The sequence below is a fragment of the Hylobates moloch genome, unplaced genomic scaffold, assembly GCF_009828535.3.
Source record: "Hylobates moloch isolate HMO894 unplaced genomic scaffold, HMol_V3 SCAFFOLD_12, whole genome shotgun sequence".
In the NCBI taxonomy this organism is placed as follows: domain Eukaryota; kingdom Metazoa; phylum Chordata; class Mammalia; order Primates; family Hylobatidae; genus Hylobates; species Hylobates moloch.
The window spans coordinates 69639172-69865511 of NW_026652287.1; the positions used below are offsets into that span (position 1 = coordinate 69639172).

The following is a 226340-nucleotide window of genomic DNA, read 5'->3' on the forward strand; positions in this document are numbered from 1 at the left end:
AAATAATGTTTAAAATTAACATAGCAATAATATTATCTGGGAATATGATAGTAAATAGCCCCTCCAAAAAACTGAAAAAGTTGAAAGCAGTTTTCCTGGAGACAGGAAGTGGTGAGGTAGATATATTATGTTTTTCATTATTGGTATACTACATTTTAAACTGTGTACATGTGTGACTTTAATACAAGTGTTTAAAGATTAAATTTAAAAAAATGAAAAGTGTGAGCAACAACTCCACTGCTACGGCAACCCGCGCGGCAGCCGCCTCTTTGTTCTCTAGCGGCGGCCACGCCCCCTTCAGTGTGAAAGCCTGGGTTTCCGGTCCGTGGGGCTCCAATCAAAATCGGACGCCTGCTGGCGGTAACGACAGGCCGGGGCCCCGCCCCCCACAGTAGGGCGTGTGGCGTCACTTCCGGCTTCCTTCTGTCGGCTGGCCACGAGCTGTGAGGGGATTCACTTGTGTGCAGAACTCCTCGGAACCATGGTGAGCCTGACCCCCCTGCCTCTTGCCCTGCCCCTGCCCCGCCGTGCTCTTGCCACCCCACTGCTTCCTCTGTCCTGCTAGGGTCGTAGGCTCCGTTTCTGTCTCCCCGGCCCGCCGCACATGGTGCGAGCCGTGGGGCGTGCGGCCTGCGCCAAGCCAGCCGGTGGAGCTCACCACGAGGGGGAGGGGTGGACCGCAAAGCCAGCGTCTCCTTCAGCCCAGGTCTTTGCATAGTCCCGGCAGCCCAGGCCCGTGCCTCATCCCGAGCGAAGAAATTTCTAGTGTGGGAGCCGCTCCGCCCTCCCTCTAGGGGCGGAGCCTGGAGCGACGGGGCCGGAGCCATCCGAGGGTGGAAGATGGAGGCCGCGTTCCCTCGCCCGCCCGGCAGGCGTCCCCTTGATGGCCTGCAACCCCTCCCTGCCTCATTCTTAGTTCAAGATCGTCTTTAGTCTCGCTGTACGTAACTGTCAGTCTCGCTGGTGTATTGCTTATACTCCTGGGGGCCTTGTAAATCCGAAAAGCCATGTCGCTCTCCTACAAGTCCCTCTCTCCCACTTAAATGCCTTCTCCGATGGTGGAAGCTTCATTTGATTGAAAACATTATTGTAAATGAGTTTTCTCTTAGATATCCACTTGTAAGACTAGTGGAAGGCACCTCAGTATATGTGTTAGAGTATTGTACTTAAACGGAATAGCTGTTGGTTTTCCTTTTTAGGCGTCCCTTTCCCTTGCACCTGTTAACATCTTCAAGGCAGGAGCTGATGAAGAGAGAGCAGAGACAGCTCGTCTGGTAAGCCTTGTTCTAACCATTGTTTTAAAGGTAAAACTGGAGGCCAGGCGCGGTGGCTTACTCTTGTAATCCCAGTACTTTGGGAGGCCGAGGTAGGCGGATGAACTGAGGTCAGGAGTTCGAGACCAGCCTGGCCAACATGGCGAAACCCCGTTTCTACTAAAAATACAAAAATTAGCGGGGCGTGGTGACGGGCGCCTGTAATCCCAGCTACTCGGGAGGCTGAGGCAGGAGGATCGCTTGAACCCAGGAGGCGGAGGTTGCAGTGAGCTGAGATCACGCCATTGCACTCCAGCCTGGGCGACAGAGCGAGACTCTGCCTCAAAAAAAAAAAAAGTAAATAAAGGTAAAACTGCACTTGAAGACTGTAAAGTTGATTCTGATAATCTCCTTGGTTTTTACTCCAGACTTCTTTTATTGGCGCCATCGCCATTGGAGACTTGGTAAAGAGCACCTTGGGACCCAAAGGCATGGTAAGAAAAATAGAAAAGTTTTATATTTTAATATTGTTTTAGAGCCCTTGGTGGAAATATAATAACATTTTTAAATGCTTTTTAATCTTTAAAACGTTTAATTATAAAAGACAAGTATGTTCTCCTTAGTAAAAATCAGAGTCCCCAGAATCACCATCCCCAATCCCATGCCCCTCCCCAGTGACAAGTACTGTTGTCATTTGCATGTACATCTTCTAATATTCTGTTTATGTAGAAGTATGTGTACTTTATTATGTGTTTTATACTCATGTAACAGATACTGTTTTATAAAACAGATACTATTTATCAATACTTTTTTGTAGCTTGCTCTTTTAAATTCCTTTCAGTGTAAGTAGATAACACTGCCACTTTAACTGTCAAATATTATCCTTTACCTTAATTATTTTATAATTTAATTATGGCTGTATTGATAATTTCTTTCCATTGTTTTTGCAGTTACAGTGTTGAAACAAAAACTAGTGTCTACCTGTGCTTCTAGTGTTTCTAGGGGTAGATACCATGGTTTGGTTACGTCGTGTATGTATTGAAAACATTTCATGAATGGATACCACAAAATAGCCATCCAGAGTGTTTATACACTAGCACTGTATGAGAATACTGATTGATCCATGCATTCTGCAAGATGTATTTATGTCTTAACTTGAACCAATTATGTTCCCTTTAGGACAAAATTCTTCTAAGTAGTGGACGAGATGCCTCTCTTATGGTAACCAATGATGGTGCCACTATTCTAAAAAACATTGGTGTTGACAATCCAGCAGCTAAAGTTTTAGTTGGTAAGTCTGAATATACTTTTTCACCAACTTAATAATACTGTTTGTTAACATTTTTGAAATAACTTTATAAATAGGCTGTGTTGACCAGTCGTACTGTCAGTTGATGTCCACTAGTTTTTAATTGTCGTCGTTAAAATACAAGCTTCAGGAGTGCCCGTATATTGGTGGTAAAACTGTTGCATTTCAGACCTCAGAATTCCGAATAATTTGTTGGATGAGGAACCTTGATAAGTTTAGATTGGTAGTGAATATTTTTGGAGAATTTAGTGAGCAAAGAAGCAATTTTGAGTTAATAACTAATTTCTTTTTCTAGATATGTCAAGAGTTCAAGATGATGAAGTTGGTGATGGCACTACCTCTGTTACCGTTTTAGCAGCAGAATTATTAAGGGTAAGAGCAACTGAGCAACTCTTTTTTCCTACTGTGTTTTTGAGTATCAGAGGTAATCAAGTCCTTACTTCCTCTGTCTTTAGTATTGAGGAGTGCTTAATAATTTTCTATTTCTAACTTTTGTTTTATAACTTTATTAATAGGAAGCAGAATCTTTAATTGCAAAAAAGATTCATCCACAGACCATCATAGCGGGTTGGAGAGAAGCCACGAAGGCGGCAAGAGAGGCGCTGTTGAGTTCTGCAGTTGATAATGGGTTTGTATACCAAAGTACTACTGTTCTAAACATTTAGTTTCTTTCATAACATGCCTAATGCAAGAAATCTATAGGACACTTGAAAAGCATACACAAAGATCATCTTGCTGCCTCACCCCACTCCAACAGTCAACCCTACATCAGCCTCCAGAGATAGCCACTAAAGTTAAGTTTGGGTTTTTAGTCTTTTTTGTATATATCATCAAAATATACAAATAAAGCAAATAGTATAATACTGTGTAGAGGATTTGTTAGCCTCTTTTTAACCTAGTTAAATATTAAGCACATTTTTGGATGTCAATTTTCTATGCAGTATTTTAATAGAGTTACACATTTGAATATTTGGCTAGAATGACTGTATTAACCTATCTGCAGGGGGAGATTTGTGTATTTGACGATTTTTAGCTTTATAATAACTTTGTGACATTGTGACATAGCCCAAAGGTTTCTATAAGTATAATTGTTGGGTCCAAAGGTAGGTGTGTGTGTTTTAAGGCACCCCCCAAACGTGGGCTGCACAGCAGGTGAGCAGCAGGTGGAAAAATTGTCTTCCCATGAAACCAGTCCCTGGTGCCAAAAAGGTCGGGGACCACTGTTTTAAGGCACTTTTATTAATTTGCCCATTCACAACTGTATGATAATACTTGTTTTTCACGTCCTTTTATTTATTTATTTTGAGACGGAGTCTTGCTGTTAGAGTTGCCCAGGATGGAGTGCAGTGGCACGACTTCGGCTGACTGCAACCTCTGCCTCCTGGGTTCAAGCGATTCTCTTGCCTCAGCCTCCCAAGTAGCTGGGACTACAGGCATGTGCCATCATACCCAGCCAATTTTGTATTTTTAGTGTAGATGGGGTTTCACCATGTTGGTCAGACTGATCTTGAACTGACCTCAAGTGATCCACCCTCCTCAGTCTCCCAAAGTGCTAGGATTACAGGCGTGAGCCACTGTGCCCGGCCATTTCTGACATTCTTGCCAACATTAGATTTTTGCATGCTTGTGTGACGTACACCTTTTTTTTTTGGCATTTTGCCAGTTTCGTGGGGAAAATTAATTTGTGTTTCTTGATTACTGCTGAGGTTTAATTCTTTTCATATAGCTTACAAACTTGACCAGTTAGGGTAAAGTTATCTATTGACATGAATATCTAGATAAATTTTGTAAAGTTAGGGTTAATATGTTTATTTGGTTGGTTTTATTTAGTTCCGATGAAGTTAAATTCCGTCAAGATTTAATGAATATTGCGGGCACAACATTATCCTCAAAACTTCTTACTCATCACAAAGACCACTTTACAAAGTTAGCTGTAGAAGCAGTTCTCAGACTGAAAGGCTCTGGCAACCTGGAGGCAATTCATATTATCAAGAAGCTAGGAGGAAGTTTGGCAGATTCCTATTTAGATGAAGGTATGTATGAATGTCAGATACAAGAAGCTTTGATTGATGCTGAGGGCTGAATACTGAGTGAATTCTGTTTTGGGACCAGTGACCCTTTACAAAGCCAGTGAACTTGAATTTAAGGACATGTCATATGTGCAACCATTTTTGTCATTTTATTGACAGTGTACTCCTCTTCCCTTGCTATTCCAGCATTGTTGATGATCTCTAGAGTTTACTTAACTACCATGAAGTTGTTTGCAGTCTCTGATAAAAGAGGAAATGTAGTTTTCTTTTACTAGAAATCATCTATTCTCGAATGGTACTTTTACCAGGATTATATGTATTCTCCAGGAAGGGTCTGGGTCAGTCAAATCATTGTGTTAGCTGGTTGTTGAGGATGTACAGTCGACCATTGAACAACATGGGTTTGAACTATGTAGGTTCACAATGCAGATTTTTTCAATAAATATAGTCAGCCCTTTGTGTCCGTGGTTTGCACATGTGCAACCGAACGTGGATGGGAAATGCAGTATTTGCAGGATTTGAAACCCATGTATATAGTGGGCCAACTTTTCAAATCTACTGGTTCCATTCAGCCTGGAACTTAAGTATGTGTGGATTTTGGTGTATGTGGGCATCTTGGAACCAGTCCCCTTCGTATACTGGGGGATGACTAGTTTTTTAGAAAAGAATTTTAAAAAATTTCTTTAACAAATAATTATGCATGTCTATAGGGCAAGAGGGTCTAGTTCTTAAAGAGTGGTAAATGAGACATAACAAGTACTGCTTTCTTAGTAGTACATTTTTGTTTAGAGAGAAGTTTTCCAGATCATCTTCACGTTATATTTACTTCACAAAATGGCCTGTCAAAAAGTATAGGCGTTCTCATATAGAGAAGGAAAAAAAAGAATTAGATGGTGCTTTACAACTTCTGTGTTTACCATTGGTTTGGAGTCCTGGTTTTGTTCTATGTCATAGGTCTTGATTTATTTTAAGAGAGTCATAATTCTGAAAATACTCTTGGTTAAATTTATATACAAGAGCTGTGTAGCCTTTCTTTTCTTTTCTTTTTTTTTTTTTTTTTTGAGACGGAGTCTGGCTGTGTCACCCAGGCTGGAGTGCAGCAGAATGATCTCGCCTCACTGCAACCTCTGCCTCCTGAGTTCAAGCGATTCTCCTGCCTCAGCCTCCTGAGTAGCTGGGATTACAGGCGTGTGCCACCATGCCTGGCTAACTTTTTTGTATTTTTAGTAGAGCCGGGGTATCGCCATGTTGACCAGGCTGGTCTTGAACTCCTGACCTAAGGTGATCCACCTGCCTCAGCCTCCCAAAGTGCTGGGATGATAGGTGTGAGCCACCACGCCTGGCCGCTGTGTAGCATTTCTAATAGGGGCTGGTGGTAGGGAAGGAGCATTAAAAGTAGCACAAGCAGCACCATTCTTGAATGCCTGCCCTGTTTTAGGAATTGTAATAGGAACTTTAGTCATTTAGTCATCGGACCTGGTGAGTGAGGATTAGGTTCACTTGAATAGAGTAGAAAACCCAAGGTAATGGTGGCTTCATAAGGGAAAAGTTTCTAATGTAACCAAGAAAAGCCTAGAAAGGTAGGTGGTACTGGGTTTGTATGATGGTTCCAAAGCAGCAGGACTAGGCTGGTAACTAGCACCTCTTGCTACTGGTAACATTCCTGTTTTACAAATTAGCATCTCTGGTTGGATAATTTGTCCAAGGTTATATAGCCAGCAGCAGGGGCATGATTGGGGTCAGGTTTATCTGACTCCATAGTGTCCATGGTTTTTCCATTTTTACCACCAGCCTCAATACCTGAATCTTCAGTTTTTCTCTTGTGGTGATTTTAAGCTAATAAAAATGGACTTAACCTATTGTCTTTATATAGCAACCCATACAGATGTGGGTGTAGTATATATCTGAAACAAAAGTTTCAAAATAGTGTTTAATTTTATTGTCTGTACTGTGCTCTCATATTTTCTGTTTCATATATTATTTTGTAAGTAACCCATTAAATTGATTTTGTAATAACTCTTCTAGTGGGATGCTTTATACCAGAAGTGTCCAAGGAAGAGAATACAGTCACGGCTTCCTAGTTTCTGTTTCTGGTCGGGCCGGTAAAGCCCCTTCCTCATCCCTCTTTTCTGCTTATCACTAGAGACAGAAACTAAAATCCATGGCTTTCAGGCGCTAAAAGCCTAAAAGCAAAACAACAGAATAAGGCAGGTTGGACAAGCTTGCTTTTATGCCTTCTAAGAGCTTGGTAAATTGGACTTAAATAGCTTCTTTGAAATAGTGATATGATAAAGCAGACAGCTTTATAAGATTTACTAAGGCTGCTTTGAAGTATTAAATATACTGTTCTCATATTTATTGTAGGCTTTCTGTTGGATAAAAAAATTGGAGTAAATCAGCCAAAACGAATTGAAAATGCTAAAATTCTTATTGCAAATACTGGTATGGATACAGACAAAATAAAGGTATGTAACTCTACTTTTTAAAAATTAAAATTACTGGCCAGGCAGAGTGGCTCACGCCTGTAATCCTAGCAATTTGGGAGGCCGAGGCGGTGGGTCATCTGAGATCAGAAGTTTGAGACCAGCCTGACCAACATGGAGAAACCCTGTCTCTACTAAAAAAAAAAAAAAAAAATACAAAATTAGCTGGGCGTAGTGGCCCATGCCTGTAATCCCAGCTATTCGGGAGGCTGAGGCAGGAGAATCACTTGAACCCAGGAGGCGGAGGTTGCAGTGAGCTGAGATCGCGCCACTGCACTCAAGCCTGGGCAACAAGAGTGAAACTCCGTCTCGAAAGTAAAAAAAAAAAAAAAAAGCTGGCTTCTATAAACTCAGGAATCAATTGCACTAAAAAGCTTGGAATAGGTATGAATCTATTGTGTATATACACATGTATATACTTTTAGATATATACGTTGGTAAAAATGTTGAAATATGCTATGGGACTCTTTAAAAAGAGTAATGAGGCCTGGCATGGTGGTTCACACCTGTAATCCCAGTACTTTGGGAGGCCAGGCGGGCAGATCAGAAGGTCAGGAGTTCAAGGCCAGACTGACCAATATGAGATGGTGAAACCCCTTCTTTACTAAAAATACAAAAATTAGCTGGGCGTGGTGGTGCACGGCTGAGGCAGGAGAATCACTTGAACCCAGTGGGTGGAGGTTGCAGTGAGCCGAGATTGCCCCACCACACTCTAGCCTGGGCGACAAACGAGACTCAATCTCAAAAAAAAAGTAATGAAACTAATTCTCTCTTTATGCTTTGTTTGTCTTAGATATTTGGTTCCCGGGTGAGAGTTGACTCTACAGCAAAGGTTGCAGAAATAGAACATGCGGAAAAGGAAAAAATGAAGGAGAAAGTTGAACGTATTCTTAAGCATGGAATAAATTGCTTTATTAACAGGTCTGTGTTTGCTTGTAAGAAAGGATTTTTTTCCATGAAAGTTTAAGGAATACTTCATATTTACTTATATTGAATTAATGATTTTTTTACTTAGGAACTGTCTTACATAACTTCACTTAAATTATGGATTTTCATAATCAGTAAATTGTGATTTATACACACTTACAGTGCCCAGAATTACGGGATTGATTTATACAGTTACTATAATAAAGAACACTTGTTTTCAATACTAGTAATGGCTGCATTAGTACTATAGTTGATAAACTCTAATTATACAGGTAAGAAATGCAATCTTGTTCTAATTTGCATTTCTTTTACTTGTGGTAAAAATGTTTACATGTTTTTTAGTCTAATGTAGTTTATCTTGTAACAGTTTTGAGCATAATGTTTTCATGTATTTTATTTACAGGCAATTAATTTATAATTATCCTGAACAGCTCTTTGGTGCTGCTGGTGTCATGGCTATTGAGCATGCAGATTTTGCAGGTGTAGAACGCCTAGCTCTTGTCACAGGTATGGAAAAAAGATACTGTTTTCTAACAAACACAGTAGTCAGTCTTGGATTTATTTGTTATTATATGCAACTACCTTTAAGGAGTTTAGAATTTCAACAGTTATTCTGAAATCTATACTCTTGGATACCTTTAATTTAGATACATAGATACATTACATTTACGATACCAAATTATATACCACATTTGCTGTAGGTATAGATTTCTTTCATTGTGTCACTGTTTTAAAGGTAGATTTTTGGCCAGGTGCAGTGGCTCGTGCCTGTAATCCCAGCACTTTGGGAGGCCAAGGCAGCCAGATTGCTTGAGCTCAGGAGTTTCAGACCAACCTGGGCAACATGGCGAAACCACATGCCTACAAAAAAAAAAAAATTGGCCAGGTGTGGTTGCAAGCGCCTGTGATCCTAGCCACTTGGGAGGCTGAGGGATGAGAATCACTTGAGCCCGGGAGGCAGAGGTTGCAGTCAGTGGAGATGGTGCTACTGCACTCCAGCCTTGGCGACATAGTGAGACCCTGTCTCAAAAAAAAAAAAAAAAAGATATATATATATTTTTTCTCACAAACCTGTAAGACCATTGTTAAAATCTGAACAAACTAGAGCTTTAAAAAGTCTTGTCTACTTACATTTATCTAGTTTCTTCATTTGTTTTTATTGCTTAATAAGTAGTTGAATGCTTTGTGTCCTTTGTAGGAGTACAGTTACAATAGTAACCTTTATTGAACACTTACTGTATGCTGGAGAGTGGTTCAAGTACTGAAAAATTGCTTTTGTTAATTTTTAAAAATTTCTGAAAGTAATAAATGTTAGCATACGTGAAACAATCAACATTGTATAATGAAAATTAGTATACCTCAATACCCTTTAATAGAAGTATGAGTGATACAATTCCAGTTGTGTCAAATAGAAATTGTGTTTATAAATCAGACATGTTTGTCTACATCACAGTGACATAAGAGTTCAGGCTGGTTGCGGTGGCTCATGCTTGTAATCCCAGTGCTTTGAGAGGCCAAGGCAGGAAGATTGCTTGAAGCCAGGAGTTCAAGACCAGCCTGGGCAATACAGTAAGACTCTCTCTACAAAAAATTAGCCAGGCGTGGTGGCACATGCCTGTAGTCCTAGCTACTTGGGAGGTTGAGGCAGGAGATCTCTTCACCCAGGAGTTCAAGGCTGCAGTGAGCTGTGATCACGTCACTGCACTCCATCCTAAGTGACAGAGCAAGACCCTGTCTTTAAAAAAAAAAAAAAAAGTGTAGCTTGTTTGCCCTTTATTGTGGTAATGGTTTAAAAATTATTGTTTATTAAATTTTTACAGATTTAGGGATATAAGTATAGTTTTGTTAATGGTTTTCATAGTACACTCTAAGCCCTGGAAAACTAAGTTTAACATTTTTCTAGATTTTAGGTCCTTGAAAATGAATGAATAGGTTGGAAAGTTGGTTTGGGAATGAGAATTAAGGAGACCTGGAGACCTGGGTTATGAGTTGTGAAGTCAGTAGGGCTGTCACACTGTTTGGAACTGCCATGAATATTAGAAGAAATTATAGTGTACTAACCTTTGGAGAGTGGACTTGGTCTCATCCCAGAATGATCTCTTAAGACTTTTTTTTAATCATTTGAGAAGCATAGTCTTCCTCTAACCAAGAGACATTTTCCTTTAATTACTTGAAGTGGGTTTACCTGCTTTAAAGTTCTTTAGGAGCCATTGCGTACTTGATGCTTTAAGGTGACAAATAAACAAAATTTAAGATGCTCATGTTTCTGTAATTCATTCTTTAGTTCCACAAAATAAAGATGTAAGAGGCTGAGTGCGGTGGCTCACGCCTGTAATCCCAGCACTTTAGGAGGCCTAAGTGGGCAGATCACAAGGTCTGGAGTTTGAGACCAGCCTGGTCAATATGGTGAAACCCTGTCTCTACTAAATACAAAAATTAGCCAGGCTTGGTGGTGGACGCCTGTAGTCCCAGCTACTCGGGAGGCTGAGGCAGGAGAATCACTTGAACCCGGGAGGTGGAGGTTGCAGTGAGCTGAGATTGGCGCCACTGCACTCCTCCTGGGTGACAGAGCAAGACTCCGTCAAAAAAAAAAAAAAAAAGATGTAAGAAGCAAATGGTAATAATATATTGATGGGATAAACATATTGTAACATATACCCAGCAGAATGTTTATTAAGTACACCAACTGTATGTCTATGAAGGTGACCACATGGTGGCTCCCATCCGTAAAAGCTCAGTGGTTGTCAAAGGTGTATGATGACATTGGTTCTTGCAAGCGTCATTAAATAAATGTCTTGCACTGGGCATGCTGGCATGTGCCAGTAGTTTGATTTATTCAAGAGGCTGAGGCAGAAAGATTGCTTGTGCCCAGGAGGTTGTGCTATGATGGTGCCTGGTGAATAGTCCTTGCGCTCCAGTCTAGGCAAGGTAGCAAGACACTCTCTCTTTAAAAAGAAAGAAAGTCTCATATGTAGAAGGATGAAGTGAAAAGTTTCATAAGCCAAGTTAGTCTTATTTTTGGATATGACGTCCCAAGTATCTGTTGTGTCTCACATCTAGAACACAAAGCAGTCTCAGAATTTTCCCAGCCAAAAGTAAAAGAACTTTATACAAATTATGAGTATAAATTAGTAGTTTCGAAGACCAGAGTCTGTATGAATTTATTGTAAAATAAATAATAGAGCATTGACAGATTCATCAGTAAGGCATAGGAAAAGAAGGGTTGATTGATAATATATGCAATTCACATTATGAAAAGAGTAGTCAGCTAGAGAAAAGGATTTTGAAATGGAAACCTGACTTTTGCTTAGTTAGGAAATAGGGAATGAAGTGGCTGACCTGTTCAGTTTACAGCATGGAATATGGAGGGAAAATAGGAATAGAAATGAGACATAAGGCCTAAAATTAATTTGTTCTTATTAAATTTGGTCTGGGAAATTCTTAGTATGCATTTCTTGTTTTTTTAGGCCTTACGACATTTCATTTGTGATAATTAGAGATATCAGGTGCTAATTAAGCAGTTCATGAAGTGTATAGTGGTTGACATATAGGACAGATATTTTCATGTCTTGTCCAGGGAATTGTGTCATGAGGGCTTTGTCTTATAGATTGGATTCAGAATCTGAATTTAAACTCAAGTAACTGCTTTAAGACTCAGTTTAACCTTTGGGAGTGTGCTTATAGATCTGAAGCCAGACTGCTTGGGTTTGAACCCCAGCTTTTTATATTCATCCTAGTTAGGTAACTTTGGATAGGAAAGTAAACCTCTTGGCCTCATTTTTATCGTGTGTAAAATGGGATGATAATGGAGTCTATCCAAGGGGATTGTTTTAAAGATTAAATAGTCGATATGAAGTATTTAAAAAGAGTGCCTGGATATAATAAGCAATCAATTTTTAAAATGTTAAACACATTACCTATCATTATCCATTACTGCTTATTAGAAAGCAGGAATTTTAAGCCTGCTGTGCATTTAACTAATAAATGTTTATGTTTATAGGTGGTGAAATTGCCTCTACCTTTGATCACCCAGAACTGGTGAAGCTTGGAAGTTGCAAACTTATCGAGGAAGTCATGATTGGAGAAGACAAACTCATTCACTTTTCTGGGGTTGCCCTTGGTGAGTGATGATGTAGATCCTGGTTAGGGTGTCTAAATTCTTGCTAGGCTCTGTTGAAGTAAAGGTTATTGTAGTTACTAGAATAGCATTATCTTACAAGTCTTAACTCTTCAGAAGCATGATATATATTTTGTTTCAGTCTCTTGAAGTCAACCTCATATTTACCATGTCTTTGTGAACAGTGCATGTTCAATATAGTTTTTTTCCTTGATAACTTAGAACCATTATGGGCCTTGATTGTTGGAGAATGTATAATACAGGAAGACAGTTCAGCTTTCAGAACCCAGTAATATAACCAACACCTGCATAAATAATAGAAGGCAAACTTTTTATCCCTAAGTGGTCACTGTGTGTTTTAATTTTAGGTGAGGCTTGTACCATTGTTTTGCGTGGTGCCACTCAACAAATTTTAGATGAAGCAGAAAGATCATTGCATGACGCTCTTTGTGTTCTTGCGCAAACTGTAAAGGACTCTAGAACAGTTTATGGAGGAGGTAAGCATTTAGAAAATGTTGAATATATTTTTAATTTCTTAAAGTACAATATAAGTCATAGGTGGTTTTAATGGTTCTTATAGAAACTTTATATTGCCTTTGCACTAAATTTAAAAATGCTTGGCATATCTTAAAGTCAGTAATTCAGTATTTTGGAGACAACTAAGTATTGCAATATTTTATTGGAACTTTAATCTGTAGGCTGTTCTGAGATGTTGATGGCTCATGCTGTGACACAGCTTGCCAATAGAACACCAGGCAAAGAAGCTGTTGCAATGGAGTCCTATGCTAAAGCACTGAGAATGGTAAGTTAATCAAAATGAGAGATCTGAACTTAAGTTATGTGGTTATTGATAGTTTTAAAATGAGTAGAAAATGAACTCGTTAATACTGCTTTTAAATTTGATTCTGGAGTTTCTCTTCGTGAGCATAATTGAAGCGGATTTTACATTGTTTCTAAATGTATAATTTTAAAAAACTATCCTAGTTAGGAGTAAATCAGTGGTTCTTACAGTAGAGTGAGTAGTTACTTGTTTTCTTCATTTCATAGTTGCCAACCATCATAGCTGACAATGCAGGCTATGACAGTGCAGACCTAGTGGCACAGCTCAGGGCTGCTCACAGTGAAGGCAATACCACTGCTGGATTGGGTAAGCAATCAAGGGGAACTTTGTGGCCGTTGTTAAAAGTAACTCTTTTTCACCAAGCTTTTTTTTTTTCTTTTGGAACATAAAGAGTTAAAATAACAGTATAAAAGACTCTTTTGGCCTTTGTCCTCATAATCATTACATGTGCTGGGAAAATGTGTGTGACTTTATATGCTCAGCATTTCCAAAACTTTGTTTTTCCATAAGACATATAAAACTGGTTAGAAGATTTGTAACTATTTGGTATATAATGACTATAGGATTTAAATATAAACAATACTTACATTCTGAAAAATAACATAAACTATTATGTTGCTTATACAATCAGTATAAACTTCTAATTTCATAGTAAACTTACTGCAAGATAATCTTGAGTACAGATCACAGATCTCCAGTCCATAGATAAAAGTGGCCAACGAGGCAGATTTAATTCATGTTGAAAAACTTTCTGACAAGCTGTGCTGGACATTATAGAGTAGTCTTAAGAAGGTAGATAATCCTGTCATTGAACGAGAGGAAGCACCAGTTAATCTATGAGAAAATGAAGCAGGATTCTCACAAGAAGAGAAGTTGGGTAGGTAACTTACGAATTTTCTTCCATTTGTTTTTCGTTATTTGACATTGTTGTCTTCTATTAATATGGGTGATCAGTAGTTGATGTTGTTATTATTATTATTATTATTATTACTACTGACACAATGGTCTTGCTCTGTTCCCCAGGCTGGAGTGCAGTGGCACCATTATAATTCACTGCAGCCTTGAACCCCTGGCTCAAGCAGTTCTCCTTCTTCAGCCTTCCAAGTAGTTAGGGCTAAAGGCACGTGCCACAATGCCTGACTAAATTATTTTTATTTTCTTAGAGATGAGGGGGCAGTCTCACTATGTTGTTCAGGCTGGCCTCAAGCAATCCTCCTGCCTCAGCCTCCCAAAGTGCTAGGATTATAGGTGTGAGCCACCGATCCTGGCCCCTTTTATTTTATTTATTTATTTTTTTTAGATAGAATTTCGCTCTTGTTGCTCAGGCTGGAGTGCAGTGGCATGATCTCAGCTCACTGCCACCTCCGCCTCCTGGGTTCAAGTGATTCTCCTGCCTCAGCCTCTTGAGTAGCTGGGATTACAGGTGCCCACCACCATGCCCGGCTAATTTTTTGTATTTTTAGTAGACGAGGTTTCACCATGTTTGCCAGGCTGGTCTCCAACTCCTGACCTCAGGTGATCTACCTGCCTCAGCCTCCCAAAGTGCTGGGAGTACAGATGTGAGCCGCCACACCCGGCCCCTTTTAATTTTTTTAAAGGCTTTCTTTGAGCTCATCTGTAGGCTTATCCATCTACTGAGTAAAGTAGTTGGGTGTCCTAATTTTATTAATAACAGGATTAATTTTTATTATAAATCATTAGAGATGTTTTGATACTTTAGTTAAAACTTCTTTTTAGTAAACATGTTTTTCTTTGCAGATATGAGGGAAGGCACCATTGGAGATATGGCTATCCTGGGTATAACAGAAAGTTTTCAAGTGAAGCGACAGGTTCTTCTGAGTGCAGCTGAAGCAGCAGAGGTGATTCTGCGTGTGGACAACATCATCAAAGCGGCACCCAGGTACCTTAACACTTTTCTCAGAAAAAATTACTAACAGCAAAACAAAATAGGGAGCTGTATTTATTTTATAATTAGAGTTAATGAAAAGCAGAGACAGTTTTGCCTGGATAAAAGTATTATGTAAGTTATTTAAAATATCACAGCTCTTAACACTTAAGCCAGAAGAACTTAAGGGGAAAGAGGGATGGGCAGCTGAGGTAGCTCTCAGGATTGAAAAGGCACAGAAAGAGCCATGCTTGGAAAGGTCAAGTACTGAGGACAGTAGATGCTGTGATGCTTTCTATTGTCTTTAAACAATGATAGCAAAAGGAAACTGAGTTCTGTAACTCAAGTGTTCTAGGGCAAGGTTATATAGCCACACCTACTCCCAGAAATCTTCACAATAAGTCAGTGCCCTCACCCACAATTGAAATACACTTAAAAAATGTGTAATACCTTGTTCGGTCTGATACTGTTTTAGAGATCAGGTATCTTTTATTAGCAAATTCTGAGTAATTTGCAGTAAAGAAACTGAATTTTGTTTAACACAGCCTTCCAAACCTACCAGACCATGGGCTTCTTTTTCATATTCCTTATTAATCTCCAGAGGACTTTTTTTTCAGATCAGTGCCCTGTGACAGCTGCTTCATAACTCTTGACAATGGTTAGCATCCTAGTCCCCCGATAAGCTACTAAGGGTGAAAAGTTTATCTCTTTATATGATCCCTGTATAGTGCTGTACTCTTCGATCTGTTCTTAAGCTTCTTCAGCTTCTCTGAACTGTTGTGTTTGCCTCTAAAAGCAGTGTTTCTCAAGCTTTAGATCCTTGAACAAGCATTAAGTACAAATTTACTAGTACCCTTATCCCATCTTTCCAAAAGATTGTTCTATGCCCTCTTATTGTATGGTCACCAAAGAATAAAAGATGAGAATAGAAGGTCCTTCTTGTTGGTGGGGGTGTCTGCAGAGTCCCAAGGCAGAACAGTCCTGATGTGGTGCAGGGCATCACACGGAGAGGGGTCTGAGTGGCTAGCTCAGGTCTGTCTTCCTCCTCACCTGAAGCCAGCAGTCCCATCCTATATAACCCATTAGCCCATGACATAACTTGGTCACCTCTTAAAAGCCCAACTTCCAGTACTGCCACATTGGGGATTCGGTTTCAATGTGAGTGTTATAGGGGACACACATGCAAACCATTGCAGAGTTATAACAGTTTTAATACAGGATTCTAGTTGTGTTTGTATTTAGTATAATACTTTGGATAAAATCATGCTCTTCATTTTTCACTATTGACTTTTTTCTTACTCTCATAGGAAACGTGTCCCTGATCACCACCCCTGTTAAGCATTCCCACGTGCTGTTGATCTTTGGACCAGTTTCTAGCAAAGTTGTGTTTGAAAGATAGTCTATTAAAGAAGACTGTGGAATCTGTTTATCGGTGCCCATTATATCCTTAAATTTGGATATTTAGCTGACCTTTTCTTTAACATAGGTCTAATTTATTTGCCGTGTCATTTTCCATACAAATCAGTTGATTTTAAAAAGTTCATTTCTCATACTGTGCATTAAAATAAAAATTTGAACAATTACTTGGTTCTTATGTCTTACATGTGTGTATTCTGTTTGAACTCTACTTAATGGAAATTAATGATTATTTTCAATATGGCATTTTCCAGCTTAATTAATGATTGGCCATCTACGTTTTTGAAATAATTATCTTGATTAATATAAGCCCAAGTCAAATGTGATAAACACACCATATATTAGTCTTTTGGTTTTGTTGCTGGGCTGTAAGAACACTCAATCATGGCCGGGTGCGGTGGCTCATGCCTGTAATCCTAATATTGGGAGGCCAAGGCGGGTGGATCACTTGAAGTCGAGTTCAAGACCAGCCTGGGCAACATGGTGAAACCCCATCTCTACTAAAAATACAAAAATTAGCTGGGCATAGTGGTGGGCACCTGTAATCCCAGTTGCTTGGGATTTAATTTACCCATTTAATTTTGTTTAGTGAAAATGCCATAAACTAGTACTCATTTAATTTTGTGTAGTCTTTAAGTGCTGTCTCTTGCATTGAAAAAAATTAGGATGCTTTCTGTGATGTGATTTTTTTTTTTTTTTTTTGAGATGGAGTCTTGCTCTGTCCCCCAGGCTGGAGTGCAGTGTGGCACGATCTCGGCTCACTGCAACCTCCACCTTGCAGTTTCTAATGATTCTCCTGCCTCAGCCTTTCGAGTAGGTGGGATTACATGGTAGTCCGCCACCATGCCCGGCTAATTTTTGTATTTTTAGTAGAGAATGGGATTTTGCCATGTTGGCCAGGCTGGTCTCTATGTTATGTGATGTTTTTAAGCTTGAAAAAGTCATATTTTAAAGTTGCAAGATGATGTGCTCTAAGTACCTCTTTTTTTTTTTTTTTTGAGACAGGATCTCACTCTGTCTCCCAGGCTAGAGTACAGTTGTGTGATCACGGCTCACTACAGCCTCTACCTCCTGGGCTCAAGCGATTCTTTCACCCTCCCAAGTAGCTGGGACTATAGGTGCATGGCATCATGCCTGGCTGATTTTTTTTTTTTTTTTTTTTTTTAATTGTAGAGACAGGTTTTGCTGTGCTGCCCAGGCTGGTTCTCAGCACCTCTTTCCAATGCTTTGTAAGGTAATTTCTCTGAAGAAGAGTATGGTTAGACTTAAGTATTGTTATTGATTGAGTTTTTTTTTTTTTTTTTTTAAGGGTTTTTTGTTTTGGGTAAGTGGGTAAGAGAATGAGAATGGGTTTAAGTATGGACTGAGTTCGCTGGTTTAAAGGCAACTCTAGATTTGGAGGCTGTTAATAATGCATCAGTATGTAGCAGAATACACAAGAAGTAAGAGCCCAACAGGTTGAGTTTTTATTGGACATCTGTGCTAACATGGAGGGACATTCCCATAAAGGAGCAAAGGATTTTTAAAGAAACACTGATAGACCAAACATTTTTTTGTTGCGGGAAGGGGGGGAGGTTGAGACATCCAAGAATTTGTCTCAATATTTTAATATTTGTAGATGTGATTAAAACTAGAAGAATGTGGTATTAGAATTACACTGAATAACAATACCATCTGCTGTGTGATTTTTTTAAGTGCTTTATCACACATTAATTGTAATCCTCACAACTGAGGTAGGTGGGAGCAGGAGAGCATATGACAGAACCCACAAAGGATGTGGTGGGACAGGTGAGTTTATCCTGAGGGGCCAGATGGCATGGAGTTAGGCATATTTTCTCCAAAGACCTTAAAACAGATTGGCCAATAAAAAAAGTTTAAAAAGGTAAAAATATGGAAACTACTATATTCAAGAATATAGCCATACCTTGCCTTCATATATTTCGAAGCCCTTACTGATTGTTGTCTTTAGAAAAATCTCAAGTTCACAAATATCTTTCCAGTTTCAGAGGTAAGTAGGACCTAGACCTAATTCCTGTTAACGGTTTTAGGATGGAGTTTTTACAATTTTAGATTTGGGGTACATGTGCTGCTTTGTTACAAGGGTATTATGTGTGTTGGTGAGGGTTGGGCTTCTAGCATATCCATCACCCAAATATTGGACATTGGACCCAGTAGGTAACTTCAACCCTCATGCCTATCTTACCCTCCACACTTTGGAGTCCCCAGAGTCCATTTCCTCCATATTTGTGTCCACATGTCACTTTTGTTTAGTTCCCACTTACAAATGAGAACATGAGATATTTGATTTTCTGCTTCTGTGTTCACTTAGGATAATGGCCTCTAGCTCCATCCGTGTTGCCGCAAAGGACATTTTTTTTTTATGGCTGTGTTGTATTCCATTGGTGTATATGTACCACATTCTTAAAAGTCCAGTCCACTTTTGGTGGCTTGTGGTTGGCTTTGTGATTTTGCTAGTGTAAATAGTGCTGTGACTGCAGGTGTCTTTGATAAAATGATTTCTTTTCCTTGGGATAGATACACAGTAGTGGGATTGCTCGGTCAAATGGTAGTTGTAACTTTATTTCTTTGAGATACCACCATACTGTTTTCCATAAAGGTGGAGCTAATTTACATTCCCACCAACAGTGTATAAGTGACGGATGGAGTTTAACTCAGAAATAGCAAGTATGGAAGCAGTGGGTTTTTGTTTTCACAAGACTTGTGACATGAAAAGAGAAATTTGGAATGTAAATTAATTGTTACTGCATAGAAATTTGTCTAAGTGCTTAGGAACTTAAAATCTATCTTAGTTAACCTTCAGTTTTTCTTTGAGGAAGGATAATTTGGGTTTGGTATTTTACACTCCTCAACCCCAAATCCAGTCTTTGCCTGCATTGAGGTTGTGCAGGCTTACCCCTGCTAGCTGCCTTGCTCACAGCTCCCTGTGGATTGGTTTTCTATTGCTTTAACTGAGGATGCACTGGCAGGAGATATGGAGACAGAATCTATTCTCTTCCTGCCTTTGCTCTTTGTCTCTGGAGGTAACTGCATCCCTGCAAGACCTGCTACTATATCTTCGTTAGGCAGCACCTGTTACCATGGTTCTTAGCTCTTAATGGATTTGGGAAATGATTTTTTTTTTTTTTTTTTTTAATTGAGACAGAGTCTTGCTCTGGCGCGGCCAAAACGTTTTTTCACCGTTTAGTCTTACAGGTGATAACAGCTGCTGCTATTGTGAGTGTCTGGGTTGCTATTACTTGTTTTTTTCCCCCACTTCACCCTGTCTTCACTAAGGTCTCTCCATGTAATCACATGGGGTGAATGCAGTTTCTTGCCAAGGCTCCGAATAATAGAAGTCAACAAAATACTCTGTATAAAACCCTTTATAAAAGTCTGCTGTGTGCCGTATTAACATATTAGATCAATAGAAGATATTAAGAGAAACTTTTTAAAAATCAGAATTACCGGCCGGGCGCGGTAGCTCACGCCTGTAATCCCAGCACTTTGGGAGACCGAGTCAGGTGGATCACGAGGTCAGGAGATCGAGACCATCCTGGCTAACATGGTGAAACCCCATCTCTACTAAAAAATACAAAAAATTAGCCAGGTGTGGTGGCAGGCGCCTGTAGTCCCAGCTACTCGGGAGGCTGAGGCAGGAGAATGGCGTGAACCCGGGAGGTGGGGCTTGCAGTGAGCCGAGATCATGCCACTGCACTCCAGCCTGGGTGACAGCGAGACTCCATCTCAAAAAAAAGAAACAATTACTATAGAACTTTTCAGATTCTCAATATGAAGACTAAAGATAACCCTGATTTCAAATTTGTGATTTTAAAATTGTGAGCAGTGTATAATAGCTCTTTTCAAAGGAGTCTTGAAAAGATTACATGAATTAACTTAAGAACCTGAGGAAAGTACCTGGCCTCTAGCAGCGTTCTACGTGTCAGCCTTTCCTCCTGTCCCATGGGCTGGGTACATGATAAAATCTCCCATCTTCAAGAAATGTGGTGGAACTGTAAAAGGCACTGATGATTCAATGATAAGTCCTGCTTAGTGTTTGCCAGAAGTGGACGGTCCACAAGGAAAGAAAGGCATGCATACCTTGTTTTCAAATAGTAGTAGTATCCTTTTTATGGTATGGAGATGAAAAATAGTATGCTTAAAAAAAAAAAAAAGGCAAAACGCAGAGTAAAAGTATCTAACAGGACCGATGTCTTCAGTCACATGCCTCCTGCCCCTTAAGAAACACATTTAATGCCAAGGAATAGTCCCGTGTTTTCAAGTACTTCGGTGATTAATTCTAGAATAATAAGGATCAAAGTATATTCATTTAGAAATTTGCAAATGCATCCTTGGTAATCATGTCTGTGTGTTTTCCTATTTTGGTAAGCCAGGAGCATTTGACCAAATTGTGGTTATATTTCTTATATTCAGGACTTTAGATATTATGGTTGAAAATTTTCTGAAGAGAAAACAGCTTTTTTGTTCTATTGCCACTTTTTTTTTCTCCTTCAAATCATGGGATGCCACTTTAAAAAAAAAATTAAGGAATTACGCTTGCTTTTAGGGTATATATAGGTGTTGTGCTGCATGGTGTAATACTTAGTAAAAGAACATTTTATATAAACCTTCACTGTCACATGCCAGGCACTGTTCTATGCATTTTATACACAGTAATTGGTTTAATCCTTACAGTGCTCTGCAGAAACTGTTATAATTTTACTGATGAGGAAACTGAGGCACATAGATGATAACTGACTAGTACATGGCAAGCCTAGGATTTGAACCCAGATAGTCTGAAGGGCCATGCTCTTAGCCACTATGCTACATTGCTCTGGTTCACTGTGTTGGATATGTGCCTTTAGTTTGAGTTCAGTTGATTATTAGGGCACAAACCCACTTTTAAGTGTAAAATTACAAACTCTAGAGATGTTGCATTTTAGGACAAAATAAAGAAGCAAACTTGGTTGCTGATTCATTTCCATTGATTCCATGTTAAAGATTTCAGTTGGCATCACTCTTATTTATGGAATCTAAAATCCTATGTAAACTTCTGGAAGACATTTTCCCTTTGATGCATTAACACTTTGAGTTTCAAGACTTAAAAATCAGGAGCAAAAAAGTTACATTTGGTGCTTCAACATTTTCTTTACTTTCTAATTGTGTCAACATTTCCGGAAACTATTAGAATGGTTATAGAAATGTAAGTATGCATTTATGTACTTTATAAAATTGATTGAAGGCCGGGCGCGGTAGCTCACGCCTGTAATCCCAGCACTTTGGGAGGCTGAGGTGGGTGCATCACGAGGTCAAGAGATCAAGACCATCCTGGCTAACACAGTGAAACCCTGTCTCTACTAAAAATACAAAAAATTAGCCGGGCGTGGTGGTGGGCACCTGTAGTCCCAGCTACTCGGGAGGCTGAGGCAGGAGAATGGCGTGAACCCAGGAGGTGGAACTTGCAGTGAGCCGAGATAGCGCCACTGCACTCCGGCCTGGGCGACAGAGTGAGACTCTGTCTCAAAAAAAAAAAAAATGATTGAAAATCTACAGTGAAAACATTTTTGGAATGCAAATTCAACAGCGAGCACTTGACCATACCATTTGAGAAATGTTCGTTGTATATTGATTGTTTTGGAAGAAAACAGCTTGATTATGGGCCAAAATGTTTATAATTTGACTACTGATTCAGACCAGTTAGCTCTTTAGATGAGAGTTCTGTATGGATCAGTTGGCTTCACTCTGTTTTATGGTTATAGTCTGCAACTACAGAATGGCCGATTAATCTTGGGAAGGGTAAGACAGGGTCAAAAGAAAGTCAGCAATCTAAAAACCTTGCTATAGATTAAGCTTAGAATGCAAGTTCTGTTGACAAAAGTTTCTAGCATCAGCTGAGTATAATTTGGCTTTCGTTATTAGGAATGAGATAAATCCTAACTGTCCAACAGAAATATGGACTTGTTTCTAAAGGAGTTAAATATGTTTGACCTGAAAGTTTAAACCTATTACATTAAATGATTAAAGGAGTCTTTTTTGGCAGTCTGATCAATGGGTTGCAAATGCTCTGCAGATGGGAGGTGGCGATACGAAGGAATTATGCAATATCATCCTTCCTCTAGTTTAGCAGGAAATATTTCTGGTAGGAAGACATACATGAAAATAGGTCTGCTGTGTAATGTCATTTTAGAACCAAACTTTGTTGGGTTAAGATGCTTATATGGAAAAGGTCCTTTAAAAAACTTGGTACTGTATGTTTTAGTTAAGATGACACTTTGTATCCTTGTTTGCTGAAAAGGTTCAAGTACATGAAGAATTGTATTATTAAATTACCCACTGACAACAATTTCTTTAAAGTTTATATATTTGTGGGAAGGTCACAATTTACATACTTTCAAAAAACAAAATACCTTGGTTTATACATTGTCAAAACAGTCTGTAAAAATCAAAACAAATTGAAACAAAGGCAGAGATACTAGGCAAAAGAGGCAGAGACTTCCTATATACACTACAACTTGCTATTCAAATTTCAAAGTGCTTGTTTCAAGTGAACACATTTCTCACCTACTACGTTTAAACTAACATGCTTCTGGAAATGTGGTTTTCCTCCAAGGACAGGGATTCAATTTAGCTCAGCTCTGGCTCATTAGTGTGAATAAACAGAAGGGCTTTGCTTCAGGGAGGTAGACAGGAATCACAACAAGGCTTGACTTTAATGAGACTGCATTGCCACAGAGGTTCTCTTTTCCAGATGACTTCCAACATTGTCAGTGACAGTAAACTGTTGGGAGCAGATCTTGGGTCAAACCTTTTAGGGAAAATGAACTAAATCAGCATGAGCCACTGTCAAGTTTAAGGTGACAGCTGAAGGCTGGGTGTGGTGGCTCATGCCTGTAACCCCAGCACTTTGGGAGGCTGAAGCAGGAGCATCGCTTGAGCCCAGGAGTTTGAAACTAGCTTGGGCAACATAGCAAGACCTCATCTCTACAAAAAAATTAAAGACTTAGCCAGGTGCGCACATCTGTAGTACCAGTTACTGGGCAGGCTGAGGTGGGAGGAAGGCTTGAGCCCAGTAGTTCGGGGCTGCAGTGAGCCATGATTGTGCCACTGCACTCCAGCCTAGCAACAGAGTGAGACCTTGTCTCTAATAATAATAAAAGGGGCAGCTGGAGTCCACCAAGAGGTATTGTCCATCAGGGATCTTTTCAGCAGGCACTAAACTGCTGGGGAAATAGTTTCATCTTGAGCCTTTACAACAACAAACAACTTTTTTTCTGTGAATCTGACTGATTGCCTAGGTAGAAATGTCTTTTTCAGTGGCCTCAGTGATACATTGATACAGTTTATGGTCATTTACAGTAAAGAAAATATGTCCTGCAAAGGGACAGACCACCAGAATATTTAGTTTTATGACAAATACCTTATCTGAGAAGCTCATGAGCCTCATGACCAGTCACTTCTAGAGAGTGCAGGAGTTCAGAGTGTCCCAGCCCCTTTTGCTCTTCAGTGTTTCAAAATATCTGTGTGGAGAAGCTGTTTTCTTGCAAAGAAGTTATGATCTCTGGATTGTCATGCCATCATTGGCACACAACTCCCCTCTGGAAGAGGAGCTGTTCGCCAGAAATATTTTCTCAGTGTGATTTATGGCATTCCACCTGGCTCTCTCCATCAGTCTCTACTAGCAGAGCCACTCCCAAATGACCCAGAGCCATCCTTTCCACCCCAGTGGAGAGGCTTCCAGAACGTGCTGCAGTTGGGTCCTTGGCATTGACTTGCAACTGAAGCTCCTCAGGAGTTGGTAGGAGGAAGTAGAGGAGGTGGGACTGGTGCCTGTAGCTCCTGGCTTTCCTCTCTGACCAACGCATAGCGCCTGGCTTTCCTAGGGTCGGGCTCTGGCGTCTCTTCTGCCCATCTCCCCACACGGCGCACGCCTTTGGCCACCTTGGGTGCGTTCCTGCAAGGATTGTGGTCATAGATGACCAGCTTCAGACTTGACAGGTGGGCCAGGCTGGGGAAGTAACGGATGCTGTTCCAGTCCACATCAATCACCTCCAGGAAGGGCATGTGAAGCAGCACAGCGGGAAAGTCAGTTAGCCGGTTGCCCGAGAGCCAGATGGTCCTCAGCTCCTGGAGGCGCCGGAGCTGGCCTGGCAGCAAACGCAGGGCATTGGAGCCGGCATGCAGAGTCTTAAGGAGACTCAGCTCACAGACCACATCCGGCAGCTGGGTGAGGCAGTTGGCCTCGATCCACAGGGTCCTGAGGTTCTGGAGCAGGCTCAGCTCACTGGGGAGGTCGCAGAGTTTGTTGTTGCCCAGGTAGAGGATGCAGAGCTGTTTCAAGGTGCACACCACCTCGGGCAGAGCCTTGAAGTTGTTGAAATCCAAGGCCAGAATCTGCAGGTTCTGTAGCTGCCCCAGCTCCGGAGGCAGGCTGTTGAGGTGGTTGTCACTCAGGTAGAGCTTGACCAGCTCCCTGAAGGAGCACACGTGCAGGGGGAAGCGGCGTAACTGGCTCCCACTCAGATCCACCATCTTGTCCAGCGGCATCTCACGGAGGTCCCTGACCACATAGTTCTGGCAACGGTCAGCAGGGATGAAGGCCACGAGGGCCCTGATGGTGTTCCCCATGTGGAGGCTGGGGGCATGGCGAGCCCCAGAGGACAGACTCACTGAGCGGGGCTGGCTCAGCTGACTGCTCTGGGGCCTATCCTACCCTCCCATTATAACTTGGGGATTGCATGACAAAAGCCAGTCACTTTGACAGAGAAAAGTGCTCCTGATAGCAACTTGAGTGTCTGGCGACAGCGCAACAGTCCAGCAGGGGCTGGGAGGCCACGTCTGACTCACATGCTTGCCTTTAATCACCCAAGCCCCAATCCCCTTTATCAACTTTTTTTCATTTCAAGCTGAAAATAGCTTTGCTGTTTTTTTTCCCTAATGATAAAATATTAACACATTACATAAAGGTGTAAAAGAAGAAAATGAAAAACACCCATAGTTCTATTACCCAGAGATAAATACTGTACACATTTGCATGTGTCCTCTAGCCTTTTTGCTATAAGTAATCATTTGTTTTTAAAAATTGCACTTTAGGAGCCTTTTGTTTTGTTTTGTTTTTTGACAGGGGCTCATTCTGTCACACAGGTGGGAGTGCAGTGGTGCAATCTTGGCTCACTACAGCCTCTACCTCCCTGGCTCCAGCAATCCTGACACCTCAGCCTCCTGAGTAGCTGGGACTACAGGTGCACACCACCATGCCCAGCTAATTTTTGTATTTTTTGTAGAGATGAGGTTTTGCCATGTTGCCCAGGCTGGTCTTGAACTCCTGGGCTCAAGCGATCTGCCCGCCCCGGCCTCTCAAAATGCTGGGATTACAGGCGTGAGCCATGGCACTTGGTCAGGAACCTTATTTTCTAATCATGACATATCATGGACATATTTTTATGTTTGCAGGTATCTATGCAATTATTTTAAACCATTTAAACACCTGCATAGTATTCCATTATATGGATGTACAGTAATTTAAACAGTTCTCTGTGGTTAGGCATCTAGGTTGTTTAAAATGCACGACCATTATAAACATCCATGTGCATACAGATGTGAGCAGCAATCCACTCATTTCTTTAGAAACCGTCCTTAGAAGTGTTGCTGGAGCAGGCCTGATGTGGTGGCTCATGCCTGTAATCCCAGCACTTTCGGAGGCCAAGGTGAGCAGATCACTTAAGCCCAGGAGTTTGAGGTCAGCTTAGGCTACATGGTAAAACCCGTCTCTACTAAAAAAAACAAAAATTAGCTGGGTGTGGTGGTACACACCTGTAATCCCAAGTACTTGGGAGGCTGAGGCAGGAGAATGGCGTGAACCCGGGAGGCGGAGCTTGCAGTGAGCCGAGATCGCGCCACTGCACTCCAGCCTGGGCGACAGAGCAAGACTCCGTCTCAAAAAAAAGAAAAAGTGTTGCTGGATCATAGATATGCATCATTTACAGGTTTTTCATTGATGGCTCCTCTGTACCCCACCAAATCTGAACCAGTACACACACCCACCAGCAATGGTTACAGGTGTCTACTTTCTCATGTCTTCGTTCTTATCAGATGATATCTTTCCACAGTTTAAAAACTTGCCTTTGACAAAAGATAAGTAGAAAAGCAGAAGAAAGAGAAGCAAGCTAGCCTTCTGCATGTTAAATAAATTCAGATGTATTCCTACAGTGCACCTGTGTCAGGTATGTTTGACCACCCATTAAAGGTTTGTGCTTCCCTTCCATAGTGTCCAGTTGTTCCAGACAAGCAGCTGTCCAGCCAGGACAATTTCCTAGTGCTGGTCTACAGGGGAAACTCTTCAAGTTCTGGCCAAAGTAATGTGGGCAGAAGTGTTAGATGTCACCTCTAGACTTGGCTCATTGTAAAACAAACCTTTCGCCCTTCTCCACGCTCTCCTTCCCCATCTACTGGCTGGATGTTGTCACCCAGAGTGACTTCAGGAGCCACCAAGTATGTGGAAGTCATATGTTGAAGGTGGCAGGGCCGTGGTCATCCTGGATTCCTGAATAAGTGCTAAGAGCAAAACATCTCCTTACCCTCCTCACTCCCACTTGATCCCCAATTGGATTGAGGTAAATGAGAAATAAATATTAATTATGTGAAGTCATTGAGATTGGGGGCTTATCTGTTATATTACTTTATACATACAGCAGTTGTTAAAAATAAGGAGGTAAATCCACATATACTGATACGGGAAGTGATTCCGGATAAAGTAGGGAGGGAAAAAAGCAAATTTCAGAATAGTTTTTTTTTTTTTTTTTTGAGACGGAGTCTTGCTCTGTCACCCAGGCTGGAGTGCAGTGGCGCGATCTCGGCTCACTGCAAGCTCCGCTTCCAGGGTTCACGCCATTCTCCTGCCTCAGCCTCTACGAGTAGCTGGGACTACAGGCGCCCGCCACCACGCCCGGCTAATTTTTTGTATTTTTGGTAGAGACGGGGTTTCGCCGTGGTCTCGATCTCCTGACCTCATTATCCGCCCGCCTCGGCCTCCCAAAGTGCTGGGATTACAAGCGTGAGCCACCGCGCCCGGCCACAGAATAGTTTTTTAATGATTCCCATCTGTGAAAAAATATATCTTTGTGTGTGCATAAAAATATCTGTAAGAAATAATGGTGATTAACTCTGGAAAATCTACCTGAGGGTTTGTGGGTGATAGGGATGCTGACTTTTCCATTTACATCCTTTTGTACTCTTGATTTTTTTTAAAAACTAGAGGCACTTATCATTTTAAATTTAAAAACTCTAGTCCAAAAACAAGCAATCCGTCAGCCTACCTGCTCTCTGAATAGAGTTTCAGGGTGGGTGAGGGGGCCTGGCACACCCTTGCTCCGCGTCCAATGACTTTGCTGCTGAATTGCTTGTAATGGACCACACCGTTGAGAAGCACCTCGTGAATGGCAATTCTACAGAGCTGTTTGGTGATGCAGCAGAGCTACCCACTTTCTGCTCACAGGTCATGACTGAAGCCAGTGTTCTTCCTGGACTTTCTACACATTGAATGTCAAGGGCTATTATCTTGAGCCCTCTTCTTGCTTTGCTTATTTGTATTAAAATAACTGGCCTGTCAACTCTGCTTTGCTGCTATATTTAGCGTGGTCAGGGGTGACCACAAATGGTTATGAAGCAGCTGCCCTAGTGTCATCCCTAGAAATGATAATGATAATAATGTTGCTACCAGGTGCCTTATATATATTATCTGTTCTTACAACACCAGCCAGATAAATGTTTTACCTTACTTTTCAGATGAGAAAACTGTGTGTGGGTCAGAGAGGCTTAATGATATTATCAAATATTGACTGAACACCTACTATTGCTTTAGATGCAGGTAATCAAATGAGTAACAATATAGATAAAACCCTGATCTCACACAGTGTACAATTCTATCAGGGTAGGCTCCTGTTGAACCACACAAGGTGACAAACTTTGCCTCGCCAAACGGAATTTCCATGCAGCACTTTAGGTAACAAAACACTTGAAGAAGATCTCTTACGTGCAAATCAGAGATTGAAATAAGAATGTTTAAAATCAAGACAAAAAAATGAAGTGAATAGAAGAAAATAATAAACTATAACATAATATTTTCAGAGAGTTAACGATAGCACTTGTGTGCTGGGTGTGGTATTATTAGGTCATTTAATCCTTACAGCAATCCTAAAATGTATGTACTGTTATTGTTTCCACTTGATAAAGAAAGAAATCAGGGAACAAGGAGTTTATGCAACCTGAACAAGCTAGCGCGTAGCCGAGCAGGGATCTGAACCCAGATCATCTTGCTCTACAGTCTGTGTTCCAAATACTGTGCCTTTCTTGGATGATATAACATCCATAAAAAGAGTAGGATGCTATTAGAAAGAGAGAAATATTCTAAGAAAGGGCTCTGGGAAATAAAGATATGAAAAAAGCACAATTAAAAATAAAATAGAAGAAAAACAGTAGGTGTTTCCTCAAAAAATTAAAAATAGAATTACCAAATGATCCAATAATTCCACTTCTGGATATATATCCAAACAAAATAAAAATAAAAACAGGATCTTTTTTTTTTTTTTGAGATGGAGTTTCACTCTTGTTGCCTAGGCTGGAGTGCAATGGCACAATTTCGGCTCACTGAAACCTCTGCCTCCCACGTTCAAGTGATTCTCCTGCCTCAGCCTCCCGAATAGCTGGGACTACAGGGGTGCACCACTATGCCCAGCTTTTTTTTTTCCTACTACTTTTTGTATTTTTAGTAGAGACAGAGTTGCACCATTTTGGCCAGGCTGGTCTTGAACGCCTGACCTCAAGTGATCCACCTGCCTCTGCCTCCCAAAGTGCTGGGATTACAGGCGTGAGCCACCACACCCGGTTAAGATGGGAAATTTTTGCATATTTTACCACAATTAAAAAAATAAAATGTAAAAATGTAATGGAAGGCTTGAGAACATCTCATCAAAAGTTGAAGAAAAGGCTGGGTGTGGTGGCTCATGCCAATAATCCCAGCAATTTGGGATGCTAAGGTGAGAGAAGTTTAAGACCAGCCTGGGCAACATAGGGAAACCCTGGCTCTACAAAAAATTTAAAAATTAACTAGGTGTAGTGGCATGCTCACCTGTAGTCCCAGCTACTTGGGAGGCTGAGGTGGGAGGATTGCTTGAGCCTAGGAGGTTGACCAGTCAGCCACGATTGTGACATTGTGCTCCAGACTGAGTGACAGAGTGAGACCCTGTCTCAAAAATAAAATTAAATTTAAAAAGAGAGACAGGCTGGGCATGGGGGCTCACACCTGTAATCCTACTCTTTGGGAGACTGAGGTGGGGGATCACCTAAGTTCAGGAGTTCGAGACCAGCCTGGCCAACATGGTGAAACCCGCTCTCTACTAAAAACACAAAAATTAGCTGGTCGTGGTGGCAGGCACCTGTAGTCCCAGCTACTTGAGAGGCTGAGGCAGGAGAATCGCTTGAACCCAGGAGACAGAGGTTGCAGTGAGCCAAGATCGTACCACTGCATTCCAGCCTGGGTGACAAGAGCAAGACTTCATCTCACTCACACACACACACACACACACACACACACACACACACACACACACACAAAAAAAAAAAAAAAAAGAAAAGAAAAAAAGACAATTATGAAAGAAGTACATGAAAGAGTTTTCTAGGGCTGACATATATGAGTTCTCTGATGAACTTGTCAACTTTCTAGCACAATAAATGAAAAAGACCAACACCACTGTAAAATTTCAGCACTCTGGAAAGAAGAGCCCAAAGGTTTCTAGACAGAAGACAACAGAGTACACACACACACAGCTAGAAACGAGAACATCATTGGGCATTTCAGTACCACTATTGGAAACTAGAAGATAACAAGAGCAATGCCTTCAAAATTCTAAGGTAAAATAATCTCCAGTATAAAATCTCACACCCAGTAAAAGTAGGATTTAGAATGATTTTTTTTTTTCAAGCAGAAAAGATGTCAAAAAGTTTGCCTTTCATGCACAAATTCTCAGAAAGCTACTCAAGGAAGCGCTTTATCAAAATGGAAGACACAGAATCCAGGAACCAACAGCCCCAGCAAAGGAAACAGGAAGATTTCAGGTGACAGCTGGCTATACTGGTGGTGAAGGCGGAGCAGGGAGAGCCACAGGAGCCTGGCCAAGAGTGCATCACTGTCCCGAGGAGTGCAGTGCGGAGCACCCCGGTTGGAGGGTGTCTCTGAAGGACCCATGGGAGCACCTTGAGGAAAGGGCCAGTATTTGTGCATCTGCTGTAACAGAAGGCACGTATCTGCCTAAGGGGAACTGAAAACAGAACCAGTGAGCGAAACAGTCTTGTCCTCCTGTGCCCAAGCCTGGAGGGTCTAGGAGCAGGGGCCGGGGGGAGAAGACGTGGAGCAAAGAAAGAAAACAGCAGGCTCTGTATCCCCCTCCCCCTCACCCCCCCTACTCAGCCTGGAGACCTTCTCCCCAACCCCAGATCTTTCTCATTGTTGATCCCTAAGCCACAGGCCAGGCCTCGCCTGGGAGAAGGAAGGAAGTTTTAAATTGAATGAGATGTTAAAAGTTTGGATGAGACTTTAAAGTTTTGACGTATATTTGACTGAAAATTTTAACACCCGAAAGTGTCGAGAAAGCTGCACGATCTACCCAAGATGTGATCTAGGGGCCGGAGTGTGGGTAGGGATTTCATAGAGTGTGTGTGAGGAAGGAGGAGGAGGGACAAGGCTGATGGTGGATTATTCCCCACTGGGTTCAGCCCCCATATGAAACCTGCATTGTCGGGAATAAAATGATTAAGGTGACCCCCAGAAAAACTGAGAACAGCCTATACCAAAAGGAAAACACACTTGTGTGTACACACCTACATCCCAAAGAAAAAACAATGCATATTAGTGATATTGTAACTATATATATAAGTTTTCGCCCATGGTTCCTGGCTCATAACTCCCATAGCCACTGTCACAGTCCTTTGTTGTAATGTTGGGGCACTTTAGGTGCCAAGAACAGGTCTAAGGAAACAGAAGCTCAGGACTCGAATCTGCTTGTGGGTCATAAGACCCTCATTCCAGAGAGGGTTTTGCTTCATTCCCTGGAGGAAAGAAGGCTGCACAGAGGCCAAGAAGAATCTGAACAGATGGGCCTTGCTGGGTTTAGATCATATCCTTTTTGTCAAATCTCATTTCTAAATGATTATCAATCATGAAGTTTGTCAATCAGTGAAGTCTCCATAAAAGGCCCAAGAGGAGAGGGTCCAGGGAGCTTCCAGCTAGCTAAGCGCGTGGAGGTTCCTGAAGGACTGTGCCCAGGGAGGATGTGGAAGCTCCACACCCCTTCCCCTATACCGTGCCCTATGCATCTCTTCATCCGTACCCTTTATGATATCCTTTATAATAAACCGGTAACTGTAAGTGTTTCCCTGAGTTCGGTGAGCTGCTCCAGCAAATTAATTGAACATAGAGGGCGGTTGTGGGAACCTTAACTTGAAGCTGATCAATCAGAAGTTCTGGAGGCTGGAACTTGTGACTCGTGTCTGAAGGCGGGGTGGCGCTTTTGGGGACTGAGCCCTCAACCTGTGGGATCTGATACTGTCACCAGCAAGGCAGAGTCAGAATTGAATTGGAGGACACCCAGCTGATTTCCACTGCAACGTTGCTCCCTTGCTGGCTGGTGGGGAGAAATCCCCACACATATTTTGGGGTCACAGAAGTCTCCTTTGTTGATGATTGTTGTGGTGGTGTTGTGAGAAAAGAGGAAAAATAGCGCTTGAATTTTTACAAACCGTATTGCAAAGATAGAAGAAAAAGTGTTGAAAATAAAAACCATAAAGTGAACTGTTCTGTTTTCCAGTTAGTTAGCTTTGAGGTGCAGCTGGCTTCTCCTTGGTTTGAAATCATGGTGATGCTGATGCTGGACACAGAGAAGAGCCCCACAGGCGGAATCCTGGGCCTTCCAGAAGAGCGGTCCAGAAGCAACCTTGTCCCACCAAGCTTGGGTCTGACCCTTTGCACCTGTTGGTTTTGAATTCAACTGCTCCATGGAGGTGTTTGCCCAAACCTTGGCTTCAAGCTAATTAATGTTGGGTCTTCAAATACTTCAAGGTGCAGTTCTAGTGTTACGGTTCTTAATTTCAGTGCAATAGAAACTGTCTTTGAATGATTTGGATGAAAATGAATTTATTATGTTAGGAAGCTCACAGACCTCCTTGCCTGTGCTGCGGAACTGGGCTTGGATGCTATAGCTAGGACCAAAGTCCTAAATTGCAGTGCAGAACTGGTCTTGTGACGGTATCATTGTCACCGCCTCTGGGCCCAACCCCCCACTGCTTGTACTTCCGAGCCCACTGGTGCTGGCTGCTGCCTCCGAACCTGGTGTAGCCCCTACCATGGCTACCTCCCTCTTCAGAAGGGATTTTGCCTAAGTCCTGCTTTTTTGTATCACTAGGAGTTGAATCGGGGCCAATGGGGAAGACTCGTTGATCACATGCCACAGCTGAGCCACAAGGGAGGCTGGAGTTCAGCTTTCGGCTTCTATAATGGGGAGTGGTCATTTTCCACCACCAAGATTTATAAGGTGAGAAACTCCCCAAACGTGGAGAGCTGTCAGTCAAAAAAAAAAAAAAATCACAGATACTCACCACAACTAGCCTGTAGTTCACTCCCATCGTCCCACGGCTGTCAAGGAGTGTCTTCCTGACCACGCTATTTAAGCTAGGCTGCCTCTACTCCCAGTTTCTCTCCATGTTAGCACTTATCACAATTTGTGATGGTTTTATTTCTTAGTTCTCTTGCTTTCCTGCTGGACAGTAAACTCCCTGAGGCCAGGGATTGTGCCAGTCCTGTTCACTGTTGTATTTTTAGCACTAACAACAGCTCTTCAAACAATATGGGCATTCATCTATTCAATAAATAAGGAGTGCACAATGGACACAATTTCCTGCCCTCCCAGAGCATCTGAATGAATGAATGAATGAATGAATGAACAAAAGATGCATTACTCTTAGCTTACTAATGTAAACTCAAATAGCTGGCATCCAGTGACTTGACAATATATATTTATGAATAAATAACATTTTTCTACTCTTGATTATCACTGAGATAAAGGAGAGTGGTTCTGAGAAGAACTTATAAAATTTATCAGAAGAGTTAATAAGATATACAGGGTTGGAAGAACCCAGAAACGAATTCACATTTGGTTGGTAACTATAAGATAAGCTCCAATCTTTGACTTTCCAGAAAACAATGCGAGGGAGGAAGCTAAAGACTTCCCCTGAGACTTTAGCCTACCACTATGAAAGTGTGCTGAGCCTGCTCTATGGACGCAGCCAGAGCAGGATTCCAGAGAAGTCTCCCAAGATATTCTGTAAGTTAATTAGATTCTCTTTCAATGCTGAACTGCTGGAAACTGTTCAACAGCAACTGCTGTGCTAAGACAATTATTCTGAGAGAAGTGAGCTTCAATAATCGCCATGAAATGAAACTTGAATCCTGAAGGAATTCCATCATCAACTCACAGGGTGAGGAGCTGGGGCAAAGTTGAGCCCAAGTGGGAGGGAAGGGTGGCCTTTTTTTTTTTTTTTTGAGACAAAGTCTCACTCTATCCCTAGGCTGGAGTATAACGGCATAATCTTGGCTCACTGCAATTTCCGCCTCTTGGGTTTAAGCCGTTCTTGTGCCTCAGCCTCCTGAGTAGCTGGGATTACAGGCCTGCTCCACCACGCCCGGCTAATTTTTTTGTATATTTAGTGGAGATGGGGTTTTGCCGTGTTGTCCAGGCTGGCCTCGAACTCCTGACCTCAAGTGATCCACCCACCTCGGCCTCCCAAAGTGCTGGGATTACGGGCATGAGCCACTGCACCCAGCCAGGGGTGGCATTTTATAGCCTGTAAGTGTGCGAAAGGAACCAAGGTCAGGAGAATGGGCCTTGGTAGAGTTCTGCTTTATAGTCCCCAGGAACTGGCAATGAGGGGATGTGCTCTCTGAAGCTGGGCTTCCTGATGGCCTAGAGAGAGGCCTGGCACAGGATTACAGCCAGAGGATGCTTTGGTCCATTTTGGTGACCATCTGCTCCCTACTTCACAAAGGTAGGATTTGCCATCAGAATGCACATCAGTCTCAGAGTGGCCTTTGGACAAAAACAAAAACCAAAAACAACAAAACCCCACAGATCAGCACCTCTTCATCAGAGAGTTTCCATTGTTCCGTTGGGCTTAATGCAGTCTTCTAAGTACGTCCTCCAAATGCATCAGCCTCTGCCAGGGGACAGTTGGCAATGTCTGAAGACATTTTTGGTTGTTATGGTGAGAGGGTGCTTCTGGCATCTAGTGAGTAGGGCCTAGGATGCTGGTAAACATCCTGCATTGCATAGGACGGCTGCTGGCAACGAAGCTTATCTGGACCAAAATGTCAGTAGTGCTGAGGTTGAGAACCCCTGGGACATAATGCCAGCCAGCTGTCTTCCAGGGAAGTGCATCCCCATCATCATAAAATAAATACAACAACTAGTATTTTATCTTCCTGACTGGAATAAATTTTGTCTTCAGTCTCAGGGAAGGTTTTCTTTCAATTTAATAAAGTGGGGTGGGATCAAATACAACTATACTTCCAAGAATTTCCGTTGGCAGCTTTGATATTTCCAGATCTGCTTGACAAGTAAAGGGCTGATAATGTGCAGGCAGCTTTGTGTTGGGACTCATGAAATTTGAATCAACTATAAGCCTTATGAAAGATGCATGAAGCCTCCTATAAGGCTTTTTGTTTTGTTTTTGTTTGTTTGTTTTTTGATGGAGTTGGAGGTGGGGACTGGTGGATCTTGCAATGCATTTTCCAGTAGAAATAATGCTATAAATTATGGTATTTTACATCAGTCCATAAAAGTTGGCTTAATTCATAGAACAACAGTATGGTGATGGTACGGTGATTGCAGTCTTACTGACTGCTGTATGTAAGATGGTTTCTGTGTGGAAACAGATTCTGAGCTGCAGCTCAAGCAAAGGGCCAATAGCTAGAGGTGGTTTCAGAGGATGGTAGATGCCATCTGGGGCCACCTGGGGCTGTGCATATTGCTGCCTCAGTACAACCAGGGTTCTTCCAGCAAGCAAGAAAAGGGAGGTGAGGAAGGAAACCCACAGTGCCTGGCACTGGAATATATGATGTGTGTGGGTTGGCAGTCAGCTGGATTTGGGATAGAATTTCATTTCTACCATTTCCCAACTGTATGGCCTTGGAGACATTGCTTAACCTCTTTGAAAGTCTTTCTACATTTGTCAAATGGAGATAGTAATGATAACTAAATTAAACAGAGAGAAGTAAATGGAGATGATAATAATAATCATCATGGTAAGGGTCCGGGCACAGTGGCTCACACCTGTAATCCTAGCACTTTAGGAGACCGAGGTGGATGGATCATTTGAGGTCAGGAGTTCAAAACCAGCCTGGCCAGCATGGTGAAATCCCCATCTCTACTAAAAATACCAAAAAATTAGCAGGGCATAGTGGTGCATGCCTGTAATCCCCAGCTACTTGGGAGGCTGAGGCAGGAAAATCGCTTGAACCCAGGAGGTGGAGGTTGCAGTGAGCCGAGATGACGCCATTGCACAGCAGCTTGGGTGACAGAGCAAGACTCTGTCTTAAAAAATAAAATAAAATCATGGTAAGGATTAAATGACAGTACCTGAAATACAGCTGAAACTGAATACATGTCAGTTTCCTCCCACCAGCCCTCCCAACTTTCTCTGTTGCCAACATAGTACTTGTCTGGTATCATCTCACATCTTCAAAGAGTGTCAATATTTGCCCAAATCTGTGGTCAGCTCCAACCATATCCATAAAACTCCTGCCAACTTAGAACCTCCTGGAATTGAGCAACCTCACAACTTTGGGAACCAATGAGCTACCAAGAAGCCTGAGGAGTAGAGAGAGGCTGCTGAACGAGAGCAGTGAAGCTGATCTTGGTGGCTCTGCCGTGCTTTCCGATTGTCACGGGCATGGGGAGGTAAGGGGACCTTGGCATAGCGTAAGGCCTTGACGTTGTCTCTCCTTGGTTGTCACCTCTCATCCCCCCCACACAGCGGGGCTGTCTCTGGAATGGGATGATTTGAAACTGGGCAGGGGACTGACACCGTGAGCTCACTCATCTTTTTCTCTCCTTTTAGGATTCCTTTGATCCAACTCATGTCCAGCAGGCTTCATGTCTGAGAAGCAGGGACCCTGGAGGAGTTCAGGACAGACCACCAGCTGGACGTTTCTCTTTGAGCTAGCTATCTGAGACTGTTTCCTCCGGAAGTGTATTTATGTGCCCAGATGATATAAGAGCACTTACATAATTATGTGAGTGGATTCTGTGAGTTGACTGGGGATCTGTGGACATCTGGCTCTGAAACGCCACAAACCAACATGGACTCCCCAAGGGGCTCAGGGTGAGCTGTGCTTTTCTTTTGTTGGAGAGTTTTTCCTATTTGCGTGTGGAGGGAGAAGTGGCATTCGTTCAATATGGTCTGTCTCAGGTGACTTTCAGACGGTAGGGTTCAGTGTGGAGCTTTGCTGAATCCCGCCCTGTTGGAGTCCTACTGATGGGACTGAGAGTGGTATTGTGGGGAGGGTCCTGGACTTGCGCTCTGAAAATCTGCATTTGAATTTTTTAAATTGCTGTGTAACCTTGAGCAAGTAGTTTAACTTCTCATGATCTCCTCCCATCATCTGGAAACAAGAGAGTTAGATCAGATCACCCCAAAGGATCACAACAGGCTTGGCAGCATGGACTTCTCACCGGGTGACTCTGATGTCACTGAACATGTTGTATTGCTCTGCTGCAAATGTAGGTTAATGGTGGGGCAAGTAGGGTGGGATCATGCTTGAGAAAAACATTGTTTTAATTTTAGTTAAATGCTGGGCCACAAAACTAAAATTGGCAAAGACCTTTTTTTTTTTTTTCAGACAGGGTTTCACTCTATCGCCCAGGCTGGAGTGCAGTGGTGTGATCTCAGCATACTGCAGTCTTAGCTTTCCAGGCTCAAGCAACCCTCCTGCCTCAGCCTCCTGAGTAGCTGGGACTACAGGCATGCACCACCATGTCCAGGCAATTTTTGTATTCTTTGTAGAGACAGGGTTTTGCCATGTTGCCCATGGCAGGTTTTGAACTCCTGGGCTCAAGTGATCCACCTGCCTCAGCCCTCCAAAGTGCTGGGATTACAGACTTGAGCCATAGTGTCTGGCCAGGCAAAGACTTTGGCCCAGCCACCCTTTTGTGTAATGGCCAAGATGCTCAGAGGGGCCAGCATGACAAATGGAAAGAGGAAGCACGGGCTTTGTAGTCAGAAAAATTTGAGTAGTACTATCAGCTCTGCCACTGACAAGGAAAAATTGTTTACCTTCTCTGAGCCTCAATTCTGCAAAATTGGAATAAGAATACCCACTGCATGAGGTTTTTCTGAGGTTAAAAAATGATAATATGTTTAAATATTTTGCACATGGAAGGTGCTTGAAAACTGGTTTGTATGATTATCCTTTTCTTATTCGTGTTATAATCAGGTATTGGGCTGTGACTATTCTAGGGTGTGCTGATAAATGCTCAAGTGAGCTAAGCCTGAGCAAGCTCTGGTACTGATTCCTCACTTCCTGGGTCCTGTCTGGTCTCCTGGTTTGCTGTCAGGAAGACCTAAAGCTGGCTGGGCCGACTGTATACCCTCCTGGTTCACTGTCCCCTCCTTCAACTCTTCCTCCTACCATAATATATAACACATACCACATAAAGTAGTCCTATGGTCTCTAATGTAGATATTCACTTCCTTACAAAGCAAAGACAGCTTTTTATTGACCTTGAATGGCGTTCTTTGAAATGTTGGCAAGATACTATTGCTTGAGCATGTCTCATGTCCCCTTTTCTAGGACATAAAGTGTTATTCCACTGGGTTCCCACCAAGCAGGGAATCAACTAGCACTCAATAAACCTAGTTACATGCCTTGAAAAGTAGTTCATAAACCTGCAGAAAACCCTAAATCAGGCAGACGAGTGGAAGTGGCTTGGTCATCACTGACTATGTATGTCTTAAGACCGAGTCGGCTTGCTCCTTCATCAGAAGCACAGCCCTGGAAAGAATGCGTTTCACTAAAAATAGGGCAGTTGGAGGCATGACTGCACCAGCAGATAGTCTTCGCAGCAGCTTTTGGGGCAGGCTGACTGATAAAGCTTTCTGCGCCGGGTGCTCCAGATTACTCACAGCTGTTTCCAGACCAAAGCGCCCTAGGGAGGCTGGCATCACGCCACGTGTCAGGTGCTTGTTATCAAACACTGCGCGTGAGGCCAGAGTCGGCCTAATCAGCCTCCTAGCCTTCCCTGGATGGAATGGATCAGGGAGGGCTGGCGACCTGTTCTGTCACTGTATTCTTTTTTTTTAAGACAGAGTTTCGCTCTTGTTGCCCAGGCTGGAGTGCAGTGGTTTGATCTCGGATCCCTGCAACCTCCACCACCCTCCTGCCTCAGCCTCCCGAGTAGCTGGGATTACAGGTATGCACCATCATGCCCTGCTAATTTTTGTATTTTTAGTAGAGACAGGGTTTCACCATGTTGGCCAGGATGGTCTTGATCTCTTGACTTTGTGATTCGCCCGCCTTGGCCTCCCAAAGTGCTGGGATTACAGGTGTGAGCCACCGTGCTCGGCCTCTGTCACTGTATTTTAAAACCCAGCAGTTTCCTTTACGTGTGTGTGTGTGTGTGTATAACTTCTTAAAAAAGTTGAATTTTTCCTTCCACTGCAAGTTGAGGGTAGTATAGCATAGTGGTTAATGGGTATGCTTCAGAGCCAAACTTCCTGGGTTTGAAGCCTGTTCTCTTTTGTTTGTTTTAAATTAACAAAACATAATTCTAATTTTTTTCTTTTGTAGAGGTGTGGGTCTCACTACATTGTCCAGCCTAGTCTTGAACTCCTGGCCTCAAGGATCGTCTCACCTTAGACTCCTAAAACTGCTGGGATTACAGGTATGAGGCACCACACCCGGCCCCAAACTCTTTTAGAGTAGTTTTAGGTTCACAGCAAATTGAGCAGAAAGTGCAGAGAGTTCCTATATAGCCCTTGTCTCCTCCCCTGCTATTCCCCTCCAGAGAATATTTCTTACAGCTGATGAACCCATATTGACATGTCATTATCACGCAAAGTCCATAGTTTACATTAGGGTTCACTCTTGGTGTTGTAGATTCTATGGCTTTTGACAAATGTATAAGATGTTTCCCTCATTGTGGTATCACACGGAGTATTTTCACTGCCCTAAAAATCCTCTGTGCTCTGCCTATTCATCCATCCCTCCCCCCAGAAACCACTGATCTTTTTACTGTCTCCATAGTTTGCCTTTTCCACAGTATCATACAATTGGAATCATACAGTATGTAGCCTTTTCGGATCAGCTTCTTTCACTTAGTAAAATGCATTTAAGTTATCTTTATGTATTTTCATGGCTTGATAACTCATTTCTTTCTAGAACTAAATGAGATTCCATTGTCTGGATATACCACAGTGATTTGTTCATTCACCCACTGAAGGATATCTTGGTTGCTTCTAAGTTTTGGCAATTATGAATAAAGCTGCTATGAACATCTGTGCAGGTTTTTATGCAGACATAAATTTGCAATTCATCTGGATGAATAACAAGCGTGATTGCTGGATCATAGGGTAAGAGTAGGTTTAGTTTTGTAAGAAACTGCCAAGCTGTCTTCCAAAGTAGCTGCACCATTTTGGTTTCCCACCAGCAATAAATAAAAGCTCCTGTTGCTCCATGTCCTCCAGCGCACTGGTGTTGTCAGTGTTTGGGGTTTTTGGAGCCTGTTTTTGCTACTTCTTAGCTTTCGATGACTTGAGGCAAGTCATTAAACCTCTCTGCCTTGGCTTCTTAGTTTGTGAAGCACAAAACAGTAGGACCTCCATGACTGGGTTGATGTGAGGGTTAAATAAAGAGATTGATGGAAGGCATGAGGAATAGGGCTGGCACCTGCATGTAGACTCGATAAACATTAGCTATGATGTTTGGATTAGGTTGGATTTCTGTCCTAAGAAACAGCTGAGATTCTTGAGCACAAAACAGTGTTTAGGCTGGGGGATGGATTCCACGAAGCTCTTTCCTTCCTTCCTTCCCTCCCTCCTTCCCTCTCTTTCTTTCTTTCTTTTTTCTTTCCTTCCTTCCTTCTCTCTCCTTTCTCCTCTCCTCTCTCTTTTTGAGATGGAGTCACGCTGCATCGCCCAGGCTGGAGTGCAGTGGAGATCTCGGCTCACTGCAATCTCCGCCTCCCAGGTTCCAGAGATTCTCCTGCCTCAGCCTCTGGAGTAGCTGGGACTACAGGCATGCACCATCAGGCTCGGCTAATTTTTGTATTTTCCGTACAGATGGGGTTTCGCCATGTTGGCCAGGCTGGTCTCAAACTCCTGACCTCAGGTGATCCACCCACCTCGGCCTCCCAAAGTGCTGGGATTACTGGCATAAGCCACAGCACCTAGCCCATGAAGTTATTTCTAATAATAACATGGCATCGCCATGCTGAGGGATATAATCTTATTTGAACATCACCACTAGGTGACAAGGTAGACACACAAATTGTCTCCACTGTCAGGTGAAGAAATAGGGGGGTGACACCTGGAGCAGGAGGCTCCCAGGACCCCTTGTCAGCACCATGGCTGGCCTCCTACTGCTCCGGTCTGAGTGTTTACATAATTTGGTCTTACCCCTGGTAAAGTTCTTCCTGTGTCCTTGGGAAATAGGACAGGGAAGAGGGGAGAGCGGTAAGGGGAGCAGGAGGGCCTTCATGCAGTCTCCCTCTCCGCCTGGCACCTGAATAGTGCTGAGAGGATGCAGGGGTCTGGACATTCCGGATGAAGGATGTGCTGTTTCCACGCCCAGCTACCCAGTGCACAGACAACGCTCCATGGCTTCCTTCATGAGCTGTCTATATGGAGAAAGTTTCTAGAACAACAGCCACCATTTGCTGAACCCCCACTACATGCTCGGTACCCAGGAAAATGCCCATTTAACCCTCCTAGCAACTCTGTGAGGTATGAATGATTATTAGCCTCATTTTCAGATAAGGAAGCAAGTCAGAGAGGTTAAGTAGTGCCCAGGCCCAGAGTGAGTAAGTGGCAGACTTGGGAGCCTGACCTCGAAGCCACAGCCTCACAGGGACTATGCCCAGTGGGGAATGTCTTGGTACTGCAAGAGGCAGACTCAGAAGCTTCTGACAAATGAGTAAGGGGGGCACTTTTTAGGAAACTGCAGAAAAAGGAAAAAAAATATTATAGAGAGATCTGCCACATAGCCATGTTCCCCTGGCGTCCAGAACAAAAGGATCCCAAGCCCCGTGGATGTCTGCCCTGGGGCTCATGCCCTGGTGTGTCCGGAATTGGTGGGTTCTTGGTCTCACTGACTTCAAGAATGAAGCCGTGGACCCTCGCGGTGAGTGTTACAGTTCTAAAGGCGGCGTGTCCAGAGTTTGTTCCTTCTGATGTTCGGATGTGTTCGGAGTTTCTTCCTTCTGGTGGGTTCGTGGTCTCGCTGGCTCAGGAGTGAAGCTGCAGACCTTAGCGGGGAGTGTTACAGCTCTTAAGGCGGCATGTTTGGAGTTGTTCGTTCCTCCCAGTGGGCTCGTGGTCTCGCTGGCTTCAGGAGTGAAGCTGCAGACCTTCGCGGCGAGTGTTACAGCTCATAAAAGCAGTGTGGACCCAAAGAGTGAGCAGTAGCAAGATTTATTGCAAAAAGCGAAAGAACAAAGCTTCCACAGCGTGGAAGAAGACCGGAGCGGGTTGCCACTGCTGGCTCGGGCAGCTTGCTTTTATTCTTTTATCTGGCCCCACCCACATCCTGCTGATTGGTAGAGCCGAGTGGTCTGTTTTGACAGGGCGCTGATTGGTGCATTTACAATCCTTGAGCTAGACATAAAGGTTCTCCAAGGCCCCACCAGAGCAGCTAGATAGAGTGTCAATTGGTGCACTCACAAACCTGGAGCTAGACACAGGGTGCTGATTGGTGTGTTTACAAACCTTGAGCTAGACATAAAGGTTCTCCAAGGCCCCCCCAGAGCAGCTAGATACAGAGTGTTGATTGGTGCATTCACAGAACCTGAGCTAGACACAGGGTGCTGATTGGTGTATTTACAATCCTTGAGCTAGACGTAAAGGTTCTCTACATCTCCACAAGACTCAGGAGCCCAGCTGGCTTCACCCAGTAGATCCTGCACCGGGGCTGCAGGTGGAGCTGCCTGCCATTTGCGCTCGCACTCCTCAGCCCTTGGGTGGTCGATGGGACTGGGCGCGGTGGAGCAGGGGGTGGCACTCGTCGGGGAGGCTCTGGCTGCACAGGAGCCCATGGAGGGGGTGGGAGGCTCAGGCATGGCAGGCTGCAGGTCCGAGGCCTGCCCCATGGGAAGGCAGCTAAGGCCTGGCGAGAAATCTAGCAGCACCGGTGGGCTGGCACTGCTGGGGGACCCAGTACACCCTCCGCAGCCGCTAGCCCGGGTGCTAAGTCCCTCATTGCCCAGGGCCAGCAGGGCTGGCCGGCTGCTCCGAGTGGGGGGCCCCGCCAAGCCCACGCCCACCCGGAACTCCAGCTGGCCCGCAGGCGCCACGCGCAGCCCCGGTTCCCGCTCGCGCCTCTCCCTCCACACCTCCCTGCAAGCTGAGGGAGCCGGCTTCTGCCTTGGCCAGCCCAGAAAGGGGCTCCCACAGTGCAGCGGTGGGCTGAAGGGCTCCTCAAGTGCCACCAAAGTGGGAGCCCAGGCAGAGGAGGTGCCGAGAGCGAGCGAGGGCTGTGAGGACTGCCAGCATGCTGTCACCTCTCACTGGGACTCACCAGGTTTGGAGCCTGGGTCACTTTCTATGCCAGCCTCTGTTGGAAGTGAGGCAGCCACAAGACCCCACTTGTTCCCTCTGGGACACCTGCCCTGAGTATAGCGCATTCAGATGGACCCCATGACCTGTCCTGAGGTTTCACATCCACACTCAGTCTCCTGGCTCTGTGGGAGGAGCGCTAGACCAGGCTGGGATGAGACAGTGCTCCTGCCATGGAAGTCTGTCGCGGACTGTCCTGGATGTCCAAGCAAATACCTATTGCCTTGTGATATGGTTTGGATCTGTGTCCCTGCCCAAATCTCACATGGAATTGTAATCACCGATGCTGGGGGTGGGGTCTGGTGGAGGCGATTGGATCATGGGGGCAGACTGCCCCCTTGGTGCTGTTCTCATGATAGTGAGTGAGTTCTATCTAGATCTGTTTGTTTTAAAGTGTGTGGCACCTCCCCGCCCCCACTTCTGCCCGTGCCATGTAAAGATGTGCCTGCTCCCCCTTTGCCTTCCACCATGATTGTAAGTTTCTTGAGGCCTCCCCAGAAGGAGAAGCCACTATGCTTCCTGTACAGCTTGCAGAATCGTGAGCCAATTAAACCTCTTTTCTTATAAAGTACCCAGTCTCAGGTATTTCTTTATAGGAGTGAGGGAATGGACAAATACCCTTGACTCAAAACTGTGGAAATCACATTTAAGAACAGAAGTGCTTGAAAAAAGTCTTTAAAAATATTATTCAATGGACAGCTTGGGCAACATGGCAAAACCCCGTCTCTACCAAAAAATACAAAAATTAGCTGGGCATGGTGGTGCACACCTGAGGTCCCAGCTACTCCAGAGGCTGGGGTGGGAGGATCACTTAAGCCCAGGAGGCAGGGTTTGCAGTAAGCTGTGATCATGCCACTGCACTCCAGCCTGGGTGACAGAGTGATACCGTGTCTCAAAAAAAAAAAAAAATTCAATGGAGAATTTACATTATCATATATATATATATATATATAAATTTAGGTTATACCTTGATTACAGTTATGAAAAATAGATGAAAGGAGAAAGAAAAAGATTGGAAGGAAACATGTTAAAATGATAATGGGTGATTTCTTTTCCTTTCCATTTTTTCCAAAACATGTGACACATTTACTTTTATAATGCAAAACATATATTTCAAAATTTTTCCTTTTCCTCTTGGACAGCTTATGTCTGTCTCAAGGAGTTAGAAGGAGATTAGATAACCAGGAAGAGACCAATCTTTTCTATAAATTTCCTCCTTTGTAAAATGGGGGAAAGAGTAGAAGAACAGTAGTCTGAGCATTAAATGGGACAATCTGGGTAAAATTTTTATTGCAAGTCTAGCACATGGTAAACGGTCAGTGTTAGTGATTAGCAGCATCGCCATCACCTTCATCATTAGTGTTAGACCATCAGGACACTCCTGGACCTGGGAGTTCACCATTCCACTAGACATCCCAATTCCAATATCGTGTGCCTGTGGCATGTGAAGAGGAAGCAGAAATCACTAAGCCAAAGGGAGAAGTCAAGCTGGGAACTGCTTAGGGCAAAGCTGCCTCCCATTCTATTCAAAGTCATCCCTCTGCTCACTGAGATAAATGCATATCTGATTGGAGAGGCTAATCAAAAACTCAAAAGAGGCCAAGCTCCATGGCTCCCACCTGTAATCCTAACACTTTGGGAGACCTAGGTGGGATAGAAAGTGGATCCCCCCACTGACAGTGCTGGGTACATCAGATCACTTGAGGTCAGGAGTTCGAGATTTTGGGGCTCTAAGACTTATTTTCCTTTCACAAACGGATCTGATGACTGGAAAATGGTTCCTCTGACTCAGAGCCTCTGCTCTGACCTAGAGCGCCGTCTCCTTTGTCTAGAACACTCTTCCTCACATACCGCATGACTTCCTATCCCATCTTTTATATGATTGCTCAAACATCCTGTTCTTCATGAGGTTCTCCTCAGCTACTTTTACAAAAATTCTTCGCTCACTTTCACCCAGCCTGCTTAGTTTTTCTCCAGAGCACTATCACCATCTACCAAGCTATAGACTTTATTGAGTGAAGTGTTTATTGTCCCCCACCCTCCAATGTAAGCGCCATCAGTGAGGAGACTTTGTTTCTTTGGTTCCCTGTGTATCTCCAGCATCCAGACCAATGCTCACATCACATGTGCTCACTACATATCTGCCGGATGAAATAAAATCTAGTATCAGAATCACAGGTTCATGGCGTGGGAGGATTTCTGGGCTAAGGCCTCCTAATAAGAAATGGCATCAAGCCTGAGATGTCACTGAAAATGAAAGTTTAAAACAAAAAAACCAAAGCACTGAAGCTAAGTACATGTCCCAGGGCTACAAAATTATACATCTCTTAGATTTAATGGAGCCACAAACCAAGGTACTTAGAATGAAAAAGATTTTGTATTTTCAGTAGAGACGGGGTTTCACCACGTTGGCCAGGCTGGTCTCGAACTCCTGACCTCAAGTGATCTTGAAACATGTGATGTCCGGGGCTTGGCAACCATCAAGACAAAATTCAATTTGCCCTAGAATTTTCACTCTCGGGAAACACGCATGTGCACATACACACACATCAAAAGAAAGTTTGCCAAAGGTTCGGGGTAGCAGGAGGCACAAGGGGAAAATCTTTCATCTAAGAACAGTCATGAATGGTTAGCATATGAAAGGTATCACACCAGGTCCTGGGCCTATAGCCTCTGTAGCCTCACAGAGCTCATGGTCTCAGAAAGGCAAATTCAACAAATATTTATTAAGGTCCTACTGTGTGTTAGACATGGAATGAAATGTCCCATCCTATTTGGTGCCATCACAGAACTTCAGTCCAATAGGGAATAGGTGCTGTGATAGGGGAGACAGGGATATGGAATTCTGTAGCCTGCCCTGGCCTGGAAGGCATGGGAAAGTTTTCTAGATAAAGTGACATCAGAGCCACCCTCTTAAGGATGTGTAGAAGTCAACCAAATGGAGGCCATTTTTGGGTGTGGTGGTTTCACTCAGGAGAAAAACAAATATTTTGGTTGGAAGAGATACGAGGCCATTGGTAGAACTGAAATACAGGCAGATAGGCTGGAAAAGGCAAGTACAAAGCGAGGCTGGGGAATGGCTGGGGAAGGAGGAGGGGAGTGGTGAGAGGTGAGGCTGAGGAGGGGACCAGGGGCCAGAGCTGGGGAGCCTTGTAAGCCATATTAAGGAATTTGGGCTTCGCCTTTAGTCTTTTGAAAGATTTTAAGATTTTTAAAAATTATGAATGAAACAATGAGGCGTGAGGCTTTGAAAGTTCACCCTGTCTGCAATTTGCTGTGGTATGTCCTGTAATACAGATTGCCCAATTGCCCAGAGAGCACTTCTACAGCATACTCGAGGATGCAGAAGCAAGGTAAAGGGATGTGGGGACAGGCGGGGCTGTGTCTGTTGCTGTCAGCAGCCCTGGGCTCCCTCTTGGGAACTCTGTGGCACTCCAGGTACCTTCTCTGATGTCTCTGTCATCCATGATAGTCGTATGCTCCTAGCCTTCAGGGTGGAGGCTGTCACCGCCCTCTCTGTGATTTTGATCACAGTTTACGTCCGGCCTGCCACCCCGAATCTTTGTCAAACTTTCTTTTGATGTGTGTATGTGCGTGTGCATGTTTTCCCTGAGTGTGAAAATTCGAGGGCAAATTGAATTTTGTCTTGATGGTTGTGAAGCCACTGCAGATTCAGATACTTCCCTCACTGCTGGCTTCTCTACAAATCCAGCAGCTTCTGTCTTGGTGCCTGCCAACACCCAGTGAAGAGGCAAGTCCAGAGCCTCAGTGAGGAGACTCAGCTCACAGCTGAAAAGCACACTCCTGTTCTCTCCCTGTTCTATTTGTTACTGGCAAAGTCTTACTTGCTGGGTTGGTAACAGAATCTTGCTGCCTGGAGACTGACAGTCTTGAATGCTGGTTCTGTTGCCTGATAGCTGTGTGGCTTTGAGAAAGCAATGTGAAGTTTCCTGAACCTCTGACCTTTTTTTTTTTTTTTGAGACAGTGTCTCTCTCTGTCACCCAGGCTGGAGTGCAGTGGTGCAATCTCGGCTCACTGCAAGCTCCGCCTCCCGGGTTCATGCCATTCTCCTGCCTCAGCCTCCCGAGTAGCTGGGACTAAAGGTGCACACCACCACACATGGCTAATTTTTTGTATTTTTAGTAGAGACAGGGTTTCACTGTGTTAGCCAGGATGGTCTCGATCTCCTGACCTCGTGATCCGCCTGCCTTGGCCTCCCAAAGTGCTGGGATTACAGGCGTAAGCCACCGTGCCCAACTCCCTCAGACTCTTCATCTGTAAATAATAATGACCGACACTGCATGGTTGCTGTGAGACTAGTAGGTGCACCATAAATAGGTCAAAGAAAACAGCAGGATCAAAGGCAAAGCTGTCGCTGGTAGTGACCTTGAGGAGAAAATAAGTTGGCATCTCTGTCTTTATTTGATGATTTCTTCTTATAATAACACTTTCAATATTTTAATTAAATTTCATTTTTTCAACTATTGTCCAGATATTTTTGCCTTGGAGTTTTTAAACTGTAGGCTGGAGTACAGTGGTGTGCTCTTGGCTCACTGCAACCTCCACCTCCCAGGTTCAAGAGATTCTTGTGCCTCAGCCTCCTGAGTAGCTGGGATTACAGGCGTGCACCACCATGCCCAGCTAACTTTTGTATTTTCAGTAGAGACGGGGTTTCACCATGTTGGCTAGTTGACCTCAAATGATCTGCCCACCTTGGCCTCCCAAAGTGCTGAGATTACAGGTGTGAGCCACTGAGCCCGGTCAAGAGTGTCGAATGTTGATTGACAACAGTAGGCCTAAGGTTAGTCCTTGGGATTGTCATTGCTGCTCAGAGACCTTGTGATTATGGTACTGGCAGTAACAGGCTCTGGAATATTACTAAACGGTAATATGGGAGAGAGGGCTGATACTATGAAGAGGTCCTGAGATAAAATTCCAGGATATGTTGTTGTATTAGTTAGGATACCAGCTGAAATGCTGTAACAAAGGAACTCCTAAATCCAGTGTCACACAAGTCATGAAACAGGTCCAGGGTCAGGGGGTGGCTCCTGTCATCCTCAACACATGGCTTCCAAGATCGCTCCAGTCACCCATCTCCCAGACAGCAAGAATGCAGAAAGGGAGCACCACAGCCTCTCCTTCCAGGAGATGACCTGCAGATTGCACCTGTCATGTTTTGCTCACATTCTGTTGCCCAAATGTAGTCATTTGTGATCCCTAGAATGGATACTGGGAGACAATTACTAGACTTTGCTACAGGTAGCCAATAGCCCAGCCTGCAGAGTCATGTCAGATATGAAATCCCAAAGTTCCTCCTGACTATTGGCAACAAAAATCACTAACTGCTACTACAAAAAGGTAAAACAAAAATGAACTTATACTTTCAAGACATCATTCATGTATATTAAACAAATACTTCTTGAGTGTCTACCCAGTGCCAGACAGTGGTCTAGGTTCTGGGAGGTCCAGCAGCCCACAGAACAGGCATGACCCCTGGCATCGTGGGCCACATGGATAGAAGCTGAGTGTTCCTAACAAGGAGGCTGATTTTGCTGCTCTACTTTGCACTGGTTAAAAAAATTCCACCTCCCACCCACCAAATATGGGGAGTATTGTGCTTGCTTCTGGGTGTACATTTGAGTAGGACGATTTATGACACCGCCAGTAGAGACAGATCAGGACAGTGGAAGGACTCAAGATCATCAGATGTAAAGAACAATTTGATTCTTGGTTTGGCAAGGTTTGGTCTCAAGAAACAAAGTGTGTGTGTGTGTGTGTGTGTGTGTGTGTGTGTGTGTGTAGGGCATGTATAGAAGCATCATACTCTTCAGATGTTTGAGGCAGGTCCTGAGCGGGCAGGAGGATGGACTTCTTAGGAGTGGACCCAGAGGCAGAATGAGAACCAGTGGGATCTGGCTGTCAGGGGACAGCTTTTCACTCAGCATGGAGAAGGCCTCTAAAGAGTGTAATGTCCCAGCACGCAGTGTGTTGTCTCAGGAAGGGTGAATTGTCTTTCACTAAATGGATTCCAGCTGGATGAATCTGACAGGGTGATTGTAGAGAGAATTCTACCACACAAAAAGGCACTGAACCAGGTGACACAAAAATTTCCTTCTCACCCCAAGGTTCTAAGAACTGAAGGTCAGTGACATGGAGACCTACTGTGAATGCATTTACTCCAACCAGCTGGGAGCCAGTGGGTATCAGCAGCCTCTGAGGTCTATTCCTTGATGTCCTGCAGATGAAGAGACTCTCCATTCCACATTCCCCACTGATTTGAACAGATTCTCCATGTTAGGCTGGTCTTGAACTCCTGACCTCAGGTGATCCACCCGCCTCGGCCTCCCAAAGTGCTGGGATTACAGGCGTGAGCCACCATGCCCGGCCCATTTCCCCCTCCTGATAAGACCCTCAGCTGCCAATTTCTTGGATTCTGTCTTTGGTAAGCAATCCATTTAGGAGGGATTTTAAACATTAACAAGAGCTTAAAGAAATAATTATAGTGTGTGTGCTTGTGTATTATCTTGGACTCAGGGATGCAGAACCCCTGCCCATAAGAAAGGCTGTTTCTACCCAAAAGCCCCTCTGTGCTTTGAAACATCTTCCTCTAAAGTTTCTCATATTCAAGTCCCTCCCTGGTGCCTGGGACTGGCGGGGCTGGCAAAGCCATCTGGACAAGGCGCTCTAAGGCGTATGGGGTTTCTTGCAGGCCCTGCTTCCAGGAGGAACCTGACTGATGCATGGGTCACTCCTGGGTCTGGTGCAGTGTTTTGTTTTTTTCAACATACTGATTTGGAATGACTCAAATTATTTACACACACAGGGGCTCTGCATACGTTAGGGGCAGCCCTGATGGCCCCAGCCTTGTCCATCCATGTCCCAAGCCTCCCTCCCCAGAGGCAATGTCAAGTGCATCTGAGAATCTCCAGTCGCCCTCAGAGATGAACATAGCTTCCACCCTTGGTTTCAGATGGATTGAAGTGGAGGCTCTCATCTGGGCTTTTTGAGGCTCGCCATGCTAAGTGCTGCCACCTGGAGGCAGCGTGGAGAAACCGTCGCTGGTGTTCCTTGGCCTTTGCTTCTGCCACGTGGAGTTTGTTATATGCTGTTTTCATCAAATCGGTCCAACGTAGGAGACTTAAGAAATAATGTCCATAGATATTTGACTTCGCAAAATAGTCATGTATATACTTTCAGGGAAGAAACATTAAAAATTATGAAGTCTGAGGAGGGAGAAGCAGAGGAAAAAAAAATCCCAAATCTTTTGCTCCAAAGTCTGGTCCATTTTATTAACTAATATTAAAACTAGTTAGTAACTATTGAGTAATAATTTTGCATCAGACCCTGTATTCATAGCTTTATCTTCACAATTTCATTTAATTTGTCAAACAACCTGACGAGGAAGGTTCTGGCATTAACACAATTTTGTAATTGATGAAATTGAGGCTAAGGGATGTTGGGTAGCTTGCTCAAGGTCTCACAGCTAGTAAGTGTTTGAGCCCGACTAGAGCAGTGCCTCAGCTCTTAATCGCCATACTATTTAATAATATGATGATATAAACATGATAGCAAGTATGTATTGTGTATGCTGTATGGCTAGCTGTGTAATATGAGTTTATTAATACCCACAAAAATAGGTATTACTATTATCTCCATTTTATTTGTGAGAAAACCAAGTCACACAAAGGTTAAGTAACTTGTCACCAAAAGTGGTCTATCCAAGATTTGAATCCATGAAATCTAAGTCCAAAGCTCATTTTTTTTTTTTTTTTAAGAGAGAGTCTTGCTCTGTCACCCAGGCTGGAGTGCCATGGTGCAATCTTAGCTTACTGCAACCTCTGCCTCCTGGGTTCAGGTGATTCTCCTGCCTCAGCTTCCCGAGTAGCTGGGACTACAGGCACCTGCCACCAAGCCGGGCTAATTTTTTTGGTATTTTTAGTAGAGATGGGGTTTCGTCATGTTGGCCAGGCTGCTCACCAACTCCTGACCTCAGGTGATCCACCCACCTCAGCCTCCCAAAGTGTTGGGATTACAGGCGTGAGCCACCATGCCCGGCCCAAAGCTCATATTCTTACTTTTACGTTCAAAGACCTTACTTCTTCACAAATGTTGACCAGGCCATGTTCGAAATTTGGTTTTATATGTGGAATATGTAATATGTTTTTTATGTGGAATGTATATATAAAACATATATAAAAACATATATAAAAATATGTTTTATATGTGGAATGTAAAATCAGAGCTCATAAACCAGGCACAGTGGCATATCCCAGTAGTCCCAGCTACTCAAGAGGCTGAGGTGGGAGGATCACTTGAGTCCAGGAGTTCAAGGCCAGCCTGGGCAACATAGCAAGATCCATCAAGATCCATCTCTAGGAAAAACAAACGAACAAACAAAAAAGAAGAACTTACTCCCCTGGTATACTGTGGACCACAGACCATGGAAAGTATACATTGTCTGCTGAAAAATACATAGAAAAGATAACCTGGCTGGTACCCAGCTGGCAGGTGTTATGGATGCACGGTGGCAGTGATGCCCATGCCACCCTGTATCTGCTCTTTTAGGTTCTAGGAGGCCCTGAGGGAGGGGGATTGTGTGTATCAGTTTTAGAATGTCACCGCCAACTCTGAACAGCTCTGAATCCCAGGACACATACTTCTATCTGATTTTTACTGCATGTTTTTGTTTTGTTTTGTTTTTTGGAGACAGTCTCACTTCGTCACCCAGGCTGGAGCACAGTGGCGTGATCATAGCTCACTGTCGCCTTGACCTCCTAGGCTCAGGCCATCCTCCTGCCTTAGCTTTCTGAGTAGCTGGGACTATAGGCACATGCCAGCATGCCTGGTTAATTTTTCAGTTTTTTTTTTTTTTTTTTTTTTTTTGTGGAGATGGGGTCTTACTATGTTGCCCAGGTGGGTCTCAAACTCCTGGCCTCAAGCAATCCTCTTGCCTTGGCCTCTTAATGTTGGGATTACAGGTGTGAGCCACTGTGCCCCACCCTACGCTGCATGTTTCAGTGGGGTAACAACAGAGTGGGATTTGCAAAAACTGTGTGTGGGAGAGACATCGACTCCCTTAGCCTTGGGTACTGGAGATGAGGCAGCTGCAGAGAACTGCACTGGTGGCTGGGGGTCAGACCCCATCGACCTTGATGGGACAGCTGAAGGACAGGGTCGTTTCTACTCTGACGCTGGCTTTCTGCTCTTTGCTTTCAAACGCCTCAGTGCTCCTTCCACAAGCTCTCTGAGTATCCCTTGAAATATTCAGAGGAAAGTGGCTCTAAACTTTGTGTTGGCTAAACACAAAGCCAGTGCCCATCATGGAGAGAACTCAAGAACATGGGCGTATTCTTGCCTCTTATATTTGACGTTTTGCCTGACATCCAGTCTTTTATCAACTTTTGGTCACTTACAACTTTTAGAAGTTTTATTTCCCCTGCAGTGAGGGGGCTTGATCTTGTCCTTAGCCATCTCTCCCACCAGCAGGATTTACCAACTCTGGCTTAGCTGTTTCTTCTTCCTCCACTTACTGGCTTGCCTTTGTCCTTAGGAGAGTAAAGCTGGCTTTAAAACATTCCATATCCCAGGCTGGGCACAGTGGTGCATGCCTGTAATCCTAGCACTTTGGGAGGCCAAGGTGGGCAGATCACTTGAGGCCAGGAGTGGCCTGGCCAGCATGGCGAAACTCCGTCTCTACTAAAAATACAAAAATTAGCTGGGCGTGGTGGGGCATGCTTGTAATCCCAGCTACTCGGAAGGCTGAGGCATGAGAATCACTTGAGCCCAGGAGGCAGAGGTTGCAGTGAAACGAGATTGAGCCACTGAACACCAGCCTGGGTGACCGAGTGAGACTCCATCTCAAACCCCTGTAACCCCATCCCCCCCAAAAAACCCATTCCAAATCTTTTCATCTCCTCTCTCTGTGGAGTGCTCTCTGTTGCTCAGCTCCATGCCCATTGCTGTGGAGCTGACCTGGGAGTGATTGATGACTCCTGAGGCTGAAGGATGGAAATAGCAGGAGGGCTCCTGGCTGCCCCGCCTATGGCAAGAGCCAACCAGCCTGCCAGGGACCGTGAACAGCAGCTGTGGCTATACAACCCTGAATGAAGAGGCTCGAGTTTCCCGAGTGGGAATGGCATGGCAATGACATGCTGTTTCTGAGTTGTCTGGGATCTGACATCTCTGCCAGGCCTGCTGCCAATGGGGCCTGGTGAAGCAGGGTTGGTTGGTGCTGGGAGTCCCTGCATCTTGGATGATTTACACTGTCATCCAGCCAGGGCGAATACCGTGACTGTGTTCTTCACCCAGAGAGGCAGGTCAACAAGAGAAAAGCATGCAGGTTTAACATGTCTGAGTGATAGCATGGGGCTGCTGGAAGTTTATAGAAGTGAGCAGAAAGATGATCTGAGAACTTTAACTTCTGTATTTTCTTATTCTTTCCCTGAGTGCATTTATGGAACTCACAGTGGTTGAGGTCTTCATGGAGCCGGTGATGCTTTAGTAAAAGAAGTACAAACTCAAGATACCTATGAGAGCCAGGTAGGCAGCAAATGAGTGAAGCAGGCCTAGTGTAGGACAATAGGGAGTGGTGGAGACTGCAGGAAATTGGAGCATGTTGGCCAAAAAAACAGAGCTATCTGAAAATCAGATTCAGACTACCAGCCACCTTCCCACTGCAGACCAAAATTGCATATCTAATTGTGTTTCAGACTGCTAAATTAAGAAACTTATTAGTAAACATTATTTCACTTAATGTAAAAAAAAAAGACAAAAACTAGATTCAGTAAAATTGCTTTAAGCACTTCTACTGTTCCACTTTTCATCATGGAAACTGGTACTTCTGGAATGCCCCAGTTTATACCCTTGAGTGAGTAATACTGACCATATGTGAGGGTTGGGCCCTAAAGTCAGCACACATGAGAACACTGGTAGAGTGAAAATTACCATTAAAATCTCCTAGGAAGGTATCATGTTGGGCATTAATAAAGGGAATTTCTCAGGAACTCCACATGCCTGGATGCTAAAAAGTGGAGAATGTTTTTCAGCTGAGCAGCAGATGAGATTGTTGGCTTGTGTTTAGGAGCCAAGTTGTTTGAAAGATTCGAGTGTTGTACCTTTAACCACCAGGATCACTCTTAGCACACTGGAATTGAGGCTGAGGGAGTGGGATTTTTATATCTTCCATCTTCCACTCATTCTTAGGCATCTGTTTCCTGGAGAGAAGGGGAGAAGAGAGAATGGTCTTTTCTCTCTACACGTATACAGGTGCTTCTCTTTTCTTCGCCAAACTCACAGAGTTGAATTCACATAGGCCACCACACATTTAATGTAGTTTCAGTGTTCTGAAGCATGGTCCCAGAACCTAAAAACCTCACATGTGTACAAAGAAGAAGGAATTGCTGGTCTTGCATTGGATCTTCAGATGTGTTTCAGGCACCCAAACCAGCTTTGACTAATGACAAAGTACAATCCCATATTACCCCCAAGAGTTTAAGTTGTTGCCAGTGAAGCAAGGGAGCAGGAGGGGAGCAGGTGCAACTGTAGGGAATGTATTTATAGAGAAATAAGCTCTGGGGTTGGGCTAGATCCTTCGGGGAAGTCACATATTTGCCTCATGGTTTATGTGCAGGCCTGATTTTGAAACCCAACTCTGCTAATTATCAGCTCTGTGACATGGCTACAGTAGTTTATTTCCCCAAACCCCAGTTTCCTTACCTATAAAATGGGCCTAGAGATACTTCACAGCTCGTTAAGAGAATTAAATGTGATAAGTAACTGTTGTAACTTTAAAAAAATTTCTTTTAGCATAATTTGGCTCTGTTGTTTTACTTGGTCTTTTAGAAGGAAAAGTTTATTTGAATTAGGGGGAGGAGGATTATAAAAGGTTTTAGTGAGAGTTGTTTTAATAAGTTTTTGTATTAATTTTTGGGCGCAGGGTATGATGCAGTATTTTATGAGAATAAGTAACTATTTTAATGGCTAGAGAGATGAGGATCGAGGACATAAGTTTTTTTAATTTACTGAATCAATTTTTTATTAAATTTGTGAAGGGATTGTTTAGTTCAGAATTTTTGGCTAGCTTATTTGATAGGACAGTAAGATTCTGTAATGCTTTAGTTATGGTTCCGCTGGGAATAGTGTTGTCAGGCATATATAAGTACAGCATTGGGTTTTGATTATGACACAAACTCCACTTTCTTTTGCTAGTATTATGTTTAATGCTATTTTATTTTTCCAGGCCATTTGACTGGCAGGTCCTAATTGTTTAGCTATTTTTTAAAATAGTATTTTTAGTATAATTGATAAACCATTGCTGATTGTAATACATGTAATTTATTCAATTTACATTTTTATTTACAGTTCACTAGTAGAAGAACGTAGATTCAAATCTGGCAGCTATTTGGTTTTGGGCCTTAAATTTATTTGACATTTTTCTTGGGACTTCAATGGCATTTATATAAATACGAGAATTGAAGAACCTATGGGGGGCTTCTTTTGTTTGATGATATTTGGTTTTTATTTTTTCTGGTTGATGAAATAAATGCCAGGGTGAAAGGGATGGCCAATTGAATTACAGCACAAATTTTGCTCTAGTTATTTGGCAGAATGTTCAGTATTGGTTTATTATAATATTACCACACATCCGCTAGAGGATGGCTAAGGGCAGACTGATGGGTAAGCTTTTGGAAGGGCTAAAGCTCACCAAGTTTTTGTTAAGCCTCCCAGGAACGCTAAGTTTTTTCCCCAAACCCCAGTTTCCTTACCTATAAAATGGGCATAGAGATACTTCACAGCTTGTTAAGAGAATTAAATGTGATAAGGTATGGACAGCACTTACTGCAGTAACTGCCACCTAATAGGTTCAATAAATGTTGGTTTCCCAAGGTTCTTCCATGGACCTCAAAGGGTAAGTCGGCAGAGGTGGTTGAGTGGTTACAGTGAGTGGTGATTGACTGTTCATCAGTTGTGTGCTGCAAACATAACTTTCTATCCTAACCTAGTTAACTGTTATGGATGTGGTGTGGAATAGTAGAATCAGCAATGAGCCTAGGGGACCTGTGTTCAAATCCCAGATTGAAATTTTAATTGTTGTGTAACCTGTAGCAAGTTATTTAGCTTTTCTATATTCCTCCTATTTAATGGGTAATAGGGCTTTGTAGCTGTTGTGAGGACCGATTGAAGTGATATATATATAAAACACCAGGCACATCCTAAGTACCCAATAGTTGTTAACCCTCCCTTTCCTGACCTCACTCTCCTTTTTCTTTCACCATTTAGGTCAATTTTCTAATGTTCATCACAACTGTCTCTTTCTTCCTCCCCCAGGTATAGAATCTCCAGTGATGTTACTGGAACCAGCATTTGAGAAGGATTTATTTATTTATTTATTTATTTGAGATGGAGTCTCGCTCTGTCACCCAGGCTGGAGTGCAGTGGCGTGATCTTGGCTCACTGCAACCTCCACCCCCTGGGTTCAAGTGATTCTCCTGTCTCAGCCTCCCGAGTAGCTGGGATTACAGGCGCCTGTCACAATGCTTGGCTAATTTTTTGTATTTTTAGTAGAGATGGGGTTTCGCCATGTTGGCCAAGATGGTCTCAAACTCCTGACCTCGAGTGACCCACCAGTCTCGGCCTTCCAAAGTGTTGGGATTACAGGCATGAGCCACCGTGCCTGGCCTTGAGAAAGATTTTAAGTCACTTAGTCTAACCATTCATTTAAAGATGAGCAAAAGGAAGTCCAGAGTATTCAAATAACTTGACTGAGATCACACAGCTAAGTTTGTGGTTACACTTGATTGAGATTTTCAGGTCTACTAACTTTGGATCTATATCTGATTTGGTTTTATTTATTTCTTTTTTTCTTTCCTTCAAGCATCCATGCACTTATTTTATTTTATTTTTTGATATGGTCAGACACTTTTCTAATCACTGGAGATGCACTGGTTGAAAAAGCCAGTGAATGGAGCTTACATCCCAGTGGAAAGGCCTGGCTGCCTTCTAAGGCAAGTGGACACATGTCCCATTTCCACTGTACCCATGAGAAGGGCATTGTCCCACCCGCCCCTCACCAGCTAAACCTTTTTCCCTGCAGAGTATCAGGGTCACATAGCCTCTGCATCAGGGCCAGGGACAGCAAAACCGTGTTGAAGAGAGGTGAATGAATGTGACAGAAATCTGCCTGTCTTCCTCCATTGTTTAGTCATGAAAGTAATCGGATTCCATTTTTATTTGGAAAAAATGACTGACTGAAAGTGTTTTCTAATCTTGGTTGTGCTTTTCCTTTGGAGTCAGTAGGGTCCAGTAACCATGTGGATTAATACCAAGCTTATCATTAGAATTGAAGATGCTGCCACTTCCAGAAAGTTTTGTTCCTTGGGGAATAAAAAAAGATGAGATTCATTCACTTCTGAACCCATCTGCACCCATCCAAGCATGGCAGCTGATTTCTAAGGACAGGGCCAAGGAGGGCAGTAAACACTCAGTATTCACCCATCTTTGAGGCGTAAAGGGGAGTAAAGACTTAGACTGTAGGCCCAGAGCAGACCTCAGCAAGTAAGAACAAGTGATGCTGGCCATTTGGTGTAAGCCTCCACCTTTGCTGATCCCAGGCTCTAAATAGAATTTGATTGTGGACTCCACCTCTCTGGATTTGCTCCTGCCTTCTTCTGAGTGTTGAAGGATCCTGAACTATCATCTCTGTTTCTCCTTAAGCAACAGCTCCTTAAGTAGCAGGCTTTACTCTTGCAGTTTAGTCTGATACAAGAGTTGGCCTATTTTTAGTCGGCTTTTATGCAAATGAGTGCTATGCCCCAAGCTCTGAAAGGGGAAACGTCACCACTCACAGGTAGCAGGAGGGCAGGCATTTGGAAGGAAGTTAGTATTTCGTGGAGAGGAGCTGGAGTTTTATTTCTTTTCTTCCACTCATATCACCCTCTTTCTCCCCTCTTTCAGATGCTGTTTGTGTCATACCAGTGTATCTAATTTGCAAAAAATAGGTAGAACTTATGAAAGGTTGTTTAGTAGATGGGGGGATAATTGGCTCACTCTATGGAGAAAAAAACAACAAAACTTATCCCTACTTAACACTGTAAAGGAAATAGGACAAAAAATGTAGGAGAATATCATGAGAGAGGGATGGGGAAGGATTTCTCATACAAAACGTCAAAAGCATAAAACAAAAAAATTGATGAATTTGATTATATTAAATTAAGGATTTCTATTCAACAAATGCCATAGATACTTTTAATAGACACACAAAGGATCAGAAAAGACCACCACAATGTCTGAAACCAACAAGGGTCTATTATTAGTCTAGAAAAAGAAGGAACTCCTGAAAATCAACAAGAAAAGTATAGAAACTCCATTAGATAAAAAAGTGAAGAAGTTGAAAAGGCGATTTTCAGAAGAAGAGTCCTAAAAGGATGCACAGGCACATGAAGAGATGCTTAATGGCATTAGTAATGAGATAAATGTCAATTAAACAACAATTAGTCATCCCTTTACATTTTTCAGACTGGAAAAAACAGATAGTGAGTCGATACCAAGCTTGGGGTTGGGGAAAGGGATGTAGAGATGCAAGCACACTTCTAGAGGTCAATCTGTTCATGGGTCTACACCCCAAAGAAACTCTTCTATGGGTCCCTAGGGTCTCTCGAGGGAGGTCCCTAGGGTCACTGGAGGGAGGTGGAGGCAATTGGGACAGTATGTAAGTGAGATATAAGACATCCTGGAGTATGCAGCAGCTAGAAGCAATTGGGGCAGTAGATAAGATTTATAAGAGGGAATTTGGGAGGATCTGAAAAACATAGTACTAAGTGAAAAACAAACAGATGAGACCTATACTACAAAAACATTTGCACACAAAACAATATGCATTTTATAAGAATGTATACAAGCAAAGGGCTTCATGTTAAACAAACTAAAATAGTTAGGATGGGGAACGGGATTGGGGATGAAGAAAACAAACTCAGGGGCAAACATGAACTTCAGACGGCATGTTCTTACTTCCCAGGACCTGCAGAGAGAGTGGCAGATCCGTTAGGGAGGGTGGGAGGGACACAACTTCCCAGACACCCAGCTTTAGCAGAATGCCTAACACTCAATAGTTGCTTAATGTTTCATGAATGACTATGAATACAAGTCTGACTGGTGACATCATCCAGGATTTCACCAATTCCTTGAGGTTATTCTCCTGGAAGTCTGAGGCAGAGGAATCCATGAGTTTGCTTGGCCCAGGGAAGGCAGTAGACTGACCCAATCCATTGTGGCTATTTTCTACTGAAAAGTCCTTTCTACATAAAGTGTCAAATTACATGTCTAGAAAATATAGTTTGTTCAGTCCTAAGAAAGACACATATAAAAGCTGAAGCTAGATCAGTTGTCTATCCACAGTCTAGCAGTTTATTGGCACAAGTTCTTCAATAATATTGGTAAGAATTTATTATTATTATTTGAGACAGACTTGCTCTGTTGCCCAGGCTGGAGTGCAGTAGCATGGTCTCAGTTCACTGCAACCTCCGCCTTCTAGGTTCAAGTGATTCTTGTGCCTCAGCCTCCCAAGAGCTGGGATTACAGGTGTGCGCCACCACGCCCAGCTAATTTTTGTGGTTTTTTTTTTTTTTAGTAGAGACAGGATTTTGCCATGTTAGCCAGGCTAGTCTCAAACTCCTGACCTCAAGTGACCCGCCTGCCTTGGCCTCCCAAAGTGCTGGGATTATTGGCATGAGTCACTGTGCCGGATCTGTTGTCACTCTTTATATAAACTATAATCTAAGGAAATTACAATCATGCCAGCAATGGCATTTAGCTACTCTTACTGGTAGGAGCCATTCAAGGAATCTAAGCATGAGCCTCGGGGTTCAAATCTGATTTTTCTGAATTTCAGATCCTCTATCATCAAGGGAGAAACGGTAATTATTTCACAGCTTGTACATAGAATAGGAATTTAGCCTGTTGCTGGGCTAATCTGTTCTCTTCTAGTTCTCTTTCTTTCTCTAGCTCATCTCTCATCATTAATATCCTTGATGGTTGTCTCATTTTTACCTTCTTATTGGCCTAAATCAGCTTTCTCCAACTTGGTATATTGGGCCAAATAGTTGTGGATGTCTGTCCTGTACCTTGTAGGATGTTTAGCAGCATTTCTGGCCTCTACCCACTAGATTCCAGAAATACTCCCCAGCATGACAACTAAAATTATCTCCAGACATTGTCAAATATCTTCTGGGTGCAAAGCCATCTCTGGCTGAGAGCCACTGGCCTAGACAAAGAACCTGGAACACACCAGTGCTTTTGTGCAAAACCCATTTTAGAAACGTTCTTATTTGTTTTCAGGATACAAGATACAACATTTGCTTTGCTGCTTCTGGCAAATATCTAAAATTAGAAGATCAGAGAAGATGATTATAGGTAACCACCTGGCCAAATCTACCTATGGCAAAAGGAAGGTTTGAGTCCACTTTCTGAGTTAACTCAGAGACAAAACAAAATAAAACACAAAAATGTAATCTCCAAACTGAATTAATTATTTGAGCAAATGTGGTTTTTGGGTCTCTATTTTACAGGGAAATTGGTGCGTTTTCCATTTGCCATGGCCAGGCATGCGCTGACTGCACAGGTGGAGGTGATGAAGAGAGAGAGTTTGGAGAGAGGCGAATATTTGTTAGGATTCTGTCTCTCAAGCTTTGCCAGTGAATAGGAATATTTTTTCTGGGTTTTGTAAATTTGCAAAAAGAGAATGATCCTGGTATTCTTGAATTGGTTCTTTCGACTCAGTGGCCACATGAGTGGAAACGCCTGTCGCAAAAATTAAGGTCCATAGAACTGAAAAAACAAAAAAGCGTGCAAAACTATTGAGGACCTATCTGACCTAGTTCAACAAGACAAAATGAGGAAATCCTTGGTTGTTACTGTTAATAGCCCAGCACATCAGAAAATGTTTGTTGTTGATCATGTAGATGATCGTGATGAGAGAGGGGCAGGGGGAATTAGGTTTCAACTTGCTCTTGCTTAGGAGTTTTCACAGTTGTAGTTGTTCTTTCTAATCAACTGATCCAGGACCAGGTTTAGGGAGATTAGATACCTCAAGAGGGTCTTCTAACTTTGAACCAGGGGTTCTAAATCCTCTAGATTTATAGTGGAGAAAACAGAATCAACTACTTTTCTCCAGTTCCATGTTTTGATTGAGGGGATGGAGACACATAATGGGTTAGAGGAGGAATTCATTGCCATGGTGATGAGGCCCGGGATATGGTGGACAGTGAAGAACTATGACAAAAAACACTGCAGAGAAAGAAGATGTGGGAGGAGTTGGGAAGCATATGAAAGGAAAAAAAAGCCAAAAGAGAAATGACTAGATTAATAATTTGGAAGCTTAATGGTGTGTGTCTTAGAAGAAAAGTTTTCTGAGCCAGGCACAGTGGCGCATGTCTGTAAGGCCCAGCTTCTCTGGAGGCTGAGACAGGCAGATCTCTTGAGCTAGGGAGTTCAAGGCCAGCCTGGGCAACCTAGCAGGACCTGTCTCTAAAAAAAAAAGAAGAAAAAGCTTCCTGAATGAAAGAGGTTAGAATCCTGTAGAATAAGTAGATCCTGGCAAACAAGTGACTAAATGAGGAAGAGAAGAAGGGCTTTTTCTGAAGTTCATAGTGAATCCATGGGAACGTTAATCCCCAGTCATGCTTGCCATCCATACAGTGCTGCTGCATTCCCAGCCTTCTCTCACGACGCCTCATGAAGGCCCAGTGAAATGAGCCAGAAAAGAGCCCATTTTACAGATGAGAATAAGAAGTTCAGAAGAACGGAGACTTGTTCAAATTTATAAAGGAAAACACTGGTTTTCCTTATCCCATTATAACACATGGCCACTTGGGCTCAGTAGATTCTCAGAGAGTAGATTTTATGACAATAAGATCTCAGAAAAATGACTTAAAATGGAATCAAACAGGGTGTGGTGGCTCATGCCTATAATCTCAGCACTTTGGGAGGCCAAGATGGGTGGATCGCTTGAGGTCAGGAGTTCAAGACCAGCCTGGCCAACATGGTGAAACCCCATCTCTACTAAAAATACAAAAAAATTAGCCAGGTGTGATGGCAGGCCCCTGTAATCCAAGCTACTCAGGAGGCTGAGGCAGGAGAATTGCTTAAACCCAGGAGGTGGAGGTTGCATTGAGCAGAGATTGTGCCACTGCACTCCAGCTCTGGGCGACAAAGTGAGACTCTGTCTCAAAAAAAAAAAGAAAAAAAATTGAATCAATTTATCTGGAGAAGAAGGAAGCTAGAGGGGAAAACACTAAAAAGAAGAGGTGTATTTTTAAGATTTAAATAAATCTTTACTTTCATGGCAAATTTTACATTTCTCCATTCCATTTAAAATATTTTCCATAGCTTAGCTGAACCAGGCTGAAAGTGGATGCCTGGAGTGGTGGAGGCGATACACCATGAAGTAGACAAGACAGTAAAGGAAGGGGAGATAACAGCCTTCTTTGTTTTGCTGGGGGCCAGTCATCTCTAAAATTCTTGGAAAATTGAGAAACAGTTAGTGGGCCATTTCCTTCCTGAACTGCAAACCCCAGCATCAGGGCAGAGTTATCTCTACAAAGCAGGGAGAGAACGCAACAAATAGAGCTTGGCCTCACCGCACTCTCTGGCTTTTGGATCACATTTAATGTGAGAGAGTTGAGCCTGTTCTTGGAATGGGCAAATTCAAAAGATTAAGCCACCAGGCCATATGACCATTCATCCAGGTGGGTGAAGGTTCCAGGACTCAGGGAAAAAGGAGCTAGGCAGGCAATGAAATCAGGTACATGAGAAGAAATCATTTTGTTTTTTTCAACCATGGTCTGTGTTGAGTAAAAACTCATTTTAGAATTAATAGAGAATTTCTTCATCTGCTCTGAGCAATTGCTGGCTTCATTTTATAGCTGAATTCAACCACATGGGCTCATTGAGCATGTCATAATTTAGTTTCCATTGCAAAGAGAAAACGAGAGTCTATCTCAAATTTTGAAGAAATATTGAGGAAATTAAAAAATTATCTGGATAAAAGTGCATAAGGGGCGCGTGGAAGCAGAGATAAATGAACACTGCCAGCCCTTCATAAATGTATTATTATGTTTATGTATAATTTATCAACTTGGATTTAGGAATGAAAACTGATTATGTTTCAAAAGCAGTTAAGTAGAAACTTACTTGAATTTGAGCAACAGATAGAGCCAAAGAGAAGAGAATAAACAGACTGAAATTGAAACACCCAAGAAAATAGCATTAAGAGCCTGGTGACTGGGAGAAGGTTAGGGATCCTGCCTTCTAGAAGCGTTATATTGGCTCTTGATCCCATAGTCTATACGTAGTGCTTTGGGAATAACGCGGCTTTCCCAGGTGCTAACACTACCAACCAACATAGAGAACCATCAAGGTGTAGCATTTCCTCTAATATTATTTCTTTTCAGTCCTTTAAGAAAAATCAGTTAAAGTGAATGTTATTGCTGTCATGCAGCTTGGAGGCCTGGGAGATACGAAATCTTGTGAAAATGTGCTAATCTTAACATTGCGTATCAGGAGGAGTTGGGGAAGGGAAGGAGGGTCCTGCCAACTTTTTTCTGTCATGAAAAATGAAGAGGACTATGGCTGGTACTCCAAGCTGGAGCAATGCCCTTCTCTATGAATGCATAAAAGACGCAGGTAGACTTGAGCGTGGAGGACCCAGAGAGGCCCTTGAGGCTGGAGAGATTTAGCCTGAACCTGTGACTTGGGCATGCCTCCCTTGGGGCATCCTCCAGAATGCTGGGCAAATTGCTGGCAGATTCAAGGCCTTACAGAGAGCATACGGCAGTGAGAAAGCATAGTGGTTAACAGTGTGGGCTCTTGAGTCAGATAAACCTGGGTTTGAATGTGAACACTGTCACTTCTTGGCTATGTGATTTTAGGCAAATACCTTACTTCTCTAATGCCTGTTTCTCTCGTCTTTAAAATGGAAATAACAGTATATCAGTCTCATAAGATTTGCTGCTGCCTGAAACAGTGTAAGCACTCAATAAATGGTAGTTTTGAGGGTTATTTTATTTCTAAAGCCATATGTAGTCAAGTGCCATCATATGACAAATGGTAAGTGCAGCAGTCGTAAGGCATGGCCTAGGCACTTGGCAGCCCATGACAAACAGCTGTCCTGAGAGCTCCCGGGGAGGAGTACCAACATCCGATCCCCATTATGCAGCTCTGGACCCCATTAGCCTCCCAGCTCCAGTATCCTACCTCATTCCCAAATGACCCAATAGACACAGTAACTGGTCCCATGTTGCGACACGAATAGGATTTTTGCATAAGAGTTCAAGTTAAACAGACGCGAGTCATCTTATTCTTTGGTTCCATAGCATTTGGCTATGCAAATTTCATATTCTCTTGGCTTCCTTTTTCTCCAGTGCCCAAGACCAAATAGTGGAAGCAGAAAGAAATGTCAATGGCTGCAAGGGCGCGGGGGGAACCATCACTCCTATATGCCTTCCACTGGAAGTGAGGCTGGAAGGATATCAGGCTGGATTTGTTGACACCTTTGATGGTTCTGTAGGAGGCCTTGCCAATGTCTTATATTTTGAAATTCATGGCAAGACATAAGCAACAGATTTGGCAAGAGGAAATATTATAACCTGAAAAATGGGACAGATTACTAGAAAAGCAGCACAACCAGAGAGAAGGGAAGGGAAAAAAAGGATGACAGAATAAAGGGGAAAGAGAGAAAAGTAGAAAAGGAAATTGAAGAGAATGAAGTGTTCTGGTGCTGATGAAGCTTAAGAATCAGGAAGTGATAATAACAATAATAGTTATAGAAAGTAGGAATGAGATGGTTAGAAAGCCTCAAACAAAAAAGTTAGGAAGGAGGGGGTCTTTCAGGCATTAGGTGATCCATCTCCTTTCTTTATGGCTAAAGAAAAGAAGAAAGAGAAAAAAGAAGAGAAATAGAGAACCCTGTGTGTCTGGGCCTTTGGGTCTAGGGGATTGGACTATGATCTATGAGACTGTTTCCACAACTAATAATCTATGAATTTATAAGTCATGCATGTTTTTCAGATTCCTTTTTTGGTTAAGACTTATTTGGTTAAGTCATTGTGGTCTGTGTAACTTCCGATGAAAGCCATGTTGTGATGGATGACATGAATGCGTTTGATTTTCCGCACCTCTCAAAAAGTCAGGATCATAATGCCCTTCAAAGTTCTAAGTAGCTTATACAGTGTGATCATGTTTTTAAAAGTTGACCAGCCTTCAGGTATGTCCTGGGCCTAATACGCTGCCTTTGGGGAGATAAGAATCTAGGCTAGAACCAGGTCCTAGAACTTTGTGTCACTCATTTGGGTGATTCCTCAGTTTCCTTGTTGTTCAGCTCTATGATATCTGTTTCCTTGGTGTCCAGGTTTTCCATTAAATACAGCATATCAGGAGAGACTCGAGAGCCAGCCACAATGTTGATCCCACTGATCTCTGAGGATGTTTCTGTGTCAATTAAAAGAGCTGGCTGAGAGCTCATGGGATCTGGACTTAAGTTTCCCAGGGAAGTGTGGCTGGAGTCCAGGAATCCCGGAAGACTCCACCTTTTTAGAAAGGTATCACCAGGGTCTCCTTCACAGTTGAATATGTTTTCCTCAGCGATGGCTGAAACAGTCTGGGGACTGGGGCCTCCAGGAGGTGTCTCCTTCTCTGAGGGAGACAGGATGGATCCCATGGGGCCCTGCTTCTGCTCAGTCTTGCTTGGCTGAACCCCTGTAAACTCAGAGCTCAAGATGGAGGTAGCGGAGTCATGGTGGTAGCCGTCTGATGTGGGCACTGGTGCTTCGGCCGCTGTGATGAACACCTCGGGTACCAGTGGCATTTTGATGGGGGAAGTTCTCACACTGGACTGTGGGGTCAGGCTCTGTAAAGTGCTTGTCTGGCTGGTCTCCCTGATGGTGGACAGCTCTCCCATGCTGAAGTGCAGCGTGGGGCTTCCTTCTGGGAAGCAGGATTTCTTCCAGGTGGGTGAGGCCCTGTGGGGGTTTCTTGAGGGCACATCCAGTAGATCCCTGGCTGGGCTGAGGTCATCTCGGGGTAAGAACATGGAGCTGTCACTTGTCTGCCTCCCGTAGCTTCTTCTTCTGGGGCTGGAGGGGTGTTCGTGGGCACTCAGGAACCGCTTGACTCTTCTTATCATGGAATGCCGATGGCCATGCTTCTCATAATCCCACAGCCACTCCTCGTCAGGAAAGTCAGACCCAGACAGCCTGAAACACACAATGACAAGATCCAGGCAGAGTAGCTTCGGGGGCCTAGCTTTGGGGGCAGAGTCTCAAAGTCAAGATATGAGTTCGGTATTTTTGCCTTATAGATTTTTTAAATGGGGGTTTGAGGACTTGAGATAGTCTAGCAGAGGCTCACACACTTTTTGATCTCAGATCCCTTTTAAACTCTTAAAAATTATTGCGTATCCCAAAGAGATTTGCTTATGTGGGTTATATCTATTACTCTCTTCTGTATTTAAAATTATAACTGCGGAATGTCTGAAACACAAGCATGTACGAGCACACATTCCGTTGACTGCTAAGTGATGACATCATCACATATCTTGTGGCCTCTGGAAAATTCCACTGGACACTCTTAACAGAATGAGAATGAAAAAGGCAAATAACATGTTGTGCTATTATGAAAACATTTTTGACCTTCAGGACTCTCTGGAGTGGTCTTAGGGATCCCCAGATATCCCCAGACTACACTTTGAGAATCACTGATCTAGAGACTTGGACATTAAGAAATATCTATATCTCTATATCTATGAATCTATCTATCTATCTATCTATCTATCTATCTATCTATCTATCTATCTATCTATCTGTCATCTAGTATATATTCTTTCTCCCTTAGTACAGTTGAATTAAGGTCAAGTTTCCCAAGGACCCATAAAACCCCCCTTAACAATGGATCATAGGTAAATTCATGAGCGTGCAATGCCCAGCTCACATTTATTGACTATATACTAAGGCCCAGCTAAGCACCTCCTATGCGTTGATTCATTTAGTTATCACAATAATTAGATGAGTTGGTATTAGTATTATTATTTACACTTTACAAATGAGGAAACTGAGGCCTGGAGAGATTCACTAAATGTACTTAGCTAGTGAGAGCAGATTCGGAAGTCTGGCTCCAAGCCCTTGCTCCTAATCGCTTTGATGGAAAGCCTACTATACAGGGGTCAAGGGATGAGCTAGAGCCCAGGGTGGAATAGTGAGTAAAGCACAGTCCTTGCTCAGAGGTAATTTGTAAACATTCCTGATAAGGCTTTGCATTTATGTCTGTACAATTAGGGTTAAAAAAAGAGAAATTGGAACCTTGTGGAAAGGATATATTCATCCAGTTAGGGTGAACTCGCATCGCGATTGGGCTCCGCTTGTGATTAAATTTGATAGATTGGCTACCAATAATTTCCTGCTGAATTTTTACCATTTAAAAAATAAAACAAATAATTCTACCATTTAATTTATTTATTTATTTATTTGAGACAGAGTCTTACTCTGTCACCCAGGCTGGAGTGTAGTGGTGTGATCTCAGCTCACTGCAACCTCTGTCTCCCAGGTTCAAGTGATTCTCGTGCCTCAGCCTCCCCAGTAGCTGGGATTACAGGTGGGTGCTACACGCCCAGCTCATTTTTGTATTTTTAGTAGAGACGGAGTTTTACCGTGTTGGCCAGGCTGGTCTCGAACTCCTGACCTCAAATGATCCGCCCACCTTGCCCTCCCAAAGTGCTGGGATTACAGGCATGAGCCACCACACTTGGCCAATCCTACCATTTTAAATCTCCTTCAGGAATGACATAAAAAGAATAATTGAGGTGAGATAAGCCTGTTTGGTAGTTTGGCCTACTCTGGCCTCGGATTACATAGTTATTTGCCACACATCTCTGTGGCATTACAGCCTTAATGGGGTTTGAAGAAGGACTTAAAGCCTTGCCCTTGAACTACAAATGCTCATCATGCTAGCTCTGGGAGCAACAGTAACCAGCCGGTCCCAGTCCACTATTGGTAGCGACATCTCTGGTGACAAGATGCCGGGTGCATTTTATGTGACATGAAGGAAAACATTGGGACAGTATAATATTGGCGTAACTTGAAAGGGCAAAGCAAGCAGCCAAAGAAACGTCGTTCCTCATGTTTATGAATAAAACATGGATGACTGAGATGATTAACTGGCTGAATGTCCTGGGACGGCATTCGATTACAGCCTTGTGCTGTTTTTCTAAAGCCCCAGCAGCACCCTTGGCTACCAGATAGCCTTCTGACCCACCCTCCACTGTGTGAGGCTGAGATTCTATTACATCGACTTGAGAAATGCAGACTCATGCTTCGGTGGCCTTGGTGACCCTGCTGGGTGGATTGCATTTGGTCAGCTCTGCAGTCACACTCCACAGGCACCCATTTAGTTAGGGAGGACACCAGAGGAGCCACAAGTGAACTTGTTCACTAACACAGCCACTCTGGATGTGTTCTAGGAATCAAGGGCAAGCTGGCAATCTCTCTATATAGGACAGGCATCTGTCTTCCATTTGGGATCTCAACTATTTATTTAGGATTTGTGTTTTAAAACAACCTCTAAAGTTGCAATCTTGTAAGAAAGACAATCTTCTAGGAAAAAAGTTAATATTTTTAATACTTCAAAACTTTGTGACTCAAAATACAGAAACCTTATGCCCTGGTATAGGACATATGTATTATACCTTCAACTGCAGCAAGAGGTATAAACCCCTGGGTCATAGATGGGGGAAAATAGACAAGTTGCAACAAGCAAACTGTAAAACATCTGGTGCTCTTGCTAATGTCGTACTGATTCATAACTGACATTGGGTAGGTCTGCCGAGAAGATCCTATTGTACCTTCCTGGCTCATAAGAGTATGGACTGGATGCATGAGATTTATCTGTTTATTCACCCGACTAAATTTATTGAGCACTTATCATAAACAATTTGCTGCATTAGGTACCTTTTAAATTATCACTTAAAAGGAGAGAGAAGACATATAAATAAATATCTACATTTGGGGCAAAGCAAGTTTTTGAGCTGGGCTTTGACACTGAGTGGGAATTGGATAGATAGAAAAGGGACAGAGCATTCCAGGTGAAAGAAGTGACTTGAACAAATAAGGCAGCAGGAAAGTTTAGGGTGTTTGTGAGAAATAGGAGATACTTGAATCTGTGTGAAACACACAGAAAAAGTGTCAGGCCTAGGCTGGAAAGAGGTCCTTGGACCGTGCCATGAAGAATCGTATACCAGGTTGCGGGATGTGGACTTTATCCTGGAGACAGAGGGCAGCTGTGGATCATCTTTGAGAATGGAGGGCATCGCTAGGGTTGTGTGGTGTTGGTAGGGGTGTCCATGGTGGAAGGCTACACAAAAAGCAACGTTGATGACTGCTTTAGATAAGAAACATGACTTGAAAACTTGTCACTCCTTTAGTCTGAAACAGGGTCCTTGGAAGAACACTTGGCGATCTGTGCTCTGGGGGCAGTTTTAAGTATCTTACACTGAGTGGTGAATGATGCCCTCCAGGTCTTAATGCCGTAACAGAGCAGTAGGGAAACTCCCCAGCATGACAAACCTAATGACCTTTCTTCTAAATGCTTCCATGGAAGATCTCATTGCCAACACACAGTGTTCATCTCTGCCTTTCTCTGGTAGCCACTATTCCCAATATGACAGCAGAAGCTGTGCTTTAAGAACAAAATAGTTTAAAATAGAATACTTATTTATTTATTTAGAGACAAAGCCTTGCTCTGTGACCCACGCTGGAGTGCAGTGGCACAATCATGGCTCACTGTAGCCTTGACCTCTTGGGCTAAAGTGACCCTCCCACCTTAGCCTCCCAAGTAACTAGGACTGTGGGTGTGCACCACCATGCCTGGCTAATTTTTTATTTTTGCTAGAGATGGGGTCTCCCTATGTTGCCCAGGCTGGTCTTGAACTCCTGGCCTCAAGTGGTCCTCCCGTCTTGGCTTCCCAAAGTGTTGGGATTATAGGCGAGAGCCACCACACTCGGCCTTAGAATAGTTTGAAAGAGTATTTCCCAAATGGGAGGCTGGGGTATACATTTTAGTTTCTTTTATGTTTTTTTTTATGCTCCTTGTTTGATATTTAAAGTGTCCTCTTAGTCTAGGGTTAGTACAATACTGAGGCTCAATATAATACCACTTAACCAACAGAATAGCAGAAATATTATATGATAGAACAAAAGTACCCTCATTATATTCCTATATATTAGGGAGAGTCAGCTGAAAAAGCTAGGTTTTATGTTCTGGAACTTATTTGGACTGAGGGAGGCAGGTAATTAGAGATAGAAGGACATTCATGGAAAGTGTCATGCGGCCATCAGTTTTCAGGGATGAAATTTGAGAACTGTCTCTGTGGTGGGAAAAATAATTTATTTTGAGAGCTTGCAGAGCCAGGATTGCTGTGTCTATGCTGACACCAACCAGCTGTGTGATCTTTGGGGACTCATTTAATCTCTTGTGACTTAGCATCGTTTTTGGTAAGCTGGTGATAATTATCCTTTACCTGTCTTTTAGGTTGTTTGAAAGTTCAAAAGGGGTGACCTGTGTAGAAAAGCTTTGAAAGTAGAAGATGTAAAAAGGACTCTGTCAATGACTGGCAAACTTTCAGAGGTGGTTTCCAAGTCATCATTGACTTCTCATACAGGGTTAGAGGAGATGATAATGTGTGTCTGAAGGTCACTCCCTTTTCTTCTTCAAGATTGTCCTTTTAAAAATGTTACTACACCTAGGAGATATCACTTAACAATTAACACCTTCAAAAGGGATGACTTAGCCATTTAATGATAAGCCATTTAATGATAGGGCACTGGGTGAGTGAAGAGGAAATATAAGAACTGGAAGAAGCTGGGTTACTTGAGGGAAGGAAGAGAGGGCTGCTCCAATGATGAAAACTGTAGAGACAGACTGCCCTGACCTTGCCTCTCAATATTGTTTTTTTGTGCCATTTGCCAAACATCATCAAACCCTGCAATATACACTTATTGTGTAATAGAAACCATCAATACAAAAATATAGAAAACATGAGAATGGGACGATTGTGTCACATATTGGGCTATTTTTGAAAGGAAGAAGAGTAAAAGAAGGAGAGACAGAAAAGGTTATGTTAAGCCAGTCAGGCTGGTTAGTTATAGTTGAGTCCAGAAGAAGGGAGAGCATGCATTATTTCCACACGTTAGGTAGGTGTCTGGGTTAAAATTATCTTAATCTCAAGTGTTAATAAAAAACCCAATTTCAAAATATATATGGAATACCTACACAAACATCAGCCCCATGGTTTCCCTTGCAAATGACAAATATCCGAGGGCATACGCAGCCATGATTTAATTAGAAACTTTAAAAGATGCCTGGGCTGGTCAGGGGTGCAGAAGAACATGCTTCACCCTCTGCTGCCATAACAAAGAGGCAAGAAACAGGCTGATGAAGATGCCAGCAGACTGCCATACTCCTTGGGGTGTGTCTAATATAGAAAGACAAAAATAGCCCTGATAGCTTGAAGGATTTAATGCATTTCTCCAAAGAAAGCTTTTTGCAAAGCAACCCCCTTCTCACGAGAGTGATTAGGTAAATATAGAGCTTCAAAAAGATTGAAAGATAAAACTGGATGATGCTTGTCTCTCTTTCTCTGCTCTACTTTTGAAGCGGTTTTTGGACAATTTAAATTCGAATAATAAGAGGCCTTTTTAACAGAACTGAAATGAGGAATTTAGGAAAATGATATTTAGTATGATGAATTCTACTTCTCACTGCAGATTTATTGTTTTCAAATTGCTAGTGTACTCACAGTCAGGCGACTGCCTTGGAGGGAGCCGATAATTTGCCTGAGAATCTATCAGGGCAGAGACATACATGTGTGAAGAAGCATTTTTCATGAGCAAAGCAAAATGTACTCTTCAAACCCATCTGAGGCGCATGTGGCTATTTTTAACCATCTGCACTGCAGAATCATCATCAAAGCTGTAGCCAAGGATTTATAAAATGGGCAAGGCAACCCTCCCTCTGAGCTGGGAGGTGTGGGGCTAAGGGTTATGAGGAAAATCCAGTGGACCAAATATTGTATTCACCCAGCCTCTCTCAACCCTCTTTCAGGTGGACAGTTCCAAGCTCCAGAGCATCCTAGAGGGTAGCCCAGAAAGCTGCATTTAGGGCTGATGACCCCACTGCTACCCCAGTGTTGGCCTATCTGATCATTGAACCAAGGGCTTCGGCAAATCTGGTTGAAGTAGTGGCCTCTTGTGCCTTTAAAGAGGCTTATCTAGCTTATATCCTACCACCCTGGTTAGGTTCTCTCGGCTCTTGCTGGCTGACACAAAAAGAAGTTATGGCCAAAAGTGGGGGTTCACTTAAAGTTCCCTCTTTAATATTGTTATATTCTGTAGGAATTTTGTTAAAAAAGGAAATCAAGCCATGTACACATCTGATACCATTTAAAGATGAAAACTGATTGCCCATGGTGACCTCACATCAGGGTATGAAAGAATCCTTGAGTAAATTCTAAAATTATAAACTTAATGCACATTCATCTCCTTGGAAGTTTCCATTTCTCCTTCCTTTCTGGTACATTAAGTGAAAAATCAATGTTCCCAGAATATACTTTTGTTGAAGTTAGTAATTCAGAATTTGAGATATTTTTGGTAGTTTGTAATATAAGCATGCAATAGTATGTATCAGACTACGTATTTTCTTGTAAAGCTAAAATATTTGAATATAGTTGGCTAAAAAGGATTACTAAGTAACATCAACATAGAAGTATATTTAACCACACTTTAATAAAGTCTTTGCTCACTAAAATATGCATTTTGGTATATTTGAATTAATATCATTAAAAATACTTCTGACCTACTGTATAATCCTAAATATTTTGTGCACATTAAGTACATTTGCATGTCTGTATAATTACCAAAAAATCTTGTTATTGTTACATATTCCTAGAACTTTTAGAATAAAGATAGATAAGTAGAAATTATTATTTCTGACAAAGTTTCATAGCACCAAATACATCTTAAATAAATTCTTCAACTCCTAGCCAGAAGGAGCTCTTTAAAATTTTGAATATTTTTCCTCTTTACTAAGTGGATCCTTAATTGACTTCATAGACCCCCTTTTTAAGATTATTATATATGTGAGAACATTTTGACATAATTATTTGAATTATGGCAGAAGAACCCAATAAAACAAAGTTCTTTAAATGGGATTACAGTCAGCAGTTTAAAGTTTACAGGCTTGGAGCATGCTTTTAGATTAGCAAGACAGTTAGAGCAAGCACTCTGGACACACTTGAGTGATCCATTTCATAAGCAGTTACAGCCTCTCTTCTCCAGAATTTCAAATCCTTTAGCTGTTATGAATGGATAGTTTGTTAGGGTTTTTCCAATGCCCTTAAGGGATTATCTTCTTTACTGTTGGCTGTTTTGATTTTCAAGACAGGACTAAAGGGCATTATGAGACTTCAGGTCTTTAATTTCTGTGTTTCATTCCTCAGAGTCTTAAACATTTGTGTTAATGGGTAATCCCAAGTAATTGAAAGATAGTAAGAATTTTGAAGTGGCTCATGATGATATAGTGTGAAGACAGGCGTTCTACCTCTACCTCAAGCCAGTTGTGACAGGGTAGTTCTGGACCTTGATTTTTGTTCATTTGTTTTTAAAAATTATTTTCAGCAATGCTGGCTTGAGTTTAAGCATTTAAAGTTTCTTTGGGTAAAGTTATTTTTATCATGCATATGTTTATCATTGTCCCAGGAAAACTCATTATTACATTAGGGTTTGGGTATATTTTTTCGCTGTGCATCTTACAGACAATGTTCTTTTGGCCACTCGTGGGTGTTTTCTTGATCTTGGTTAATAGCATCTCCATAGTTAAGCTAATGAAAAGATGCCTTAATTAAAATAGCAGATCAAGGCTGGGCATGGTGGCTCCCACCAGTAATCCCAACACTTTGGGAGGCCTAGGTGGGAGGATCTCTTGAGACCGGGAGTTCAAGACTAGAATGGGTAACATAGCCAGACTTTCCCTCTTAAAAAAAAAGCCAGGCATGGTGATGTGCACCTGTAGTCCCAGCTACTCAGGAGGCTGAGGCAGGAAGGTCGCTTGAGCCTAGGAGTTCGAGGCTACAGTGAGCTGTGATTGCACCACTGTACACCCCATCCTGGGTGACAGAGGGAATCCCTGTCTCAAAAATACAGAAGGCCACTTTGGGAGGCCGAGGCGGGCGGATCACGAGGTCAGGAGATCGAGACCACGGTGAAACCCCGTCTCTACTAAAAATACAAAAAAATTAGCCGGGCGTAGTGGCGGGCGCCTGTAGTCCCAGCTACTCGGAGAGGCTGAGGCAGGAGAATGGCGTGAACCCGGGAGGCGGAGCTTGCAGTGAGCCGAGATTGCGCCACTGCACTCCAGCCTGGGCGACAGAGTGAGACTCTGTCTCAAAAAAAAAAAAACAAAAAAACAAAAAAACAAAACAAAAAAAAACCAGAAGGCAAAAACCAAACAAAAGCAAGAACAAAACTCCAGCAGATTAGAAAGGATTCCACAGTATTACAAAAGAACAAACAAAACAGAGTCAACTGAAGTGATCCCACATGAGATAATGGTAAAAGAATTCACACAAGAAATATTTTTTCATTGCTTATTAACTCATAAAATGGCTAAGTGTAGATTACTGGCCATGCAATAATTATCACTATTTAGTAAATGCTCAAGACTGGCGTATTTATGAAAGCATTTCTATTTTGGGGACTGCATTCAGATTTTTAACTGGCCTTTTTTCATTCGGAGTGTTGATTTTGAAGCTGATTTTTAACATGCCCCATGCAAAGATCAGGAGATGGAACTTCAGCACTGGTTTGGTGTTAAAGCTTATAAAATGCAATTTTAAAACAGTAGCTCTTTGGTCCCAGATTGGACAGAGAAAGATGAGCTCTGTTAAAGCTTCCTCTAGATTAAGACACGATGACTAGATGAGAAAAGGACATTGGTTCCTGCTTCCCTGGCTGCACAGGCACCCTCTCCCCCTCTCCCCTTACTGTATCCAACTTCAGCTGCTTCCCTCTAGCTCAGGCACTGGGACCTTCCCCTGCCACCTGGGGCCAGCCCTGTGTCTTCTTTAGGACCTTGCTCTGTCATCCCCCCTTGCTCCTGTGTCTTTCCTCTCTTCCAGTGGGCTCCTTTTGCTCAGCCTGTCTTTTTTCTTTCCTTTTTCAAAACAAGGAGAGTTGTTAATTTGTTTCTTTATCACATCTTGCTTCATCTTACAAAGGATTTGATGTGGCCTTATGGAAATACATATAATGCAATAATAATATTATGTAGTATATATAACATATAAAATATTATATTTATATATTATATAAATATATATAATATATAAAATCAAGCCAATATAGTAGAGGTAGAATAAGGAACAATCATAAAAAACACAGAATCTAGAAATACATTCCAAAAAAATCCCATTCCACAGACTTAGTAAAGGTAGGCTACAAATTTGTCAGCTTCCCAGCAGCCAAAATGAAAAGGAAATCATCATTAATTATAAAATTATAAAGTTTGTAAGATAGATAGTGTAAGATTTGCCCAGAAGAGGCAAAGCTTTCTTTTTTCCCCACCGACGTCTGAAATACATTTCTTCCTGTGGGTCCTCTGCTAAAAGGGATGCCAAGCCACACAGTGGACAGCACTACAGTAAACACCAGAGGGAGTCTTAATGGCTCTGTCCAAACAAGGCCAGGGTACAGCAGCAAAGTGAAATTCAGTATAGGTGGTGAAGATAGTTCTAAGGAGGCCAAGGTGGGCGGATCACTTGAGGTCAGCCGTTCAAGACCAGCCTGGCCAACATGGTGAAACCCCGTCTCTACTAAAAATACAAAAATTAGCTGAGTGTGGTGGTGCACGCCTGTAATCCCAGCTACTTGGGAGGCTGAGGCAGGGGAATTGCTTGAACCCAGGAAGTGGAGGTTGCAGTGAGCTGAGATCATGCCACTGCACTCCAGCCTGGGTGACAGAGAGAGACCCTGTCTCCAAAAAAAGCAAAACACAAAAAACCAAAAAAAAAAAAAGGCAAGTAAAAAATATGCCATTAGCCTTACCCAAGACAAAACAAAAAAGCCGTCCCTAGAAGTCTGAATGGAGGAGGGAAACAGACCAGAGTCCCTGTCCCTTAGTGAATACGGTCTGGTCTATTTACCCCATCAATTCAGACTTCTCAAAAAAATAGTCCATGGATACTTAATGAATTGAGGAATTATATGCGTTTTGGGTTTGTTTTATTTTTGTTTTTTAAGTATGAAAATGGCATTATGATCTATTTGCTTTACCGTGATCAAATGGTGGGGAAGATAAAGGCAGGTGGAGAATGAAGTAAGACTGGCCGTAACTTGATAATTGAAGGGGTGATGGGTACATGGAGCTTTTTCATAGCTTGTTCTCTACCTTTGGAACTGCTTAAACTTCTTTTTTTTTCTGAGAGGGGATCTTGCTCTGTCACCCAAACTGTAGTGCAATGGCACGATCTTGGCTCACTGCAACCTTCCCTTCCTGGGTTCAAGCGATTCTCCTGCCTCAGCCTCCCAAATAGTTGGGACTACAGGCGTGCACCACCATGCCGGCTAATTTTTGTATTTTTGGTGGAGATGGGGTTTCATCATGTTGGCCAGGTTGGTCTCGAACTTCTGGCCTCAAGTGATCTGCCTGCCTTGGCCTCCCAAAGTGCTGGGATTATAGGCGTGGGCCATCATGTCTGGCCCGGTTTGAATTTTTCTACAATAAAATTATTTTTTAAAAACAGCTTACACTGGCAATTTGACCTTCTTACTTATCAATCACTTCTAACCTACTACGGTTTAATTTCTACCCCACACTCTCACTTAAGCCTCTGATGACCCTAACATGCAAAACCTATGGCATGCTTTTCAGGCTTTATTTAGAAACTTTGTACCTTTGGCCTCTTGGCAGGGCATTTTCTGGGTTACTCTTCATCTATATTGACCATTCCTACTCTGACTACCCTTTTCCTCTGACCACCCTTTCAGTAATAGTATTCTACCCTTCGTATTCTGCTCTGTTTCCTTGATACTGTTCTGATTGCTCCCACCCACTCCTTGGTTCTACGTACTGATACCAGTAAAATGCATCTTCTGTCCCTGGACTCACTGCATGCTGGCCATCTCCATGTGAATTGCCCATAGAGGTCTCAAATTCAACACATGCAAAAGGGAGAGCTCATAATCTTTTCCTTAGAGCTGCTTTCACCCTTACACTCTCTCTCATCTTTGGTTTATTACCATTCTTCACTCCTTCTCCTTTCTTGAATCTGTCCCTTCTGTCACCTCTACTGTCTACATCCCTTGTGATACACCTACTTCAGGCCCTTATCCTCCGTTTAAATGACAACAGCCTGCTAACTCTGGCTCTGGTCTTATCTTCAGCTATCTGTCTTTCAGCCAACTGCCAGGCTAATGTCTCTAAAGCAAAAATGTGACCCCGTCATTTAACAGCTTTGAATAATGGCTGAAACCCTTACCTGGCCTATAAAACCCTCCATCTTTTCCTTTCCCTCCTCTCCAGATTCATTTCTTGGCTCTTCTGCTTTGCCTATCAAATTGTTACTCTGAGTACACTATTTATCATTCCTTTCTGTCTTTGCCCATATTGGCCTGAAATGTGCCCTCTGCTGAATCCCCTCAATCCTATCTGTGCACTGGCTCCTAATTCATTCTTTTTTTTTTTTTGAGATGCAGTTTTGCTCTTCGCTCTTGTCGCCTAGGCTGGAGTATAATCGTGCGATCTCAGTTCACTGCAACCTCTTCTGCCTCCTGGATTCAAGTGATTCTCCTGCCTCAGCCTCCTGAGTAGCTGGAATTACAGGCTGTGCCACCATGCTCAGCTAATTTTGTATTTGTAGTAGAGACTGGGTTTCACCATGTTGGCCAGGCTGGTCTCGAACTGCTGACCTCAACTGATCCACCTGCCTCAGCCTCCCAAAGTGCTGGGATTACATGCATGAGCCACCATGCCCGCCTCCTAACTCATTCTTAAAGATGCATATTAGAGTCCCTGACTCCAAGAGGCTTTCTCTGCTTCACCAGGCTGGGTGAAGTGTGTCTTCATTGCATGTGTTCCCATAAGGCTCACCTTTCGCCACTGTAGCATTTACCACATTGTATTGTCACTTTTCTCCGCCTTACATCTGTGAGCTTGGGAGGCGTCTTTTTCTTTTCTTCTTTTGACTACCTCTAGCATCTGGCATAGAACCTACCTAATAGTAGGCCCTGAAAAAAATTTACCAGAATAAATTAACGAGCACATTCTGTATGTAAGCGTCCAAGGGAAAATATATTTTAAATTGGTACTTAAGATGGAAAGAGGAAAATTAATTTATTTGAGTTATGTATATTTGATAAATATGCAGAAAATAGGGCCATGTTTTGAACATGTTCCTTAATATAGAGAATAAAGACATTGTCTCCAAGGAGTTTCCTTCTGATGTGGAAATGAACAGTGGCTGAATGTGAACAGCACTGTTGAATGTGCTGGCTGGGAGGCAGGTCTTCTTGCAGGTGGCCCTTGGAGAGTAGTACTTTTGCTCTGTTCTTGAAGGCATTGCTTTGATTTTAGAATATCCGGGTTATGGGAATTGTGGCTACAAACCCAAAACATTGATATGAAAAGGTAAGAAAAATTTGATTTCTGAATTAAATATGCTGGGAACATACACCTTAAAGAGAATGAGAAAATTTAAAAAAATCTCATCCAGGAAAGGATTTTATACGGTCATCAAGAGGCAGGCACTTTTATAAAACGGAATGCTTGTGTCTACAGCATCTTGAACACGTGATCTTCACTCTCATGCAAAGAGCTCATTGGCTCAGTCAGCACCAACAAGACTACCAGTGCTACAGTTCTTAACTTTTACCTTCCCCTTGCCCTGAGCCTCAGTCAGGTGGCCCATTTGACATTGACCTTGTATTTGGTGAGGGAACCATTCATTGCTTAGGGAATTATCTTCTATGATTTTAGAGACATCTATTGTTTTTGCCAGCCCAGCAAAACCATTCACCCTTCTCCTGATAATAGAACCCTGCTTTTTCTTGAGATATCACATAATCCATATGGTTGAATGGGGCTGACTATAACCCTTGGTTCAAAGATGGACCTATAAACCAGCCATGAATAGTCAAAAATATTGTCTCCCTGTTGATAGTAATTAGCTCAGGAATGGATACGTGAACCCAAGCCCAGTCAGTCATAGCAAATCCATCACTTCAGTTTCAAGAGCTGGAAAAGAGATGTGCTCTTTCCACAGGTTAGCTGAGAAGGTAAGCTGTAAGCCTGGAGCTTCTCATTTTGCCATTTTGCCCTCAGGATGGGAGAGAGCCTGCCTGGGATCTGAGCCAGTGGAGAGAAAAACAGACCTGAGAGGGACGGGGCAACAGTGAGTCCTGGTGACATTTTCTGATCCTCTGGATCTAGTGACATCCAAAGCTAGGCTTGTCTCTGGATATGACACTATAAACCTCCTTTAGCTTAAGAAAGTTTGAATTTGGTTTTCTGTCATAGGCAACCAGAAACATTTTTTCTAATACCACAATCACAGGAAAAATAGGCATTAATAGATCCAAAGGGGGCCATTTCTATCAACTCAGGGCTTCTGATCGCCTATTTTCCTGCAGTAAATTTTCCTGGATTGTGGTCCACTTTAATGGTCCTCATTTATACAGAAAATCAAGATCAAGTGAGTTTTGCCTAATTGTTTCTTTGATCAATTGGTTCTAGCAGATCGAGTTAAACCTCTCACAAAACCCTCTCCCAATAGATTCTGGCCTCTGTCTGTTCCTCTCTCCATCCTGCTAGTAAATAGGCCATTTTAGTTGGAGGACTTCTCTCTGACAACTGATAATTTTTTGCTGCAGTTTTAAATATTGTACCTCCTGGTTTTCTCTCAGTTGTTTTATTTTCTGTCCCAAATTTCCAGGGTAAGTTTAATATGAAAAATAGCTTAAAGTGATTTAATCTTTCTCTGCTTCAGTTTGACATCCACAAATAAAACTTGACTAGGTGATAATAATCATCATGCTCTATGGTTTTATATAGAGCATCTTAATGTTTACAATCTCATCTAATCTTCCCAATAATCTTTTGGGGAAGAAATTTTCTCTGAGATCTTGTCAATCCCTAATTCTGTTTCTGTATTTAGAAACAGGAGAAAAAAGTGTTTTAATATTTTCTAAAGAACATGAACATTTATGTAGTAATCTGCAGAATTATGACGATCAGGATGAATAAGTAGATCAAGGTAAAAATTTTGAGACCTTCAAAAAATCATCTTAACCACGGGGTAACAACAACTCAATGGACATAAGAAATAGAGCATGTGGAGCATTTGCAGTCTAAATAGAGTCATCACAATGATGCCCTGATTCTATCAGTATTGCTGGTCTCTTTTCTTTTCAAGTTAAATCTTCAAGTACTTTGCATTAATCAATGGTGGGAGTGAGGAGAAGGAAAAGCATATTTAATTATCTAAAATCAAACTCACAGAAAAACAGCTCTTATTAATTCTGAAAATTGAGAAGATTGCTGGATGTCCATGAAGCTCTGCCCCTGAAGAAGGTATCATGAAGGCTGAGACATGCATACAACACGAGATTCCTATCCATGGAAACTGAGAATACTCTGAGGGCAGGGAGTTGCTCTCTGGCCTGGAAGGAGCCCTGGGTGGGTGGGTCTGGTCTTAGAAGGCTAGCTAGAAGCAGAAGCAAATCTAGCCTGGAGTAGGCAACCTTCTCTAAGATGTGCTTTGCGGGCAACAAGGCAAATCTCCTGGCTCCTAAATCTTTCTCATTATTCACTGGAACTACTGAAATTCCACTTTCAGTCTTCCTTTTCTTTGGGTCTTGAAAGGTTTTCAGCCTCAGAGGCTCCTTTGGAAGAGAAGTGCCACAAACCATCACTGATGGGGATTAGGAGACATTTGGCAAAGGGAACAGGGTTGAAGCGAGACCTCCTGAAAGTGGAAGGAGGAGGGCAGGCCACTTCAGGGAGGAGGGAAAGAAGGGTCACAGGCAGCAACCACGGGACACAAACCCACTGCACAAATCCGCTTAGAGCAGGCCTCAGGAAACTATGAGCCACAGTCTTGCCAAGAATTATAAGAAAAATTCCACAGAAGTTTCCCGGTTTGCTACGGTTTTTTTTTGTTTTGTTTTGTTTTTGAGTGGAGAGTTTCTTACTCTCTGAATTAGTCTGTGCTTTTCTCTTTAATTTACTTGGAAACTGTGGCATCTGCCTTCAGCAAATAAACTTCTCCCACATTCACACACTTCTCCAATATCAAATACATGCTCAGACTTAATGAAATTATTATAGAACTGTACCTGATTTACTTCAGGCCTCAACTCATTTATTTAAAGCTCATTATACTTAGGGGATTGCTGTGTTAAAACCACTGAACAGAGACTGACTTACATACTAAGCTTAGGTAGAAAAAAATGCCAAAAAAGGTAAAAAGATTAGAATAGTGATCTATCTGCTGATTTCCTAAATATTGGAGATATTTATTTTAATTTTCATGAAGTAATTATTTTTCTTGAGACAGGGCTTCACTTTGTCACCCAGGCTGGAGTGCAATGGCGCAATCACAGCTCACTGCAGCCTTGAACCCCTGGGTTCAAGCAATCCTCCAACTGCAGCCTCCCCAAGTACCTAGGACTACAGGTGCCATCACAGTTGGCTACTTTATTTTATTTCTTTTCTTTTCTTTTTCTTTTTTTTTTTTTTTTTTTGTAGAGACAAGGTCACACTATGTTGCTCAAGCTGGAAAATATTGGAGATTTAAAAAAAATGCACTTACCCCATCTGGACTGTTGACCCCAGAAATGAGGGTATGCAGTAGTCAGCAGCTGCCAATGTGTATGGTGGGCGAAAAGCAGAATCGTCCCAGTAAATGTCCTTCTTCATCTTGGGTAAGCTCATGTGCATTTCGTCCACAGCTAAAAGAGAGACCTAAAATCATTGTTATATTGTTAGAATAACTCAGATGTAAATTAAATAAAAAGGAGAAGTTTTTGTGGGCAGATGAGAGTTAGAGTGGGCTAGGACACAGTCTAAATGAGTGAATATACAAATATCTATAGTTCATACTTGCCATGACCACGGCTGCCACAGAGAGTTGTATCTGTTGTTTACTACCCAAGAGCACTTGGCAATGAGGATAAGTGGGGCTTGAAGCCTCCCACACTCCGGGACCAAACCACACACTCCAGAGTGGAGCTGCCTCTTAGCTGGAGGGAGGGGAGCCATCTTTTTATTCTTTGCTCGCAATTACGGTGTTGTTTTACCTGATAGCACCTACTTAATCCCAAATATTACAGGAAGGTGAAGATTCCACTTTTCATTCTGTTAACCCTGGAGACACATTTTTACTTGACATCACTTCTTATTCCCTGGTTTCTTGTTCATTTCTTTGTTTGGAAAAACGTATCAAGAAGTCTATACTGCTCAGCGCTATGGTGATCTCTCCTATTGGCTTTGACAAAGTGATGCATGAATACATTATTAATCCTCTGGGATTCCAATTTTGACAAAGTGAGTGACCTAGGCATTATGTGTCCTACCTAAGAGACTGACATTGGGATCTACTGTGAGACGTTTGAACTTACTTAACTGCCCAGTAAGGGCTTGAAACAAATGAACAACGTGAAGGCCTTCACAGGGAAGAGAATGGTCTAGGGAGAGTCTTGCCTAAAAGGAAAATTCCTTCATGCTGGTTCTTCATGAAAAGCTCTCTGGAATAGTGCTTCAGGGTAAGGGCCCTGGGGCCCATTTAGTGCATTTCATGCAGATTTGAGACACAAGCTGGCATGGCCCAGGCTCCCAATGTCCAGCTGGTGGCTATCTGACTGCTGGGATTGATGTGATACCACTTTGGGAACTCCCACCAGCTTGTGCCTGGATGCCATTTTAAGTCACTATTAACCTCTCTGGTTGGCAACAGAAAACAAACTAAAGAACAATTTAAAATACTGCTCTATGCTGAGATGAAAGAGGCTGGAAAAAGCTAATAGAGAGGCTCACAAAGAAAATTGGCTTGAAATTCTACTTAAAAGGAACTAAGCTGAAATCCCGGATGTGTAAGCTTCCAAAAGGACCTGAGACAGCATAGTGCACAGCCAAGTCTCTTTCATTTGTGGCTAAAGCTCTGAAGCCAAGGGGTGTGCATTTGAAATCTGCTTAGATTTGAAATATCACAAGTGATTTATTATTAATATTTGAAAAAGAAAGAAAAATTCCTCTAACCTGCAAATTTCTGTCAATGCACCAGTTAGTTTCAAAATCATCATCATCTTCTCCAAAAGGGTTGATAAGCTGCTCTGCTACCTGTAGTTGAGAACATAAAATAAATCCATCATGATACCTGTGAAAACTAAGAATAGAGACTGAAGATGATTCCTGTTTTCCTCTCTGCTTCCTCGTGTGACTTTCATAATATGAAGAGTAGAGGGGAGTAGATTGTTCTACCGAGATATTTATTAGCGAGCAAGACATGATTCTCAAACCATGAATGATGCACCTTCGTAGGTATGCTCTCCAAATGGATCTGTCCATTCAACTGGTGACAATGCAGGCCCTATCAGGGGAAGCCATGTCCTATTTAGAAACCAAATCAAATGACTGAATAGTGAAGGAGAACCAACTATTTGCAAGGCACTCTGAAGGGTACACAGGCTATGCTTTCAGGGAATTACAGGGCCCAGATGATAAGACAAAATGTACACAGGGAGAAGGTTAAACAGTAAAGAAAGACTTAAATCACAATCAAAGAAAATAATATAAGAGGCTTTCACAATTTATTTTTATTTTTATTTTTTTAGACAGTGTCTCACCCTGTTGCCCAGGCTGGAGTGCAGTGGCATAATCTCGGCTCACTGCAAACTCTACCTCCCAGGTTCAAGCAATTCTCCTGCCTCAGTCTCCTGAGTAGCTGGGACTACAGGTGAGCACCATCACATCCAGCTAATTTTTTTTTGGAATTTTTTTCAGTAGAGATGGGGTTTCACCATGTTGGCCAGGCTGGTCTTGAACCCCTGAGCTCAGGTGTTCTGCCCTCCTCAACCTCCCAAAGTGTTGAGATTACAGGCATGAGCCACTGTGCCCAGCTGAGCTTTCACAGTTGTTGAACATAACTGCTAAGTAAATGAGTTAGAGAGCTAGTAAGTCCTAAAGCTGGAAATTGAGGCTTACCTAGTTTTATCCTAAAGGATTTACCCTTATCCAGTAAGTTAGTTTTCCTGCCGGGAAAATGTTAGGTAGCTATTGTCACAAATCTTTTAATATTTGATCAATATTAAATATTCTTATCATGTTCCTGAATTGAATAGCCTTCTTGATGAGAGGTTTATATGTCAAATACAACTCATCTATCATTTTCCTTGTTGAAAAATTTCCCTTGGTTTTTATTATCTGGACATGCGTGCATGCCTGTGTGTGTGCGTGAGAGAGACAGGGAGAGAGTTGGGGGAGGGGGAGATTTTACATTGAGTCTAAATGGAAAAAAATTTTAAATGTGTAAAATGAAGGCACCATGTCATTAGCTTCTAGAGTCTAAACATTCTAGATTCTGAAACTATTCAGTAGAAAATCTACCTACTTATCTTTTAGGATTTAAGTCAATGTATTAATACTTAGAGCAGTTTTTTTCAACTTTGGCTGCACATTAAAATCACCTGAGGAGCTCTTAAAAAAACCCGACTGATGCCTGGGTCCCTCCCCGAGAGATTGTGATTTAAGCAGTGTGAGGTTGAGCCCAGGCATCAGTGTGGGGTAAAGCTCCCAGGGGATTTTCATATGTGGCTCTTATTTTAAGTGCCTTTCTTTAGGCAGGTCTGTGCCCTGAATCAGTAAGCCTCACACTGATATCTATGTTGAAGTTCTTGTCACCAGTTCCATGGGGCTATCTGCCCTTTCTTGCCTGGAGATTTACTTAGATTAATTAAGGGTACTGGTTGAGTCCTGAAACCTATTTTTATTCTATCCAGATTTTCATTTTTATGCAATCAGTCCTGCATATATTATCGTAGTCTACATTAAACTGACAAAATAGCATGTATGTTTCTGAATTGACCAATCTCAAAATATATCTTTTATTCCACTGGGGGCTGCATTTTCAGCAAGTAACTGAGTGATATTCTATTCATAAGGTTAAGATGGCTTTTCTACACTTTGAAAAGATTTATAAATATCCTAATTGTTGAGATAGAACAGCTGTTTAGAAATGGAGGCACAACCCATTGGTGTTTAGGTTTGCCTATCTTTTTTTTTTTTTTTGAGATGGAGTTTCACTCTTGTTGCCCAGTCTGGAGTGCAATGGCATGATCTTGGCTCATCGCAACCTCTGCCTCCCAGGTTCAAGTGATTCTCCTGCCTCAGCCTCCCAAAGTGCTGGGATTACAGGCGTGCGCCACCACACCCAGCAGGTTTGCCTATCCTTTAATGGAGCAAAGATTGTGCCTTTTAATATTTTGTCTTTTAAGATTTATTTTTTTTATTTTAGACAGGGTCTTGCTCTGTTACCCAGGCTGGAGTGCAGTGGTGTGAACATGGCTCACTGCACCCTTGGCCTCCTGGGCTCAAGTGACCCTTCCACCTCAGCCTCCCAGGTATCTGGGACTGCAGGCATGCACCACCATGCCCACTAATTTTTTTGTATTTTTTTTTTTAATAGAGATGGGGTTTCGCCATATTGCCTAGGCTGGTCTTGAACTCCTGAGCAATCCTCCTACCTCAGCCTCCCAAAATGCTGGGGTTACAGGCATGAGCCACCGCACCTGACTTTAAAACAGTTTATAAAGGAAAAGGATGTAAATATTTTAGAAAGCATGTCAGATGGAAGGAACCTTATCTGCTCTTTACAGGCTGGTCAAGCACCTTACATGGACACAAAACAAAGAATAAAAAGCTTGGTGCAACTCAGGGGAAAGAAAGAAAAGTACTTTTTGAGAATGATTGAGTATTTGGGCCACTGTGGTGATTTTATATTTATAAAGCTAAAGTCTAATTTTTCCTCTAATGGAAGATGAAAGTCATTAGTCTCTTCTGCTTTCTTGCTCTTACGCAGGTAGAAATAATTAAGAATCACGGTAATCCGATTAAAAATGCTTTTGCCATTTGTAAGGGACTTGGCTTTACTCTTTGGAGTATAATTTGAAATGTCAACATATTATTTTTTTGGTTAAGATTCAAACCAGTGAAAGGAAAGGCTTCTGCAGAGAAAATTTCACTGCAACCTGAAGGCCTCAACGGGTCACAACAACATATGGCTCTTTGGAAAGCCAAACATTTGAAAATTCTACTTTACGAATATCATCTTCATACCATCATTGCCTTTCAATGAACTTAATGAAGCCATTGTCATTGATTTTTTTCTATCACATATTTCCCATTTGGAAGTTTACAGAGGTGATGGAAGAATCAGGTCTGTGATATTTACACACATACATTGAGGAGGTGGTGGTGAAGGGAGGGGAAGCAAGGAAAATTCTACACAGATAGTTAGGCAAGCCATTCTCACTTCCTGAACCTGTTTAATTCCCTGGCAAACCAGATGTTGTCATTATTTCTGGTGTTTCTGGTTCTGATTCTGATGAATTCTGAGTCTCAGTTCTGGTTTTGAAAATGGGGTACATTTAGACCGGCATGGTGGCTCACGCCTGTAATCCCAGCTACTTGGGAGGCTGAGGTAGGAGAATTGCTTCAACCCGGGAGGCGGAGGTTGCAGTGAGCCAAGATAGTGTTACTGTACTCCAGCCTGGGCAACAGAGCAAGACTCTGTCTCAGGGGAAAAAAAAATGGGGTACATTTAATGTTGTGGGACAGCTAGCAGAATTTCAGGGAATTGCAATAACTATTTATAGAGTTGAGCATAACCAAGATTCTACTACAACATTTATGGTTAAGTCTGATTTACAAGGCTTCTTGTTGACTCTTCTACTCTGCCTAGTTGCTTATTGTGGTGTACAATATCAATTCAAGTACACTTATGACTTTAGTTACATTATTGTAACCCTAATGGGAACACACAGAGACTTAAAAGAGAATCAATAGCCATAAAAGAGTGTTCTTCTAATCTCTTTGGGCAAATGAGCTGCTTCAGACAGTACTGACTATATCCCTGTTACTTGAATCCCTGGCAGAAAAGTAATAACATTGCTGACTATTACATGTTAAATCTACCTTTGACTCACTCATGGATGATTTGCTAAAGACTCAGTAAAGGATCGGTGTGGAGAGTCTGGAACACAACAGATTACAAAGTGGGGCCCTGAGACAACTGGCTACCTTGAGCCATCCTGCATAGAAGAAGAATTGTAGGAGGGTGAAGATTGGAATGTAAAGATCCAAGTCATGCCCTGCGTAGCCTTTGGTGGGATCCAAAAACTGGCGTCCAATCAGGCACGCAAAGAAGAAGGTATAGACAGCAAGAGTGACAACCTGGAACAGAGAGAGACCAGAGTGAGGGGACAGTGCTGGCCTCCCACAGCAAAGCTACAGTGCCAAGGTGGGCAAGTAGAAATAAAGAATTCCTGGCAAAGTATTTCTTACCTGGGTGTAAACCAGCGGAATCCCAACCCAGTCATAACCGAATAAGAGGCTGCACCAAGAGCGGTATCGATTCATTTCCTAAGCCAGAAACAGATCGAGCATGATTTACTAAGATGACAGGTGTGGTAATAAGTACTTACTGGGATTCAGAATGTGAGCATGTCTTTTACAGGGCTGACTGTAAGGCTAGTAAATTGGTTCCCAAGGATACTCCAAAAGGAAAGTCCTAAAAATGACCATCAATCAATGAACATCATTGGAGCAATGAGTTCATTGATGAGTACATTTGGACATTTAAAAAAGTATTAAAATAAGTCATGGCCAGGTGTGGTGGCTCATGCCTATAATTCTAGCACTTAGGGTGGCCGAGGCAGGAGGATCTCTTGAGCCCAGGAGTTTGAGATAAGCCTGGGCAACATAGAAAGACATTGTTTCTACAATAAATAAATAAATTAGCTGGGCTTGGTGGCACATGCCTGTAGTCCCAGTTACTCCAGAGGCTGAGGTGGGAGAATCACTTGAGTACAAGAGGTCAAGCCTGCAGTGAGCCATGATTGTGCCACTGTGCTGCTTGTAACCTGGACAACAGAGTGAAACTCTATTTCCAAAAAAAAAGGACTTCATAGAAATATCCCCCTGCCATTCTATTGAACCCATAATTTCCAACATGTATATTGGCCCAAAGTCATGATGAGAAAGAAATTGTTAACATTTTAAATAAGTAATTTTTATCAATTTTGGTAGGTAATCTGGAAAGCAAATTTTTTGTTTCTCTCATTTTAAAACATGCTTACTGTAGATCTTAGAAAAGAGATATAATTACTCCTGTTTCCTCCCACAAATGGAGACTATAACACACATATTGATAGAAAATCTATCTCTGAAGCAGGAAGGACAGGATTCTTTGATTTTTTTCATCGATTGCACACAAGTTATTATGGAAGACTAGGGAAAAGAGTTCACATCAATTTGGGCACTATTTTTAAACAATTCACTCCCATTAGCCTAATCCAGGGAGGGGACTGTCATGGCACAAATATATCCAGCCCTTACATAAAGTTTTTTTTTTTTCAGATGATTTCAGGGTTATTTTGTTTAATGAAAATACTATTTTACTTACTAGAGTATCTGAAAGGCTGGCTTAACCTCGCGATATTCCAATTTTGGGGAAATATTTGGCTGGGGAGGCTTATTTCTCCTCCAGGTTTTTTTCTAGGATCCTGGAGCCAGGGATGGCAAATATACTTCATGGGCACCATAGCTTTTCGAGCCCTTGGCGACCCTTGGCTAATCAATCAAGGAATACTTTCTTACAGAGCCTATTACAAAGCATGATTCTGTTTAAAACGCAGCTTCCAAGGAACCATTTCCAAGCGACCTGAGTTTAACCTGCATACCACCTCCGTCCTGCATGTTGAGGGGTCTGACACTAGTCCAATCTTTCCAGTTCCTCTGGAACCACCACTGAACAAAGCTGACTCTTCCTGGTCTAACATGTTATATCCAGGTCCTTCTTGGTCTCTAGCATCTTTTTCTTATGATTTATAATATACTTACAGTCATCAATGATTGCAGATCAACACTGTCTCTGATTCTACCTTCATTCCGGGCTTTAGTTGCAAGATTTCCAAACCAGATGAATGGAACCCAATATTTCAGATGAGGAGACTTGAGGTGGTTGAATAATTTCCTTTCATCTGTTGTCATAAAACCTTTACAAAAAAATAAAAATAGGTAGGTATACAGACTTACTTAGACACTAAAATGTTACCATATTTCAGCATCTATATAAAAGCATATAATGAGGGGATATTAAAGAAATATGGAATAAAGGTTTCTGTCTCAAGTAGTTTATACTTGCATTAGAGTTAAGGAATGTGTGTGTGTGGGCATACATGCACACACACATACATATACATGCACATCCACAAGTTATATAAAATCCCTGATAGAGGAGGCCATTAGGAGGTAAGGAGACATTAAATGTGAACTAGAACATTTGGGGAAATTTCTTCTTTAGGTTTTGGTTTAGTCCTCTAAAGTTGGGAACCGTAATACTTAGAATGGTTATGATTAAAATAATAAAATATGATAATGTATACAAAGCACTTGGCATAGTGCCGAACACATGATTCACATGACTTTTCTCCTGATGTCTCCTTTCCAAGTCCTACTTAATCATGTCCTCCTCTCTGAAGCCTTCCTTGAGTCCTTCTTTCTCTTTCCTGGGGGATTTCTTCCCTTTAAAGTTCCCACATGGTACTCGCTCTTGGCTTGCATCATAGTAATATTATGCATAAATGTTTCCCTTACTATGACCCTTTTGAAGGGCAAAGAATATTAATGTTCATCATCCCCATAGCATTTTGAACATACTTTAAAATTGTTCCTTTGTGGCCGGGTGCAGTGGCTCACGCCTGTAATCCCAGCACTTTGGGAGGCTGAGGTGGGTGGATCACTTCAGGTCAGGAGTTCAACGCCAGCCTGGCAAACATGGTGAAACCCCGTCTCTACTAAAAATACAAAAATTAGCCGGGCATGGTGGTGCACACCTGTAATCCCAGCTACAGGGGAGGCTCAGGCATGAAAATCGCTTGAACCCAGGAAGCGGAGGTTGCAGTGAGCTGAGATCGTGCCACTGCACTCCAGCCCAGGCGATAGAGCAAAACTGTCTCCCCTGCCCCCAAAAAAGGGTTTCTTTGTGTGTGTGTGTGCATGTGTGTATGCATGCGTGTGTGTGTGTGTATAAAATGCAATTTGCTTGGGCTTGCAGTGACCTCTCTGAGCCTCAATTTTCTCATCTGTAAAAGAGAGATAATATTTGCTTCACAGGGATGTTGTCGAATTACCTGAGATTATGAACATATGTCAAGATGTTATTTAGCATAATGCTTAGCACACACTTAGCACCCACAAAGCACTAAGGAATATTATGTGAAACTTTAGTTATCCTCTGCCTCCTACTCCCTCCCCAAACACCAAGGGAAGAGGAGATTGAATGACTGAATAAGAGGGAAAAGGTAACAGGTTTGTTTAATAAACATTTATTGAATGCTTACTATATACCAGGGTTTGTTTGCAACAAGATGCACTTTAAAACTTACAGTTTACACTTGATCTTCTTTTTTTTTTTTTTTGAGATGGAGTCTCACTCTGTCGCCCAGGCTGGAGTGCAGTGGCGGGATCTCAGCTCACTGCAAGCTCGGCCTCCCGGGTTCAGGCCATTCTCCTGCCTCACCGTCCCTAGCAGCTGGGACTGCAGGCGCCCGCCACCATGCCTGGCTAATTTTTTGTATTTTTAGTAGAGACGGGATTTCACCGTGTTAGACAGGATGGTCTCAATCTCCTGACCTCGTGATCCACCTGCCTCGGCCTCCCAAAGTGCTGGGATTACAGGCGTGAGACACCGCCCCCAGCCGATCTTTTCTTTTTAAAAATTTTGATTGAATAATTCAAATGGTATAAAAATCCCAAAGGGCCAAAGTACGGTTAGTGGAGAAAGTCTCCTTTTCTTAGCCGCAAAGTTTCTCTCCCTGGAGGAAATCACAATGATCCGTTTATTGTGTATCTTTCCAGAGAAATCTCATGGATTTTCATACAGGCCTATTTTAAAAAACACAAATGATTTTATACTACATATGTATCTGCCATTTGCTTCTATTTTTCAGCTATATCTTGAAGATTTAAAAAATTAGTATATAGATAGCAGCAGCATTCTTTTTAATGGCTGCTCTCTATATTAACATTAATAGTTAATAGTATATAATATTTTGTTTAGCTAGTTCCTTTTTGAATAGACATTTAAGACATTTAAGTTGTTTTTGATTTTTTTGCTACTAAAAATAATGCTGTAATGACTCTCCTGGTATCTATCCCCTTGGCTCTTTATTTTAAGTAGCTTTTAAATGTTAATTATGATTTAATATAGTGTTTTCTGAATTAAAACTTACTTCTAAAACTGATTTTTATTAGACATTAATTTTTGAGTTTTTTTCCTCAGAAATGCAATCATTTATTTGCTTATGGAATTCTGATACTACATTCAGACGAAAATCAACTTTTGCCCTAATATAACACATTTTTCTATATTTAGCCATGTGTAATCAGTTAACAAATCTGGTTGTGCTATTTAAGGTAATCCTTTTGCCAGGTGCAGTGGCTCATGCCTATAATCCCAGCACTTTGGGAGGCCCAGGCAGGAGGATTACTTAGGCCAGGAGTTTGTGACCAGCCTGGGCAATATAGCAAGACTTCATCTCTAATAAATAAATAAATAAAAAATCCTCCCTCCTTATGATGCAGGCCAAATTTTATTTAAGAGGTAGTGTTTCAGTAAAAAAAAGTCAAAGGAGGAGTGAGGTATGCCCATTTTTAAAGTCATCAATTTATAGAGCTTTGATGTTCTCTAGATCTTTGACGTGACCTACGCCATTGTTTTGAAGAATAAGATCCAAAGGCCATAGGTCTGAATCACTTGTGATATCTATTAAATATGGAGAGGCCTGGACCCCGACCCTGACTACTAAATCAGACTCAGTAGGGCAGGAGTTCTCAACCCGATTCTGCACCTTAGAATCTCATAAGGGGACTTTTAGAAAATACCAATGGCAGCAGGGCATGGTGGCTCACGCCCGTAATCCCAGCACTTTGGGAGGCCGAGTCAGGTGGATCACTTGAGGTCAGGAGTTCGAGACCAGCCTGACCAACGTGGTGAAACCCAGTCTCTACTAAAAATACAAAAATTAGCCGGGTGTAGTGGCAGGGACCTGTAATCCCAGCTGCTTGGGAGGCTGAGGCAGGAGAATTGCTTGAACCCGGGAGGCGGAGGTTGCAGTGAGCCGAGATTGTGCCATTGCACTCCAGCCTGGGTGACAGAGTGAGACTCCGTCTCAAAAAAAAAAAAAAAAAAAAAAAAAAAGAAGAAGAAAATACCAACGGCTGGGTCTTATATCCTTAGAGATTCTGATTCAATTGATCTAGGATGAGGCCAGGCATCAGCATTCTTTTAAATTTTCCTGGGTGATTTCATAGACTTGGGTCTAGGCAGTTGCATGTTTACCAAGCTGTGCAGAAAATTCTGACATATAGTGGTGTTTGAAAATCACTGTCCCACTAACTGAAGGTTCTGTTTATTCAGGATTTGAAATAAACAAAGTAACAACTACAAAGCCAATATTTACCAACAGGAGACTAGTTTTAGATAACACTTGGGTTATTTATACTAGCTTAGAAGGGTTCTCTCCATGCCTGGAGAATGGTACTCTCCCTGGAAGTGTAAAGTAAAAATGAGCTTGGTGATTCTCTTCTTGTTTCTCAGCGCATCTCAGAGTTGTTGCACAATCTAAAAAATCTGTTTTGTTGTCTGTTTTTTAAAGAATTGCGGAGCATGATTAAATCTTTTTTTTTTTTTTCAATTTTTAATGGGACAGAGTCTCCCTCTGTCATCCAGACTGGAGTGCAGTGGTGTGATCGTTGGCTCACTGCAGCCTCAACCTCCTGGGCTCAAGCAATCCTTCCACCTCTGCCTTCTGAGTAGCTGGGTCTACAGGTGCATGCCACTATGCCGGGCTAATTTTTGTATTTTTTGTAGAGACTGGGTTTCACCATGTTGCCCAGACTGGTCTTGAACTTCCTGGGCTCAAGTGATCTGCCCGCCTTGGCCTCCCAAAGTGCTGGGATTACAGCTATGTGCCACTGTGCCTGGCCAGTTAAATCTTATTGGATGAAGTTAATAGATAAACTTGATCTGTCTTGGCTTTATGCTTAAAGACTTGCTGTAGCCTATTCTCACATATTCCATATCAATTGTCTAACAGTTATATTCTTGAGACCTATAGTGCAATTTTAAAAAATGATCTCATTTATATATTGGCTTCAATCTATGTCATTTGACCAAAGAATAACTTTATCTCTGGTTATTTTTTATTCAGAAGTATGGATCAAATTGTGCTAGCAAGTCCTTTCTTAGCTTCTAAGCAGAAAGCAAATATGCAGAGTGAGGGTTTATTTGGTGCAAACACTAAAGCAAGATATTGAAAGAGGACAAGTAGAGCAAGAAGAGCTGGTGATTTTGTTTTTAGCACAAATTTATTGAGTATTTTGCTAGGTGCTGTGAAAGATGAATGACAATCACTGAGACATCAATGTATCCTCTAAGAATATATAAGCAGAATAATTTTTGTTATTCCTTGCAGGGTCACACATCTTACTTATCCAAAGTGTGAAAGGAAAATATCTTGGGTTCCCAAAATCACTAAGCTAAAGAGGAAAGTCAAGTTGGGAACTGCTTACAGCAAACCTACCTCCCATTCTATTAAAGTCATTGCTCTGCTCACTGAGATTAATGCATATCTGATTGCCTCCTTTGGAGAGGCTTAATCAGAAATCCAGAAGAATGCAACCGTTTGTCTCTTATCTACCTATGACCCGGAAGCCCCCTCCCCACTTTGAGTCGTCCCCCGCTTTTCCAGACTGAACCAATGTTTATCTTACATATGTTGATCGATGTCTCATGTCTTCCTACAATGTATAAAACCAAACTGTTCTGACCGCTTTGGGCACAAGTCATCAGGACCACTTGAGGCTGTGTCATGGGTGCACATCCTCAACCTTAGCAAAATAAACTTTCTAAATTAACTGAGACCTGTCTCAGATTCTGGGGGTTCATAAAAGTAACTCCACCTTTGGAAATCAAAGTTGATCAACTGAAAGAAAATCTCTAGATTGTTGGTCAAGTCCATTCCAAAAGTATTTGTTATGAAATGGAATGTCACCCTTATCAGGACTTCAAGCCATTTTAAGCAGAGATCAATATTTTTTTTCAGAATATGATCATTATTGTCATTGCTGAGGCTATGCTAATTATAGTTACTGATTTGCTACAGTTCAGCAACACTCTCAGTGGGCTTGTCCTCCCACCACTTGGTTCCCTAACACGTGTCTGTCTCCATGCCATGCTGTCCTCAGGCCCCATCACACCCCTGGCATAGCTATTTTATCCTGCCGTTGCATCTGCCTACAGTTTCTCTTGCTATCGCTTTTTCTTCTGGCTGGCTCAGCTCTGCTCAGCAATTTTCATATTGTTTATCCCCAAATCCCTCCTTCATCTTTCTAATCAGAGTAAAATCTGTCTCTCAATATAGATACATGTTTGCATTTACTCCCAATTGAGTTTTGGTTTGATGGAGCAGGATCTGCTACTTTAAGACAAAATTTTATTGCCCTCAAGCCAAAGGATTAATTACATCCATTGATAGACAAAATTCCCATCATCATAGAGATTCTGCCTGCTGTACAGTTGGTCTATTTTTCGTTGATTGAAGATGAGGCAGATGTCTTTTGCCTTTCAAGCAGAGTATTCAAACGAGGCTCTATTAGCAGAGGAACTAAAAGCTCTGCATCTCCAAAACTTGAAGGCAGAATGGGTTTGATGCCAGTTCTTTCTGAAAGAGAAAGTTGTGTATTCAGCATCTGAGCCCTTCTCCAAGGAATGACACTTTTTCAGGAAGAGTGCAACGTGCCTGGCTTGTTTTTATCTCTGTGTTTTCCAAATGAATGGAATGAAGCCATCAGCTTCAGCTACAGCTGTCCTTTCCATTCAGTGGAAGAGGTTTAGAAATCCCTGTCAATTGGGAAAATCAAGGGGGGAGCAAAATGAGATTGAGAGAGGGATGAAATCACATTGCAACAACATCATGCAGGGCAGGATGTCAACCAGGTTTTTTGTTTGCTTGCTTGGTTTTTTTACCATGAACCATAGTAAGATATATGTTGTTCACAAAACAGTTATTGGCCCTGCCGCATGATGTGCTTTCTGCTATTCTATTCTATTCTATTCTATTCTATTCTATTCTATTCTATTCTATTCTATTCTATTCTATTCTATTGTTCTCCATTCCATTCCACTAAAAATACTGGTTACAAGCCATTAACCTGATTTAAGAATCCCATAATGAGTTACAAACCACAGCTGGAAAAGCCTGAAATAGGCTATGGTGGAGTAAAATCAGTTTCTGGGAGTAGCAATAAGGAACGGAGACAGACACTCCTCTATTATATTGATATGAGCAAATCTCTAGTTACCCATATCCTTGTCCATAAATTAGTATCCCATCTGGTAATTCACTGCCTTCTCCATAATCACACACAAGAAATAACATACAAAGAAATCAGTGCTTTTAAATCCTCATCTGCACAGTGGCCCAGAATTTTATTTGCCCTGGGTAGAATAGCTCTGAGGCAATTTGCAGATGAAATCGGAGGAATTAATTGACGTGTTCTAGTGCAGCTGTTCCTAAACTCTGCTATACATTACAATGGTCTGGGGAGTTTGGAAAAATCCTGATGCCCAGGTTGCTCTACATACCTAATGAATCCTAATATCTGAGAATGGGAGTCAGGCGTCAGAATTTTTAAAAGATCACCAGAGATTCCAACATGCAGCAAAGTTTAGGTTGAACGACTGCCCTAGTGCTGATCATTTCAGCATTCTCAGTCTGGGTCAAACATCCTGCAGGCTTCTAGGGAGCCTGTTTAAAATGTCAATTTCTAGGTCCTAAGTCCCAGATCTAGGTTGCCTAGGAGCCTGCAGCTTAAATAAGCACCCTTGCTAATTCAGTGGATGTGGTCTGCAACCATACTTTGAGAAACATTGAGTGGATAGCCTTTATTTAACTCCTAAAACAGAAATGTGGGGGGAACCTTCAAACACTGACCAACCGAGACTGCCTATCCATGCTATTAATTCAAGAAGGGCTAGTGTTGCATGCATTTTCTCTCATGTGCAGAGCAAGTACACGTAGGTGAGTCAAGCTGCACTCACAGGATGACATTCTGTCTGTTCTGGGCTCATCATGTGAGACTACAGAGGGGTGACTTAGCCTCTAAAAGTTCAGCCAACAGAGGAAAAACTGGCACAGCTGTGAATACCACTATCCCCTTGGCTCTCACTCTTGTAACACAAGGCAGTGGAGATTCAGAGACCAAGGAGGCCCAGAGCTATGTAACGGATCAGGAAAAAAAAAAAAAACAGTCCACCCAGGGCAGAAATATTATACCAGATTCAATTAATGTTGTGAATGTTACATAATACGTTATATAAAAGTCATTTTAGTTTACCTAGTGAGAGAAGATCACAGATTAAATGATCTATCTGTGCTGGAAAGGCAAATGTGGTTCTAACAGTATTAATTCCATGTTAGAGAAAAGCTTGCTTGTTTGAATAATATTATTGTTTTCCTTAAGTTTGTATATTAGTCCCCAAAAACAGCCTCAAGAAAACAGGACCTTCCACAGAGATAAAAGAAAATATGCTGGCTGGGCTCGGTGGCTCACGCCTATAATCCCAGCACTCTGAGAGGCCGAGGTGGGATCACTTGAGGCCAGGAGTTTGAGACCAGCCTGGCCAACATGGTGAAACCCCGTCTCTGCTAAAAATACAAAAATTAGCCGGGTGTGGTGGCCTGTGCCTGTAATCCCAGCTACTTGGGCAGCTGAGGCAGGAGAAGCACTTGAACTGGGGAGGCAGAGGTTGCAGTGAGCCAAGATTTCAACACCATACTCCAGCCTGGGCAACAGAGCAAGATTCTGTCTCAAAAAAAAAAAAAAAAAAAAAGAAAAGAAAAAAGAAAAAAAGAAAGAAAGAAAATATGCTGACCAACAGCTCTGGGAATGGGCTGACTAGCCTGTAAGAATAGGCTGATGGCACCTGCAGAAGGTCGCAAAACTTTCACCAAGAAAGCAATGATTAACTGCCCAGCTGACTGAAACTGCTCACATTTCACAAGACTGTTTTGATCTTCATTTATCTTAATTTCCCTTAAAAATCCTTTACCTAGAGGCACAATTCTGAAAGGTGGCCTTTCAACCCAGTTCACTGCCTTCCCCTGGTTGCTGACTTCTCAAATAAAGCTAGCATTCCTTTTACCACAGTTTCTGAGTTGTTTGGCTTTTAAGCAGTAAGTGACCCAGACCTGAGTTCCATTTATAGGGCTAGACTTATAGCCAGAGCATCTGAAGTTAGAACTTTTATCTCAACATCCATTGATAACTGGGGGCTAGTTTGGTTATATTAATGTCTGTTAACCATAAGTGTCACTGAAAATTCCAGTGGAGTCTCATCAGGCTCCCTGTAGTCATAGAAGACAGTCAAGAAACTTTACATTAAGATTCCAAGGCAGGCCAGGTGTGGTGGCTCACGCCAGAAATCTCAGCCCTTTGGGAGGCTATGATGGGAAGATTGCTTGAGGCCAGGAGTTCAAGACCAGCGTAGGCAACATAGTGAGACTCCGTATCAAAAAAAAAAAAGGGGGGATTAAACAAATAAATAAATAAATTGGCCAGGCATAGTGGCGCACATCTGTAGTCCTAGTTGCTCAAAAGGCTGAGGCAGGAGGATGGCTTGAGCCCAGAAGTTTGAGGTTACTGTAAGCTATGACCATGCTACCGCACTCCAGCTTGGGCAACTGAGTGAGAACGTGTCTCAAAAAAAAAAGACTCCAAGGCTTTAAGAAAATTAAAGGGTGCTTTTTCCTCAGAGGTTACTGTCTTATAACTACCCTTATGAACTACTAAATACAGACAGAAACTATTTATTTTAGAGAGAGAGAATTGCAATGCAGAGATGTAAAGTTTAACTGTAAATATATTTGTGCTTGTTTATGACAATGATTAATTTAAGATAAGATTTGTAGTAAATTTTACTAATCCTTGAGGATGGGGACCATATTTGTTCTGCTTATAAGGGTATTCCCAGTGCCCAGCACAGTGCCTGGCATATATTGTACACACAATAAACCTTTGTTGCATGAGCAAAGGTGTAATAGATCTAGCATCAGCTTGGTAATGTTTCTTTAAGAGGAACGTTTATAATTTCCTATTACGTATCATTGTGCTTCTGGTAATTTTGAAGATAACTACTTTCCCCTCCTGATGCTTGTAAATACTAGATAAGACGTTTTGATTCAGTATGAGACCATACTATATGCACACAACTAAGGTCATCACTTAACTCAGCCAGGATCTGGAATTGTGCATCTGAATTGACTTGGAATGAATGACATCTCCCAGGGCAGGTGATTGGAATGACTGGAATTTTCCAGAGCAGATTTGTAGCCAGTAGGCAAAAGTAACAGAGACTGTTGCAGTTTCTCTGATAAATAACTGATCACAGACCATTTCAGGGACTTTTCAGCATAATAGCATTATTCTGAATTCCACTGTTGTATTTTTATTTTCATATAAGCAGAAATAAAAACTTTTTTATTTTTAATTTGAGAAATTTAACCTGTAACATCAAATTATATATATTTCCCCAGCAGCATGGGTTTTGGTCTTTTTATTTTTCAGAATAATGTAACTTGACTGTCCAACTTAAAAGCAAGAAAAGTTCAAGGATGGGCAGGTATGTGACCTAGTTCATCCAGCTCCAGCCAAGGAATTGCCAGATGCTTCAGAAGAAGGTGCTGGTCCTCACTCTTGGCCCTTTCGCTTATTTCCTTCTGACCAGCACTGAATCTATGTAGGCAAAAACCCTCGCAGAAGAAAGAGAAGCTGGAGGGAAACCGATTGCCTCAAAGCCCATGGCTTCCCAGAGTGCAAGCCAGGGGCCACCAGCCTCAGAGTCTCCAGGAGTTTGTTCAACACATTGATTCCTGGAGCCCATTCCAGGCCTACTGAGTCAGCATCTCTGGGAGTGGCATCGTGGGATCCAAATTTTTAGCAATATTGATTTTAACAGTATGTAATGCACCCTGAAGTTTGAGAACATGTGCTTTTTCTTACAGGTGATTTTATGTAGAGAATTCAACTGACAAGAAGGTCCTTCGTGCCCTTAACCTTGTCCCCGCCCCTTTGGGGCCCTCAGTGCTTTACTTACCAGTCCTCTCTGCCCTCAGGCAGGAGCAGGTGCTCTGGCTTTGGACTCAGGGGATCTGCCAAACATTTTCCGCCATCCCTGAACTTCCTGTTCTTCCCAGAAACCTTGGCACAGGCAAAGGACAGTCAGAGAGTGGCGGAGGCATATGCCCAGTTGGAAGAACTTGGAAGCGGACCCCATGTGCAGACTCTGAGTCAGCCCTCTCTGCTGGGGAAAGGAGCAGGAAGTTCAGTGAGTCAGCGCTGCCGGTGACAGGGGGTGCCGGCCTGGGGCAGCCAGGAAGACAGGCCTCTGAAGTGTCTCTCCTGGCTTAGAGGATAGTGGCTTGGAACTTTTGCCCTGCCGCCTAACACACAATGCGTGCGTATAGTATGGTCTATATACTGAATCAAAACATCTTATCCAGTATTTACAAGCATCAAGAGAGGAAAGTAGTTGTCTTCAAAATTACTTACCAGAAGCACAATATATTCCTGTGGGGACAAGCTGTACCTACTACCTCTTTTCTGCCTTTTGAGAAAATACTTAGGAATTAATGAGAGCAACTGGGACCTTTTCACTGAGATAATCAGTGATTGTGTCACAGCACCCTTGGAAAGGCTTTCACCTCATCATAGCTCCTCTATCAGTTCTCTTCTCCCTTCATCCACTTCAGACAAACCAACCAAAAAGTTTAAGTCAGAACAATGCTTGTTACATCCAAGCAGGTGGAATTCAAATCCCTTATACAGTGGCCTCCCACCAGACTGCTTCCTCAAAGCTCTTCTTTGTAATTCAGGAACCTCAAGCTGAAACCTCGAATCCATCCTTTGTTAATTGCTGCTGCTTTGTTATCGGTAATGAGTTGGTGGTTGCCAAAGCCTTTTGCTCCAGGAGTGAGAAAAAGGGTTTAAAAAATAAGCATCCCAGAAAAGATGCAACACTTCTCAAACTTTGGGGTACTAAAAAAACCAACACAGCAGCACGTTTCACTACAGATTCCTAGGCTGTACATCCAAAGGTTGTATTAGGTTCTGTAATAATTCAGAGGGACTGACGTGGGTGGGATCCAGGAATATACATTTTAAATAAATAAACTCAAGTTATTCAAGATGTAGAGGGCCTGTGAGTCTGTGGATCACTTCTAGAGACTAGTTTAAATGTACATCCAGAAGTGAAGGACTCATTTTGAGATTCCCTTGGAATGGCAGAAACATTGGTAGCTGAGCAGATAGAAGTATTTCAGTATTCCACATGCCTTGGAAAGAGAAAAGTCTGAATGCAAGTACGTGGCAGACATCTGTACAAGTTTGAGAGGGAGTGGGCCTTGGTATTCTGAAAAATACACTCAAAGGAAATGAAATCACATCATTTTCCTATTTGCCTCCCTATATCTACTTGCCCCTCAGACCTGAGCACAGCTCAGTCCTCTGAGCTCATGTCTGACCAGAGGCCCCAGAGGCCTCTGCATTGCCAGCCAACCTGGCTTCTTCCTGGTGTGCTTTTAATATGAAGGTGACACTAAGAAGATGAGATTTGCTTTGAGGATTGGACCCGGCATCTGATTCCTGTCAGAATGCACTCTCTTCATTTCAAGGATACGTCAGAACTAGAGAAATATCACCTCTGTTCATCCAAGTAAACTTTAGCTCATTAACTTGGAATAGGTCATACGTTTCTTGTTTGTTTTTAGGTCTTTCTTAGAGATGGTAATTCTTAATCTATTTGTTCCTGGAGACATTAAGGTAAGATAAAATTGAGTTGTCTAGTAGCATTTTTAACTAGGTCATTCTGAAACAGTATTCTACTTTCGTATTTGGAGGAAGGATGCCAATTACTTTTTTTTTTTTAATTCCGACTGATTTTACATTATCGTATACCTGTACATGTGCCAGGCCTTCGGACCCTCCCCCTGAATCCCCCTTAACCAACTCCTGGCACCCATTACTTTCTCACATCTCACTCTGCATCTCTAGCAACATCATCTACACCCTTCTTCCTTATTTCCACCTTGACATTCACAACCTCTTGATCAAAGTAGATCAAAAAGACCTGGGATATTATACTAATAACAAGTCTTCTAAAGTGGCTAGAGTGCTATGTTATGCTGTTGTTTGAGATATAATTTCATTACAATGGCAAGAAATCATGCAGCACTTACTGTGTGCCAGGAATGCTCTAAACATTTTGCAAATACTGACTTTTTAAATCCTCACAACAAGCCTATGGGATATATGAGGTAGGTGCTATTATAAGTTACTTTAAGTCCATTTTATGGATGAGGAAACTGAGGAACAGAATGGTTAACTCAGACAAAGCCATGTAGCTAGTAAGCTGTGAGATAAAGTTTCAAACCCTTACTCCATGTTCTTAATCATTGTGAAAGTTGATAACATAATTGGGTCATTCTTGTCATACCCAACTAAAACAGAGTCAAGAAGCCACCAGGAAAAAGCAGTTGGGGTCGGGCATGGTGGCTCACGCCTGTAATCCCAGCACTTTGGGAGGCCGAGGCAGGCGGATCACAAGGTCAAGAGATTGAGACCATCCTGCCAACATGGTGAAAGCCTGTCTCTACTAAAATACAAAAAATTAGCCGGGTGTGGTGGTGTGCGCCTGTAGTCCCACCTGCTCGGGAGGCTGAGGCAGGGGATTCGCTTGAACCCGGGAGGCAGAGATTGCAGTGAGCCAAGATAGCTCACTGCAATGTGAGCTAAAAGTGAAGTGTGGCCACTTCACTCCAGCCTGGCCACAGAGCAAGACTCTGTCTCAAAAAAAATTATCTGCAGGCCTGGTTGCTGAAACTGCCTGCTATTACCTGAAACCAGTTTTTTTTGTTTGTTTGTTTGTTTTTTTTTTTTTTTTGAGACGGAGTCTCGCTCTGTCGCCCAGGCTGGAGTGCAGTGGCGCTATCTCGGCTCACTGCAAGCTCCGCCTCCCGGGTTCATGCCATTCTCCTGCCTCAGCCTCTCTGAGTAGCTGGGACAACAAGCACCCTCCACCACGGCCGGCTAATTTTTTGTATTTTTAGTAGAGACGGAGTTTCACCGTGGTCTCGATCTCCTGACCTCGTGATCCGCCCGCCTCGGCCTCCCAAAGTGCTGGGATTACAAGCGTGAGCCACTGCGCCCGGCCACCTGAAACCAGTTTTATAGTTGCTGAAATGATCTGCTGCAACTTGAAGACTAATTTTACCCACCTCCATCACTCACCAGTCAAAACTTGCCAGCTCCCGAGAAACTTACTAGTGCCAATGAACTTTCTCAAAGAGCAATATGTAACATTTCTGTCTTTTTATAAAACCTCCAACCTTCTCTTTGCATTTTGGACATACTGAATACCATCTGGTCTGTGTGTATGCCTCTAACTGGAGTTCTTTCTTCTCAAATAAAATGTGAAATGTAGACATTCATCTCTACAGTTTTATTTTGACTTCAGTAGTCACTATCTGTATTAGCCATTTAAGAAGGCAAAACAAAAACAACAACAACAAAAAAAGCCAACACAAACTCCAAAACAAACTAAAACTATTATCCGAAAATATCTATTTTCCAGGACATTTCAGAAAAGGAGACTAAATACTGCAAACTAATGTGAGACTGGACTCAATGTGAAGGCAGAATCACCTCACGGTTCTTATCCATATGTGCCAAGAATTATCTCATTTAATCCTTGCCCTACTGAAGGCTGATTTAACAGCTTCTTTGCTAAATATTTACACACCAAAGAGAATCATCCTTTAACTATCTACATCTCCTTTGAGGCACAAGAGAAAAGAGGTCTATACTAAAACAGCTTTTGACTGTCACCTTTCAGTGTCTGCCTAGATGAAACTGACATTGCCGGTTCCTACCAGAATCTATTAGAAAGTATTAACTTAGGAGTTTGGAGCCTAAATTTTAATTCTGGCTTTTCCACTGATCAGCTGTGTAATTCAGGGCAGGTTATAACCTTTCTGAACCTATTTTCTACCTTTTTCATGTTTTCTTGAGGTCCAAACGAAATAGCTATAAAGGAGACGAACTGTATAGTGTTGGAAAACTGTAAGTTAATATGACAGATTATTTTTATTTATTTATTTTTTTGGGACTGATGGGGACCCTGTCGCCCAGGGTGGAGTGCAATGGCACGATCTTGGCTCACTGCAACCTCCACTTCCCGGGTTCAAGCGATTCTCCTGCCTCAGCCTCCCGAGTAGCTGGAATTACAGGCAGGATCCAGCAAGCCCAGCTAATTATTGTATTTTTAGTAGAGACAGGGTTTCACCATGCTGGCCAGGCTTGTCTGGAATGCCTGACCTCAAGTGATCCACCCGCCTGGGCCTCCCAAAGAGCTCGCCCAGCCAGATTGTTTAAATAAATATGATAATTATTTTGTTTACCTTAAGGCAACGTTACTATCTGCCACTTTCTCTCCCCCACCTCTGAAGTAAACTTGAGGGAAGGAACCATGTCTTATTCATCTTTGTCTCTTAGTTTGCTTCTGGCACATAGTAGGTAATCAATAAATAAATGTTTCTTTTTCTTTTGTTTCCTTTTCTTTCTCTCTTTTTTTTTTTTTTTTTTTTTTTTTTTTTTTTTTTTTTTTTTTTTTTGAGACAGGTCTGGCTCTGTGGCCCAGGCTGGAGTGCAGTGCTGCAGTCTCCGGTCACTGTAACCTCTGCCTCTGCCTCCCGGGTTCAAGTGATTCTCGTGTCTCAGCCTCCCCAGTAGCTGGGATTACAGGCACGTGCCACCACACCCGGCTAATTTTTTCTATTTTTAGTAGAGATGGGGTTTTGCCATGTTGGCCAGGTTGGTCTCAAACTCCTGACCTCAGGTGATCCGCCCACCTCGACCTTCCAAAGTGCTGGGATTACAGGCATGGGCCACCGCGCCCGACCAATAAATGTTTCTTGAGTGAACAAACAAACATAAGGAATTTTCAAGGGAATTCTGGAGGTCCTGTCTCAGCTGAGAAGAGCCTACGGAAGGAAAAGCCATTCGTAGTACCTGCTTCAACCACGTGGTCCATTGTGGGAAACCTTTTGTACACAGCAGTGCTCACCGAGCGAAAGATGAGCAGGGAGGTGAGATTGACGTAGCGCATCAGCGTCCTTCTAAGCAGGCGCCCGTGCTCGTCGCTTCCGTGAACACTGCTGGAGATGAGGAACATTAGCCTGTCTGGCCAGGGCAAATTCACAAACTGGTTCCACCATCGGTTCACTACCAGAGTAACATAAAACCCTGTAGAATAACAGGAAATTATAAAGCAGTTTCTTACAGCAGACACGTTGGTGACACTGATGCTTTTAGCTGAATTTTAGCCTTTTTAGAGGTTGGAGGACAAAAATATGTTATTATCCATATCTTCTGATTTTGCCTTCCAGAAAAAAAATGTCATTTGTGCCGGGCAATGCCTAAGCACCCTGTAAGTGGGTATTAGATCTCAAACATTGACTGCAAAAATGGAGAGTTAGTGAAGAGAAAGCTTAAATGTCCAATAGCAGATTATTTCCTCAAACTTGTTTGGTGTTAATTTAGCAAAAGCAGCCGTGAAGGCAAACCTTATGGATGATTCTGGTTCTATTGCAAGCGGTGGCTTTTCAGGCATGCCTCTCAGCTTGGAAACACTCCCATGCAGAGTCATCGGTGTCATCCTAACGGAGACAGCTATGTGGCTGCAATCTGCATGTGACCTATACTTACCAAGCACAAAGGTTACTGGAATTTGTTCAGCATATCTGTCACAGTAAATTGATAATTTTTCAAAGTAACGTTTTTGGGCTCCTGTAAGTAACAATCTGGAGCAAAAATAAAATGCACAGCCCTTTATGATATTATACTTCTGCACCTGCTTTGCAAGTGACATTAAGTGCAAACAATTAAGCACAAGTAATCTGTTTTATTTTTGAAGGAGCAATAATTTTTTCCTTTTTTCTTAAACTGATGTGTCTCGAAAGCTTTTTAATTGCTTAATGTTTCAAGTGCTAACATTTTGTAAACATGATTGGCTATTAAATAGTGGGATTAATTAATCATTTTATTTTAAAAACTTTATATTTTAAAAATTTTATATGATTGATTCATTGGATTTAGAGCAAGTTGTGTTACGAAATAGTTCCGTTTTCAATTATTCATCAGGAATGCCTTAAAAAGAGTGTATTATTGATTAAGTATGAATTAGCATTATTAAGTAATTGTTAAATAATAACACTGAATTTGACACCTTGGTCTTTCTCCTGAATATGCTACTTAGCACATTCTTGATTATCATGTGTTAAACTTCAAGGGATATTATACCTGTTCATTTTAAAGCCCAGAATTGTTTGGAGTCTAAAACAAATTTAACAATGAGAAATGAAAACTTTCATTATTAAATTTAGTCACTCTCTCAAAATTATATTATAGATCTAACCCAACCTGCCCAAACCCCATTTTCTGGTATCGTTAAACATAAGTGCATTTAATGAGACCATTATTGATATTTACATCATAGGGAAGAGATTCAGAGTCTAGAGAAATGTTTTAAGGCAAACTAATAATAATGACCAAAATACAGGAAGGAAAGCCAAACAGATGAATTCGAATAAATTGACGAGTGTAGCTGTTCCAAAGGAAGAAGGAACTCAAGGAAAGATCCATTATAACAAGCATCAAAGGCTCACTTGGATCAGTAGAACTTTGATAAAGGAAGCACAGGGATAATGAGATAACAGTAAAGAACCAATTAGATTGCAGATAGAGAGCTGTTGGGAGCTGGTCCTGATAAAGAAGGTGTGTGGGGTACAGGGTGAGCTTGGAGTTCCTGCCCCAGCTTTGGAAGAGGTGTTAGAATTACTGAAGTCAGGGAAAGCTGACAGGAGAAGTACCAGATTGTTGCAGAGGTCTATCAAAGTTATGCTGATGACAATTACAGCCAGAATGGTTTCTGATGTTCAAATAGACATGGTCAAAGAGGATTTAAATGTGGAAAGCACGGACCTTTTTTAAGGTCAGACAAAGCCAGATTTTAATTCCAAGTCTGACACTTATGAATTTGGAATTTGAGCATATTTTTGAATCTCTCTGAGTCTCAGTTTTCTCATCTGTAAGTGGGGATAAAAATATCTATATATAAGGGGTATTGTAAAGATTAAATAATATATGTATACATATATATAACCACTTAACAAATTGCCTCATACTTAGTTAATAATAAAATGGTTGGTATTAATAATTGGCCAAAGAAAAAATATTTGGCTAATAGATGCAGAAATTTTAATAGCTAGAAAGTATTTCAGAAATTATTTTGTCAAATTCCTCCAAAAATAGAAATAAATGTAATCAAATTAATGAATCTGGTTCCTCCTTATAATTTTTGTTAGGAATAATTATGTACTTATAGTAGAGCTAATAAAGACTTAGAGAATGAAACTACATCTATATTTTTCTATAGATATGTTTGATTTTCTTGACAAACTCATCCTATAGTTCTTGGTATACCTTTGATTAAGATAGAAAGATCTATTTTAATAAGGTATTACAATTGAACTTAAAAAATTTAAGGATGACCTGAACCGATAGTTTTTGTTATAAATGTAAGTCCTCTACTTTAGAAGAAATATATGCATAAAATTTTGTGGGGTAAAAGTATGATACTGGAACAAAAGTTGAGGCCCCAAGGAACATTTCTAGCTACATTGCAACTGTACTAAGGGCTATTCTGTTCTGTTCTTAGCAGCAGTAGCAGCAATAAATTCACATTAGTAAAAACGAACTAATGAGATAATTATCATGAAACACCATTGTATCTTTTACCATTTGATATTCTGAAGGCTTAGGTGATACATACCTAAATTGCCAAAATAATATCATATTATATGACATGTCTGAAAAATTATTAGAGGTTGTTAATAAGACTTTGCCTCTAAAAATATTTTGTCAAAATATATACCAATGCATACACTTGCTTGGAAGGGTTGTTTTGACGTATGGAAAAATAGCTCTACCTATTTTACTTTTAATAATTATCAGTCAACTAAATTAATATCCCTCTTTTCCAAAGGAGATCCTGTTGCCGTAAGGAAGAATGTGAGAGCAATGAAACACAAACTTGTTTATCTGTATGCAGAAGAAAAATATCAAACTATGTACATAGAAAAAATGGAAATACAGCCTCAAAAACCTTTAGCTTTCCTGTTTTGAGTTTTAGCTTCCTCCAGAGAAGAAATTTATGCATTCAATTTTAATAAAAAAAGCTTTAAAATCTCATAAGTCTTCCCTTTTACCATACTGATGAAATTTTATTAAGACTATAATTTTTCATCATAAAAGTATTTCTTGGACTTGATATTGCTCAAATTTCCTGTCAATCTTACAGGCATATGTTGTAATGTTATAAAGAATAAGCACCTCCTTTTGTGAACATAATATACCCTCAACTCAGAAAATGGAAAGAAAATAAATTAGTCTACAGGCCTTTGCTTTAGTTGAGGTACTGTTAAGCATGGCAGGCATCATCCTGGATAAGATATTTTCATTCCAGGCAAAAAGAAGGAAAGCTTTTGCCTGACATACACCAATCATGAACATGTTGATTATATAGGTAGTTGCTACAAGCTGTCAAGTCATCAACTATGAATGACAAGTTGACAGAAGCACAAATAATTATTGTCTGTGGACTTTGCCCATTCAAAAATCTTTACATAGTAAGGATTTAAGGATAATCCTTCCATTTTATGCCAATTGCAACAGTCTTGAGGCACAACTGGGGCTGAAATGAAGGCCACCTGAATCTTACAGTGAGGGTCTATTTTACATCCTAACAATGGTTAGTGGTGGATTAAAATCTGTCCTGAGGGGAAGAAGACAAAAGAGAGGCTCATGCAGAAAAGGAGTTACATAACGCAAAGTCAGTGGCAATCAAAAGGTTCAGATTTTTGAGACTGTATTCTTATACAATATCTGATGGCCATTTAAGGAGACATGCAAAGAAAAGTACCTGTACACCAAACTTATTGCTGTATAAAGAACAGCAAAAACAATAAATTCCCTGTACAGTAGTTTGTAGATGCTGCCTCTCCACTTGAAGAGTAACCTATGAAATCCAAAAAAAGTTGCATTTGCTACTTTACTGGAGTAAGTGACAGTCATCTTGGATAGTTTTTTCTAGAAGAGTAAGAAGACAAAACACAAGTAAAAAGCAATGTTTAAAATAGGGCATAAATCTGTATGTCTGTATATCAAGGAAATTCAAGCCAGCAACTAGTCAGCCATATCTCTGTTTTGTCTTTCTTAGTTTCTATAATTTGGAACTTTCAGATAACCATTATCTCAGTTTAGCAGAAAGCAGGAGGAAAGGAGTCTCTGGGAAGAGTAATATTAGACATCTTAAACTTGCCTTAACTGTTAAATATTATTTTTAGATTATATAGCCATTGGTCAATATATATTTGAATGAACAAATGAGACAAACAAGGCCCTCATGAGAATTTAATCGATGGGGCACTTTTGGTGGGTTTGATTGCATGTAGATGTCTCTCTAGTGGAGGTCCAAATGCATCGTTAGCACTCATTGCATTTCAAAAGGCAGCCAAAAATTTGGGTCATAGTGATAAATAAGAATGGTGCAGTTTCCCGATGAAAAGTTGTACATAAATGCTTAGGGATGGTTCACATTCTCCTTGGAGCTGAACAAAATGAGGTCATTATTTACGACTCTTTCTACTTGAGTCCATTTCATGAATGTGGTTAGGATGAGCACGGGGCCCAAAACCTTGTTTTCAGTGAGTTCTTTGGAATTCCACCAAGACATTAAATATTCAGGTTTTGAAACAGACAGCGCAAAGCTAATCTTTGAAAATCCTGCTCAATTTCTGGCTAAGATAGAACATATGCAAATAAAATGAGATTTATTTAAAATCTTACTTTTCTCAAAAGGATCTATGAGGAGAATCTTATAGAGCTACTTAGACTGAAGTCATGAAGCTTTTAGGTAGAATTGTACGAGACACAAAAAATAAATTCTGTAGCAGATTTCTTTTGTAAAGTAACCTACACCACACATTTTATCATAAACAAGAAAATTTTCTATCTTTACTCATTGCTGGAAAAACAATCCAACTCTGATTTGCCTATTTTCCCTAAGGAAATGAAACTCTGGAGCTACATTTACAGTATTTTCCAAAATAACAAACTTAGCTTTCAATATTACTGATTTTAATAAAGAAGGCAGGGCCTTTTGGCACAAGTAAGTGGCATTACAAAAGGATGGGACTCATGCCACAAAACCAGTTTTATTTTTCCATCTTTACCTTGTCTATTTGTCTAGTGTGAATACAGCCAAAATTGGGAGAGGAGCATAATAAATTAAACCCATTTCATAATTTGTTCTCATGGACTCCCAGTAGTTTTAAATAACAGTCCTTAAATAACTTTCTTTTCTTTCATTTAGTAGTTCACTCTTCTTTTTAAGCTCTGCTAGGAAAATGAAAATCACAGCAAGTAGAAGTCAGAATTAAAATGCATAGGTTTACTCTGGGCACTAACCTATTTATTTGGTTTGTAGTCTCCGACAGGAAAGAGAATCTTCAAATTTTGGGCTCCCCCTGAAGAGGTGCCTTCAGGTCGGTGCTGCACGCCCGGTGTCACCCTTCGCTCGTGCACAGTCAGATTTTCTTTCTGTTCTCTGGCCACTGAGAGGACCCAGAGTGTGACAAGTACAGGGGTTAAATGTTTTTCCACTTGTGGAGGCCTGTTTATGCCAATTTACCCACTGATGACAGTTATAGCTGGGAACAAACAGAAGCAACAGCTGCTGATGCTGCTTTTTTCTAAGCTATAATTATAACTCCACCTGCCACCCCAAGTACCCCCTTGAATGAGAAGTTGGCAGTGACATGAAGGATATTGGGCCGTTTGTCTGTTAGATTCATTTTGACTCCACCCTGGGATCAAGGAAGAAAGGTTCATTTGGCCTTGAAGAGTTCAAAAAAGAGGCCCCACCAGCCAAAAAAAAAAAAAGTCTTTTTGTGCTTGAAATGAAGATTAAATTCTTAAAGCTGGGCTGGGACGCGGTGGCTCACACCTGTAATCCTAGCACTGCGGGAGGCCGACGCAGGCGGATCACCTGAGGTCAGGAGTTCGAGACCAGCCTGGCTAACATGGTGAAACCCTGCCTCTACTAAAAATACAAAAATTAGCTGGGCCTAGTGGTGGGCTCCCGTAATCCCACCTACTCAGGAGGTTATGGCTGGAGAATCACTGGAACCCAGGAGGCTGAGGTTGCAGTGAGCTGAGATCACACCACTGCACTCTAGCCTGCGTGACAGAGTGAGACTCTTCCTCAAAAAACAAACGAAAAAATTCTTATGAAGCCATAAACTGGGGCAGACAAGAATATAAACAGGATTTTTGCCACTTGAGAGGTATTGAAAATGTTCTTCAATTAAAAGCAATAATTATGTGTTAGTGTGTGTGGTGTGTGTTTGTGTGTTAGAAGAGCACATAGAGAATCATGATATATTGATGGCTTAGTGTAGTGGGAAACAATAACACATGGATTCATCACTTTTTTTTTTTTTTGAGATGGAGTCTCGCTCTGTCACCCAGGCTGGAGTGCAGTGGCACGATCTTGGCTCACTGCAACCTCACCTCCTGGGTTCAAGCGATTTTCCTACCTCAGCCTCCCGAGTAGCTGGGATGACAGGTGCACACCATCACACCAGCTAATTTTTTATATTTTTGGTAGAGATGGGGCTTCACCATGTTGGCCAGGCTGGTCTTGAACTCCTGACCTCAAGTGATCTGCCTGCCTCGGCCTTCCAAAATGCTGGGATTACAGGCTTGAGCCAATGCACCCAGCCAGATTCATCACATTTGTTATCCTTCCTTGGTCAGCTAGGAAATTTTTTCTTTTTTTTTTGAGACGGAGCTTTGCTCTTGTTGCCCAGGCTGGTGTGCAATGGTGCCGATCACGGTGCACTGCAACCTCCACCTCCCGGGTTCAAGAGATTCTCCTGCTTCAGACTCCTGAGTAGCTGGGATTACAGGCATGCACCGCCACGCCCAGCTAATTTTGTATTTTTAGCGGAGACAGGGTTTCTCCATGTTGGTCAGGCCGGTCTTGAACCCCCGACCTCAGGTGATATGCCTGCCTCGGCCTCCCAAAGTGCTGGAATTACAGGTGTGAGCCCACCGCACCCGGCCCATATTTTCTTTCTTTTCTTTCTTTCTTTCTTTCTTTCTTTCTTTCTTTCTTTCTTTCTTTCTTTCTTTCTTTCTTTTTTTTTCTTTCTTTCTTTCTTTCTTTCTTCTTTCTTTCTTTCTTCTTTCTTTCCTTCCTTCCTTCCTTCCTTCCTTCCTTCCTTCCTTCCTTCCTTCCTTCCCTCCCTCCCTCCTTTCTTTCTTTCGTTTTTTTTTTGCGACAGAGTCTTACTCTGTCGCTTAGGCTGGAGTACAATGGCTCAATCTTGGCTCACTGCAACCTCTGCCTCCTGGGTTCATGCGATTCTCCTGCCTTAGCCTCCCGAGTAGCTGGGACTACAGGCGTGTGCCACCACACCTGGCTAATTTTTGTATTTTTGGTAGAGAGGGAGTTTCACCGCATTGGTCAGGCTGGTCTTGAACACCTGACCTCGTGATCCGCCCTCCTCGGCCTCCCAAAGTGCTAGGATTACAGGTGTGAGCCATCGCGCCCAGCCCCATATTTTCTTTCTTAAAAGAGATAATTCACCAGCGTTCTTTAAGTAATAAAATAAATAATTTCAGGGCCAATTCCTGGGACTTTTCCAACCGTCTAAAGTAACTTGTGCACCCTTGCACCTTAACTTAAAGAAAATGTATTTTTGTGGAGAAAGATATAGAAAAAAATGCTTATTCTAAAATTAAGGTTACATATAATTAAATTTTTCTAAAACATTAAGTTTTATATGCATTTGGCTGGATTCTTTATCAAATTCTAGATACCTTAGATTAGAGCAAAGCCAGGGCTGTAGGTATCTTTTCAATTTCTTGACCCCATCCCTGTTCGTAGTTCTAGTATGGAGCCCTGTGAACAATGAATATTTAGTATGTATTTGCTGTTTGATTATCCCTTACCTTCACTATTATAATTCTGTTGGTTATTTGAGGGAATCTGTGAACATTTAAAAAGCATATATACAATGTTGCACGTCTTGCGTTGCCATGAAAAGTGGTCTGATAGATCTGATGTTATATTTATAAAGGTTTGCAAGACAAATCAATGTTACTGAATGTCAGCAAATCTAAACCCAAATGCTTATGAAATAGGAACATTGGAGGTATTTTGTAAAATTCTCACTCTTGCCATCTATTGGATGTGAGGTGGCCCTGACAGCTGGCATATTCCCAGCAGCCATGACTGCATAGCTAGGGGATCTGCCTCTGTGGGGCACTGTACGCAGTGTTGGTTGGTTTCATTTCTAAATGGGGATAATTATGTTCCTCTCTCCCATTGGGTTGTTTTGAGGAATGACTAATTGATGGTTGGAGACAGCATTCTAAATGCAAATTAGTCAGTAATGATCAGATTGAATGAACAAACTCCCATTGTTGAGCTCTGAATCTGGTGGTTATTTCTAACAGGTACTGAAAGAGGCCTTGTCGAAATAGCCCTGCTTAGAGGAGACAAGCCACTAAAGCTTATTTCAAAATATCCAACAAACACCGCATTGCAAAGTTTAAGGCTCATATCACTTTTAAAATAGAATTTTAAAGTTTCTTCATAGAAATTTTTTCCAGATTCTAAAAGTAAAATATGATTATTAAAAAATAAAAAGGAAAACAACATATAAAGAAGACAGTGGCACTCTATCCCGCCACACTAGAGGGGTGGTATCATTTGGCATAAAGTTAATCTTGCTAGACTTTTGTGGAAAATATTTTGACCCTATAGTTAATAGCAAACAATATGATAGACGCTTAGGCAATTTCAGGGCTCTATGAAATAACTACACCAGCCATATTTTCCCTTAACAGTAAACATTAAGTTATGTGATTTTGACCACTCTGATTTTCAACAGTCCAGAGAAGCACATTTGTCTTCGATTCCAGTAAACCTCCAATGACAGGGCAATTCATAGAAAAGAACAAGGAATCATTTCCACTTGGAATCCTGATATTCACCTATAGATGTCAAAATAAATCCCTTTGTTCCTTAAGGAAACAGGAAATAGTAACAACAACAACAAGTTTACATAGCCAATACCACCTTCTACTTGAGAAGCAGCTATTTAAAAAGCCCCACATTCATTTTAAACTGATTTGACATGTCTCCATCGACACGAGAAGTCTCTTGTCAGATTTCTTCTGAGTGATTAGTTGAACATATATCGTGTGTAGATAACACATGTATTCAAATATTAACCAAAGACCAGACGCTGTATTTGGAGGATTTGATTCTGAACCTAAGACTTTGGGACATTACTAAGTAGGCAATCAATCAATGTTTTTGATGGGGAAAGGGTTTGAAAAAATCCGAGCTGCAGAAAGGTGAGTCTCTGGGAAGAGTGTGTGATGAATTGGAGTGGGTAGGGACTATAGAAGGGGAATCAATTTGAGGGTTATTTTGGTTGTTCTGGGATAAACTGGGATGGTGGGTGGGTTGGTGGGTGGAATGCAGAGGAAGAATGGTGGGAGAGAGCCCAGGGGACAGCTACCACTACAGGGAGGGGAAGAAGAGTAAGTGTAGGCGAGAGGAGGAGGAGAAGGAGGAGGAGGAAAAGGAGGAGGCAAGAGGAGGAGGAGGAGGAAAGAGAAGTATCATATGACTCTTCCTTTGTCCTTTGAGCCTGTTTGCTCCTGAAGAACAAACATTATGGAACATGATTCTCAAATTTGTTCAGGTACGCTGTTCTTGATGACATGCCATGAACTTTTGATATGTTTTATTTTATCCTGCAAATAAAAACATTCTACCAGCAAAAATGGATGCAAAGTCAAGTTGCAAGTGGGAGCCCATGTGCCCATAAAAAATAAAGTTGCTGAATTAAATATGATTAGTCTGGCCAGGCGCAGTGGCTCACATCTGTAATCCCAGCACTTTGGGAGGCTGAGGCAGGTGGATCACAAGGTCAGGAGATCGACACCAGCCTGGTCAATGTGGTGAAACCCCGTCTCTACTAAAAATACAAAAAAATTAGCCAGGCGTGCTGTCACATGCCTGTAGTCCCAGCTACTCAGGAGGCTGAGGCAGGAGAATCGCTTGAATCCAGGACGCAGAGGTTGCAGTGAGCTGAGATCGTGCCACTGCACTCCAGCCTGGGTGACACAGCAAGACTCCGTCAAAAAAAAAAAAAAAAGAAGGATTAGCCTGTGGTCAGTGGTCAGTTTTCCTGTCAATGCTTCTTTCTGGAACTTATGTTGCTATGTGCTGGATTTCTCTAGAAAAAAGATAGCAAACAGTGCTAAAAGTTCAAGAAAAATTCAGAGTAAAACATAGAGAACAGTCCTCATTTTTTTCCACAGCAGAATACATTGGTTTGGTTAGTTTCAGAACCAATTATAGTGATCATGTTTTCCTACAGGTAAATTTTTACTTGCCCAGTTGGATGGTGAGCTTCTTGAGAACTCAAGTCCTACTCTTTCTTGCTTTTTTTCTTTTTTTTCCTATTTACTGCCTGCAACAATGGATCCAACAGCTGCATAAACAAACACTGTTTGGGGTAAATCATGTGGCACTCCAGGTGTGCAGAGGTGTCTGTACACGTCATTGGACATAGAACTCTGCCAAAAATCAAACTAAAGAGGATGGAAAACCTCTTTAATTAATTTATTATCTTTGATTTCAGGGGAGATACAGTGAGCTCCTCAGACTAGAAAGACTATTGAGTTTTATTACAGCCAAAGCTCTAAGCTCATAAGAGACTGGATATTTGAGGAGTCATCATTACTTTTCTAGCGTAGAGTAATTGCTAACTCAACAAAACAGAAATGCATTAGTTCAAATTTTGAAGGTTATCTTTTTCTAATGGAAGGTATGGAAACTTTGTTCTATTTTAGAGATGAAAGCTTAGAGTCTAGAGTATTATGATTATGGTGCTGAATGTGTATCCTGTACTCTATAATTGATGACTTTTTAAAAAAATGAATGGTATTATTCATCTCAAATACATTCCAGATTGCTAAGAAAAAAAATTTCAACATAGAATCAATTAAAAATCAGCTTAATTTTACAAGAAAAGTCACACAAATCCAAGAATATTGTTTATTCCAGACAGCTGTGAAATTCTGTTACTTTACCACTGTGATTGTAGAAGGTAGTGGAAATTATATTACTGTGTGGGTAAAGGGAAGATATAGGTAAATAGAAAAATGCTATGCATAAATATGTGGGCAATTCTAAAATACCTTTTCTTGTGTAGTAAAATGCACGTGGAAATGAAAAACACATGTTGGTTTTTTTTTTTTTTTTTGAGATGGAGTCTTGCTCTGTCACCCAGGCTGGAGTGCAGTGGTGCCATCTCAGCTCACTGCAAGCTCCGCCTCCCATGTTCACGCCATTCTCCTGCCTCAGCCTCCCAAGTACCTGGGACCACAGGTGCCTGCCACCATGCCCGGCTAATTTTTTGTATGTTTAGTAGAGACAGGGTTTCACTGTGTTAGCCAGGATGGTCTCGATCTCCTGACCTCGTGATCCGAGCGCCTCGGCCTCCCAGAGTGCTGGGATTACAGGCGTGAGCCACCGCGCCTGGCCGGTTCTGGTTTTCTAATATGGTATATTGAGCATTCTTCAAACATCTTTTCAGTCCTTTAACATATAACAGCTCCTTAACAGTGGTTACTGCTGGGGAGAGTAGTAGGTTTGGAGTAAGGGGGGAAGAAAAAAACTTCAGTTTTTGCGCCATATAATTTTATATTTTAAAAAATAACATCTGTATTTTAATATGTAATCATATTAAATAAATGCAATAAAAATCAGATTTGATGCCACTTCCAAATTCATACCTCCAGCTCAGATCTTCTACCCAACTCCAGACTTACCTTAATATTTCCATAAACATCTCAAACCCAACATGCCCAAAATGGAACTCCTGGCCTTTTCCCACAAACGTGCTCCATCTGTAACCTTTCCCATCCCTGTTGATGAACATTCCTTCCTTCCAAAAGGTCTAGAACCTTGAAGTCATCTTCAGCTCCTCTCTTTCTTCACACTGCAATCCAATCTTTCAGCAAATCTTATTGGCTCCACCTTGAAAATATACTCAGAATCTGTCATCTCACTATTGCAGAGATAGGGAGCTATCTCCACTGCCCCTGCCTCTTCAGAACCCGCATCGTGGTTCTCCGGGGTCACTCCAGCAGCTTCCCACAGGTCTCCCGGTGTCTGCACTTCCTCCCTGCAGTCTGTTCTAACACAAAGGCAGAAAAATCTTATTAAAAGGCAAGCCAAGTCAAGCCATGTCTCTCCTCTTGTCACAAAGGAGTGACAAGCCATGTCACTCCTCTGCTCAAAACCCCTCATTCACTCCCTGCTCTTCTCAGAATAAAAGCCTATGTCCTTCAATGGCAGCTAAGGTCTTCCATGACCTGCTCTCATTTCCTCCCTGGTCTCATTTCCTATTACTTTCACCTGTGGACTCATCTCTAGCTGCATTTGTCTCCTTTCTTTCCTCAAACACATAGGCATGTCCCCAGCCTCAGTAGCAGTGAATCTACCTGCCTGGAATGTTCTTCCTCCAGGTATATGAGGTACTGTCTCCTTCACCTCTTTCAAGCTTTTGCTCAGGTATCTTCTCAATGAGCTGATGACTCTACCTAAAACTTCGTATTGCCCTGCACACCTCCTTCCCCACAGCACTCCTGATGCCCTTACCCAGCTTCACTTGTGCTCTTTCCCCGCACCATTCTCCTTTGTATATACCTTGTAATTGACACATTTGCTGTGTTTATTGTCTTTTTCTCCCTACTAGAATGGGAGTTCCACAGGGCAGGGAGCTGTCTGTTTTGTTCACTGATGAAAGCAAAGTGCCTTGAATAGTGGCTACTTCAAGAAATATTTATTGGGCCGGGTGCGGTGGCTCACGCTTGTAATCCCAGCACTTTGGGAGGCCGAGGCGGGAGGATCACAAGATCAGGAGATCGAGACCATCCTGGCTAACACGGTGAAACCCCGTCTCTACTAAAAATACAAAAAATTAGCCAGGCGTGGTGGCGGGCGCCTGTAGTCCCAGCTACTCGGAGAGGCTGAGGCAGGAGAACGGCGTGAACCCGGGAGGCGGAGCTTGCAGTGAGCCGAGATTGTGCCACTGCACTCCAGCCTGGGCGACACAGGGAGACTCCATCTCAAAAAAAAAAAAAAAAAAAAGGAAATATTTATTGAATGAAAATTTAAAAACAGTGTAGAAGAGTTTCCACTATTTCTCATATGAGAATGCCAATGTCATGAGGACCAGTTCCATGAGTATTTTGTTAATTACTTTATATCCAGTGCCCAGCAAAGTATCTGCCATTAGTAGGCACTTAATAAATGTTTGTGAAATGAATAAATGAGGATGTATTTTTTATCCAGATGTTTAGCCCATCTTTTTAGTGTAAATGGTGGGTTTATTTATTTATTTATTTTTTTGAGATGGAGTTTCTCTCTTGTTGCCCAGGCTGGAGTGCAATGATGCAAACTCTGCTCACTGCAACCTCTGCCTCCCAGGTTCAAGCGCTTCTCCTACCTCAGCCTCCCAAGTAGCTGGCATTATAGTCACCCACAACCACACCTGGCTAATTTTTGTATTTTTAGTAGAGATGGGGGTTTCACCATGTTGGCCAGGCTGGTGTCAAACTCCTGACCTCAGATGATCTGCCCGCTTTGGCTTCCCAAAGTACTAGGATTACAAGTGTGAGCCACCACACCCAGCAATATAAGTGATATTTATTGAATATTTTTTTTTAATCTCAGCATTTTTCCTCTGGAGGTGTGGGTTTTACAGCATTCTAGAAAGCTAAAGACAGGCATTATTCAGGGACATCTGAGTACCAACTTTGCATTCTGTCTGCACCGTGGAATGCTTCATCTGCATTCTGTGTGGTTACCTCTCTTCTGAGTTTCTGTATCCTTTGCTACTTAAATCAGAAACTTAGAGTGGGGATGTGAGTGGCCTCTTGCAGCCAATCCATCTGAAACATGGCCTCTCATCTCTTTTCCTTTCTTTCTTTTTTTTTTTTACTGACCTCAAGGAGATTTAGACTAGACTACTGTGTGTTAAATAGCAATATAATATTTGAATGGACAGAGGCAGAAATAAATTGATTCCTTCTACATCCTGTTGACTACTCCATAATATCATTAGGTTATAGGCATTGGACTGGGCACTCACATGGTGAGTGATAAATGCATCGAACACTCCTTAAGATAGCAGTAAGCAATAATAATGAAAGGATGGACACAGCAAATGTTCTTTGATGATGATCTAGGTGGTGGTAATATCATTCTTGTGGCTCATAAGATGCCTCAGGGTTCTTGACCTTGAATGCCCTTCTAGGATAGGAGGGTTTTGGTGATGATTAAATTATAAAGGTCCTTTAGTGGAATTTGACTGACTACATTCCAACAGCAGAGTAATAGTATATAAGAGATACGGATGTTCAGATCCACTGTTAAGGTGGTATCTCAGAGCACATTCTGATATGTTTTAATATTTCTGTGAGAGAAAAATGGAAGTAAATTGAGAATCGAGTATACTTCCTCTTCCCATACCTAGTAGTTGGGAGATGACTTGTGTTCTTGCTCATCCTGTTTTTTCTCACAGGTACATAATTAGATTAAATTAAAAACACAAAAATGAGTTGTGTAAAGGAAACTCATAGGACTCAGCTTCTACTAGAGTTCATGGCATTCTATCAGACCATTTAATCCTGCCTTTAGGAACATAAGATCTGTTTGAGTGCTGATAGGGCTACTTTCCTTAGCATAGCATTATCTTGCTATAAGAAGACAAAAGTAAAAGGTAAGTTGTATACACGTTTCCATTTCCTCAAAGTGAAAAACCAGGTGGTTGTGTCTCTTGGGCTTCCCTTCTCCAAGCCCTTGTAGAAAGAGTTTGTTTTTACATTTGTCGTTAGAGTAAGACAGCCAGGATTTTTCCTTGCTAACTTCATTAATAACTAACAAAATTACATACGAATTTACCTTTTGGCCCAGCAATTCGGTTTCCAGGAATCCACCTAACGCACACTTCCAATAATAAAAAAATGCATTTGCACCAAGTTATTAACCACAGCATTGTTTGTAACTGAAAAATGCTGGAAAAAATCTAAATGCCCCTACACAGGAGAGTGGTTGAATAAACTATAGCACATCCACAAAATGTAGTTCTGTGCAGCTGCAAAAGGGAACAAGAAAGATGTTTATGAATTGATATGGAGTGATTTCCAGGGTATATTGATGGGCGAAAAAAATATAAAATAAAACCTATGTCAATAAACATGTGAAAAGATGCTCAACATTATTAATCATTAGGTAAATGCAAATCAAAATGACAATGCGATACCACATCCACCCACTAGGATGGCTATAAACAAACAAAACAGGAAATAACAAGTCTTAGTGAGAATGTGGAGAAATTGGAATCCTGTACATTGCTGGTAAAATTGTAAAATGGTACAGCTACTGTGGAAAATGGTTTGGTGGCTCCTCAGAAAGTTAAATAGAATTATCCTATGACCCCAGCAATTCTACTCCTAGGTATATATCCCAAAATATTGAAGACAGATATTCAAAGATGCATATATAATGTTCATAACAGCACTATTCACAATAGCCAAAAGGTGGAAACAGCCCAAATGTCCATCAACTGATAGAAAGATAAACAAAATGTAGTATATCCATTCAATGGAATATTATTCAGCCATTAAAAGGAATGAAGTACTGACACATGCTATAATGTGAATGAACCTTGGAAAAATTATGTTAAATGAAAGAAACCAAATATAAAAAGTTCACATATTATTATGATTCCATCTATATGAAATTACCCAGATAGGTGAAACCATAGAGACAGAAAACAGACTAGTCATTGCCAGGGCTATAGGTAGGGAAAAATGGGGAGTAACTACTTGATGAATATGGGGGATTCTTCTGAGACATTTTTGAGAAAATATTGTGGAACTAGAGAGACACGGTGGCTGGAGAACATTGTGAATGTGCTAAATGCTACCAAATTGTACACTTTATTATTTTATTTATTTTTTGAGACAGAGTCTCCCTCTGTTACCCAGGCTGGAGTGCAGTAGTGCAATCTCGGTTCACTGCAACCTCCGCCTCCTGGGTTTAAGCGATTCTTGTGTCTCAGCCTTCTGAGTAGCTGGAACTATAGGTGCGTGCCACTATGGCTGGCTAATTTTTTTGTACTTTTAGTGAAGACAGGGTTTTACCATGTTGTCCAGGCTGGTCTCAAACTCCTGGCCTCAAGTGATTTGCCTGCCTTGGCTTCCCAAAGTGCTGGGATTATAGACATGAGCCACCATGCCCAGCCTGAATTGTACACTTCAAAATGGTTAATTTTATGTTATGCAAATTGAACCTCAAAAGAGAGAGAGAATATCGATAGTGTACTACCTTTCATGGAAGAATAAAAGGGGAGATAAAATATGCATGTATCTGCTCACTTGTGGAAAATAACTTTTTACAAAAATAGATGCAGTGAGGTTTGGTTATTCAGTGTTTGAGAATGAGATGGAAAGAAGTGGAATGGGGTAGTGGTTGCGGGGTGACATTGACTAGATAAACTTCTTGTATAGCTCTGACTCTTAGAACCAGGGAATGAACCACAAAGTGCCCCCTACCCTGTCCAAATAATTAAAATCTACAGGATATGGGAGGAGCCCAATTAGAATGCAAAGGGTAACAAGTGGATCTGACTGTATTACAAATGAATATCATAACCATACTTAAAGAGTTGGAGAAGAACCAACTAAGTTTGGAAAACAGTATTTTGACTGTGCAATATAAAGCTAAAGACATAAAGAACTGTACAAAAATATATACTCTAGTTAGTAAATTTGTTTCCACAGACAGACGTATGGGTTAGCAACTCTGAGACTACTTTATGTATATATTAGGATTGAGCAAATAAGTAAAGTGTTCTTTGGAGAAATAATCAATTTCAGGAAATATATAAGATGAGCCTGAACGTTTTGTGGTGCCAGAAACTAAGGAAGTACTAAAAAATGATGGAGTATGTAAAAATGACACAGGAGCCTTATTGAAGGAGGACCCAGTGAAATTTGGGACAAGGTATGCTAAAAAGTGGATAATCATAGTAATGGATTATAACCCATAAAATACAATAAATGTTCCTGAGTCCATACTGATATAAACAAGTAATTGAATAAGTAAATAAATTAATGAAGTGAAGGGCCAGCTCTTCTTTAGTAAATATAGAAGGAATAGATCATCCTGGCTAACACGGTGAAACCCCGTCTCTACTAAAAAATACAAAAAATTAGCTGGGCGTGGTGGCGGGTGCCTGTAGTCCCAGCTACTCAGGAGGCTGAGGCAGGAGAAAGGCGTGAACCAGGAGGCAGAGCTTGCAGTGAGCTGAGATCACCCACTGCACTCCAGCCTGGACGACAGAGCAAGACTCCGTCTCAAAAAAATAAAATAAAATAAAATAAAAATAAAAATAAAAAAATAAATATAGAAGGCATGATGGAAATAGAAAGTCACCATTAGCAAAGACAGTAATCAATATACACTAATAGTACTGAGAGAAGTTGTGTTAAGAAACAGGGCATTTGCATGATCTCAAAGTATCTCCCCATAAGATACTTTTAGTTACAAAGGGAAAAGCAGTAGCCTTGTAGAGAGGAAACCTGTCAACTACCACAGAATCAAGTGACCAAAGTTAACTTCACCAGTAATGCCATATTGACGTCAGGGATTCTTAACATGATGCACTGAGAAGGGCACAATATCACTTCTGTGATAGTCTTGCCCAAAATGCATAACCTCAATCTCATCATAAGGAAACATCAGACAAGTGTACATTGAGAGACATTCTACAAAATAATTGATTAGCACTCTTCAAAAGTGTCAAGGTAATGAAAGACAGACTGAGAAACTGTCACAGATTGGAGAAGACTAAGGAGACATGACAGTTGGAACTTAGACCAGTTAGGACATTAGGGGACAACTGTAACATTTGGATAAGGTCTGCAGATTAGTTAATAGAATTATCTCAATACTAACTTCCTGGTTTTGATCATTGTATGGTGGTTAGGGAAGATGTTAATATTAGAGGAAGCTGGACGACAGGTATATGAGATCTCTGTATTGCTCTGCAACTTTTCTCTACTTCTAAAATTTTTCAAAATAAAAAATTAATAACATAAAAAAGCCTTTTTCACTTAGACATTTTTTTGTTTATTTTACTTATTTTGATTTTTAACTGGGCCCAGATTTTAAAAATATATTTAGAGTGACATCATTTACTTTTCCTTTCAGAATACTTTAATGGGATTAAGGAAGGAAATTGAGAACGTTGAGTTGCCTCTGGCCCTCTCCCTTCCTAGAGACAAGATTCAATCCCAACAGGGAAATGGTGGGGCAGTAGGTGGTGGAGGATTCAGGGTGGATCCAGCGGGATGGAATTTTCTGGGAAAGTGTTGTCACTCCTATGCCTGAACAACAGAGGGGAGGGAGAAGTTACTGGAACTCAGAGAGATTAGCTGAATGAAAAGAATACTGGACAGTATTCATGGCCTTCAGGGGCAGGACGCAAGCATCCCATAGCAACCAAGCAGCTGGAGCAGGTAAATAAATAATCTAATTTTACTTCCTTTCTGCCTTCTGAGCTCTTGCCAGGGCCTCCCATTGACTGAACCCAATCAGAAGCCACAGGGGGAGGGAGCCCATTGATACAGTTTAAATATATCTACTTCTAGTACCCAGAGCAGGGTGGAGAAGACTGGAGAGTACATCTGGAGAAATAAAGGTAAGATATCCAGCATGAAGATGATCTACTCCACCTCTCTCATTTTGTAGATGAAAAAAGCCTCAAAGAAGTGGAAAGATTTATTCAAGGACACAATAAAAGGCAGTTTGGTAGAGTTGAAACCCATTAATCTGCAAGTTGGAAGACAGGTTCTAGTCTTGGATGGGCCACTGCCCTGGGCTTTAATTTCTGTATCTACGAATGAATGGAGGTAGACTAAAGCAATGGTCTTCAAACTGGGGTATCCATACACTTGGGTTTACTTAGGAATTTGTAGGAGGTATAGGGTATGGATAATTTTAAGTGAATTATTTTCCAGACCCACAGCTTCCTTACTTATACTGCCTTCTAAAATTAATCTGCTTTTCCCTTTCATAATCGTCCTTCTCCCACTTGACACAAGAAAAGCATACCTTTCATTTATCATACATATGACTATAGTGCATTACCCCAAGGTGTGAAAATTTTGAGACACCAAACAAAGGGGCATTTTGAAAATGCATAGCTTTTGAGACAGATTCCTCTTACAGTACACCAGACAGCTTCAATTAAGAAATACTGAAAGAGGCAGCATTTACTCATGGCAAGTATGCATCTGTACATAGCCTTTCTGAGAAGAGTTTGTATTTCACAAATGAACATTTCACATTTCAAACATAAGGTTGGAAGTGGGTCTTTGTTCATTTAGGAGGAAAGAAGATTCTAATCTGATTCAGATGATGAGCAGCTTCTAGGAACTGGTTGTGCCACATGCCAGGCTGACTGGCACAACCAGGAGTGAGGATATGTAATTATCTCTACTTCTCATACACATGATTTTATTCTTGTATAGTGTTCTGTCTTCACAGAAAAACCAGTTCACAATGCTCTAGATGGAGCCAGGAGTTTCCAAGACCAGTTGTCACTTCCCTTTGAATATGTTTAAACTAGGACACAGCAATTGCCACACTGGGTCAGGCTTATGTATCACTTGTCCCACTCCGTTGTCTATTTGGAGAGCAGCAGTGGTCTTCTTGATGCTCACCTTAAGGTTTATAATTTTAAGTTTCTTTTACTTGCCAATTATGACTCTGCCTACCTTACGTTTCTCTATAATTATCCCTCCAATTCTTGAAAATATTATTATTTTGTTAAAATGACAACATGCTCACTAAAAATTCAAACAAATTAGAAAGTATAAAAAGGAAGGACAAAAACATCCCAAATTCGACCAATCAATAATAACTATTAACATTTGGTGACTGTCTTTCTGTGCCTAGACACATTCTCTGCCTAGATACACATGGATATTAATTCCATAAATACGACCATACCACACATGCTGTGCAGTAAACTGCCCTTTCCCTCAACAATGTGTAATCCGTATGCAGCATATCGCGTATGTTTTATTTATGTGCTCAACACTCCTTTATTGAAATCCATTTGGATTACTTCCAATTTTCCACTCTCTTTATGCCATGATGAACATCCTTGTGCATATTTCTTGTCATACTCTGAAAATATCTGTTTGAAGTTATGAATTATATTATTTTTGGATCATAGGCTCCTTCAATAATCTAATGACAGCTGTAGATCACCTCCCTTCCAAAACACATGTCTTCATATAACTCATTTTGTCTTTGATGTTTGTTTTTGTGGTTCATAAATATGCCCCCTAAAATTCATCCTTGGACTTGCTAAAGATCCATGAGCCCTAAATTAAGAACTGCTACTTTAGGGTTAACTCCAAGACATGTACATTTTAAATAACCTTTAAAGTAATTTATGTTAATTTATCACTTGTGTGAACACTCATGTGTCCTTCTGCCTCTTTTAGTTGGTGGGTTCACCCTCCAGTCTGTGCCCAACTCTGGAGGTTTGGTGATATAATAAGTAATCAGATTATATAAATTTCCATTTACTACCACAGGGGCTGAAGGGATTTTGAATACAAAGCAGTGCACTCAACCTTACTTCATAGCCCTTAAGAAAGATTCGTAAGTCAAAAAGTTTTATGAGGCCAAAAGTTTCATAAGGTGAAAAAAGTGAAAAAATGTATTTGAGTCTTTGCTTCCTTCATTCAACAAAAAGATACTGAGTAACAGCTTTGTGCCAGTCCTGATTCTAGGAGCTGGGGATACACAGATGAAGACTAGGTTCTGCTTTCAGGGAATTCCAGGTCTAGGTGGGGGAACAGACATATAGACAAACCATTGTCAGGCAGGCAGAGATTATAGTTGGCTATAATGAGCAGCATTAAGACAAAAGTACAAAACTGCATTGTGTACTCGGGTCATCCTCTGTGAGGTTTATTAGCAAACCTGCTCCCTTCACATGGCTCATTCTTCATCCCCACCCATCTGAATCTTCTTCTCTCCATCCAATATTTATTTCACTTCTCAGGGAGACTTAATCTAATTTGAAACTCAATAATTTCTAGGATGGCTGAAGTGAATCAAGGAAGCTAAAGAATGTAAAAAGTACTCAGGACACATGTGGCAAGGCTACTGGATGACAACATTCACTTTGCAGATTTGCAAATACAGATGGCCTAGTAATTGAGTTACTCCAGCAGATGAAAAATAGAAGAAACTTCAAGTCAAACTTACACATGTAGATAAGTAGATTGCTTGCTATCCAGTGGAGTGTATAATTATTATAACCACAAAGCAATAGCCTATCTAAGAAGCTTATTTTTGTGGTTATTATTATTATTATTTGCCAAAGGTACTTTATACCTTTCGGCTCAGACTTACTCAATAGTTGAGTGCCCTTAGAAATAAGCCATTTTATTTTTTTCTGTCACAGCCCGGGGATCTCTTCAGTAGCTTGACTTTCTGTTTTAATTTCTTTATTGAGTTTTTCGGTTCTAGCATTTCTATTTTTTTAAACAATTATTTATTGATGCATAATAGATGTGCATAGTTTCAGGGTATAGGTGATAATTTAATACATTCATATAATTTGAGTCGAAGATCAAATTAGTATAGTTGAGATATTCATCACCCTAAATATTTGTCTTTTCTTTATGCTAGAAAGAATTTCCTTTTGAAATAGGTGAATCTAGCCTATTTGCTGTGAGTTTGATGCCATTTGGTCCTCTGCGTATATCCATTCCTGTCATTCTTTCCCATGTTTTTATTTTTCTTCTTCCCTTGCTGACCACCATCTTCTCTTTTTCTAAGCTTCTCACATTCAAATTGTCATTCATTGGTAAATTCTAGGTCTTCACATTTGCAACAATCTTCAGTCACTACTTGCTTGTCTCTCTGAGCCAGGCCCTGGGGTTCCGAGGACACAGCAGGAAACCATCCCTCAGTTAAGGTCTTTTCCTGTATCTGGGAATGAGAGGAAGAAGGTGAGGGTAACTATTTCTCCCAAATTCTTATTTCATAAGGACAGTACTCACAAAACTATTTTAGTTATGTTGATTTCCCTTAGAATTTTGATTCATGGTTATTTTCCATAAAGATCGATTTTTTTAAAGAAAATGTTTGGGGTGTGTGCACTTTACATTCAAAATGAAAGTATATGTTGATGCATAAAATGTGTTTTTAATACATGTATTAATTATTTACAAATATGAGTCATAGGCACCTGAAATCAAGCACTGAAGTCTATCAAGAACAGAATCCATGGTATTTAAATAGTACAAAGGAGGATGGCTGTAACATCTGTCAGCATCCCTGCTACACTTCTGGGTTAGACAGTTTTTTTCTAAGGATTCTTCATGATACAAATAAAAACATTTAAAAATCTCTACAATATTTCTTGCACATTCAGTGCCGACAAAAATGTTTTATGTTAGCATCTCATATTACTTAATTTGTTTTTGATGTAAAATGTAACTTATTTCCCTTAACTTTTTATATTTCATTGATGTATTGTGTTTTTCAAATCTAGTTCACACTTAAAGCCAGAGATTCTCTTTTAGGTTTGAATAGTGTTTTATGCTATGTTTTTATAATTAGTATAACTTCTGTTTTCTCATTAGTCAAAGGGGGATCACAGTAAGGTTGTCACAGGATCATAGGTTGTCATGAGGTTAAATGAATCAATACATATAATGGTATAATGACAGCAACAACAACTAACATTACTTGCATATTTCCACAGGCTAGGCACCATGTCATGTGTTTTACGTGTATTAACGCATGTTCTCTTCCCTACAACTCTATATGGTAAGTACTATTATTATTATACTTTTTCTCTGTACTGTTTAGGAAACTGAGGGCACAGAGCATTTGAGTAATGTTCCTAGGTTACAACAGGTAGCAAATGGCAAAGCTGGGATTAAAATTCAGGCAGATGGATTTCAGAGCCTAAACTCATCCACTACGCTCTACTGCCTCTCGAGTAAGATAATACTTAAAAGAGCCAGGCTGTGGATAAGTAGGAATTTTTGTACAAATTGAAAAGTAAAACCTGGAGCATATGAAATGAATGCTTTTTATCTTGCTAATGCTCAGTACAGTCTGGCTAAGGCATCTCTAATACTTAATGGCTGCTATTTTAATAAATTTTTCAGGTCTCTTTCTTCCTCCTTTTCCTGAATGTTCTTAAACATCTGACTTCAGGTGGAATACCAGTGGAATGAACGTGAGGATTTTAATCAGAAAGGGTTCTACTCTTTACCAGCTGTGTGACCTTGTGCAAGTCACATGCCTATCTGAACCCTTATTTTCTTATGTGTTCAGATGGCGGTAATATCTGCTTCAGCTTCTATAAGAGGAGGCATGAAATAGCTAAACATTAAAACACAGAGGAAGGCAATCAGGAAACTTAGACTATGAATACAGAATATGACCCTCACTGACTGAGACTAAGAACATTGCCTTAGATGCCTCCAAGGCTCAGGGTTCCACCAATTCTCAATGAGGATGGAAATTAATGTCATATGGAAAACTGTATATTTTCCTCATTCCTTAATCCATGTAATAATTCCTATTAGATCTTGTAATTTTTTTTTTTTGAGATGGAGTCTCGCTCTGTCACCCAGGCTAGAGTGCAGTGGCATGATCTTGGCTCACTGCAACCTCTGCTTCCTGGGTTCAAGTGATTCTTCTACCTCACCCTCCCGAGGAGCTGGGATTACAGGCACACGCCACCATGCCTGGCTAATTTTTGTATTTTCAGTAGAGACAGGGTTTCATCATGTTGGCCAGGCTGGTCCTGACCTCAGGTGATCCACCTGCCTCGGCCTCCCAAAGTGCTGGGATTACAGGTGTGAGCCACTGCCCCCGGCCAGATCTTGTAATTTTTATCAAGTCAAAACATGAAGAACTCTTTAAGGTAATTTTATAGATTTTAGAATTTGTACTTTTAGTAACAACTCTGGTGTACAAATAATATGAACAAAAATATAGAAAATGCAATTAGGTTAGTCAGTATATGGGAAAACGCTAGACCTCTGTAGAAATCAAAGAAATGCAAAAGAACCATATGTTTCATATATGAAAATATTCAGTGCTGCCGAGAGTCATATTTATTTTTGATGGGTGTGTAAACTGAAGAAAAACCTGTTGGAAGGCAATTTCAAATATGTAACAAGAACCTAAAATATGTTCATTTACTTTAAGATAATTTCAGTTTCTGAAATCCAGCTTCAAGAAATAACATGAACTACCAAATGAGCTTTTAGTATGAAGTCTTCATTGTGGCATTATTTATAATAAGAAATTGGAAACAACTCAAATGCCCTACAAACTGGGAATAGTTAAGTAAACAAGATGTTTCCCACATAATAGATTACTGTGCAGGTATTTTAAATTAGGCTTATAAATAATTCATAATGGGATGGCAAAATACGTGTAATATAATTTAAGTGAAAAGCAGGATAGTTAATATAGTACGACCACAACTAAGTCAAAAATAGTTGTACAAATACAAACATTTGAAAAAATACATCAGAATGTTACTAATGGTTATTGGTGAGGTGATGATTAAGGGTGATTTATTTTGTTTTCTACTTTTCTATATTTTTCTAATTTTTTGTAATGAGCATGTATTATTTTACAATATTAAAAAACAAAGCAAATGATATGAATAAAGATTTTGTTGGTAGGGTGGGCAGTAGTGTCTGTTCTAGCATGATATCTGAACAAGGCATACCATTCCACAGGCTTTCTGTGAGAATTAAATATTCGACTATGTGTAGCAGCAGCCAATATATATTGCATGTATTAAGAAACTGTATAGAATATTTACATTTTACAGCCTTACATAAAAGATAGTAAAGTGTTTTGTGAAACTTTTTTCTTACGTTTCCAAAGAATTTATAGTTAAGAATTCCCTAATTAGCTAGCTTTCCTATATATTTGAAATTTCATTTATGTAACATGCAACTTTTCAGGACTTCTTTTGTAATCAATTATCATTATTATTATTATTATTTTTAAAGTTTTTGCCCCTTGTTCAGTGGTGAAATGTAGAGTCCTGGTTTACACCTGTTGTCCTGGTGTAATTATTTAATAGCGCCTCCTTTTTCTCTCCTTTTTCTCCCAGACAATAGTTACATGGTCACCCTAGCAATATCAGATATGGGGGGAAGGGGAGAACAAATCATATCTTCTGGATGCTGACTCTGGAGTGGGGGTGAAGGGGGGCAGGGTGGGGACAGTTGGCTCCTGACAACCAGCATGCAGAGAGAAATAACTGCAGCTGTACCAGAAGCGCCCTAGTTGCCTATAAACACTGTCCCACGGCTGTTATTACTTAGTCTAATCAGTCATATATCTATTACTTTTAAGTGATTCTGACAGCATTGGCTCTATCTGAAGGTGGAAAAGAAAATCTATCTAATTTATTTAAGATACCAAAGACACACCTGCCCCAGGTATTCTTTTCCACCAGCCCACTCTGGAGCTCCGCATTTTTACCCATAGTGTTATTATAATTAGATGTGATCAAAATAATTAAAATTCTATCTGGAGAGAAATAGCCCCAAAAGTACAGAGGCGATAACACTATTAAGAAGTTAGAAAGATCCTCATGTTGACTCTGCTCTTCCTAGCTGGATGACCCTGGGCAAAGGATGTAACTTCTCAGACATCAGTCTTTTCAGTAGCAAAAGGAGGAAAATAAAACCTGTTCTGACTATATCATGGGAGTTGGAGTATGAATAAAATGGTTACTGTAAGTGAAAATGCTCTGTAAATACAAAAGCACTCTGCCAATGTCACAGACTATTAGTATTATGAAGTTATTAAAATAAAAAAACACATTAGCTGAGCTAACAGCCTTGAAACACAATGAGCAACTCCTGGGGGAAAAGACACACAGCTGACCAGACACACAGCCCAGAGTAAGCCTTTGGGAGGGGTGGAAGTGGGAAAGCTGCTAAATATGATGCAAAAGGCTTCTAGCCCCAGGGAAGGAAATGACAGAAATCTTCCTTTGACAGGTTTTTTTCAGAGCTGGCTTTGCTAGGAAACTAAGGGCTAAAATGAATTTTTGATACTCTTGGTTACTGTTCTCCCAATCCACTCCCCTCCAGTTCTAGAAAATAAACTTCATGTGGGTGAGGATTTTTGTCCCCTTTCTTCACTGCTAAATTCCCAGCACTTAGAACATTTCCTGGCACAAAGTATCAGGATAATTTATATTGCATAAGTAAATATAATTTGCCTGTGTCACCTGTGTTCTTCATTCATGCCTGTAATTTAAAGTTGGAAAAGTGTTGTTATTGCAGTTCTGGAGCTACTTAAAAGGAGACTTAGACCCTAAGTTTTGGATACAAGGCCTTGATCTAGGTCACAGAATGATAGCTCTCACTTGTAACTGCTGTTTCCACCACTAACCTTAATTCTTTGGTCATATTCTGTTGAGAAGTCTTAAGAGCACCATTTCACAAGGGGCCTGGCAAAGACATAGCAGATGCTTGGCAGACATGTCCACTCAGCATGCAGGACACCTCTGGAAAAGCTGCAAGAAGAAACCACGCTTCAGAGTAGCCCACTGCAGGAAGAAAGGGGAGAGACTTTTTTCTCCTTGGTACCCTCTCATATCCCATGGGCCAAATTTCACCCCCTAAAAAGATAATTTCCTGTATTTCCAGCCCTTGGCAGACACTCAGGAAGCCAATCCTGCCCCCCGCCCCACTCGCTCCATAGTGTGGCATTTCATCTAAACCTAGAAAAAGAGTGACAGCTCAATGCTGATAGGGCTCAGCATGTCAGGACTAATGGCCATGCAGGCTCGGGGTTCCAATTCGAACTCTGGCCAGCCCTAGGAGCTCAGTAAAGGCAGTGGTTGTGGTAGGGGTACGATAGGGCTGTGGAGATTACTTTCAGAAAAAAAAGAGGCAGTAGAGAAAATCTGAGGAGGTGCACAAAGATTGCATCCAATACACTTGTTTTGCAAAACTGAATCGTATTTTCCTGTCCTATTTGTTAAAAGCTCCATTTTTTTTAATGTTAGTATTTTGAGATCAAACTTATCCTTTTTAACAAATGCCCAAGACTCAAGAGAATGGATATGCTTTAATTTATTTTGCCATTTCCCTATTGATGGACATTCAGGTTGTCTCCCAAGTTTTACATTATTGTACAAGTCTTTGGGGGAGGACAGCTTTAACGTACAAGAATAATTTGAAAAGAAAGATCTTATTTAAAATCAGTCACCATGCCTGTCTGGAGCTTTACTGATCTGATACTTGTGATTACATTAATGATGGCCCATTGCACTTTGCCCTGGCTCTGGCAGTTGAGCTTATGCCCTTGACTGGGATCTGCTAGCTTTTCAAATGGAGGTCTGTGACATTGATAAGGTATGCTTCTCTCCCAGGAGGCTCTGAACCCTGAGAGGAGATTGTTTTTTATTTTTGCATATTACCAAAGCTTTTCCATTTGAGTTACTTTGTTAGTGAATAAGTGTCTTGAATGGATAGAGAAATAGAATTCTATGGATCAGACTTTGCCCAGCCTGGTTTTGTGAGCCCTATCGTGGAGGCAGATGAAATTAGTCAGGCAATGGCTAAAAGGTGAGACCTTGGGAGACAGGTCACACTGCATTCCCTGACAAGGGGTTTCAAGTGTTCATTGATAAGAAAACCACCACCACAGGGGAAATTTTACATGTCTTCCAGATCAAAAGCACCTCAGTTTTCAGGCTTGTTTTGGAGGAAAACCTTTTATCTTTTGTTTTTAATCTTGTTAATGCTTCGACATCTTGACAGTTTTGAACTTAATGATCCCTTACAGGAAGGAACAGGTATTCCATCTGCTTTTTCTATTTTCTAGGCAGCTCTTCCTTCTCTGTCTCCAACTCACTGCTAAGCCTCTGAAGATCACCCTGGTACCCTTCCCCCAATTACCCTAAAATATTTAACTATAGCATTTCTGAAATCTGCAAATTTTCCTGACTTTAATGAACCCTGTTACTTTATTTTAAAAGCCAACTAACCCCTTGAGATAGTAATTGTATTACAGAATACAAAATATTCTTTCTTCTAGTACCCTTTTGATTTATTTATCAGAGAAGCTTAATAACACAAACTTTGCTGTAAAACAAAAGGCAAATTCTGCATGAAACTGTTTAAAAATTGATCAGACCAAATAGACAGGACAAAATTCTATGTAATCCAGCCCTGAGAGGTGCTTGACTAGTAATGTTGAGTGAACCAAAGAGTGCTTCCGGACTCTTAAAAAAAATCTAATCTGACCACTAAATTTACAACCAGAACAATATGTGTCTATTTAACATGATATTATTTAATGTTTTTAATGTAAACATGTTACACTGTTGATTATTTATCATATAAATAGTTAATAATTCCAGGTAAACAAATAGCAATATATATCTTTTAGTTATGATATCCTAATAATGGAATATATTTTGTGATTTTTAGTGGTAAAATAATTTTATAAATTATAAACAGTACCTCCTAGATTCAGTGACTGTCTAAAATTGAGAAGGACCTGGAACTTCCCTGTTCTTGGAATCTACACTTGGAGTCATTTCTTTTTAAAATGATGCTCCTTTCTTTATTAATCAAAGTTGTATAAAACTACCTATCACACTTCTGGTCGGCATTGAGTTCATATTACATCAACTCAAAGCTGGAAAACATAGCATTTCAGTTTGCTTGTGCAGTTTTATTGAGGATGGATGTACAATCGCTACGTGATATCTTTTTGAAATGTTGAAAATAGTTCAACGAGCTCCATAGCTACTTTAAGAGCCCTCAAGGACCCAGAGATCTCCGGGTTGGGAGCTACTTCCTTAGCTAAGGGTTGACATGGATTCTCAGATGGCACTAGTGTTGTGATACTTGTACCTTGCCTAATAGTAGTGGCTGTTTGATACCTCATCTTCTCAAAGTGACCTAAAAAATGTAATTTAATAACTATTATTCAGTTTCTGAGTCAATGGCAAAAAACAAGAGAGAGCGATAAGAGGGAGGCTGAGTATTTATTTCCAAGGTTCCTCCCTTGCTGTGTCACCACCACAGGCTGGCTGCACCTTCTGGGTGAAGGTGACAGCTCCTGTCAGGCAGCCCTCTCCATATACTTCTTTGTTTCCTGGCTCAAGTAACTGCTCCCTTCCTTAAACACATTTCTTTTTTTTTTTAAAGACAGAATCTCACTCTGTCACCCAGGCTGGAGTGCAATGGTGCAATCTCGCCACACTGCAACCTCCACTTCCTGGGCTTAAGTGATTCTACTGCCTCAGCCTCCCGAGTAGCTGGGATTACAGGCGCCTGCCACCATGCCTGGCTAATTTTTGTATTTTTAATAGAGATGGGGTTTCACCATGTTGGCCAGGCTGGTCTCGAACTCCTGACCTCAACTGATCCACCCACCTTGGCCTCCCAAAGTGCTGGGATTACAGGCATGAGCCACCACACCCAGCCCTTAAATAATTTTTTAAACCTAGCCTTTTAAGATGTACATTTGGGTGTTTGTAATATTCTATCAGGGACAATGCTGCAATAAATAACTTTGTATATATGCCACTTTCCCCCCTTGATTAGGGCTCAAAGGATTGTTGTGGTGTGTATTAGTCAGGGTTCTCTAGAGGGACAGAACTAATGGAATATATATATATATGACAGAACTAGTGGACTATATATATATATAAATATATATATATTTATAGATAAAGAGGAGTTTATTAAGTATTAACTCACACAATCACAAGGTCCCACAATAGGCCGTCTGCAGGCTGAGGAGCAAGGAGAGCCAGTTCAAGTTCCAAAACTGAAGAAACTGAACTCTGATATTTGAGGGCAGGAAGCATCCAGCATGGGAGAAAGATGTAGGCTGGGAGGCTAGGCCAGTCTCTCTTTTCACATTTTTCTGTCTGCTTATGTTCTGGCCTTGCTAGCAGCTGATTAGATGGTGTCCACCCAGATTAAGTGTGAGTCTGCCTTGCCCGGTCCACTGACTCAAATGTTAATCTCCTTTGGCAAAACCCTCAGAGACACACTCAGGGTCAATACTTTGTATCCTTCAATCCAATCAAGTTAACACTCAGTATTAACCATCATGGGGTGTCAAAGGGAGTAAATTAGAAAGACAGAAAGTGAGATGTCAGGGAATAGAATGATGAAACTAAGATAATTAAGTTATTGATAATGACACAATCTAGAGCATGACCATAGGGTGAGTGACTGAGGTGTGGTGGAGAACAAGGTTATTTGAGCAAAGAAGTTAAAAAAACTGACAAACTATGGTGTTGGAAGGATCACCTACCTTAGTTGTTGAAATCACTAAGAATTAAGACTAAAGAGAGAGATTATCAGATTGGAGCTAATAGCATTGAGAAACGGAAAAGACTGACCCAGGTGTCAATAGATGACAGCAAAAATGAACATTTTTGGGTGAGTTAATTTGATAACATGAGATTTAACTTGGGAGAATTTTAGGGAGGCAAGTGAGAAAAGTCTGAAAGTGGCAATGAGGAGCAAAGAGGCAGCCTTCCCCAAATGTAGGCCCAGATATATAAAGACAGTGGAAGAAAAAAAGCAGCCACTATGTAAGATGGCTTTAGGGGAAGCATATCCTCAGGAGACAGCTGGTTTTCTAGAGCAAGAGAGTGAATGAAATGTTCAGAAAAGAGGCTAAGGATATAGGGGATTTGGCTAGTGATGGATGAATTCCCAGAGGGCACAAAGGAAAGACATCATTCGTTAATGATACAATGTTCACAAGCAGTCCTTCTACTGGCCTTGTGCCCATTATCTTTTGTTACCTAAAGTTCATCTTTAGTATTTTTCCTAAGAAGGTCTAATAGAAACAGTGCTAGCTGAATTTTTGCATATTTTAAACTCTTTGTAGTTTTTATACTTGAAAGACAGTTTGGCTAGACATAAAGACTTTGTGTCCACTTTTTGTACTTGAGTATCTTGTATACATTGCTCTAATGTCTTCTTGGAACAGATGTTGTTGTGTAGAGATTTAAGGACAGCCTGGCACTTCCCTTTATAAGTGGTTTGATTATCTGCAACCTCTACAAAGGATTTGATTGATTATCTGTAACCTCTCCAAAGGATTACTTCCTTTTCATTGTAGTCAGTAATTATGTCAGGTAAAATGTCCCTGGCGTATACTACATCCTTTCAATAAACAGGTGTACTTTTTGTTTTTTTGAGAAAAGTTTTCTTCAGTCATATCTTTAAGTATTTGTTTGTTCCATTATTTTGGATCTTTTCCTTGGGGGCACTAGTTATAAGTTTTTTTTTTAAAAAACCTCCTTTGCCTGTTTTCTGTATATATTATTTTGTGTCTAATCCTTTCTATTTTTCATTTCATTTTGCTTGTTTTTTTTCATTTCTCTATATTTATTATCTTCCCTTATGTTTCTTTTCTTTCTCACTTCCCTTCTAATTTTGTCTTTATTTCTGTGATGGTTTTGTTTTTTCTACTACTTCTTTTCTGAATTCTTCCGTTGCATTTTATCCCCTCCTATCTCTCTAAATCTTCCTCAAATTCCTATATTTATGTTTTATAATTGTATTTTTATTGAGGTTATGGTTCATTCTTTTCTCTAATTCAGGGGAAGTTATTTCTAAAAATTTCATCTGCCAAAGCTACCATTTCACTTGTAAAGCATTCTTCATCTGTTAGCTTTTGCTCCTTTTTCTAAAATTTTGTTATTGTTTCTTTGTATTGGCGATGTGCTACTTCCTTTCCCTTTCCTATTTATTATCACTGAGTCAACTGGGTCTTCCTGGACCAACTATTTGCAAGAGTTCTGGTATGTATGGGAGCAAGGTTAGGAAGAAGCTGTTTTTGCCTAAGTGCAGACTCACTTCTCTGCTGCCACATGAACAGACTGCTTCCTGTGAATATGGCTTATCTGTGTGATTCTTTGTGTAGGCTCACTCGCACTGTCTTTTTGAATCAAACTGGGTACAGGGGACTTTTGTTGCCAGCATTGTTTGCCCCAGTTCCCACATCCACTTTTGTAAACAAGGATAATGTTTCTATAACTCAGGATGTCTCTTACCTTCAGGAGTTATACTTTTGCTTGCAGTGTCTAGCTGAGCCTTCTTGCAGCTGAGATTGGTCTCTGTTTTTCCTATTTTTTCCTATACAATTTCTGTTCAACCTCAGCTGATTTTGTCAACTCTTATACATGTTTTAGAACCTGGGCAGCATATTTGTGTTGTACTCTGCAAAAGAAAAAAAAATGGACTTGCAGATTTTGGAAGGTGGGGTTTGTGTTTTTATCCTTTTATACCTAGAATGATTTTCAAAGATAGAAAAGAGAAAATACAAATATACCCACTCATGTTCATGCCAGAAGTCTTCTCTAACTCTTTAGAATAGTAATGTTTACATTTTAGGAATAATTAGAAATCTATAAGCATGTGGCCTGAATTCTCTCCTAATCAACTCTGTTAATAAAAATGCACATATAGCCTACCAAAACTAGGTATGACTCATATCTCTTGGCTAGATGTTACTCAAAGCCTAATAATTGGGCTGGGAGTGGTGGCTCGGGTCTGTAATCCTAGCACTTTGGGAGGGTGAGGCGGGCAGATAACCTGAGGTCAGGAGTTTGAGACCAGCCTAGTCCAACATGGTGAAACCTGGTCTCTACTAAAAATACAAAATATTAGCTGGGCGTGGTGGCAGGTGTCTGTAATCCTAGCTACTCAGGAGGCTGAGGCATGAGAATTGCTTGAACCTAGGAGGCAGAGGTTGCAGTGAGCTGAGATTGCACTACTGCACTCCAGCCTGGGTGACAGAACGAGACTCCATCTCAAAAAAAAAAAAAAAAAAAAAGCCTCATAATTGCAATATGCTGGAAATTTCAGGACCCCAAGAGACAGACCAATTAGGAGTATGTGCTGTTCATTTACTTCTTATAAAATATCAGGCTAAGCAATATTCAGGTACTTGTAACACTGTTTCCAACTCTTTGCCTCAAGGTCAGGTTCTACGATTACCTGAATCATCTGGGCCCTAAGTTGGCATTGCTAGCACTGAATTGGGGACAGATGCCCATTTCTTGTAGCCAAAAGTGCCTGCTTGTCTGGCAAGAATAATTTCACACAGGGATGGTGTCAGAGTATTTTTGGTCCTGAAAGATACTTACCTGATTCAGAAACTTGTTAATTAATTTTGATTATGTCAATGATAATCCAGTTATACATGTGACTAAACAATTCTTGAACCGTCTAGACTGTATTCAAGTAGTATATAGCTGAATTTCTACTCCAAATTTTTGTTTCTGATAGTATGATTGCCATCAGTCTGGATTTCAGTAGTTCCATGGAAGAATAAAATTTAGGATAATTTTGTGATTCATATACCACTACTCAAATTCTAATTAAATTTTGTCTTTTTTGATAGCATGTTTCCCTTTCAGGTCTGTGAAATTAAATTCCTCTTGCAATCAAGCTGCACAGATAGGGGAGACACTTGGTAATTCAAACACATCTTGGGGTTTGCACACCAAAAGCAGCTGCAGAAACTTAAAGTATGATTCATGTTCATCAGAATATGTCTTCTAAAATTTGGACTTTATTTCTACCAAAATAGTACAGCAACTCCTCAAAATCTGTAATTCCATTAAGCTCAAGGCGGTTGACCTGAGCTCAACTCATATGCCTGGTTTATGCCTGACATTTTTACTTTCTGAAACAAAAGCCCTTCCTTTCCCCTGTGGTTTCAAGTTCAGTATATTCAGATGTTTCATCAGAACAAGAAAGCACAATCTCTTGGGCCCCTGAATGTTGAATAAGTTGGGCGAGTGAGAGCTCTTTAATTCCCCAAAGTTCTTGACCTCAAAACATCTCTTTAACAAATACCCATAACCTACACTTCTGACTGCATTAAAATAAACCCAGACTGCATATGCTGTTTTGTCTTTGCCCAAACTGATGACGGTTAGGTTAGGAGTACAGGCATGAAGAGTGTTGACAACCACGATAATTTCTATTCTTAGACCAGGAAAAGCTTTCTTGCAAAGCTCAAATCAAAAACACACCCGATGAATGATGCAAGGAGCATCAGACCACTTTAATGCTTAAATTAGTATTAAAGCATTTCTCCCCTCTTTCACTGTAGATACCCCACATACAATAAACATCCATGTTTAGACCAAACTTCTCAAATTCCTTTTTGAGATAGTCTTTGCAAAGTTTCTGTGTTCTACCTAACCAGGATCAGTTAGATCACATACTGGATACTGCTGCTTTGGAGCATTCCATTCCATATATTTTGCACATGGGATGTACATCTTAAATTTAAAACAAAATATATTTTCACATTGTTATTTAAGTAAGTGTGTGTCATAATGGTTTTCAAACTTTTTATTTCCAAGCTGGAAGTTCAATATGCAAATGAAACAAAAGAGAAGCTAGCTGTAGTTAAAAGGAGTTGAGAGAAAAGACAAATACATAGACAGAAAACAGATTAGTGGTTGCCAAGACCTGGGGGTAAGAGTAAAATTATTGCAAATGGACATGAAGGATCTTTGGGGATAATGGAAATGTTCTTAAACTGGAATGTAGTGTGGTTGCACAACTCTATACATTTGCTAACAATTATTGATTCATGTACTTATAATGAGTGAATTTTATGGTATGTAAATTATACCTTAATAAAGTTAATAAAGAAACTAAATATAAAATAATGCAGGATGGCAAGAAGTTGTTGGAGATATAGATGAAACAGATTGGTACTTCACTGATAATTGTTAAAATTGGAAATGAGTGTGTACAATCTTATTTCACTCTTTTTCTTCATTTGTACTCATTTAAATGTTAAAAAAAGAGCTGAATTAAAAAAATAAAAAAATAATAAAGGGGGCTGAGACTAAAGGAACATTTCCCTTGTCCATTAGAGACAAAATTTTTAGGCCTATCTGAAGCACCTTTAGATACTTAATGTTTGTGACTAGTCTATGGTACATTAAAAGAAAATGTATTATTCTCGCTCACATATTTATATAAACTTATAAATATATAAATGTACATATACAGTCTACCTTGCTAACTATGTTATTTAGGTCTTCTATATCCTTACTTAATTTTTGACCACTTAGTGTGTTCTAGATGGGATAAATTAACTAGTCACGTTTTCTGTGGATTTCTCTTTGAATTTGATGTAGTTTTCTTTTATAAATTTCAATTCTATGTTATTTGGTACATTGGTACTCATAAGTGTAAAATCTTAATTCTGCATCTCATGTTTTATAAAGTGCCTATCTTTGTCTCATTTAATACTTTTTTCTTGAATTTGAGATAAAATCTTGATCTTGGTTTTAATTTGCTTGGTATGCCTTCACCTATCTTTTTATTTTCCACCTTTCTAAATCATTTTATTTTCACTGTATCTTATGTATATAGCACAAGGTTGAGATTTGCCCTGATATCCCAGTTGAGAAAATTAATTGAAAATTTTCAGTGCTTATTGAAAAGAAAGTCATGTCATGTTTTATCTTACTTTACCTATCCTTTGTTTTTTTGTTAGGCTTTGTTTGTAGTGCTCATTTATTTTTCACTATATGGCCTGTATATATATTCTTTGTGTATGCATGTTTTTTGGACTTGAAAGTTTTGCATTTTTGTTCCAGTGGTCATCTTAATAACTTTGAAACTATTTTTTATATATTATTGAAAGCATTGAACAGTGTATTTCCTGTTCCTCACCTCTTTACCCCCTAATTATATTATTTTTGTAGTGTTTACCTTATTTCTTTTCTCTTTCAGCTTTTGTTGGTTGTTTCATTGTGATATTGTCAAGACTCACAACAGTTACTCTCTGTTCTATGACCATAATTCTCAACGTTATTTTAGACTTACTTCTCTAGATAATGGATTTAATGATTGCTACCAGTCTCCTCCCACTGCCCATATTTCTAAATTCGTCTCTTTGGTGGTTGAAATTCATTTTCTATGAATATCCTATAAAAATGGGCAATATGAAAACCATATTGCTTGCATGTTCAAAAGTGTTCATTATATTTTTATTTGAATAAGTTTCTCTGGTATGAAATCCTTGGGTATGAAACCTTTAGAATTACATTTTAATTTTTTCCCCTTTATAGATGTCTTGATCATTTTGCTCTGGATGCACAAAAGATTCTTTCATTATCTTTGAAATCCAGTAGCTATGCTAGACTAGGTCTTGGTTTGATTATTCTCGACATTTTTAAATTTGGGATATGATATGCTCTTTCAATATATAGATTTAGGTCTTTTATTTCTGGAAAGTGTCTCAAAATATTTATCTGCTTTTTTTTTTTTTTTCCTGTTCCAACTTCTAGATTCTTTTGTTAGATTATATACATATTGGATTTCTTTTGTTTCTTTCCATTTACATAATTTTCTCTCTAATCCCTTTTTTTCATTTTCATTTCATGTAACTTGCTTTTCTCAATCTGGTATTTTGTGATTCTTAAAACATTTTTTATTTTGCTTTTTTTTCCCCCTTAACAAGTGTTTATTCCAAGTTTGTGTTAATTTTGTCTTCATTTTTTAAATAGTTATTTTTTTCCTCTCCCTTTTTCAATTCATATTTAAGTTCCTTTTGTGGTTCTGCTGCTTTAAAAAAAATTTTCAAGTGAAAGGACTTAAGAAAGTTGAGTTAGTCATACTTATTAGTTCATGCCACATTATCATAATTGATTCATGGAAGGCTAGTTTTATTTATTTGTGGTTTCCTTTTTATTCCTATTCCTATCCTCCCCTGGATAAGCAATCATACAAATGCATTTAATATGTATCTTTTTGTTTGCATATATTTTTGTAAAATGTGTATAGTTTTTATATACACACTTTTAAAATTTAAAAAAATATTTTAGAGAGAATCTTACTATGTTGCCCAAGCTAGCCTCGACCTCCTGGGCTCAAGAGATCCCCTACCTCAGCCTCCCAAGGAGCTGGAACTACAGGCCTGCACCACCATGCCTGGATCATTGATTACTTTTTGATTGATTGCTCATGTTTGGAGGAGAGGTTTTCTAAGAAATGCTGCTTGCAGTAAAGTTTGTGCTGAGAGGCCTGGACCATATTTCAGCCTAATAGGAATTCTGCTTATGACACAGAGGTTGTGTAGATGAGTTCCTTTAGCTTCTACTTTTAACTAAGAGAAATTGGCAATCACAGGGCTGCTCACATCACAGTCTATATATATTTTTTCCATTTTGCCTCACAAACACAATGCTTCCTGCATATGTGGTATGTCTGAATGATTCTTCTTCCAATGGTGCCCTATCACCTTCTCTTTTATAATAAACCAGATTGAGGGAAGACACTGCTGCCTGTCCACACACTTGATTCCTTTATTTCAAATGAAAGATTGTTTGTTTTGTCTCTAAGGTAAGTCACTTACTTTTGTGAAGTGTGCTTTGTTGATGTTGTCTTCTGCAGTCTGTAGGTATTTACATCTTTTATCAAAGTATTTCTGCCATTTACTGTATTTCACATATATTGTAGTTCAGGGTTTCAGGTATCTACTGTTTTCAATGAAAACGAATTTTGTATTATTGTCATTTTCCTTGTTACTGAGTAATTTCTGAGAGGTGGAAGAATAGAGGATGCTATCTTTACTCTCTGGATACATTTTTAAAATCACTGTTTTATGTATATATTATGTTAACCCAACTAGATTGTAGTTTGGAGAATTTTCTGCTTTACTTTGTACCATGCATTCTTTACTGTTGATTCCTAAAGTTAAGTGTCATAAAAATTGCTTCTAAAGTTTGTTGAAAAATTTCAGATAGGGCCCAATTCTTAAAGCTTCTGATTCATAAAGCCTGAGTTAAATAAGCATCTCAGGTGATTCTGATGCTAGTGGTTCACCAGCTGGATATTGTACGTAGTGGCCACTCAATAATTTACTGAATGACTTACAAGGGCATGGGTATTTATGTGAGAACGCTTGGTATAGGAAACAGAGTAGATATTGTTTTTATAAATAAGACTGGCTGAGGGTACACAGTAAATAGATACAATTTTACCTGTCACTTGAAAAAACAAAAAAACACTGGCTGAGATAAAATATGCAGCAATAGAGGGGGTACTGAGGCAGGGATATTTTCCTTGGAGAATAAAGAAACCTTTTTTTTTCTATCTCGGAAATATTCTGTCATCTGTTTAATTGAATATTACCTAGCCCACTAATGACACACAATAAATAACTGATGAATGACGGCATCAAAATTGGGCAAACACTGAGAGAAAAGACTCCCCCAAAGAAATACAAATTATCTATGTGTTTATGTGAATAATCAGGCAAATACTACCTTAAGGTTAATTTAAACAAAAGACGAATTGCTCATTAATTTGTGGATGTGTTAGATACATCAAAGTGTAACTTCTTCCCTGTTTCTACCCGTACTTTTTTCATTTTAATTTTTATTATTTTTTAATTTTTTTTTGGCGGCAGACTGCTAGTTCTTTCTTCCTGAGCAGATAACTGCTGACATAGAGACCACATTTTCTGTCTTCCCTTATATCCATGTTTGGCTATGTGACAAAGTTCTCATGAAGTAATGAGTCCTGCTTTATTTTTCTTCATAGCACATATTATTACTTGACATTATGTTATATATTTATGTCTGTATTGACTGTCTCTTCCATTAGAATGTAAAAGCTATTAAAGCAGGGACATTATTTTATTCTCTGTCACTTTCCAAGTAGCTGAAAAGTATCTGGCATGTAAAGGACACTCAATAAGTAAAGGAATTCATGCATAATTATTGCAAAAATATAGAGATTAGGTATTACAGGATATGTGGACCCCAGTATTTCTATAATGAGGATGTAGTGAGCCTAATGAAGCATAGTTTATCTTGATTTGAGTTACCAGTTGAACTTGAATGACCACCCTCTGTGTGCATACTTAGCATTCATATTTTCAAAGGGAGGGGGACTGACTGGGTTGATTTCTCTCAACGGATTGGAGGATCCCTATTGGGGAGAGCTTCATGCCACTTCAAAAGTTTGACCTTTCTCATCTTCAATCTAGCCACACAGGGTTGCTTTTGGCTCAGGTATCTATCCAGGTCCAGTTATTAGTGGTTAACACAGCATGGTTGGTTTCACTTAATGTACAATGGCATGAGTCACAGCAATACTGTGCAGAAGACCATCTATCCTCACAAGAATGTGGTGAACATTGCTGCCACTCCCATGCTTTCAAAATAAATATTGTCTTTTCAAAATAGTTGCTTCATGGGAAGTTGCCTGTATTTGTGTTATATGTATCTCAAATGTACTCACCAACATTTTTTAGATGTCCTGTTTTGAAGTTCAGGATGATACAATGGAAATATATAGACTAGTACTGCAAAGACCTGGGTTCAAGACTCAGCTTTGGGACATTTTAGCTCTGTGACCTTGGATAAATCACTTCCTCTTCCGGGGTCTCAGGTTTCTCATTTGTGAAAATAGATGGTGAGGGGAGATGACTTAAAGGTCTCTTCTCACTCCAGTAATCTATGACTCTAATTATTTTCAGAGTTTTCATGGCATTACTGTGAACATTCCCAATCATACCGAACACCTTTTATTTCTTTTCCCTTCCCTTCCCTTCTCTCTCTCTCTCTCTTTCTTTCTCTTTTGAGACGGAGTCTCGTTCTGTTGCCCAGGCTGGAGTGCAGTGGCCTAATCTTGGCTCACTGCAACCTCCGCCTCCCAGGTTCAAGCGATTCTCCTGCCTCAGCCTCCCTAGTAGCTGGGATTACAGATGCCCAACACCACGCCCAGCTAATTTTTATATTTTTAGTAGAGACAGGGTTTCACCATCTCTTGGACAGGCTGGTCTTGAACTCCAGACCTCAGGTGATCTGCCCAACTCAGCCTCCCAAAGTGCTGGGATTACAGGTGTGAGCCACTATGCCCAGCCCCAAACACCCTCCTTTGAATGTAGATTTGATTTTTTTGGAACAGATAACATTGATCACAGCCAAGTCTGGTTAATACTATGTATGGCAAAGGTAGATGATACTGTTTTTAAAACTTGGAATTCTCATTGATTCCTTTCTCATCTTTTTTTCTGTATATTCAGTTGCTAGTGGCAGAAAACCCAACATAAATCTGGCATAAGCAAAGAGAAAATTACTGGTTCATGTAACTAAAAAGTCCAGGGTCTCTGGCTTCAGTCACAGGTTGATCCAGGAAGTAAAATGATGTCATTAGGACTCACACTTGGTTTTCTTATCTCTCAGATCTGCCTTCTCCATGTTAGTTCCATTTTTAGGCATATTCTCCAGTGGGGGCAAGATTGTTGCCAGCAGCTTACATTTGATTTTCTCAGCAATCCACACAGAGAGATTCATTTTTCCCAACATTAACCCAAAAGTCCCAGAACTGACTTTTATTGGCTCTGCTTGAGTCATTTGCTTATCAATGAATCCATCACAGAGACTAGGATTCTCTGATTGGTCAAGACTGGGTCACATATTCACCCCTGGAGTTCGGGGAATTCGTTCCACTGGAATCATATGGACTAAATATGGTGGAAAGATGCTTCTCCAAGTAACATCAATGTGCTGATCTCAAAAAGGTATAATGGACGCTGAGTAAGCTGTGTGTGTGTGTGTGTGTGTGTGTGTGTGTGCGCGCGCGCGCGCGCGCGCATGAGGTGTGAGACATCTAATCACTTGTTGCATTAGACAACATCCTTTGAAATGTTTCCTCTTCTGTTTTGATGAAGTATAGGTACTATCTCATTGTAGCGTCCTATCTAATTTCCTTGCCTGTAGTCATTCTCTCCTCAAATATATTCTAGGCATTGCCAACACAAGTCTTCCTAAAGCATTGTTTTGATCATTTTACTCTCCAGCTCAAAAATCTTTCAGAAACCTTCTTCTATCAAATTCTATATTCTTCAGTCTGGCATTTATGATCTTTCCACAATCTGGCTCTTGCATATCTTTTCAGGCTTATCTATACACCTGCACTTTTTCCATGAGCCAACTAAGCTGCATTGCTTACCATTTCTGAACACACTGCATGTTTTCCTAACACTGCCTTTGTTCTATTTGTATGTTCTACCCAATCACCATTTCTCTCATCCTAAGTCTCATGCCAGGTGATGAAGTAGAGACTGCTAGTTCTCTTTAATATATGTTCTCCCCTTCTTCATTAGTGTTAGAACCATTGATTTTTAGCTGGGCACATGGCTACCCAATAGAGACTACACTTGGCCAAGATAGTATAGTGTAGTGATGTATACAACTTCTGCAAGTGGCCTAGAATAGAGGCGTGTGTTCCTTTCTGTCCCTACCTCCTTTATGCTCGCTGGAAAAAGGACGTAAGGAGCTTGAGCAGCCATGATGGATCATAAGATAGAAGCTGCATTTCAGGATGGTAAAGCCACATGATGGAAGGAGCCCATGGATCTGCTGATTAGAGAGTCACCTACACTGATGTGAGAATAATACATTTTATTTTCTGTAAGCTACTCTTACTTTGAGCTTTTTAACTGCTACAGAAATCAATCCCTGTATGAAAATATATTGTTTAGGATAATTTTCTGGTGGCAGTAATAGGAATCATTCAAAGCTATGCAAAGCCAAAAGGGAGAATTATTTTAAGGACAGAAGGATTTCTTACAGAACCTATGGGAAAGGATGAAGGAAGCCTCAGTAATAGAGTGATAGCTGGAATTAAAAAGTGAGGGGAGGCCAGGAAGCCCTCTCATTGTGTCTCATCTCTCCTTCTCTTCCATCTTACTGAAAATTACATAGTTGGCACAGAGAAGCTACAAGTAAATATTTGTTTGATGGATGGCAATTTGTGTGTGTGATAAACTGGATCTAAAGTCAATTCTCAAAACGTTTTGTTATATGTATATAGCTTGTTAAAGTGATTCTTTTGAAGGGGAGAATCATACTTTTTAGAGTCTAAGCTCTCTCTTAAACCCTTTCTCTCAGCTTTCCAATTTTTCCCAGTCACTTATTCCAACATCAGAAAGGGGGCCTGAAATACAGGATTGTCCACAACTAATATCATGACAGACACTTTTGACATTGCTCTGCTTTTGTACAGGAGTTGGAAAGGCCAGTTTTTATGAGAACACAAGCACTGGCACTCACTAACTATTTTGGCAGACAAGGAAATGATAGATTAATTACTTTTGGTACATTTTTCCCATAACTGTCTTTTTTTTCCATTTCATTTTTGCATTGTTATTATTTACCAGTCTGCGTTCTCACTTATACCTAGTTTTTGCCCTTCAGGGTTTCTTATATCCTTGCCAACTCTTTGATATGTTTGATAAGATGTTTTATATATATTTTTATATATTGCTTTTGGTTTGAGAATCAGCCAGAGTCTCTAGTCTGCCATACTACTGGACACAAAATTCAATATGTTTTCACTTCATTCATTTGTAAGATATTAATCTGCATTCCAAACACCAGGGCCCTAACTCTGGTGGCCTAAGCTCCCCATCCACAAAAATGAAGAATAACTACCTTTCCACCTGCATCAAATTGTTTTTTGTACAAGACTCATGTAATCATTAACATGACGTCACTTTGCAACTGGAAAATACCATGAAAATACACATTTTCTTAACTCTGAAAACAAAACAGAGGCAAACAAGTAATAAAAGTTATAACTAAGGGTAACAACCTTAGAATGGTTTGTTCAGTTTAAAATGTCTATATATTTGCACTCATCTGCTTTTTTTCTGGCCCAAGGTATAAATGAGCAAGTCTTAAGATTAAAAAAAAATTATTTTATACGTTATATTTGACATTAATTGTATAATTTACATTTTTAAAAAATAAAGAGAAAAAGGCAACCTTGCGCACACTATAAAATCTTTCACATTTTTTTTTTTTTTGAGATGGAGTCTCACTCTTGTCGCCCAGGCTGGAGTGCAATGGTGCGATCGGCTCACTGCAACCTCTGCCTCCCGAGTTCAAGTGATTCAAGGTTCACGTGATTCTCCTGCCTCAGCCTCCCGAGTAGCTGGGATTACAGGTGCCTACCACCATGCCCGGCTAATTTTTTATATTTTTGGTAGAAATGGGATTTCACCATGTTGGCCAGACTAGTCTTGAACTCCTGACCTCAGGTGATCTGCCCACCTCAGCCTCCCAAAGTGCTGTGATTACAGGTGTGAGCCACTGCATGCGGCCTTTTTTTTGTTCGAGACAGGGTCTCTGTCGCCCAGGCTGGAGTGCCGTGGCGTGATCTCGGCTCACTGCAGCCTCTGCCTCCCGGGTTCAAGTGATTCTCCCACCTCAGCCTTCCAAGTAGCTGGGACTACAGGTGTGCGCCACCATGCACAGCTAATTTTTTTTTTTTTTTTTTGGTAGAGATGGGGATTCACCACCTTGGCCAGGCTGGTCTCGAACTCCTTACTGCAAGGATCTGCCCACCTTGGCTTCCCAAAGTGCTGAGATTACAGGCATGAGCCATCGTGCCCATCCAAATCTTTCACATTTTTAAATTTTGTGAAATAGCTGTCCTTTTTATATATGGGCAAGCTATCAAACTTAAGATGCTCACAGCCCTTTACATACTTTGTAGGCTGAGATTCTGAGTGTCTAACATTCTGTAACGTATCTTGGTCTCTGTGCTGCAAGAACACTGAAGTATTATTATAGGTAACAATATCACTCTTCTCAAACAGTGCTAACAGGTTAAGTATTCAAGAGGAACATCTTTCAGTATATTTCAAAAAGCCTCATGGATGGTAGGTGATTTGTAAATGGACCAACACAGGATTCAGACATATGGTTACTGCTTACTGTTTCCTATAGATCATGATGTCTTAGGTCTTATGTAGAATATATCATAGGACTTGTCCTCTAAACATTCACATACCAAGACTACACTCTGCATGCATGCCATTCACTCATTCTGCATTTACTGAGTCAGTCTTACCGCATGTCAGACCTTGTGCCTGTTCTCAAGAAGCTCACAGTCTAGGAAAATGGAGAAATACAGCTACAATTATAACTCTAAGTGATAAGTGTTACAAAGAGATACGGTGTTATGGAAGCACTGGTAGGGGCACTTAGTCCATACTGGAGTGGCTGGGATAGGGCTGAGTGGCCAACAATAGGGAAGGGTTCACAGTGGAATTGATATCTAGGCTAAATAATGAATAACAAATAATTAGCAAGGCAAGGAAAAGGTAGGAGATCAAAACATAAAAAGAAACAGCATATGGAAATACAGGGTTGTATGTGAGTACGGCAAGACTGGGGAGCCTAAGTGGTTTGCTGTATATTTAATTTATTCATTTCACGTGGCTATTATTGACATACTTGTCTCCCTATATATGTTCGAGTCCGTGGATGGTGGGGACTTTGTAACGGTTTCTCTGTCCCTCTAACAGGAGGCACACAGATAGAGTGCAATAAAATGTTTGATGAATAAATGACCAGCTATGAGGTGTAAGGGAGAATAGTTAGGAGTCCATTAATGAGAAAGGTCATTTCTAGTGGCAGTGAATACCAGATAAGATAGATTTAAGATTTAGAAATTAGGATAAGACTTGGTGATATATTGGTGATGGGGTATAAAATAAGAAAAACTGACTTTCTAGGTTTCTGGATTACAGATGCATGATAACAGTTATAATGGTATAATAACAATAGCTAATATTCATTAGGCACTCTGTGTCATGAAGTACGCAAAGTGTTTACATGAATTAAGCCATTTAAACTCTTAATGACTCAGTGAGGCAGGTTCTGTATACTCATTCACTGATGAGAAAATTGGGGCTATAGAGATTCATTTGCCTAAGGTCACTCAGCTAGCAGGTGGCAGGCTCAAACCCAGTAATTCTGACTCCAACAACCATACACATAGTCTACTTTTCTTTACTGCCTCTAATAGATGAGATTAATACCCAGAATGATGGCCCTATTCAATATGTGTATCACATAAATGCACGTTTCTCTTTTGCTAAACATAGAGACACATCCTATGACTGCCTCTTTTATTATTATTTTTTGGTTTTTGGGATCTTGGCTCTTTCTGTATTTTTCCTACCTGGAAGACTTAAAGTGGAGTAGAAGTTTGATAAAACAGTTGGCACAAAAGATGAGAGAAGACAGGTACAGACATGACATTCTCGAACGCTCTGGCAGTTGCTGGAATGATGGGATCTGGGTTCTACAGGATTCCTCCCCTCCCATCCCCCGCCACACACACACACGTCGTGAGGTGTATCTGGCCGCGGAGTCTCAGGTTGGTTCTAGGAGTCCTCAACCCACGGCAAAGGTGCCTCTTCTCCCTCCTGGAGAGCCCAACATGCCTGAAGTCAACCCGAGGCCGCCTCTTGGGCCCCGCGAAACAGAGCGCAGCCCCGTCTCGCGCTGGTTCCCAGGGAAACCGCCCGCGGAGGAACCTGGGGCCAGGGCCGTGACACCTGCGACGAACCCCGCCTGGCGCCAGGGGGCGCGGAAGCGCGTCCGCCCCCAGGCCCCACGCCGGGCTCGCCCCGCCCCTGCCGGCCACACCCCCTGCCCCGCCCTCCCCCCGTGAGGACCGGCCGCTCCCGGCTCCCGGCCCCCGGCCCCGCTTCCGGCGCAGGCGCAGTCCCGCGTTCCCTCGGCGGCTGCCGGCGTAGTGAGCCCGCCGCGGTGGAGTGTAGCGGAAAGGGCTCGCCGTCCTCCTCCGTCTCTCGCTGCTTCGGGGCGCGCTCTCTGCGGCTCTGTGAGCGCCCCTGAGCGCCGGCAGCGGCCGCGGTGGGTTCGTCAGGTGAGTGCGGCCGCGGGAGGGAGAGGCCCGGAGCGTGGAGCACCGCCCCCCTCGGCGCCCGCGCGCCCGCCTCTGGCGAGTCGGCCAGGAGGAGCGGCCGCGGCAAGTGCAGGTGCTGGCGCCGTGGAGGGCGCGGCATGCGGGGGTTCGGCGGGATGCCCTGGCCCGGTGAGCGCGCTCTCCGCCTGGGCACTTGGGCTCCAGGCCCTTGGGGGCGGTGTGTGGGGGGACCTCGGCGCCCCGGGTCAGCCGGCCGCCCCCTGGGCTACTGGTGGGCGTCGGGCGGCGGCTCCTTCCCCGGGCACGGACGCGTTACACATTAACCGCGCGGTCCCGCCTGCCCGGGGCAGGGAGCCCGAGTCCAGCGGGTTACCTGGCGGCGGGCGGGCGCGTCCGGGAGCGGAGGGCCGCGGTCGCGAAGAGGGTGAAAAGAGAGTTCCCGAACAAGTCGGAAGCAGCTCACAACACCGGACGCCGCCCGGCAGGGCTGTGGACCTGGGGTGGTTTCGTGCCCCAGTCTTAGGAAACGACGCGCGAGGCACCGTGCTGAGGCGTAGAGGTCACCCTCGGGAGGTTTCAGTGAAACCTGTTGGGAAATTCCGGGCAGGCGCCCGGAGTCGCGCCCGAGGAGGCAGCTCCGTGCCGCCAGACTTGTGTTCGGGGGAGTTGAGACGAACTGCACGGGTGGGATTGCATGGCTCTGCCCTCCTAGCGTTGACAACTCGCCCCGACCGCCAGGAAAGCGCGAGCTTCCTGGCTCCAGAAGTGATGATGCTGGGTGGAATCCCCAGCATGTGAAGAGTTGCTGGTTGTTATGGGATTAAAAAAGATGGGTAAGGTCTTGAAAGACACGAGCGCTGAGTTAGTACTGATTACTGAGAGGCAATTTAGTTTCATGGAAATGTTGCCTGTTCGGAGGCTACCTGTTATATACTCTCCTATTTCACCCCAACTCCTTCCGTTCGGTGTCGGGTTGAAAGCCTTGTAATCTCTTATAGTGGAATGATTGCATAATTGGAGGAGGGGCCCATAAGAGGATTACAACAAAACTGTTCCATTGTAAATCAGTTGAAAGACCCAGTTCTTGTTCATTATCCTTTTTCTCATTTTGTTGTTCATGAAGGTTTTTTTTTTCAGTGGTGAATGACAAATCAAGGAGAAAAGAGGCAGAATAGGGTTGTAGACCAATCGTAGTAAATATTTGATACTGTTAAATATTTCACCAGTTTTATGGGGCCTTGTTCTGTTATCATTTGTTATTTATTTACTAGTACTGTGCATTTTGATAGGACTTTTCATGTTTGGACAATGTATTCCAGATGTGGCTTATGTGATCTAAACCTAAAGCCCTTGTGGAATTTATAGGAATAAAGTTATACAATTAAGTAGTCCATTTTTTAACTATTAAAGGAAAAGCCATTGCATTTTTTTCCATTACAGTAATGTTACATATTAATGTATACCTTTGTGAACCAAAGTGCTTGATATAACGCTTCCTTCTGTGTTTGGCAAACAACTCATCTGTGGTATTGAATACTTGTAACCTTTCACCAGGATGGCCATTTAATGTTTAGCTGCTTTGTGGGATTTCTGAATAGATCCTGTTGTACTTTTTGAATTAGTGTAGTTATCCTTATGCTTCCTTTAATATTCTTTACCTTTGATTTTGTCTAAACTCTCATCCTCCCCCAACACACACATCCTCTACAAATAATTTTTAAAATGGAAAGGTTCTTAGAAATCTGTTTCACCCCCTCATTTTTTAAACATGGCAGGAAAAAATACCTTGTAGATTACAGTAGTTTTATATGCATTATAGTAGTTAGTATACTTTTTTCCCCCTCAGCAGGAGTCAGTGAACAAATTAGTGAGCTGGCTGAATGAAAAATTATTTAATGTTCAGCTCCATCATTTACTGTGCATAAAACCTTGAGTAAAACATTTAACCTGTTTGAGCTTATTTTCTCCATTTGTCAGTGGAAATACTGTTAGGTTGAAATTGCTAATATTCTGCTGTTTTTTATGTTTCAACCTAAGACGAACTTCATAATGGTAAGATGAGGATTTAATAAGATACTCCATTAGAGATGTGGGGAAGGGGAGAAGGAACCAATGTGAGCTTGATTGTGTGCAAGGCACTGTGTGTGCTTGTTTTCGATACCTTGACTCCTCAGTCCTCTGGACATTCCCGCGATATAGGTGGTTTATCAAATTTTACAAGTCAGGAAATGGAGGCTTAGAAAGTTGCGATAATTTGTCTGTAGTTACTTAGTTGTAGGTGGTCGTACAGCTGGCCAGTGAGAGAGCTGGTATTAAAAACTGTATCTGACTGCCCAAAATGGAACGTAGTGCTCTTGTTTCTTACATTCCTGGTCTGCACCTTCTATTAAAGAGCTTTGTAACTATAAGGAGGCACACAGATGACAAGTGTTACCATTTGTATTTCTGGTTTAAAAATATCCAAGATTTCTGAAGACGGTGACGCCAGCATTGCTACTACAGTTACTTTTAAGTCTAGTGCTTATCAAGCCAAGTCCTGGTATAAGCTTTATACTCATTTACTCTCACAGTGAGCAAGGAGATGATACTTTATCCCTATTTTGTAGTTGAGAAAATTGAGATGCTGAGACCTTATGTAGTTTGCTCAAGGTCACATAGTTAATTAAGTGACAGGTCTAGATTAGATGTCAGACAGTTTGTCTTCCATGTCTGTGCTCTTAACCACTACACTCTGTCATTTCTTCATGTATAAGTGGTAATGCTGAAGAATTGTTTGCTCATAATCACTACATTATCACTTCTTTATGTGTAGCTTATAATGCTGAAGAACTTTGTAATTTAGCTTTTATGAGATACGTAATGTTAATGTAATATGTAATTCTCATTGTGTCACCAGAGATTTTTTTAAATCAAATACTCATTGAGCATCTACTCTGCAAGTCACAGTAGGAGTTAAAGGAAACTGTTCTTAAGGAATATGGAAGGTAGGGCCTTATAATCATTCCCATATCTTTTATAAGTTCTTCAAAATGTAGAACGCACTTTACATATTTTAATGAAAGTCAACTAAGACAAAGTGCTAGGATAGTTGAGTAGTGGAGAGGAAGGACAGATGGGTAGTGGGTAGAGATATTTGTGCATTGAGGTAATGAGGGAAAGCTTGAAGATACTCCAAGGGAGTACGCTTTTTCAAACTAAACTTTTTTCCAATATAATTCTGATTAAGATGCAATTCATCAAAGGATAGTAAATTGGTTACTACGCATTTGATATCCTAAAAACAAAATATCTGAGCTTTTGTAAACTGCTTTCTAGCTTGTTTCTCCTTTTTTATACTACTATCCTTAGTTGTACCAGATGGTAGTCTTTTTAAAAATTTTATGCTTTTATAATACTGAGTACCTCTTTTTTGGTATTTATGAAGTTTGATATTTGTGTTGTATTTGTAATTGTTTCTAGGGCCCTAGAAACATGTTTATTGACAAGGTGGTCTCTTCCTCTAGTCTACAAGTGCTTCGAGAGTAGGGCTTACCTCATTTTATAGCTTTAACATTGGGCCAGGTAAGTACCGTGCTGTGTTTGGTGATGGATGATCAGTTGAAGAACGTTAGGATGTATTGAAGCTGCTCTAGCAGTAGAAATTGAAATGAACATTGAGAAATGAAGGGACAAAGGAAGGAAGAGGAAGATACTTATACAACTGGGAGCATTAACTTGCTATCTCTATTTTCCCTTCTGCTTTCCTTTTCAACTTACAACTAAATGAGGTAGTTTTATAAGTTTACATCGTACATAGTCATGGTTAGAGAAAAGTGGAAAAAGTAATCTGATTTATCTTAGAATATAGGCAACACGAAATTAGATAACTATAGCCATAAACTGATATTACTTAGAGGAAAAAGAATGAAAATTATTCAAATAGTTCAAGTTCATGAAAGATTTGATGTCGTTAACAGTAGGATTGTAAATATAATCAAAATGGCAGTTGATGAAATTCCCCTGAGGAGTATGGATACATACACAAATAAGTATATGAATTGACAGTTTAGTATGAAGAAACTGTTCAAGAATGTGAGAATGCCCTATGAGCATAAAGGAGCATATAGATGATAGCTTAGAACCACTTAAATAAGTGAACTGTAGTTTGATATGCCCAGATAAAAGTAATAGTATTGAATATTTGTTTGGGAGCACCTGGTTGTCAGATAAGGATAAAGTATAAAAGAAAAACCAAAATAAGTTTGAAAAAACAATAAGCAAATTTATATCAGTTCCCTGTGGGGAAAAGAATCATATTTGAACTACATGCCTCAGAAAGACTAGTTTTCCCCTTCTTTCCCTTTTATCTAAGATAAATAAAGATCCCTTCTGATTTGTAAGACAAACCCCTCAGTATGCTTTTGCTATTTCCCCCATTACATTTTTTTCTTTCTTAGATCTTTATAAAATCATACGTTTGTGTTGTGCTTTACAATGTGTACATTTTTACATTGATTTGCCATTTGATTTTCTCAAATGTAGGCAGGGGAGATAATATCACTACCATTATAGATGTCAAAACTGAAGCTTAGATTAAATGACTTGCGTCAGTTCACACAGCTTGTCAGTGACAGAATCTGAACTAGAAGGAAGGTTTTCTGAAGTTAGTCTGTTAAAATGCTCAGGTTTTCTCAAACTTCAATTTCTCCAGTTTTGATACTCTCGCAAAGTACTTACTATTTCATTTCTATCTTTTTCAGCAAAAATGTAGCCTGAATAACTGTCTCCACTCTGTAGTGCTTTGCTATTCATTCCTTCTCTAAAGACTCTTGTTTATTTATTCAGTCAGTGCATACTTCAGCACCTGTTGAATGTTTAGTTGGCATATATTCTTAAGAGGATATATAAAATGAGGCTTCCATTATTGAGAAAAAGAAATTTGGAAAATGATTTTTTAAAAAAATTGTACTTTTAAGTTCTGGGATACATGTGCAGAATGTGCAGGTTTGTTACATTACCATGGTGGTTTGCTGTACTCATCAACCCATCATCTACATTAGGTATTTCTCCTAATGCTATCCCTCCCCTAGCCCCCCACTCCCCCACAGGCCCTGGTGTGTGCTATTCCTCTCCCTGTGTCCATGTGTTCTCATTGTTCAACTCCCACTTACGAGTGAGAACATGCGATGTTCTGTTAATTTAAATAAATATTTAATTACAAATAAATATTTGTAATTAATTTATTACAAATTAATTTTATTAATTTAATAAATTTTATTAATTTATTTAAATAAATATTTAATAATTTAAATTTAAATAAATATTAAATAATATTTAAATTTAAATATTTATTTAATTAAAATAATTTTAAAATTAAAGTAATTTAAATAAATATTTAATTACAAATAAATATTTGTAATTAATTTATTACAAATTAATTTAATTTAATAAATTAATCTGTTAATTTAAATAAATATTTAATTACAAATTAATATTTGTAATTAAATATTAGCTCATATTGTATTATTACAAATAAATATTTGTAATTAAATATAATATAATATTAGCTCATAAGTTCAGAACATTTTGTGAAAACCATCAACATAACACACTGCAATAACTAACGTCTCTACACGTGTCAGGTTGTACATTGAAGTATTGTGGAATTAGGCCGGGCATGGTGGCTCACACCTGTAGTCCCAGCACTTGGGAGGTTGAGGCAGACAGTTACTTGAGGTCAGGAGTTCGAGACAAGCCTGGTCAACATGGCAAAACCCCATCTCTACTAAAAATACAAAAAATTAGCTGGGTGTGGTGGCCGGCACCTGTAATCCCAGCTACTCAGGAGACAGATGTTGCAGTGAGCCGAGATTGTGCCACTGCACTCCAGCCTGGGCGACAGAGCGAGACTGCATCTCAAAAAAAAAAAAAAAAAAAAAGTATTGTGGAATTAGTGGGAATTCATTTGTGATCTATTATAATAAAAATGGGAAAATTGTGTAGCCTGATTGACCATTTGACTAATTTGACTAATTTTGCTCTTGGGCTATTAATTACATTCGCATTTATAAACATAGAACGCTTCTTAAAAGATAAATGTGATTTTTTTTGTCATAACTAAAATGCTAGTTTGGGAAGCCAACTTTAAAATTATTATGAAAGCTAATGAAAAAATGACTATGTATATACTTGTTTTGTTTTTTCCTCCTTTATTATACAGTATTTGAAAAAATTTTGAACTTTCCTTTTTATTTTGAGAGCACTATAAATTATGGAGAGTTTCAAATAAGATAAGTAGACACAATAGTATAATGAACCTGAAAGTTTCCGTCATGTAGCCCAGTAACCATCAACAATGATCAGTCCTCATCCATCCACTTCTCCACTTCTATATTATTTTGAAACAAATTGCAAGTCCTGTGTAATTTCACCTGTAGATATTTCAGTATTTCCCAAAGATAAGAGCAGTTAACTACAGTACTTTTACAAACTTTGTTCTTTATTTTTTCATTTTAATCTATATTTCCTGCTTTTATTATTACAAATTTAAAAAAAACACTAATTCCTTGATATAAAATATCTACACTTTTTTAAAAAATACACAGGAATATGGGTACTATAGTAAATTCAAGTTTCTGCTTATTTTGATTTATATGCTTTTTTTTTTTTTTTTTTTTTCCAAGTCCTGTAAGGAGCTGAATAAGTATTTTAAATTCTGGCATAGTAGCAAAACAGAGGAGGAAATGATAACAAAAATAATATAGAGGAACATAATAGAACACAAAGCAATAGCAAATGCTCATTTCGGTAGCAGTGCTTTAGAGAAACTTCAGTTTTGTCTTTGTGAAAGTAAGAGAAGGGTTCAGAAATTAAACATTATTATTCTGTTTGGATTGTTCACTTCTTTTTTTTTTTTATACTTTAAGTTCTGGGATACCATGTGCAGAACATGGAGGTTTGTTACATAGGTATACACGTGCCATTGTGGTTTACTGCACCCAGGATTGTTCACTTCTTAGAGATCCTTAGTTGTGATTTAACCTTTATTCCCATCTCCCTACTCCCTATCTATTTCACCTTCTAAGCGTATCTCAGATGTAGTGGAGTTAGGTGTTAGAGTCAGACATACCAGTCTTTGAATACTAGCTCTGTTACTTTTTGTCTATTTGACAAAATTAATCTTTCCGAGCCTCCCTTTTTTTATATCTGTAAAGTCCCTACTTTACAGTTCAAATGAATGCTCTGAAGATTAACTGGAATAATTGTATGTTTCTGAATAAATATAAATGAAGCTGTTCTGAATGTTTTCTGTATATATATATGCCTCCATCCCCTCATTCCCAGTGCATGACCTTGGCATTAGATCAGACAGTAATTGTTTAACCAGCCTCTAGTCTTTAGTAAAGTTCTCATTGCCTTGGGAGTCATTTTTAAATGACTACATTACAATACATCTATACTTTCTAAAATGTAGATCTCACCATCTCTTCAGGATAAACTTTAAGCAACATTTTCTCTTTTAAAGAAGGCTTTTAATGGTCTGTCACAGTCTGCCTCTCCAGCCTGCTTTTCTGTTACTCTCTCCTTTGTTAGTTTTGTTAGTGCCAGACCCTTATTCCCTGACTGTCCTATCCTATTCCCCTGCCCATCTACTGGACTTGTATTCAGCATTCAAAATCTGACTTATGTTTTACTTCTCCTTGAGACATTCTCCTCTTCCCTCTTCCCTCCCCACAACCCTCAGAATAATCATGCCGTGGCTCTTAGAGGCTGTGTGCCATCTCTTTGGTCCATTTGTATCTGTATTCTTAGCACTTAGTGTCAGGATTTGCCTGGAGGTTTTGAAGCTGGCAATCATCCTACCATTCCAACAAGAATAAATATAATTTATCACATATATGTATTAAATAAATGTATTTAATATATATAGTAAATGTTGAAGGTTTTTAAAGAAGTGATGGAATTTGTAACTAATTCATGGAATTTATAACAGTTCAATTCATTATATGCTATTGAAGTAGCAGTCTCATTTTTAATCTCAGAAACTTTCTTTCATAATTCATGTTAAATTAAGAAGTCATTTGGGAATTTAAAAAGCATCTGGACTTTCCTCCCTGCCCCCCTTCCACAACTGTCTGTGAATAAATTGAAAGAGGAAAATAGTACTTACATAATCTTTAAACCTTTTCTTTTGACATGCCTTGGAATATTTAATTTCTATTATTGTGATAATAAAAGTAAAACAAAATTATACTACAGTATAATAGATGTTTACTTTTTTTGAGGAAAATCATTCAAAACAATAAGCTTTTAATTTTTAATATTTAAACCCAAACTCAACAATCATTACTTTTTGTTCTTAGTGATAGTGCTTGTGCTGATACAGTATGATCAAAATATTTGGCCAGTATTAGGAAATGTCCTGGAGATCATTATAATAGTAACAGCCAGTCTTAATTGGTAAGTGCCAGATATGGTGCTAAGCTCTTTAATTCTCATGACTACCTTAGGTACAGTTATCTCCCCTTGCCCTTTGTGTGTGTGTGTGTGTCTGTGTGAGAGAGAGAGAGGTCTTTCTCTGTTGCCGAGGCTGGAGTGCAGTAGCACGATCACAGTTCACTACAGCCTCAACCTCCCTGGCTCAGGAGTAGCTGGGACCATAGGCGTGTGCCACCACACTCTGCTAATTTTTAAATTTTTTGTAAAGATGGGGTCTTGCTATGTTGCTTTTGGTTGTTGCTTAAACATCTTGGGCACAAGCAGCTGTCCTGTCTTGGCCTTCCAAAGTTCTGAGATTACAAGAACCACTGTGCCTGACCTGTCATCTCCATTTTTAGATGAGAAATTGAGACTTAGATCTCTAGGTCACTTTATTAGTAACTGGTGAAGCCAAGATTTGAGACTGATTCCAGAGTACAAGCTATTTAATGAGATAGTGAATACTGGTTAAGTTACCCTGTTGGCCTTTCTCCTAGTAGACAAGTACATTCCTTTATCTACCAGGAGTATTTGATCCAATTCTACAGTGAAATAGATGAAGATATTTGGGTTCAGATAAGTTACCTGCCCAGGTTCATAGATAGATCTCAGCTTGATCAGGAGCCTTAGCTTTCTTCTTCAGGTACTGATGCTTCTACTCTGCTGTGTTGCCATATTACCTCCTTTGTTGGAAATGATTTACTTTCTGAGTGTAGTGCTTTGAGGAATTTTAGTAAATATAGAACTCAAATTATTTAATTTTCACATGTATTAAATTGATATGAAAAAAGATAAAAATCACAGCTTTAGTTTTTTTTTTTTTTTTCTAAAATTAAGATTCTATGTTTCCCATTTGTCAAGGTAAGTCCAAATTAGGGGAATGTGCTTTGTGTGGAAAAATTGATTTTATTTTTTCTTTTTGACTACTGATATAAATCAAGTTGCTAGATTTCATTTAAAATATGTATATTCATTTTATTCATGTTCTTCAGATGTTTCATTGATAATATTTTCCCATTAATCCTGATTTCTTGAGTTGTCCTAGGGATGCCTTTTGTTTTCAAGAAACATTTTAAAAATTCACTTTAATTAGAATAAGTAAATTTCATAAGAAGTTGTTAGGATCTTTCTAGGCATTTATTAAATGAGTTAATATATATGAAATTCTTAGCACCACTATCTGACACATAGTTAACCTTCAGTAAAGATTGACTGTTGTTTTTGCTGTGATAGTACTGATTTCGAGAAAGAAAAATTAATAGGAAATGCATATTAGGGATCAGAAGCAAATTGTTTTGATCAACTTTTTCTTGTGGTCTGCAGTCTGCTTTACTACCTGGAGCTCAATAATAAGGCCAGCCAAGTTGTGTTGGTAATTCATCCATAAGAATTTAATGTGATCATCTTTTTTACATATTGGTCATGATCCTTGACAAGTTTAATTTATTAATTGGGATAATCAGTTGAAATTAGTTCTTTTTGAATCATTCATTGCTTAATGCAAAAGATACTACTGCTTAAAAATAGTTTATTTTACTCTTATAAAGATGTTGCATGTGAAATAAATCTTAAAGCTTCTATATATTTAAAGGGCAAAAGATTTTCAGACCAGTGAGATTGGCAGCTCATTACCGGCTAAATTACATTTTATGGAAATTTCACGTGCTTGAAAAAGGGATTAAATTTAATCTCAAAATAATCTCCTTTTCAGAAGTGACTTAAATTTAGACAGTGTTTAAATGTATTCCCCAGAAGGGGAACATTGTAGGTTAGAAGCACTGCTCAGAGGCGTTGTCCTAAGTGCTATATAACAGGGGTCCCCAATCCCTGGGCTGTGGACCTAAATGGTCTGTGGCCTGTTAAGAATTGGGCCGCACAGCGGGAGGTAAGTGGCAGAAGGTAAGTGGTGGACAAGCGATCATTCCCACTTGAGCTCCACCTCCTGTCAGATCAGCAAGCTGCATTAGATTCTCATAGGAGTGTGAACCGTATTGTGAACTGCACATGCGAGGGATCTAGGTTGCGTGCTTCTTAAGAGAATCTAATGCCTGATGATCTGAGGTGAAACAGTTTCATCCCGAAACCATCCCCTCCCACCCTCTGCCCTGTCTGTGGAAAAATTGTCTTCCATGAAACTGGTCCCTGGGGCCAAAAAGGTTGGGGACCGCTGTTACACAGTATTATCTCTTTTAATTTTCATTCTGTTAGGTAGCAAAACCAAGGCACAGATTTCCAGATGGGAGAACCTAGGCTCAGATTGTCTCAGTAATTTGACAGAAGTGGGATTCAAACCTGCCTCTCTTGGAGACTTGTACTTTATATTCATAGCTTGTGCTCCAGCTAATGGAGTATCTGCGTTTTGTATAAATGCTTTGCTTTCACATGGTGGACATGTCTGGAAAGCCCTTACAAAGGTTTTGTCTTTCTCATTTCCTACTTGTTGTTTGGATCTTTCCTTTGGCTTTATTTTTTCGAGAATCCTTTGCCTGTGATTTATTTGTCCTTCCCGTGTGGTCTCTGAGTTTATTTGCATCTTCTGTGGCATTTATCACATATCATTGCCTCTACTTGTCAGTCTGCTACTCTAATAGGCTGTTTGAAGGCAGAGTAGATTTTTCTTCTTTCCCCAGAGCCTGGCACAGAGTAGGTCATTAGTAAATACTCGCTGAAAGAATGGCTGAAATACTGTGTTTATATGTGGGAAAAATAGGGTTAATGTTGCAGGCATGATGGATTTTAATTCAAAACTAAGAGAAACATTTTCTCTAGAACAGTGGAACAATGGAGTGGCAAAGTAGTTCTACTTGTAAGTGTGTTGTGGTGGTTAAGAGCTTGGACGGTAGAGTCTAATAATGGTAGGCTTTAATTCTGACTATAAGCTGCAGTTTCCTCAACCATAGATGCGCTATACTTAATATTTAGTAAGTGCTCAACAAATACTAGCTGTTACGGGGAGGAGCTACCTTAACTTCCTGTGAGATTGGGGCTGGTAGTTGAATGACTTGGCTCCTTGGCTTCCTGTTCCCTTCCTCTCTCCCAGGATTATTTTGAAGCAAATCTAAGTAATCTTCTTATTTCATCTATAAATACTTCAGTGTGTATCTTTTTTAAAAGATAAGGATTTTAAAAATATAACCATTATACCATTATTATCCCTAAAATTAACTATAATTCCTAATAACATAATTTGTTTTTTTTTTTTTTTTTTTTTTTCCTGAGACGGAGTCTCGCTCTTTCACCCAGGCTGGAGTGCAGTGGCGCGATCTCGGCTCACTGCAAGCTCCTCCTCCCGGGTTCACGCCATTCTCCTGCCTCAGCCTCCCGAGTAGCTGGGACTACAGGCGCCCGCCACTGCGCCCGGCTAATTTTTGTATTTTTTTTTTTTTTACTAGAGACGGGGTTTCACCATGTTAGCCAGGATGGTCTCGATCTCCTGACCTCGTGATCCGCCCGTCTCGGCCTCCCAAAGTGCTGGATTACAGGCGTGAGCCACCGCGCCCGGCCCATAATTTGTTTTTACAGTTGGTTTATTCAAAGAAGAATCCAAACAAGGCCCACAGATTCTGTTTAGTTACTTCTCTTAAGTCTATAAATTCCCTCTACCTCTTTTTTTTTTTTTTTTTACAGTTTATTGGAAAAACCAGGTAGTTTGTTTATGATGAGAGTTTCCCAAAGTCTAGATTTTGCTGTTTTTGTCCCTGTGGTGTTATTTAACATGTTCCTTTCTCCTCTGTATTTACTATAAACTGATGACCGTCAAGAGGCTTGTTTGGTTTGGGGTCTTTCTTTTTTTTTTTTTTCTTAGAGAGGCCAGAATGCTTCATTAATGGCAGTGATGTTCATTTCTTATTTGCCACATAATATACATAATGTTTGATTGTCTCCGTTTTTGTGACAAGATGTGATCAGTGAGTTCAGGTACTGTCATTCTGATTGATTAACTATAAAGTTCCTCAAACAACCTTTTACCTTATGGTTTTAATAGCTATTTAAATAATTATTGCCCTAAATGCATTATTTCATTAGGATTCCAAAGTTATATTTATTAAATGGAATTCTGCTAAAAAGAACTTTTTCTCATGAGCTGTTCAGTTCCTTGGTATACAGGAAAGCCAGATAAAATACTTCATTCTTTCATTTGATTTACCAATTTTGAAAATAATGAATTGGTTCCATAGCATTGATCAAAGAAGGCCAGTGAGGTACTTTGCTTTATTTTTAGTGTCATTATGACCTCATGGATTTAAAAATATTTGCCTTTCAGTTCTTTGCAGATATCCTTTTTGATGTTCAGATTGTCCCATTTTTGGTTACTGGGAGTCCTTTTGATATCAGTCCAGTAGTTTTGATGGTATACTTGCTTTCTGGTATAACGATGTTCCAGGGTCCTTTCGTATGTTTCTGTCCCAGGCTGGAATCAGCCATTTTCCCAAGGAGCCTGTGTTCTTTTTTGGAGGACATGGTATTACTCTGAGCACACGGGTGCGCATTGCTCCTGAGTTGGTCAGCGTTGCTATGCCTTTTCATTGGATAAACTTAGAATTTTTTTTCTGGTGTTTCTGAGTCAAATTTAGGCCTCTAGGATTTAAATTCTTTGATTTTTTTATTTGTATTTTTTCTAATATGCTGAAAATCTTAGTTCCAAATGACATTGGCATAACTTATTTGCTTCATCTTATAACAAAGTTTCAGAATCACAGTTTCAATATTACTACTGTTATGAACATTGAAAATAGGTTATGACTTTTTTCACTTCCTTTTGCTTTTAGAATACATTCCATTAGGGATATATATTTATGTTGTTATTTTTTAAAATCACTTGAAGTAGTTCTTTTCTGTGTGGTTAAGCTACCGTCTCAATACACAAGTTTATTTGCTTTATGTATAGGGATTCTTTTTTAAACTTTAATTTTTACTGTTTACATGGTTCCAAGCTCAAAATCAAATATGTAAAGCAGGGTACTTTCAGAAAAAAGTCTAGCTTTCGTATTTTTCACAGTCATCTCTCCTATAGGTAACCATTTTCCCTGCCTTTTTTTCTTTTGTTCTTTTTTTTTTTTAAAGATAGGGTCTCGCTCTTTCACCCATGCTGGAGTGCAGTGGTATGATCAAAGCTCACTGTACCCTCAAATTCTTCAGCTCAAGCCATCCTCCCATCTTAGCCTCCCAAGTGGTTAGGACTATAGGCTTGCACCATCACACCCAGCTAATTTTACAACTTTTTGTAGAGACAGGATCTCACTATGTTGCCCAGGCTGGTCTTTAACTCTTGGCCACAGTTGTCCTCCTGCCTCTGTGTGTCAAGTTTTTGGGATTACAGGTGTGAGCCACTGAACCCAGCCTTTCCATTAAAAAAAAAATTATATATATATATTAATTTTTTATTTTTATTCTCCTTTTTTAGATAAAAGGTAGTTTACTGTTATTTATCCTGTTTTTTATCTTACTGGTATATCTTCGATGTCACTTCATAGCGATATATGGATATGTATTTTACATCTGTGCAGTGCTTCATTATGAGGATGTACCCTGGTTCATTAAATCAGTTTTTTGCTATTACAAAGAGTGCTGTTGTCATGTTGCCAGTTTATCTTTAGGATAAAGCTCCAAGAGTGGCATGCTGGGTCACAGGTTTAATATCATTTTGAAGTTATTGCTAAATTTTCCTCCATAGGATTTGTACTATTTTGTATTTCCAGAAATGCAAATGCTTTTACATTTTATGATTCAGCGAACCTTCAGGATATAGAAAGTGAATTCATAGTATATGGGATAGAAGAAAGAATCATAAATAGTTACTGATTAAAATGTCGAAGTTTAATGCAAACCTAATACAAAGGTTTTTTATGTTAATGAATTGGTTAGTGTGCTTGCCTGAACTATATTCGAGTGAAAATGAATTACGTACTTTGAATATAGCTGTTTTCTTGGTATATGTGGGTATATGGATTATGAATAAAAAATGAAAATTCTTTTGGGTGAAAAAATAATAAATTTTAATGGAGTATTAAACACCTTACATTCCTTATTAATCTCATCTTTCATTTGGCATAGTGAATATTTTATGTGAAAAAAACAAGGACTAGTTTCATTTTGAAGAATTAACTATTTAATTTTAATAAACAGCTTACTGGATTTGAAATTTGTCATTTGTAGATTTAATTGTTGCACTTTGGATTGTCTATATGCTGGAAAGTTTGTGACACATACTAATTTGTAATTTTGAAATGATACTGAGTCAGATCTCTTTCAACTTTGCTGAAATCTTTTTGTTTTTATTCTCTACTTGTATTATTTTAACACTTATTATTAAGGATTTGAGAGTTAAATTTTTCATCTAGTTTAACAAATGAATACTTCTGTATCTTATGGAAGAGATGATGTGCTATATCATTTGTTTTGGCATTTTTTTATTTTTAATTTTTGAGTTGGAATCTCAGTCTGTCGCCTAGGCTGAAGTGCAATGTCTCAGCTCATTGCCACCTCTTGGGTTCAAATGATTCTCCTGCCTCAGCCTCCCGAGTAGCTGGGATTATAGGCATGGGCCAGCATGCCCAGCTGATTTTTGTATTTTTAGTAGAGACAGGGTTTCACCGTGTTGGCCAGGCTGGTCTCGAACTTCTGATCTCAAGTAATCCACCCGTCTCGGCCTCCCAAAGTGCTGGGATTATAGGTGTGAGCCACCAAGCCTGACCTGTTTGGCATTTTCTAAGTTCGGGGAAGATATTATCCACAACTGTCAAAGTACTATCATAGGAAGGAAAAACACTGGAAAGAGAGATTGGATTCAGATCCTAGAAGACCTTACTTTTTTGGCTAAGAAGTTTGGTCTTTATTCAGCAGACAGGGAAAATCAATAAAGAATTTGTAAGATGCCATTTAGCTTTGAATTCCTCAGAGGAAAAACTTGAGTGGTACACTCAAGTTAGTTTCCATGTAAACTTTGTGATGCAATTGAATAGTTACATGAACTGTTTTTTGCTTATGGAGAACCTGAAGCATATGTGGTATTGTTAGTGCCTGTGCTATGATAATTCAAGTTTATTGAGGCCATACTCTGTGTCAGGTACATAATACTCTACAAAATACTTTACATGGATTGTCTCCTTCAATCCTCATGGCAACCAGGACAAGGGAGGGGCTGGTGTTATCCCCATTCTAATCTCACCAGAGGAGAAATTTAAGGCTTATAGAAATGAAACACATTATCCAGGATTGGATCCTGTATATATAAAGGATATTATTGGAACAATTAGTGAAATTTGAATGGGGCCTGTTGATTAGATGGTAATTTTAATCACTGTTAACTTCCAGATTTTGATGATGATTTTGTAGTTAGATAGGAGAATGTCCTTGTACTTAGGATGCACACACACATACACAGATACACACATACACACACACACACACACTGTGTATATGTATACATTGAGATATTAAGTGGGCATCATGTCTGAAACATTCTCAAATGACTCAAAAATGTTAAGTTTCATAATCTGGGTGACAGGTATGAGAGAGTATGTGTGTGTCTTTACTGCCTTTCTACTTACTCTAACCAAGGTCATGTATAATCACAAAGTTAAATATAAATTCAAGAGATCTGTGGTACAGCAGGATTACTGTAGTTCCTGATGATATATTGTAAATTCTTGAAAAATGCAGAGAGTAAATGTTGAGTTTTCTCATCACAAAATAATGGCATGAGGTAATACATTTGTTAATTAGCTAGTTAGCCATTTCACAATGTGTATGTGCCTTCAAACATGTTGTACATGATAAATACAATGTTCTCTGTTAAAAAAATTGTTTTAAGAGTTTCACAGCATAATTGTTATTGAGTCTAAGATTGCATAATACTGTTAGATTTTATTTTTAGTATTTTCATATTTAAATAGTATACTGAGATAATTTATTTTAATATGAACATTTAATAATTTTAAAATATTTTTAAAAATTAAGCCAATTTTTATTCATTCCTCATACTAATTGATTATTCTCACTTTAACAGCATCGCTCATCACTTTCAGGTTTCTTCTAAATCAGATCATTTGCCTTTTGTAGTACTCTGAGATTGCTTAGTAAATGTTAAGTGATTGTGGTGTTTTGTTTTTCTTTTTGTTTTTTTGAGTGGGACAAGGTCTTGCCCTGTCACCCAGGCTGGAGTGCAGGGCTGTGATCACGGCTCACTGCAACCTGCATTTGGGCTCAAGCAATCCTCCCACCTCATCTTCCCGAGTAGCTGGTACTACAGGCGTATACCACCATGTGATTGTGGTTGTTTTAAAAAAGGCTCTTTTATTTTAAGCTTATAATTTACAATGGGCTGTTAAACACATTTTATAATTTATACATTTTAATTTAGTTTTAAGTGTTATCTAAAAATAAGTATCTGCTTTTTGTTTTAACATAGGTTATCTTATGATGAGGCTTTTGCTATGGCTAATGATCCCTTGGAAGGCTTCCATGAAGTAAACCTTGCTTCACCTACTTCTCCGGACCTTCTTGGTGTGTATGAATCAGGAACTCAAGAGCAGACTACCTCACCAAGTGTCATCTACCGGCCACACCCTTCAGCTTTATCCTCTGTACCTATCCAGGCAAATGCATTAGATGTTTCTGAACTTCCTACACAACCCGTGTATTCATCCCCCAGACGTTTAAATTGTGCGGAAATATCTAGTATCAGGTAGGAAATAAGTAAATCACTTATTTGATTTCTTTTTTAAATGGACAGTTTGCTTAGTTACTCTATTTTAAGTTTTAGTATTTTTAGAAAATTTGAATAACTTAAGTGTGCCTAGGTAAAGAAATACATGACATGATAATGTTCTAGAACAGGGTTGACAAACTTTTTATGTGAAGGGCCAGATAGTAAATATTTTAGGCTTTGCAAGCCATACAGTCTGTGTTGCAACTACCCAACTCTGCCTTTAGAGTTTGAAAGCAGCCATAGGCAGTATGTAAATGAATGAGAGTGACTGTGTTCCAATAAAACTTCATATATGGATGCAGAATTTTGAATTTCATTTAATTTTCATGTGTCACAAAATATTCTTTTAAAGATTTCTTTTCAACTATTTGAAATTGTAAAAACTATACTTGGCTCATTGATGCCTTATAAAAACAGGTGGAAGGCTTGCTTTAGCCTGCAGGCTATAGTTTGTTAACCCCTGCTCTTGAGTAGCACTGTCCTGTAGAACTTTCTGTGTTGATGAAAATGTTCTATTTCTGTGCTAATATGAATGATAGGTATTAACCACATGTAGCTATTGAGCACTTGAAATGTGGCTGATATGACTGAGGACATACTATTTATTTAAATATAGAAGCTAACAAATTGGGTAGTACAATTCTAGAGCTGTGTGTTTAAGCCAGTTCTATTGGAGCGTATGCTGATACTTTCTGAAAAGTGTCTCTCTCCTTTACAGCTTTCATGTTACAGACCCAGCACCTTGTTCTACCTCTGGAGTCACAGCTGGATTAACTAAATTAACTACAAGAAAGGACAACTATAATGCAGAGAGAGAGTTTTTACAGGGTGCTACTGTACCAGAGGCTTGTGATGGCAGTGATGATATTTTTGGGTTGAGTACTGATAGTCTGTCTCGTTTACGAAGCCCATCTGTTTTGGAAGTTAGAGAAAAGGGCTATGAACGATTAAAAGAAGAACTCGCAAAAGCTCAGAGGGTAAGAAAGAAGATATTTTATTCTTCCATATATTATATTAGAAATGAGTATTTCTCCACGGGGTGGGGCAACCTACAGAAATGAAATCATGACAGTTGTACATTTATCCGTCATATATGCCCAGCCTCAGCTCCTGTTAGGCAGCATTTAGGAATCCGTGAAATTGGCTGGGTAGTAAAGAAGTTCCTCTAAGACTACTAACTGGAAAAATGTGGCTCTGTTAACTCTTCTGTGCCCCACTGCATTGCTTGCTCCCTGTCTTGTATTATTTTAATGTAGATTGAGTGGGCTATATTCCACATGCAGGGTTTTACCTCCTTACTGCATGGCTGACTAAATGGTTATTTACTTGAAGTCACTCAGTCTAAGTCATTTTGTTTTGAGGAGTTTAAGCTGAGTTTGAATATTTTCTGTATCTTACCTTGGAGAATTTTCTTGGTAAGTTGTTGTGTTTCCCATTTGGTCATCTTTAAAGTTTCTGCTATTTATTTCCAAACTTGTGGCCATATCTTAGTCTTTTTCTGAGTCTGCAGTTAAATTTCAGAGGGAAATTTATAGAATGAAATGCATACATTAGAAAACAGGAAAAGTCTCAAATGGACAATCTAAGCTCCCACTTTAAGAATCTGTAAAAAGAAGAGCAAAATAAAACCAGAGCAAGTAGAAGGAAGGAAATTATAAAGAGCAAAAATCAATGAAATTGATAACAGAAAAAATAGATAAAATGAATGAGACAAAATGTTGGTTCTTTAAGAAGATTGATAAAATTGCAAGCCTCTCGCAAGACTGACAAAAAGAAGACAGATTATCAGTAGCAGGAGTGAAATGCAGGATGTCACTGGAGACTCAGATTGAAAGTATAATGGAATGATATGAAAAACTGCATATATAAACCTGACAACCTAGGTGAAATACCAGTTCACATGTAGAAAATTGAGAAGGTAGGGCAGACATTTATAGGTGTAATTTCCAGCCTACCATGACATTTCACAAACATATTCCCACTCTTTCCCTAGCATACTTGTCTCTCATGAGCGTAGTATATTCATTTTTTTTAATCCCCAGTTCCTTCCCAAAGGAAAAGGATGTGGTGAGATGTGGTTGCATTTTGTTTCTGTCATCTGGCTCAGACTTTGTCTTAATAGACAGTATTTTAGTAAAATCACACATTATATAGAGGTAAAATTTTGAGTATATGTATCCATCTTTGAGAACATGTGGTTATTGATCAGAACAGATTGATCAGAACAGATTGATTAGAACAGAACAATTTCTTAGCTCACTTGAGAATTTCCTTTGAAATCTAATATGCTGTATTTAGAGATACTGTTGAGATAATTGAAATGATGATGTGTGAACACATGTGGTGACTTTTATGAAGAGTATAAGTTAGTATTAATATTTACTTAGATCTCAAGGCTTGAAAAGGACTCTTGAATATAAAAATACTTCCTGAATTGTGACAACTTGTGAATCAAAACTATGTCAACAGCCATTTTCTTTAGTCTTATTATCTTAAGAGAGGCCATTTTCTATACTTTTTACTTACTTGGTTAACTGTTTGTGTCTTCCTATTTAATACGAGTTTCTTATAGATAGTGTATAGTTAGGTCTTGTTCTTTTGATCCTTTGTAATTATCTCTGTCTTTTAATTGGTGTTTAGACCATTTACATTTAATGGATAATGGTATAGTTTGGTTTAAATTTACCATCTTACTGTTTGTTTTCTGTTTGTCTCATTTGTTCCTTTTTCCCTTTTGTATCCTTTCTTTTGAATTAATTCTGTATTTTTAAAACAATTTCATCTTCCTGTGGCTTTTATCTTTGTTGTGTTAATTTAGTGATTGCTTTAGGGTTTATAGTAGACATATTTAACTTATCACTCTACCTTCCGGTGATATATTACTTTACATCTGGTGTACAGACCTTACAAAACTATACTTTTATTTTTCCCCTCCCAGTTTTCGTGCAATGATTGTTGTATATTTCACTTCTTTGTGTGTTTAAACCCCACAAAACACTATTGTTTTGCATTAAACAGTATTATCTTTTAAAGAGACTTAAATAATAACTAAGAATCTTTATATTTCTTTACATAGATAAACATCAGAAATGTTAGCTACATGGGCATCTGTGTGTTCATTCCTTTGGTATTCATTTCTTCATGTGGATCCAGATTTCCAACTCATATCATTTTTCCTTTGGCTTGAAGGACATCCTTTTACGTTTTTGTTGTGCATGTTTGATGGTGATAAATTCTTTTGGCTTTCGTATGTCTGTGTTCATTTTTGGTTTTTGAAAGATATTTTCCCTGAGTAAAGAATTTAAGATTGATAATTTTTTTTCTTTTGGTACTGTAAAGATGTTGCTTCAGTGTTTTCAAGCATGTACATTGTTTCTCACAAGAAATCTGCTGTTAACCCTTACCTTTGTTCCTCTGCATATTAGGTCTTTTCTCTCTGGCTGCTTATGAGAGTCCTCTCTCACTGGCATAAGCAATGTGATGGTGATTTGCTTTGGTGTAGTTTCTTCAGCTTTTTTATGCTTGGGATTTGTTGAGCTTCTTGAAGCTGTAGGTTGTTAGTTTTCATAAAATTTGGGAAATTTTGGCCTTTATATCTTCAAAAAGTTTTCCATTCTTCCTCTCTCTCTCCTTTCCTCTGGATTCCTATTACATGTAATTAGGCTGCTTAAACTTATCTCACAGCTTGCTGGTGTTATAGTCTTTCATTTAAAAATCTTTTTTTCTCTCTGTGTTTCATTGTGGGTAGTTTCTATTGCTATGTCTTCAAAGTCACTACTGTTTTCTTCTGAAATATCTAATCTGTTAATCCCATACAGTATATTTTTAAACTAGACATTGTAGTTTCCATCTCAAAAGTTTGATTTGGATCTTTTTTATACTTTGCTTGCTCTGCTTAATATGTTGGGATGCAGTTTAATAAATGTTTTGTTTCTAATAACTATTTCATCTCTTCAGATAATAATCTGGGGTAGATCTGGAGAGCACATTTTGTTTTTCATTTCTGGGGGATCACTGTCTTTTATTGCCTAATATCAAATGCTTCAAATTGTTGATCCATATATTTTTTCAGAATTTTAATTGTGTCAGATGGGTGGTAAATCTAATCCCTGTTCCTCTATCTTAATTGGAAGTGAAAGTTGTACTTACCCATTTATATTATTTCATTGTCTACCCCATTCAAGTAATCCACATAGAAAAACCTGCATTTATACACACATGCTTCAATAATTCTGAGATTCATGAGGATAAAGATTGCATATGTTTTTGCTCATGATTGTATCTTGAGCATATAATGGGTTTTCAATACATTTTGTTGATTAATGAATATATACATGTATATGCAGTTATACAAGTGTTTGTATACACACATGCCTGATATATTAGGGTGATGCTTATAAGTAACCCCCAAATTTTCGTGACTTTACCTAATAGAAATTCATTTTTATTCATTTAACACTCTGAAGCAGATGTTCATAGTTGGTAGGCAGTTCTCTGTGAAATAATTCAGAGATCTGTTCTCTTCTGTTTGGGGCCTTTGTAATTTCTAGGGTTTTATTGTTATTTGTATCTAACCAATGAGACAAAAGGGAAAGACAGCTTAGAGAAGGTACAGCTTCTTCTAAAAAACCTTGGCTTAGATATGATACACATCACTTTTGCTCACATTCTATTGGTGTGAACCTCTTTCATGCCAATACCTAGGTGTATGGTGGGCTGGGTAATGTAATCCCTGGGTGGACAACCACTTCCCAGCAACAAATCCATACTCTGTGTGTAGGGGGACCAATCATGTGGTCACTTATTTTCAGGTGCAGGGATGCCAGAGATTATGATGTAGTCATTTAGCTGTTTGGCCTTCCATAGGATATTGCTGAAGAGCAGCTTTTAGTGGAATTCTCAGGAGGAAGTTGGGCTTTAGTGCATTCTTATTAAGTATAGATACTTGCACTCTACTCCAGATCTGCTGAAATCAAATTATTATGTTGAGGTTTGGGAATATGCATTTTCATCAAACTTGTTGATTCTTACATTCACTAAAAGGTGAAATCTGCTGTAAGAGGTTATTTTCAACTTTTAGTTTTCTTAAAAGAAAATGAGCTGGGTGCAGTGGCTCACACCTGTAGTCCCAGCACTTTGGGAGGCTGAGGTGGGCAGATCACGAGGTCAGGAGATCGAGACCATCCTGGCTAACACGGTGAAACCGCTTCTGTACTAAAAATACAAAAAATTAGCCAGGTGTGGTGGCGGACGCCTGTAGTCCCAGCTGCTTAGGAGGCTAAGGCAGGAGAATGGCGTGAACCCAGGAGGTGGAACTTGCAGTGAGCTGAGATTGCGCACTGCACTCCAGCCTAGGCGACAGAGGGAGACTCCGTCTCAGAAAAAAAAAAAAGAAAATGAAATGACTTAGAAAATAAAGCCCAGTAGGATAGCTTGCAAAGAGAGTCATTGAAAAACACATACTTGCACTAACCCTATTCAGTATTGGTTCTACTAACTGTAGCCAAAGACATTCGTAAACATTAACAAATATTTTCTTTTTTATGAGATAAAACTATAAATTTTATTTTGCTTCTCAACATAAGCTCTGTCAAGTTAAAGACACTTTTATAAGGGATACCAGCCATTTAGTTCATTCTTCAAGAACTGAGGGTGCTGGGAATTTAACCATGTCAATGCAGTCTTTTTTACATTATTAGCTGAAGAAAAATGGATGCTTTTTAAATATTTTTTTAAGATTGTGAACAAAGAATTCTGAAGGAGCCAAATAAGGATTGCAAGGTGTATGCCTAATGATTTTTCATGGAAACACTCACAAAATTGCCCTTGATGAGAGGAATGAGCAAGAACATTGTTGTGGTGGAGAATGACTCTGGTGAAGCTCTCTTGGGCATCTTTCTGCTAAAACTTTGACTAACTTTCATAAAACACTCTGATAGTAAGCAGATGTTACCATTCTTTGGCCCTCCAGAAAATCAACCAGCAAAATGCCTTGAGCATGTAAAAAATAGTTGCCATGACTGTTGCTTTTGATCAGTCCACTTTTGCATTGACTGGACCACTTCCACCTTTTGGTAGCCATTGCTTTGATTGTACTTTGTCTTCAGCATCATAGAGGAAAAGTTATGTTTCATCTCCTATTACAATTCTTTGAAAATGCTTCAGGATCTTGATCTCACTTGTTAAAATTTTTTTTCCCTTCAACTTTTATTTTAAATTTAGGGGGGTATATGTGCAGGTTTATTACCTGGATATGTTGTGTAGTTCTGTGGTTTAGGATATGAATAATCCTGTCACCCTGGTACTGAGCGTAGTACCCAATTGTTAGTTTTTCAGCCCTTGTCCCCCTCCCCTGTCTAGTAGTCCCCAGTTTCTATTTTTCCCATCTTTAGGTCCATGAGTACCCAATGTTTAGCTCCCACTTATAAGTGAAAAAAATGCAATACTTGATGTTCTGTTCCTATGTTAATTTGCTTAGGATAATAGCCTCCAGCTGCATCCATGTTGCTGCAAAGGAATTTATTTTGTTCTTTTTTAATGGCTATGTAATATTCCTTGGTGTATATGCACTACATTTTCTTTATCTGATCCACTGTTGATGAGCATCTAGGTTGATTCCATGTCTTTGCTATTGTGCATAGTGCTGGGATGAACATGTGAGTGCATGTGTCTTTTTGGGAGAATAGTTTTTCTTTTGGATATATACCCAGTAATGGGATTGCTGGGTTGAATGGTGGTAATTCTTTCCCAAGGCTGATGTCCAGAATGGTGTTTCCTAGGTTTTTTTCTAGGATTCTTATGGCTTAAGGTCTTACATTGAAATCTTTAATCTGTCTTGAGTTAATTTTTGTTTATGGTGAAGGGGGATGGGTATTCCAGTTTCATTCTTCTGCGTATGCCTAGCCAGCTATCCTAGCACCATTTATTGAACAAGGAGTCATTTCCTCATTGCTTATTTTTGTTGATTTTTGTCAAAGATCAGATGGCTGTAGGTCCAGGGCTTTATTTCTGGGTGCTGTATTTTGTTCCATTGGTCTGTGTGTCTGTTTTTGTACCAGCACCATGCTGTTTTGGTTATTGTAACCTTATAAAATAGATTGAAGTCAAGTAATATGGTACCTCTGACTTCTTTTTTCAAAGGATTGCTTTGGCCATTCAGGCCCTTCTGTGGTTGCATATGAGTTTTTAAATACTTTTTTTTTTAGTTCTGTGAAAAACGACATTGGTAGTTTGATAGGAATAGCATTGAATCTGTAGATTGCTTTAGGCAGTATGGCCATTTTAACAATGTTGATTCTTCCAGTCCATGAGCATGAAATATTTTTTAAATTTCTTTGTGGTATTTATGATTTAACAGTGTTTTATAGTTCTCTTTGTAGAGATCTTTCGCCCCCTTGGTTGGATGTATTCCTAGGTATTTGTGTGTGTGTGTGGTTATTGTAAATGAGATTGTGTTCTTGATTTGCTCTCACCTTGAATGTTATTGGTGTATACCTATGCTGCTGAATTTTGTACGTTGACTTTGTATTTGGAAACTTTACTGGAGTCATTTATCAGTTCCAGGAGCCTTTTGGCAGAGTCTTTATGGTTCTTTAGGTATAAAATCATATAGTCTGTAGGAGAGGTAATTTGACTTTTTCTTTTCATGTTTGGTTGCCTTTTACTTTTTTCTCTTGCTAGATTGCTCTGGCTAACATTTCCAGTACTATGTTGAATAGGAATGGTGAGAGTGGGCATCGCTGTCTTGTTCCAGTTCTCAGGGAAGCCTTCCAATTTTTGTCCATTCGGTATGATGTTGGCTGTGGGTTTGTCACAGATGGCTCTTATTATTTTGAGGTACATTTCTTTGATGCCTAATTTCTTTAGGGTTTTTATCATGAAAGGATGTTGGATCTTATTGAAAGCTTTTTCCACCTCTGTTGAGATGATCGTATGGCTTTTGTTTTTAATTCTATTTATGTTGTGAATCACATTTATTGACTTGTGTATATTGAACCAACCTTGCATCCCAGGAATAAAGCCTACTTGATCGTGATGAATTAACTTTTTGATGTGCTGTTGGAGTCCGTTTGGTAGTATTTTGTTGAGTATTTTTGAATCTCTGTTCACCAGGGATATTGGCCTGTGTACTTAAGTGTGACCAGGAGGTCTGCCTGAGCATGGAGCAGAGAGGACCCGCCTATACCAAAGCCTCTGCACAGGAGGGGTGAGGCAACTCAGGCTGCCAAACCAAGCATGCAGGTGCTTTGAATGCTTGGAGATCTGCCTGAGCATGTGGCAGAGAGGATCTCTTCATTTTTGTGGTAGCAGGTATCATTCTTTTGTTTCTATGTTTAGAACTCTCTTAAGGGTATCTTGTATGGCTAGTCTAGTGGTAACGAATTCCCTTAGCAGTTGCTTGTCTGGAAAATATTTTATTTCTCCTTTGCTTATGAAGCTTAGTTTGACAGGATATGAAGTTCTTGGTTAGAATTTCTTTTCTTTCAGAATGCTGGAAATAGGTCCCCAATCTATCCTGGCTTGAAAGGTTTCTGCTGAGAAGTCCAAAGCCTGGTATGGCTCCATTTTTATGTGATTATGTAATCTAACCTTTTTCTCTATCTTTAAGTATTTTTGTTTGTTTTGTTTTGTTTTGTTTTGCATTGACCTTGGACAGTCTGGTGACTATGTGCTGTGACGATCTTCATTTTGGATAGTATCTTGCAGTTCTCTAGATTTTTTTGTATCTGGATGTTTACCTTTCTAGCAAGGTTAGGGGAATTTTCTTGAATTATTCCCTCAAATATGTTTTCCAGGTTGTTTACATTTTCTTCTTCCTAGAAATGCCAATAAGTCATAGGTTTGTTTCTTTTATGTAATCCCATATTTCTCAACGACTTTGTTCATTTTTTAAAATTCTTTTCTCTTTATTTTTGTTTGACTGGGTTAATTCAAAAGACCATTCTTCAAGCCCTGAAATTCTTTTTTCTGTTTGGTCCCATCTGTTGCTAAAGCTTTCAATTGTATTTTGAAATTCCTCATGTTGGTTTTTTGGTTCCAGAAGTTCTGATTTCCTTTTATTTTTTTTTTTTTTTAAGACAGAGTTTCACTCTTGTCACCCAGGCTGCAGTGCAATGGCACCATCTTGGCTCACTGCAACCTCCGCTTCCCAGGTTCAAGTGATTCTCCTGCCTCAGCCTCCCGAAGTAGCTGGGATTACAGGCGCCCGCCACCACGCCCAGCTATTTTTTTTTTTTTTTTTGTATTTTCAGTTGAGATGGGGGTTTCACCATGTTGGCCAGGCTGGTCTTGAACTCCTGACCTCAGGTGATCCACCTGCCTTGGCCTCCCAAAGTGCTGGGATTACAGGCGTGAGCCACCACGCCCGGCCCAGAAGCTCTGATTTCTTTTGAATATGTTTATTTCTTCTTTTATTTCCTGGATTGCTTTAGAAGTTTCTTCTATGTTGATTGTCAACTCTGTCTTGGATCTCATTGATCTTCCTTGCAATTCATGTTTTGAATTCTTCATCTGTCATTTCTGAGTTTACATTTTAGTTAAGAACTGTTGCTGGAGAGCTAGTGCTATCCCTTGGTGGTGTTACTACATTTAGATTTTTCATCATGCCAGAATTCTTTCACTGGTTTCTCCTCATCTGGAGATGATTGCACTTCTAATTTTTGTAATTATTTTCATGTGAGTAGGATTTTTTTTCTTTCCCTATAATTGTTTTTTTCTTTTCCTTTCTTTTCCTCCCTATTGGGGTGTGACTGTAGAGAATGCTGGGTAGGGTCTTTTGGTTTTGCTTCTGTAGTTCTGTGCACTTCTTTCAGCATGTTTTATATTGGGCTGTGCATTTGACCTACAAGCCAGTAGACCATGCTTATTGATAAGAGTCGGCTGTAGCCAATGCTGCTGGGTATATACTTGTTTAATGGTAGAAACTCTCTGTTGCCTCAGGCAGTGGTCTGAGCTCCCTGCTCAGCCCCAGGGGGATGGGGCCATGATTGGTGAGAAGGACTGGGCACATCTGCCAAAGGTTCACTCATGGCAAGCACAAATACCAGTGCTGATGGTGAATCCAATGGGCGGCCACCAAGTACCCAGAAGTGTGCCTAGGCATGGAGCTGGGAATCCCCTTCAACCCTAAGTTCTCTGCATGGGAGTCAGGGTGGCCTAAATTCTTGATCTAAGAGAGTTGGTGCTCCAGGTGTCTGGAGGTCTGCCTGGGCATGGAGCAGAGAGGACCCCCCCCCCCCCCCACCAAGGCCTCTGCACAGGAGGAGTGAGGCAACTCAGGCTGCCAAACCAAGCATGCAGGTGCTTTGAATGCCTGGAGATCTGCCTGGGCATGTGACAGAGAGAACCTGCCTACCCCAGGATCCTTGCACAGGAAGGGTGCGGTGGCTCAGACTGCTGATTCAGGTGAATGGGATCTCTGAACGCCTGGAGATCTGCCTCAGTGTGAAGTGGAGAAGACCCCCTTTCACCAAGATTTCTGCACAAGAGGGGTGAGGTTACTCACGCTCCTGAACCAGACAAGCAGGTGCTTTGAATGCTTGGAGATCTGCTTGGGCATGTAACAGAAAGGGAACCCCTCCACCAGGATATCTGCACAGGAAGGGTGGTGGGGCAGCTCAAGCTGCTGATCCAGGCAAGCTGGTTCCCTGAATGTCTGCAGATCTGCTTGGGTGTGTAGTGGAGAGGACCTCACTGTACCATGATCTGCATCCAGGAAGGTTGGTGCCAGCTCAGGCTGCTGAACCAGATGCGCAGGCACTCTGCCTGGAGATCTGCCTGGGCATGGACCAGAGAGGGTCTTGCTGTACCACAGTCTATGTCCAGGAAAGGATGGGGCGGTTCAGGCTACTGATTCAGGTGAGCGGGTGCTCCAGATACCTGGAGATCTGCCTGGATATAGAGTGGAGGGGGCTCTGCTGCACCACAATCTATGTCCATGACGGGTGAGGTGGTGCAGGCTGCTGGTCAAGAAAAGTGGGTGCTCCAAATGCTTGGAGATCTTCCTGGGAATGGAGCATAGAAGGCCCTGCTATGCTACAGTGTATGCCCAGGAAAGGTGGGGCTGCTCAGGCTGCTGGTCCAGGCAGGTGGGTGCTCTGAATGCCTGGATTTCTCCCTGGGGTGGAGTGAGAGGACTCCACTGCACCATGATCTCGGGAACAGGCTGAGGCACCCAGCAGTGTCTCACGTGGATCAGTTCACGTTGCCAAACTGGCCCTGGCTGCAAGCCTTGCTGCCCAGGAGAAACTGCTGGGGTAATAGTTCTCCTCCTGCCCCAACCCTGTGACAGGGAAGAGCACAATTCCAGTGCCTACTGCTGCGGTACTTTCCACAGTTCTGCTTGTGGAGGCCCTGACCTCACTCTGAAACAGGTGCTCCAATCTCTGTCCTAAGACTAAAATGCATGAATGGCCATGCTGCCAGGTTATCAAAGAATGGCTAACTTTGTATGTGCCCTGATAGGGTTTGGCTGTGTCCCCACCTAAATCTCATCTTGAATTCCCACGTGTCATGGGAGGGACCCTGTATCATGGGGGCAGGTCTTTCCTGAGCTGTTCTCGTGATACTGAATAAATATCATGAGATGTGGTGGTTTTATGGGGGTAGTTTCCCTGCACAATCTCTCTTCTGTTGTCTGCCACCATGTTAGATGTGTATTTCACCTTCTGCCATGATTGGAAGCCTCAGCAGTGTGGAACTGTTAAGTCCATTAAACCTCTTTCTTTTGTAAATTGCCCAGTCTTGGGTATGTCTTTATCAGCAGCATGAAAACGGACTAATACATGCCTAGATTAAAAATGGCATTCTGCTCTTGGTCCTGGATTTGGGAACATGTCTGCAGCTTTTCCCAGTGCCTTTCCTTTGTAGCATCTCCAAGCCTCTCCAAGTTAACTCCAGGGATTGGGAGAAACAAAGTGCTCTCCTTCAGCCAGGATAGGGAACCCTGGTGGACAGGTGAATCACAGAGGGAAGTTCTCTGCCTCTCTCATCTACTGGACTTCACTCACTTTTATCAGCCAGACACTATCATGGGGGCTGTTTGTCAGCATTCTCCTCCCTGGGATCTGGGGTGTCTTTTGTGATTCTGGTGGATTGCTGTTTTCCTTTTATGCCTTATCTTCTGACTTCCAAGTGGCCGAGGCATGCTCAAATCCTCTAATCCACCATCTTGGGGAAGCAGAAAGCCAGAAACAAATACTTATTGAATAACCAAAGTACTCAACAGCATTACACTAGGTTGTGTAGGGGGCAAAAATAATATAGATATGTCTCTCTTTAAGGAGTTTACTAGTTGGGGAGAAGTAGCGTGTATTTTATGGTGATGTTTCATTGATTCTGAGTTGTACATTTTTTTCAACTAACATCTCTGAAATCAGTAAAAGTCTTAAAATTGCAGTCAGCTAGGCATTAATCATGACATTTATCATTGCTTTCTTGTGTGTGAACTTGTTGTTATAAATTTAATTGAATTATGTGAGTTGGGTTCCATATTTGTGATCTTAATTACCAAGTTAAATATCTTCAAAAGGATCTCACTGTGATAGGACATCAAAACAGAAAGGCACAAAACACAGTTACATATGATAAAAGTCTATATCTTCATCAGTTTAAAAGAGTCTTCCTATAAGTTGAAAATAAAAATTCCAGTTGGAAAAAAGAACATTATAGATTCATTAATAACATATTTTTAATGTCTAAAATGTTTTTCTAAAAAATGATGAAGTCTTGGATTTGATGAAATACACTTGATTATAGAGTCCTGATACTCTGTGTTGTAAATATACGCATCCCATGGTTGGGGGTTTTGTTCCAGTCCTCCAAATCCGCCCCCCCCCCCACCCTGCCGGGGATACCAAAATCGATAGATCCTCAATTGCATAGTGTTTGCATATAACCTATTCACATTCTCCTGTATACTTTAAATCATCTCTACATTACTTATAATACCTAATACAATATAAATGCTGTGTAAATAGTTAGACTGTATTGTCTTATACAAATTTCTATTTTTATTGTTTTTTCTCAACGTTTTGATCTGTGGTTTGGTGAATATGCAGATGTGGAACCTGCTGATGCAGAACCTGTGTACACAGAGGGCCAACTGTATCTCTCAAATTTCTTGTCTCCAGTATTACCACTCTGCATCCATATCTCTTGCTTGAAATATTGCAGTGATTAGTTTTGTCTCTTTCCAGTCTTTTTTTTTAACCTAGCCATAATGTCCAAGTTACCATTTAAAAAAAAGTTTGATTTTTAACTGACAGGTAGTAATTGTATATATTTATGCAACACAGTGTGGTGTATGTATATTTACACATACACACACATATATACACACACACATTGTATAATGATCAAATCAGACTAATTAGCATTGCCATCACCTCAAATATTTATTGTTTCTTTGTGATGAGACATTGAAAATCTCTTCTAGCTATTTTGCAATATATGATAGATTATTAACTATTGACCCTGCTGTGCAGTAGAACACCAGAACTTATTTCTCCCATTTAAACTAACTTTTTATCTGTTTACCAACCTCTCCTCATTCTACTCCCTACTCTTCCCAGCTTTTGATAACCGCTATTCTCTGCTGTACTTCTATGAGATCAAATTTTTTAGATTCCACATATGAGTGAGATCATGCAATATTTGTCTTTCTGTACTTGGTTTATTTCACTTAACATAATGTCCTCTAGGCTTACCCATATTGTGACAAATGACAGAATTTCATTCTTGTTTATGGCTGAATAGTATTTCATTTTGTATATATAGTGCATTTAAAATAATCCAGCAGGGTGTGGTGGCTTATGCTTGTAATCCCGGCACTTTGGAAGGCCAAAGTGGGAGGATCACTTGACCACAGGCATTCAAGACCAGCCTAGGCAACATAGCGAGATGCCATTTCTGCAAAAAATAAATTAACCAGACATGGTGGTGCATACTTGTGTTCCCAGCTACTTGGAAAGCTGAGGTGGGAGGATTGCTTGAGCTTCTGTGGTTGAGGCTGCAGTGAGCTGTGATCATGTCACTGCACTCCAGCCTGGGTGACAGAGTGAGACCCTGTCTCAAAAAAAAAAAAAAATTCATTCACTGATGAACACTTAGGTTGATTCCATGTCTTAGCTATTGAGAATAGTGCTGCGGTAAACTTGGGAGTGCAGCTGTCTCTTTGACATACTGATTTACTTTTCTGTGAATTTTATTCCCAGTAGTGGAATTGCGGGATATTCTATTTTTAATTTTTGGGGGAACCTCCATACTGTTGTCTGTAATGGCTGTACTAATTTATATTACCACCAACACTGTATGAAAGATTCCCTTTCTCCACATCCTCCTCAGTATTTGTTATTTTTCATCATTTTGATGATAGCCATTCTAAGTGGGTTGAGATGATACCTCATGGTGGTTTTGATTTGCATGCCCTTAATTATTAATGATGCTGTGTATTTTTTCATACCTGTTGGCCATTTGTATGTCTTCTTTTGAGAAATGTTTATTCAGGTCTTTTGCCCATTTAAAAATTATGTTATTTGTATTTTTGCCATTGAGTTGTTTCTGTTTCTGGGAGTGAGTGAGTGCTGAATTTCTTTACTGTTATTGTATGACAGTCTATCCTTTTATGTCTATTAATATTTGCTCCAATGTAAGGTGCATATATATTTACAATTATTATATTCTCTTTATTGGCCCCCTTATCATTACACAATACTCACGTTTCTTCTTACAATTTTTGGCTTAAAGTCTGTTTTATCTAATATAAGTATAGGTAGATACTCCTGCTTTCTTTTGTTTTTCTATTTGCATTGAATGTTTTCCCTTTCAGTCTCTGTATGTCCTTACAGAGGATTTGAGTCTCTTGTAGGCAGCATGGAGTTGGGTCTTGTTTTTTAAATTCATTCAGTCACTCTGTCTCTTATTGGAGATTTTAATCCATTTGCATTCAAGATAATTATTAATGAGTAAAGACATACTACTGCAATTTTGGTACTTCTTTTATAGTTGTTTTGTAGATCCTTCCTTCCTCTCTGTCTTCCTTTGTGGTTAAATGATTTTCTCTAGTAATATGTTTTGACACCTTGCCTTTTACTTTTAGTGTATCTATTGTAGGATTTTGCTTTGTGGTTACCATGAGGCTTACAAAAAACATAACCAGTTATTTTAAACTGCTAACAACTTAATTTTGATCTCAAAGAAAGAAAACGTACACTTTAACTCCATTCTTTTCCCACATTTTGAATTTTTGATGTTACAATTTATATCTTTGTATATTGTCTATCTCTTAACAAAGTATTATAGTTCTTATTTTTAATAGTTTTGTCTTTTAGTCTTAATACTAAAGATAGGAGTGGTTAATATACCACTATTACAATATTAGAGTATTCTGAATTTGTCTGTTTACTGACTTGTGCCAGTGATTTTTATACCTTCAGAAGTTTCTTTGTTACATGTTAGCATTCTTTTCTTTCAGATTGAAGAAATCCCTTTAGCATTTCTTGTAAGACAGTTCTGATGGTATTGAATTCCTTCAGCTTTTGTTTTTCTGGGAAACTTTTAATCTTCGTTTCTGAAAGATGGCTTTGCTGGGTACAGTATTCTTGGTGTTTTTGTTTGTTTTTTCCTTCAGCTTTCTGAATATATTCTCCTACTTTCTCCTGATCTGCAAGGTTCTTGCTGAGAAGTTTGCTGCCAGGCATGTTGGAATTCTTTTGTATGTTAACTTGCTGCTTTTCTCTTGCTGCTTTCGGAATCCCCTCCTTGTCTTTGATCTTTGAGAGCTTGATTGTAATATGCCTTGGGGTAGTCTTATTTAGGTTGAATATGATTAGTGATCTTTGACTTTCCTTTATCTGGATTTTATTTTTCTCTAGGTTTTGGAAATGTTCTGTTATTATTTTTTTGGATATGCCTTCTACCCATTTGTCTTTCTTTATTCCCTCTTGAACTCCAAATTACTTGAACATTTTCTCTTTTGATGCTATCCCATAGATCTTGCAAGCTTTCTTCATTCCTCTTTAGTCTTTTTTTTTCTTCTCTACTACCTGTATGTTTTTCACTTATCCTGCCTTTGAGCTCACTCATTGTTTCTTCCACTTGGTCGATTCTGTTGTTGAAGCTCTCTATTGCATTTTTCACTGCTTTCGCTGCACATTCTAGCTAGGGAACTTTTTTTTTTTCAGTGTCTCCGTTAAATTTTTCTGCTGAATTTCTGAATTGTTTATCTGTATTTTCTTGAAGTTCACTGATGATCCTTAACACAGCTAGTTTGATTTTTATTCCGACAGATCACACATCTCCATCTTTTTAGGGTCTGTTATTGGTACCTTATTTTGTCTCTTTGGTGAGGTCATAATTCCCTGATTGTTCTTAATGCTTGTGGATGTACATTGATGTCTTATTAACGAATTAGTTATTTATTCAAGTCTTTGCAGTGTGACTTTGTGCCCATCCTTCTTCAGTGGGCCTATCTAGAGATCTAAGACTGGCTGTTGTCAAGTCTGTGACTGCTGCAGCCATTTCAGCGGTAGAGGGCGCCTTAAGCCCATTTTTACCACGAGTCTAATGAGGGCTTCCAGGATGACATGGTGTTCCAGCCACGATATACCTGATGATGACTCAAGGTAGGGGTACCCTGACTGTGAGGAAGTTGGCCAGTGACCCGAACCTGGAAGCCTGTCCGATTTGCTTAGACAGATGCATGTTTCCCCGCAATTCCCTGCACAGATGGGATAGTTCCCCAACTGTAGCAAAAGGAACTGGAGCTGAGACTGGGACCCCTTACACTCTGCTGTAGGATGGAGGCTGGTGAGCTTGCCCCAGTGGCCCACATCCATGCTTCCCAGTAATTTCCTGCATGGATGGGACAGTTTACCAACTGCAGGGAGAGGGGCTGGAGCTGAGTCTGGGCCCCTTCACTGCTGTGGGACAGAGGCTGGAAAACCCACCAGGGTAGCCCAGGCAGGCAAGCTTCCCCTAGAAGCTCCCTTCACATGTGGGACATTTCCCTGACTGTAGTGAGAGAGGCTGGAGTGGAGAGTGGGATCCTTTAGGACCTGCTTTGGGACAAAGGCTGACAGGTCCTTCAAGGAGGCTCAGACAGACAAATCATTCCTGGGTTGTGGGATATGGGTAAATCTTCTGGGTCCTTGTGCAAGCAGTAATAAACTGGGCCCATGGCTGGGTGGCAGAAGGGTTGGAGCCAGTTTACAGGGTAACTTTCAGGTCTGCTGCCAAGACCAATGTCAGTGGGCAGATGAAGCTTGCTGCCTAGGCACTAGTGTGCTTGATTCCTCCTAAATCTTTTTTTTTTTTAATTAGTATTTTGGAAGGCTTGATTTTTGTTTTGTTATTTTTAATCAAATACATTTATGTATCTTAAAAGTTCTATATATACTACCTTTGTTTCCTGCCATAAACAATACTAAACTGTTTCTTCCCTTTTCCTGTATCATTTAATTTTAGTTACAAGTATTATCTTAATGCCAATCACTATGTTCATAAATGTACTTGGGTTTATCCCAGTTGATTTGAGAGCTTCAAGTTATAACTCTTTTTCCAAGTAACACTTAAGAAGTTAGTACACTTAGTTTCACCTTTCTTGTAATTTTTTTGGTTTTTAAAAATAATGTGTTAATTTTACATCCCTTGAGCTTATATCATTTTTATACCATTTTGTCAGTTTTATCTCCATTTTTAAAAAATTGACACTTTTTTAGAGCAGTTTTAGGTTCACAGCAAAATTGAAAGTACAGAGTCCCCATGTACTTGCTGTCCCCACACACGCACAGCATCCCCCCCATTAGCATCCCCTCCCAGAGTGGTACGTTTCTTAAAATTAATACACCTCCATTGACACATTGTCTCCCAAAGTTCATAGTTTACATTAGGGTTTGCTCTTGGTGTTGTACATGCTGTGGATTTTGACGAATGTATAATGACATGTGTCTACCGTGATAGTATCTTACAGAATAGTTTCACTGACCTAAAAATCTTCTGTGCTCTGCCTGCTCATCCCTTTCTCCCCAAAAACCCTGGCAACCAATGATCTTTTTAACATCTCTGTAGTCTTACCTTTTCCAGATTGTCATAGAGTTGGAATCATATAGTGTGTAGCCTTTTCAGATTGGCTTCTTTCACTTAGTAATGTGCATTTAATCTTTTATGTCCTTTCATGGCTTGTTTATTTTCTTTTAGCACAAAATGGTACTTCACTGTCTGGATGTACCACAGTTTATTCATTCACCTAGTAAAGGCCATCTGCTGCTTCTAAGTTTGGGCAATTATGAGTGAATAAAGCTGCTGTAAATGTGTGTTTGCAGGTTTTTGTGTGGACATGTTTTTGACTAATTTAGGCAAATACCAACAAGTGTGATTGCTGGATCCCATGGTAAAGTATGGTTAGCTTTGTAAGAAATTGCCAAACTATCTTCCAAAGTAGCTTTCCCATTTTGGATTGTCACTAGCAATAAATTAGAGTTCCTATTCGTTCACATTCTCTTTTGCATTTGATATTACCAGTTTTAATCCCCCTTTGGGGGATTAAAAAACTCTATTACCACCACAGTTACAACACCACTAACTCATGTTCTGAGTTTTAGCCATTCTAGTAGGTATGCAGGGTATCTCATTTTTTTTTGTTTTGTTTTTTCTTTTTGAGATCGAGTCTCGCTCTATCACCCAGGCTGGAGTGCAGTGGTGCGATCTTGGCTCATTGCAGTCTCCGCCTCCCGGGTTCAAGGGATTTTCCTGCCTCAGCCTTCTGAGTAGCTGGGATTACAGGCACGTGCCACCATGCGTGGCTAATTTTTGTATTTTTAGTGGAGACGGGGTTTCACCATGTTGGTCAGGCTGGTCTCGAACTCCTGACCTCGTGATATACTCGCCTCAGCCTCCCAAAGTGCTGGGATTACAGGCATGAGCCACTACACCCAGCCATCTCACTGTTTTAATTTGTGATTCCTTAATAAGATATGATGTTGATCATCATTTCACATGCTTATTTGTCATCTGTGTATCTGTCTTCTCTGGTGAAGTGTCTGTTTTGGTCATTTGCCCAGTTTTTAATTGGGTTGTTCTTTTCTCACTGTTGGATTTTAAGTGTTCTTTGTATATTTTGGATAACAGTAGTTTATCACACAGGTCATTTGCAAGTATTTTTTTCCCAATTTGTGTCTTGTCTTCTCATTCTCTTGATATTCCCATCTTTTAGTTTTAGTTCTAAAGTTAGATGTATTTTCTTCTTACCCCAGTCCATCATGTTACAGCTTCTCCAGTTTTTTTTGTTATTTTGTTTATTTAATCTGAAACATTCTCTGCTCCATTCCGGCAAGCTCATAGGAGAGATATTTTCTAAGGTCTTACAGGTTTATGACTTTGTGATCGTACACTTGAAGGACACTTTGGCTGGATATAAAATACTCGGCTCACATTTTTTCCTTTGAGTATCTTAAAAATGTTACTTCATTGTTTTCTAACATAAATGTTGCCATTGAAATTCAGTACCAGTCTGATTTTCTTTCCCTTATAGGTGACTTGGCTTTGTATATAACTTTGTTAATGTGATAACTTTACATATTTTTGTGTCCCATGTTTAAATGATCTGGATTTCCCTGGACTATTAGGAAGAGATTCCTATGAAAGAATAAATCAGGATAGCTTTATCAGTTTACATTTGAAGGTCTTTCTCCTCTGTTGTTTTTGGAGTGTGTGTGTAGCCCCTTTTGTCTCTTAGGTAATCCTTGCAAAAAGGTTTTTCTTTTCTAGCGCACTGTTTATGAGAGCTTTACATGCTTAGCATCCCATCATAGGATACTTATTTTCTCTCTCCAGTATTTTCTGTCAACAGTTTCCTTTGGAACTTTGCTACTCCATTCCCTCTTTATATCTAATCCTTCCTTCTCCCTGTCTTCATTGCCCTGCAGTTTTGTTTGAGACTTGAGAGTTTTTTTCCCCTTAGGGTGAGACTCCGTCCTTCTGGTGAGGGCTCTTTGTTACGTACTCCTCTAAGATGCTTGAGAGTTTAGAGCTTCATAGCACTCTTTGCTGTGTATAGGACTGACTATACAGGTTTTTGCAGTCACCTGCAAGTTGGAGCCTGTGAAAACCTTTTCCTTTCTCTCCATTTATTCTTAGATTTGCTCTCCGAGTTTTCTCCAAAGATAGAGTCCTGTGCTTGTGGAGTATTTCTTAGTGATTTTTGGGTTTCGTTGCTTTGTAGGGTACCTCTGTTGTAGCTTTAATTTCCTGCTGCTTTTGTACATCTGGTGATCATGCATTGTGAGCAGTTTATCCACATTCTCTTAATATTCTGAGAATTATGGAGATTCTGTTTTACTTAGTTTCATTGGGATCTTCTCATATCCCTGTTGGTATATCTGGTTTTTAGGAGTTATCTTTGGGGGATTAAATGATTATACTGCCACAATTATAACACCACTAACTCATTATTTTACGTTTAATTGTGACTAATATGTAAGGAGCTTAGATTTTTCCCCCCTATGTTTGAAAGGTTAGTTTAGGGCTACTTAAGTGTACAAAATTGCATATGCTTAATATCTGAATAAAGGAATTTTAAAACATCTATATGTGACCTGGTGAGGAGTTGAATATAAATGTAGAATGTGATTTTTGGTAACATTTTTCTTGATTTTAAATGCAAATATGCATCATTTCTAGCTGGTTACACTGTTTAATGGATTATAGTCTCCTAATAGATATTTTAGATTAGTTGCAGTATGGTACATGAAGTTACCTATAAGTAAATAGCTTTTAAAGTAAACATGAAAAAAAGTGAATTTTTATTGAAATATGCATAATTAAATTCCTTACTTGATGGAAATAAATATGTATAGCAAAAAGTTAAAGGAAAAAAGTCATTTTGTTTATTTTCACCTGTAATATATATTATATATATTTTATATATATATTTATATATATATTTTATATATATAATATATATTTTCAATTTTTGGATATTTTATGAAAGAAATGTGAAAATTTAATTTGTTGGGATTTTCTGTAATTTTGGACTTGCCTAATTGTCTTCCACATAGCAGGTGCTAGATAAATATTTTCAATGTGAACATTGTCGGAAGTGACAGTATTCATATTTTATAATTTTATTAGTAAAGATTATATAGTCTGCTGAATCTAACTTCAAGCTATGGAGATCCAAAATAAAATTATCAATTTCTCTTAGGAACTGAAGTTAAAAGATGAAGAATGTGAGAGGCTTTCAAAAGTGCGAGATCAACTTGGACAGGAATTGGAAGAACTCACAGCTAGTCTATTTGAGGTTGGTCTATTTACATCTTGGCCAACAGCAACATCTTGACTTTTATATATTGACAAAATTGTATTTTGAGGGAATCTTGAAAAAGATTTGCTTAGCTTCATGTATATTTATAAGTCCTCTAAGCAAAAGAGAAATCTTTAAGCAATGTAGAGTTTACAACTTAAGATGATGTGAAAAGAAATAAAAAACAACTATGGGCTACCAGTATCAGATTATTTAAAAATGTATGTGTGCAAAGAAAGGAGGCAAATTTTAATATTGATTTTTATTTTGCCAAGTATTTATGGGCTACTTTAGATTAACTACATATGACTGTACAACTAAGAGGGCAAACTCTTTGAGATAGTCATCTTATATGGGATGATTTGAGAAATGTTAGAAGGCACATCTACTTGTAAGAAGGCATACTTTTTATATCCGGCCCGCCACCAGGAAAAATTTCTACCTAACTGGAGCAGTGTTTCTCCATAGGGGTGCCACTAACATTGTAGGACATTTAGTGTCCTTGGTGTTTTAGTCAGGGTTCTCCAGAAAAACAGAGCCTATATACATATACATGTATAGAGAGATACAGAGAGGGAGAGAGAAGGACAGAGGCACCCATTATTATAGGGAGAGTTGGCTCTTGCTGTTATGGAGGCTGGCAAGTCCCAGGGAGCTGCAGTGGGAGTCAGCAAACTGGAGGCCCAGGAGGGTTGATGGTGCACTTCCAGTCCAACTTTGAAGGTCTGAGAACTGGGAAGAGCAAATGTTTCAGTTTGAGTCTGAAGACAGAAAAAAAATCTCTTCCTTGAGGGAGGGTCACCCTTTTTTGTTCTATTCAGGCCATCAACTGATTGGATGAGGGTCACCCACATTCTAGAGGGCAGTCTACTTTACTCAGTCTACCAATGTGAATGTTATTCTTATCCAGAAACATTCAGGATAATATTTGACTACATATTCGAGCACCCTGTGATTCAGTCAAGTTGACATACACAATTAACCATCATAATAGGCTTTGGTCAAAAAAGTGCTAGTAATACCTCTGGTCATTTTGACAGCATACAAATACCCCTGGGGATGAGGTGAGGGTAGTACTTCCATGAGTAAGAACTGTTGCCATAAAGTGTCTCCTTTGGGTTAAGACCTTGAGTGTTTAGAAGTTCCTTAACAAAAACATTGATGTGTTACTGGAATGGCTAATGCCATTATCATTTAACGATATATGTATTTTTTTTCCTAAAGATTTGTTCTTAAAACTTTTATTATAATAAACTTGGGGGTGGAAATTCCATCACCTTTTGTTATTATTTATTCATAATCTATTTCACAGTCTCAGGTATGTATATATTCTTACCTAGTTGTAATTTAATATTTTGTGTTTTTCTAAATAACATTTTTAATGTTGCTGCACCATCACTAATTGTAATGATAGTCATAATCTACTAGGTGCCTGTTACACAACTTTTATCATTACAAGTAACATTGCCCTGAATGTCTTTAGACATGTAGGGCTTTCCGTGCCTTTTCTGCTCCATACCCCTTTGCCTTCTTTTCTGTCTTTTTGGGGTCATTTTCTTTCATGAACATTTTAAAACTAATCTGTTTATTTAGCTAGCTAGTCATCAGAGATGAGAGGAGAATAAATTTAAGGATAGGAAGAGTGGAAAGTTAAAGAGATAGAATAGAAGCTATGTGACTTGTTACATTTCTGAATAGAAGATTATACAGAAACATTAGATTTTTCTTCCAGTATTGTCTGACTGGAAGAAAATTTTGTAGTGATACGGATATTAGGTAAGAAAGCAAATATATTAAACTATTTATGTTAATTTTGATTTCCTGACTACTTGCATTTAATTTAGCTAGCCCTGCGTAGTTTCACCCATCTGCACATGTATGTATGTTCTGTTACATGAAATACAAGGAGAAAAAACAGAAAGAAACTTCTCCCTGTAAGTGGCAGGATGTGAAGGGCCAGAAATGCAGCTTATGCAATTAGTGAAAAAGCATATCTAAAAAATATAGTTTGGAGTCTCTAACTTTTTCTAACCCAGTGGTGGCTGTTAGCATTGACACTGTGGCTACTTTCTGGAAAACAAAGTACATTGATTAAAGATGATGTTGGTAATGAAGAAAGTTGTATTCGAACCAATTATTTATGAATCGTGGAAAAAGTGCTCAAAGTTTTTCTTTGGTCTTAATTGTGCCTTCATGATCTGTTTACCATTGTCTTATGAAAAGATACTTTTTTTGCACTTTGTGTGTGTGTGTGTGTGTGCATGTCTTTTTAAGAATTAAAGATTATTCTGAATGAACTCAATATGCACAGTTTTGGTAAGCCTGACATGTATATTCAAATTAGGAGTCTATTATCCTAATTTTCAATATAATTATACTTCGTATGTAACAAAGTTGAGTTTTAAAAGTATCAAATACTTAACAAACCTCAAAAGTTATGTTTTTCTTCTAACGCCTCCAATTTTGAGATAATATAAAATTAAGTCAGTTGAAAGAATACAAAGCAGTCTATATCTCACATGGAGAAAAAAAGATAGTAGTCTTAAGAAGTTTATGTTTCATAAGCCAGTTTTAGTAAATGTTTATGATATGACTAGTTTTCTCCCAACAATACTATGATGCATATAGGGCAGATTATTATCATTTTATCTGAGAAGAAAAGTGAGGCAGAGAGGCTAATGAGCATTGCAGGCACTCATATTCATGATCCTAACTCTTGCTTTATCTACTGTGAAAATCGTAAATGGCATTTCTGTTTGTTTCAAACCATGGAAAAGAAGTCATCACTGGGGCCTCTTATTTCTTCATTCCACACTCAGATGATCAGTTAAGTCTTTTGATGCTACCTCCAGGACATAGAGCACGTTGCCTTCCAAGCCATCATTTGTTAGCTAAATCAATAGATGCCAAACTTTTTGATCCTGTACCTGATCAGTACAAGAAAAATTTGAGCATGTTGCCTCCATTATGATGAAGATACCTAATATTTATTGAGAGTTCCCTATGTGCTAGGCACATATAGGTAGTGTTCTATATGAACATGTATGCGTATTTATAAATTACACACACTTGCTAATGGACATACTAATATGTTAACATACATTGTAAATACAAGTTTTAAAAGGTAAGACAATAAAAATGCTTAACATTTTTATTATGGTACAAAAATTCTCATTAAAACAGTTATACACACACATGTTTTATATATACTTAGTGAGAGGAGTGTGATTGAATATGTTACTTTATTTTAGAAGATCTTGTTTTAACAGTTTATTATCCAGATGAAGGTCTGGTCTAAGTTCCATTTTCAAAAGTAGATCTAATAACTGCTGATAACTCACACATCTATTGGTCTAATATAAGAAATACATCTTTCCCTATTTTAAATCATTATTTTGTCATTATAGATTTCATTGTGCAGAAATCGGTAGAGTATACTTACACAAACCAAGATGTGGTAAAACCTAGATGGTACAGCCTATTACACACCTTGGCTATATGATATTGCTTATTGCTCCTGGGCTACAAACCTGTATAACATGTTACTATACTGAATACTGTAGGCACTTGTGACACAATGGTAAATATTTATGTATCTAAACATAGAAAAAGTAAAGTAAAAATAAATATGGTATTATAACTTTATGGGACCACTGTCATATATGCAGTCCATTGTTCACTGAAATGTTATGTGGTGCATGACTGTATATATGCACCCAACATCAAAGCACCTAAATGTATAAAACAAACTGACAGATCTGAAGGCTGATATAGTAATACATTAATAGTAGGTGACTTCGATACCCCAGTCTTTCTAATGAGTAAATTATTCAGACAGAAAATTAATAAGGAAACAGCAGAACTGTATAACACTATAAACCAAATGGATCTAACAGATATGTATGGAACTTTTAACACAACAGCAAAAGAATATACATTCTTCTCAGGTGCACGTGAAACATTCTCCAGTATAGTTCATGTTAGGTCACAAAACAAGTCTCAAATTTAAGAAGATCAAAATCATTCTAAGAATCTTTTCCACTCACAATGGAATTCAATTAGGAATCAATAATAGTAAGAAAACAGGAAAACTCAAATATGTGGAAACTAAACAGTGGTATCCTTTTGAACAACCTTTGAGTCAAAGAAAAAATCAAAAGGGAACTTGAAAAGTTTCTTGAGATGAATAAAACTGAAAACACAACGTACCAAAACTTAAGAGATGCAGAAAAAGCAGTACTAAGAGGGATAAAGGCCTACATTAAAAAAGAAGAACAATCTCAAACAACCTAACTTTATACCTCAAAGAATTAGAAGGAGAACAAACTAAGTCCAAACTTAGCAGAGGGAAGGGAATAACAAAGATCAGAGTAGAAATAGAGAATAGGAAAATATTAGAAAATATTAAGAAAACCTGAGTTTGTTTCTTGAAAAAAATAAAAACCCTTAGCTAGACAAACCAAGAAAATAGAGGACTCAAATCAGAAATAAAGAGGAGGTATTACAATGGATGCTTCAGAAATAAAAAAGATCATAAGTGACTTTTATGAACCACATGCCAATCAATTGGATAATCTAGAAGAAATAGATAAATTCCTAGAAACTGAATCAGTTTTCTGGAATCAAATTCTGGAAAATGGAATCAAGAAGTAGAAACAAAAAAGCCCAAGATTAGATGGCTTCACAGGTAAATTTTACCAAACATTCAAAGAAGAATCAGTGCCAATTCTTTTTACACTCTTAGAAAAATAGAAGAGGGAACACTTCCAAACTCATTTTATGAGGCCACTATCACTCTAATACCAAAGCCAGTAAATGTACCACAAGGAAAAAACTATAGGCCAATATTCTCAATGAACATAGGTGCAGAAGCCCTTAATAAAATGTTAGAAAATCAAATTCAGTAACATATTAAAAGGATTATATACACTATGATCAAATGGGATTTGTCCCTGGGATGCAAGGATGCATCAACATAGGCAAATCAATCAGTGTGATAAACCACAGTAATAGAATGATATAGTAACATACATTATAATCTTAATAGAAGCAGAAAAAGCATTTGACAAAATTCCACATTCATTTATGCTAAAACTCTCAACAAAATAGATGTAGGAACTTACTTTAAGACAATAAAGACCATATATGGAAAACCCATAGCTAACAATCATAATGGGGGAAATTGAAAGCTTTTCCTCTAAGATCTGGTATAAGACAAGGATGCCCACTCTTCACCATTTCTGTACAGCACAGTTCTGGAATGTTAGAGCAATCAGTCAAGAAAAAGAAAAGGCAACCAAATTGGAAAGGAAGAAATAAAACAATCTCTGTGTGCAGATGACATGATCACAAATGTAGAAAATTCTAAAGATTCAACAACAAAAAAGTTAGAACTAATAAATGAATTTGATAGGGTTGCAGGATAAAAAAATTAATGATTTTTTTATACATGGACAACCAGTTACCTGAAAAGGAATTTAAGAGAACAATCTCATGATTTCAGTGTCAAAAAGCATCAAAAAGAATAAAATACTCAGGAATAAACTTAACCAAAGAGGCAAAAAGACTTGTATACTGAAAATTATAATACAGTTAATGAAGGGAATTAAGACACAGATGGAAAGAGATTTGTGTTCATTGGTTGGAAGAATTAATACTGTTAAAATGTCTATTCTACCCAAGTGATTTACAAATACAATGCAATCCCTGTGAAAATCCCAATGGCATTTTTTACAGAAGTAGGAAATTCATATGGAACTACAAAAGACATTAATAGCCAAAGTAATTTTCTCCTGTCTCAGCCTCCTGAGTAGCTGGGATTAAAGGTGTGCACCGCCATGCCCAGATAATTTTTGTATTTTTAGTATTAATGGGTTTCACCACATTGGCCAGGTTGGTCTTGAACTCCTGACCTCAGGTGATCCACCTGCCTCAGCCTCCCAAAGTGCTGGGATTACAGGTGTGAGCCACCATGCCCAGCCCCAAAGTAATCTTGAGCAAGAAAAATAAAGCTGGATGCATCACACTTCCTGATTTCAAAGTACATGACAAAGTTACAGAATTAAAAACAGTATGGCACTGATATAAAAACAGACATGTGGACTAATAGAAGAGAATAGAGAGCCCAGAAATGACACATTTATGGTTAGCTGACCCTCAACAAAGATGCTAAGGACACCTAGTGGGGAGTAGATAGTCTTATCAATAAATGCTGCTGAGAAAATTGGATATCCACATGCAAATGTATGAAATTAGACCCTGATCTTGCACCATAAAGAAAAATCAATTCAAACGGATTAAAGACTTACACGTAAGACCTGAAACTGTAAAACTCAGAAGAAACAAGGAAAAAGCTTCTTGACGTTGGTCTGGGCAGTGATTTTTTTGGATGTGACACCAAATCACAGGCAACAAAAACAAAACGGACAAGTGGGAGTGCATCAAACTAAAAAGCTCTGCCCAGCAAAAAACAGTCAACAAAATGAAAAAGCAGCATACTGAATGGGAAAACATATTTGCAAACCATGTATCTGATAAGGAGTTAATATCCAAAGTATGTAAGGCGTGCAGTAGCAAAAAACAACCCAATTAAAAGATGGGCTAGGGGCCTAAATAGACATTTCTCCTAAGAAGACATACAAATGGCCAACCAGTATATGATAAGGTACCCAGCATCAGTAATCATCAGGTAAATGCCAGTCGCTCCCCAATGAGATAGCACCCCACACTGGTTAGAATGGCTATTATCAAAATACAAAAGATAGTAAATGTTGGCAAGGATGTGGAGAAAAGGAACTTGTCCGCTATTGGTGGGAATGTAAATTGGTACAGCCATTATGGAAAACAGTATGGAAGTTTCTCCTCAAAAAATTAAAAATAAAGCTACTGCATGATCCAGCAATCCCACTTCCAGATATATATCCAAAAGAAAATCGCTATCCTGATGAGTTATCTGTACTTCCATGTTCATTGCAGCATTATTCACAGTAGCAAAGTTATGGAAACAAGTTATATGTCTATTGATGAATGGATAAAGAAAATGTGGGGGGTATGTGTGTGTATATGAATACTACTCAGTCTTAGAAAATGGAAATCCTGCCTTTTGCAACAACATGCGTGAACCTGGAGGACATTTTGCTAAGTGAAATAAGCAAGACACAGACAAATGCTACATTATCTCACTTATATGTGGAACGTAAAATAGTCGAGCTCATAGAAGCACAGAGTAGACTGGTGGTTGTCAGGGGCTGGGAGGTGGGAGAAATGGGAGATGTTGGTCATTGGTACAAAGTGTCAGTTATGCAGGATAAATTCTGAAGACCCAATGTACAGCATGACTATATTGTATGTTACAAATTTGCTAAGAAAGTAGACCACATGTGTGCTCACCACCTCCCCTCCAAAAAAAAAAAAAAAAAGTAACTGAGAGGTGCTGGATATGCTAAAAGAAAAACAAAATGATATATATATTTCAGTGTTAATAAATATTTATTAAAACAGCCACACTAATTTGTGTATTGTCTATGGCTGCTTTCACATTGCAACGGCAGAGCTGAGGAGTTGCAACTGAGGCTGTATATGTATACATAGTGTTTGACTCTTTACAAAAAAAGTTTACTGACTCCTGGTATAGGTGATACTTACATCATTTTCTGCTTTGGAAGGACAGTGTGATGGAAAATTTTCAAACTTTTTTTGAGTCTACCTTTTGATGTTTTTTGTCAATTTTTAAAAAATTCTGTAAAGATTCTGCTTGTCATCTTTTTAGCAACTGATCCTGCCCCAGTCTAGTGCTCATCTTTCCTTTTGGGGCTCCAATTACATGTATGTTATACCTTTTCACTGTAACCCTTATGTCTGTAGTGGAAAAGTCACCTAAAATTTCACGTCACTTCTAAGTTTACTTCACTATTTTGTTCTCAAATACCTTCAAACACATTTTAAAAACAAACAAAAAACTTACCTAGCTTTTCCAATCGTTCTCCGTTGGAGGTTTGGTCCAAATTGCATAATCCACTATTAATGAAAGCAGAGTCCATTTCCAAAAATTTAGTCAACTATTCTCTCCATAGTATGAATTACTTTTGCATTTAAAGTTAAAATGTTACTTATCTTGAAGGGTCAGATTAGCTGTGTTTATTATTTTTAAAACATGGCCAAATAGTCTTGTGTTGACAGCCACTTGTCCCAGAAAAATTCAGCAAATCTGAAACATTTGTTATTTTTTAAAGGAGAATATTTAACTCATTAAATTTGACAGCTCTTAAGGACTTTGCCAAGATAGCCAGAATAATAGTGCATGGAATATCTTCATGGTTAATATCATTTTGCTATAAATCATTGATAGTAAAGATTCTCCTGTTTAAACTAATATAAGCTACAAATTCACATTCATGGGCACACACAAACTGCAATTATTACAATCTGTAAAAGCGAATGAACAAATGGGAAACAAACAGTCAAACTCTGATGTAAAGAACTTCCACCTTTCCATTCTACCACTGTGCATTTTGACAGATCTAGTGAGGGTGCCATTGTCAAACTATTCATTAAATATCTTTGAAGCTCATTTCCTTCCTTCCTCGGATAAATTGTAAATTGAAGTTCTAAAACATAAGTTCTTAAATCTCAGGGCACAATCTCAAGCACCCTATATATGCTTCCAGTCCATTCTTAATCCCTTACAGGGATTATTCTATACAAGGGCATACTCTTTTAAAAATAAAATGATCATGTCTTCCTTAAAAAACTGTAAGGCTTCATATTGCATTTAGAATAAAACCCGCAGTTCTTATTCTGATATTTTATTTGATTGATACATATAATCAGAATGTAAGCTCCTTAAGAGCAGGGACTTTGTCCTTTCCCAGTATGTAATCAGCATCTGGAGCAGTACCTCACAAGGAGATGACATGAGTAAATGTCTCATGAATAAACATTATATGAATAAAAAGGAATTAAATACCTAGAGTTTTATATTTGTGGTACTAGAAGATTAAAACTCTATTAAAGGGTAAACTGATTTGCCTTTTTAGGTTGCTCTGCACAAAATTGTCGCATAATATAATTTTGTGAATGTTTTTATTGAACGCTCTAAGGCTTCTTAGCTGTCATTACTGTAAACTGCAACATTGGCGTGTTAATGTTTTTACTTGTCCCTCCTGTATGTCTTTGCTATGACTAATAAGAACATATATAGTGACCACATTATAAAAAGCTGACTTCAAAGGAGTTGGCTTTGACATATTGGTCATTGTTTGCCTTCATCACATTCACAGTCCTTACACAAGCATTTATCAGGATGATTGATCTCAACTTGGCTGCCTCAGTGGTAATAGGTCGTAAAAGAAGGCACCTATTCCTAATGTCTCATAGTTTGTCTCTCTGTTGTCAACTGCTGCTTCCATAGTTGACATTGAATACTTGTTTTCAGGCTAACTTGTGGTAGTATATCTTTGCTTCAAACATAAACACTTGGCAAGAGCTTTTTGAAAACAAATGCTACTTTGTTTCTAAAATTTGAGATGTTAACTTTTTCAGGAAGCTCATAAAATGGTGAGAGAAGCAAATATCAAGCAGGCAACAGCAGAAAAACAGCTAAAAGAAGCACAAGGAAAAGTGAGTTTTTGCAGCTCTTAATAGTATAAAATAAATTAGTGATAACTGTTTTAAAGATACCTTAACATTGTTGGATTTTGTTCTGATTGTAAAGTAGCACTTGTTTTCAATTTGGAAACTACAGAAAAATAGAAGAAAATAGCTACTATGTAGATATAATTAATAGTAAACATTTGGTGTCCATTTATATGAGAACCAAATGATTTAAAGCCTTGTAAATCACATGAATTATCCAAAGGGTTATAGAATCACGTTTTAATGTTAACACTTAGTTTTTAAATTCACTGAGAAAAGCCACCTGAATGTTACTAGATTTTACTGTTTTAGGAGTGAACTTCTACAACTAATCATAAGCTATTATATTTTGAAGATTTTGAAAATTCACATAAATGTTAGATATTTTGGTAATTTTCACAGTTTCATTTGACATTGTTAATAATAGATGAATCCAAACCATATGGAAATATCAAAAAACTTGATTTTAGTTTCTTTTTATTACTCCACAGGAAATACAAATTAAACTTACTTTTCATCTTTGAAAGTGTTTTGACCAGATTGCTAATATTTAGCTGCATCTGTCATGAAACATATTTAATGTATGTGACTATGTTGATTTCTTTCCAAGATTGATGTACTTCAAGCTGAAGTAGCTGCATTGAAGACACTTGTATTGTCCAGTTCTCCAACATCACCTACGCAGGAGCCTTTGCCAGGTGGAAAGACACCTTTTAAAAAGGGGCATACAAGAAATAAAAGCACAAGCAGTGCTATGAGTGGCAGTCATCAGGACCTCAGTGTGATACAGCCAATTGTAAAAGACTGCAAAGAGGTAACTCGTCAAGGACTCTGTTGATACTTGTTAATTCTCATCATTGAGGTGTCAGTTACCATTTTTGCCAGCAAAATTTTTAGTACAAAATATGCAGTATTAAGATGGGGGAGGCTTTATCTAGAGCTGGCTGCTTTCAGGGATTCTTCAGTTCCATTTTCTACCTGGCTGACCTTGGAGTACCTGCTGGAAACTTGGTAAGTTTCTTAATCTCAGTATTTCATTAAGGGAGGAAACTCTCATGTGTTGTCTAGAGGAGAGTGGGTGGCTTTAATGATCTGGCTAGTCAAAATTTATTGCTAGAGTGTGCTTACAAAGTATGGATATAAGAAATATGTGAAAATAAGATGATTTTCTTAAAGTTCAATACATTGCTTTTATTTAAATTCAGAGAGAAAGAATTTTATGTCAGCAAGGGAGTCCTAGATTTAATTTAGATAATTAAGCAACAAAAAGTAGAAATAATGGTAGCCTTACAATGACATAAGGCTGGAATACATTTTGCTAAGTGAGATTTCAAGTTCTAGTAGAACAGTTAGTGTCATTTTTGATCCCAAATTAGGTTTCACAGTTCAGCCAGTCTGTTATTCAGACACTTACAACTATGTAAGGCTACCATTATCATATATCCATAACAATTAAAAATTAAAAAATGAAATAACGGGCTGGGCATGGTGGCTCATGCCTGTAATCTCAGCACTTTGGGAGGCCGAGGCCAGAGGATCACCTGAGGTTGGGAGTTCGAGATCGACCTGACCAACATGGAGAAACCCCGTCTGTACTAAAAATACAAAATTAGCTGGGCATGGTGGCTCATGCCTATAATCCCAGCTAGTCGGGAGGCTGAGGCAGGAGAATCCCTTGAACCTGGGAGGCGGAGGTTGCGGTGAGCTGAGATTGCGCCATCACACTCCAGCCTGGGCAACAAGAGCAAAACTCTGTCTCAAAATAATAATAATAATAATAGTCTTATTTTAAAAGATATGTTATAAAGATAACTGAAATAATATATAAATATTTTGAGCTCTTTAGAGTGAAAATTTTTAATCATCGTATACTGTGAGAATGCATTTTTAAGAGGATTGATCAATAATTTATGAAGCTTTCCCATTTCTTCTTAGAAGCCATCTTTTACATTGTTAAATTCACGTCCATCATTAATCTTGAAGAAATGTGTGTGCTTGTTAAATTTTTGTATGGAAGCCAGGAGTTTATTAAGTGGAATAACCAATGTTGTTAACCTGTTTTAATTGAATTGCATTTTGACGAATTATCAATAAAAAAGATGCTGGTAAGAGAGAAGTTCAATACTTGGTTAAATCTGAATGTAACCAAATCCAAAATTCACATTGGTTTCTGTTAAATATTTAAGAAACTTCTTTATCCTAACTTTAATTCTAATTCTTTGGAATTTAAATAGCAATTTTAATTGCCTGGTACAACTTGTATTTTTGGTGTTTCTTACTCAGTATGTGTAAGTAATTATGTAGCTTTCCCCCCTATTTACACTAACAAAATTATAAGTGTCTTCTCATGGAACATGGTAAAGGTTCATTTTCAGTTTTTGAAATCCCTTAAAATGTGCGTAGGCAGCATATAACTTCAAAATAATAACCTTTGCTCTTCAGGTACGTGTTATATTCTGATGTTTCATGAAAAACTTGTCAAAAAGTCTTACTAGGCAAAGGAATTACATAAATTTGACCTGTGTAAGTCTTAGAAAAATATGTAACAATCTGGAAGAAAATGAAGCATGTCCGTGTTTTTGTAGAAAATATGATGGGGCACTCAGTTATGACATTAGCAACATGTCTTCTGCAAACATTTAAAATACACATGCATGCATGCAGACATACATTCCCAGTGCAAGGCTTTGGGATCAACCAGTTAGATTTGAATTCGGGCTTTACTGCTTTCTTGCTATGCAATCTCGGGCAAGTTACAAATGGTGATCATAATATCTGTCTTGCACAGTTGTGAGGATTAAATGTTTGTAAAGTGCTTACGGTGGTTCCTGGCAGAGTCAGCTCTTAATAAATGGTTTAAATTACAGCCTTTAAACTAGAATCTTTCCTTAGAATACCACTTACCTGCTTTGGGGTTTATGTCCTTTTTCTTTTTTTCTTTTCTTTTTTTTGATAAATTTGCATCTTTCTTAAGAAAGAGTAACAGACTCAGGTCATTAGTGTGTGCTCATATAAATCAATATATGTTGGGAACAAATACATTTGAGAAGTTAATATTAAACAGAAGTTAATATTAAAAGTTAAATTGGAGATGTGACATCTCTTATCAGAGCCAGGAGGTAAGTGAATTAGGAACAAAGATAAAAGAGTCTTATTTAGAAGATAAATGGAATTGAGGAAGTGTCCTTTTTCTCAGTAACTTTACAAAGAAAATGCATTTAAAAATGTAAGTATTGCTTATATGCTAATATTATTTATCCTGTTGCTTTTGCTTTGATTCAAGGAATTTATGAATTGGGCTGAAAAAAGATTCACATGGAGATTGCCCTTATACACCTTAAAAGGAAGTCTGTAGGAAGGCTTGGCTACACTCAGCTCTGTGTTACATTTTTGTAGACTACTTGCACATCTGATTGAGCTATCCTAGAGGCAGTCTGTAGCTGTAGTCAGTGCATCATTTACGGTATATCCAGTGCTTCTGGACAAGAGCAGCTTAGAGCTGTAGGATGGGGGAGACTGCTCTAGTTTGGGTGGCTGATGTCAGTGCAACTTTGTATTCCAGCAGATGCTATTGAGCCGGACTGAGGGAATCTGAGAATCTGTGGGGAAGAATACTTGGGGGAAATTTATTAGGGAGGTGAGAAAGAGAGGGACAGCTGGGAGTGAATAGGAAGGCAGGTGCCAGCAGTGGATTATTATTGATGCCTAAGATGGTAGTTACTGGATGCCAAAAATATGTCAAAAATGTCTAAATAAATTTTGTATTTTAAGGTAATTTAGAAGGCTTTACATGTTCTTTTTTTAATCCTGTTGCTTATGCAATAACATTTTGACAATTCTTTTTGGAATGCCTTCAAGTTATAGTAGAACAATTAGTGTCATTTTTGATCCCAAACTAGGTTTCACAGTTCAGCCAGTCTCAGTTTATTCAGACACTGTGATTAATTAGGTTCCAAATTACCTTTTTACTGTTTTCAGAAAAGACTTGTCATCATTTATTATATTCTGAATAGTGTGCCACCTGTGTCTTAAGAGGAACTCCAGCATTTTTGGTGGGGATGGGAGGAGGAGCTCAGGGTGAGGATAATAGTAGCGTTATTGAACATGGTAGTGGATGATGCTTGGAAAAAGGCTAATTGGTTGTTTGAGAGTCATTTTTTAAAAAGGAAAACTGCTACCAGGTATTATGTAACTAATCAATAGTTGTTCAGTTTATTATTTTAAATGAAGAGCATTTTTTTCAGTGATGTTTAAATTAGTTTCGGTTTTGTAAAGTGGTTTTTATGTTTATACTTTTTAAAACATGTTTTTGTGTTTTCCTTTGGTTTGTCTGTTAGGCTGACTTATCCTTGTATAACGAGTTCCGATTGTGGAAGGATGAGCCCACAATGGACAGGACGTGTCCTTTCCTAGACAAAATCTACCAGGAAGATATCTTTCCATGTTTAACATTCTCAAAAAGCGAGGTAATTTTTTTTTATTTTAGTAGGAATTCGTTATAGTTGTTTCTGTACTTATTTTAAACTAAATCATATTACATATTTTAATATCTCTTACATAAATAAGTTATTATAAAATGTCATGTTTTACTATTTTTGCCATTCCATACTAGAATCATGATAATTTCTTGGCATTCAGTTACTGAACATCTTTTCTTATATGAGCAGAGGATCATTCACACTCAAATGTGTACTGTATTGGTGCCAGGTATTAAATAGGTATGGGAGATAGGACTTATTTCTTGATTTGCAGTCCAAGGTTCAGTGTAATTTGGGAAGTTCTCTACACACTCTGTTAAAGGCATTTGTTGTGTCTATCTGTACATGATTTAAAAATCTTATTTTTTTATCTTTAAAACAGGAAAAGTAATGCCTTCTTTGCCTGTGCCACAGAATTGTTAAAAGGATAAAATGAAGTGGATTAAGTAGATGCAAAAACCTTAGAAAAATAAGGCAGTATAAAAATTTAAAGCTATAATTTTAATTTGTTCTTACATGTGAAAGGTTTGTCTACAAATATCCTGTCAATTAAAGTATAAGAAATTTAATCCTAAGAGTTTTATGTTGTCTTTCAAGCATTTAATTATAGCGTTACTTATCAGGAGAAGTTAAGATGAACATTTTTCACACTTTTGATATGAATATGTCTTGTTCATTGTGGCTGTGTATCTGGTTTCAGGTAGGCCATTCAGTATTAGTAACTTTGCCAGACTAAAGAGGTTTTCCTGTTTCATCTAGTGTCAGTTGCTACCATCTTCATCTGGGCATTTAATATTTGATAATTCAGCTAATTCTTTTGTAGACTCACTCTTGTGCACATAAATACAAATTCAGAAAATATGCAGCTAATTAATATATATTGCTGTGGTATAAATGACCAATGTTTAAAAATATTGTATACATTTAGCAGAATAAAGCTTTAGGATATTCATTTTGAAGTGGCATTAACTGTGGATATTAATCGTGTGTACGGAGTGAACAGAGAGTGGAATTAATGCCTTTAATCCTCATCCAGATAATGAGGAAAGTTATTTTACCATAAGTAAATTGCCATTCATAACAGTGTTTGGATTATAAAATAAATCAAACCAAAATTATCTGATTTCTTCCTTTTTCGTTTGCTAAAGCCAAGCTAGTGGAACTTGGGAGAAGAATAATTTATAAAATTAGTTTACTGTAGAATACAATTTTGATATTTTTCTGCCAGTATAGCATCTAGTACTTTTTCTTTTTTTTTTAAGTTGGCTTCAGCTGTTCTGGAGGCTGTGGAAAACAATACTCTAAGCATTGAACCAGTGGGATTACAACCTATCCGGTTTGTGAAAGCTTCTGCAGTTGAATGCGGAGGACCAAAGTAGGTTTTTACGTGCATGAATTGTGAAAGTGACTGAGTTTTTGAAATGTTATGGGTTGCAGTTATTTAGTTTTTCTGGTTTTAAATGTAGTTATATTTCCCTCAGATTTCTCTTAAGCATCTGTGTAGCCCAAAGACAAATTCCTGAGACAGTGTGGAATATAGTATTTCAGATTTAGCATTAGAGAGCCCTTTTAATTATAGGTTGGTGCAAAAGTAATCGTGCTTGTTGCCATTGAAAGTAATGGCAACAAGCACAATTGCTTTTGCACCAACTCAATACAATAATATACATATATGATAGAGATCCAGGTAAACTAGAGATAGAAACCTGAGTTTTGTTTTTGTTTTTAACCTCATATTGTGACCTATTAGTGGACTGTGAAATCAGTTTAGTGGGTCATAAGCAGAATTTTTTTTATTACACGTATATGTGTAGCCATGTGTCCTGGGTTTCTGTATAAAATACTTCTCTCTGAGGGTGACCATCAAAAATAGTTTGGGAAGCTACTGAGTTAGACTGAGTCTTACTGATCGTGAAAACTGTGTACCAAAAAGACTTGATGAGATCTCTCCTTTCATATTGTGTTTATAAAGGATTTTCACTTTAATAAATAATCAGGTTTGTCTTTCATATGTGAGTCTTACTTGAGAATTAGAAATCTTCAGAGATAAGACTCCCACATTTCATAGCAGGGCAGACTTGTTTTCCATCCAGTCCTGTGAGGAGGAATGACTGAAACCAACAGTGCTTAAAACATCTGGCAAAGGTGAAAGGTTTTGCCTAAAACCATGGCATAAATTGTGTCTTGGCTTCTGTTTAAAAAATGACTTGGAAAGCTTTTGAGAAAGATGCTTATTAAGTGCTTAGAGCCAGATCAATATAGGGGACTGGAAAGCCTGAGAGAGCTCATAGAAAGCATAACTGACTGCTGTCAGGGTTATTTTGAAGCCAGAAGAGGAAAAGACTGGTTGAGATGAACTAATAGGTCTGTGTTAAAGCTGTTGTAGGAATTGTGTACTTCTTTCTGTTCCTTGTTACGCACGTTACAGTCTCAGCAAGATTACAGAATGTTATTATTAAGGTGACCATTTGTTGGAGGGTTCCTAGTCATATGTTTGCTCTGTGAGCCACACCTGTAGCACGTTGGCCTCTGAATTTTAGGGAAAGAATTTACATTCTTAAATTCTACAAATACCCAAGTATTTTTATTCTGATCCTTCCACCCCAAATATGGAGAGTTAAATTTAATCATGGCAGTTTTCTTATTTTAAGGTCTGTGTCATGCCTCATTTAAATAACTGTTTTCATTATAGAATTTAAAATTTGTGCTTGCATTATATATCACATATATGTGCAGATATCATCAAATGATAACAAATGGAGATACCAAATTAAAGTGGATTTATAGTATCTTTAGTAAAATAATTATAGTTTAGATTTAGAGAACAGTTTACAAAGTTTAAGGATATTGTGCTTGTGGGAATGGGGCCAGAAGCCAAGGTGATGCATATCATATGGCAAAAGCTAAAGGAAGATATTATCTTCCTTTATGAAATGTGAAGTGTGGCTCTGGCCATGGCTCTTGTGAGCTAGAGTGTGAAGATAATGACTAAGTGAGTGCCACAGCACTGTAGGAATTTTGAGGAAGACAAGATCATTCAAACTATGATTAAGTACTCTTCTTGAAGGGAGGGAGATTTGGTTTAGGTTTTTTTTTAATTTTTTTTATTATTATTATACTTTAAGTTTTAGGGTACATGTGCACAACGTGCAGGTTTGTTACATATGTATACATGTGCCATGTTGGTGTGGCACCCATTAACTCGTCATTTAGCATTAGGTATATCTCCTAATGCTATCCCTCCCCACTCCCCCCACCCCACAACAGTCCCCGGTGTGTGATGTTCCCCTTTCTGTGTCCATGTGTTCTCATTGTTCGGTTCCCACCTATGAGTGAGAATATGCGGTGTTTGGCTTTTTGTCCTTGTGATAGTTTGCTGAGAATGATGGTTTCCAGCTTCATCCATGTCCCTACAAAGGACATGAACTCATCATTTTTTATGGCTTCATAGTATTCCGTGGTGTATATGTGCCACATTTTCTTAATCCAGTCTATCATTGTTGGACATTTAGGTTGGTTCCAAGTCTTTGCTATTGTGAATAGTGCTGCAATAAACATACGTGTGCACATGTCTTTATAGCAGCATGATTTATAATCCTTTGGGTATATACCCAGTAATGGGATGGCTGGATCAAATGGTATTTCTAGTTCTAGATCCCTGAGGAATCGCCACACCGACTTTCACAATGGTTGAACTAGTTTACAGTCACACCAACAGTGTAAAAGTGTTCGTATTTCTCTACATCCTCTCCAGCACCTGTTGTTTCCTGACTTTTTGATGATGGCCATTCTAACTGGTGTGAGATGGTATCTCATTGTGGTTTTGATTTGCATTTCTCTGATAGCCAGTGATGATGAGCATTTTTTCATGTGATTTTTGGCTGCATAAATGTCTTCTTTTGAGAAGTGTCTGTTCATATCGTTTGCCCACTTTTTGATGGGGTTGTTTGTTTTTTTCTTGTAAATTTGTTTGAGTTCTTTGTAGATTCTGGATATTAGCCCTTTGTCAGATGAGTAGGTTGCAAAAATTTTCTCCCATTCTGTAGGTTGCCTGTTCACTCTGATGGTGGTTTCTTTTGCTGTGCAGAAGCTCTTTAGTTTAATTAGATCCCATTTGTTAATTTTGGCTTTTGTTGCCATTGCTTTTGGTGTTTTAGACATGAAGTCCTTGCCCATGCCTATGTCCTGAATGGTATTGCCTAGGTTTTCTTCTAGGGTTTTTATGGTTTTAGGTCTAACATGTAAGTCTTTAATCCATTTTGAATTAATTTTTGTGTAAGGTGTAAGGAAGGGATCCAGTTTCAGCTTTCTACATATGGCTAGCCAGTTTTCCCAGCATCATTTATTAAATAGGGAATCCTTTCCTCATTGCTTGTTTTTGTCAGGTTTGTCAAAGATCAGTTAGTTGTAGATATGCGGCGTTATTTCTGAGGGCTCTGTTCTGTTCCATTGATCTATTATCTCTGTTTTGGTACCAGTACCATGCTGTTTTGGTTACTGTAGTCTTGTAGTATAGTTTGAAGTCAGGTAGCGTGATGCCTCCAGCTTTGTTCTTTTGGCTTAGGATTGACTTGGCGATGCGGGCTTTGTTGTGGTTCCATATGAACTTTAAAGTAGTTTTTTCCAATTCTGTGAAGAAAGTCATTGGTAGCTTGATGGGGATGGCATTGAATCTATAAATTACCTTGGGCAGTATGGCCATTTTCACGATATTGATTCTTCCAACCCATGAGCATGGAATGTTCTTCCATTTGTTTGTATCCTCTTGTATTTCATTGAGCAGTGGTTTGTAGTTCTCCTTGAAGAGGTCCTTCACATCCCTTGTAAGTTGGATTCCTAGGTATTTTATTCTCTTTGAAGCAATTGTGAATGGGAGTTCACTCATGATTTGGCTCTCTGTTTGTCTGTGATTGGTGTATAAGAATGCTTGTGATTTTTGTACATTGATTTTGTATCCTGAGACTTTGCTGTAGTTGCTTATCAGCTTAAGGAGACTTTGGGCTGAGACAATGGGGTTTTCTAGATATACAATCATGTCATCTGCAAACAGGGACAATTTGACTTCCTCTTTTCCTAATCAAATGCCCTTTATTCCCTTCTCCTGCCTAATTGCCCTGGCCAGAACTTCCAACACTATGTTGAATAGGAATGGTGAGAGAGGGCATCCTTGTCTTGTGCCAGTTTTCAAAGGGAATGCTTCCAGTTTTTGCCCATTCAGTATGATATTGGCTGTGGGTTTGTCATAGATAGCTCTTATTATTTTGAGATACGTCCCATCAATACCTAATTTATTGAGAGTTTTTAGCATGAAGGGTTGTTGAATTTTGTCAGAGGTCTTTTCTGCATCTATTGAGATAATCATGTGGTTTTTGTCTTTGGTTCAGTTGATATGCTGGATTACATTTATTGATTTGCGTATGTTGAACCAGCCTTGCATCCCAGGGAAGAAGCTCACTTGATCATGGTGGATAAGCTTTTTGATGTGTTGCTGGATTTGGTTTGCCAGTATTTTATTGAGGATTTTTGCATCAATGTTCATCAAGGATATTGGTCTGAAATTCTCTTTTTTTGTTGTGTCTCTGCCAGGCTTTGGTATCAGGATGATGCTGGCCTCATAAAATGAGTTAGGGCTGATTCCCTCTTTTTCTATCGATTGGAATAGTTTCAGAAGGAATGGTACCAGTTCCTCCTTGTACCTCTGGTAGAATTCGGCTGTGAATCCATCTGGTCCTGGACTTTTTTTGGTTGGTAAGCTATTAATTATTGCCTCAATTTCAGAGCCTGTTATTGGTCTATTCAGGGGTTCAACTTCTTCCTGGTTTAGTCTTGGGAGAGTGTATATGTCGAGGAATTTGTCCATTTCTTCTGGATTTTCTAGTTTATTTGCGTAGAGGTGTTTATAGTATTCTCTGATGGTAGTTTGTATTTCTGTGGGATCGGTCATTTTTTATTGCATCTGTTTGATTCTTCTCTCTTTTCTTCTTTATTAGTCTTGCTAGTGGTCTATCGGTTTTGTTGATCTTTTCAAAAAACCAGCTCCTGGATTCATTGATTTTTTTTTGAAGGGTTTTTTGTGTCTCCATTTCCTTCAGTTCTGCTCTGATTTTAGTTATTTCTTGCCCTCTGCTAGCTTTTGAACGTGTTTGCTCTTGCTTCTCTAGTTCTGTTAATTGTGATGTTAGGGTGTCAATTTTGGATCTTTCCTGCTTTCTCTTGTGGCCATTTAGTGCTATAAATTTCCCTCTGCACACTGCTTTGAATGTGTCCCAGAGATTCTGGTATGTTGTGTCTTTGTTCTCGTTGGTTTCAAAGAACATCTTTATTTCTGTCTTCATTTCATTATGTACCCAGTAGTCATTCAGAAGCAGGTTGTTCAGTTTCCATGTAGTTGAGCGGTTTTGAGTGAGTTTCTTAATCCTGAGTTCTAGTTTGATTGCACTGTGGTCAGAGAGACAGTTTGTTATAATTTCTGTTCTGTTACATTTGCTGATGAGTGCTTTACTTCCAACTATGTGGTCAATTTTGGAATAGGTGTGGTGTGGTGCTGAGAAGAATGTATATTCTGTTGATTTGGGGTGGAGAGTTCTGTAGGTGTCTATTAGGTCCGCTTGGTGCAGAGCTGAGTTCAATTCCTGGATATCCTTGTTAACTTTCTGTCTCGTTGATCTCTCTAATGTTGACGGTGGGGTGTTAAAGTCTCCCATTATTATTGTGTGGGAGTCTAAGTCTCTTTGTAGGTCACTAAGGACTTGCTTTATGAATCTGGGTGCTTCTGTATTGGGTGCATAATATATTTAGGATAGTTAGTTCTTAATGTTGAATTTGTTGAATTGATCCCTTTACCATTATGTAATGGCCTTCTTTGTCTCTTTTGATCTTTGTTGGTTTAAAGTCTGTTTTATCAGAGACTAGGATTGCAACCCCTGCCTTTTTTTGTTTTCCATTTGCTTGGTAGATCTTTCTCCATCCCTTTATTTTGAGTCTGTGTGTGTCTCTGCACGTGAGATGGGTTTCCTGAATACAGCACACTGATGGGTCTTGACTCTTTATCCAGTTTGCCAGTCTGTGCCTTTTAATTGGAGCATTTAGCCCATTTACATTTAAGGTTAGTATTGTTATGTGTGAATTTGGTCCTGTCATTATGATGTTAGCTGGTTATTTTGCTCGTTAGTTGATGCAGTTTCTTCCTAGCCTTGATGGTCTTTACAATTTGGCATGTTTTTGCAGTGGCCGGTACTGGTTGTTCCTTTCCATGTTTAGTGCTTCCTTCAGGAGCTCTTTTAGGGCAGGCCTGGTGGTGACAAAATCTCTCAGCATTTGCATGTCTGTAAAGTATTTTATTTCTCCTTCACTTATGAAGCTTAGTTTGGCTGGATATGAGATTCTGGGTTGAAAATTCTTTCCTTTAAGAATGTTGAATATTGGCCATCACTCTCTTCTGGCTTGTAGAGTTTCTGCTGAGAGATCAGCTGTTAGTCTGATGGGCTTCCCTTTGTGAGTAACCCGACCTTTCTCTCTGGCTGCCCTTAACATTTTTTCCTTCATTTCAACTTTGGTGAAACTGACAATTATGCGTCTTGGAGTTGCTCTTCTCGAGGAGTATCTTTGTGGCGTTCTCTGTATTTCCTGAATTTGAATGTTGGCCTGCCTTGCTAGATTGGGGAAGTTCTCCTGGATAATATCCTGCAGAGTGTTTTCCAACTTGGTTCCATTCTCCCCGTCACTTTCAGGTACACCACTTAGACGTAGATTTGGTCTTTTCACATAGTCCCACATTTCCTGGAGGCTTTGTTCATTTCTTTTTATTCTTTTTTCTCTAAACTTCTCTTCACGCTTCATTTCATTCATTTCATTTTCCATCGCTGATACCCTTTCTTCCAGTTGATTGTATCGGTTACTGAGGCTTGTGCATTCGTCACGTAGTTCTCATGCCATGGTTTTTGGTTCCATCAGGTCCTTTAAGGACTTCTCTGCATTGGTTGTTCTAGTTATCCATTCGTCTCATTTTTTTTTCAAAGTTTTTAACTTCTTTGCCATTGGTTCTAACTTCCTCCTTTAGCTCAGAGTAGTTTGATCTTCTGAAGCCTTCCTCTCTCAACTCATTAAAGTCATTCTCCATCCAGCTTTGTTCCATTGCTGGTGAGGAGCTGCGTTCCTTTGGAGGAGGAGAGGTGCCCTGATTTTTAGAGTTTCCAGTTTTTCTGTTCTGTTTTTTCCCCATCTTTGTGGTTTTATCTACGTTTGGTCTTTGATGATGGTGACGTACAGATGGGTTTTTGGTGTGGATGTCCTTTCTGTTTGTTAGTTTTCCTTCTAACAGTCAGGACCCTCAGCTGCAGGTCTGTTGGAGTTTACTGGAGGTCCACTCCAGACCCTGTTTGCCTAGGTATCAGCAGCGGTGGCTGCAGAACAGTAGATATTGGTGAACTGCAAATGCCTGATCGTTCCTCTAGAAGTTTTGTCTCAGAGGAGTACCCAGCTGTGTGAGGTGTCAGTCTGCCCCTATTGGGGGGTGCCTCCCAGTTAGGCTACTCAGGGGTCAGGGACGCACTTGGGGAGGCAGTCTGCCCGTTCTCAGATCTCAAGCTGTGTGCTGGGAGAACCACTACTCTCTTCAGAGCTCATTTGGAAATGCAGAAATCACCCGTCTTCTGCGTGGCTCACGCTGGGAGCTGTAGACTGGAGCTGTTCCTATTTGGCCATCTTGGCTCCACCCTCCAGAAATAAAAACTGGTTTAGGTTTTTGAAGCATAAGGGTAATTTGGATAAAGAGCAGTATATACAACTGAAGGCCTAGAAACAAATCAAAGTGTGTTCAAAGGATGGTCAGTGTATGGAGAGGAAAGGGAAGATGTGACAGATTTTAAGAAAGAAAAGTTAGATTGGGGTGGGGGGGATGGGTAAAGGAGAAAGGAGTTAGAGATATCTGACTGGAAGACTGATTTGAAGTGATTGTGGAAATTAATAGAAAAGGCTTTGGTTTGTGGAAGAAGATTATGGTCTGGATTTAGACATGATGACATCATCACATGAAAATGGCAAACAAGGATTTGAAATCTTGGGACTGGAGTTATAGAGATTTATTAATGTAGTGTAGCATGTTTGAAAAAAAAATGGAGTTGGAGGTCAGAGGTCTATTTGCATTGAATCCTGGCTTAACTAAAAATACATTAGGTGTGTCCAATTCACAAAATAGCTTAGAAATGAGATCTTATAAGAAACGCTATACACCATGGAATACTATACAGCCATAAAAAAAGAACGAGATCATGTCCTTTGCAGGGACATGGCTGGAGCTGGAGGCCATTATCCTTAGCAACCTAATGTAGGAACAGAGAATCAAATGCCACCTGTTCTCCCTTATAAGTGGGAGCTAAATGATGAGAACACATGGACACATAGAAGGGAACAACACACACTGCCGCCTATGGAAGGGTGGAGGATGGGAAGAGGGAGAAGATCAGGAAGAGTAATGGATACTTATTCTTCCTGAATCACCCAGGGTGATGAAATAATATATACAACAAACCCCCATGACACATGTTTACCTATGTAATAAGCCTGCACACCCTGCAGGTGTCCTCCTGAACTTACAAGGTAAAAAAAAGAAACACTTGTTATTTTAAAAGTTGATACTTAAAGCCACCTTACCAGATCCCTTTCAAAATTAGGCTAAATAGTAGACCAGCAGGCATATGTCTGTTTCCAGAAGAATAGTGTATAAATTGGTTTTTAGCAGCTTGATGGCACATTTTCCTCTTACGCAAATTATACTTTTGGAAGTTCCACAGACTTCCAACACTTTGTGTGTTAAATTTCTAGATCTTCTATCCTCCCTAAGCTAGTAGTTAGTGCTTTTAAATATTGTTACAGATAATTAAAGGAATTTGCTAATAAACAATAAATATCTATCTGAAAAAAGATAGGAATTGATTTATGATTTGAATTGCCCCCTCCTCAAAAATTATCCTGTTTCAAATACACATTGTTGTGTGTTTTCTTAATATAAAGGCACATTTGTATTATATTTCTTGTAAGTATCGCTAAAATGTAATGTTATTTAATATATTTACTATATAATTTATACTGTCATATAAAATGCTATTGGCCACTTACTTTACTTAGAGCTATGCTAATTTTGCATTGATGGGGAGTGATAGTTGTATTGAGCCAGGTTCCTAGCTTAGGAGGGTGACAGCTGGGCTGCTGCAAGTCCGGCCTGATAGACATGCTAGCTTTATCTCAGGGAGCCATAGGGTAACAGATGGCTCATTACTTATTCAGCAGTCATTGAATGTGTGCTGTGTGCCAGGCACATGCCTGGTGCCAGGCATTTAAAGATGAATCAAAGTCCCTGCCCTCAAGAGGTTGATAGCCTAATCTCAGCCAGAAAGCCCTCATATAAAATTTTAGCTTTTGTCATATGCAAATAGAAAGGATCGTGTGAAATTCAGTGAACTTGTTACATGATTGTTAAGATTCAGTATTTTTATAAGCTGGCTTATTCCTTTGTACTTCTCCCTAGGTCCCACATTAAATGCATATAGAGCAACCAACCAACCAAATAAACAAATACCCCATCTGGAAACTATTACCCTGCAAGCTATCAATAACATGCTTTGAGACTTGAACAGTCATCATGAGGATATTTTCAGCTGAGAAGTTGAAATCTGATGGAAAGCTGAGAGCTGTCCTGCAGCTGATTACTGATTTGTAAATTTGTTCCAAGATGGGACATATATGGAAAACACCTAGTTTCTGTTTCTAGAATCATGGTTAATGTTATGGCATTAAACTTATACTACTAATAGAATGTAAGTCTCAGAAGGGCAGAGACTTTGTCCTTTTCATCACTTTAGCCCAGCATCTAGAACGGTGCCTGGTACACAGTAGGTTCTCAAGTATTTGTTATCTAACTGAATGAATAGGCAACTTGTACAGAAGGTAGGGGCAAATGCTTTTAATTTCAAAAAACTGAAATTTATCATTATTTCACAGAAAATGTGCTCTCACTGGCCAGAGTAAGTCCTGTAAACACAGAATTAAATTAGGGGACTCAAGCAACTATTATTATATTTCTCCTTTTTGCAGATACAGGGTAAGTGACTTAACCATGAATTTTAATAAAGCTTGCTTTGATATGAGACATTTGACCATTCATGACATTTTCTCCATTTGGCCTAGATCACTTCTGTATGTAACTTTTTTACATACATTCGATACATTCAGCAGGGACTCGTGAAACAGCAGGATGGTGAGTGTTCTTGATTCAATGTAAGTCTTTACATAAAAGTTCAGCAAAAAGTATAGGACGTAGTAGTAATGCTCGTATCAAGTTTATTGTTGGCACATTTATATTGAATCCCTCTATAGATCTAATAAAATTTGTGAGGAATTTGGGAACAAATGTCTTTTAGAAAAATATTGTGTTTAATTATCTTATTTGCCTCATTTTACCCTTAATTTTGAACTTTAAGCAGGGTCAGTTTTAACTCATAAAGGGTATATGATAAACCAGATGGTAAATGAGAAGAGAATTCCAAGCTCATTGAATTGACTCTTTAAGAGATGAAAATGAGGAGGCCGGCAAAGTGGTCAGATTTATTTTAATTGACGGAAACCATGATGGAGCTCACAATTAAGTTTTCCCTGTATTTTCTACTTTTTTTGTGTGAATTAATAAAGCAGTCATGAGGATAATTTTGAATGGAATAAAGACTGCCATATTCTAAATCAGCAGAAATGTGCAGGTGATATATCCAGGAGAACCAACCTCATGAAAGTGTGTTAATATTTTTAATACAATTTTATAGCTAAATATCTTAAATATATTTTATTTAAGTATTTATTTAAATATCTAAATATAGCATGAAAACTAATATGGCCTGTCAACTTCAAAGCAGTATCTCTCGAGCACAAATGATTGTTTAAAAAAAAAAATAGCAGATACTAGGCTAGGGACAGGTCTGTGCCAGTTTGTATTTAAAGTTTTACGAAATTTCCCTGTTTATATTTTTTAGGCACTGAAAATATTATCTTGCTTAGACACTGGTAGAAGCCTACCATCTTTCAGTCGTGTAAAGCAGTGAATCTTAATTCTGTGGAGAAGTTAGTCACGCTGATAAAAGCTTAGTTTAGCCTTTTTCAAGGTCTGGTATGTTGAAAAATGTCGTATTTCTTTAAAATCCCATATAGTTGGATTTTAATGCCTAAAACAATAGAGATAAAGCCTGTTAACCTAATAACCTGATAACCTAATTAATGTTGAATTTCAAAAGGCCTAATAACATAAAAACAGTCTTTAAACTGTATAATACTTTTTTTGACTTTAATAAAACTGAATTCTTTTTGAATACCTGTTGATGGAGAATATAATTTAAGCCAGAGAACAGAAAATTTATGTTAAGTGTAATTGCCAAGAATATAATATTTTTCTGTTTGTTTAAATAAGAAGCTTGTAGGAAAGACAAAGATAGTTTATGAAAATAGGAAGAAAGTGTTATGAGTAATGAATGGTGAGGGTGATGATAATAAAAGTAGTATATCTTCTCTGGTTTCTGTCCCTCTTCCACTTTATGATATTTAGTACATATCATTTACTATATGTGTTTGTTGTAAACAGGTATTAGTCTTAAAATCTGTTTATTATATGTGCCTTGTGCCAACAAAGGATTTAGGGCAGCTAAATCTAAAGCAGAATTTCTCGACGTTGGTAATAGTGACATTTTGAGCTGGATAATTCTTTGTTGTGGGGGGCGGTCTTGTGCATTTGTAGGATGTTTAATAGCATCCCTAGCTTTTACTCATTAGATACCTCTAGCACCCCCGAGATGGGACAGTGAAAAATGTATCTATTCATTGCCAAATGTACCCTGGAATGGCCAGGGGGTGAGGAGTGGTGGTGGTGGTAGTGGTGGAATCTTCCATGATTGAGAACCATTGATCTAAATGAATGTAATCTGATCATATATCAAACGAAGACATTTTATTGTCTGAAATAAGGAGCCAACGTTTTTCCACTTACAGTGGGAACTTACAAAAGTATAGGTAATTGAATTTACAATTCATCTTCCACATGCATTTTTGTTTCTAATTTGAGCCATACACAAAACCTTTCTGTTTTTTTGTTTTTTTGTTTTTTTGTTTTTTTTTTTGAGACGGAGTCTCACTCTGTCACCCAGGCTGGAGTGCAGTGGCGCGATCTCGGCTCACTGCAAGCTCCGCCTCCCGAGTTCACGCCATTCTCCTGCCTCAGCCTGTTCGAGTAGCTGGGACTACAGGCGCCCGCCACCACGCCCAGCCAATTTTTTGTATTTTTAGTAGAGACGGGGTTTCACCATGGTCTCGATCTCCTGACCTCGTGATCCGCCCGCCTCGGCCTCCCAAAGTGCTGGGATTACAAGCGTGAGCCACTGCACCCGGCCTTGTTATTTCTCACAAACAATGTTACTGAGTTTTCTGGATTGTCTTGTTTGCTTTTTTTCCCCTCCACCCTCTGTTAGTGTTAATGAAGAGTAAAATGGCCACAATATAACAAACTAGAGCAAGAAGATTCGTAAGTTAGAGAATAACTCGAATAATTGAGTATTGAGTATGCTCACTTAATGAAGGTAACAGCATTGACATTTACTCAGGATGCTGAATGTCTACCTTTTCTTGGGCTAAAATGATAGTCTCTGATGTATTTAACAAATAATTGTGACAAAACTGGTGACTTGCTTTATTGATAAAACTGGGATGGTCACAAGTCTGTGGAAAAGTTTGTGAATTATTGAAAAAATGTAGGTACATCTTTAGGAAATGCACAATTGACATTTCAGCTAACTTAAGTTTTCAGCGAAACATTAAAAATAATGAAGATGGTATTTTATGATTTAAATATCTCTTTTCTGTTTGTATAGTTGATCAGATGTTTTGGGAAGTTATGCAGTTGAGAAAAGAGATGTCATTGGCAAAGCTGGGTTATTTCAAAGAGGAACTCTGATGCTCTGCGTGGGACCATGCCTGAACTCCCCGAATAACTGAAAAATGGATGAATATTTTTATGGTTACTTGATATTTATTTCCAAGGAGTGGGCCTAAGACTTTTTTCCTCTTTTGCAAATTGCTCTAAGAAGTACCATGATTTCTTTTAAACTAATCTATGCTGTGTTTGCTTATTCTTTAGTTGAACACACTATGAAGAATTCCAGGTGTACTAGTGAATGTAATTTATAGTTGCAAAAAAAACCCAGAAATAAATAAATGTTAGATTGAATGTGTGTACATTTTCTCTTCTAGCTCTGACATGGCGTTTAGGGTTAGCAGAATGTATTAAATAGTAATTTTCAAACTACACAGTAGCTTCCTTCCTTGTGAGAGGCAAGAAAGAAGTCTGAGTGGATAGTACTCCCTTCCCAAGGCCCCCACCTCTAGAATGGCTTTATTTTTGTCTGTTTTCTATATTGGGTTTCAAAAAATATTTTATTTGAAGAAATATTTCCGCTGCTACAAAGTTTGAAAGTTACTATTTTAATTATTCTGCTCTCTGTAATTGAAAGAATCCCTTTGGCCGGGCGCGGTGGCTCATGCCTGTAATCCCAGCACTTGGGAGGCCGAGGTGGGCGGATCACGAGGTCAGGAGATCGAGACCACAGTGAAACCCCGTCTCTACTAAAAATACAAAAAATTAGCCGGGCGTAGTGGCGGGCGCCTGTAGTCCCAGCTACTCGGGAGGCTGAGGCAGGAGAATGGTGTGAACCCGGGAGGCGGAGTTTGCAGTGAGCCGAGACTGCACCACTGCGCTCCATCCTGGGCGACAGAGCGAGACTCCGTCTCAAAAAAAAAAAAAAAAAAATCCCTTTATTTTGGTGATTCATTAAAATATAATAGAAGGCAGTCAGATTTTATCCCAGAGATGTATTCCTGAGTGTCTTGATGTAGTGTATTCATGTTTTATATGTGTTGACCACTATATTGTCATTGGAGGGACATAGTTGTAAATAAGTTTGATGTGTGTCAAAGGGGTTTTAAGGGATGTGGGCTGAAAGAATGGTACGTGCAAAGTATACACTGATTATAGAACCACTTGACCTCTGCATTCCAAATTGTAAAACTGACTTAACTGGAGAAATTACAACAAAGAGGTTTGTGGTAGAAATGTAATAAGTATAGAAAAGCAAAAAGAAAAAACGAGAAACCACTTTAGTCTCTGTTTAGAGAAAGCTGCTGTTAATATTTTTGGATAGTAGCCTTTCAGCTTTCAGATATTTTCTACTTACATATGCATATTTTTAAAATAAAAAGTAGGCTTTTTTTTTTTTTTTTTGCTTTTTAAACCTAAACATTAAATACATTTTCCCTTGGGTAAACCTACACATCCTAATCCCTGTTTATAGAATTTTAACATAATTTAATTGTGTTTGGAGATGAGGTGGTTTTCAGTTTATTTTTCATATTATAATGCTGTGACGAGTATCCTTAGTTGTACGCTTTTGAACATTGTTGAGTTCTTTCGTGTGGATGCGTGGAGATAAAATTGTGTCAAGATATATATGTATTTTTAAATGTTTGATCTGCATTGCTAGATTGCCGTCCAGAAAAGTTAATCAATTTGTATTCACAGCAGCAGTGTATAAGAGAGCTGGTTTTCTGAAGATAACATTTTTTTCAGTTCTGTTGCAGAGGTTTGGTCAACCTTACCTGTAGATGACTTCAGCCACCAGGCTGGATGGGAGCCCACAGACAAAAGGACATTGGTGTATGTTATGGTAAAAACCATCAGTAGCATGCCTAGCTCAAGAATGTGAAATTGAACCTGAAAAAAACTTTGAACCTACAATTTTATGTTCTGAAAATAGTTATTCTAATGGGAGGGCATTAATAAGAATATGTACCATCAAGGCTTCAGAAGATTTTCCATACAAACTAAAATCACTTTTGAAGAAAGTACCTAAATAAAAAGAGAAACAAATCCAGGAGATACTGTAAGATTTGAAAGAAAGGTAATCAAATACTCAGAAAAAGTTTGTTGATGACTTAAAAAGGATAAATAAAAAATAAGACTAAAGAAAATCAGTATACCCATTAATAATAAATCTTTAGTAATCTATAAGGGGAAGAATGCTTTTCAACCTTATACACTAGAAGCATGCTCTTTAAAATTAATGCGACAGGATGATGACTTGATGTAGAAAATATATGTGGAATTATAGATTAAAATGTGATTGAAACATATTTAGAAAATGTGATTATCTTCCCGATCCTACTCCCTTTAGGAAGAACTTCTTAAACTGGAAGCAGAAAAAAATAAAAAAACCATAAAAGATAACCATAAAAGAAAATAAGTTATGCTATATTATAAATTCTTAATTTAGAAATTGTGCATCAGTGGTTAGGCATTGTGGCTCATGCCTGTAATCCCAGCACTTTGGGAGGCAGAGGCAGAAGGATTACTTGAGCTCCTTGAGCCCAGGAGTTTGAGACAGGCCTGGGAAAATTAGGGAAACTCCATTTCCACACACACACACACACACACACACACATTGTGTCCATCAACTTGGGAGGATGAGATGGGAAGATTGCTTGAGCCCAGGGGTTCAAGTCCAACTTGGGCAACATAGGGAGACCTTGTCTCTAAAAAAAACTAAAGCCAAACTACAAACTCTGAGGCAATATCTGCAAAAAAAAAACTAAAGTCAAACTACAAACTGAGGCAATATCAGCAACATTTATAACCAGTAATAGCTTAGTATCAAGAATGTATACAGAAATTCTACAAACCAACAAAAAAGGACAGTGTCACAGAAAAATAGGCAAAAGACTGAACCAGGCCTTCCACACAATTAGAAGTGCATATGGGCCAATAAACATATTAAGGTTTTCATCTCAATCAGGAAAACGTAAATCAAAATAACAATGACATGTTCGAATTCATTCGATTGGTGAAAATGAAGAAACACAATAAAGTCAAGTTTTGGAGAGGGTTTTAGTCAATAGGATCACTCACATATTGCTGATGGGGGTATCAGTTGGTATATCCACTGTGAAAAACCATTCACTAGGAAAGTTGGGCCAGGCCCAGTGGCTCATGCTTCTTGGCTTTGGGAGGCCAAGGTAGGAGGATCACTTGAGCCCAAGAGTTCACGACCAGCTTGGGCAACATAGGGAGACCACATCTGTACAAAAAAAATTTTTTTTAATTAACTGGGCATGGTGGTGCATGCCTGTGGTCCCAGCTACTTGGGAAGCTGAGGTGGAAGGATTGCTTAAGCCCAGGAGGTTGAGGTTGCAGTGAATCATGATTGTACCACTGCACTCTATCTTGGGTGACAGAGTAAGATCATGCCTTTAAAAAAAAAAAAAAAATGGTATACCCATGGGTCAGCAATTTCACTTTTCAGTATATACTTGAGAAATGCTTGCACAAGTCCCCCAGATCACACGTATAAGTATGTTCTGGAATAAATTAAAATATCTATTTTTAGGAAGGTGTAATGTGTTCACAGAATGGGTGATTATTACATGGCAGCAAAATGAATGAATACCAGCTACTTGCAGCACAGTAACTCAGAATGAAAAAGCAATTCTGAGAAAACTATATATGACATGATACTTTTCTCAAAAAAGTCACGAACAACTGAAACTGAACAGCTGTTTAGGCATTGACATGTGACAAAACTTTAAAAAAGTAATAAAGTTCAAGATAGTGGTTACCTCTGGGTGTTGGAGAGGTAGAGGAGGAGCAAATCTATGGGTAAGTCACTGGTAATGTTTTAGTCCCTGGGTTAGGTGGTGGGTTTTGGGGTGGTTCATTTGTCATTAAAAGTAAGTACATGAGCTGGGTGTGGTGGTGCGAGCCTATAGTCCCAGCTACTTGGGAGTCTGAGGTAGGAAGATCCTTGAGGCCAGTTCAAGGCTGTAGTGTGCTAGGATTTCACCTGTGAATAGCTACTATATTCCAACCTGGGCAACATAGACCATGCCCCCTCTAAAAAAAATTCAAAAACAAAATAAATGCATGAACAAATGAGCAAGAGAGGTATGTATGGAACATCGGAGGTGTATTATGAATCAAGCATTATTATTAGCTCAGTTATATGTGCCTTCATTCCAAAACAAAAAATAAAAGGTAACAAAATTGTTGAATTGCATTTGAGAGAGAGGAAAGGAAAGAATTCAGGTCTGAATCTTAGGCTTTTGGCTTGAGCTATTGCAGTTTATCGAGATGGGGAAGTACATGTTGGAGGAAAGTTTGGGTACGTGCATAACAGAGACAGAAATTCAGTGTTTGACTCATCAAGTGTGAAGTGCCCACTGAGCATCAAAGAGGATATGTTAAGTAGGTATTGGAGATACAAGTCTAAATGCAGGAAAGTCAGTCCAGGAGATAAGATGGGGAGTAGTTAGCCATGGGATCAGATGGGCGCTTTAGGGACACTTTGGAGATGAAGTACAGCACTGAGCCCTGAGTTCTTGTAACAGAAGAAGCCTGCAAAGATGAAAGGAGGAGCTGTTAGGAAGAGCAAGGCAACAGAAAAGGAAGAACCAACATGCTGATTATGTTCAGGAGAGTGTTTCTACGCTGAATTTAATTGCCAAGATTACCAATTCTAAAGAAGAGGAAGACTCTTGGACAAGTTTTTAGAAGTTGGTTTGGAGCTGGAGTGAGAGTCTGGCCTAATGGAGACAGCTCTGGATTGGGAGTCATTTAGACCTACATTCTGGTCTAGGTTTGGCTCCCAAAAACTGGGAAGGTCAGGTAGGTTGCCACTCCTCTCTCTTCATGGTTTCTCTCAGCTTGAAGACAATTTACAGTCTTTGACTAAGCATCCACACTGGAAGAACAAGATTTGGTTTCTGAACATTGGGTCTTAGTCCTTAAAGTAACTTGCAACCTGTTACCTCTTCACTTACTCCCATCGCCACCACAAGAATCCTGTGTGTTTTTGTTTTGTGCATCCAGATTCTAAAACGGGTCTGCTTTTATTCATAGGCTTTTGTTTTCAAAGATTTTTGTTGTTGCATTTTTCCCTAGATAAAATGTTTTTTCTGTAAGACACTGCTTAAAAGAGTCCAATGCAGTATGAATTTGTATTTGTGTTTAACTTTTATGCTTAGCAAATCTGCCATGCTGAACTCTCAGTTGCTTAAGCAAAATTCTGGGGCTTATTCTAGGTTCCTTTATTTGTTATTGTCACTCCCAATCCAGTTATCAGCAAATTCCATCAGCTGTCTCCGAGACATCTTAAATCTGTCCACTTCCCTCCATGTCCACTGCTACCACTCTGTCCAAGCTATTATCATCTTTCACCTGAACTGCACTAATGTCTGCTGTCCTTGCATCCACTCCTGCCCTCCTACAATCACTGACGGCAGCCACAGGGATCTTTATAAAACGAAAATCAGATAATGTCACTTCCCTGCTTAAAGCCCTTTTAGTGGCTTCCCATTGCACTTAGAAAAAAAAAAGAAACAAACTGGCCGGGTGCGATGGCTCATGCCTGTAATCTTAGCACTTTGGGAGGCTGAGGCGGGCAGATCCCCTGAGGTTGGGAGTTTGAGACCAGCTTGACCAACATGGAGAAACGCTGTCCCTACTAAAAACACAAAATTAGGCAGGCATGATGGCGCATGCCTGTAATCCCAGCACTTTGGGAGGCCGAGGCGGGCAGATCCCCTGAGGTTGGGAGTTTGAGACCAGCTTGACCAACATGGAGAAACGCTGTCCCTACTAAAAACACAAAATTAGGCAGGCGTGATGGCGCATGCCTGTAATCCCAGCTACTTGGGAGGCTGAGGCAGGAGAATCGCTTGAACCCAGGAGGCAGAGGTTGTGGTGAGTCGAGATCACGCCATTGCACTCCAGCCTGGGCAACGAGTGAAACTCCGTCTGAAAAAAAAAACAAAACAAAAACCCAAACTCAATAGAAAATCAAGTTTTCGTAGTGGTAGTCGTTAACAGAGAAATAACAAAGCTTTAAAAAACTTCATGAAAATTTGCAAAACTAAAAAAAAAATGTAGAAGAGGAGTAAACTTGATAAAATATTGAAAGAATTGAATCCTTTCCTAAAGGCAGCTTCTCAAAGGAGCACAAGTTCACACGCAGTTTACTTCTGGAGGAACGTCTGAGGTCATGAGGACTAGATTCTAGAGCTGCAGGTCTCAGGGACAGTCTCAAGAGGGATACAGGGCTCCCATCACCACATCCCCAGATTTAACCGCAGCAGCTCAGCTTTTATCTGTATCTATTGGAGGTCTCTAGGAAATGTCAATACCAAAGCAAACCCAAATCACAACTAAATTAGATTACTATTCAAGAGGATGATTCTCTACTGAAACTGTGCAAAATGGGGATATCAAGAGAGTTGGAAAATGTAAGAGACGTAAAGACCGTAATCAGGAAAATACGCATCGTATTTGTTATTCACTGAGAGGGAGGAATTTCCACTTAAATCCCATTTCTACCAGCTGGATTGTGCTCTCAGCAGAGTGCTCTGGATTCTGGTAAATAGAGATTTTCTAGTCCTCCCAGCGACTTCCTTCTCAGTTCTCTTCACTTTCCGCAGATCTCGGCACCAAGGTTGCATCTTGTGGGCTCCACTGTGTTTTCACACAATGTGCTATTTGTCCTTCACAGTGTTTTGGTTTATTTTTCTGTTTGTCCATCTTATTTTTGAACAATTGCCAGCATATAAAAATGAGGAAATCTAAAATCTGCATTTCAAGCTGCTCTTTTAAAATGTGCCGTTTTGACAACACTGAGCTCACATTCTTGGATGACACTTGGGTGAAGCTGAGTGACTCCACCTGTCGGGTGGCTACACCCTTGCTCAGGGTATGCAGTCCGTGGTTTGCTCTAATGGCCCACCACCCTGGATTGTCTCCCTGACACCAAGGCTAAGGGACCCACTTTTCTCACTTATCTGCCGGGCCTTGGAAGTATTTCAGTTCGGAACCCCAATTCTAACCTTAGCTTCCCAGGCCATTAAATGAAATCTCATTTCTATGATGCTTCCTGTCACATCACTGTGCTGCTGAGAACATGAAGTCTGTGGGTGAATTGGTGGACGGGATCCAGAATCATTACTTGGCAGTGGATTATAGTGTGATGACTCATTTCCAGTGGCCTCCAGGAGACTTGGCTGGAAGCTTCTCTGGGAGTCTAGGGTTAGCCAGAGGCTACATGTTTTAGGCATCTTAATTCATATTTTACCTAAAGGCATATAAATCCTTTAAAAAAATCATTTGACTTCATCCTTGGTCCCTACATCCAGCCGGTAACCATTGCTTTGTTTTACATCGCCGTGCTTCAGGCTTTACTACAGCCTACCTGGATTTTGCAGGAGCTTCTTAAACTGCTTAAACTTTGGTTATTCCCTCAGCCAACACATTCTGCCACAGAGATCTCTCTGAGTTAAATGGGATTGTATCACGCCCCACACCCACGCAGGTAGAAAATGTCAATAGATACACTTAGAATGAATATGCATAGAATCAAATTGCATTCAGAATCTACCACTATAGGTAGTGAATACAACGGAGGATAGCAGAGGCTGGGAAGGGTAATAGGGGTTAGGGGGTGGGAGGATAAAGAGGGGTTGGGTAATGGGTGTAAAAATCTATAGAAGGACTATGATCTATTGTTTGGTAGCACAATAGGGTGAATACAGTTAATAATTTATTGTATATTTCACAATAAAGGAGTGGGTTTGGAATGTTCCCAGCACAAATGATAAATGTTTGAGGTTATGGATACGCCAATTACCCTGATTTGATCATTACACATTGTATGTTTGTATCAAAATATCATATGTACCCCATAAATATGTACAACTATTATGTATCCATAAAAATTAGAAATAAACTACCACCATCTTTCTTCAGCCTATTTTCCAATCTCCTCTCGCACCATACTAGGCACACAATCTCTGTACCTGTGCTCTCTGTCTTCCAAGCCATTGCTCATGTTTTAAGAAACATACTTATTGTTTAATATATCCTGTACCACTGTAGGATGACTGTAGTTAACAATAATGTGTAGTTTCAAATAGCTAATAGCTGGAAGGAGGTTGTTGAATGTTTCCAACGTAAAGAAATGATAAATGTTTGAGATGATGGATATGCTAATTACCCTGATCTGATCACTACACATTATATGTATGGAAATATCATTGTGTACCCCATGAATATGGGCAATTATTATTTGTTAATTTAAAAAATAAAATGAAAAAATAAAAAAGACCTACCCACTGTTTAAGTGTATCCACATCCTAGCTCTTTGTGGCACCTTTCCAGATCCTCCCAGATTAAATTACTGTCCTTTCTCTGTTCTCTTGAGACGTTTTCCCAGCTATCAGTCTGCCCTGAGTTACAGTCACTTGTGTTTTTCTCATGCCCTAGATTTCAGTTTATGGAGGGCAGGGACTATTATTTATTCTTCTTTTTATTTCCTGCACCCAGCAGATAGCTTCACACAATTGTTGAAAATCATTTCTTTAAACAACTTGATGACTTGTCCTTATAGATCTGAGAGCCAGTGTGACTGTCAAAAGAAGCTCCTAAACCTTTTCTAAGCTAAACTTAGTTTGCTCATTTTCAAGTAACAGTATATGTGTGTAAAATATATGTTTGGAATTATGTCACCTACTAATTCTAGTAATGAAACAATAGACAAATTTGGAAAATGGGTATTCTACAAGGCAATGAGCCTGGACTATAGAAAAAAGTCAAAATCATGAAGAGCACAAATCAAAATGACAAGGGGACTGTTCTATATTTTAAAAAGACATAACCAAAGGCAGTGCATGGACATCCATTGGATCCTTAATCAGAAATCAAAAGCCATAAAAAATATTTTGGAGACTGGAAGAAATTATATATGAGATGATAATATTACATTTCTTTGGTAATATTATCAATCGCATGATATTGCGATTATGTGGGAAAATGTCCTTATTGTTGGAACACATATACTGAGTTATTTAAGGGTGACATATCAAGATGTCACCAACTTATTTTCAAATGGTTCAGTCAAAGAAAGGATATGGATATATATATATATATTCAGAATCTACCACTATAGGTAGTGAATACAACGGAGGATAGCAGAGGCTGGGAAGGGTAATGGGGTTAGGGGGTGAGAGGA

General features: G+C 39.8%; 4 protein-coding genes and 1 long non-coding RNA gene across 14 annotated transcripts; 2 read left to right on the forward strand and 3 right to left on the reverse strand.

The window, feature by feature from the left end:
- The first annotated feature begins 349 nt into the window (after positions 1-349).
- CCT2 (chaperonin containing TCP1 subunit 2) lies at positions 350-16428 on the forward strand. 2 transcript variants are annotated; one of them, XM_032170716.2, is made up of 16 exons: positions 350-484; positions 1200-1274; positions 1682-1747; positions 2433-2544; positions 2858-2934; positions 3078-3190; positions 4393-4595; positions 6957-7057; positions 7869-7996; positions 8406-8509; positions 12003-12122; positions 12488-12616; positions 12818-12921; positions 13167-13266; positions 14719-14860; positions 16153-16428. In XM_032170716.2, exons 1-16 carry the CDS (start codon positions 482-484, stop codon positions 16181-16183), a joined length of 1608 nt encoding a protein of 535 aa, XP_032026607.1. In that variant the 5' UTR covers positions 350-481; the 3' UTR covers positions 16184-16428. The 2 variants fall into 2 exon arrangements, 1 of the variants encoding a protein (XP_032026607.1); XR_009209046.1 differs by lacking the exon at positions 16153-16428 and adding an exon at positions 13738-13837 and having other exon boundaries at positions 421-484; positions 14719-14854.
- Positions 16429-22601: 6173 nt separating this feature from the next.
- LRRC10 (leucine rich repeat containing 10) lies at positions 22602-24952 on the reverse strand. The gene has a single exon (XM_032170717.2). The coding sequence runs from the start codon at positions 24881-24883 to the stop codon at positions 24044-24046; it is 840 nt and encodes a 279-aa protein (XP_032026608.1). The 5' UTR covers positions 24884-24952; the 3' UTR covers positions 22602-24043.
- A 39211-nt stretch (positions 24953-64163) lies between these two features.
- On the reverse strand, positions 64164-116890 carry BEST3 (bestrophin 3). Of its 2 annotated transcripts, XM_032171657.2 has the most exons (12): positions 116586-116890; positions 112551-112632; positions 110133-110278; positions 108586-108752; positions 105312-105406; positions 104616-104849; positions 89328-89482; positions 87771-87848; positions 87507-87659; positions 83469-83549; positions 82024-82175; positions 64164-66370 (listed from the first exon to the last, which is right to left on the reverse strand). In XM_032171657.2, the coding sequence occupies exons 4-12, from the start codon at positions 108735-108737 to the stop codon at positions 65461-65463; spliced, it is 2010 nt and encodes a 669-aa protein (XP_032027548.1). In that variant the 5' UTR covers positions 108738-108752; positions 110133-110278; positions 112551-112632; positions 116586-116890; the 3' UTR covers positions 64164-65460. The 2 variants fall into 2 exon arrangements, with proteins under 2 accessions (XP_032027548.1, XP_032027550.1); XM_032171659.2 differs by lacking the exons at positions 87507-87659; positions 104616-104849; positions 105312-105406; ... (2 more) ...; positions 112551-112632; positions 116586-116890 and having other exon boundaries at positions 64563-66370; positions 89328-89477.
- A 14428-nt stretch (positions 116891-131318) lies between these two features.
- LOC116478999 (uncharacterized) lies at positions 131319-150235 on the reverse strand. Its single transcript, XR_009208931.1, has 5 exons — positions 150092-150235; positions 148812-148852; positions 142297-142420; positions 136958-137123; positions 131319-131431 (listed from the first exon to the last, which is right to left on the reverse strand). It is a non-coding gene; the product is annotated as an uncharacterized LOC116478999 (long non-coding RNA).
- On the forward strand, positions 150084-219429 carry RAB3IP (RAB3A interacting protein). 8 transcript variants are annotated; one of them, XM_058425089.1, is made up of 11 exons: positions 150084-150125; positions 167506-167781; positions 168524-168782; positions 189005-189100; positions 198644-198721; positions 199347-199550; positions 203074-203202; positions 204477-204589; positions 214213-214312; positions 214399-214468; positions 217116-219429. In XM_058425089.1, exons 2-11 carry the CDS (start codon positions 167531-167533, stop codon positions 217196-217198), a joined length of 1383 nt encoding a protein of 460 aa, XP_058281072.1. In that variant the 5' UTR covers positions 150084-150125; positions 167506-167530; the 3' UTR covers positions 217199-219429. The 8 variants fall into 8 exon arrangements, with proteins under 8 accessions (XP_058281072.1, XP_058281074.1, XP_032026611.1 ...); XM_058425090.1 differs by lacking the exon at positions 150084-150125 and adding an exon at positions 150442-150638 and having other exon boundaries at positions 214399-214488; XM_032170718.2 differs by lacking the exon at positions 150084-150125 and adding an exon at positions 150443-150638.
- Positions 219430-226340: the final 6911 nt, after the last annotated feature.

Excerpts from the sequence above, each read along its gene's own strand:
- CCT2 (XM_032170716.2), top strand. Across the intron at positions 4,596-6,956 it reads AGATTCCTATTTAGATGAAG|GCTTTCTGTTGGATAAAAAA; the intron begins GTATGTATGAAT and ends TATTTATTGTAG. Across the intron at positions 12,617-12,817 it reads TAGAACAGTTTATGGAGGAG|GCTGTTCTGAGATGTTGATG; the intron begins GTAAGCATTTAG and ends TTTAATCTGTAG.
- LRRC10 (XM_032170717.2), bottom strand. The coding sequence starts at position 24,883 with ATGGGGAACACCATCAGGGCCCTCGTGGCCTTCATCCCTGCTGACCGT.
- BEST3 (XM_032171657.2), bottom strand. The coding sequence starts at position 108,737 with ATGACTGTCACTTACTCCAGTAAAGTAGCAAATGCAACTTTTTTTGGA. Across the intron at positions 104,850-105,311 it reads TCCAGTAACCTTTGTGCTTG|GGTTTTATGTTACTCTGGTA; the intron begins GTAAGTATAGGT and ends GTTATTCTACAG. Across the intron at positions 82,176-83,468 it reads GCATTGACAGAAATTTGCAG|GTCTCTCTTTTAGCTGTGGA; the intron begins GTTAGAGGAATT and ends CAATGATTTTAG.
- RAB3IP (XM_058425089.1), top strand. The coding sequence starts at position 167,531 with ATGGCTAATGATCCCTTGGAAGGCTTCCATGAAGTAAACCTTGCTTCA. Across the intron at positions 189,101-198,643 it reads TCACAGCTAGTCTATTTGAG|GAAGCTCATAAAATGGTGAG; the intron begins GTTGGTCTATTT and ends TAACTTTTTCAG. Across the intron at positions 198,722-199,346 it reads TAAAAGAAGCACAAGGAAAA|ATTGATGTACTTCAAGCTGA; the intron begins GTGAGTTTTTGC and ends TTTCTTTCCAAG.